Raw genomic sequence first — 232,259 nt, forward strand, 5'->3', positions numbered from 1 at the left:
TTTTGTCAGTTTTACTCCTGATTTTATGTTAATAGTTTACTGCACCAACATCTGGCCACATTTATGTTTGTTTTGTTTTATTCTTTAGGTGTTTTTTTTCACGGTCCATTTTTTTTAAACGTATTTTCTTAATATGCCGACACAGATTACAAAATTTATTTTGGAAAAATGGCAATTGTTCTGCCATTTGTGTCACACAATGAGTAAATGGTACACAGAGAGTGAACGCTCTAACCAAAAGTCCGTGTGGTTAGGACTACACCTAGTGGTAGAAATGTAGACGTACACACACAAGCTTTACTTCTACAAGACTATAAAATAGGTCATGCGTTCAATAATATATGGTTATTTATATAACATAAAACATGAGGAATTTAGTAATACCATTTGAAACAGAAAAGAATATCTATTGCAATATAATGCAATAAGAGTTCAAAGTAACATGAGTGGAGAATCTTTTGTGGAAAAAGTTGATGCAATAATGCCTTTAAAGTTCAACATAACTTTTTTTAAGGGTTTTAAAATGCAGCCAAAAAGCAAAGAATAGTTGTGTCTAGAAAAAAGCATTTGTAAGCATCTTTTCTTCAATAATTTTAATTTATTTAAACAAAACACGTCTTACAGAATAAACGTTTTAGTGACTGTCTTGACCTAAAAATACAGCCAGTAACATCTCTATGCTGAATCTCACAGCCTGGCTTCTGTGGGGGGAGGCCTGCTGTTTGGTCTGCTGGCAACAGATAAATGTAAATGTTGACTCAGAGTGACCGGCCTGGCCTGATGCTTGAGTTCTTTCATTCCCTTCTGGTTTCTGGTATTAAAGAAAAAATCTATGAAGGAAAGTGTTGTTCACTTTTCTTGATGGATTTTGAGCTGAAGCCGAAACACTCACACATTCAGACGAATGACACCTTTGCAGGTAAATCTCCCTTTCTGTCACGTTTTAATGAAACTTTACAGTATTTACGCCTGACAGCTCAAGCAGTTAGATGTCTACATATTTCTCTCTTTCTTCTAAAACATTTTCTTTACTCATAATTTCACAGACATGAAGTTTGTGATCCTCTTGGCTGTTTTGAGTGGTAAGCTTTCTCCTCTGTTGTTACTGCAAGTAAATGTGCTGGTGTTGTAGATTTAAAGTCATGAAACATAGTTTTGAAAATTATAGTTTTAAAATTTTAACATCCATTGTGAAGAAAAAGATCTACTAGACTTATTTAACATCCAGGATTCGCCCATGATGCCTATTTGTGTAAATTTTGTTAGGATTTTGTATTTAATATATGCGCCCACAAGTATTATTATATCCATCAATGTTAATGTTTTTAGGGGTTTTTGCTGCCCCTTTCCTGAAGGAAGAGGAGGCCAAGCGATTCATCAGGCTGAAGAGACAGGCAGGATATTGGGATCCAAACTACTCTCAGAACCAGTGGGGTTACACCGTTCAGGAGCAGGTAAATGTTAGTGAAATGTTCTAAGCATATAGAGTGAGTCACTTTAAGAATCGTAATTGTTTGTTCATTAGGCTAATGAGTACTGGACAGCCATTCGAACAGATGCGCAGTATTACATGGACATGAGCAACCTGATGTTTGACCGCTCTGTGGCCACGTGAGTGACGTAACTGTTTGTCGCTATTAAATTACATTTGAATGTTTCATTGTCATATTCTTCCAACTTTGTCGCGGTAACGCATTATCATTTGATATGTATGTTTATCGAGTACATTACTTACATAACTTTAAATCAAACACGTTTGCAAAGGAAACAACAATGGTTACTGTTTTAACGGTCAGCGTGCCCAACTTCAATGAGCACTGTAACTTCCTTTTAATAGTTATGATACTTTTGATCACACAAACTTAAAGTCAATATTCGTCATGTATATATGTTTTATCATTTTATTTTACTTTGCAGCGAAAACAACAGGATGTATATGGAGATGCTGCGCAATGCACGCGCCCACCTGGACAGCCTGACCGGTCGTAACGGGTAGAAAAGAAAAAAGAAGACTGGGAAATGGAAAACATTTCATAAAAAGTGATTTACAAAAGCATATATACAAAATATATAGTTAGAATAGTATATAAAGACTTACTTGATATGGGATGTTTCTGAAAATGTTCTCCATTCAGAGCCTGCCTGAACTGTACTAGGTTTAGCGATCAAACACACTACCTGACAGGAACGGAACATTTGGACAGAAAGTCTTAGAATCTCATTAATTGGTCAGCTTTTTTACTCGTTAAGCCTCATTGGTTACGAAGCGTGACCATTATTTCCTATATCAGCATGGGGAAAAATGTTGTTTTCAGCAATTGTGTCAAATTTATTGGATTATTGTAGAAAAATGATGCAAGAATTTCATACAATAAAATCAAAGTAAATTGAACTGAACATTTTGCTTCTTTAGTGTTTTGGGATTGTCTATTAATGGAAATAAAATGATTTTATGCCATTAATTAAAACGTATTCAACAGTATTCGAAGAATCAAACGAAATGAGATTTACCACCAGGTGGTGCTGCAAGATGCAGATTTTACTTCTCAGATTTCAGCCAAAACTACATCATTAAAATGATCCTGTTTGGGGGGATAAGTCATACCATATGTGACACTGCAGTGACTTAAATTTTGCAAACAACATGATGAGCAAATACATTTTTTGCTGGATTCTAAGCGAGTCTAAAAACAGCATTATCTTAAACAGGCTTGTGTATTTAAACCAGCTTTATTGGTTTAATTAGGTACATCGAAACAATAAAAACAACAAACTTTTATTGGGTTGTTTTCATTAATCTAGTACACTTTGTTACTTTAAATGTATTCTTTGTCTGCTGTGAGAAAAATGTATCTGATGAGGACGACACAAATGACAAATCAGTAAATGCTACTGAAACAGAACAGCACAATTTTTAAGCTTCAGTGTGGTGATACTCAACATACAGCCTGAGGGCCAAATCAGGGCCATCATTTTCAGCAATAAGTCAGTTCATCTAACTTTTACTGTTTATTACTTTTATTTCAGGTTTATTCATGCCTTGTCACATGAAAAAAAAAACACTCAGGGAAGAGTAAGTTAAGTATCTTTCCTTTAATACTTTATTTCCCCTAATGTGTGAAATCAAGTCAAACGTTTTGCAAGGTGGTGGGATCTCTGTTTAAGGTACTTTAAAGGCTGTATGCAGAAATTATTTTTCTTGTAGTTTACTACAAAAAGTAGCCTACTGTTAAATAATAGCTTTGACAATGCCCTCATAGATGTTTTATTTAATTACAATTCCCAGAGTAGAAATTTGTTTTGAATTTGAAAAAAAATTATTTCAAGAAAAAAATATCAAATTAAATATGATGTTGGTTAAAAACATAAAAAATAAGGCAATTATGGGGTTTTACCTTAATCTTGTGTATTGATAGCTAAATACCATTTGGTGTAGAGTTTATGAAGCATTTCTTTGTTGTTGTTTTTTTTATTTTGGCAATTTGCGAGCTGAAAATGAACACAGGTGACACTACTGTTTACTGTTGTCGTATGTATCTTAAACCAGAATAAAATGCCAATATAATCAGATGAAACGTTATGATATTGACTAAACAGACACAGTGACTTGATGACTTATTTGCATGTATATTTTACACAGTGGTTTAACAGAAAGAGTCACATAGTCAACAAAACCCTGTAAAAAGTGCCTGCAGTGGGCTCTTCTTGCTCAGTGGTACCATGTTTAAAAAATGTTTTCTTTGAAGGCAGATGATCAGTTGCCTCGTCAGTGTAACTGCTCTGAAGCTTGTTCCTCACTTGGAGTTGGAGGAGGGATTTTCATGAACATCTGCAGAGCTGGAGTGAAGATAAGGATGGTGCCTAATACTGAGACAGTGAGGAAAGCCCAAAGGAAGATTCTGTCTAACACCTGGGCCACAAACTTCCAGTCTTGTACCACCTGTGAAAAGGCAAAAATAAGACATGGGATTACAGAAACAGTATGTGCAATATAAACATTAATCTGTCAAAAGAATTTAATGTTTATTGATAAATACTTTACACACCTCACGGATGAAGTGCTCTTTACGGATATGTCTGCTGATGTAGCGCACCGAATAGATGGCTTTCTCCAACATAGCGCCCCAGGCTTCTTCGTCCTTCCCATCAGAAGTCGTGGGTCCGTGCGAACCACTGTTTGTCTTCTGGCCTCTCCGACCTCCAGAGCGAGACTTCAGCTCAGGGCTTTCGGGAGCCAGCTCTGGGTAGTGGTAGCGGTCAGTGTGCCCTCGCATGCACAGCAATCTGGGCAGTTTTTGAAGAAAGAGGTTTCGAACCCACGGCGACATTGGGTGGTAAGTGGCTGAGGAGCGATGGTGGACATTGATGACAAAGACAGTGACGATGATCGAGAGGGTGACAAAAATCATGATGAAGAGGAGGTACTCTCCAATCAGGGGTATGACTTTGGAGGAGGAGGGAATAATCTCTTCAATGACCAGCAGGAACACAGTAAGTGACACTAGGACGGAGGTAGAGAGTGAAAGCTTCTCTCCTTCATCTGAGGGGAGGTAAAAGACCAGGACGGTCAGAAAGGACAAACCCAAACAAGGGATGATTAGGAACAGCGTGTAGAACAAGGGCAACCTCTTCAGGATGAAGGAGTATGTGATGAAGGGATAGGATAACAAGCCATCTTTTCTGTTTCCTTTGGCACCAGTAGCACTGAGTATCTCCCACTCCCCGTTATCAAAGAAGTCTTTCCGATCAACCTGGTTGTCCATGAGAACCAAGTCCACCATGCTGCCATCATAGGTCCAGGACCCAAACTTCATGGAGCAGTTCTGGCGATCAAAAGGGAAAAAAGTGACATCCATGGTGCAGGCAGACTTGTAACTGGCAGGTGGTGTCCATGTGATGGCCCCGTTGTACTTCACAATAGCTTTGGTCATCAGGGAACCCTCAAACCGCCCATCAGCACTGCAGAAATATGAAACACAAGTCAGTTCTCATCATAAGTCCATTTATATGAAACTGTTAAATTAATACTACTATTTGCACTCATCCATCTCCTTTTTATGCACATGTTGTAGTTCAACTGATAATCACATGAAAATTGAAAATTTAGGGACTCTTTGAGAGCACTAAGAAATGTGTCCAAATCGCTCCCTGCTTCTTGACCAATGGAAACTAAGCCAGGCTCAAAACTAATAAGTGGTCAAGTAAATGTATGGCTGATTGGGTGAATGTACAATGAACAGAGTGGCCTTTCTGAGCACAGCTCAGTGTTGCCTGAGTTTTATTTTAGTTTTTTAGATGAGGTATAAGATTGAATATTTATAATATTTATATTACAACATGCTGGTTACACTCAAAGAAAGTTTTTTTTTAAAAGCAATTAAGATAGATAGCATCACGTTGTGTTAGTGTTTTTCATACAGACAGACTCATGTTTCACGTGACGTAATCATCAGTCACTGGATTGGTGAAATTTCAGAGTGACCTTACTTCTCATACAGGACGATGTCTGGGAGCCAGATATTTTCTGAAGGAACTCTGATGGAGGTGATTCCTCCGTATTTATCTGGATTCCATCGCAGCTTGTAATCAATCCATTCCTGGTCGAGGGAAAGCACAGGAAGCCACATCAACAGACTGATAAACAATACTACAATACTATGATTTGCTTGTATTTATTGGAATTAAACTTGATGAAACTTATTAAAAAGGCCTATACCTTTAAACTTTTAAGCCAACTGCTCATACATACAGCTTATTTAAGCAAATCCGGGGTCTATATATTAGTTTTAAAATACATTACATTCAAAAAGTCAGTCTCATTTTACTCTGCAAACCATGTGTTATTTGTTAATGCATCATGAAAAATAAACTGTTTATAAACATTTATGAGAAAATGTTTATAAACAGTCTCTTGGATGATCCTGTACTATAGTTCATGCTCCTGCCCAACAACCCTGTGTTCATTTTATCTTACCTGCCACAGCCAAACATTAGTTGTCATTAGTTGATTTTTCTCATCCTAAAAGACAAAAAACATAAAAAATAGAAAAAATATTATTATTTAAAATTGGGAAAATATGTTATGTAAAAATACTTTCCAAAAATGTAAAAAGAAATCATCTTTGGAACCCATTGTTTTATTATTTGTCAGATTTTCACATTAAAATGCAACTATGAAAATGAAATATATTTGCTTGTTTGGCTGATTTTGGTTGGGTTGTTTAGTACTGTGGAAAAGACTCAAGGCACCTCTGATGTCTTTGCATTTTTTCAGGGAAAATGGGAAATAGGTGCAGCGACTGTATACATAGAAATAAAATAAGGCAAAAACTGAGTTTGTAGAATTCTTCAAAGCTTGAAAGTCAACATTTGGCACGGACACTTTTATTCTTCAGCTGTGTTAGCTGCAACCTTACTTTCATTGTCATTCAGTATTCTTCAGGAGCAGTTCTCCAGGCTTCTTGAAGGATGTACAAAGCTCTTCTCTGGATACTGGCTGCCCTTTGTTGTGCCCTCTATCTACATGATCCTACACTGCTTCAGTAATGTTGAAGTTTGAGCTCTGGGGAGGCCAATCCATGACTGATGGTGTTCCACTGTGTGTTTTTCTATCCAAGTATGCTTTTACTGCAGTGGCAGTGTGGTCACTGTCATATTAAAAGATGAAGGCACTGCCAGTCAGAAGCTTCCCAAATGTTACTGCATAGTGGATCAAAACCTGATGATACTTTCCTGGGTTCATAATTTCATCCATTTTGACAAAGTTTCCAAAACCACAGGCTGAAGTTCAGCCTTAAACACTGACAGAGCCTGCGCTGTGTTCTACAGATGGCTGTAAAACATGGCACTCATTGTTATACCGCTCTCTTGACTTCCTCTGTACATACTGACAAAAATGTCAACCAGAAATTCAAGATTTGGTTTCATCACTCCATAAAACCTACCGCCACAGATTTTGAGTCAAATTCTCGTGTCATTGGCATACCTCAGCCTTATCCGCCTCATGTCATGATTCTATTGGTCCAAAAATACTATTTTATGCCAATAAATTTTTATATCTTAAGTGATTCATAAACAAAGGTCTGCACATGTCAGCAGTCAAGGTTTACAAAGAAATCCAAGATCACTTATTTCATTCAAATATTTTATTGTCTGCTACTGTTTTAGTGAATAAAAACCCTCAACTGAGGTGAACCAAATCATCATTTCGTTTTCCACTGTATCTGACAGAATCTGATTTATCTGCCACTTTCTTAGTAAACACAAAGAAAACATAGTACCAAAAGTGGGTGCAGGAAGCTGTGCTGATAACAAAAACAGAGTTCAACAACCTCAGCAGACGTGAGAAAGACATTTTCAAAGATGTTCAGCGTATCCAGCGCAGGCCTCAGCTGTCAGACTCAGTTGAATGTTTTGGTGATCACATAGACCAGAGGTGAACCATAATCTAATACAGAGCTGAGCAGCAGCCTAGAGAGACTCAGGGGACATACACAGCATAGGCAGGCTGCTGTTTTTATGTTTAGCTCCATCGCCCTTTCTCTTTCCCAGAATCCAACAGATCAACCTAAACCTTTCCTATTTGCCACAAACAGCTTTATGTAATTCATTTCTGGCTGTGTTTGTTGGAAGGAAGAGAAGAAAAGTTGAATATGAACTGGCTGAGATGAATATTTCAAGCCAAGAAGCATGGTTCCTCCATTAGCGTGCTCAGTTTTCTCCTCTGGAGCACCTAAACCATCTCAACCTATCACAGTCACTCTCTGAAATATTAAAGAAACACTCCAAAGAGAGACTGTGTAGTCACAAATATGAAGAGATAGCTTGAGCTCTATTTCAGCAGCACACATAGTGACACTGATGAAACAGGAACAAGACTCTTTGTATTTCTTTTATATGTGTTACACGTGTTTTATCCAACTATGTGTCTTGATACTTTTTCAGTAATTGCATTTTCCAAGCATGTTCATGCTTGGATTTGTTTTTGCTGTTAAAGGGCAATGCTTGCAATATTCTTTACTTTGGATGTTGCCAACAAATCTCACAGGAAGACCGAAAGACTAAAACGTGTAAAATTCAAACTTAGTTTCATTCAAACTAAGGAAGCCACTTTTAACAGGAGTTGCAAACTGATGTCAGTTTGTTTGTGTGTGTGTGTGTGTGTGTGTGTGTGTGTGTGTGTGTGTGTCGTCTCACCACATCGACCAGCTGAGAGATCTTGAGTCCAAAGCGTACTTTAACAGTGTCATTGGCACGCTGGATTGGCCTAACCCAGCGCTGATAGCCTTGGAAAAGGTTCTTCAATAAAGCATCCTCCATCTCCGCCAAGGACACGAACTCATTTGGAGCTGGAACAAGAAGAGGGAAGGTGGGTCAACAATAATAACAACTGTGCTCCTACTGCAGCTGCTTTTCACCATCACCAGCTTGATTTTAAGTGTCAGGGATAGAAAGTAAAGCATTTTTTCTTCCTCTAAAAAAACACACTGCATAACGAGATAACAAGATAGGATAAATGGTTAATATGGCTGTGCACAGAAGCTGGGCAGTCAGCCCATCAGTCAGTCTGCAGTGAAATAAAGTCACCAGAGAAACAGAAACTGTAATATTGATGTAGAGAGACATCTAAAATATCAGACACAAGGGACATCATGTGCAAGGACTAATGTGTGTGAGCTGAGGGACGGTGAGGAAGAGTGTCCACCTTTAACCTGCAGCGTTTTTGTTTTTTTCCACTCTGGCTTCACATCTGTCTGACATCATCTGACAGGGTAAATAGTATAAAGGATCCACCAAGCAAACATAAAAGCCACATTACAGATGACTGAATCCCACAAGCTCTGGCTGTACTTTCAAGGACAGGTGCAGAGATGCTGATATTTGACACCTGTGTTCTTGTTTGCCTGATGACCAGTCAGCTCCAAGAGAAGCAGAGCTAGGGCCATCGCATTACTGCGTTACACTGCTAAAAGGATTATCTTGTTGCACTAAAAAAGCTTAATTCATCCCACAAAAATGGCAGCTTTTGCTGTTTTGTTGTTGTCAGCACAATTAGAAGTCTGCATCGCTTTCTCCAAGTTACTGAATCTTTAAATCCAAAAAGAAACGTGGGAAACGAAACAATCCTTTGCTTTATAAGACCAGTGGTGAGCAGTTGGTAGTAGTTTGTGCTTTTCCGTTTGACAAGGTCATCGGAGTTTATGCAGAGTTTAATCAAAGCTATCAGCGGATGTTGCACAAAATGGAACAAATCGGTGGAGACATTACTGCGCATAGAGTATGTACTCTAAAGAAATATTACATTTATATATACATATATCAAGAGTTTTCTCACCGGCAATCTTGGCGGGGGACAGCTTGCAAAAACCCAACAGGAGGAGAAGAAGGACTTCTAACTTCATGGTATTGTCCGGGAAGAGCTCTGACAGCCTCCTGTTAATAACTGCTGCTCAGCTGGATAAGTAGGCTATGCACACCGATATGTCCAAGACCCCGAGGTTCCCATCAGCGCTGGAGCTCGACGGTATACGGAAAGTAACCCCGCTGCTGCTGCCGAGTATCAGGGGGCAGGGACCTGATGTGAGAGCGCATGTGTCCGAATCTGATTCCGTTCGAGGCGTCACGGGAAGCGCCGCTGTCGGTGGACGGGGTGGCTCGCAGGAGGAGGGAGGGGAGGGAGCGGGGAGGATGAAGGAGGTGGTGGAGGGATTCCCAGGTCGGACAAATAGGTGAAGTTTTAAAGATGCTCTAAATCACTGTGTTTAGCTCACTGCTGCTATTGACTTCCTCAGGATGGACTAGGTTATTACTAGCCGATGTTTAAAAGTACAGCGAGTCAGAAAAGTCCTGCTCGGAATGTAAGTCTTGAGCTTTCGCTTTAAATTGTGTGTAGAGTTTGCACATTTTGCAAAAGACTTGGGACAAACAAATTCCCGCCTCTAATGACTTTTGTTGCATTTTATTTTATTGTCTATAGTTTTCTTTTTAGAAATATAATATAGGGAATATAGTGCAGTGAGAATGGTTGCCGCTCCTTCAGCGTCACCTTTTAGTCCAAAGCACAAAGCCCGTCCTTTAATGCAGAAAGCCCCTGTATGTGTGCATGAAAACATCACATGAATGAATACTATGTACCTAAGCAGGAGACTAGCCTACCTTCATTAATAACATCCGTTTTACCTGTTGTTATGTTTTGGAAAAGCTCTATTACACTTTATTGCACCATTCTCCCCAGGATCAAGAATCTGAGGTAGAAACACTGTTATATTTAACTTTAAATTATTGAATAAAGTTGTTTAAAAGTGCTTCCTATAGTGTATGTGAAGGGCAGGCTTGTTTGAAAGTTTTTTTGAAACGTTTTATTTTTGCAAAAAGTAAACTCATACATCAAATTAAAGTTATACAAAAAAAGTTTTATTGACATAAACAGGAAGCAAAAAGATTCAAATCAGATTGTGAGACATTTCAAAGCAAATCTGTAATGCGGCAGGAACCTTTCTGTCTCCGAGGTCCAGGTTTATCATTACATTATAACTATGCAATCAGTCAAAGCTTATTGAGTATGTCCCAATGGGATTAGTTTGTCTAGTTTCAAGCTTGCTGAGACTCACCCTGGCATGAGTTTGTCTGTTAGTTTCCTCTACCTAATACCAACTATACACAGATATACAAAAATATGTAGTGAAAGTTGATTGTGATGTGTATTTTACAGAGGTCAAGTGTGTTTGCAAACATCAGTCTGAATATTTAATCACGATAAAGTCATCAGCTGCTTAAGTGCCAAAGACAGAAAATTTTGCGGGGGGTACAGGCTGGGTCACAACTACATAATTCAAACACATGATTGCATACATGTAAGACACAGACACAGAAACACTATTTTCATGTTATGAGGCATGCCCTTACATGCAACTGAACAAAAACACTGATGGTGGTCATGAAAAGGAAAGGAAACCCAAACTCATGGCATACAGAACAAAAACAGCTGAACATAAGGCATAACTCACACACAAAGAAAGATACTTAGAAGCAAAAACAATAGAATAGGAGTGAGAAAAGGAGAGCCAAGAGCAACATAAACTTATTATCATCCCTGCAGTCAAAGACAAGGCTGGTGGTGAGATGGCAGACATGCTTTACAACTCATAGCTGAGAACAACAACACTTTAGATGAAAAGAAATGTGTGATGCGAAATCAGTACTGCCCTATACCAGCTGACATCTGGGAGCTTGTAGAAATGCTTAGTTGAGGTGTGAAATCAGCATCTGATACAAACACATTAGTATTGCTTAGTTATGTACAAACACACAGATGCTTTAAAGTTTTAAAATCGCTGTTAACTCAGGCAGAAACCAGGCAACAATCATCTTAAAATATCAGCATATATAAAGCTATTATTTGTATGCTAAAATTCAGGGATTTGGATACTTGCTTTGAATGCTGTCAGGCCATCGAAAGGGTGTTATCAATGGTACAAGCTCCATAGATATAAAGAAGTCTCCACAACTCATCCAGGTATACTCTAAGCAGACAGGAACTCTCAGTATTTTTATTTCCTCCTCCTTTTCACCTCCCTCCTCTCTTTCTAGTATACATATGCACACACACACACACACACACACATATACTTATATATATGTTTATCTCACACTCCCGCTCCCTTGTGTTTCCTTTCCTGCTTCTCCTGGGTTGAAGTGGCTGGGATAACGGGAGGCTGATTATCACAATGAAATTATCCTGATTTTCTGCTCCACTTGGAGCTGTGAGGCGGGCAGCTGCTGCCTCCGAGATCGACCCATCCGCCTCGCCTCTAATCATTCAGAAACATAAATTCTCACGGGCTTGAAACCTGCTGGTCTCTTCCCAGATGACTGTGGGCAGCTGTGCAACATGCTTGCATATGTATGTGTTAGTTGATGTATGTGTGTGAGAGTGAGAAAGTGAGATGGTGAAGACGCAAAGTGAGGAGAGAGCACATTGTCAGCATCCGTGTGTTTACAAAAATGTTGGCGCTTGTTTGTCTCGGCTCGTGTGTGTGTGTGTGTGTGTTCTCTTCTTGACTGTGTTTGGTGTTGTTTTTGTTTTCTCAGCCGTTGTTGAGCCCATAATTAAAGTCTGCATAATTTCACTGGGTGCAAAAATATTGAATTAATAAGAGGAAAAAGCCTCGACTACCAAGGCCTGGGGGTTTAATCTTAATGTGTTTGTTGTTTTAAGGGTTTTAAAAAATGGTCATAAAGGAAGGAGGGGGTTACAGCGAAGGAAATCCAATCTCACACAGACTTCAAAGGGAAACACAAAGTCAGTAGTCTAATAGCAGCACCCCACTTCACTTATGCTATCACCAGCACTTTAAATAAAAAAATCACATAACCTGATGGCCTCATAGCAGCTTTGAGAGGATACAAACTTTTTCCAAGTCAGTCCAACTTTAAAATGGTCTGATGAAAAAAAAAATCCAAAACTCATCAATAATATAGCGGTTCAGTCATTTGATATTTTAATCTTCTGAAGCACAAAAGAACTGCAGGGCAAACAAGCTGCAAAGATTCTGGCCAGATCTGAGGAGCAAAAATCTTTCAAATTTAGCTCAAACTTACAACAGAGGAATAAAAAGAGAAAGGGGAGTGTGTGAGAGAGGGAGGGAGGGAATGAGAGATTAAAACAAATTGGCCATTATACCCTTTGGGGCTCAAATATCAGTTCAAGGGCCACCCACGCTGGAGTGGAAAAAGTTAGCAGCAGAGTGAGCTTTCTCACTCCGCTGACACACAGTCACAACATGACTATTGACCTTGAACATGATACTTCAGTCTAAGAGGCTCACACTGATTTTCCTTTTGTTTTCGTCTGACTGACGTGAGAAAAAGAAAAGACGGAGCACCGTTTGAAACTCTAGCCGCTCAGACAGGGTTACAATTCTGTCTGCTTCTGATAATGTGTAAAGACGGAGGAGCAAAGATCAAGTGCGGCAGAAATGTGTACAGCATTTGTCTGTGTAGAAATAAACATCTGTGTATACCTGTTTCACTTTGTTAGAACATAAAAGCAAGTTCCTACAAATAACTCATTCATCTATATGTGACTACCAGAGTAAGTGCAGTGCTCAGTTTGTGGTCATACTTTTTGGGGTCTTCTTCTCATATTCATTCAGTAGATGGAGCCACTCACCTTTGCTGCTAAATATCTTCATTATAGGAAAATTATGATAATGCCACAGTTCAGATATTATTAATCATTGTTATTAGTATCATCTGTGACCTCATGATGATCTCCTTGTAATATTGTATGCAAATAAACCAACACTGACTGTTACAGAACTTACCCAAGCAACTTCAAGCTCAGCACTACATTTACTGGGCTGCAGATACAGCAAGTTTAAAAATGATCTGATTAAGGGTTGTTGGGGAAAGCAAACAGACTGATAGACACAGATTAAGCACAATATTCAGATTTTCAAAGGCGATACAGATGGTCAGAGCTGGGACATGTTAAGAATTTGAATGCAACAAGTACAAAAAAACAACAAAAAATGTTTTAATCTTTTTAAGAAAATCTTCAGAACTCTTCAGCATTGTGTCAATTAGATGTCCCCACTAAGATATGAAAAAAAAGACTGCGTTTTGGGGACAAAATGCCCATCTCCATGAGTTTGAAGGCATTTTTGAGGATCAAAATGTGGTTGTAGTGTCAGGGTTACAGTCAGGTTATGGTTGGGTTTAGGCTGAGGATTAGGCATTCATTTTTGATGGTTAGGGTAAGCGAATAAAAAAGGGATTATGTCAATGAGATGTCCTCACTAAGAAATGAAAATGAGTGTGTTTGCATGTGTGTGTGTGTCTGTCTGTGTAGGAGTAGCTAGTAGGCAAAGAGTTAATGACTATGGCTCAGGAAAAATGTAGTAGTCATAAGTTGTGAGTCAGTTGTGCTCTGCGTCTTTGCACGTGTGTCTGTAATCTGAATTTTTGCAGATATGGTTGTCTGTCTTTATGTGTTTGTGCAAGTTTGAGTGCTTCTATGTACTTAATGTGGGTACGAAACTGTGTCTCTTCACCTGTGCTGCTCCATGTGCCAATATGTAAGTATGTAAATCTGCATTTGCATATTTCTGTCTTTGTTAGCCTAATCTGTCTTCACATGCTGCTGTATTTATATAGCTATGCTCATAATTACTGAGACAAAAAACACTCCCTGTTCATCTGGACTCTGTGTGCCACCACAGTGGATTTGAAATCAAACAGTCAAAACGTGACTGAGGGCAGAGTTTCAACTTTAATTAAAGGGGTTTTACAAAAATATTGTATTAACTATTTAAGAATTTCAGCTATTTTTCTCCAATTTCAGGCCATTAAAATTAACTGAACAAACTGATATAATTTTAATATAAAAAAAGTTGGGTTTTTGGTTTTTGGGGGGGTTTCCTTCAAGGCAGGTGGTTCATGGTGGTGCAGTTCTGTGTTGCCTCACCACAAGAAGGTCCTGGGTTCGAATCCACCATCTTTCTGTTTGGAGTGTGTCTGTTCTGGTGTGTAACTGGTGATTCTAAATTGCCTGTAAGTGCGAATGTCTGTCTGTGTTAGCCCTGTGACAGTCTGGTAACCTGTCAAAGGTGCACTCTGCCTCTTGTCCTATGTCAAAAGTCCAGCAGCTGGTCTCCTCTGTTCCCAAAGATTTATGGACTGTTGTTAAAAGAAGAGGGGATTCTGCACAGTGGTAAACATGTCCGTGTCCCAACATTGTCTTAGTTCAAACATCTGACATGTTTTCTTTATTCTGTTGAGACTAAAATGTAGCTTTATTAGATTTGCAAATGCTTGGAAAGTTTTTAAAATTTACATTTAATGCAGCATCTTTTTAGGAATCAGGTCTGTAAATGCCTCGGCACTCAGTGATGAACGATTCAGATTGTTTCTTGATTTATCAAAGTATTGTATGTGTTTCTCTGTGATGTTTGCTCACAAGCCAAAAACAACCTTGAAGCATTTTTTGCTGTCGCTGTTCCACCAAAATGTTCTTTCTTTATTCCAAGACAATGTTTCTTCATCCGTCTGCAAATATTCATCAAAGAGTAAAATTAGAAGCCTGCTCTTTGCCGAGTGTGTGTTTGGTGTAAGGCTGTTGCAGCATTCTACTTCAAGAAGCAGCCGTTTGTGTGTGCGAGAGAACCCTGCATGCGTGTGTGCGTGTGTGCGTGGGTTCAGAAGGCTCCCATTGGAATGAATTATTTAGCGGAGAGTCTCCTTTACTTATCCATGGTTGACTGGCCACAGGCATGTACCGTTCTGCTCCCAACTACACAAGAGACTACCCTAATTCACCATCCACCCTTCTGCAGTATGCCCCTGTCTCACCCTACAACCCCGCCCCAGTTCTCCCAAGCATGCTCAAGTGGTCCTCTGCAGATGTCCCTTTTTCACTCCCTGCAACTCAGTGGGCAGAATCCCTGTAAGTAGTGGACAAGGCAAACATGGAAAGCTAGAGAAAGAGACAGAAGATGAGAAAAGATGAAGAGAAACTCATCTGGGGAAAAAATGTCAAGATTTTTTTTATGGAAAACAAATGTGTGCCAAAACTATGCTTTTATGATTTTTTTTAATTACTTTAGTCCTTAAACCTCAAACCTGAAACAAAAAACCCCAAAAGCAATTCATCATCCTGGACTCTTCATATCTAGGAGTTGGATGCTAACAGTTGCGTCAACAGTGAAGAATCATGTAAAATATTCATCCATGTGGCCGGCTTAATAATGTATTATCCCTGAATTTACCACCCAGAGCTTTGCTGCACTCTGCTTTGGTCTCTGACTGCCACCAAGTCCCTTCTTGAAGTCCAATCATTCAAGAAAGATCCACAGTGCAGCTGCAAAATATCAAACTCACACCATTACAAATTCAGCTTTGAGTGGCTGCAGCTTTCTAGAAGCAGCCAATTTGTGAGTCTTTCTCAACATATTCTATAAGTGGCATCCAAATACATCAAAGGGAAACATCTTCGTCTAGTGGATAAAATTATAGATGAAGGTGTTGTAAGGACTCTTTATTTGTTCCCTATTAAATGCTGCAATAAGTTGGAGGAGAGGCTGTTAGGTAAATTGGATGCATACTGTCCAAATATAGCTAGAGTATTTGGTAGTTCTCAGGATGAGCTCTTCATTCTGTGGCACTAAAATCACCCTGTCTGGATGCAGACTGAGACTGATGGGATAGTATGTGTGTCCGCGATACGGCTGCTGCTCATCTTCATATTTATAACCGGACTCCATGCACGCCATAATCCGTATGTAGGGAGACACTTGCTACCGAGTGCTCATATGGACTCGCATTAACACTCACTCTGTCACTATCTCCACCCTCTCTGTCTCAGTGTGTGTTTCTCGCTCTCACTTCCTCAGGTGACATTGGTAATCTTCCCAGGTCTCCTTTGACACACACTCTTACCCAAACACTAATGTGTACAGGCTCAGTGTGTAGACACAAGTAGGGATTAAGTGTGAGCAGTAGATCGTTGGGAGCTGCAGTGTGGGCCAATTCAAAGCCATAATCACAAATGTGACTTGAGGGGAAAGGGCTGGATGGCGTGAACTTTTGCTGTGTGTGTGTGTGTGTGTGTGTGTGTGTGTGTGTGTGTGTGTAGGCTTGTGAGAGCTGACAGGGACATTCAGTCTCACTTTTGACCTTTGAAAGAGGAAAGAAAAGAGCAGGGAAGTAAGAAAAGGCAAATTTTGTACTTTTGTACTTTTGCTTTAGCCTTTTTCCTGTCTTCTGCCTATTTGCATCAGTGTGTTAGATAACTCAAGTCCAGCTGATGACACATTGATTGTACTTCAGGAACTTCCTGTCCTGATTTTGGCTTGAAATTTGTGGCGCAATCAGAAAAGGTTAATTTTCTCAATTATTATCTCCATCTGCCGAGGTGGTTATATTGTTGGTAGTGTTTGCGTGCATGTTGTTCGGTCTGTTAAAATAACACCTCAAAAAGTTTTGAGTTGTAGAGTGGTTTGTTAACAATCCATTGTCTTCAAAGTCAACTTAATGATGTATTGTCTTACAAGTGTGGTGTGTATAGTCAGGCTGAAGAAGTCACTTGGATCAGCTTTCTGAGATTTCCTTACCTGGATGATTGAGCATGCATCAAGACATTTTTTGACTTGGTATGTATTTCTAAACATGTAAAAGATTTTGACTAAATGAATGAAATGAATGTTGCACATGTACTATAGCCCCTTAAACAAATAATAACGAAAATAATTATGCCAGAAAATTTATAGAGCTGGCCATGTTTTTGTATAACTTAAATTAAGGTTCCAAGTCTTCAGACTTCAGTCTTTAGACTTCACTGTAATCTGATATTGCTGAATCTTATTATTGTCTTTTGTGTGACACTTATATCTATTTATATCTCATATCAAATCAAATCAAAATTTATTTCTATAGCACATAAAAATACAACAAAGTTGACCAAAGTGCTTCACAGTCGGTCAGAGCAATAGCATAAGACAGAATAAAAAGAAACAGTTAAAAGGAGGGCAGGAAACAATATGACAATTGTTTGAAACAAGAACTGGCCACGAAATAACATACTTGTTTGAATCAAAAGCCAGACTAAAATAATAAGTTTTAAGACACAATTTAAAAGACTGGATGGACTCGGAGGAACGAATATAAGGAGGGAGGTTATTCCAGAGTCTGGGAGCTACGACAGCAAAGGTCCGATCACCTCTGGACTTCAGACGAGACCTCGGTTGCATCAGGAGCATTTGATTGGAAGATCTAAGTGCCTTATTAGGGATATACAAATGAAGGAGTTCGCATAGATAGCTGGGAGCCAAATTATTTAGAATTGTAAAGGTAAGCAAAAGAATTTTGAAATTGATACGATAATCAACAGGGAGCCAATGTAGGTTGGCTAAACCTGGTGTGATGTGGGCATAATTTCTAGTACCAGTTAAGAGACGCGCAGCTGCGTTTTGAACCAACTGGAGCCGGTGAATAGAGGAAGATGGGAGGCCCCCAAAAAATATATCCATATTCATATATCATATCCACTGTATGTATTACTATTTATTAGTGGCAAATTCATTTTTAGGATTCACACACAGACACACAAGTCCTATAACACACAAAAAGGCATTAACTTCTCAAGTAGGGTTTCAGCCTTTGGGATCCGTATTTCATTTCGACTGAATGACTCACCTTACAGATCAAGGACTGAAAGTACAAACTCCACACAGGAAATTTTTATTTATTTGTTAGAAAAGACTACAGCAATTTTTTTAATTTGTTATTCAATTTATTTCACGTCTTTTATAAGTTTAATCTACATTGTGCAAGTCAAAGTGTATCTATACATTGTAAATGTTTCACCGATTCTGTGAAATTTGGTGCATAATTAGACCTGAAAACCTACATCTTTAAAGGTGTATAGCCATAGTCAGTGTCATTATCCAAAGCCATGCATAAGACACTTATACAGTATTTTACAGATATTTACTGGGAAAAATACAGATAACTTCTATTTGACAACAAGTAAACACAAGACTGCAATATTGTTTCTTAGCTTTAAAGGTCATATTGTGCACAGCTCTCAAAAATCTTTACAATGACTAGTGAAAAGTCAATCATGCATTTCCCTTTGAAATTATTCAAACTTATACAGTACTTACAACATTCCCTTAAACAGTTACCTGACAATTTTGCAATTTTTTTTTTATCACTGTAACATTGTTTAAGACTGTACAACAATAATAAAATTGACATTTTCACTTAAACACACAGAGTGGTTGAAATGCAGCCTCAACGAGAAACAGAGGATTACCATGAAAAGACAAGCAGCGATGGAAAAGAAAGAAAGAATGAAAGAAAGAAGAGCAGGGTTTTAAAAACAGAGAAAGAGGCTGTTAAAGTAAGACCAGACAGCATCAATTGCACATTGAAAAGCATAAGAAGGATGAGGAAATCTGGGTAAGTCGTGTGAGAAAACAGACAGCCGAGTGCTAGAAGTGATGGCTGATGATGGGAATCCCAGCGAAGAGCATGAGGCAGATAAAGGAGAAACAGAAAGCTGGAAAAGGAGGTCAACGGCATCTGTGAAAGACACGAAAGACCTGCAAAGGGAATAATTCTTGAAGTACTCGAAGTGGCGCAAAGAGACAGAAGTAGACAAAAATAAGAGAAAAAGTGAACACTTAGAGACGTGGTTCATTTAAAGAAACTGATGAGGGGATGAAGGAAGAGTCCCAGAGTTCCCAGCACACACACTGTCACAAACACCCACAGGAAAATCCTGTCAATGACCATGGCAACGTACTTCCAGTCATCTTCCACCTGAGGAGAGAAAACAAAGGAAATTTAAAGTAAAAAGAATAAAAATAACCAGAGCACATTGTCTTTCTTTCCTCTTCCAAATGTCTTCAAGCGACCTTTGCTTAATGGTAATTGTGAACTTCATGGCGCAAACTGTTACATTCACTGTTTTTTGTGATCTAAATACACTGTGGTGCCAAACACATTTTGATTTTGCAAGAACAGCTATATAGAACCTTTATAGGCTCCTCTTATTCATGTGAATCTTTTATCTCTTTATTTATTTTCTTATTTGTGTAATTTCAGTTATTATATTAAATGCGGTATAGTATGACAACGTCTAAGGCAGGACAGGCAGAAAAAACACTAATTAATGAATAATCAGTGTACACGTTCTAGATTGTTAATCCCTTTCTCATGATGTCACGATGATAAATATCTGGATTGTTTCAAATGGGTGCTAGTTTGGATAAGTGAAGACTTATACCATGTAGGTTGAAGCTTTGTGAAGTAAAATCATTTGTCCTAACAGAAGAATTTGGAAAGCTGTACAGTGTTTTAAACTAGTCTATAAAGAATGAACCAAATCCAAATTTATGCAGAACTGCTAATACAAATTTTCAGTTTATCCGGTCAAATTCTTTCTCTGCATCTAAGGAGACAACTGTGGTTACTAATTTGTTGATGGAGTAATAATCTATTATATTTATTAGTCTATGTGTATTATTCACTGATTGTCGACCCTCGATAAAGCCTGTTTGGTCCGAATATATTATGAATGGAGTTATTTTTTCTAATCTTCTGGCAAGGACTTTGTAAGGTCAACGTTTATAATTGAAATGGGGCAGTAGCTGGATGGGAACGCAGGATCCTTGCCTGGTTTAAGAAGTAGACTAATGACAGTTCATGTTTAGAGACAGAGTCTGATCATTCTGAATTTCAGTGACCATTCTGAAAAACGTAGGTGCTTGTAGAGGCCAAGATTCTTTGTAAAACTCTGCTGGAAAACCATGTGGCCCTGGGGCTTTATTGTTTGGGAGATGCTGTAGGGCTTCATGGTGAATCCAGAGCCACAATCTCATCGTCATTTGGTTTCAGTATATTTATATATTTAAGAAATTCTGCAATGTCAGCATCAGAGAGATTAATCCGTGATGAGTGTAAAGCCTCATAAAAGTCTTTAAAAGATTTATTTGTTTGTTGTGGATCATGAGTAATGTTCCCAGTGGAATCCTTTATAGAATAAATAGTTGTTATTTTCTTTATTTAGCTTTAACCAGTTTGCAAGGATTTTTTTTAATTTACTGAACTTTAGTATGAAGTTAACTGATAAACGCTATTTATGGCATTGTGGGTTCCTCACATCCTTTTTGTGTCTAATACATCTGCACAGTGCTAAATATAGCGTGAGTGTGGTCTGATCGGTCAGGTGTGGACAATAAGATCATGGATTCAGTGACCATAATGCCATTGTGTGTTTATAGAAGGCCGTATGGCTATTCTGCATGCAAGAAAGATCCAAGCATTGCTAAGTAAAGCTGGAGCAGCAGCAACAATCATATCAGGACCATCCAGAGTGTGAGGAAGGAATGCACAAAGCCCTCTATCTGTGACAAACAAGCAGCTTTACACTCCCTTTGCAGCCCTTTGTAAATGGCTTCCAAGCCATTTACCAAGCTAGGTAGAAATTCATCTATTATGCATAGATGAACCACATGTAGTAATGCTTGGTTATGTGTATGTGTGTGATTATTTATGTTCTGCATGTATTTGGGGGAAAAATCTGTTCTAAAATCTATAAAAGGTCTAGAAAGCAGACATTTTTATTTTTATCACTGATGTTTAAGACAGGGTATGATTAAGGGAGGTCATTTATGAGTTTGTGGTAAACTCTTTGGTGCCTCTCTTGCTGGGAGATGCTGTCTTTGACTGATTTTTGACTTTGTGTTTGCATCTCCCTCAATTTGCCAGAATGCAAAATATTAGTGAAAACTGGGTGTAGGTGGTCAGACTACGATAACTGATTCTTGGTTTGGTTGTCAATATTTGCTAAATTTTCCCCAAATGTACAAAATAGTTCATTTTTGGTAGAATTTTAGGTTACAGCTTAAAAACAGCATTATAATAGGGCAGTAATAATATTGAAATAAAGAAGTAATGACCACACAATGTCATCTAAATACATGTAAGGTAATAACTACCACGGATTTTAGCTGACTTATATTAAACTCAAATGTATATAATGTGCCAATAACTATGTATAATAATGTGTATGCAGATTTATATCTGTGCACTTTGTTTAAAATCTGCAACGAGACTGAAATCAAATAGAAATGGCAAAAATAAAAATAAAAAGGCAATAAGGAAATAATGTTTAGCTTCGGACTGCACAGAAATTACCATTTCAGTGCTCACAGGTTAACATATTGTTACCAAAACATTACTAAATGATTTTGCCTAACAGACAATATTACATTTAATCCACATTACTCCTCTTTATTACCACATTACAAGCATTATAAAGTCTATTATTACCAATGTTAAAAAATATATAATATTAATTAACAACAAAAACGTGGTTGAGATATGCTACTACTTGGTTATTAACCTGAAATTATATGTAATTCAATTGTATATGTTTATTGTCTCTTTTCCTCTATATTAACACCTAACCCCACCTATTATCAAGCATTACATTACATGTAATGTAAATACGTATATAAATTCTAACAAGCGTGCTACCTTCAGGTTTTGCGCCTTCTTTGCTGTTCAGGGTTGTGCTGGCATCAATTTAGCTTGAGTGCTGCACACAGCTACATAAAAAAATTTCAACATAGTAATGTAATCCCTGTAATCGTAGTAATGTGGTAAAATTATGTGATAAGATTAAATAGCATGGCAACACATTATTACAAAAATCGTTAACGCATAGTCCCTCAGCTGAACATTGTTGTTATACCTGCTTGACCTTTTATTTACACTCCTGGCACAGAATAAAAAAGCATAAAAATTAAGGCACCAAAGCCTGACATATTGGCCCTCATTTTACTAACAGCAGATATGTAAAAGTGTGTGACTACATTGAACGTACAAATGTTTCATGTATGAATTTTTAATACCATTGCCTTTTGGCCATTATTTCCAGTTTTACAAAACACTATTATTACTATTACTATTTAACCATCATCACTCCAGTGGAAACACTTTGGAAAGATCTGCCTTTTCTTCTTTCCTCTTTGGACACAATTTCATAAACCCAACTGTAATTTTGGGTACACTTGTTTTTGCACAAGATAACAGCTTTTCCATGCACATATTAGTAAATGGTCTTTCTTTCATGAAACCAGGAGACTATATTTTCAACAATATATCACAACCACTTAAAAATTTCCCTGTTTGTCTTGCTTGTAGTGACTAATATAGCCACAAGCCTCTAGCCTCAGGCACAGACAAGCAAAAGGCTTGTTTTTAGCTCTTCTTTAACTGGATTATTTTTAACTTCACACTTGTAGCCCAAACCAGTTTTATGTTGATGTCACTCAGATTTCACACAGCTCTCTCTGAAACCACTTGAGGCTTTTCCCATCTTTTCTTGCATGCACTGTAGTGCAACGTGTTTCTAAAAAAGTTTGCACGGTGTAAAATGTAAAAAAAAACCAGAATGCAATGATTTGCTAATCATTTAAATCCTACATTTAGGCGAAATAAGTACAAAGTACAATGGCCAAAAACTGATTTCAAAAGATTTCAAAAAGATTTTGATTTGACTGACCAGGTTCACAGATGGAAACACTGCTTGTTTGTTTATTTATTTATTTTCCTCTGGTTGAATTTGATCTATTTATGCAGTGAGTAAGCGTCTTACTGAGGAGTGGCTTTCAGTGTTCCTAAACCCATGTGGTGATTTCAATTTCAAAATCATGTGTGTTTTTTATGCAGTGCTGCCCAGGGGCCCAAAGATCACAGTCATTACATTTAACATTGTTTTTCGGCCTTTGTTCCCTATGTTCAGAAATTTCTCCACATTTTCTCAGTCTTTTAATGACTTATGTACCATAGCTGACAGACTGTACAAACAATTTTGCATTTTATGTTGACAAAAGTCATTTCTAAACCTCTGAGTTCATAAAAGGTAAACCTAATTCCCATCTTTACTTCTGAAAGCAACTGAAAGGGTCTTTTTTTTGTACTTTTTAATGATTTCAGTAACTTATATATATTCCACCAGCAGTTTTTTTGTTGCCAGCTGTTGTTTCTTGTCCCAGTTCTGGCTGTTCTTGAAAAATGTTTCTGGCTTAAATGGAACCATATATTATTTAAAAATAAATTTAAAAAAAAAAACATTTCTAATTTGTTCTAATGCAAAAATAGGGTTTGAATGATTTTTAAATCACTGCATACAGTTTTTATTTAAATTTTACACATTGTCCCAACTTCCTAGGACGACTCTATACCCTAAACAGACAAAAGTAATGGACCACCAACAAAGCACACCTACAGCAGCCACTCAGCCTTGGAAACCTACAATGAGAAGCTCTCTGCACACAGTTTTTGTGCTGATGTTAACATCAGTTATTGAATCAGCAGACCCTTGGTGAGTTTTACGCATTATAAACACATTTTTTGGGTGCTGGAGGAGATTGTCTACCAACTAGGAGGTCGGTGGATTGATCCCCAGCTCAGTATTTTGTCCACGTGTTCATATATTAACACATGGACCAACTGAACTGAGCTTCCCCTGATGCATCCATCGATATGTGCTGGACAAAAAGTGCTTAACTATAAATAAAAGCACTGTATTAATGTGTGCAATTTGGTGAATGCACTTTGAGTGCTCAAATTGAGTAGAAAGGCGATATTTAAGTACCGTCCATCCATTTGCACATTGTAAATGGATGGCGCTTCAGCACTTGGCAATCGTGCTCTGTATCTTAAGTTGGTCTTATCTTCATGGCTGAGTGTGGTTCTTAAATGCTTCTACTTTGCAAGACTGCCTCACAGTTGACTGAAGAATATCTAGGAGGAAATAAATTTCCCAAACTGCCTTGTTGAATGTTGGTATCCTATTACAGCACTACACTCAAAGAGAAGTGGCCCAGTACTTTGTCTATATAGTATAACTTGTATCAATTTGAAAAGCATATTGACATAAATAAAATTGTGTTTTCCACATTGCGTACCTCTTTGGCTTTGTTACGAGTCCTCATGTTCTCTGCGATGTACTTTACGCTCTCAATGGCCTGCTTGATTTCGGGAGACACCACAGAAAAGGCGACGACAGCGTTTACCGGCGATGAAGCATTGATGGGCCTCGGCGGCTTGGGCAGCTCTGACTCCTGGGGCCCCTGAGTCTGAGGTGGCTGTGGAGGAGGTGGTGGTGGTGGCACCATTGGCGGTGGGACGGGAGTCGGTACCTCTTTGCCTCTGTAGGGGAACCTTCTGTTCATGTCCCGTTTCATGTCACGGTTCATCTCACCATACTCCACACAGTTCATCGAGCCACCAGCTGAGGACGTACCCCCTCCTCCTCCTGCACCGCTTTCCAGCGGCGGACAGGCTACGCCCCCAGTTATGCCTCCAACACTTACACTTCCTGAGCTACTTGTTGCTCCTATACTGTTTTTTCTTTTCTTGCTTCCACCGCTGCTTCCTCCTCCTGTCCCTCCTGTAATTCTGGCAGGTGAGGAGCAGCCCTGGTCAATAGGACGCCTCATCAGCATTACTCTGGGCAGCACGCCAAGGAACACAGCCCTTACCCACTCGGGCATTGTGTGAGTCATAGGTGTGCGGTAGTGAACATTCAGCACAAAGACAGTGATGACAATGCTGAGTGTGACAAAAATCATGGTGAAGAGGAGATACTCGCCAATCAGGGGGATGACAAGAGATGTTGAAGGGATGGTTTCAGTGATGACCAGCAGGAACACAGTGAGGGAGAGAAGGACGGAGATACACAGGGTAACTTTCTCCCCGCAATCAGACGGGAGGTAAAAGACCAGCACTGTGAGGAAGGAGATGAGGAGGCAAGGGATGATGAGATTGATGGTGTAGAAGAGAGGCAGGCGGCGGATGTAGAAGGAGTAGGTGATGTCAGGGTAGATCTCTTCGCAGCAGTTATACTTGATGTCATGCTTGTATCCTGGAGCGTCAATAATCTCCCACTCTCCACTTTCCCAGAAATCTTTTAGGTTCACCTGGTGAAGTGCAAATGTGAAAGCTGTTTTTAGAAATAAAATTATTGTATCTTTAAGTTTAAAGCAAGTTAATTTGAAGAGAACTGAATCAGTCTTATAAAAGTAGTCTATTTAAATACATTTGTCAATTTTCACATTGTAATAAGTTTTGCTCATTATCAGTCTTTCCTTTGACAATGACCAACCCAATCCATCACATTCTGAATTCCAGGTAAAAACACATTATAAAGTTTATCTGAAAGAAAGACAACAAACACATGTTTACAATTTCCAATTGCCTCTCAACAGAAAAAAGTTAACTTTCTAATTCAGACTATCCAAAGTCTAAGCTGCAATGTACTGCCAAAAGCATTCGCTCATCTGCCGTCACATGCATAGAAATTTAGTAATATTCCTTTCTCATTGCATAGGGTTTAACATGATGTCAGGTGACCCTTTGCAGCTGTAACAGCTTCAACTCTTCAGAGAAGGCTTTCCACAAGGAAATCAAGTTTATGGGAATTTTTGACCATTCTTACAAAGAGGCCAAATGTTAGACAAGAAGGCCTGGCTCACAGTCTCTGCTCTAATTCATCCCAAAGGTGTTTTGTCAGGTCGAAGTCAAGACTCTTGGTACAATGTAGTGAGATAAGTAACATTCTCCTGGAAATCGCCAAATCCGGACTCGTCCATTGGATAGCCAGATGACCATTTCAGAGAACACATCTCCACTGCTCTAGAGTTCAGTGGTAGCGTGCTTTACACCACTGCATGCATTGCTTTGCATTGCGCTTGATGAAGTAAGGCTTGGATGCAGCTGCATGGCCAAATCCATTCTATGAAGCTCTCTACTTACTGTTCTTGAACTAATCCAGGGGTGGGCAATCTCAGTCCAGGAGGGTCGGTGTCCCTGCAGGATGTGTCCTCGAACCAACACAGCTGATTTAAATGGCTAAATTAGCTCCTCAACATGTCCTGCAGTTCTCCAGAGGCCTGGTAACGAACTAACCATGTGATTCAGGTGTGTTGACCCAAGGTGAGATCTAAAACCTGCAGGGACACCGGCCCTCGTGGACTGAGATTGCCCACCCCTGAACTAATCTGAAGGCCACATGACGTTTGAAGCCCCTTAGCTATTGACGCTACAGAAAGTTGGCAACCTCAGTGCATTATGCACCTCAGCATTGGCTGACCTCACGTTGTGTTTTTACATGGCCTACCACCTCATAGCTGAATGTCTGTCGTTTCCAGTCACTTCCATTGTGATATAATATAACAGCTGATTGTGGAATATTTAGTAGCGAGGATAGTTCACGACTGGACTTGTTGCAAAGGTGGCAACTTATCATGGCACCACACTGGATTTCACTGAGCTCCTGAGAGCGACCCATTCTTTTACAAACGTTTGTAGAAGCAGTCTGCATGCCTGGGTGCGTAATTTTATATACCTGTGGCCATGGAAGTGATCAGAACACCTGAATTCAGTGATTTGGGCGAATACTTTTGGCAGTATAGTGTAACATAGCAAGTTAGTGTTGCTTTGTTGTGCAACTGTCATCTCTTAGAATGAAAGTGCATTAAGGATACTTACCTAATGGACTGTATAAAGAGGAGGAAGGCAAACATAAAAAATGAAGCGATCTAAGCAAGTTGGAAGATATAAGCACTTACTACTGTGCAGTGCTAAATAATTCTTCTCAATAATGATGCATAAAAATGCTAAAAACAAATAAATAAAACCCCAAGAGATTTCTTAAGGATCTATGCAAGGATCTATTTCGTTTAACCCCCGATGGTCCTTCTCACCTTTGAGCCAATGAGCACCAGATCAATCTTGGCCTTGTCGTAGGTCCAGGAACCAAACTTCATGGAGCAGTTCTGGTAGTCAAAAGGGAAGTAGGTGATGTCCATGGGGCAGGAGGATTTAAAAATAGCTGGAGGGACCCAGGTGATTGTTCCATCAAATTTTAGCAGAGCCTTGGTCTTGTCTTCCACAAGAAAATCACCTACAGCACTGTGAGAGAAAAAGGCCAAAATACATATAATTAACAGATATGTTCGAAATAAGTAGTTGATTAGAGTTTTAACACCGCTAGGCAATGACAAGAAGGTACTGCTAGCAAGTGAAAGTAAATTGTGTTAGGGAAGTATAAAGGGTGTGTATATCTACTGTGTGTGGTTGCTTTTGATGTGAAAATGCATCTTCAGAAGCAAAAGAGAAAATAACAGAAAATAGCACAATGCAGACATCTAGATTTCTCAGATAATGAATAGACGGAAAACAAAATAAAATCCTCAGTGTAACAACCTCTTAGCATCTACGCTCTAACACTTACTTGTTGTACAAAACTATGTCTGGCCGCCAAATCTTGTTGGACGGAACTCGTATGAACTCAATCCCATCAAACTCTGAGGGGGTCCATCTCAGTTTGTAGTCGTTCCACACCTGAAAGACGAGCAGGGATTAAAACAAAAAGATCTTAACAAAATCCACAAGTAACAAAAGAACAGATAAAAACACAGCTCGTGAATGTCACTCACATGTCTCAGCCACAGGTTGGTTTCCATTATTTGATTCACCTCATCCTGAAAAGATAAACAGGGAAATTTGACGTCAAAGATAGACAAGCCTTATTATTTATTGATTTTAATCAAACACCTATTTGTTATACTGATTTTACCCTCTTACCACTTTGACAAGCTGAGATATGGACACCTCAAACTCGACAGTAACCGGATCCGACACATTCTCTACTGGTCGGATGAACTGGTTGTACCTTCGGAATAACCTTCGGAATAATCTGTCCTCTGCCTTAGATGAAAAACAGCCTAAAAAAATAGGATGGAGATGTTAATAATGAAATGAAAAGATGATAAGTTATTACCAGGGAAATAAGGGGGAAACCTGTCGCTTCACATTTAGTGAGCTGAAATGTAGGCATTGTCCAGCGCTGCTAGCAAACTGAACTTGACTTCAATGTAACTAAAAGGTCATACACTCAGAAGGATTAACATTAATGTCTTCTAAAGCAAACACTATAGAAACATAAAAACGCCTGTGTCCTGAACGTGGTAATATCAAGGGTTTAATTCACCGGCGAGTGATAAAGTAAGAAAAACATAAAGTGTGAAGGAGAGAAAATGCAAACAATACATGTGAGCTTTCACAATAAATCCATATTACTCAGAATAGCTTCAACATTTCCTCACTTTCATTATATGGTTACTGCAGACAGACCAAACAACACATCCACCTACAGCTTTATTAAAAGACTGACTCCTGGAGGTATCTAGCCATGCGGATACATGTAAGGAAATATGTTTGCAGCAGTTTGCTAAAGTTAAGCATCACAAATCAACTTCCATTCACCTTCATTGTACTTCTGACAGTGATGAGCAAAAAAGGTAAATATATGCACCAGTCTTCACAGCACTGGGGCTTTCAGTTTGACTTTCAGTCATTTTTAAGCTGTTTATTCAATGACAGGAGAGAGGGCTACAAATGATCAAAGTGTGTTAGTTCAGTTGTATGTTTACATGGTGACATTAAAGCCTTAAAGCTTGTAGAAAATCTGCAAGCACAAGAGGCTTTAAGCAAAACAGAATGATGTGTCTTTGGCCAAAGTGTCTGCAGACGTGTAAGTGTGTCTAAGTCTGGACTGAAGGTCATACTGTGGAAAGCTGCCACTTGTAACGCTGGTGCTTGGAATGGCACATGCAGACCCACGCCTGTCCAAGCAGAAAATGTTGCCTCGCACGGGACAGCAGGCACTCACGCTACCAGCAAGCCCTCAGAAACACTCTTCTAGTGGCTTCAATGAGCTTCCTCACATCTATTCATAACCACAGAAATGCCTTCTTTAAAGTTTCTCCGTACTTCCATTCCACACTTTTTTTCACCTGTTCTTTGTCATGTTTCTTTATCCCCTGCTACCCTTTTTTATCTTGGTTAACTAAACACAAGATGCCTGTGGTTGGCCTTCTATACCCTTAAATTTTGAACTCTTTAATTTTGTTCAGGCTGAAAACCCTTAAATAATAAATGCTTTAACCTCTGAGGCCAACCTCATGCATCACAGCATCCCAGTCATGAAATGCCGGACACAGTTTTCAGTCTGCTAAGAAACCATTAAACCTGCACTTAGTGAACTGCATTTTAGAGATGGGTCTGAATGTATTCAAGTAGGACCCATATACACGCAAATAGCCATATTCCCCGAAATGTTTGTTTCCTTGACAACAACTAAATAAAACATCAAGCTTTAACGGGACGCTTTCTGTCTGAATCTGTTTCTGTTTCTCTACAAAACCACCGAAAACTGCTTTGGTTTCTTATTTTGATGCTTTTTTCATGTTTTTGGTCATCGGTGTGTTATTCATGTCATGTTTTAAACCCATCCAACACTCCAAGCAGTCTGTTTTGCAAAATCAAGTTTATTTCTGGAGTTTCAGTGCTTGACCTTTATCAGACTTACTGCTGCTCCCTATTCTTTGAATTATTTGGCTTCCTTCTATCATAAGCAATTAAGTCATGGAGAACGAGCACCGACACTTGACAAATAAATGTATTTTTGGAAGTTAAGTCAAGTGCAGCAGGCAGTCTGTTAGCTATGTTGGACCGGGTTTCCCTTGACTGCAGACGTGTCTCAAAAAACAGGCAACTTAAATCAGCTCAATTCAAATCCATTTTATTTACATAGCACCAAGTCACCACAACAGTTGCGTCAAGGCGCTTTATATTGTAAGATAAAGACCCTGAAATAATAAAGAGAAAACAGAAGAAAAACAACAACAATCATATGACCTCCTATGAGCAAAAGTGAGGTGCAACGTTGGGAAGGAAAAAACCCCTTTTAACAGGAAGAAGCCTCTGGCAGAACCAGCCTCGGGGAGGAGTGCACAACTTGCTGTTCCAAAATTATGATAGCAGTATCCTAATATATTAAAGCATCAACCAGTGTACACTGTTATTATCAGGTGAATACAAAAAGTAGTCGCCTCATAAAAAATTTAAATACACAGATTTTATCATTTTATTTTTAGCACGTTATCATATTGTTACCCAAATATTACTAGACTATTACTAATTGGTTTAACCTCGTAGGCTTATGCTTGTTTCAACATGATTACCCTTAGTTTCTGCCCCGTTACCCATTAACATAGATTTGAATTTGGATGATATGATAACACTTTTACCAACTTATTACCAAGCTGTAACAGAAACTACTACCAGAAACATGCACCATCAAGCAAATGTGTATTTCAGATATAAAGTGATATGAGGCTACTAAACTGGATAAAGTGAACTGGCATGAGTTGAGTTCAGATGGAGCAGAAGCAGAATAAACCAGTGATTTGCTCTGAAGCAAGCACTCCTCCATTTCCCAGGGTGCTTAGTTAATCATTATTATTTTCATATGGCTTGTATGTACTCACACCACACAATACCCAACACAGTCACCTTAAATAAAAATTGACTTTCAGTCAGGGCGTCACTTTAATATAGCACATTTCTGAGGAACCTGTGTGGCAGAACAAATATTTCATAATAACAACCCATACACTGAAGTCCTAAAGTTGCATTTATTACAACAGGGAGTACACTTAGATGAATATGGTTCAGACTTTTCAGTTTAGCATCAGTCCATTTTTTTATTTTTGGAGATTTTACAAAATCTACAGGAATAAATACATTTTCAGAGAATTTATTCCAAGTTAGTTTATTTGTGAGTCTAAAAGGTTAAAATCTAAATCAGTAAACACTTTTGAAGCCTTTTACTTTTTTTTTCCAACCTTAGATGGGAATTACAAATTTCCCTGGCAGGCTCAACTTACGCGCTAAAATGATATTCTTTGCTTCCATCAAACTCAGGATCAGGATTACCTTTGCTCATAAAGCCAGTGTTACCAAAGCAATCTAAGGCAGTAAAATGGAAGAAGACAACAGAAAACTGACGTGGTGGGGAGCAGTTATGTCAGCTGCAGGAGGAAGAGGTGGAGCTTGGCAATCAAGAGGTCAGTGCCAGGTGTGACCGGTTGGCACAGCTGTTACACACTTTGCTAATCAGTCTCTCCTGTTTGTGCAGTATAGCACACTTGGAGCAAAAACACACACTACAGACAAGCCTGGCTGAAGATGGAGGGAGAAAGTATCCCTGAGTCAAGATTGTTGGGGTGCTTTTCTACTCTAGGCGAATCACAGCAGAGTCCCCTTTTAAGCGTGTGTGTTAAAACGGGGGGGGGAACTAAAAAGAGCCTGTTAACATGGCCACAGCTGATTTTATTCCACAGTAGTGTGGTTGATTTTTGTTCTTAAGATCTTGCTCCCCTGCTAAGTGGGCAAGAAGCTGAAAATTATGTAGTGACTTCAAAACTGCACTGAAGTTTTCTGAGGTCAGTGGCAGAGGCGATCTAAGTCTTAAAGCTTAATGAAAAGAACTTTCTCTGGGGACACTTGTGTAATTTCTGCTCTCTGTACCTGCCTTAAAAACTGCCCACTGCTCCCTAATTCGTTGCACTCTCAGAACCTTGTTTAAGCCTCTAATTGGCTGAGGGAAAACCAGGGCAATTATAATCAGCCAGTTAATTGGACCTTTTGTTCCAATATATTTTTCCCCTCCCTCCAATGACACATTCACTCCTCTAATTCCCTTTATTTGTTCTGGCACTGAAGATGTTAAGAAGCCTTAGTTTAGAGGAAGTTAATTATAACCTTTGCACTAACATGTCAGTTGATTATACACAGCTTTTACTGCTTGTCCCTGAGAGTCAGCATAAGGATTAAATTTCTGTGCTTGTGAGGGTGCTTCCAAAAGTAACGTCTGTGACTTTTTTATTTTCAACACAACAGTTTTGTAAAGTTTTAATATCTTATACATGGATTATGGCTGCTTCATATCTTTCTGGTTAAGCAAAACACCATTATGGCCAGACTAACGGCTCTGTGTGGCCTCATTTACACTGCAGCCTGACTCAGTTGTTTTGTTTCCTTATTATCGATACCTGTTCTGTAGTACTCTTTTGGGGAAGGGGTTGGAGAAGGTGCCAAGTGAGCTAAGCTAATATTAAAAGGTAATCTAAAAACACTGAGAACCACTGGTCTGGTAAGTGAGGATGGTAAATGATGATCTGGCATTGTGGGGACAGGATAACCACCTCCAGCTGAACGTCGGCAAGACCAAGGAACTGGTGGTGGAATTCAGAAGGAGTCAGCACAGAGACTACAAGCCTATTATCATCAACGAAGCTCCAGTGGAGTGGGTGCAGAGGCAGAAGGTTCAGCACCATCCGAGCAAGAACTGAAAGACTCAAGAGGAGCTTCTATCCCCAACCCATCCAGGTCCTAAACCACAACATGCACCCCCACCCTCCCACATCATCCATAAGTGACAGAGACAGGACTTATTCCTAACACATCCCAGACTGATTCTTTTAGACACTTTAACACCCATTTGCACAATGTACATTTTTCAGATTTTCAATTTAAAATTCCGAGATTGTCTATTTTATTTAATTAATTTCATGTACATAATTCACTTACTTACTGCACATAATGTCCTCCTGTATATATTCACTTAATGTATAATGTAATGTTCTCTTTCTTTTTGCTAAGTCGAGGAGCATGTCAGCATACATTTCACTGCGCGTTGTACTCGTCTAACTATGCATGTGAAAAATAAATAATCTTGAATCTCGAACCTGAAATGGAATGGTACTTATAATTTACCTTTCTACTCATTTGAGCACTCAGATTGTTTTCTTACTACAGGTCTCATTCATTCAATCACCTATGGACTGTATTATTTATACATACACTCACATTTCAGATACGCTTCTATTGTTTCAGACGGTTCAAACAAAGGTTTGGCATCTACCACTCTACCACTGAAAAAAATGTTCCCATGGGTAATGAAATTTTTGGTTTAGTATCTTGAATTTTGAATTACTAGCTTGAAATTTCAGGTTAGTAATTCAAAATTTCCACTTACTTTGTAGTTAAAGTCAGTGAGACAAAATTTTGATTTGGGTCAGCCTGGCTGTCTTTTTGTTTTTTTCAGTCATAGAAACAGGCTATTGGTATGATCATTCAGATATGTGTTTTTTAAAAAGCCAAGTTAATGGTGATAAAAACCACTGGAACCAAGAATACCCTCAAACAAACCAACCCTAATGGTCGTAGCTAGCACTGAAAATAAACCAAGTCCTTTTCCTTTATCAGTTCACCTTACCTCAAGGTTTAGAATGAAGTTACCATAATCACTGTCCCAAGAGAAATCAGCTTGACATTCATGTTTCATTTCACCGGACATGTGCTCATTCCTTCCCCTCACTTTGTGCTGTATCAAAGTGACAAGCCTTTGTATTGCTGCACATGAAGCCAAGTCAAGCTGTCATGCATTTCACCCTTAAAAAGCCACATTGATTTAGAATTAGAAAGCCAAACACTGAGTCTGTCTTTGTCTCTCGTGGCTACAGGAGCCAAAAGCTGCTGGAAGACCCGTGGCCTGTGGGAGGCTCTTTGATCAGGCATGTGCTTAACAGGATGAGCCTGGAAGCCAGTTGTGGACACTCTGAAGGAACTAATTACCCTCCAAAAATACACCACTGTCAGAGTGCATAGAAAACAGATACAAAGAGAGAGACAGTGGCAAGAAGAGATAGGAAAAGTGACAGCAAGTACAAGGAGAGAAGAGCTAGATAGTGTGCCTTTGCTCTCCAGGGTTTTTGATGGCCTGACTTTGACATCCTGAATGACGCACAAGAGAAGCCACAATGATTACGGCACGTTCTGACTGTCCCATTAAGTATAAGGTGTTTAATCTAAGTGTGGCTTCATATATGGGGGCTACAGTACGTACACATTACTATTTATGTTCATTCACCTTTGATTTGACTCATTCTGAAAAGTACAAGATTCTCTTTTTCACTGATGCATGAAATTTAATTGCCACTTGTCTCCATGCTTTCATCAAAGAAGATGTGGGAGGTTTGGGGCTGCATTCTCTCTGTATAAGATATTTTAAGTGAGCTAAGGTTTAGTTTTTTTGTTTGGTTTTTTTTGGTGGTGTTGTTTAAAAAAAACAGAGAATATATTTCCTGAAATGCTAAGATAATCCAAGAAGTGATCACCCGTTTAAAGAAAACAAAGCAAGTTCTTCACCCTGTTAACATGAAAATGAACTTCAGGCGTAATCGCTCATTTTATTTTGTGCATTGTGTCAGAGTGGGTGGGAACAGCACCTGGGACACAAAATAATGAACCCAACAGCGAATCGCCCAGAAAAGTAAAAGGTTTGACACTGTTTTGTCATTTAGACTCAGAGAAATGTGATTTTATCCAAAGAAATAATGATTGATGTGACAAGATAAACACCCAAGGATTTAGCAGGCGTATGGGAAGGAAGGAAAACTAGATGGGAGCCCCTTTTAAAGGAGATAAAATACAGTATTTAGCCATTCTATGGAAAAAGTAAATAAAAAAGCTCAAGCCATGTCTTTTCATACGAGTGACACTATGCGCCTAAATGCTTAGGTCTGCCAAGTATTTAATTAAAATGTATCCACATATTTAAAACTGTGCCTTGTTTTAGCAGAGGCTAGGAAATGAAAGTGTGCTGTTGCTGCGACACTCAAATTCAGCAATGCAGTCTGGGGACTTAGTCTGCCTGGAGTGGGTGGCTGTGATGGTTCTCACAGCACTGCAGTCACAGCTGCAGGTAGTCAGTGCTACTTATCTCTCTTCCAGAGATGCTGAAGCAGGCCTGTCTATCATGCATGTCAGCAGTATTGACTGAATCAGTACGCAGAAAAAGATTTTGACAAACGCTGCGTCCCAAATCCATGGCAGAAGTTTTTGCAGTGGATTAGCTCAAGTTTGAGTTAAAGTTGTGTCCTCATTTCAAAGTGAGGAGTACAGAAACTGGGGATGGGGGGACTTTGCTAAACTGCTAAAAGTCTTTGATAAATATGTACTTCCAATTCTCATAGTAGGAAAATAATGTCATCATTGGAAATTAAATCCCGGTATTTAAGCATCTAGCTAGCTACAGAAGAGGAGCCACTATAATTTCAAACAATTCAACAAATATAACCAAACACACAAACCATTTCTGTGCAGTTTGTCACAAAACGTGTCTGTGAGCTACATGTGCACTTGCTGTGTTTCCCAGGAAGAGGGAAAAAACATTAACACTGAGAGATGGAGAAGAAAGAGAGGAAAGGAGAGGAAGATGAAGAATGTTTTCAACAGTAAGCCCTGCTCAGCAAGAGTGAGATTCAGCGTGAATTTAAAGCTTACCTGTCATGTCCAAATTAAATTTGTAGCTTTAAAGTCAGTTATTGAATATATACATGATGTTTTGTTGAGTTTTGAATAATTTGTAGTGATGCACTATGACTGGTTACATCTAGGGTACTAGTACCATTTTACATCAAGTGTAACAGATATCAATTTATATTTGGGGTGTTTAGGTGCTGATTAGATTCACTCATTGAATTCTATCTTTTATGCTAGCTTTATAGCCTCAGGTAACATATACTTATGTCATTTGGCTAAATCCACAAAAGCACTGAATGCTGCAGTAGCTTTTCATACTTTGTGCACTGTAACTCACCTGGTTGAACAGGCACCTCATATGCTGAATGGTTGCAAGGGCCATGAATACTACCTTTGTATGACTGCTGTTCATTACTCCCTTCTGTCTCTTCATAAATAAAGGTTAAATGGTTATTGGGAAAATGTGTTTTGCAGATTTAATCATTTGCACTGGGGTATGTTAGAAACACAGTTACAAGAAATTCCCCCAGTTGACAGATACTGGTTTCCATTTTGGGTCTAAAAAAGCAAAGTAGAGGGTAGTAGTTCAATCTATTTGGGGAAAACTCTCCACGATTGCTTTAAGCACTGAGTGGGAAGAAAGCAATAAGGTAACTGATACAAGTGGCTCTAATGGCTTGATGGATACAATTATTCTTTTAGAGATTATGGAGAGCTGAGGCTGCAGGAGCATCTCAGTGTGCAACTACTGCATCACAATATTAAGAGTCATGCTGTACAGATCACTCTGCTGCCGCTCAAAAGACCAAAAAAAGGCAAAACATCCTCTTTCGTCAGTAGCTGCTCCAGCTGGATGACACCAGCTCCAGTTATTTGGGATTTTCTCATACAGACCAGGTAAATTCCCAGGATCCATCCAAAGAAAGGAACTTTGAAGTAATGCTGGGCTTCACTGTTGTTACTGGCCGCAAGTTAAACCACTGCAGCAGGAGACCAGGGAACAGCACATGCTTTTGTTGCAGAAGTTATTTTTTATCCTCAATCATGTGGATAAGTTTGAAATCATCACTCAGAAAAAAGGAAAAAACTTAACCCGGAGATCAGTGTTGATGATGCCGGCCTCATTTCACAAAAGTCTAAGGGAAAATTTAAGAGCAGATGAAGGTTTCAAAGAAGGATAGATTCAAGTATATGGCTGGAGAAAAATAAAAGCATCGTCAGTCTAAGAAACAGACTTGGGATGGAAAAAACATTAATATTTGGACCTTAAGATTAAAGATGGATCAAAAGGTATTACAGATGACATTCTTTAAAGCTGTAAATCCTGCTTCTGTTCTTCAGCGCTTGTAATCTTATGTTCACTGAGATTGTGGAAAAACACAAAAATAAATACAATATAATAAGAGAAACAGAGGCCACTCACTAGAAAATGGTGAGTGGTTAGAAGGAGGACTGGGGCACAAAATGTGCTCATCTTCCATCTGGGGCATCTCGGACAACCTCCCCAGCACTTTTATTCTCACCTTCTATCTTTCCATCATGAAGTGTGACTCAATTCATTGCCAGCTCAGAAGACCAGGATGTCCCAGAGGAATCAGACAGCAGGGCTGTTTGGAGGAGGGTGTGTGTGTGTGTGTGTGTGTGTGTGTGTGTGTGTGTGTGTATGTGTGTGTCCATAGGGGGCGTAATAAGGGTGTCTACACAGCATGTGTAGGAGCGAAATAACTCGAGTTCGGTGGCAATATTCACATGACAATCGTATTAAGAGGATACTCAAGCCACCACACAGCCCTTAAGCCACATACTTACACACACATGCACACTGATTGCCTGTCAGATTTTAATGCAACTATATTGCTTCTGGGAGGGAAACCGGAGAGCAGCTCTGTATTTCCAAGGGAATCTCAGATGAGCATTTAAGTCTGCGAGATGAGCAAATACGCTTGATGATGCTGCGATGCAAAGCAGACAACTTCATATAAGCAGACTTAGATAAGTGCTACAGAGTACAGTGGCTTAATATAAACCATTTCTAATGCCTCAGATGGGGGAAAAACTCTGATTGTTGCCATGCTACACTTTTGAATAACTAGTTTTCTGGCTCTCAGAACTGGTTTGAACGCAGATCCTCTACGCTGTCAACTCACAGAGTAACCTATTAAAAAGCACAGTACAGTGAGATGAAGGGTCAAGCCTGAAACATAATGCGGAGCGGGTCAGTATAATGCGAGCGTGGCTGGACATCTCTCTCAGCAATTTGTGGAGATGGTGCAGGAGAGATGCTGAAGGGAAATGCATCACGCGGTTTCACTCACCCTTATCACTCAGTCTCCAAGGTATAGCAGCCCATCCTGTTCTAAAATATGCTGATGTGCACCACAATCGATATTCCACAGGCAGTGACTTTATTTTGAATGTCATAACTCCAACTAAATCCCCATGCCGTACAGATTTCTCATTCCTTACCTCCAAGCGACTTCAACAAGATTTTATTTCTGACTAAAATACCCCAATCCCATGAACGGCAGGATCAGCTTTCCCTCTGTTATGAGGGCCGATCCCGGATGGCAGGAAACAATACCTTCTGTAGCTCACTAATCGGACCCCCACTGGGAGTGTTTGTACAATCTGTGTGTGTTTTTAGGCACTTATCTGCATGCACAGCTTCTGTTCATACCCGTAGAAAAGACCACAGAGTCGGTGAAGGATTGGGGAGGAGAGGGGAGCTGGAGGACAAAGTAGGGGGATAGAAAAGGTGAGGCCAAAACCCTCCTGGTTTTCGAGGTAACCGCCTCACAACTAGTAACAATATAAAGTGGATTTCCTCTCACTAGAGCAAAATGTGCTCTGATATGAGAGCACTGACACTGTCATCCTTTTAAGGCACTGTTTCCTTTTGAAATTCATTCAGTTCAAGGGCAAAGCAGCAAGGCTGCTGGCTGTAGCAAATCTCTCCAGCTGAAGGGAATGACAGGACAGAGGGAGGCATGAAAAGAGAGAATTGAGGGACTTTATGTGTCTTACAGAAACACATCCCTTCTCCTTAACTGTGAGTCTGTGTTAGGTTACAGGATGTGTAAAGACAGTGTCTTTGACAGGATGACAGTACAAAGGCACTTAGTGCAGATCCCCAGGGAGGACTCCAGGTGCCACATGTGGAGCAAACTCCCCACCACACTCAGGACTTTGAAATGAAAAAAACAACAATTTAATTACTCCTCCTCCTAGTGTCTGTAGGAAGGATGCATGTTCAGCAGGCCATTCCCAGGAAAACAATTGGGATATCTAGAATACCCCAAGGAATATTTGTGTGTTTATCATGAGAAATGACTTCTATTAAGGCTGGAGGTGACCAGCAGAAAAAATAAAAACCTATTATCTGCATATCATTAACTACCTAAGATCTGAGTGTGAATTTCTGTCCTCTAACCAACCAGCCAAATGTTGCCTAACTGAAAAAGCTAGCTGGCGAAATAGTCCCAGCTAGCTTTAGTTAAGGCTAAAACAAAATGTATTTACCATTTTATATTTCAGTATTTAAAAATATTCACTCAAAAAGTTGCTTCTCAGTTTAGTTTGTTAGTCAATATAAAATCTAATTAAATTAGCCATTAAAACTTTAACTCCAGCTAAACTACTAATAGTCATAAATATTATAGATCCTTTAATATTAGCCACTGGTTTCTGAAGTCTCATTTTAATAGTCATACATTCCAAACAAAGTGGGAATTTCTGAGTTCCCAGCTGGAACGTTTTACTGGAATGGATTTCCAAATTGAAAAGTCGAAAGATCCCCACCAAACCCAACTTAACCAAGATGGCGGCACAGCACATAAACATTATTCAAACTGTAAAACTTTTTATCTGTGCTGCCACTGTTGTGTATAAATGTATAACCGAAAGTGTGTGACCGAGCCCATAAACTCAGCAGGAAAGTAGCGGCTTCAAACTTTAACAAAATTGATGCAATCGGATAAAGACAGAAATAACTGCAGCACCACAGTTATCGCCATCTGGTGGCCTTCAGATAGAATGAAGCTTTCGTTTTTAAGGTCTTTCCCACTGGCTTTGTTTTTCCAGTTTGGAAACTAAATATATACCACTAAACATATGATTGTGATTTTTGTGTAAAGTGAAAAAAATTACCACTTAAGTATGAAATGAAGGCATTGCAGCTTTTTTTTATCATTTATTTTATCCCACACACACATCCCCATTAAAGGTGTTCCCATTGGTGAAGACACTCTCTGAAGAAGCGTGTCTATATTTGTGGAAGTGAATGGGAGAAAACTTAAAATAACCATCAAGTTACATGGGAATACGACACAAAGCTTCCTCTTTAGAGCATTTATCTACTCTTTGTTTTTTCTCTGGTTCCCCAAGGAGCTACTCAAAGACCCCACTATTTTAAAGCACACAGGAGACTGACAGCCTTACACAACCCAAAGGCAGAAGCAAATAGAAAATGTGTGCACAGGTGATTTTAAATACAAGAAAATGAAGAAATGGGTCACACACAGAGAAAAGCAAAGTGCAGACAAACTGGTAGTTTGATTATTATTAAAGCATAAGGAAAATTTTAGTTTTGTTGGTCAATTCTAGTCAATTTTTTAAGTACCAAGGTTACTTATAATAATTACCCCAGGCAACCATCTGCTTGCCTGTTCAGTGTTGTGGTGCTAGTCTGAATCATGACCTCTGAACTCTGCAGAAGTCCCCAAGCCCTTCACACCTTGAGAAACCGGGGATGAAATCTGAACGGACACATACCTAGCAGTTTGTCACCCCCATGTTGCGTCACTTTTGGCACTGATGGTCAATGTGAGCTACATGCTGACATGTTAACCTCTAAATCATCAACCTTATATAAAAAGTAACCAAACCCGATTGTAGACTAAAATCTAACAATTATACAGTGCGCTTACATCCCACTGTTTTGACTCTCTGCAGCATAACAGTGACTCCACAAGTTTGAAAAGCACAGGATATTATATTTCACAGGCACGTGGGATTTGTTATTGGTTGCGCACAATTTCCCATGGACAAATGTTGTGCCCTGTGTCGTGAAGTAGTGTGAAACAAGTGCGTTAAACGCAAAAAAGAACAAAGCACAACGGTCTTGTTTTGTAAGATGTGCGCTACTGGTCGCCAGAGGAATTTGACAAGAATATGGCTGTTCACTGTTTCGTGAACAGCCATTTCAGCGATTTGACAACATCAGCGTGCGTGCGTGTCCAAATACAAATTAACTGGGTTGATAAACTGAGGTAAAGTTTAGGTTGCTCTGCCTGGGTAAGATTTATCCTGACTGGCTTTAATGGATCGTCCTCCTCTCTGGACTGAAAAGAGAAGCAGTTTCTTTTCACTGAGAAGCGCACAAAGGAGTCAACTCGAGGTCAGTTTGGCAGCCAAAAATATTTAAAACTGACATGACGAGTAAGGAAAACACAGAAAGTGATGGTTTAAAAGTGCTGAGTAAAAGGCACTTTCAGCGATCCACGGAGCGCCGTGTCCTACCTTGCGCTGCGAGGATCACCGCCAGGAGGATGTTTGTTAGTTTCCCGGAGAGATTCATGGAGACATCGGCGCTTGGCGAGTTTTTTTGGATATAAATAGCGATGCTGAACAATGAATTCTCGTAATAATCTGCTGCAGATGTCTGTGAAGCCTCAAGATTAGAGCATCTTTTTCCTTTGCGCTCCCGAACGCGGAGAGGTTGGTGCGCTCTGCCGACATGGACAACTTCTGTACGTCCCGCCTCCCCCCTGCCTCCCCCGGCCCTGCGTCCCACACGCTTGCGCGCACACACAAACACGCACACCTAAGGGCCAAACCTTGCGATCTGACTCAGAGTGACTCAGAGGTGATAGGTCTGGAATAATTAAATGGTTTCGAATATGGCTCTAGGAGCGTAAGGGTCGTACAAAAAAAAAACATTCATATTAAATAAAAACTCTCCTGTTCAGTGTTTGACGCAGGTTTTTGTGAAAATTAGCAACATTTCTTAAAAAAAAATCAACAACTCAAATATCCCTACCTCAAAGAATTATCCCCTCAAAGAAAGATGCAGCACTCACCTACACGCACTAAAGAGCCCACATTTTCAGCACTGAGCTGTAAATGACCTATTTAGTCACTTAATTGATTTTGCAAGCATAACAATGTTCAGGCAGCTTAAAGCATTAGCGGCTCAATAATAGAGTATTGAAGGCTGCAGAGTCTGCCCGATTCATATAATGTAAAGCCATTAACGCACAGCAGCACTGCATGGAATTGCACTGAAATTATTCTGGAGCACCCAAGACCTATGATTGACTTCTGCCTGGTCCTTAAAGGAATGATGGAGTGGTTGGTTTTGGTTGCCTGTAAGTGAAATTAGGGTTCATTTACTTCCTGAAACATCTGTAATTTGTATTTTAGTTTAGGGAATAAACTCTTTCAGGTCCAGCTCTTAATATAACATAACATAACATAACAGCATAAAATCTACATCCATAGTTGGGGGTTTTCTTCTTTTCTACAAATTTTATAAAATTATCAATCTTTTTTTTAACCCTGTTTATGAGACACCTAAATACCAGGATGGTCACAACAGACTTTTGCCTTATTTGTCCTTTAATATCTTATGTAACTGTGTTCACATGTGCATGCATGTATTGAATATTCAACAGCATAAAATGTGCTTGTATCTGTTTGCTGTTGATATATGTGATTAAAATATTAGGAACTGCTACTGTATTTGCTTTTTGCCAAGATTAGTTAACCAGTGAACAGTGCAATTATGTGACTGCATAAGAAGATTAGATAGTTTATAGTGTTTGCCTGTATATTTGCAACTATGCTTTCCTTGTCCAGACCAAATCGCAACTAATGTATCAGTTTAATGTTAAAGTGTGACTCTGATACAGTATGTGATGTTAATTGTTAAACTGCAAAGTACCTTGTATGTTCGAAGTTGGCAGGTAAGAGGCCAAGAGGCTAAAGACGAGTGCAGTGGCTCGGGCCTCAATTTTAAGCTCAATTAGGTTGAGTGAAGTCAAGCGAGGCTGTTGTTGGGGCTTGTCTGGGGAAAGCTTCAATTACTAAGTGCCTAAAATGGGTCAATGGAAGACCCTAAAAGAATAAGAAAGAAAGGCTTTGTTAGAGAGAGAGAGACAGAGGCAGTGTGACTGGTAAAGTTAAAGAGACATGGACAACTAATATGCAGTCAGATCAGCTGACCATGAAATGTTATAAAGCTCCAAAATAGATGGGATGTAGTGAGGGAGTGTCGCTGAGGAAGAGAAGAGAAGATTTTTCTAATTTTGCAAGATGTAAAGAAAAGCTGAGCAGTCTCCACCCTTCGCCTGAGACTGGAGAGAAACAGGAGAGCTTTCTTTTTTTCTTCATTCACTTTCATTTTGTCTTTTTCAGATTTAACTTTTGATTATTAACTAATTTTTCTGTCTTTTTTCCTGTTGCAGATTCTTCTTTTTTTCTTTTCTTTGTTTTTATCCAACAGCTTAAAAACAGCGAGTTGTTTCCTGGTGACATTCTACAGGCAAGATGCTGGACAAAAAACAAATACTTGCAGGTATTTTCCAGAGCTGATCTCTAAAGGCATAATACCAACCTGTGACCTTTGTCATTTATTAGTTAATGTAAGTTTTAAATGATTTAGGTTTACAGAAAGGATATCTAATGAAATCCAATTTCATTGGAAGCATGTGATAAAAATGTTGGCTGATAATTTTTTAGCCTCATATGGGAAACTAAATATTAAATTTTGTCAGATTTTAATATTTTGTAACATCGTTTCAATAAGGCTCCAATTATTACAACAACCTTTCCAAGGTTAAGAAAACAGTGTAATATATACAGCTATGTAATAACTGCATTATAATACAGTATATTAGACTTCAGCACACATTATAAGTGATATAACATAAAGTCAGACTACATAGAAGCCATTACACAATATAAGATTTTTAAACATTTTTAATCAGCAATCATTTCAAATTGTTATATGAAGGAAAGTTTTTGCCTGCATTTGGTAGAGCAGGTGAGTGCGTGTATTATAGCACCCATACTGTATAAATACTAATGCAAGACTACACGGCAGATTATAACACACCCACATAAACCCAGCAGAGTGAGAAAGTCAGGTGGAGAAAAGGGAAGTAAAATGGGATTAGTTCATAGACGCGGAGCATCTGCACGGAGGTAGGAATTAGTCAGGTGCACGACAGGAGTGCATTGCTCTGTAGTGTCAAAATCAGTCAGCTGGTGTCTGCAAACCACCCTAAACCTAAGTGACATCCCAGTCACTGTTTACTCTCTAAAAGAGCACCAAACAGGGGAAACATTGTCGTCCTACAGCTTTTAGTCACATTGTGCCTCGTCTATGTTTGTGAAAGGAAAGAAAACACAGAATTTAGACAGAGTCGAGGCTGAGCCCTCATGGATTTGGTCAGTGACATATTCACTGTTCAGGTAATGAAATGCAATGGGAGGTGGAACTTTATTTGTTCATGATTATTTATCCGACTGATGCTTAATTGAAGGCCTGCATATATTGAAAAATTATGCATAGCCAGTTAAGGTTCCCAGCATCGGATAACACCGTGGTCAACAAGCAAATCAATTTTTCTTTTACAGCTTCCCGCAAAATAAAATAACAGATGTGTCTTTATAGACAGAAACACTGTAATTTTCTTAAATAGAAATGGTTCTGCGTGTGCAAAATAAAATTCAATGCACCACTACACTAAACTAAACAGAACAAGAATGGGAAAAAAAATCAAATGTCTTTGCAAATAAGTGAGGCACCTACTGCGAGTCTGCAAGTGTTGCGAAGTCCAAGCATTTGCATTCAGCCGAAAGGAAAAGGGCAAGAGTAGTTACCGTGTGTGTCAGACAGCACTGTCCTGGCTCATCCACATCAACCTTATACACGTTTTCTTTCTCCTGGGCTGAATCTGTTTTTGCTGTTTGCCACACTCATCTGTGGTTTTTACTTTACATCCCTCAGCCTTCATTTTTTCCTTCTTTCCTCTCCCCAGCTTCATTTTTGAATATTTCACCCCATTAGTCATAAAGGAAGCTTTTTCTTTATACCTTTTAGACAGTTGACACTTTGATTTGTCAGACAGAGGTGGAACTAATAATATTACGAATTACCACACTGCATTAATTGCCGGAGCAGAGCTATCAATGCAATTAGTTCCACCATTTTTCCTGCTATAACTAGCCAAAATGCTGGATATAAATAGAACAATTTAAACGGGGGTAGCAGTGGCTCAGGACGTAAGTCATTTCCTCCAGGTTATTTACTAGGTTTTTCATCTACTATTTGAAAGGTTGGTAGTTCGATCCCTGGCTGGTTTAGACTGTACAATAAATATTCTTAGCAAGATACTAGCTAAAAGATGCATCCATCAGAGTGACTGTTAGACAGAAATCACTTAAGCATAGAAAAAAGTGCTTGTATGCATGGTGTGAATGGGCATATTGTATAAAGTGCTTTGGGTGCTCAGGTAGGGTAGGGAAGAAAAGTGCAATATAAGAACCAATCTATTTACCATATATCAAAAATAAATATAAAACACAGTTCAAGACATGAAAAATCTGTTAGGAGAGATCAAATCTGAGGGACATAAAAGAGAAAAGAAGAAAGTACAAGTAGGTTTAGTCTTTCCATGCCTAATTAAGTGTATTCTAAGTGCTTGTCTTGTCCCCTCAGCTGGCAGCTGTCTCACCTCATTGTTTGTCAGTCACACTGACGGGACGTCTACGTATGAACAACCTTAGTCTGACGTTACTGCAAGTCTGATCCTTAGCTTGTATTATTGATCAAGTTGTGTCTGTGGCCAATTTAGGATCAACTTGGATTACAGCTGACCTCTGCTCAATCATACCGTAAGGATATTTAAAGCGGCACCAGTAACTATGCGATGCAGATTTGATCCCTGTTACATTTACTTGACCTTTAACTTTAACTTTTAGCTCAGTTTTAATTTTTCACCGTAAATCTTCATTACTTTTCTTTTCTTGTCTCACAGCTCTGCTCGTCACCACAAGCCTTCCACCAAACTGCACTAAACATACAAAATAAGCAAAGTTATCAGCTTTTAAAATGAGAAGAACAAATATTGCATTTCATAATAACCTGATGAGGTCATGTTAACTGACGTTAGGTCATGTTGGGGAATAAAAAGATTTTGGTCTATTATAATCCTGAAAATGTGTCTTATATTTAACATTTAACCCAAACCCTTTTCATTAGCATTTACCAAAAGAAACAAGTGGGATTTCAATTCTAATCATAGAGATATGATTTATGAAAAAGAATCTCAAATTTCCTATTCCCATCCTTGCCCTTTAACCTAATCTAAAAAGCCTTCTTTCCTATAATCCCCATCTTCCACCACTCCACCCTCCGATATTCCCGTTTTAAAAGCTCTCAGCATCCCCTTTCCTCCCACAGCTTGTCCCGATCTGCCAGTCACGCTACACTTGGTGACCCCACTCAGCCCTCCGAGCATGCACGTCCTCAACCCCAGCCCTCCGCTTTCTGCTGTCGCTCCTCCCTTCTTCGCCCTCCTGCTCCAAACCCATTAATGCCACAAAGTCCATTTCTTATTTCTCGTTCATGCAGTGTCCACTGTAGGCAGTCTGCTAGGCCATGCTGTGGTCTGTTCCAGCCAAGAGCAACTAATTAAAGTCCTTTCACTGCTCAAATCACAGTTATCTGATTAAAGCCCTTTGCTGCTAATTAAACTGCCATTTCTCTCTGCCATGCTTTTCCCACAGACTCTTCCTCCCTCCCTCTCTTTCTTGGTTCTCTCACAAAACATACAAATCTACAAAACCTTGTGCTCAGATATTGGTCATGTTATACTTCATGTTTTATCGCCTCTTCCCGTCTCGTTCTCTGAATGACCAGCAGTGTCATTTTCAGTTAAACAGCTGCAGCCCGAGGGGTTAAAGTGAGCCACGCAAAGCTTACTCATTATCTGACTCACTCATCTTTGTCCTGAGATGAAATCCAAACAGTTTTCAGCGTCTCTTTTAGCTGTCACAGATGATCATAGCTGCGAGTGATATTTAATCAGTTTGAAATGTGGGAGGAACTTTTTAAATTAATACTCTAATACACTTTACAGTCCTTCTCACTGGCCTCGAGGCAACTATAACTATAACAAATCAGCCATCTCAGCCTTTTGTTATTCTGCTGCTTATCAGAGTAAAGATATTTCGCATGTATCTGTGCGGGAATATAAAGTATATGATGTAGATTAGGTTTTGTTCAGCTTTTTTCGTTGTTTTTGCTTTTGTTGCTTTGAAACATGTTTTTTAAATCACACCTGAGTGCTTTTACTGTTTCTGGGGAAGACACTTAACACTGCAGTATCTCTTGTAGCCACTAGTGAGCAGCAGTAGGCACTCGGTTCTGTCAGCCGGCAGCAGACTCGAGGAGATATTTATTTCTCTGGCCGGGACATTACAGAGCAACCCCTGAGCCAAGATGAAAGCCCTCTAAAGTGTTTAGACCACATCTCTGTGTCCGTCCCTCATCCCTGAGGCTCAGCAGCTCAGAGGAGAGGATCGATGGCTCCCCTGACTTAACTGCACGGCAGCTACACATTCTGTAATGCAGTAAAGTAGTTCATAAATATCGACCACAGAGCTGAAATGGCAGGTATAAATCCTGAAGGAAGGCCTTGTGGAGGATAATGGGGGAGATGGAGGGCAACGACCAACTACAGGAAACAGATCAAACTGCTGACACTCACCCTGCCACTCACACACACATAGTCCTACCAACAAGATTTCAACACAATATTCGTGTGTGTGTTTGCAGTGAAGAATTAATGCTTATTGATCTCTGACCACTACAGCATGAAACAGTTTCTAATGTCACCTCCTTTGTCCGTCTAACAGACTGCAAAAGTCCAGTGTTTCTCATTTATGACCGACCTCTCTGATGTCTGTCATCCTCCTTCATACCCTTCCCCCTCTCCTCTCTGCCTCCAGCCGTCCAGTTTGATCTCTTTGGTCACACTTCACGATCACACCTGGAAACCTTAACAACAGGATTTCTGAAGGAAAGACCTGTATGCAGTGGTGCCACCTCTGAAGGGACACAGACACACACATGCACACCTTTATAGTATCAAAGACGTAGCTGGGCAGGTCGCTGACTGTGCAGTATAAATGACTGAGGGTTTTGTGGCTATAATACTTGTGCTGCTGAAATCTGCGGAAAAACCTACTTTCTTTTTTGCTTGTCTGCAGTCAATAAAGTTGCCACCTTATACAATTTAGCCACAGCAGAAGAATTGCCAGGTGAGGCAGCAACCTTGGTTCGATTTAAGATAAGCTTGAAATTGATTTCACTTGGATGGCTCTTTGCTTTAATCTTTGCTAAGCTTAAGCTTTGTCTCAGATTTGTTTTCTTGTTGTGCTCCTTGTGCTGCAGAGGAAAGGATCAGTAAATCCAGAATGTGGGTAATTGGATGTAAATATGGCAGAACAAAGACAAACACAAGAGCATGAAAAGATGACAAACACTGCAAGGTCATATGTTCAACAGCAGCAAAGCAATAATCAAACTAAAACCAAAATGTAATGTGACTGTCTGACTCTGCAGCTCTTCAAACCACGAACAGCACCTCTCCATCCCTCTCCAAAATCATGTGGCTCCGCTCTTATTGGAAACTGATGCAGATGTCAAGTATCTAATTTATGTGTCAGCAGAGGGAAGATGGGGTACAAAGAGGAGCTGTAATTGCTGAACCCAGTTGCAATTCAGTGGCTGTCACTACATCTCTGGGCTTATGTCAAAGTCATGTGTGTGTGTCGTGTAGTGTCTCGTGTGGACACTTTTTAGTTCTAAGCTATCACCATGTATTTTTTTTAGGGTTTTGTCTGGTCCTTCGAAGAGGTGTGTGATGTGACAACCTGGTTTTGGAGCTGAAGATTCAGTCAGGCGTAAGTTTTAAGTTCAAATGTTTAAACAGTCAGAATGTGAGGACTCAACTGTCTTGGTTTATTTGAAAAGAACCAGTTAAAGTGTTTGGGGGATCTGACCAGGATGCCTCCTGGGTGAGGTGCTTCAGGCATGTCCTACACTGGCGGGGCCCCGGGCCTGACACAGGACATGCTGGAGGGATTTCATTTCTCAGCTTGCTTGGGAATGACTCTGCGTCTCCCTGGAAAACAAGGAAGAGGAGCTGGCCGTCTGGGCATCTCTGCTTATACTGATCTCCCCACGACCTGAACACAGAACAGCGGCAGAAAATGGACTGATGTATGTGTGGTTGAGCTGGGTTTAATTGCTAGGTCAAATGGGATTTAGGGAAATAGCACTTGGGGGTAACGTGTCAGGAAATACAACCCTAATTCCCCAAAAACTTGGGATGCCGCGTAAAATGTAGATAAAAACAGAATAAAACAAAAAAACCCAACACTGAAAATGTTTAAAATGACACAAAAAGTACTTTTTTTTAATAATCTTCTTTTAACAACAGTCTGTGAACATCTGGGATCTCAGGAGACCAGCTGTTGGAATTTTGGAAGAGGAATGTTGTCCCATTCTTGTCTGATAAAAGCTGCACAGTCCTAGGTCTTCTTTGTTGTGGTTTCATTTCATGATATACCAAATGATTGTTGGTGAAAGATCTAGACTGCAGGCAGGCCAGTTCAGCACCTGGACTCTTTTAATATCAAACACTGATGTTATGTAATAAATGTGGTCTGTGTGTGTGTGGCTCATATATAACATTTGCAGGAAAATTACAGTGGCTCGCTCAGTAGTACGTTTGCTGTACGCACCAGTTTGTTTGTGTTTTTGGTTTGGAAGAACAAATAAAAAATGTTAATAATAAATATGTTGGAGGTTCTGTTTTCCAAGCTCAGATTGTTACTGGAAATTATATAATAATAGAATAACAGTAAATAATGACCAAACTTTGACTCTGATTGTGTGAAATGTGATTATCTGTAACATGTACCCAAATATTTGCCTCTGTCAGATACTTTAAAACCCAAATAAGTAGCTGCTTTGTGATAAAGCATCATAATACAGACTTTCCAGATTTGTGACTGTGCGTATGTCTGTATTCATTCACCAGCTGTGTCTCTTCAGCAGTCATACAGCCTCGCTGCCATCTTAAGCTAACAGAAGGTGAAGTTGCAAGGCCTGAGGATACAAGACTGCCTAATGAATCTGCAGTCAGCTGACTAATTTTTAGCACTGACCCAGGACACATAGATCGCACACACTCCAGAAACTCCTGCTCAAAATTCTTTTTTTTTCTTTTGTACTTTCAGGTGAAATAATCTGCGACTATATAAGCAACAAATAAAGAAGGAAGACAGAGAATGAGAATAAAAATGTCCCAGATAGAGATTAACGCAGAAACTAAGGCATGTGAAAAAAAACACAGGCTAGAGTGAATAGTGTAGATGGGATTCATGAGGCCTGCTTGTTGCTTTCATTACCCTTTATTGATTCATTTAGGAAGACATCAGGTCCCAACACAGCCCCTTACTGTTAGACAAAACTCAGCATGTCACGTAACATGACTGTCTACTGGGAAAAAACACAGAACGAATGTTTTCATTCAGCCATCCACCGACAAATAAAATATGAAACAAAATCAATCAAGCTGGATTAGATCGGTAAACCCTTTTTTTCCCAAGCTGACATTGGCAGCAGTGACCGACGAGTGCATTAGGAAGGTGAAATGTTATATAATACCTCTCAGAAATAACAGGATATGATTTCAAGTAATTCATCTGAGAACAGACTGTAAAGCATACAATATGATGGCAGATAATGAAAGTGAAGCGACAGGCTGTTTGGTCATTTCATCCACGTCAGTGTGTATAAAATACTGTACAATATTATTGCTGCTGGTTTTTTGGTGATGGATGCTGACGAGCACTGCTTTTGACCAGCGTGCTGTACTTTTAAAATAAGCACGGTGAGCAGCAACAGCTTCACAGTCATTGGTTTGGAGAATTTTTAGCACTATTTACCCGCCTTTATTTCAAACAAAGACGCTCATAGATTTGATCAGTTTTTCAAGTCAGCCTATAATCTGCACAGTGAGCTGTGTGAGCGTAAACAAAAAGGCTGGGCGCCTCCCTCATACACATCTATCGTTGTTATTTAAGCAGTCCAGCAGTCAGCGGTTTTGTGTCGGCTGTATATTGGTATTGGCAAAAGGACACAAGGGGAGTGAGCATCTTCTGGGTGTCTTCACAAAGCTGATTCATCTTTTGCTCTTGAGGCCTGCGTGAGCAGTGTAAAGTCCACATCTGCAAAATCAGCCGGTTTGTGAGATTTTGTTTCTCTTTGGGTTCTGTCACTCTTCAAGTTAACAAAAATAATTCAACACAAAGCATCTGTACTGGTTTGTGTGCATGCTAGTCCCAGTTATGTCCTGACACAGCCACTGGAATTATTTCTTGATTTGGACGCAGAGACACGGACAGAAATAAAGGGGGTGGAATATAAGTCCTGAGTTGTTGTTTGTGTAACGGGTACCTTCAGTCTTGGCGTTTCCTGTAAAGATGTGGGTTTTCAAATATGCTACATTTCAGTCCTGTAAGAAAGATATTGACCCCAAAGTGATCAGATCAGGTTTAATATTTTATATTTAAACAGCATTTTGGTTAATTGTAACTTTGCTCTTGTTCTTGTTCTTTTCTAGTTTTCTTGTGAGGATGATACAAGAAAGGTATTAAGTATAATCCATTTTTAAAAAATGATGGGACGCTGTGTAAAATGTTAACATAAATAGAACAAAAGTCACTTAAAATCTTTGTTTAACTAAAAATACTACAAAGTAGAAGCTAAAATATGTGTTAAAAAGATTTATTTTTAATGTGGTACTAATAGCATGTTTCAGGGTTGTTTATTTTCATATTCTATCTAATATACATTACTATAAAAAGTATCCCCCCCTCCAGTTTCTTAGTTTTCTGCATTTTGTAAAACTTTCGTGTTTCAGAACATAAAACAAATTTTGATATTAGACAAAGATCACTCAAGTTACTCAGTGATGATTTCATTTATTAAGGGAAAAAGTCTATCCAAACCCACAAGGCCTTGTGTGAAAAAGTAATTTCCCCTAAACCTAAGAACTGGTTGTGCCACCCTCAGCAGTAAGAACTGCAATCAAGCATTTGCAATAATTCGCAATGAGTCTTTGACATCGCTGTGGTAGAATTTTGCTCCACTCTTCTTTGCAGAGTTGTTTTAATTCACCCATGTTTGAGGGGTTTTTTGGTCATGAACAGTCTTTTAAGGTCATGCCAAGCCATCTCAACAGGATTGAAGTCTGGACTTTGACTAGGCCACTCCAAAAATCTTCATTTTTGTTTTTTAAGCCATTCACAGGTTGACTTGATGGTGTATTTTTTATCCTGCTGTATAACCTGAGTGTGCTGGAGCAAAACTGATGGCCAGAAATTCTCTTTCAGGATTTTCTGGTAGGCCTAAGTCTTCATCTATTACAGCAAGTTGTTCAGTACTGAAGTAGCAAAGCAGCCCCAGACCATCACACTACCACCTGCTTTAACTGCAGGTATGATGTTCTGCTGTGTTAGCTTTACGCCCAATGTAATGGAACACAAACCTTCCAAAAAGTTTAACTTTTATTTCCTCAGTGACACCGGGTAATCAATTAGTTTTACACACAGGGCCAGGTAAGTTTGGATTTTGTATTTATTCAGGTTATCTTTATCTAATATTAAAATCTTTTTAAAGCTCTGAAATATTTAAGTGTGAGAAAAATGCAAAAAAAGGAAAAAGAAAGAAATAAATCAGGAAGGAGAGAAGCAGTTTTCCCACCACTGCAAAACTGTTGTTTTTTTCCTGTATGTTTCATAATGCTCCAAATTGTCGTGGTCCGTCCAGCACTCACATTCTTAAAGTAAAGTGATGCTGCTGACGTTTGTGCAAAATATGGTTTTAGCGTTGTACATAGCAAATTAAATGTGCTTAGGCCTTGTGTGAATGAAGAAAGCCAGAATGTGGATATTTAAGGTAAAGGTATAAACGCTGTTGCCTTGTTTTACTGAATGGTATGCTGCCTGGCGGTTCACATACGAGCCATTACACGGCTGCAGCCATGGCTGTCTGCACGCATCTGTTTATAGGGATTAGTGAAAGTGTGGCTGATGCAAGAGGCTACACCCGGACTTGTGCTGGCTCTCTGAATTAAGAATGCAACCACATTTTGCGAAGCATCCCAACCTTTTACAAAAAGGTATTGAAGTAAATATTGTGCCAGATAAAAAACACAAAAAAACACCTTGGGTTATGTTTTTTTCTTAATTGTTTTCTGTTATAAAGCTTGGGGTGGTAGATCCTCTGAAAAAAAGGAATCACAGCCCCTGTGTGAATGGCAGATGAGTTGATTATAAGACTGCGGGGGTATGTGTAGGATTCAAAGGGCAGACCGGGGATGGGGAGGAGGAAATGGAAAGGCTAAAATGTGTCCTTTGCCAGTCAGAGTGAGGTGAGAGGCGGACATATGACTTTATGTGTTAAAATCTGCTTCTGGAAATAAAAAGTCACTTCTGAGTCACATCAAGTTTCAGATTTATGATCCATGTCCTCAACAATGGGGGTGTTATAACTCTGAAAAAGAGGTTGCATGAAGAGCCCCATCGTCCCAACTACACACACAAACACAAAGATCCACAGGAAAAGACGGTCGATCACCATCGCCACGTATTTCCAGTCTTCAATGATCTGCAGAGAGATAAAGACGTTGGACATTAACCACTTGTGTTCATGAGTCTGAACTAAAGAGAACTGAGATTCAGGTAACAAATTATTATTTTTAAACCTTACAAAAGAAAGAAGTACTTTCTTTTATATATATGTGCATATAAATCATGATATAGATCCGATTACTTCTTCCAAACACCTACCCCTTCATCATCATCCTCACTCTTCATCTTCTCCGCAATATAACGTACTCCATCCACTGCATCCTCCACGTCAATGTTGCTCTTGAGCGTCATCCTCTTCCTGAACTCTGTGTTCTCTGAGCAGTCACTGACCCTCCAGCCATAGCGCTTGGCCGACTCCTCATTGACAAAGAAGGATGAGGAGGAATCAGCCATTCCCACAGAGCTTCCACCTCCAACTTCTGGTCCACCCTGCTTCTGGTCAGAGTACTTCTGCTTCTGGTGTTTTTTCCGGAACCGTTCACGGATGTTGGAACTTCCTGGTCTCCGCATGAAGAGGAAAGAGGGGAGCCGGTACAGAAAGACACGCTTGACCCAAGGAGGCATGGTGTGCGTACTGGGTGACCGATGGTGCACGTTGAGCACGCAAACGCTGGTGACAATAGAGAAGGTGACCAGCACCATTGTAAACATTAGGTACTTCCCAATCAGAGGCACTGCTAGAGACGTAGGTGGCACAATCTTTGAGATAAGGAGTAAAAACACAGTAAGGGCCAGGAGGACTGAGATACAAAGAGTCATCTTCTCACCACAGTCTGATGGGAGGTAGAAGACAAGAATAGCCAGCGACGTGATCAGGATGCAGGGAATGATCAGGTTGATGGTGTAGAAGAGAGGTTTTCTCTTGATAATAAAATCATAAGTAATATCCAGGTATCTGATATCGTTAGGGTCTTCATTCTTGCGTCCAGGCAGTGAAACAATATCCCACTCGCCACTAGGCTTGAAGTCATCGCGTGAGGCGTAATCACTGAGGAGGATGAGATCGATCTCCGTGTGGTCGTAGGTCCAAGATCGAAACTTGAGAGTGCAGTTCTGCTGGTCAAAGGGAAAATCACGGACTTCGATTTTACAGGCCGACTTGTAGATCGCTGGTGGGAGCCAGGCCACTTCACCATTATTGGAGACCACAGCGTTGGAGTAGAAGGAGACTTCATATGTCCCATCGGCACTGAGGAAAAGGCCGGAGATGAGATAAAGTCAGTAAAGTCAAGCACTCACAGAAAGATTGCCCATATCACATCATTTAAACCAGTGGGTTCTTAACAAATACACCTATGTACAGCATATTTATTTTCTTATTTCCAAAATGCTTTCACACAATGATGTAGTTATGGTGGTATGAGTTGCTGAAGCAACATTCAAACAAAATTACTTAATGAACTTAAATTAAAGTCAACAATAACAGTTAATTACTGTGTGCTCTGGGGTTTGTTTGATTTTAACCTGTTTATAATCACAGCAGAACATAAAATAATTCCTGCTATAATGATTGATAATCTGGTATCTGATCATTCTTCGGTGTCACTGATCTACCCAACTCTGCCTTTTACAACGTTTGGCTGTTTCAGTCTGATAATGGCTATTGTCAGATTTTAATTAACATTATGCTTTGTTATACAGCTTCACACTTTCAGCTTCAGTTAATAAGAAACACTGTGCTGTCGGACACTCGTCAATATCCCATCACATTTATTAAAATAGTCTTTAAATAGCCTTTTATTCTTTGAATGAAGTCAAGAAATGACAATAAAATCCTGTTGCAGACTTTTAGCACGAGACAAACATGGTTTTTAAGTGAATTCATTCACTGAATGCTGAGTAAAAGATTGCCTGACTGCTACCATGAGGCTGCAGAGGTGACGCATGCAACAGTTTGAAGTCCAAAGGATGCATTTAGCATCTCAAGGGAAGAGCTTGGCCTGGGACACATGCTGGCATCAAGGCAACACCTGTCCCTCACAACTCAAATCTGCTGGGACTGACTTTTTTCTTCATCTCATCAGGGCTGCAGGGGATGCATTATAAATAAGTGGCCTATCAATTATAAAGTGGGTCAGGAATACAACCATCCCACTTGCCTCTAATGCTTTGGGGCTGCTGTGTATATCCAGACTGATAAAAAATGCAGAGGCCCCACCTGCTTACTGTGACCTCAGGTCTCCCAAAGTTAGACCTCAACCTGAAGTTACAAAACAGCGATAGATAGATGACCTCTCTCTGGTCTCTTAAGCTATTATGCTCTTCAGGTTGTCCTTCAGCTGATGAGCATGATCTCCATTCATAAAATTTGAATGCCTGCAAGCACTGTAAACTGTAGGGTCAAAACACAAGAACAGCTCAAACAACTGTATGTCTCTGTCAGACTCAACCTTAGTGGTTACAGTAGCTGAGAGAACAATCACACATGTTTTTGAGGTTTTACTGAACTCTAACTTTTCATTTCAAACTCAAGCTTTCCTTTTTATCCTGCGCACTTTGGGAACTTTTCTCCATGTTGGCCTAAAAGCCGAAGTTCAATCATGAAACACCATGAGCCGATGAAAATCATGATTCAGAGTTCAAGAGCAGTTGTTGGAGATTTTGACATGACACAAGGGGTTGTTTTCATGTCAATTATTACATAAGATGAGGGGAAACTTGGATAAATCTGGGAAGAGAATAAACAACGGCTGCTTGTCCTTCATTAGCAACACTGAGATGCCCTTAAACAAGGTTTCCAAACCCTAAATGCTCAGTAGATAGCTCAGCATCGTGCAGCTTCAGAGGTGCGTTTTAGAACGTGTGTGTGGTGTGGTTTCTTAAAAAGATGCTCTTGCTCTTAGATAACTTTTTTTAACTGAGTGAGAATGTACTGCAAGTTATTGCATACACATGTAATACTTCACTACTTTTATTCACTGTATTAGTGAATAAATGCATGTACACTGTATACTGTTGGTTTTATTCACTGTAGAAAGATAAATTCATGTACACTGCTGGTTATTGATGCTCCTTTAGTATGATGACGTACACTATGATTAATTTTTAACTATTCACTTTAAAGCTGGAGTGTTGGGTATGTTAAGTGCAAGGCAATGACAAATGAGTTCACACAGTGCTGATTAATCAGAGTCCAGTAAATCTCTTGTAGTTGCTCTTACACTAATCAGGCATAACATTATGAGCACTGACAGGCGACGTGAGTATCACTGACTGTCTCTTCATTACAGCACTTGTTAGTAGGTGGGATATATTAGCGAGCAACATTTTATCCTCAAAGGTGATGAGGTACAAGGAGGAAAAATGGGCAACTGTATGGATTTGAGCGAGTATGACGTAGGTGACTGGGTCAAAGTATCTCCAGAGTGGCAGGTCTTGTGGGTTGTTCCAATCCAACAGATGAGCTGCTGTAGCTCAGACCGTCGAAAAAAGTTATTGCTGGTTCTGATAGAAAGTTGTCAGAAAACACAATTGATTGCTGTTTGTTGCGCATGTATCGTCACAGCCACAGACTAGTCAAGGTGTCCGTGCTGAAAGTGACAACAATGGGCACGTGAGCATCAGAACTAGACCATGGAGCAATGGAAGAAGTTGGCCTGGTCTGATGAGTCACACTTTCGTTTACATCCCGTGGATGGCCGGGTGCATGCAATGCTTTGGACAATGTTTTGGGCAATGTTGGGCAGATGCTTTGGGCAATGTTCTGCTGGGAAACCTTGGGTTCTGCCATCCATGTGGATTTTTGACACATACCACCTAGCTAAGTATTGTTGTAGACCATGTACACCCTTTCATGGAAATGCTATTCCCTGATGACTCTGGCCTCTTTCAGCAGGATAACGGACCCTGCATTGAAGCAAAAATGGTTCATAAATGAGTTTGAGGTGTTGACTTGGTCTAAATTCTGCAGATCTCAATCCAATCAAGCATCTGGGAAATGTGCTCAACAACAAGGTCACGAATGCTCCACTCACAACTTACTGGACTTAAATCTGTTACTAACTCACACAGAGTTGGGGAACGGCTGCAATCACAGCATTGTAGGGCCTAAGGGAAAGATGTTCCCCTAGGCCTCCTCCTCGATTCAGAGATGGTCTTTCCCCTTTCATGCAAATCTTACCTTCGCCATCTTACAATGCTGTGATTGCGGCTTTCCCCAACTCTCTGTGAATGGTACTAATGGTCTTTGATCGATGGGCTTTAATCAGTGGTTGTTGATCACTGGTCATGAGAATTTGCATATTAACGATCAAGGAACTGACCTCCCAGCCCATTGTTCCCTCAGTGGTGCTAGTTTCAGTCATTGTGCAAATGTACTATTTGTAAGGTTGGGGAAACCTTGAGTCACTTGATTGAGTGACGAAACTTTTCTCCCACTGAAAATGCTACGTCCAGATAATCAGAATCAACCTTTTGGGATTTACTTACCTGGATGACTGAGCATGCATCAAGACACTGCAGAAATTAGTTAATTAAATCCTGTGGCGGAAAAGCGGAGAACGCATACAAAAAGATTTCTGATGCTGCAAACAAAGAAGAAATTCATCTTTCAAATGAAACATTATGGTCTAATGAATAAAACCATTAACAGCAAACAAAACAGTAAAAACCACCAACGAAAAAACCACCAACGATGAGTAAAAACCACTACTGTGGTTTTTACTCATCGTAAGCCCACATCAACAGTGGGCTCAGTGTAATTATTCCTGCAGCCTAAAGAGGCAGACACAGCGTTCACACTCATATTACCTTTCTGCAACAACTCTTCTTAAATTCAGAAATAAAATTACTTTTACTATTCAAAGAATTATATTCTCAAATTATTTCTCCTATGGGCAGGCAGAAAAAACAGTACCCATTTAATGCACGCTTGAGCAAAACTGCTTGACTTTGCTTGACTGTGTCAAGCAAACAACATATCAGGAATTAACCTAAAGTGCAGGTTTCTGGAATGTGGAAGGAAGCGAGAGTACCCAGAGGGAAGCTGAACAGGCACAGGGAAAACAGCAAATTTAACACGGAAAAGCCAGCTGAAAAAACCTCTGATGACCACACAAAACAAAATTCAGCAAAAACTCAAACTGCATTTGGTTATGATGCTTTTCTTCTCTGGTACAACAAAGGAAGGACTTTCACATTAACTGCATTTTAAACTGGGAAAATCAACAGTTAATGTTTTTCAAGAAACTAACAGATGGAGATGAGACCCATCTGCTGACCTATATGGGTGACAGACGACGTGACGTTTACAGGCCTTTGCGTCTGTCAGCCGACTCTCCAGTGAATAAGAGCAGTGCGGCTTATTTCTCCGAGTTCCTTTTTTCTTTTTTCTTTTTTACAGTGCAGAAGTACAGATGTATTGATTTTTCCCTGCAGCCATTTTCCAGAGTTACAAGATAAATTCCAGATGTGCCAAGATATTCTCACGTCATCGTTTTGTATACCTGTGCTCGCTGTACAAAACAATCAATAATGTACAAGGATATCCTGCTCTCCAGTGTACCTAAGTTGGAAAGTCTGGATTTCTATGTTTCTGTCAACACAGCAGTTGCAGAATTGCGCAGGTCGATTATCTTGTTAATAATTTTACCTCCTCACTACGTACGACTCTGGATACTGTAGCTCCTGTGAAAACTAAGGCCTCAAATTCGAAGTACCTGACTCCGTGGTATAATTCTCAAACACGTAGCCTAAAGCAGATAACTCGTAAGCTGGAGAGGAAATGGCGTGTCACAAATTTAGAGGATCATCATTTAGCCTGGAGAAATAGTTTGTTGCTTTATAAGAAAGCCCTCCGCAAAGCCAGAACATCTTACTATTCGTCACTGATTGAAGAAAATAAGAACAACCCCAGGTTTCTCTTCAGCACTGCAGCCAGGCTGACAAAAAGTCAGAGCTCTACTGAGCCAACCATCCCTTTAACGTTAACTAGTAATGACTTCATGAACTTCTTCACAAATAAAATTTTTATCATTAGAGAAAAAATTACCAATAATCATCCCACAGATGTAACATTATCTACAGCTACTTTTAGTACCATCGATGTTAAGTTAGACTCTTTTTCTCCAATTGATCTTTCTGAGTTAACTTCAATAATTAATTCCTCCAAACCATCAACGTGTCTTTTAGACCCCATTCCTACAAAACTTCTCAAAGAAGTCCTGCCATTAATTAATTCTTCGATCTTAAATATGATCAACCTATCTTTAATAATCGGCTATGTACCACAGGCCTTCAAGGTGGCTGTAGTTAAACCTTTACTCAAAAAGCATCTCTAGACCCAGCTGTCTTAGCTAATTACAGGCCAATTTCCAACCTTCCTTTTATATCAAAAATCCTTGAAAGAGTAGTTGTCAAACAGCTAACAGATCATCTGCAGAGGAATGGCTTATTTGAAGAGTTTCAGTCAGGTTTCAGAGCTCATCACAGCACAGAAACAGCTTTAGTGAAGGTTACAAATGATCTTCTTATGGCCTCTGACAGTGGACTCATCTCTGTGCTTGTCCTGCTAGACCTCAGTGCTGCGTTTGATACTGTTGATCATAATATCCTATTAGAGCGATTAGAACATGCTGTAGGTGTTACAGGTACTGCGCTGCAGTGGTTTGTATCATATCTATCTAATAGACTCCAATTTGTACATGTAAATGTAGAGTCCTCTTCACACACTAAGGTCAATTATGGTGTTCCACAGGGTTCAGTGGTAGGACCAATTCTATTTACATTATACATGCTTCCCTTAGGCAGCATCATTAGAAGACATAGCATAAATTTTCACTGCTATGCAGATGACACGCAGCTCTATCTATCCATGAAGCCAGGTAACACACACCAATTAGTTAAACTGCAGGAATGTCTTAAAGACATAAAGACCTGGATGGCCGCTAACTTTCTGCTTCTTAATTCAGATAAAACTGAGGTTATTGTACTCGGCCCTGAAAATCTTAGAACTATGGTATCTAAGCAGATTCTTACTCTGGATGGCATTACCTTGGCCTCCAGTAATGCTGCGAGGAACCTTGGAGTCATTTTTGACCAGGACATGTCCTTCAACGCACATATTAAACAAATATGTAAGACTGCTTTCTTCCATTTGCGCAACATCTCTAAAATTAGAAATATCCTGTCTCAGAGTGATGCTGAAAAACTAGTTCATGCATTTATTACTTCCAGGCTGGACTACTGTAATTCTTTATTATCAGGATGTCCTAAAAACTCGCTGAAAAACCTTCAGCTGATCCAAAATGCTGCAGCAAGAGTCCTGACAGGGACTAGAAAGAGAGAGCATATTTCTCCTGTTTTGGCTTCCCTTCATTGGCTTCCTGTTAAATCCAGAATTGAATTCAAAATCCTGCTCCTCACATACAAGGTCTTAAATAATCAGGCCCCATCTTATCTTAATGACCTTGTAGTACCATATCACCCTATTAGAGCACTTCGCTCTCGCACTGCAGGCCTACTTGCTGTTCCTAGAGTATTTAAAAGTAGAATGGGAGGCAGAGCCTTCAGTTTTCAGGCCCCTCTTCTGTGGAACCAGCTTCCAGTTTGGATTCGGGAGACAGACACTATCTCTACTTTCAAGATTAGGCTTAAAACTTTCCTTTTTGCTAAAGCATATAGTTAGGGCTGGACCAGGTGACCCTGAATCCTCCCTTAGTTATGCTGCAATAGACGTATTCTGCCGGGGATTCCCATGATGCATTGAGTTTTTCCTTTCCAGTCACCTTTCTCACTCACTATGTGTTAATAGACCTCTCTGCATCGAATCATATCTGTTATTAATCTCTGTCTCTCTTCCACAGCATGTCTTTATCCTGTCTTCCTTCTCTCACCCCAAGTGGTCGCAGCAGATGGCCACGCCTCCCTGAGCCTGGTTCTGCCGGAGGTTTCTTCCTGTTAAAAGGGAGTTTTTCCTTCCCACTGTCGCCAAAGTGCTTGCTCATAGGGGGTCATATGATTGTTGGGTTTTTCTCTGTATTTATTATTGTGCTATCTACTGTACAATATAAAGCGCCTTGAGGCGACTTTTGTTGTGATTTGGTGCTATATAAATAAAATTGAAATTGAAATTGAATAAATCTGAAGCTTTTCTTTCCAATTATAAATGAACTGTAAATGTTTACAGGAAGTCTAAAAAAACCTGAAAGGTAAACATTTAGTGTGAAGCAGTCTCTATTGCGTACAGCAAGGTTAACCTCAAATGGAGCAGTGAATAATGATTAAAAAATAATATTATTCAAGTGCACCAAAACTGGTGACCTTACGGATTAACACTTAAAAGATAAAAACAAATTGTTTTACTCCGTCTACAACAGGCCTGATTCTGCCATCCTAATCCATAATCTGCTTGTGTGAAAGATTCATACGCTCTCTAACATTCAAACAGTCTTCATTATTATGAGACTGTCTGCAGACACTCCATACAATGCCATTAAAAATTTGTTGGTTCATTATTCACTATTTATTAACCTAAAAGAAGTGACAAGTGGGCTAAAAATGAGATAGGAGGATAGACTGAGTAAGAGGATAGAATTGGAAAGCTTTTAGGGAAATGGGGCTTTTGTAAATATTAAAGTGAAGTTACTCAAGCTTTCTGTCTGTTCCTACTTTCATCACTTAGTTTTACACACACACACATTTATTGCGTCTGTCACAAAGAGGACATACTTGTTGTAAAGGACAATGTCAGGCAACCAGATGTGTTGTGACGGGAGTCGGATTTTCTTGATTCCTTCGTACTCTTCAGGATCCCACATTAATCTGTAGTCATTCCAACCCTGGTGTAGAAAGGCACGTAAGGGCATGCATGAACATACAAGTAAACAATTAAAATCAAGAGCCACATACAGTTATGGTCACAAGTTTACAAACATTTATTATGGGCTTGAATGTTGTGGTAATTTGAGGCTTTCTGGGTAGTCATCAACAAGCTTCTGGCATAATTCTGGCTACTATTACGGGCACGACTCCACTTTCAAGCGTAGTCCCCAGAGTTTCAGTACCTTAAAGGTAGACTGCTATATCCACTCCAAAACCAGCTGTGATGTGTGTTTGGGATCATTTTCTTGTTGGAACACAGAGTTGTCTCCAAGTTTCAACCATCTAGCTGCTGATTTGAGGCGACGCTGAAGAATTTGGAGATAGTCCTCCTTCTTTATTATTGCATCCGATTTGTGCAACAGCACCACTGGCAGCAAAACTGTCCCAGAGCATAATGCTACCACCACCATTCTTGACAGCTGGTATATTGTTCTTAGGTTTTCAAGCCTCACCTTTATTCCTCCAAACATACGTCTTGTCAGTGTGGCCAAAAAGCTCAATCTTTGTCTCATCTAACCATAAAATATTTCTCTAGAAGACATTTGGCCTGTCCTTGTGGGCAGCTGCAAATTTCTGTTGAATGTGAAAGTGCTTATTTTGGAGCAGAGGTTTTTTTTGTTGATAATAACCATTTCAGTCCATGGTAACTTCAGTGTGAACAGTGATGCTGGTGTGGCAGCAACTTACAGTTCATGGCAGGTTCGATCCTTTGTGATTCCTAGCTTGTTCCTAAACATGCTAACTAATTTCCTCTCATCTTAGGGTTACTGTGTGGATTAGAGGAAATCAAAAATAAATTCATACTTGTGCACCCAATTCTTGTTTTTTCTTAATCATTAAAGATGTATGTGATTTCTGACAAAAAGAGACATCTATCATTAACTACATGAATACATACAAATGCATTTAAAGAACATGTCACGGTCCGTGGGGCAGACCATGTGTGAGTGAGTGAGGACCCAGGCGTGGACACAGGCAAGGAGACAAAACTGAACTTTAAATGAAAGGCGAGCCTTTATTGTGGCTTATAGAAAGGCAAACCAAACAGCAGGGACAGTGGCTAACCTAAACTAAAACCTAAACTGGAGAAACTAAGAACAGCGAAAACTATGACTATGACGACCTGTGCTGGAATGTGAAGGAACTATGAAATATATACTAGAACAAGCAACATGAACATGACCTGCACAGAGTCTTGAAAAAAGACTTGACATGACCTGAGGGAAGAAGCACAGACGACACAACACTGACAAAGAGAAACACGGGGCTTAAATACACAGAGGGATAACGAGGGGAATGAGACACAGAAGGAGAACACAGCTGGGAGTAATTGACAAGACGAGAGAGGGGAAGCAAAACTCAACACACTGACATAGGACACAGACTTTCAAAGTAAAACAGGAAACATAACAGACGCAGACTTGACTAGGGGGGGACAACAACCATGGAACACAGAAACCGAAACCAAAAGACTAGAAAAGATAAACAATGACAAAATCAAAGTTCAATAATGATACAAAAACTCAAAACACAGGCACCAACCCAGGACCATGACAGTACATTTATAATTGTAGTGGTTCATGCACTGATATTAGACCCTAATGGTCCAATTTTTCAATTGGTCTGATCCTCGGAAACAAACAAACAAAAACTAACGAGCAAGGTGCTTTGACACTAACCTGGGTGAGCCAACAGTTGGTGGTCATGATCTGCTCTCTCTCATTCTGAAACACAGACATGGGAAAAGTCTTTAAGCAGTGGCTTCACTAACTCTTCTTACTAACAGTAACCAGGTTAATGTGTTCCCCAGTCATTTGACATTAGTAGGGTATGCCTCTTTGCTCACAGCATGTGAGGTTATGGGTTTGTTTGTGTGTTTTCTTACCACATTGATCAGCTGGGCTAGAGACACCTGGATGTAAATGGTGACCTGCTGGCTGGTGTTGATAGCTGGCCTGATGAGTTTGTTGTAGCGCTCTGGTGACAACAGGTGATTCACCAACCGTTCCTCTACCTCCGCACACAGGATAGCTGCACACACAAATACGCACACAGGGGGAAAACACAGTCAGAAGTACACTACAGAGGATATCACAGCTCATTACAACCCATTATAACCTCCTATCAAAGGCATGTTAGAAAAGTGCTGAGCACTGACTAATGACATATTGCCACATTTAAATTTTAGTAGTTTCAGAGATTAAGAAGTAAGAATAGGAATTTGAATTTCAGACAACTGTGATATGACAAGCAAGTGTGAGCACAGTCTAATATAACACTGGTTCCACTCTGTCAATGAAAAGCAAACAGTAACTGGACTGGTTCTTATTGAGTATTTTTCTACCTTTAATATGCACTCTATACAACATCTTTTCCACATTTGTTCTTTCTGTCTAATATTCACACTAAAATGAATGCTTTAGGATCAACTTGGGGTTCAGTAACTTGCCCAAGGATACTTTGGCATGCAGACTGACGCAGCTAGGGATCAAACCACCAACCTTCCAACTACCAGATGACCTCCTCCACCTCCTGAGCCACAGCCACATGAAAACGAAACCCACAGTTGGCTTATTTTAGCCAATCCCTCCTTAAGTTTGTCTCGTTGTGCATCTCGTGACTGTTTCCAGAACTATTGTATAAAGTCTTCTTCTGTTTTCTTAAAATAAATTAGCTCCAATTTTATGAGATAAATTGTATTACTAAGAAAGAACATATTCCATATTTCTTCCTCATACATCTTTTGTCAGAACATAATGGTAGCTACTCCAGTTTATTCTGTTTCACAGAGCTAAATGTCCTCTGGCTATCATGCAATCACATTCTGTTTGATGCCCAGTCAGAAAATGTCAAGAATAAGCCAGACTTATTCGTAATTTCATCATCTCAGTCGAGTGCTTGTTGTGATGATGCAGCCAGATCAAGCTTACAGTAAGCACATCTTTACTACCGCGCAGCTGAAGTTATTGGGTACGGTGAACTGGGGCCTCATGTAGACCTTGAATTTAACACAACCTTGAGCTAAAATTTACAGCAGAATAAGCTGTTGTTTGGTTGACCATCCATTAACTTTACTTTGAGTCTCATGCAGTAAATACCTTCTTGTTTTCAGCCCTGCACTTTGGCTTGGTGACTATAAAATATATGTGCATGCAATTAAAGCATTTTAATGACCACCAACATACTCACGATTCACATTTTATTTCAGTGGGACTTGAATGAGAAAACACAGATGCCCAAAGCTCTACCTGGTGAAGCGATGTTTAAATCTCGTGTTGTCAGGTTTCGGCAATTATGTGCTGCAGTGATGCAGCCCGCTGCATGCTCTCATGCTCTCATGCTCTCATGCGCTCATGTGTATGTGTCATGAATGGGAGTGTTACTGTCTCACAAACAGATCACATGTAATTGTATTCAGTCACAATTCAATACACAAACACAAAAACATAAACAAGTTTTGCACCTGCTCAAAGCACCTCCTGCCCAGACATTTCATCATATAAACTACTGACTGTATATTCAATTTTAAGAGGAATAAATATGGGTGTTTTTTAAGGAATAAATACTAAATAAAGAAAGTATTATGGATGATTTATCACGTATCTGTTCTGTTTTATGTTTAACTGCAATTTAAGAAGCCATTGTCTTTTGTGCTGCCACACAAACAAGTCTTGTCACATAAATTTCAATTTAAAAGCTTTCTATGCTCTCCTGTTTTGTCCTGAACATGTTATTTCCTGGTATGATTTGCCTTGTGTGTTTTTATGTTGTCTGGGAGGCTCTTGTGACAGCATTTTTTTCTGTGTGTGCCTCATAAATAAACTTTGCTTGACATGACTGCTGGCTATGCATTTTCTGCTTACAGGACAGTGTATACAGGAGAATGACGAGCAGGGGAAAAAAGAAAAAAAAGTGAATTGTATTAATGCTTTGCGAATCTCATCCCAAAGCAACATAAACCTCCAGCTTAAAAAAAAAACATGTTACATAGTACATGTTGAATCTTAACCTTTATCCTAAAAGTACAAACAAAACACCAGAGAAACAGAAAAGTAAATAACGGGGTTTGTGTCAGTGTCTTAATGAAGAGTAATGCTGCCAGTCCTCTATTATGCAGTGGTGTCTGTTTAGATGAGTCATCTTTGGCTTTGCCAGACACAAAGCAGGTAAACTGTGATCTGCCTTTGCCTGGCCAAAGCAAGTAACACTGAAGTTGCTAAGAAGCATGTCAAAATATCATAGCAGTGCTACCCCTCAACCTCCTATTAGTTGCACCTGTGGTTAAAGTTTGAAAATCCTTGGTGATTTTCACCAAAACTGACCTCTGAACCAAGATTTTTATTAAATGCGCCTTGTTCTCTATGACAATACCCCATCAGCCTTATACTGCTGAGGGGCAAAAACAAATTACTGTTTGAAACACAGTATATTTAAATAACTTTAGCACTGAAATCAATTTTCTAACCATATTCTACCCCATTAATGACATATGACAGATGTATGTCAACTTGTGCATCGACTTAGAAGAACACACCTGTTCAGGCACTTCACTTGTATAGCTTTGCGGCCATGCACTCAACTGTCTTGTCAAGATATACTCAAGAAACCAATATGTTTTGAAACATGTCAGAATCAGACTGAAAATAAGAGGATCTGAGCTTTAAAGGCAGGTGACAGAAGAAGAGGTATATGCTACACTTGGTCACTTTACATTAACCTTCAGACAGGAGACAGGAGAAGTGTCCGGTGTCTGAGCAACTATGACAAGAAACCCCGAAGGTAAACCTCCTCAGAGACAAAAAGCTGTGTCTGTCAGGATTAGACGGAGAGGAGACTCGTGCCAGGAGAAGAGGACAATAGAGACACAACAACATACAATGGAAACATCCGAGCGTGAGACAAAACAATTCCCAGATTAGTATAATCATCAGATAAAATTAAATAGGATCATGCTATATTATGGTGATGAGTAATAATGGGGATTTATGACTTTCCTTTTGAAGGGATTAAAGCCTGACAACAATTCGCTGTTTACGTGCAATTAACAGCCATATGAGGCCAGCTTCTACTTCTAATTAAAATCAACTGGTTATCAGATTTGGGTGGCCTTCAGCTCTTCTGATTTCAGAGTTTTAAGGTATCACGTACCAGAAAATCAGTCTTGGATTCTTATGTTGTGACTGAGTTTTTGGTTCCTGTTCATTTTATTGTTATTTTTATGTTAAAATTTTAGTCCTGTGATATTATTGAGTCTTTTGCTGTTTTTAGTGTCTGGTTATTCCAGTGTTTTGGTTCAGAAATTGGTTTTTATTGGTTGGAGTAGTTTTAAATCCCTTAGTATTTCCCATCTCTTGTCCTCTCTCATGTCTTTCCATTAGCACCTACACACAGGGGTTTGTTATTCATGTCTGTGTTTAGTATTATGTCTTTCGGTTACCTTCTGTTAGTTTTTGGCTTTACTTTCTGTTTTTAACCTCCTTTGTGGTGATCAGCCCCATGGTAAGAGTATAGTCCGAGGCCTTTGAGCAGGCAAATAACACACAGCACATGACTTCACTGTATTCAAATGGCCTCTATGGATGTGGTGGAACAGGAGATTCCCATTGTAGATGGAAAATCTGCTGAATCCATGTGATGCTCTCATGTCAAAATGGGCCAAAATCTGTGAGGAATGTTTCCAGCACCTTGTTGAATCTATGCCGCGAATAATTACAGCAGTTTTAAATGCAAAAAGAGTTACAGGAAGGTTTACCTAACAAAGTGACCAGTGAGTGTATAGTCCTGTCGTACTCTTGTTACAGTGTCTATTTTTGCTGTCCTGCTTGGCTCCAGCATGTTTTCTTTGTTATGTTCTTTACATTTTCATTTTTATTGTTCTTTTTTTATTCGCTCAGTACTTTTGATCAATGACTCAACCTCAAATGTCATATATGTGAGTCCTCAGTCTTATACTGTTTACAGATCCATTTTATTTTATTTTTGTTTCTATTTGTTAATCATCACATTTGCTTTGCATGTGATTCTATTTATAGGACGCAACAAATGAAACATGTTTAAAAACAGCTTATCCCAGCACAGAAATAAAGTTCCAGTGAAAACAATTTTGTTGTCAGATGGGGCAATTCAAGGTGAGCAGTGCCAATAAACCATTTCCCACAACTGTTTTAAGATTATAAAGACACAGTCTTTCAGTCTACAGCTTTCACAGTTCCTTTGAAATATAACATTTTATTGCTATCGTGACTAAAATCATTCTCATTGCCTTCGCTATTCGCCCTAAGTGTTTCAATCTTTAATCTTTACTTTATCAGTAAAAAAGCTATTTAGAGCAAGACCAGTAGACAAAATTCAAACACATCCATACACTATACAAAAAGAGCACTGTAGTAGAACAAAGTGAAGTAACTAAACAGATGCGGTTTCTAATTTGAATGCACAGTTTTATAGCTGTTTGACCCTGACGTGTTACTCCTTCTCTAGTGACTTCAGCTTCTGGCTGTTCCATGGCTGCACTCTGCTTTCAGCCTGAGAGAAACAAGAAACGTCACATTGCCTTAAAAATGTAAAGGGGGGCAGTATAAAAATAAATCCAGCACAAAGCATGAACAAACTGGGAAAGACGATTTGCTTCATGTGTCTGAAAATGATGAAGAGATGCGGTATAGATGGTGGGTTCGACAGTAATGGCTAAAATGGTAGATGATGCTAAAATAAGATGCGGATACGGCTTAAGTAGAGATGGAGCGGGAGGGAGTCTACCAACAGGTCTCATCACACATGTATGCACACACACTCCTGTCTGCCTCACTGCACTCTCCACACCTCAATAATTCATTACCGCTAAAATAAAAATGCCATCATCTTACTTGCGCGGAGACGCAGACACAATCAGAGATTATTCTGCGAGTCTTTCTCGCTCGCATAAAATCAACACCGTTTCCATCACAACATGGAAATAATTAAAAAACGAACAAAAACAAGCTTTCAGGCGTGGCGCTGAGTTTGAGTGATGCAGATGGACAGAGAGGTTGTGTCATCAGTCAAGAGTGCAGAGAGGAGGGGGAAAAAAAACAATTCTACATCCTGTAGGTTTCTTTTCAGGTTAGTGAATTATTCAGCGCGTTACCATCTGCAGTGGCCTTTCAGAGGCCAAAACAATTTAGGCTTCAGCTGTCTTTGGTTTTACTCAGGATGCTGTCCATATCAGTCATGTTATAAAATACAGGCCCGCGTGCATACACATCCACAGAGTCTCACATCCACGCATTTCATATTGTTCACAGCAAATCTACTGCCTGAGAGATTTTTGTGTTTTTAGCACCTCGTGGGATTTCTTTTACTTTTTTTGCCCCAAACTTTTCTCATCCCAGACAGCCCTTCTGTCTGTGAGAATAAAACAAATTCTCTTATTACAATGATTTTCTTTTAATCTGTCACAATCTCTCCCTCGTGTCTTCCTGTCCTGCTTTGCTCTTTTGTTCACAGCGTGACAGGAACATGTGCAGATTTAGGATATGAGAGAGACAGCAGATGCAGTAAAAGTGTCTCGCTCAGTGTCACCTCTAAGTGGAAGCGTTGCTTAGGTGTGCATCACCTGGTGCCGCTTTCATTTTTTCTTTTTGCTTTGCAAAGCACTTTGATACATCTTTTCATCGGCATGCATCTCTCCTTCAAAGAGCAGCATCCAAACAATCCTGCCAACGCAATGACTAATAGTTTACTATGAAGTGTTGACTCAGTGATGCTGGGCCCTGCTGGCGAGATATACATCTGCGGTTATGAGAAACCAGTTTTAAACTCATGAGAAACTACAAGCAAAAACTAGGAGCTGCACATTTCTGCCCACTCACGTATAATGCATCACGCATGAGCTACAGAGAAGAGCAGAATCAGGGTATGGTGACGCTGATGGTTTCGTGCAATATGTTAAAGGTCTTGCAAGCCTACAATGAGCAAAACATCTCATAGGGTAGCTGTAGCACACATTAGCACTGTGCATTTACTGCAAATGATCCTGAGAGCACAGAAGGCAGAGAAATGTGACATGCAGCACTGAAAATATTAGATAAGTTGCAGCATAGGAAACAAACAAATTGTGAAAATATAGAGTAAGGCAGAAAAGATGGTGTGCAGGAACAGAGAAGGAATAAGACAGAGTGAGAACGGTAGGCAAGCCAACACAATGGAGCAAATGCATCCCAGCAGAGTGGCTGACTGGATTTCATCCTTTTAGAGTTGGAGCCATGAGGATGTTTGGTTGAAGTGACAGACTCATACAGTGAATCACCGGCAGACAGAGCACAGGTGACACTGAATGAGTCACAGAAAACTAGCAAGTCTGAAACCGTGAACTTCACTTTTTTACTTTTTTAAATAATATGAATGAACTTAGCTAATGCTGCTTAATTTTTTAGCTGTTTTACTGAATACTCAAAAAAAATAAAGTGACTTTCTTTTTGAACTTACCACATGTTAAATATTGAGATTTTTATTAATACAGCAACTGATGAAATACACCAGGAGGTAGAGCAGGTCATCTACTAATTGCATGCTTGGTGTTTTGATCCCTGGCTTCCCCAGTCTGCATGCCAGCGTATCCTTGTATCCTTGTGCTGTCCAATGTCCCATCAGCGTATGAGTTTGTGTGATTGTCAGATAGAAAAAAGTGCTTGTATGAATGTGTGACTGAGGCATGTTGTATAAAGCGCTTTTAGTGTTCAATCAGAGTAGAAAAGAATCAGCACATTTACCATATTCCCCCATATGAATTGATATTGTCTGCGCACAGCATACTTTTCTTCCAGTCAAAATACACCCTATTCATGGCAGTGGGGGGCAGGGGTAAATTAAATCCTCAATTAGTGAATGTAATTCCACTGCAGTAGTTGTAACACTTTTTTTCTATCTGAAGTGGAGAGGCAAACACATGGGTACTGGGGTTTGCCTGGTAGAGCTGCACATTGATCCAATTTCAGCACCACTGACAGCTCAATAATAGATTCCTCCTGCCTGATTTAGGACCTCATAAGTTACTTTACTTGACTGTAGGTGGCGAGATCATCTGATGGGTGTGATGTAAGTTAAAGTAAGCAAACTCTCAATTTAAATGTCTGCTATTGTTATCAAAGTGTCTTTTTCACTTACAGGCAATGAAGGCATTTCATGTAGGTTAAAAATAATAATTGTATCTGCACTTACAACCACGCAGTCAGCTGTTTCGTGAGTCCTCTTCAAAGCATGGTGCCAGATTTGCTATTTAAATTACGGGCTATGATTTAAGGCTTGAAGCAAACTAAGATGAGTGAATGAACGCTCCTTACTCAGATTTCACACCCTTTCCCTTAAAATGCAAATGTAATTAAAACTCCGTGGGTTTTCTGCGTAAAGGGCAAGCGTGTTAGTTAATTGAAGCGTGCTGAAAAATCACGTGCTAAAGGGTTTGACGCATGGAAATGCCGCTACTTATCCCCACTGGCCTGCTTTCCCGGGACCACCTCTGTCTGCAAGGTAAAAGTGTGACATAACCATTTTCCAAGAAATTAAACCCCTTAAGAAAGCACTTATCAGCAACTAAATCCATCACTTATCAGACCTGTTATATTAACTGGCATGCATATGGCTAAGAGAGGGTGTGCAATTTTGCAATGGCCAACCCAAGCCAGAGATTAAAGCCCAATAAAGTAAAGTCTCCCGTCCCGTTCCGAGAGGATTGGAAAGGATTACTCACTTGTCACGGTGAAAATCAGGAGAGCCAGGGCTGCTTTCACCAGGGCTGCCATCTCTTCCTCCCCTCCAGTGCGGCACACACACGAAAACTTGCAGATGAAGAGTATTTCCCGCGTTTTCCTCTTCTCTGCGCTCGCTTTGCAGTAAGTAAAGTGTGAAACCGAAAAAAAAGAAGAAAGAAAATGAACAGGGTGGATTACAGCGGTTTCATTGCGAGCGGTGAGTGAGGGTTTGGAACATTGAGGAGAATACCGATTGCTGTTAGAACCGAGAGATGAAGAGGCTGGATGCTTTCTGCCAGAGCGCACCGACTGTACCGCTGGTCCTGGAGCTGTGATTACGCGCAGTGGAAACCGGCTGTAGAGATCAGAGTCCCCCTTACAAACAGCGCTTTCTTTGGGAAAGTGAGTTGAGGAGCCAGCGGGAATACGTCAATCCCGTTATCGCCAAAGCAGCCATTCTTAAGATAAAAGATTTAAGTGCCCCGGTCCTCGCATCGCCCTGCCCGCCCCAGTGCGCTCACCGACCGGGCGTCAGTTTCGCTCTGCACCTCCTTGATCGACTCAGTTTAACATGTGTGACAACAAACAGGAAGCGATAACGGTTAGAAACCCCCCAGGGAAGATATTAAACACCCCAAACCAACCTTATCTCCTCCAGTAGATGGAGAATTCAAAGTGGAATTTGACTTTGGAAAGTTTTTTGTTAAAAGTAGAGAAAAAATAAAGTCAATCTTTTAATTAATTAAATTATGATTAAATGTAGTTAATAACGCCGAAGCAGGTTCTTGGCAGTAAAACAAAGGTCTTGTTGTCCCAGTTAGCATGTATATATAAAATTCTGGAAGGCTGCCACTTGCAGTAATACAAAATGAGTGTATAGGAAATTCAGCTGTCTTTCTCCCACTGGGCGGTCAAAGGTCAGGGTCCACTAAAAGATAACTCAATAAAGGTAATCATGGAGAGATTCAGAAACCACACAGCTCTTGTCCAAATCCACATTTGTGCTGAACACCAATTTCACCTGTGAAATACAAAACAACCGGAACAACTTTCTGAAGTCCGACTCAGAGTTTCTGAGGGAGGCTGGAGCTTATCCCAGCTCTCAAAAGGTAAGATTGGGATTATACATTATACCGGTCAACAAGGTTATCAAAGGGACAAGCGTAACACTGTCACATCCACACCTACAACCAGGTTTTAGAATCACCAATAAACCTAACATGCATTTCTTTGGATTGTGGAAGGAAGCTGGAGTCCCCAGAGAAATTGCACGGGGATCAATAAAATCATTCATCACTGTCAGTCATCATCAAACCAGCTGTGTGATTTCACCAAAACACAAAGATACAGAAATAAAAAAAAGAGAAAATCCTACTGACTTTATCAAATCTGTTTCCTCACAAAAATCTGAGAGGAGGAATTCAAATACATTTGATCTGTGGCTTAACAAGTCAACTATAGTTATACTACAGGGGAACTGGCCTCAGCTGGTGGGTCTATGGGTCTGGTTTGTGTGTGTAATGAGAATGGAAAAGCTGCAGGCTTCTTGAGTCTGCACACATCAGTGAAGTATAACTACCCAGAAGTCCCTTTGGTGATGTGAGAGGAGGAGAGGGCAGAAGGAAGACGTGGTCTTAAATTTGCTAGACAAAATGACTCCAGCTAATTATTTCACTTCATGGACAGAGAGGAGGAGGAGGAATAAGTAGGAAACAAAGAGGGGGGAAATGAAAAAAGCTGATTGAAGATCATATATTCAATGTGAATTAAAGGTAAGATTTTTTTCCCAAGAATTAGTGGAGGAGATGGATCACAGTTTCATGCCTTAAGCAAGACCCGGGGATTCTCCAACATCAGCGAAATTTTCAAAATAGTATATTTAAAGATCACTAATGTAATTCACACAGTAATGGTTTAAAAAATAGTATGAATTAAAAAAACTGAAGATGTGCTATCAGCTCCTGACACGTTATGAGATCATTTCAAACTTAATAGAGCATCAGAGAAAGAATTTTCACACTTACTTCATACATGAATTAATTTAAAATTATTTTTGCTTCAATAGAGAGTGCACTGGCTTCTTTATTAGGTACAGTTGAACGGCAACTCAATACATTTAGGCATGTTGTTGTCGCCAGAGGAGCTGGTTTGAGCATTACAGAAACTGATGATCTACTTGGATTTTTTTTACCCACACAATCATATTAAGAGTTTACAGATAATGGTAATTTGTAGTTATCTGGATGAATGTCACAGAATAATGGCCAGACTGCTTTGAGCTGATAGGAAGGCAACGGTAACATAAAGTTGCATACCTCAACCACCTGATGAGTCTCAATTTGTGCTGCAATATTCAGATGTTAGGGTCAGAATTTGGTATAAACAAGATGAAAGCATGGATCTGTCCTGCCTTATATCAGCAGTGCAGGCTGCTGCTGGTGGTTGTATAATGATGTGGCACCAGTTGAACATTTTTAAACAACACAGCCTACCCAAGTATTGTGCTGACCGTGTCCATGACCACAGTGTATCCATCTTCTGATGGCTGCTTCCAGCAGAATAACCCACCTTGTCACAAAGCTCAGATCATCTCAAACAGGGTTCTTAAATTCACTGTACACAAATGGTCCACAGTCAAAATGAGGATGCAGACCGGTCTCCGGAGAATGTATGTGAGTATAAATACGTACTTGTGTTTACTGTGGAAATCTATGCATCTGGTGAGAAGTTTGATTGAAGGAATAAACTCATATTTCTGAAAAAAAAACACGTATCAAACTTTTTTTTAAAAAAGCTTAACAAATAAATAATCTTACAATAAAGTTTTTAGTACCTAATCCTGCTCATTTCATTGTACATCCATTTATATATGAAGAAACTGTGAGTTAATGTTCCTTAAGTGATCAGCTAAGTGAACTAATCACATAAAGTGATTTGGTAGTGGCACTTTTTAACCGTGTGCCTCGGAAATCCATGACACAGCCTGCATTAAATCAAGCATTTGCTAAGTGTTGCTTATTTTTTCTTAGTTTGAACAGTAACAGTAAGTGTAATAACTGATACATTGTGCCTTCATAGTATGTGTCTCTAAAAGGTTTACCAGCAACAGCAGAGACCGAAAGACACACCAAAGCAGCTTTGATCAGTCAAAGTATGGATACAGGACCTCCTGCAGTGTGCTGTGGTGTCTGGCAGCGCATCGTCTCGGGCCTCTGTGGACTTGTTGTGGCACACGTCTCCCACTGTTTAGAGGAATTTTGGTGGAATTTTTAGTGCTCTAGTAACATCCATACAACATAAAACTTCATTGTAGTGATAATGTCAATAATTTTCCCTTTATCTGATTTCTGGTTTGTGGCTCAACTGATCTGTTGTCTCAACTTGCAAGAAGACACATACAGTTACAATCCACTGATCAAAGTAAATTATTAGTTTTATGGTGTGGAGTTAATTCCAATACCTTATTAATGTTATGTGAGCTTTCTTGATGACTCTAAAATAACACACATGATGTCGTCAGCGTCATCAAGGAAATATTCAGGAACAAGGAGTCCTGACTTTCATCTGATCTTTAACCTCACTCCTTCCCTCATACGATAATGGCATTTCACAGGTCATATGCTCATGAGCGCACACTCCATAAAATTAAGCCCTAGTCACAGCTTCATATTCAACCAAATAGCATTACCCTCCCATCAGACCCCATTATTGCCACACATGAGCAACACACGAGCATCCGCCTCCCAAAATCCCCACCCGTCGCTGCTAATGAACATTATCTCTGCATCCTAAAAGCAATGGAGAGGAGCAGAGGGAGGCCAGATTTAATCAGGGCTACTTAGAGCTCACTGCAGGGATTGCTGTGGCTCTGAAGAGCCTACCAGCAAACACACACACTCACGTACATTTAAAGGATAAAAATCTTTGTTCGCCTTAGTCTTGCTTTGTGCATAGTGTAACTGATATATGGGAGATGAACATTATTGCATGCATCCACATACAAACACACAAATAGACGTGACTGTGGTAAAAGCTTTTACATCTCACAAATAACAGCTTTAAAAACCTCCTCAGATTTCTCTTGAAAGCCCACTGTTGTGATTTTGGAGGAATTAAATGCAAACTGTGCATATCTCTAGTATTGAAGTCATATTGGTACCAGATAATTTCACAGATTTTCTGGCTTCCTCTGACATCACATTGATTTCACCCTGGATAGGTCGCCAGTCTGTTGCAGGGCTAACACACAGTTAACAGACAACTATTCATGCTCAGATTCACACCTCTGGGCAATTTAGATTAATCAATTAACCATCCATCCATCCATCCATCCATCCATTCGCTTCCGCTGATCCTTTCCAGGGTTGCGGGGGGCGCTGGAGCCTATCCCAGCTGTCATAGGGCGAGAGGCGGGGTACACCCTGGACAGGTCGCCAGTCTGTCGCAGGGCCAACACACAGAGACAGACAACCATTCACGCTCACATTCACTCACACATTCACACCTAGTGACAATTTGGATTATCCAATTAACCTATCCCCTCAAGCTGCATGTCTTTGGACGGTGGGAGGAAGCCGGAGTACCCGGAGGGAACCCATGCAAACACGGGGAGAACATGCAAACTCCACACAGAAAGACCCCGGCCTGATGGTGGAATTGAACTCAGGACCTTCTTGCTGTGCGGCAACAGTGCTAACCACCGTGCCACCGTGCTGCCCAGTTGATAAAAGCAGGATGAACAACAATAAACCCTACATCCAAAAATTGTATTTATTTAGCCTGATTTAGCCAGAATTTTGCCTGCCAGGAAGGTGATGCTAATAATAATAGCCAATAATAGCCTCTTGAAAGTTAAAACATACATACGTTTCACATTATAATTTCATGTAAAAACAAACAAAAAATGACATCATTGGAAAAATGAAAAGAAAAATCCTAAATTTTATATTTACACAGTTATTCTGTCCCTAATCCAAACCTTTTAAAGCACACATCCAAACTGTCAAGACTTCAGAGTTCATAAGGATGTCTGTAGTTCTGCAGAAGGTGTTTTTGTTTCAGTCTAGCAATGTTTTTGCCTCTTTAGGCCACCACCACAGCGGAGTTTAAATTCGAAATAAACATTTAAGATGATTGTTGAGTGAAAAGCAAATTGTTTGGTTTGAATTTATAGGTTTCACTGAGGAATTACAGCCATTTTTAGGTTCAAAAGTAATTTAACATTTGACTAACAACCAGTTTCGTGGCAAGGTGAGTCCTGTTTGCTTATATTTTCATGACAAATGAAGCAGATATAAATATCTGTTGATTCAAAGTGTTTAATTGTATTTTGTAGCTTTTCACTGAGGTCCAGCAACATGACATTTTTGATGCCAAGAGAGGGAGGCCGTCATTAGATGGAAAAATAAATGAATGAAATAAACAGCAAAAATTTACAATGGCCAAATTAACAGTGTGGTGTGCTATTAAAAAGAATGAATACAGTGACCTGCTCAGCAACACCAAAAAGGCTGAAAGAGGACAGAAAACTGCTAAAGTGCACAGCAACATAATTATTTCCATGAATAAGAAAAATCCAACAATCAGGAGACGCCTTCATGAATGGAAATACAGAGGGTTTACAACAAGGTGCAAACCACTGGTTACACTTAAGAACACATAGTTCTGAGACAATAACAAAACAATTCTTTGGAGATTGAAACTAAGATCATCTAAGATGTACCAGAATGACAGGAAGAAGAACAAGAAGCATGGAGAAGGAGATAAACAGTATGATCCGAAGCTTCCCACACTATCTGCCTAACATGGTGGAGCCAGTGTTATGGCACGGGCCTGTATGGCTGCCAGTGGAACCAGGTCACTAGTGTTTATTGATGATGTGACTTCTGATAGAAGCAGCAGGATGAATTCTGAAGTGTACTGCACTATCTGCTCAGATTCAGATAAACTGATTAGACAGAGCTTCACGGTGCAATGGATAATGACCCAAAGCATACGGCAAAAGCTCCGAGAGTTTCTCAAGGCAAAGACACAAGATATTTTCCAATGGCCAAGTCAGTCGCCTGATCTTAACCCAACAGAGCATGCTTTTCAGTTATTAAATACAATGAATCCAGAGAGACCCACAAACAAGCTGTAACTGATGGTATCTACTGTGCAGTGAAGACCCAGCAGAACATCTAAAGGGAGGAAAAACATCTTTTTGGTGATGTCTATGGGTTCTAGATTTCAGGCAGTCGTTGACTGCAAATTATTTTTCATTTAAGTATTGAAACAATCTTTAAAGTTAAAATGATGTATTTTAGTGTGTATAAACATTGCTGTAAGTCCTAAACAGTGTTGGGACTAACGCGTTATTAAGTAACGCGTTACAGTAACTACGTTATTATTGTGGTAACGAGCACGGTAACTAGTTATTATGCCAAAACCAGGAACGCGTTACTCGTTACTGGGATTTAGATAGGCTCGTTACTCGTTACTTCGTGTGGTGGATATCGGAGCTTCCACAGATTCAATAACATTAGCAAGTGGTGGAGGCCAGCAGGTGGATGACGGAAAAGGGAGGCAAGAGGAGAGACCCGAAGCGGCCGCCGGTCCGCGTGTCAGGTGAACTGAACTTCAGGTAAGAAGTTATGACCTGCAGTCTATCGGAGTCAGATATAAACCAAGTTTAGGTGGAGTTTATTTTCGGTATGCTGACATTTTCGTACTGCGTGCTAGCTAGCATGACGGAGTTTCTATACAGCTGGGTGGGTGCTATGTTACTGATGTTGAACTTTATTTTGTTCATACGGTTAATTATTAGAGTTGCCAACCGTCCCCTAAAAAACAGAATCGTCTGGTATTCAGAGAAAATATTACGCGTTTCGTACTGAGGTGAAAAGGAACACAGTTTGTCCCGGACTTCAGCTACAATGAAAAAGACACAAAGCTGAAGCTGCACAGCTGCCTCTTCTTCTCTCATTCTCTCCTGTTTCTACTTCAATCACGAAACTGATCAATGATCAGCTGATCGGCTTTTCTCTCTTGTTTATTTATCGCTCACTTTGCGCCAGAAAGAGGAAACCAGCGGATGGCCTGTATTTGTATAGTGCTTTTCTAGTCCCTAAGGACCCCAAAGCGCTTTACACATCCAGTCATCCACCCATTCACGCACACATTCACACACTGGTGATGGCAAGCTACGTTGTAGCCACAGCCACCCTGGGGCGCACTGACAGAGGCGAAGCTGCCGGACACTGGCGCCACCGGGCCCTCCGACCACCACCAGTAGGCAACGGGTGAAGTGTCTTGCCCAAGGACACAACGACCGAGACTGTCCGAGCCGGGACTCGAACCGGCAACCTTCCGATTACAAGGCGAACTCCCAACTCTTGAGCCACGATCACCCTGTTGTCGCGTTAAACAACAGCAGCACGTTTAAGCTTGATCAACTGTTGTTAGAATTTATTTAATATTAATTTCTAGTATCAGCTGATGTTTGCTGGAGCCACAGCTGTAAAGCTGCTGGTCATGATGTCGGTTTGGTTATCTGGTGAGAGGGAAACATGAAGATGAAACCAGGAGATGTCCTTACTGAATCATCAGAGCTGAACAGCTGATGGAGAAACAGGTTTACCTGTTAGGTGACATGAATGAGTTGAAGGGAAGTTATGAACTGTTTCTGAGAGACAAATAACACCAGGATCCTTTTCTACGTAGCTGACAGCTGGTAACTGTGCAGGGGCGGGTCTAGCAAAGTGTTGCCAGGGGGCCAGGTAGGGCATTAACAGGGAAAGGGGGGACAAAGAAATACTTTTCTTTATTATTCTCATTTAAAATATCTCGCTTTTAAAAAAATAATTATCTGAGTCTTACAACAAACAATTGATAGATTGATACATATATACCATCAGAACAGTGTACATCACTGTCACAACAGTGTTTGTTTTCATTCAAAGGCTTTATGATTTTTCCTATAATGGTGGGCCGGTCTCTAGTCAAAATGCCCGGGACGATTGTTTTGTCCCAGTCCAGCTCTGTATGCAGCTCATCTGCAGTCTGGTGTTACCTACATCTTCCTATTCAGAAGGCAGAATTTCCAAGTTCTGAGTACAATCAAAAGCACCACGACTGCAGTTTTTGTGTTGGATGTAAAAAGCAGGCTAGAATCATGGCGGTGGTCAACGACGGTCCAGGCGTGGGATTTCTCTCGTGGAAATGTGCACATTATTTTTTCCTTTCTATTGGTAGGTGGCACAGTGCACTTGTGGCAAGTAAGCAAGCTAGAAGACTGGCAATCTGGCTGGGTATCCAGTTACGGAAGCAACACATTAACAAGACAATTCTGAGTAAAACCAAAGTTACTTTCCCTAGTAACTAGTTACTCTGAAAGTAACGAGTAACTTGAAGTAACTGAGTTACTTTTGATAGAAGTAACTAGTAATGTAACTAAGTTACTAATTTAAAGTAACTTACCCAACACTGGTCCTAAACAGCTAAGAAACTGAACAAAAACATAAACATGTTTCTTTGCCTAACAAGTCATGCATTCAACTTTAAAACCCTTGTGGTTGCAGCAAACTCACATTAACTGCATCTATTCCCCAAAAGCTGCATCATTGTGCGCTTTATATTTGAGCCTACTGACTAGCATCCCCATTATTTTACAGTTTGTTTCTTGCCTCCAGGCAGCAGAGTCACTAGCAGTGTTCCCAGGTTAAGAGGCCTATTCCCCTGCTGCATTACAGTTGTCATAAATTCAGATCACAAGGGGATATTTTTGTCTCAGCCTGACAGCATGAGATGAGACCACTCTTAAAGCCTGTCATGCTTGGTCATCACATTGCTCCAGTGGGACAGAATCAGTATGATAGGACAAAGTGGATGTGTAGTGAGAGAAGGAAGTCATTGCCTATATCTTGTGTTTCTTACCCTCATCAGTAGCCCTCAATCTATGTCTTTTTCTAACTGTATATGCTAGTGAACCATTCATATGCCTGCTTACCTTTTTACCTTCATTTTTTCTCCTCTAGTCTTCATTGAATCAAACAGCGTATAACCTCTAATGAGCTCCCTGGTGGCAGGAGAAAAATGTCAGAAGTATTACATGGATCTTATCAGGGCAGAACTCAGTTAAGTGCTTGGAGCCTGCAACCTTGGAGCATATCCCCAAACTTCTATTGAGCACCTGTGCAGCTCTACCATGTACCAAAGGAAGCTGGGTATCTGTGAGAGCCCAAGGATTAAACCATGAATATATGGATGAATTTTCAGGCTCATATACCGCATGGACACTGTTCTTATATGAATGCTAAGCTACTATTTATCAAAGTCTATTATACTGGACGCAATTAGAGTTTGTGCAAATACTGGTGATGTGCCTTTGGAGCATACTTGTAGGTATGTGGATTAAATTTTAAAGCATGCTTATGGGCAGTGTAAAAATACAGCTACACTGTGCTCTGTTTTCCAGAAAGAGAAGCCTATATTCCATATGTTACAGGTGCACAGCACTGTTTTCTGTTTGCAAAGTGCATTTTCTGAACAGAACTCAATCAACTTACAAGCCTGATCACATTCAATTCAAGTTATGTATTTTACTTATTGCACACTGTGCTTTCAGCTCATCTTCCCAAATAAATTGGAACGGGAGGTAAATGAAACACAGGACTAAAAGCATATGACCTCTTGTCATCTCTAAGCCATATGTAAACATGTCAGTGCAGCTCTGCTGACCACACCATAAAGAACCAGATGTGACTGGATAATCTGGGGCATACAGCGTGCAGCTGAACACATGAGTCTATAGCATAGGTCAAAGCTGGAGCGTGAAAAGGTTGCTGCTGCAGTCAAGTCCCGACTAAAGCCAGCAGGGCAGCATTATGGTTCTTTGTTTGGAGGGGTTATGATACTAGGAATGTTACTGATTCATAAAAAGGTATTCCTTTGCATCAACTCACTAGAGAATGCATTTCCTAAAGAAAATGCAGTGCAAATGCTGATACGTGAATATTTTTTAGCAGAAATCCTGTAGTTGCTGAAATATTTGGGAAACTTGTTCAATTTAACTGAAATACACCAAATCATTCACCTATAAGCCAAAGTGCAGAAGTGTTGAAAGCTGAAGTTCACACAGACCACAAAGTTTCAAAGTTGGAAAGTAGCTGAACATCTTTAAAATGTACATAAGAAAAAACTGAGTAAAAACCAAAGAAAATTTAGAGTTAGGAAAAATGTGAATGAATATTGAAATCTTACATTCTTTAAATCACTTTAAGAGTGGATTTCTGTATTTTAAATGTCTAAACTCAATAATCTCAAATTTAAAAAAAAAAAAGAGAGAATATTTCCAAAACAACTGCTGGGAGTGTGTCTGTGTGTGAGTATCAGCGAGTGAGTGAATTACAGAGTCAGAGGAGCATCAAATGCGCATGTAAATTAGTTCTAATAGTTTCTTTTAAATCCGCAGATGTCTTGCTGCAGTCTTCACAAAATGGGAAGTGTGTCAATTATGAATATACAGTACTGTGCAGAAGTTTGAGGCATGTGAGGAAAACATGTTGTTTTCAAGGACCATTAAAGTTACAGCGTGTAAAATTTCACCATTTCATGTTGTCACACTGACAAGACTAGTCATTAAAGGTGTCTTGTCAGATACAGGTGTAGGTGTAAGTGAAGAACCTGCTTCTGGAAACCTGTCAGTGCCTGATGTTCCACCAGTTACAGAACCTCCTTCTAAAAGTCTGCCAATGCCTGATGTTCCACTAGTTGAAGAATCTCCTTCTGAAAACCTGCCAAAGCCTTTTGTTTCTTCAATTGAAGAACCTCATTCTGAAAGCCTGCAGATGTACAATGTTCTTCCAAGTGAATAACCTGCTTCTGAAAACCTGTCAATGCCTAATGTTCCACCACTTGAAGAGCTTTCTTCTGAAAGTCTGCCAGTGACTGATGTTCCCTGTGAGGAACCTCCTTCTGAAACTCCATCCATGTCCCAGTCAGTTGTATCTGTTATCAGTGTCACAGAGAAGTTTGAAGGCCTTAAAATCCAGAGGAAAAAGGCTTCTTCCAAAAACTCAAACTCTCTTAGGGTTCTCACAATACCTCCGCAAGTCCAGTAAGTGTTGGTAACATAACATGTTAGCGTTATTATTTTTAAGAAAACTTAACTCATTCTTACTGTTAGCATATTAACAACAGAGAAAGAGGGGAACTGGCATCAAATGAACAGGTAAAATAGTTTTCAATCTTGAACTGTTTTGTAGGTTTTATTTTAAGACTCTGTGTTAGTGGGAAAATAAACTATACAGACTAAAACAGAGACATTAAAATAGTTTAGATGTGTTGAAATGTGGGAGAAACCACTACAGACAGGTAAATGGTTTCAGTTCAAATCATCCAGTCAGAAAAGATGATTCCAAAATTCATCAACTGCCTCCAGCTACCCAGATTTGAACCACCAATCCACCAATGAAAAATAAGCCTGAAATTAATGTGCCAATCAGAATGCTTTAGCATTCTCATACATTTAAATTCACCATCTGAAAATAACTGCCAACAGCTTTGAGTTGGACTGCAGTAAATACTGACATACTGTTGCTCAGTGGAAAATCCCTGTCAATTTTTTCTCAGTGCGCCTGCTGAAAAACTGCTTCTAAGTCCAAGATCTTAACTCCTGACCACAGCCTGAGAGGATTATCAACAAAGGTCGATCCCAGAACTTCACAAGGAGTTGACTGAGCATGGAGCCACTACGCGCAGATGTCTTCAGGAAAGGAGACACAACTGCTTCCTTTCTGATATCAAGCTGGTCCTGAACCAGAGACAGTGTTACAAGTGTCTTGGCTAAGGATGAAAAGAACTCTGGATTACCCCTCGGTGGTCCAAAGCCATCTTTTCAGTAGGAAATACATTTTGCATTTCATTTAGAAATCAATGTCCTAGAGTATGGAGGAAGAGCAGAGAGGCTCAAAGTGCAATGTAGTTGAAGTCCAGTATGAAGTTTCAGCAGTCTGTGATGATTTGGAGTGCCTGGTGTTGGTGGTGGTTGGCCCACTGTATTTCATCAAGTCCAAAGTAAATGCAGCCATCTACCAGGAGATTTTAGAGCACTTCATGTTTCCATCTGCAACCCAGAAGACGGACAGATGGTGATTTCCTTTTCTAGCAGGACTTAGAACATGTCTGCAACCAAAAAAATAGTTGCTGACGTCATAACTTTGCTTGACTGACCGACTCATCTGACCCAATCACCAACGATGAACACACCTTTCATCGTTGGTGAAAGGACATTTCTATGTAGTAAATTATTTTTGAATCATTTTTGAGTGATCTAATAATCTTGGATACTGGATATCGGATTTGTTTTTGAGTTTTAACCAATAATCATCAAAAGACTTGAAATATTTCATTTCATATGTAATGAATACAGAACATGAAAGTTTAGATTTTTGAATTAAATTAGAAAGAAATTAAACTTTTTCAAAATCAGATTTCTTTTTGAGATGTAGAAGCACAAGGGCCAAAATTTTGTTTGTGTATGTGTGTGTGCGTGTGTGTGTGTTTTGAACCCCATACAGTGTTACATCATTATGACTCAGTCTCTCTGACTTCAGCACTCCTTAGTCAAGCTGCTTCCCAGCCTGTAGCCGACTCTTTGACCTGAAATGACATGTCAGTAAACAAAGACTAACATGTTTGCAAAGCTACAGACACACACACACACACACACACACACACACACACACACACACACACATGCAGGTGAAAAGACACACAAGAAGACAGAAAAGCAAGAAACCAGCATTTTCTTTCCCACTGATTCCACCTCATACTCTGTGCTAAAAGAGAAAAAAAATTTTAAAAAAGTGAAAATGTTGTGCAAAAACAATTAAATTTTTTTAAATGAATAAATAAATAAGCTTTTTTTCTTTTAGAAGACAGCTTCAGAATATTTATCCTCAGAATAGAATAGAATAGAATAGAATAGAATAGACCTTTAGTCCTTTGTCATTGTACATTTACAACAAAATTGTGAGTCCACCACAACAACTGTGCCAGAATAAAATAAAAACCTTCGACAGGAGGAATAAATAACAAACAGGAGAATTATCTACAATAATAAGAGAAAGCCACACATTAGAGAACAAGTTGCAAAGTGCTTGGAAGTAGTACAAAGAAAAAAGTCTTGGTCTGAATAGAGTCCATGTGAGTGGCCTGAGTGATGGGGGTTACTCAGACCATGGCTCAGATTGGTGAGGTGGGGGGGGGGTGTGAGCGGATAGTGTTTGTTAACAGTCCGAATAGCCTAGAGGAATAAGCTGTTTAGACCAATGGTGAATAAATGTATTTATCTTCTCTTGTGGTGGGGATAGACAGCAGCTGCAGCTCCGGGTAAAATGACCATCAGCCTGTCTATTACATTATTGTAACCATTTACTGGTCATCTTTGAAGCCTGTGGCAGAATAATGCTATCTCAGAGCAATCAGAGTACAGCATATGTCTCTAAGGTTCAACCCCTATAGCAAACTAGAACCTCAAACAAGTATGACCTTCTGCAGGTCATTGGAGTCACTCTGTGTGCCTCGAGCTGTCACGAGTTCATGTGGCACTATAAAATGAAGCTGGGGGCCAGTAGTTGATTTGAAACCATCATCAGTCGTGGATCCACTTCAAAATCTTGCTAGCGCTTCTTGAACTCTGAACATGAGTTCAGGTAATGTTCTTTAATGTTGCAGAACGCACAGTAAGGCTTAGGCTCACCTTAATTTGAGAGCCGCACTTAGCTTAAATTCAGCCTTTCCCTTTATGGGTCCAAAGCATACACACCAGACACAGAAGATGAAAATCCTAAAGCGCTCAATGCTTGGGGGCACTAAGAGGTGAAAGCAGGTGAAAAAGGGCTGATGTGAGATCCAATAGTGGATGATTAAGGAGATACTCCAGCATAATGTGGTTGCCTCTTGGCGCTGCTGGTATCAGGTTTGATGGAGTTCTTTGACTGGGAGCTACAAATATCACTCAGTGTAGATATGATTGGTATTGTGCCACTGGGACTGGTGCAGAGGCAGGAAGCAGGTGCACATCGCTGAGCCTGGAAAACAGTATTGATGTCATAACCCAGAGAGACTTTATTTTCCAGAGAGGGAGAAGGTTCCTGCGGCTCCATATAAATGGTAAGGATCAAGACGAGGGAGAAGCTGTGGCTTAGCTACCATTTCTTCCCACTTCCCACTGAAGAGGCACAGAGTCATCTAGCGCCTAAAGAAAGGAGGTCACAAGTTTGGTCATGACTGGCTCATATTCCATTTTCATCACTAGCTGCTTGGTCAGGGCTGTTAATATTCCTCTCGTAAACACCACCTCTATTTGGCTCGAATGTTAAATGTTTGCACTCAAGGTCTTTCCCTTTGTGTTTCTGTAAGTGAAGTTTACACTGGAGCCCAGATTTGGTCAAAACAATTTGTACTGCCAGGAGGTCGGAGTCTGAGAGGGGAGATATTCTGCATCATAGAAGGCCAAGGATTTTGATCTCCAGTAGTCTCTGTGGGGTTGATTAGACTGTGGTATATCAAGGGTGCTGAATCTGCCGTGTCTACTTGGAACTCACCCAGCTTACAGGACTGAAGGAGTGTAGCTTCTGAATGAATCTTCCATGATATCACTTTGAAGCTGACTTTGACCTTTTAGATACCTCTTTATCTTTTCAGCTTCTCTTACATTTGTGTGAAATGTGGCTTCTGGAGTTAGGGTGAACTCACAGTGAACACATTTTTATAGTTCAATCCTTGAATCCAAATTAACGTTTTTGCCATGCGTTCCAGAAATCAGACATACTCACAATATACTGAAGATCATAGATTAAATAACCCATGTCCTTCATGCACACAACTGAGTTATTAATAGTCTGTGTTATTGTCCCTTATCATGTTTTCATCCTGAATTAGCAGAGGGGAAAAATGGAGTCAGATAGGTCATATATGGCATCACTTTATCAGTAGATAAAACTTGTATATTTAAGTGCATCTTTTTTAGATCATGGGACAAACTGAAGTCAACATCTGTGTCAGAACGTAACATAAGTCATTTTGTCGGTTTGCACCCAATGTGAGATACAGGCCACTGCTTTCCTATTTTCATTGTCTCAAACCGTGTCTTAAAACCTTTGCTTGACCACAGTAATAAATTGTATAAACTGTCCTTATTTGATATACTGGTATGAGCAGACATAAACCCAAAAATAAAAAAAGTCACCACCAGACAAATCGTCAAGCCAGCTGGCATCAGATTTGCTTTTCAGCCTTTAAAATATATATATATAAAACTCATAGAAAACTGATGTAACACCAAAACCGTGGAGGCTATAAAATGATAACCAAAAGGGCAGAGAAGGTGACAATAATAGAAAGTGGGAAAATATGGCTGCCCTCATCTAAATCAAACTATGATTCGAGTATTGGATCATCAGTCACATTCATTGCAGCATTTAAAGTGTTTTATGTGTCTGTCTGTTCAGCTTTGTTGATTTATGTGTGCACATGTATTCACTCTGATTCTCTGCATGATTTTATGCGTGTACTTCTATCAAGATGAGAAACAAATACATCTTTGTTTTATAAAGGTTTGCTTGTCCTTACTGGGGTTTAGTTTTAGAGTTAGGAGGAGGTTTGGAAGTGGGATAGAACCTTGAAGATGAAACATTTTAAGAGTAAAACAGAGGATGCAAGAATGAATTTATCATGCCAAAGACACATTTTTTGTCATTTTGCCTCCCTCTGCAGCACAGTGGATTTTTTTTTTGTATCAGATGACCATGATGTGATTGAAGCGCAGACTTTCAGCCTTAATTCAAGAGGGTTTTTTTCACACATTTCCACTAATCTTTGTTTCATCTGTCCAAAGTCAGAGCTGTGCAGGCTCTTATAGATGTTTTCTGACAAAATTTAATGTGGCCTTCCTGTTACTGCTTGTAAACACTGTTTATTTGCATTCATGGAGGCATCTTTTAACTGCTTCTTCACCCTGATTACGGCCTCCCTCGTCTCATTGGGTGTCACATTTAAGGTGAAAAGACAGGTACATCTCTGTTTCATTTGAAAAATAATTAAAGAAAAGGCTTCACCTGGCCATGAAACTGCCAACTGTGAAAAATGGCCCACTGAATTAAGCTGAACTTCTAAAACTGGACAATCACTACATATTCTAATATTTTTTTTCTAAACCATAAAAGCCAACAGATAATGATGGCAGCGTTTACAGGTTAAAGAGTGCTTTCATGGAATTTTCTCCACTTTATTTTTCACACTGTGGACTAAGAAGGAATCATCTGGCAGAGTGGGAAGATGACCAGAGACTCCCGTGAGCAGATATGATGCACTCAGCCTTAAACCTCACCTTTCCCCCTGCAAACTGCATGAAACCAAAAGCCTGTGCCTGATGCTGCCACTTCCACTGAGCCCCGAGTACCCGGGCTATTCACACACCCAAGCACACATGGCAGACATGATTCTGTCTCTGTTTCTGTCGGGTCCATGTCTCATCTGTCTCTCTCACACCCACACCTCATTTTCCACGAGTGACAGTGATGGCCTTTGACAGCTCAGAACATGATGACATGGCCAGCAGCCACCCAACATGGCGAGAGGGAAATCCCTATGAAATAAATATTACACACACATACTTCACTCAGGGAGACAGGCAGGGAACAACCTGACCTGCTGACACGTTCACATTTAACCCTCACACTGCTGAACAAGGAAAATGTAAAAGAAATAAAATCAAAATTGGAGAAAGGAAGATACATAAACACACATATATGTGTGTGGGTATCGGTGTGGGTGTAGGTGAAGCAGGCATCTCATTTTCTTTTTATATACAAGCAAGATGGAGAATCCATGTACCCTGTCAGTTTGGGACACGCTCCTCAGAACACATGGGCTCACCGACAAACACGCACGCACACACAACTACAGTTCTGGATTTGCACATTAGAAATGTTGGCTGCTCACAAGGAAAAACACTTGCCTCTGTTTTTCAGAGAAAGAACAGAAGAAAGGGTGTGGCGTATGATTTTAAATTTTTTAAAAAGCCTTGTTTTGGCTCCAAGGATAAAAAATGTCTAGGATCAGCATGGATCAGTAAAACCCTGAATACTCTGATCACATATCATTTGCTGTCGGTGAAGTAGTTGTTGCACATACTTACACAAGCTTAAAAACCAGTCATGTTGTTGGGCACAAATGTTTCTAACACAAAACTTTAATCAGCCAATAAGAGAAAATATCCTGCTTTGAGCTGATAGGAAGGCAACAGTAATTCTGACAACCACTTATAACAACCAAGGCATGCAGAAGAGCATCTCTGAACCCAAAACACACTATGCCTTAAAGCAGCAGCTTACACCACACCACCATCACCCCACAACATGATATGAATGTTTTCAGCACCTTGTTGAATCTATGCCATGAAGATTTAAAGCAGCTCTGAACGCAAAAGAGGATCCAGACCAGTACTAGAACGCTGTACCTAAGAAAGTGGCCAGTTAGTATGTACTGCACACACATCTGTTAATCTAGTAATTGTTCGTGGTACTAAATAATGTAATAACTAATAATAACTACAACTAATTACTAGGACCAAGATAGAAATAAACAGCCCAACCCAAGGAGAATCATTATTCTAGTAGATTGTTGTACACGGAGGCGGTTTTTCTTTTCAATTTCTTCTTTTTTCACTACCCTTCTGATATGAGACTGACAGACATAAACAAAAAAAACTCATTATCTTCTCAGACACAGGAGAACAGGCTGCAAAGAACATGTCGCCAACCCAGGCACATCCTCAGGACAGAAAAGGCAGCCATTCATGAGTGAGCGGAGAGCAGCCAACCAAGAGAACACGTGGACATTCAAACCAGAACTTTTACCCGAGGTCTTGGGCAGCTGAAGTTCTACTGTAGGAATATTTTGTACTGAGTACTATCATGACACTATCATGGGTGGATATTGTTGTGGGAATTGTTTTTGACTTTAACTTCTACATTGTAGCTTTCATTTTGCAGTTCACTTGCACAATTACTTAAAATGTTGGAAGAAATTGAATGTTCCTACATTGAGAGGGCTTTATGTGCCATTAAAATTTGGTGAACTTGCCTCATACAACCATGGGCAGGAAACAACAGTTGAGTGGCAAAGAGAACACGAGACAAGGCAGATTATGCGCTCCACGAGAGTAACTGGGTAGTTTTAGACCAAAACACCCATTATTTCCACTTCACTGCAGCGGAAGCAAGTCAAAGGAGTGGGTGGAGATGCATAAGTAAAAAGACAGTGGAGAGGAAAAAAGTGGTGAGCACAACTGAAGGAGAGAGGAAAAACAGGGCAGTGCAGGAAGCGGTCAAGAGGAAGAGAATCACCAAAGTCATTACAGGAAGGACAAAAGTGCTAGGAACGAGAGAAAAAAGGCAGAACATGAGGTTGTAGATCAGAAGATGCAGGTCTACAAGAAGTGTAAGAAAGAGGGACTGAATGAAGATTTGTAGGAAGATGATATATTGAAAAAAAAAAAAAAAAAAAAGTATGGGAGGACTCATCAGGCTAAGGTCAAGAGGCTTCTCACTTAATAAAAAATGAGTTCAAAACACATAAATATATACATGTAGGGTTTTAGACGCTTGATCCTCAATTTGAATACCATCAGAGAAGCGTTGGATCAGCCCCAATAACTGTGACAAGTTCTCAGGGGAGGTGGGGATGGCAGTCTTGAAGAGCAGTTACACCACCCAGTGGTCACCTGAAAGTTGTTACACCTTCTGAAAAATATCTGAAAAGTAGGGAGTCATCCACAGCAGCGGTCTGTAGTTTCATGTTTACAAATCCAGCAAACCAAACTGGATGTTAAAACTAAGTAAAATTAAGGGGGGGGGGGGGAAGAATATACAAAATACTACATTTAAAAAGTTCATATCAAGCCTTTTATTTGGTATACAGATATTCATAGATTTATACAGTTTATATATATATATATATATATATATAGAGCGAGATTTTTGTATATATATATTTAACATGTGCCACTGCAAAGTCACAGACAAAATTATTTTTGCCAAGAAAAAAAAGAAAAATATATGTGCTTAATTTCAAAGTAGTGCTGTGAAGCGCTTTTAATGAAAGATGAACAAAATCGGAATGAGGTAACTGCAAGGAAGGAAAATAACCATTAATAATAGCTGAATAATAATAATAATAATAATAATAATAACAATAATAATAATAATAATAATAATAATAATAACAACAACAACCAATAAACCGAACAAATAGGCAACCAAGAACTATAGTGGCAGCATGGACCCTTAGTGTCAAACTAGAGAAAAGGTTTAAGTCTATAACATACATACACACATAGTATGCATACAGACAGTGCATAAACATACAAACAGCAAGTAAAGTCAGTCACTCATGAGAGCAAAAAGCTCTCACATGTTGTTTACTTTTCTCAAAAGAAAACTCAGACATGCTTCAGGAGATGTTAAAAAACCTCTCTCTCTCACACACACACACACACACACACACACACACGGCCCTGCATTACAGAATGGGCCCAGCAACAGTTGCACAGGTGTGGTGCATGCACGTGTACGCGCCCGCACGCGCACACACAAACACACACTACAGCGGGAGATACTGGAGGACTTCTGTGCATTTGCATGGTAGAAAAGTGCGAGAGGAAGTCATCCCATGAAAATGACATTACATGTATGAGGGGATGCAACATTTTGGCAAAGAATGAAAAGAACATAGGAAGAGAGAGTGCTGCACAAACATATAAGATTATGGTCACAAATATATAAGGTTGTGGTGTGAGAGTGTGTGTGTGTGTGTGTGTGTGTGTGTGTGTGTGTGTGTGTGAGAGAGAGAGCAGGCAGTGCTGAACATGTCTGACGGACATTAAGGAGTGTCTGGCTCCCTCGTGTGGTCACTCCGAGTCTCTCTGGACCTCTGAGGCATCCGCTCGACAAATGGGGCACGTCCTGTTGGCCTGAGGGTGAAAACGGCAAATTAGGTTTGAGAGACGGTCCTTATATTCAGTCAGGATACTGATTTCATGGTCACACACTTAGATATTTTATTTTTTAATCAATATGTAACCCTTTTAACCCAATTTACACTGAGGCTTTGTGCAGTGCAGCGTGCCTCTTAATCATAAGACTGGTATGATCAACAAGAACTTCGTGTTCAAGAGCCTCATTTAGCATTTTCAGTGGGAAATCACGTGTTTATGAAATCTTTAGCACCTTCTGACTGTAGTATCCTGGGGTTAGTGAGAGTTCACAGATTTCAGTAAATCAGATGAGGTGAATTTAGAAACATTTCAACACACTTGGACTGAGATTTGCTTCTGTTATTCATCAGATCTCTTGAAGAGTGAGATTCTCACTAGAATCCTATAATTAAGAGGTGTCTGTGTATCTTAATACATGTGTGCTTGGACTGAGTAGGTTTGTGCTTTTCAGCAACTTCCAAAAAGTTTTTTCTAGGTATGTTATGTAACACTTCACTGAGTGACTTCTGCCCCGTTCACACATGGTCATGAGTGATGTTATTACATTTAGAAAGCTCTAATTTACACCTGACATTAGAATCCATCACCACATGTGTCTCAAGTGACAACCTGTGAGCGGCTCTCACTTTCCTGCTTCATTTGCAAAAAAATTTAAAAAAACTGTGTGCCACTTCTCTCTGCAGAGACCAAAGCGATGCAATTTTCAATTCTAGTTTGCCAAAATTTAATGTTAGAAGAAGAAATCAATACAATATTAGACTCTGCTTATTCTTTCATACATTCCTGGCAAACCAGATCACCCAAGGTGTTCAACACACTCATAAATTGTCTTTATCATTTACAAACATTTCAGGCACTGTGTATCTAATTTGAGAGCCAACAAATGAGCGCACTGTTATGCTTGCATAGAGGTCATCAATGAGCAGGCAGTCTTTTATGAGGCCTCAGGCACATTTTCATGCTCACTTGAAAAACAAAGTCACCTTATGTAGCTGAGACCACCTCAAAAATCTGGTTTAGGTTATCAGATCATCCCTTAAAGTGTCTTGAGAGGACTCAAATCTGCACTTGGAGTGAGCACTTATGTTGATGTTAATGCCATGTGTGAACAGTGATGTGAATCTGTTGCCAAACAATGCGCAATAAGCCTTGGCTAACTTGGCCAACTGTAAATTTATGTGTATAACAGAGATCAGCATAAGCTGGTGGGCTTCATGCTGGACACACGTACCCTCAGCCACTTGTCGACGCACTTTCCGTGGAACTCATGACTGCAGGGCAAAACTCTTAGCAGTTGACGCGACTCAAAATCACTCATACATACCACACACCTGCAATGAGATAGATATTAGCACACAAAGTGCAGCAAAAGAAGAGACCTTTTTGACACTTTCTAAATGACAGACAGTGCATTCAGGCAGATTTAGTTACGCCAGTAACTTAGGGTATCTGCGGAAACTCTTTTGAAAAAGGTCACTTGGATGTACGCTTTACTAAAGATTATGCACATTTTGAATTTGAACATATTTCTCATGGTATCCAACCCCATCAGACAGAGTTTATGGGTGACATTAGCTGACTCCAGAGTGTTAAGCCCTCAGAAGCTTTCAAAACTATAAATATGCTAAATAAAATGTACAAAGACATTAGTCTATTATCGATAAAAGTCCACAATGAAATTCTCAACCCTGAGTAGCTGAAAAAAATAAATAAATAAAAAAAATCATAATGAGGATAATTGTCCATTATTAGCAAGTGTATTGTTTCTAAAAGGGTAGTACTCACAGTGTTTGCTCAGACTGATGGTTATTTGGATTAAATCGATAAGAAGGAAGCTGTTCTATGTCTCCCTTGGTCAGTCCTCGGAGTTTAGCCTCTCCCAGGCGCTCAGCGAGGTTCAGCAGAGCCTGTGGGAGAAAACATCAGCGACAGTAGAATTAGAGTCTCCCCCCCACCCCGCACACCAGGAAATACACAACCAAAATGCTAAGGAATGGCAAGAACAAACCTCATAATTTTCCACTTCACCATCATCGACATCCAGTTCTAGACTGATTGCAGGACCTGGCTGGACTGGCAGCATTGATCTACAGAAGAGCGATTTAACACAAACCAAAACATTAATAACATAGTAGTTAATTCTGCTCTTGAATCATCACAATACATAGTTACTTTTTGTACTTCACATTACAATAAAGTTATGTTTTGTTGTCACTGCTTGGCTGTATAGTACAAAATAATGAAAATTAAGTCAAGGTGGCTCACAAACAGTCAAATCCAGGTGTGGAAATGGAAAAGTACCTGTAAAAATGACAAATATCATCTTGACCTTAAGCACAGTTTGGATGAAGACCCATTAGGTGATCAGTAAAATCTAACCAATACACTGTCTGCAATGCAGTCATTGTATTCTCTGTTTAAATAAATAAACTCTGTATTAGTTCCTTAGCCTCAAGGGGATTTTCAATAACCATGCTCAAGTCTCAATGGCTGCATGTCATATCTTGAATTTATTAATTTGCTTTTATCTTGTGGGTGTGGACAGGATTTGTTCTTCAGTTCTTTTAAACACGCAGCAAAATTAACATATTTATCAATAACATGCTAATAAATATTCACATTCCAGCAATAAATATCACGTCATGTATGACATCCAGGGTAAATTAAAAAGAATTCAAAGTCCTTCAATTCTGCAGCTGTCCACCGGTAATGACTAAAACACATACAGTAAGAAAGAGGGAAGTCATCAGTTTCACGTGGTTGCAGGTAAGCAGCATAACAGCAGTGGCTGCAGTGACTCCAGACATGGTCACAAAAGTATAGGAAGAGTTTGACTATCATGTGGACATATGCCATCTGTCCGGAGGGGGACACACTGAGGTTTTGAACATAAAACTTTATATTCAGCCATGTATTTTAAAATTTACCACAAGCTTCTATGTCCATTACTTCAAAAACGATATAATCTTTTGAAATCAGATTATTCTTTTTGATACACTCTGGATATTTGTCTAAAGATAATAACTTTTAAAAAATGATTCTCTAAGTGAATTCAGTCCCTGTTCTACTTACAGGAAGTAAGGCAAGAGGCTGGGGTGGTAAGGCGAAGGTGGCAGCTGCTGGGAGCGGTACCGTCGCCCTGGCAGACGGCGAGGAATGAAGTTTGGATAGGACTAGGTGGAGAGATACAACAAATACAAGTCAGATGATTTGCACAGCATTACATTTTTATTTTCATAACACTTCATGGGATGAAATAAACATATTTTATAAATTATTGTAACTGCTCACCACTCCAAAGAATTCCTGTGGCAAGGGGTCATGGGACAGGAAGTGGAGTTGTGTGGAGTGTGGGGTGAGTGCAGGGTGGGTGGCAGGAGGATAGTGAAGCCCAGCACCCAAAGACAGATGCTCGCCAAGCAGCTCAACATCATTCTCTATCCTCTGTAACGGCTGAGGAGACCAAGGAGAAAATGTTAAAATTCAAAACATACAGGTGATATTGCCCAGGATTTTTCCTGTCATTACAGCATAAGGAGCAACTTAACCACTAAATTTAATTAAAAAGTAGGAATGGGATTAAGAAAGAAAGTTTCAACCTTTGAAATACAAAGCAAGTGTTTTAAAAAGGGATAAAGAAAAGAAATAACTGAATTCAGAAAAAAAAACACAATTGAATTATCTCTGAAATCGCTTTTTAATCAGTTAATTGGCAGCTGCTTTAACATGTAGCCAATGCAAATGAAATAAAGTCTTAGATTAAAGCTGTGCAAAGACAAAATGTGCACAAAAGAGCCGTCAATACCACAGTTTCAGTACATATACTCATTTATTACTAAAACTCAAGAAGAATACCACAAACTGCTTTAACTTCAGTGTTTAAAATATGCATCATCCATTTAGCTTTAACTTCGCGAGACATTTTTATAAAGTTTGCAGTTTTTGAAATTCCAGGAGGAATTTTGAAAGCTTCCCAGAAAGATCTTGACTGTGACTAACTACTAGCTTAAATTAAACCACCTAATACAAAAGCTGCATTTGATACCAAGTTATCAAACGGTTTCCCACTCACCGAACGGGCCTGCTGTGCTGGATATGGTCCAAACTGTCCAGGCTGAGGCAAATGAGGTGGATGGTGGGAAAGATGTGTGGGGGTATGGGTGAGATGAGGTGGGGGGAGCAGGAAGGCCGGATCACTGGACAACAGTGATGGGAATGGGTAGGGCATTGGTAAGTGCTGCACAGAACAAGTCTGAAGGACCTAGCAGAAACACACAAAAGTTTCACTTGTTAATGTATGTTATAAAAAGGATTTCATAAATAAATAAATAAATAAATAAAAAACAGAAGAACATTAAGTAACATTTAACAGACATGATTTGAATTCATGTTGATAATATGCTTATTTAGACCTGTAACTACTTTAATGTCAAAACAAAAAATGAAATACAGTCCTGTGAAAAAGTAAGTACACCTTTGCCACTTCCAAATTAGGCAGTGAAGTAGAAGCCAGCTGGTGCTAATCAAATGCACTTGATTAAATGAACATCAACAAATTATGATCGGCTCTTTAAAAGCAGAAGTTTTGGCTGTTTGTTAGTAAATTAGAAAAGGAAAGAACAAGCGTGGGTTGTTAGGAAGGGTTGCCAAGAGAAAGCCTCTCTTAAAAACACATCTGAACAAACTACAACACTTCTGAAGAGCATAGATTTTTTGTGTGCAAATCATGCATGCATGCATGCATAAAATGTATGCATAAATTGATAATACTTTTGTATGCTTTTGTTCATACTTCACGGAAAAATTCAGAAATCCCTCTGACCATGCGTGGGATCAAAACTACTACCGTTTTTTGGGGGGTTTTTTCGCACTATAAGGCGCACTTAAAATCCTTTAATTTTCTCAAAAATCGCCTAATAATCCGGTGCGCCTTATGTATGAATTCTGGTTGTGCTTACTGATCTCAAACCCATTTTACGTGATACACGGTGCTCAAAAATCTGTCAAAAAATGTTTTAGTATGACTTCGGTAAGTTACGAAGCTGCACTGCTTGATGGATTTTTGGAACATTACGGCTACCGTAGTCAGGAGTCAAACAAACACTGCAGCATCACTGAGAGTTTAAAACTGTCTAAATTCTTTCATCTTTAATAAAACGATCAGCGTTGCTGCTTTACCAGGTGTAACAATGAAGTTTAACATCCAGGCATCAGTGAAAACAGAATGTATTAAATTTAATGGCGTTAGAAGTTAGCAGGAAGTTAGCTCACTAGTTTCCACCTAAACATGATATACCATGTTCTGACTGAGAGATTTCTGAAATAATTAAAATGTACAGCTCTGCTTTCACTTCCAATATAAATAAAGACAGGAAAGTAAACAGCAGTGACTCAATAAACGTGAGGGTTCCGGATGGTTAGGGACAAATGCAATCGCATGGCAGGATGCTGTAAAAGGGTCAAACTTCAGTCAGGAGAACAACTGAGAAAATCCATCCACAATACGAGGTTAGTCATTAATATAGTGCTACAACACAGGAATAGAGCAGCTGCGAGAGAATTCAGCGTTAATGAATCAATGGTACAGAAGTGGAGGAAGCAAGAAGAATGAGTTGAGTAAAGTTTGACTTATTTGACTGTTTTGTTTTGCCTAATGCGCCTTATAATCCGGCGCGCCTTATGGTCCGAAAAATACTGTACTATTTTTTTTTATTTTTTTATTTTTTTTTTAATTACCTCCTTCAGGTAATTATTTGCAGTTTTCCAGAACATCAGCCACAAAATTCTCAGAATTGCCATAAAAATAACTTGCATGTAAAGAAAACAAAATACTAAAGAGAAAGGCCATCTTTTCTCTAGGCTTTATCCTTTTAACACAAACATATTCTTGTATTCCTCATTTAATATAATCTTTTTTTATCTTTTCTTTTTCTTGTAGCCAAACTTTTTTTAAATTAGTATTATTATTTTCTACCTTGAGTCTCGGGTGAAATGATATTCAGCTCAGACATTCAGTTTAGCAGTTTCTCCCTTAAGAAACTGTCACTATTCTCTCCATTTCACCACAAGGTTAAAAAAAAAAAAATATCAGGAAAATCACCAAAAACGTGCAAAAGAAAGCAAAAACACTCACGGGAGGAGGGACGCTGCACACAGGATAGTGTTGACCACTGAAGACCACAGAGCATGCTGGGATCTGCTGTGGGGCAGAGCGAGGTGGCAGGCCTGGTGGCGCTCCCGGTGGAGTCACAGGATATGAGACTGGAGCTGAACCCTAAATATGGAGATCAGCAGAAAAAAGGTCTGCCACTTTATGGCTGTAAATTTTAATTAAAAGCTGGATAGCTGGAGTTAGCAGACTTAATCCACATTGTCCGAGTTGTAAATAACAAATTTTAAAACTTCATGGATCAGTGCTAACGCCACAGATTTATATTTGTTGTGGAGCACAATCAAGCAGATGATAACCCTGAGGTCTGCATTTCCCTGCAGTTGAAAACTCGTTATTCCATTTTTTTCTTTTTTGTGTTTTCATTAAATCCATTGTTCATTGTGTTTTCTTTTCTAGAGACAAGTTCAAAATGCTTACTTTATGACTGCTGGATATGTGCTTTAAAATATATGTATCGATTTATGTAAAGATTATGTATGCATATGCATGGATGTAGAGATGAATAAAACACACAAACAAGCCAGATATATTAACAGACAATCCTGCATTAACCATTAACCTTTTACCTGTATGATCAAAACAAAATTATATTACTCATTAGTCGTCATCTACAGCCATAAATAAGTTTTAACACCCACGAGTGATAGGCTTTCATTTTCACATTGGCTTGTTTGCATCTTAGAGTGTTATTTGCACCCATCTCTCAATCTTAAGCAGAGTTTTAAAAAAAAGGAGACAAAAGCACAGAAAATGATTCAGTTAACAGCAACTCAATTATTTTTCTTTCCTAAAACAGGTCACATCATCTACTTTGAACCCACCTGCTCATGAAGATCCAGCACCACACTGCTCTGTTGCTGGGAAGGGTGGGCGTGTGGGTGCTGTGGATGAGCTGCAGGGTGCAGCAGCCTGGGAGAAAGGTTTGGAGACTGGTGAAGAGGCCTCGGGGAGGGATTGGGAGGATGGTACCCGGGGCGTTCCTCAGGCCCGGGCCCTGCCCCAGGCCCTCGGGGAGGCTGCTGGTTATAGGGTGGGTAGCCCTGTGGAGGAGCTGGATGGCGGTAGTTTTCATCCTGATGGCCAGGTGAAGGGCCGTTGTGGGAGTGCAGGTGGTGGTGGTGATGATGATGGTGGGCATTGGGGTGATGGTGGTGGTGGTGATTGTTGTTGCTGTTGTAGTGGTGATGGTTGTTGTTGTTGTGGGCGTGGTGGTGGTGGTGTCGGGTCAGACGGTCTCTCCGGCCACGCTGACGCCTCATTGGAGGGCTGAGGTGGAAGAAAGAAGGAAAAACTAAAGAAGAGGCAGAAGGAGTTATGTTGACATTTGCATCATGAAAGACACCTGATAAGCCACCTATGGCAACATGTCTAAATTCCTGACTAAAACTTTAATTCCTAATTCATCTAACCAAATAAGAGTCAAAACCACTCAACAGGCAGATTAGCATTCAAGTTACTAAGCTTTCTAACACTCAGACAAACAGCCAAATGCACTATAACAAGTGAAAATTCACAAATGTGTGCAGATTGCAATGCATCAGAGCAAATTGCTGTGTATCTGATACCTTAATACATTCAAGTATTTTGTTTTTGTAACCTCAATAGATCTACTGATTTAACACATCTGATTAATTTAATTATACTAGAAAATATGAGAAGACGGAAAATACTAAAAATTTATTCCATTCACACAGAACACAGACACTAATATCCCACAAAAAAATATGTTGCCAGCTGCAACTACTAAAACTGTGCATAATAAATATTAATACAGACAAATTCTAAGAAGCGCAATAATGCTGTTGTCATAATTCTTTCAGTTTTTATTCAATAAACAACTTAAGGTTTGGTAAGAGAAAATGTGAACACACAAAACCAAGATTGCAAGATCTCCAATCTGTCATTATTCATTACATTTACAGGCTGAAAAATGAAATTTATTAATGAAGTCTGTTTGTATGCATTTGTGTCAGACACAAACCTGCGACGGTTTCGAAGGGGTGTGTGGCATCGCTCTGGCATGTAGTGGGGGTGTGGTCTGCGACTTGGCGGCAGCTCCCAGGGGCGAATGGGAGAGGAAGGAGTTGAGGGTGGGGCGGAGTTTAAATCTAACATGGACTGCTGGGAAAGACGCTGCCTTTTTGGGCTTGGGCTGTCTTCCATCTGGACACAGAGGTGAAGGAGGAGAGGAAACCACAAATGGGGAAAAAAAAAAGTGAGAACAATAAGGGAGAGGATGAGTAAGAAAGAGAGCACAATGAAATACAAATTCTATTTAAACCAGAAAAAGAGCAAGGAAAACAGGCAGTGGTCATGTTTCATACTTACTTTGTCCCGATCCTCGCTGCACACATTATCTGGATGAAAATGTAGCACTCCTCCTGCAGGCCGCACGGATTTTTAAAAAAAAAAAAAACAGAAAAAATAAAACATAATCAGATAAGACAGGACTGAGGAAAACATCACAAGACACATGGACATTTGCAAGCCAAGCCGAAAAAAATACACCACCCGCAAAACACAAACACACAGGTAACTGGCTGCCTCTGACTTTTTATTTTCCTTTTCTTGCCTAAACATTTCTACAGACTTCACACCACAAAATCCAACACAGAAAACAAAAATGTGACATCTTGTTACACAACCAGAAACAGTGCTGTGCCCTCCGATAGGGTTTGTCTTCTAAACAAACTTTTAAATTCTCTGCTTTAAATGAGCAGACAAGAAAGCGAGTCATCTCTGGAAGATGTCACCCTGGACGTCTCCTCGCTAGCTGTCACAGCCAAGTCACTCCCTCTGATCTTACATGAAAAGCCCGTGCACACACACAAATAAAAAAAAAAACGACAGCCACAATTAGGCATGTATAACACGCCAGAGCAACTTTTTGAATTTTAAAATGTGACCTACTTCAAATACAAATAACCACTTTACCCACTTTTGTAGCATAAAGAGGGGAAATTATTGATAATAAAGATAATGAAAAAAAACATCAAAAGCGATAATAGGTGCTATTGTTATCATGCAACAGTTCCAAACATTTCCTGAATTCAGCTTCTCAAATGTGAAGATTTGCATTTTTCCTGCAATCTAAATGCAATCTAAAGAGATCCTTTTGGCAAATTATGATGGACATGCTCATTACTGCTTTTTTTGCATTTCACAATACATTTAATGACTGAATCCCCTAGCATTAGCCCATAAACTGGAGTGACCCTATACCTGCAGACTATCCCCTTCACGTACAAAGTATTAGCAAAAATATGGGTTTAAATGTCATGTTGGCCCCACTTTTAGTGTGCTAAAGATTTTCTAAGCAGGTTAGTCAAGCACTATCAGGTTTGCAATGACAGCTTTGTTTCTGATAAAGAATGTCTTTTGTAAGGTCAACAGAGCATCACTAAAAAGGATTGAAATTAGTATGTGCCCCCCGCCAAAAAAAACAAAACAAAAACTAAAAATAAAAATAACATTGCTGAATAAAGCACTAATGCTATAAACGTAATCTCAGAAAAACACAGTGCTCTCCCATCTGTTTATCTAACAGTCCACATGTGCAGTCTGGAAGCAACATGTGCATGCAGACATTTCAGCAGCTTAAGAAGGATGTCCTTGAACTTGGCTGACAAGAGTTTCCTCTAAGCAGTTCCCCAAAAAACCTTTAATCACCAAAAAGAGGGGGGGGGGGGGGGACTCCTCCCCTCATGCTTTTCTGTTTCTTCCTCTGTAAACCTCTCGCATCCAGACAGCCCTTTCTGCCTCCTCAGAAACAACAGATCTGAAGGCAGCCCCCTACCCCTTTCTTGTCTTTGCGACGCCACTCCAGAGCCATGTGAAGTCTGCCGATAGTGACAGCTCAAAGATGCCCCGCTAGTGGCTGCGGAGAACAGAGGGACGGGTGATTGAGTGTCTAGCCAACATTTGGGCCAGTACATTGGCTTACATGTTTATTCATCAAACCATCCCTTTTTCTTTAGACCTCATAGGGTTCTGGGCCTCAGATGGCCATGCAGTTTATGCAGAATTAGGCCGGTATATGCTGATTCATCCCGGGGAGCTAGGAGAGGGGATGGTGACTCTGACTGGACGAGTTCTGTTGGTGAGTAGACGCGACCTTGCTTCCCTTCGAGCATGGCTGCTGATGGGAGACTGACACCATTTCTTTTACAACAGACAATTGAGTCGAGCAGGGTAGTGAACTTAGAGCATCAGCTGTCATCAAGAAGCAATTTGTTCATGCTCTTTAGCTGAAGTTCAAAAACTTCAAGTATCATGTGGGAGAGACAGGACGTAATTAGAGAACCACTCTATTTACAAATAGAATCTGCAGATGAAGATGTGTAAATCTGTAACTACAATGTTAGCCAGCTATTACAGCTATACCAAGTGACGACATTGCTTGAAAATGGAAGAGAAAAAACAGGAGGGGAAAATGACAGAGGTAAGGCAGTTGGATACATTTTTAACAACCCCAAATCCAACCCTGTCACATACTGCATAAAGTGATGCCAAGAGGCATAATACAGTGACATGTACAAACAAGGCCTGGCAAACAAAAATCTGTGATGCACTTAAATATACACAGTGTTGCTTTGCTTACACATAGAGCACATTTTACACACAAACCCCTGCCACAAAGGATGAGGCATGTGCAGCTGTTAAGAGGAATAAGAAGACAGCTCACACAGATGGGAAATATAGTGCTGAAGTCATTCACACAAACCTCACTGTGGTCTGTCAATTTGGGAAGCGTGTGTTTCTGTGAGAGTCCGTCTGTGTGGCTCATTTTGGCTGTTTGGCAACAGTGCTGCTATTACGACACGGCACCATTAAAAGCCTGCTTTCATTCATTCCCTGCACTTTTGTTTGCCTTTGAGGGAAGCCAGTCTAGTTTTACAGAGGGCTTCCAGTCACTTTTCACTGGAAACTTGCTGAACACTAAAGAGTGGTGCCAGTGGTGAGATAATAAACAAAAAGAGGCTCATGTGCAATCTCAAATGTTATTTTCTTTTTATGAGAGTTTCATTCACTTTTTCCTCTTCTGTTTACATTTTTTTCTGTTGTCTCGTTGACGAGTTTGGGTTTGGTAAAGAAACATGGCTAATTGAATAAACCTTTGATGTAAACCGGACAGTACAATTAGATTTGATGTGACAAAGTGATGAAACAAACAATGTGCCCACACAACTGCACTCAGCAACATCGATCTTTACTTGTTAATGGCTAAATACAGTAAAGAAAGACATATTTGACTAATCTGAGACAATATCAAGCTTTGCACAGGGTGAAATGCAAGTTGAAGAGTATAATGCTTAAGGATGAGACAAGGAAAACTGTATAATGCCAGCCTGCACCACAGCACTGAAACTAAAAATAAATCACTATCAAGAAAAGGACAAGCCTTGTTTCAAGGCTCCAACTGCTCTATTAATCAGACTCTTCTCATACATGTCTTGCAGAAACTGAATAAGAGCATGTGGGATGTCTTAACCAGTGGGCTCATGCATTTGTCTCTGATCTGATAAATGAAATTGCACTGCTGCTCTATAGTGAACACGATTACAGTCTGAAGAACTTATAGATTTGTTTTATTCAATGTCAAAAGCAATTCAACTTTATTGCCAAATATCTCTATCTAGATAACTGTAATTTGAATTTCCCTGGTGTTACTTTCCTTATACTGTTTAACTGCATTCATACGAGTAACACGATGTGACCTGGAGGCCTTCAGCACAACTGTGCTTGGATTAGCCTAAGGAAAAATCTGCAGTGTGAAATGTCTACTAATAGCCAAGATCATTTGCATTCTGAGAATAAAGCCAGACAATGACATACAAGGAAAAGTTTGTGACCTATTTGCACTCTATTTCTAGAAATGAGTGAACAATGCACACTCCAAGACCCACTACAATAAGAGATATAACCCGTTTCCTTGATCCTTAACATGCATTTTACATTTTTTTTGTATTTCTGTAAAGATTAATAAAAACAATTCTACAAGGCTAAACCTTTGTATTTTTCAAAAAAATAAATTAAAAAAAAAAAAAAAAAAAACACGCTCCCTGCCAATTTTAAATAGACTTTTCCCCAAATATGAAAAAAGTCAAATATGCTTATTGAAACATCAATCAATCATGAACCTTTACTTGGATGATAAAACTAAGACATATAAAAGTCATAGTCTTCCTGTTAAGCTACAAATAAGTTTATACAGGGAGAAGTTGCAGGCCAATATAATAATATTATTTTTGATTTATCTGCAGCGCTTAGTTTCTACTGTGGGCAAGGCAAGTTGAATTCTGGAAATAAAGTCAGCACAGGAGGTAGAGTAGGTCATCTACTAATCGGAAGGTTGGGGGTTTGGCAAGATAGTTTGGCAAGTTGGGCAAGATACTAACCAGAAGTTGAATGTCAGATAAAAAGCACTTAAGCATAGAAAAAAAAAAAGTGTTTGTGTGAATGGGGCATATTGTATAAAGTGTTTTGAGTGCTCAGAGAGAGCAGAAAAACGATACATAAGAACCAGTCCATTTACCAGTGACATATAAGACAAAGTTTGTGAACTTGATTTGCCCTATTTACATGAGTAAATGCTGACCAAACCTCTAAAGAAAAGAGACTGCTGCCTACCGAGCAGCGACCCATAGCTTGGCCTTTCAAGCAACAGCTGGCAGTGAAAGCACCAAGCCTTTTAAGCTGCTAGTGATGAGGCTGCATCCCTCAGAGCAGGGATCCATCCTGTGTTAGTATGTAATGTAATGTAGATGCAATGCATCTAGCCGGGCTGCAGGCCCCGACTACTTAACCCTGCTTACCGGCTCCGGGATGCCTGTGAGCTCCGTGCGAAGAGTGGCGCTGCGCCCCTGCGGACAGGTAGCTCCCCTGGGTGTGCTGCTGCTGGTTCTCGGGGTAGCTACGACCTCCGTGGTGCGGCGCCCAGCTAGAGTTGCTCTGCTGCGGGTAGTTCACCCCTCCGCCGCTGGCGCTCATCAAGCCCCCGTTACCGATCGCGTTAGCGCCGCCGTTGCTTCCAACGCTGCCGTTCATGGCGAAATGAAAGAAGCCAGACCGAGACCGCGACCGAGTCCTCGGGGGGTCCATGGCTAGAAAAGGACGAGGGCGGTGGTGGATGTAATGTGATGTACGGGCAGGTGCCTCGCTCTTCAGACCGCTTTTCCGTCTCTCTCTCTCTACCCGCCCAGTTACCTCTGACGATCACCTGCTACTGCGAGTGTTTTCTGAGGCATTTAAAGCTATTGTTTTAATGAGATGAGACACCTGAAGGCAGCAGGTTCAGGGAAGCACAGCCCTCGTATGTCGCACAAGCACCATCTGCATCGACTCCATCCACTCTTTCCCCTTTTTGCTATCGGTGCCGCTCAACTTAACGAAAAACCGCTTATTATTTTCTTAAACCATAAGTATTCCAAATTAATACATCTGCATACAGTACAAAAAAATTATGTTTTAACTCTTCGTTATCGCCAGTGCTGTCCTCATTACTAGAACGGTTTAACAATTTTCTGCGTCTCTTTTGTGTTTTCACAGTCAACAGTCAGGCTTTCCCCACATTAAATAAAAGTATTTTATACGCACCGGTCGCACAGAATTAAGTCTTATATGAGTGAAACCATTGCCGAGACTTATATTTAGGAACAACTGAAAATAATAGCCTGCTCTGTGCCACCAAAAAGCCAGCTAAATAAAACACTTCGATCCGACAACACAAAACATAAGCAAGATGGCTAGCTGTAAAGCGTTAGCAAACTAAAAAAAAAAACAAAAAACAAAAGAACGGCCGCCCGGTAGTTGCTTGCAAAATAAAGTTATTACCATAAGTTTGTCAATAAATTAGAAGTAAACCACAGCGGCTTGCCTACAGTAAACAGAAAAGTTACACCCCTCTGCGTTTGCTAACTATACCTGCTCGTTCATTAGCATAAATTCGATTTTCCAGCTAGCCCAAGGCTAACAGGAAGCGGGGTCTAGAGGGGAAAACAAGTCCAACAGTGCCGACATTACGAGCTAGCGAGCGTCGCTCCGTGTCAATGTCAGGCTGGTCGGTGAGCAGAGCTAAATAACGAATATCCTATCTACATGAAAAAGCGAACAGCTACCTCGTCCGTCAACTGAGGTGGACAGTATATGTCTAATTTAAATCCCCTCTCGCATTCGCTATCGAGTGTTTTCTCTGGTCAGCGGGGAGTGTAGTGGAGATCAATCAATGGGAGGTTCGCATCGCTGTCAAGTCATCATCAATCGATAGCAGAACGACATTTTGCTAAATTGCTTTCTACTTTTCATGTAAAATTACACAACGTCGCTAGAAAGGAAAAGTAAAAAGTGAGGAGAGCAAAATATGTCTCATTAGCATGCGTCAAGGTCGACTTTAACTACTGGCTTGTTTTCGGAATTGACTATTTTTGTCTGGCCAACCGCAGGCATCAGCTCCGCTCATTAATTATTCAGCAGCTTCAAAGCAGAAATACTATGAGACAAGGCTTTGAGAGCCTCTGGTATCCCGGGGCTTTTTCAGCTGGATGTGCTCCACATACACGGATACTCACCAATGCACTGCGTAAACCTAAATCCCTTTATTCGGTTTCCACGCAGAAAATATTTATTCTTGTGCTGTGATCACAAATTATACAGTACTGTGCAAAAGTCTTGAGTCATTCTTCTTTATATTTTTCTAAGAAATGAGAAATAGGTGCAGCAAACATACAGCGAAATACGGTATATCAGAAAAACAGAGTTTATACAATGGTCATGAGATTGAAAGTCAATATATGTTATGGCCACCTATATTCTTCAACACAGCCTTAATTATCTTAGGCAAGCTTTCCTGCAATTTCTGTAAGTCCTCAGGGACAGTCTTCCAGGCTTCTTGAAGGACAAAGATCTTCTTTGGATATTGGCTGCCTTTTGTTCTGTTCTCTGTCAAGATGATCCCACACTGCTTCAATAGTATTGAGGTTCAGGCTTTGGGGAGGCCAATCAAAGATAGCTTAACTGCTTTAACTCCATCGGCAGTGTGTTTGGAATCATCATTCATTCAACACCACTGACTGAAACGCCGCCCCAAACAATGACAGAGCCTCCACACGTCTTACAGATGGCTGTAGACGCTCACTCATGTACCTGTTCTGTACAATACTGATATTGATTTGAACCAGAAATTTCACATTTGTGTTCATCACTTCATAAGACCTGTTGCCACTTATCCAGTTCTTAAGCAGTTTGGCATACCTCAGCCTTTTCTGCCTGTTTCCCTCCCTCAAGAATGGCTTCTTGACAGCCACCCTTCTGCTGAGACCATTTCTGATGAGGCTTCAGCGAACAGTAGATGGATCAAATGAAGGGTCAGCTGTGTCTCTCAGGTTCTGTGTCCGGTCTTTGATGTATATGACTTTCAGGTACTGTTCTTTTGCTATAGACAGTTTTTTTAGGCCTGTTTCCTCAAAATATTGAAGGAGTCACTGCACACCACACTGAGACATGCCAAGTCTTAGGCTAATAGCTTTTGGGGAATTACCTTGTTAGTACAGAAATAGTATTTTATGCTTGTCAAACTGTGTTATTTTTGGCATTTTTCATAGTTTTGGCTTTTAAAAAAAGGAACAAATGATGGGCCTCTGTTATTTGTAGACACAACACTGGTTCAGCCCTAGATTTAGGTGCCTTTTTATGTTTAAATGATTCAATGTAAAAAAAATGTCCAAAGAAAAACTTTGAAAGACTTTTGGTCAAGGCTACTTTAAAACAATTACAGGAAAGTCTGGCACTTTTGAAGGAAAATAAAAAGAAATGAGTGATTCAAGACATCCACAGTTTCTCCTTTACAGTATACATGTCTGTGTAGGTTCTCAATCATCCAGGTCCTGGTAATCTAAGGAGATACACTCAACTGTACATCTGCATCTAAAGGATAAAGGTCACTCTTTCGAGGATGTCAATGTTCACATTTTGGAGAGAAGACAGATGATTTGAAAGAGGAGTGAAAGAAGCCGTCTATGTCCACTGTGAAGGACCATCTTTAAAAAGAAGGGGTGGCTTACAACACCAACTGTCTACCACCTACAATCCAGTTTTAAGATCCCTTCCCCTAAGGGAGAACTCCCACTAGGGCTTAAATACCTGGGATTCTCCACCATTTGGTCTTAGAAGTGAAGAAGCTTCTCAGATGAGGGGTGAAACGTCTTCAAGCAACTTAAAGAAGTCCAGTTGCTTTTGTTTCCACGCTCCTTAGACTACAGTATTCATGTTTTTCTTTACAATATGCCACTTAAACATCTAGGCAGATTTCAAAATAATATAAAAAATTAAATGTTACTATGAAGGCAACTACATTCACAAAATATTACATCTGAATAAAAAATCTAATCTAATATAATCTAATAAAAACAAAACATGTTCAAAACTGTGTAGGTGTAAAATACTTAAGTATTAAACTACAAAACTAAGTATTAAGTACCAAAGTACATTCCTGTATACGTTTCAGTTTTCTGTACTGTCAATAAATGTTGATAAATACACAGATCGAGAGATCACATGCACAAAATGACTTCTTTGCAAACTTGATACATTTATTAGCACTCAAAAAATAAATACATTAAAAAACAATCAGCTATCATTTTTTTCTGTGGCGTACTCTTTGTTTTGGGGAAAGAAGATTTACACTCCCGATATCTATGTCAGCATGGGGATACAAATACCCACGTTTTAGCCCTCCTCTTTTCTTCCACCTTTCTGCCTCTCTGCTCTTCCTGCTCTTTTTGCCACCTGTCTCATCCCTCCTTTTCTTCTGTGGAGGTGCTGTGGACTGCTTGTGCCTGTCATCGGGCTGCCTAAAGGGGACTCTGGGATAGGCTTCGTCATCAGAGCTACAGCGGGACTTCATCAGTAGTCCTCCTTCCCGCCTGGCCTGAGCGTCCCTCCTCAGACGCTTCACCTCTCGTCTCTCTTTGCACCTCTCTTGCCACGTCTTCCTCCTGCCAGCTCGGGTGTGCAACTCCTTCTTTGTCTTTGTCCACCCCTGGACTGATCGATTCTCCTCGCCGCTCGCCCCTGTTTTTTCAGACAGGTCTGAGAAACCATGTGCAGGCTCTGAAAACACAGAAACACAAAAGACGTCCTTGACAAGTCTGATCCTGTTTTAACTGAATAACAGATGATTAAAAGCAGCTGTTGAACTAATAAATCTTTAGTTTATTTCCTGATCAAACGCAGTGTGAAAAGAACGCTTTATCAACCAACTCTGCAGTTCTTCTGAACTCTACAGAGATAATGTTTTTCAGTTCATTGTGTTAGTTTTATGTTTTAATTCACTTAATTCACAGTGCTGGTTTCAGTAATTAAAAGGCAGCACTGATAAACCTACCAATCCCACCCAAGCAGTAATTGGTACATTTAAATAGTGAAGGGGCATATTTTGTTGCAGAGCTGTTAGAGATCAAGAAAATGTGTCCAATAACTAAAAATTCAGACCCAGAGTTACACCAATCCAAAGAAAGCACCTTCACAGAATTCACGTGTCAATCTATTCTCACCAAAAAAAGCACCCTGGTGCATTTTGAAAGTGTTCCCTCACCATTCAAAAGAGCCAGCAAAGAGCATAAATGCCCAATAACATCATTTGTCTTTTGATAAATTGTTTCATTTGAAATGTTTTTCTGGCCAGGATGTGACCTGTTTGCATTTTGTATCCCACTTCTGATTAAATACCCAAAGCCTTGTATCATTATCATGCTTCTGCTATGCTTCTTGGACAAGGTGAAAAACAGTCTGGGTAGAGTGACAAAAAATAAAGTATGATTAAAGCAATCCCAAAGCAGAAAAATGGCTGGCATTTCTCATTAAAAACCAACAAACATTTAAGTCCACACATCTCTAGACAATGACATTTTTTTAATCGTTTTTCCTCTGTACACCATCACTATGGATTTAAATCAAACAACTGAGATATAACTGAAGTGCAGACTTTCAGCTTTAATTCAAGGGGTTTAATTAAAGTATTGTCTGAACTGTTTAGGAATTACAGCTATTTTTATACATAGCCCTTCATTTTCAGAGGTATTTTCAGAAGTAATTGGACAACTGACCTGTGAATGCAATGATACATCGAATATTCCCGTAAAGCTCACTTTTTATTCTTCAAACCTGTTTTAATTTAGTCTCAAGCGCAAATGGGAACACAGTTACAGTCATTTAAAAAGTACTTGTACAATAGGGCCGCCACCAGGTCGAAGGTAAAAAAAAACAGGTTAATCAGACAAACGATCTCCAGTAGACACCATTTGTATCTCGTGGTGATTCAATAGAAATCTCAATTTGAGACCCAACGAGATGGCAATACAAGTGAGGGAGGCCATCGTTAGACTGAAAAATCAAAATAAACCTATCAGAGAGATTGCAAGCACTTAAGGAGTGACCAAAATCTTTAAAGAATTCCTAAAAAGAATGAATGCACTGGCCAGCAAAATGCATGATGACAGAATTATTTCCATGGTTAAGAAAAACTCCTTCACAACATCTGACAATGTGAACAACACTCTCGAGGAGGTAGGCGTATCGTTATCAAAGTCTACAATCAAGAGACGCCTTCATTTATGGAAATAAATAGGGCTCACAACAATGCGCAAACCACTGGTTACACTCAAGAACAGTAAGGTCAGATTAGACTTTGTCAGAAAACATCTAAAACAGCCTGCGCAGCTCTGAAACCAAATCCTTGGACCAACGAAACCACGTTGAACCTACCAGAGTGATGGGAAGACAAAAGTATGGGGAAGGAGAGAAACAGCTCATGATCCAAAGCATACCACATCACACAACACATATCTTCCTAGCATGGTGGAGGCAATGTAACAGCATGTGTACATACGACTGCCAGTGGAACCAGATCACTGGTGTTTATTGATGAGCTGACTGCTAATAGAATGGATAATGACCCAAATCGTACTACAAAAAAACAAAAAACAAACAAAAAGTGTTTCTGAAGGCAAAGAAATGGGATATTCTGCAATGGCCAAGTCAGTCACCCGATCTCAGCCCAACAGAGCATACTTTTCAGTTACTGAAGCCCAAATAAAGGCACAGCCTGAACTGAAAGCAGCTGCAGTAAAGGTGTTGCAGAGCATCTCAAGGGAGGAAACACAGCATTTGGTGATGTCAGTGGGTCCTAGACTTCAGCGAGTCATTGAATGCAAGGGATTTCACTATATTTAAAATATTTAAAGTTAGTGCATCCAATTACTGTTGATCCCTGAAAAATTGAGGGCTATGTATACAAATGGATGTAATTCCTAAGCAGTTATAAAACCAAAGTCTGCACCTCAACACATAATGATCTGATTGTTCGATTAAAAGTCAACTTGGCGGACGTACAGAAAACTTATGGACTTGACTGTATATATAAATGAACAACTCATTTCAGGAGATAATTTTGGTTATAATTCACGCTCAGTGTTCAGTTTACATCTGTTGTTTTAGAACTAACAGGCAGCTCCAATAGCACTCACATGTACAGCCCAAACAAAGATACACCGATTGTAAAATAATACTGTAAAAACTCTGATATCAGCTTCATCACCTTTAACTCTTTCCTCTAGCCTGGTCCGAAGTTGGAGAATGTCTTCCATGGTGTCATATCGGTAAACATAAGGCAATGATGGAAAGGTGCCCGTAACCATCCTCCTTTTAGTGCACTCCTGATACAGAAGACAGACAGTGAAACAGATGAGACAAAAGAAGAAAAAATGAGCTGAAGAATGGATACAGGACAGTGGAAAATGGATGCAACTGAGACTTAAATAGAGAGAGAATTTAACTAAGTTTGATTCAACACAAAAAAAGAACAGGAGGAGAACAAATGTTGTGTAGCGAGGTGAAGTGAAAAAACTAATCAAAAAAAGAGTAGCAAGTTTAGGAAAAAGACAAGTGAGAGACCAAACAGATTAGGCGGTAGACATAAAGGCAGACAAAGATCTAGTGAAAGTAAGATGAGGATTAAATGTATTTATCACTTACATAACCGTAATGTCCTCTTTTAGAACAGTTGTAACAATGAATGCGGCACTTCCTGTGATGGAGGTTGTGTCTTGCCTGTGGCCTGAGGGGAACCTCTACCCTAACCTGGAAGAGAAAGGTCAAATGAAGGACATTTCTACAGCGATAACAAACATCCACTGATCTCTTGGCTATTTTAGCAGTACACACCTATCAACAGACTCCTGATAATGGGGGTATTCTGGTCTGATTCCCAGCAGGTGGGATCTTCATTGCATTTGATTCCCCTGATCTTTTTCCCCCCATTTTCCATCTATTTTTTACTGTGACTATCTATGAAAAGGCAGAGAATACAGCTTTCAAAATTGCCTAATTAAAATGGTCTCCTGCCACCGAGTACCTAGATCAATTCTATTGCTTACTTTAGAGAAAAATCATTAAGAACTCCAATTAGGTTTACACATTGAGCCAGAAAGGCTTGTTATTATTCATTTTGCTGAGTAAAGAAGATTAGATTTTTTTTTTTTTAAGAAAGAGCAGATAAAGAGGAGTCAAAACTCACTGTCAAGTGGTATTGTCTCCACGTATCAGGGCAGGCCTGAGGAAAATCCAGAAAACAGAGAAGAAATGTTTTCTTCAAGCAACAACGAGGAAGACAAAGAACTGTTTGCAAGAAATAAAACAACACTTCATAAATTGAGCCCACACATTCATGAGGTTACAGAATCTGTCAACAAACAACTGTCAAATGTTTTCAACGCTTCCTTCGGCACAATAACACACTCTGCAACACCAACACTCAAAGGGGCCAGACCTGCGAACTCACATCAGAAAGGTGCCCTGTCATCCCGCAGCGTAGGCAGTGCTGGTTCCACACTGGAGGCAGATCACAGGGCTTGAGCCCGTGTGAAGGCAGTCCACATCTACCACAGGGGCGACTTGGACATTTCCTTTGGATGTGACCCTGGATCCCACAAAGGACACATGTGGGACATTTCTGCCAACACAGAGACAAAACAAACAACAAAAATATTTTTTAAATGGTCCTGTCGAGGAACCTCTGCAGGTGTCCATGGAAACAGCACTGATGAGCGAGTTCATTCACCTTGCGGAAGGAGCAGCTTTTGGCAAGGTGTCCTGTCCTGTTGCATACACGACAGATCAGGGAACAACCAGGCGAGAAATAACGGCTGGTCAGAGACTGATCCGTGCCACTCTAGATAAGATGATCCAGGAAAAAAGAGTAGCAAGTTTAGGAAAAAGACAAGGAACACAGAGATTTTTAAAATTAGGTTAAACCATAATTTTGTCTCCACACTGCAAAATTAAAGGTACAGAAGCAATTTGTTGAAGTTATTTGACAGAAAAAAGAATGCTGTACTCATGAATATACATTGATTAGTGTGTTATTACATCTTCAAACACACCAATGCCTTCCAAAACCCTTAAATCTCTTTTTCATTATGTCTTTCTTCTCCATCACTGCTCTCCCTCTGTTCCACCTGATCATCTTTCTCCTCACCTCAAACCTCCTTTCCTGACTTGAAATCGAAGCTCTAAAACACAAAAGCATGCATAAAATGCTTATTTATTCCCAATATTGTCGCAATTGCTCCAGTCCAACAATTAATAATAATAAAAATTGATTGGATTTATATAGCGCTTTTCAAGGCACCCAAAGCGCTTTACAATGCCATTATTCATTCACGCTCACATCCATACACTGGTGGAGGCAAGCTACGGTTGTAGCCACAGCTGCCCTGGGGCAATTTTAGATCAATGTCAAAGAATGTTCACTAACACTAGCTAATTGCAGCTAACAGAGGTTAACAAAGGCTAATAGCAGCTAATAGAAGTTAACAGCAGCACTTACATAGAGAAAAGTTCAGCATCTTCAAAAGCTCACCTCAGTGTTGCTGTCATTGGGCAGAAGTGAGCTTCACTGACTCGTTGACTCATATTGGACTTATTTCACAAAGTTTTACAGACTCCCCCAGATTAAATTAAAGTGGACACCCAGCATATTGACAGCTGAGGTAAACAGCGGACTGACAGGCTACACTCACTACAGATGAGCTGCAGTGAGTGTAGTGAGTTGTTTGTCTGTAGCTAGTATTATGCACTTGAGCTAAGAGAAGTAAGAAAGCAGAATTCAGTTGACTTCAATCTGAAATCTACTGACTTCTACAAGTGAGATTTTACGCACTGTACCTTTAAACTACAGATAATAACTTTTCTTAAAGTGTTTTGTTCCATCCTTTACCACAGTTTCACAGATAGATAATTTCCTAAATGAAATAGGCCATCCTATAGTATTCATGAAAGCTGCTAAAAATCCAAAGTTACCTTGTCTTTCACAGACACAGCCCAGCTTTCTTTTACTGATTTCGGCACGTTGCCCTTCAAATCTGTGTTGGAGAGAAAGACCAGGGGGAACATTAATAAATACAACTAAATATTGTGTGCAAAAAAATATCCAAATTTAAGCTGATCTCAGCATAGTTACTGAACAGAAACGTAAGCACCTAAAAAGGCATTAAAAAGAAAAATAGGGTTTTTCAAAGCTTGGTAATCTTTTCTAAGCATTCAGTTTCGATAAAGCAGGAGCTCTAAAAAATAATGAAGGGCACCTGACCTTTCTGAACTAACTATCACTTATGTGTAAAGAAAACCTTAAACTTTACTGCTCCAGTGGAGCCCCGAGCTGGTGGGTCAAATCAAAGTGGTTGTTCTGTGCAGCTCCCTGGTGTGAATATGATAATCTTCATCCAAAGCACCAAGCTAAGCAAACTGTCTCTGTATACACTTTAAAATAAATTGCACTCCCACACATTTACAAAAATAACTGTGCACTCACTGGGTCCATTTACTCTTTTTGGTTGAAATGCATTTACAGAGATGCGTTTTTAGTCATCTTTATTTTTCTTCATTTTTCTCTCTATGCTGGAAGCTGGTACATCCATAAAAAAAATAACTAAACTGTATCACGACAGCCCGTTGTAGAAAACATTAGAGCTCATGGGAATATCACCAAAAATCACCTGTTGTGTATTCAGCAGCAACAGCAGCACAATAAGTAAGCAATAAGTACATAGCATCTGTTTGTTGTTTGAACTAACTGCAGTTTAAATCTGTTTTATCTCTAATTAAATAATTATTAAAGTACATGTATTAAAGTCTTCCTTTTGAGCACCAGCATCCAGTTTTTTTGTGAACCAATCCCCGTAACAGTGAGCACAAGCATGTGGTGACAGTTCATGATTTCTTGAGCTCACTGATTTGTTATCATCCCTTTTTTTAAATTTAAGTATTGATTATGCGTGTAATTAATTGTGCATGGTTCAAAAGCCTCTTCACGCCACCAAGTTTAGGTGTTTGATGACTTTTGAGGATCAAAATGGCTAAATGGTCCCCTGGGGTGGATTACTTTACTTTGACCCTCACGTCTAATATTCACTAGAATTTGTTTTTTTCCAGTTATAGTATCATTGGATGTGATTCAGTGTACATTTCTCCGATTGTTAAAACAAAGGCACAAAATAACCTTCAGATATTTTGCCAGAAAACAAACTGCCTTTCAACATAAAAAAATTAAATCTAACCAAATCTCAAATTTCAACCAGACAAAATTTTAACCAGACAAAAATTCAAAGTTGAAGCCATTCAGTAGTATGTAATCTACATATAGTCACTGTGAATAACATCCATCCATCTAGATTAGCTCAGCTTTAACACACATTACAAATAGGTTGTGGAATAATTGCAATTACTTTTATTTGTTTTGTTATTGCAGATTTTGGTTGGATATCACTCCTGTATTGCACTTACTTCTGACTTTTTTCTTTCATATTTAAACTCAGCAAAATCTTCCTCTCGCGCTTGCATTAGGACTACGGAAATAAAATGACAGGACACCATATTCTTTACCCAAAAGCTGACCAAGTCAAGTTTCACCTTCATCATCTAAGTCCTCCCCGGAGCTGTTCCTGTAGCTCAGATTGAGCTGGATGCTCGAGTCCTCCACCTGTTCCTTTCCTTCCAGGATCATCCACTCCTCTATGGGCTGATCCTCATCTTTATCGTCCTGTAGGTCATCACCAGAAGACGGTTCCAGCTCAGCGTCCAGCAGAGCCCCTTTTCCTCCAGAGGAGAATGGAAAGACCAGGAGGAGCGGAGGGGAGCTTTCTCTGCTCTGTCGTGCAGCTTGTTTGCAGCTCATTGAATGTATCATACTTTCTCTTTCGTCTTCCGAACTGCTGGACCCCTGAATAAAGAAATCTTCGGAGCCTTCCTCCCCATCATCAACTTCATTTTCCTCAGTGTGCTCCATAATCAGACCTGACACAACCTGTAGCGGAACAGCGCCACCCACAGGCGACTGTCTTCGCTGCTAGCAAACAGCGGTAACTGATGGGTCTTTTACACGTTTTTATCAATGTCTTAGATCCGGCCGAACTGAAACCGTTTTGGTTCAAACCGGGATAATTAGCGCGCGGGTGTGCAAAGAATTAAAGAAAAACGAATTTTGTCGCGAGTTGAGTAGCACCGCAGTGCACGAGGCGGTTAGCTAAAGTAGCAGCTAAACATTACCAAGTCAAATAACTTCAGTAAACATGATATTTGGCTACCTACAGCTTTAACTCCCAATACTTCGCTTTCAGGTTCATGGCGTAAAATTACTGTTCCTTCGATAAAGCGCGGAAAAAGCTTGCTTTTCTCCTATGCTTGTTTACTTGTGTGGAGTGTTTTACCCGGCGTTTCCGGAAAATGTTGGACAACAAAAACTTAACCCAGCGTCCAAAGTCTGTCTAGGAATTTCCAGGTATAGTCAGTGATAAAAGAGGACCACGTTTGTATGAAAAACTACTTTCTGATAACCGTTTTGAGTTTAATTGTTAGAGATTGAAGTGAAGTTAGAGCATTTTATAATATGGACTTCATTCTGCAGCGTAGCTAAAGCTGTAGGATTAATTTTGTGACGTAAATATAGATTATTTAACTCAGAAATGTAATCACATTAATACATTTTGAACTGAAATAGGACTATCGGTCTACATTTAGTCGATATATATATATAAAATATAAAATATTTATTTTATATTTTAAAAAAAACTAAACCAATGATTCAGTAGTTTCTCACATGGTTGTGGAGGAATTTTTGACCCACTGTTTGCAATATTTACAATATCCCTTCAGTTCATTTTGAGGTTTGCAGGTTTTCAGCTATGCACAGCTCTTTTAAGGTCCCACCACATTTCAATCAGGTTGATGTCTGGACTTTAACCGTGCCATTGCAACACCTTAATTCAGAGCTGCGGAGAGGGCTCTGTCATGCTCTACAAATTATGTCAGTCTTGCCCGACATCGCTGCACATGGGAACAATAAACAGTCAAAACTTAACTGAAATGTTGTGCTGAAAAAGTATACCAGCAACAGCCATGATACAAACATGATAATCTATTATAAAAATACTACATTTTTGATGTTCTTGCAATTAAAAATGGTTTGATGTGTACACCTAATATGTGCAAGATAAGTTGTATGCACCTGTTGCCTGATGATTTACCATAATATTATTGTAATAGACAGATGTCACCTACACAGCCTGCTTATTGTTCTTCCTTTAAACATTAAAACTGATTTATCACCAGCAGAAATCATCTGCTGGTCAGGCTATGCATTGTGTGGATAAGCATATGTTTCTTATATGCAGCAAAGAAGGCAGGTGTAGTTTTTGTTTTTGTAACTATTAAATATCTCACGTTATTTTTATGATAAATAATTTTACAAGCACCTCGACTGTGGGGACTTAAGGGGCTCCGCCTTGGGGACACTGATTCACCACTTCTGTATTTCTAAAGTCCTGGTACAGCCCTGCTCACACGAGCTGCTGCACGCACGTGTGCGTTCAAAGGGCTCCAGCAGCTTTCCAGCGCGCAGGTGCTAAAAGTATCAGAGAGGAGCCTCTGACCTGCCATCTCGAACCGCACACAACTTTAGTTTGTCAGTTTCTTGGTTGGTTTAAAATGTTGCATCTTCCACAATAACCGCACCCAGAAGCAGAAGTCCAACAGATCTCCAAGATTTTTCCACACTTAGACAAAAGTCTGTTATGGAAGTGCATTTTGGACAGACTCCGCTCACCGTTACGCAGAGTAAGTAGCCTAATTATGTTTCCTAATGAGGGACTTTACCAGCACCGTTGCCCAGACTAGTGTTACCTCTTTAACTTTAGGCAGTAAACGACAGTCGGCGCACAGAGCGCATGAATAGGTGGTCTAAGGAGTAACACAATTTAACTGATGCTCCTTCATCCGTTCCGGTGCTCAGGGCACGGTGGAGTCAATCAGCTTGGTGGTGTCTTCATTAACGGCCGCCCGTTACCTCACGTTGTGAGACAGCGCATCGTGGAGCTCGCGCAGCAGGGCGTGCGTCCCTGTGAGATCTCCCGCCGCCTGCGCGTCAGTCACGGCTGCGTCAGCAAAATACTGGCCAGGTAAACGGAGCCTGTAATGTACGAAGGAGCATCAGGGCCACGTTAACAAAAATGATACTGTTAATCATCGTGAGATTGAAATATGGAGATTAAAGCCTTTTACATAATGCTTTGTGTAGTGAAATCTACTTCACAACTGGTTTCATTAAGGAAATTATGTATTTTTTAGCTCATGAACGCAGTTTGCTGATACGTGATGGGTATAAGGTCGCTGAAGAGCTGAAAGCTGCATTTGGTCAAAAAGAAAGAAACACGAGCTTGGAAGAGTAAAATAAAACAGCTGGAAATGGACAGGCGTAAGGATACCGATGGTTAAGAGGGCATAGAGGGTGCGTAGAGGGTGTATGTTGTATCACAAGACACAAGAAGACAGCTGATCAAGTTGTTTCACTAACTCATCTACACATCCTAGAAGCTGTGGCAGATGTTTGACTTGAAACAACTGTTATCTCCACATTTCGACTTTATCAAAATGTTATCAAATTAAAATGATTTCGAGTTCATTCCAGAAATTTCGACACTATTTTTTTCTTAATGTGGCCCAAATTCTCCGTCGTAGGGGTAATGTGTGATAGTATTTGTTTTAGTGTATTAATTCACACATAAAGGTATTTTTAAATGCATTTTAGCGTTAGTGATGTCTGCCCGGCTGTTTTGCCACTTTTCCAAAAGAAAAGTGTATCATTTGAATATGAAAACCAAATAATTTAAACAATTTTTTTAGCTTATTTGTAAATGTGAGTGTAATTTCTTTGTTACACTGTGATATTTTGTTGTTGTTTTAAGCTTTAAGCTTGACTTTTAAACTTCTTGGTTTTTCTCACTTCATTACAGTTTGAGGTTTTTATGGAAAATGTAAAAAAAAAAATATATATTACAATAGCTGATAATGTACTTAAAGGTGAAAATCCTTGGAAGGTGCTTTTTGATGTGGTTGTTATACAGCATTGCTTTCAAGTAAAATGTTAGCCCACCTGATAGATATCGACATTGTTTGTTCAGGTACAATGAGACAGGAAGCATCAGACCCGGACTGATCGGGGGCTCTAAGCCCAAAGTGGCCACTCCCCGAGTTGTGCAAAAGATCCTGCAACTGAAACACCACAACCCCACCATGTTCGCCTGGGAGATCCGAGACAGGCTGCTGCTGGAGCAAGTGTGTGACCAGAACAGCGTGCCCAGCATCAGCTCCATCAACAGGTACAGTGTGTGAACTCACGTGTGTCTGACTACACAGATTTTAAAAGTGAAGAAAAACGTTAAGTGAGTTATTTCTGTCCTCACAGAATCATCAGGAAGAAAGTTCAGTCCGAATCTTGTGAAGCTGGTAAGACTTTGTTCCTTTTACCCTCTCGTGCTCTCACAAATGTTTAATGACACTAAACCTCTGCCTCTGCAGTGTCCTCAGCATCATCAGTTGCCATGGGAACAGCCTGTTCCTCCCCATCCAGCTTTTCCATCAGTGGGATTCTGGGAATCTCAAAATATAGCTGCAAGCTACCAGAAGGTAATGTAATCTGTGAGCATGAGCTGCAATTGTTCATGTTGAAAGTGTAGGCTCACAAGTATTCTATTAATTTCTGTATTTTCACTTCTACTACCAATGCTGAATATCTGGACCCAGGAAGCTTTAGTTTCTGTTTAAACAGATGATAATAGAATATAAGGTCAAGTCCAGGATACACCCTAGTTTGTCAGCCATCATGGATGGGCAGATAGTAAACAGCCATGAACTGCAAGAGATAAAGCAACAACTCTTCATACCAGTGCATTTGACTAAACAACTATGAGTTTTATTTTTGTTTATTTTGAGAAAATTGGAAGATAATCAGATCCTGAGGTCACAGAAACAGTTAGTGAGGGATTGAGGAGGATGTCTGGCAGACAGTTTGTGGTGATGTGGAGCTGAGAGAAGGTTTAGGCTATGCTTGCATAATTTCTTTTTCTAAGTGCTATTGAGCCCTGGGAAACACATTTGGTGAGAGGGGTTAGAAGAGAGGAGAAACTCTTAAACTGTTATTATTGTATTTCATATCGAGTCATACAAACTTCTCATCTGATTGTAGTCATGTTGGTGTCACAAATCTAGAAAGGTTCATATCTGCTCATGAGCTTGTGCCTCTGGAGAGGTGCACAAGCTCAACCCCAGTGACACTAGCTGGATAAGTGGTGAAGAATGTAAAGTTTCCCTTTTTGACCAAATCTCCACATTGTTCAGATGCCTTTGAAAGTCCTATTTTTAATACCTTTCCAGATTTTTTTATGCCCCTTTTAAAAAAAATCTTGAAGTTGTACCAAGAAAATGTCATTTCTGCAAGAGAAATCAAACACATTGTTTGAAATTGCACGCTGAAGACAAATTTCAGTGGCCATTTCTTTTTCTATTGTAAGAGCTCACACACATGGATGTATTTACAGAGCAGGCTCAGGGTTTTCTCCGCAGCTCGTGACCACATGGCAGACTGATGTGAAAAGCCAGCGGTCTTATGTTAATATTAGTCTGACTAAAACAACCTCCGCGGCAGGAGGTCCACCTCAGCTCCCCAGGCTTCTGTCCTCAAAGCCAGCTCCTCGCTGCCTCCTCCTCACCTTGGCCTCTCATTACAGGCCCATATACCCTCACTTCTCCATCACTGCAAACATTAGAAGAGGAGATTGCATGAACAAATATGCATAGTTACCCCTGGAAACGCAGGCATGCATGTGTTTCATCATTCGTCTAATTAGAACAAGTGAAGATAGAAATGGAGATAGGAAGGGAAATAAAAGTGAACCTGAGCTGAAGCTGTTTTGTTTTCCAGCGGGGGACATCTCCCGCAGTGTGTACCAAGACCAGCCGTGTTCATGTTATGACACCTGGGGACAGCCTGACCCCTGCATGATCTCTCTGTCCAGCTTAACCTCTTATACAAGCCTGCCAGCTAATCCAGAAATGGGTCAGTATTTACTGAATTATGATCACTTATCTCTCATATGAGGTCAGCTTTGATGTGTCTTCCTCTCTCTCTCATACGTCCTCTTGTTTAGGACCTTTGTGTCAGTGCAGCTGAATAAGGAGCCTTGAGAAGAAAGAATATCACCGCTTTAGTGCCACAAACAGGATGACTGCAGAACTTGTTTAACTGTAATTATATTTATTACTGTCACTGAGATAGAAATCTGGATCATAATCGAAAACATGTGGAAATAAAACCAAGATAACAAGCCTCACCTTTCATGTTTTATTCACATTATTTGAAGCAAAGAACATGCTCGCCCCACGAAGGCCTAATAGAGCTTCATCAGTCCAACATATTATTCCCCATCCCTGTCGCCCCTGTGGCCACTTTCTCCTCTGTCAGTGGTATAGGGTTAGCATCATTAGGGGCCTCATGATGGAGAGCAGAGACTGCTTTCTCTCCTTTGTGTACATCTCCCTGGCCTCCCCTCTAGGATGAGGGATTAAAGTAGAAGATAGGAGCTGCTAGAAGGAGCAGTGGGGTCAAAAAAAAGAAACACTGCTGAGAAAGAAATCTGCTCAGCAGTAGACATCAATCTGCATGAAACATGTAGAGAATATTAACAGGATGACGAATGTGTTTTGGTTTTGGTTTTACTATGCATATCTAGACACGTGCACAAATCCCTCATGCACCACAAACAATGTATGAAGCACCATAGCAACATCTGTGTGCAGATAATTCAGCATGTGACCGAAATAAACCAAAGCTATCAAATCAGCTTCACCTTTAAACTCAGAAACCACAATTCTGTTTATAAAGCCCCAAATCACAACAACAATCACCTCAAGGTGCTTTATATTGTAAGGTAAAGACCCTACAATAATACAAAGAAAACCCCAATAATCAAGCACTTGGTGACAGTGGGAAGGAATTACTTCACTACTGTACTGGGATAACAAAGTGGAATCATTCATCACAATGCCATCTGTCTAATAACAGTTGTGAGTTGCTGTAGGTCCGATCGAGGGTTGCCTTGTTTGTTTGTGTTTGTGCTGATGTTTTTTTCAGCCATTAAGCTGTCTTATTTCTTTCTCTTTTTTTGATGCAACCCCATCTGACTTGTCTTACTGACTGTATCTTGCTAGAATCAAATAAGAGAGCATGGGGTAAAGTATGAGAAAAGGGAAGGGGTTCTACATTATTCTGTGTTACATTATGTAAGGTAAGAGAAGTCAAAAAAAAAGTACAAACTTATTAAGTGTGTGTACTCTGAAATGTCTCAGTTAGAGTAAAATCTTTTCAAACTAAGTTTTTTTTTAAAAAAAAAAAAGAAGCAGTAAGTGGGGTTTTTCAGCTTGCATCAGTAGAGGGCAGCACTACTGTGAGTAGTTTGTCTTGTAAAATGACTCTGTACCAAGGATGCATTAATGGAGCTAGTAATGCATCCACACCCACTTCTTAGCCTGACAGCACAGCTCCAGAAACACTTCAAGCTAAAACTCGTTAAGGCAAATCACTCAGAAGAGATCCTACAGCAATAACACTTGATGGGATTATGAGACAGTGGAAAAAATGCAAAGGCAGACAACCCAAAGAAGACTCTTATTGTAATGTTCTGATCGCTTTGTTATGATACAACAGCAGCCAGTGTCTTAATCAAGTCAGTTACTATAGTGACTGTAACCCAGTGTCACTGATTCCAGATGTGTCTCAAGAGGTTTTACAGTCTGTACATATTCTTAAACCTGTCTGGATCAGGAAATAGGAAGAACAAACCTAAGCAAGGCTTATAAACATAATAGCTGAAAAGCTAATAAATCTATCTAACATTCTTGACTTGTACTGGTTGAGCTTTATTAATGAATTTGTCAGTATTACCTGAAAAATTCATCTTGGTTCAAGTCATATATTGTTTTTTTAATACCTTTTATTTTCTTTGCAATTACCAAATGTATCAAGAAGCCCTAGTTAAACATTCCTGGCAGTGTGGCTGACAACTCTAAAGCAAAAATGCAGGAAGTGTCATGCAGACAGACACGTGCAAGTAATTCCTCTAAAATACATTTTAGCTGAACAGCTGCTCAAAGGTGATGTCTGCTGAGCTTTTCATGTCTGTTTTAATGGCCGCCAATGTCACCGCCTGCTATCATACTGGCAAATGTCAGGGTTAAAGGTTAATATGCTGCTTGGCATCAGTTAAACATTAACCATGTTCACCACAGATTCAATGCACTTGGAAAACAATGATGTTTTGTTACCTCCCCAAATCCCAGACAATCTGAAGTAAGAGCCTTCTGCTGGTGTTATTAGCTGCACCTGAGAGTGTTACATGTAACCTTTATGTAACTGTTCATAAACTGTAACAAGTAGCATAGACACACTTCCACTGAACTCATTAATACAGGCCATTTAGTGGTAACTGCTACCTTACTACTCCTGAGGACAATACGATGATGTCACTTCAGCTATAACTAATAATCTATATAAATGTATAGCTAACACTCTGTTATTTCTGTTATCCGCTACACAATATCAGAACTTTATTTATTTATCTAGCTAGCATCACTGAATTTTAAGTAGTGATGCAGGTTTCAGCAATTTACTTTTTTTTAAGTTTCAGTCTAATTTTGCCCTTGTCCTTTACACCTTAAAATATATTGAAACCATCTTATAGTCAAGTTTAAACCGTTCATGTATATATTCTGTGTATTGTGTATTTTAAACTTTGTGATAAATCTGTCTTAGTAAATGAAGCCGTCAGCTCTCACACGACAAATCCTGCCAAATGCTTTTAAACAAGTGTTGCTTATCTTCTTTAATCATGTGTTCAATTTAAATATTAAGCTGACTTGCAATATTAAGAGCTTGTGCATGCGTGTGTATGTGTGAATTCCTCAGAATCTGTTCGCAGTCCCTTTTACACTTAAACTTACTTTTACAATTAAATTCTAGGTAAGAATTTATTATGTTTGAAGTTATGATAAATCTCCAAGAAATAAGTGTAGTTAACTGAAATAATCTTTGAACTGATGTGAACGTGTGTGTGTGTGTGTGTGTGTGTGTGTGTGTGTCTGTGCGTGCATAATTTATTGTGGTGTAAAGCTTTTTAGGGATATGCTCAGGTCCAAAGTACAAAAGCACAAGTTAGTATGAGAATTCTTATAACACCAGCTACTTCCTTCTTTATATATTTACCAACGTTTCCTCATTCTGAGGGAGAGGACAGTGCTGAGGCTGAAGGTGGGGGAAAGAAAGGCTTATCTTTGTACATTTATGACCTCGTGATCAAAGCTCTCATATTCTGGACGCATAGTCTTAATTCATACCTGCTTTCAGAGCCTCATAAGGAAACAAAATCAGAACAAAGCTTTTCCAGGACTCAGCAGTTCGCCCTTGACTAGTGACTGCACTGCAAGACATAGGCTGAGCCAAAGCTGAGCCAAACCAGGGCAGAAGAAGACGTTGACTTGAGAGACTACTGGACAATGTCAAGGCCCCCCAGAGTTGTCCACAAGAGGAGGGAGACGATCACAGCCTTGCCTCTCTACTACTCCGGACACCTGCTGAAGAAACACAGCAAAGACACGGTAAGAACGAATGTGGGGAATAAACACGAAGAAATGTAAATAATTAAGAGTAAAACCAAACAAAAGCTGCAAAAGTCTATCAAAAGTAAGGACTCATAATGGAGAATTAGCAGTGTCTGGATGTTACTAAATCACTTATACTGACTGACATTATTTTAATGCTGTAGTTCAGAGAGTTGGGTCTTACTGCACTGTAATGTTGGTTACTGAGTACAAGCTACATATTTGATCATTAATCTGCTAGATTACATAAATTTGTGTAGCATACTTACTCTTGGACTACTTTAAAAAGTGGAGACAGAGCAAATTTTGTGTTACACTACGTCAAAAAACATAAAAATCTTTTATGTCTGTATTCTTCATGCAGTCGGGACTTTCAGCAAACACAGTGCTGTGGTACACATGAATTATGTAAGACACGTTTTTATGAGTTTGTTTTATTGGTTATCGAAAAGGTTTTATAACTTTAAAATATTTTAATGGCATGAAAAATGTAGAGAAGCAACTTTTGATATTATTATTCAAATGTAATCTGGGCTGACTGCAGTTGTTTCAATCTGACGTAAACTGTTACTGCCTTATTGTGGAGAGGGGACTAAATGTAACCACCTTTTATCACCAGTGGGTGGGTAGCTCGGCTCTGACGGTGCATCATATTTTATAATGGTAATCCAACAATAAATATACAAGACATAGAGGTTTGTTTGTAAATACCTCATCTGTAAATTATCTTACAGCCTTTAGATAAGTGTAAATACAATCATGTGACAAAGAGCATTTCTCGAAAAGCTACAACCTTAATGTTTCCACAGGAGTTAAGAGGGTAAGAGGCAGCCATGGGCTGTTAATCAAATGTACTTGATGAACTGATCATCAGCAAGAGTTTTAGCAATTTGCTAGTCTGGACCATTCTGGTGTGTTTTAAGACAATCTACCCGGGAGTCGACGTCTCATCGAGATCAGAAAAATTTCAACAACAACCAAGAGCTACATTTCAGACTCTACAGGCCTCAGTTAACGTGCTAAATGTTAAAGTTTACACCAGAGCAGTTAGAAAAAGACTGAACAAGTAGGGCATTTTTGGAAGGGTTGCCAGCAGAAAGCCTCTGTTCTCACTAAAGCAAACATGGCAGCACAGCTTTGATCTGCAAGGTTGCATCTGAACAAACCATGAGACTTCTGAAACATCGTCCTTTGGACAGATGAGACCAAAGTAGAAATGTTTGGAGATAATGTACAGCAACACGTTTGGAAAAAACAAACACAACATATCAGCACAAACACCTCATACCGACTGCAAACACGGCGGTGCAGGTAGATGCAAAGTTCACAGGACCTGTGAACTTTGCAGATACTGAGTTGACTATGAATCTCTCTGTATACTAAATATTAAAAGAGACAAATGTGAGGCCATCTGTCTGACAGCTAAAACGTGGCAAAAGTGGGTCATGCAACTATACAATGGAGAGCACCAAATCTACTAAAGAATGGCTGAAAAAAGAAAAGAATCAAGGTGCTGCAGTAGCTCAGTCAAAGTCCAGATAGCAACTAGATACCGAATCACGAAGTGTGCATAGTTTTCCACATGACTGCGTAGCTGAAAAACTGAAACAGGTCAAGTGTAAGCAGTTTAAGTGTGCATCTAAATGCCTGACATGTTCATCAAATGACTTTCAGGATTTCAAGAAATACTATGGAGAGCTCCGTGGGTGTTCGCTGTTTCTGTACAAAGATGACACACAGGATACAGTAAGCAAACACCTATGTTTATTCACATTGTGCACTTGACTAATTACCTGAATCATCTTTTGAAAATATGTGGAGTGTTTAATTCCAAGAATTAGGAAGTAGCTTTGAGGGGCAATAAGGAAGTGCTGCGAGCACTGACCTGATTTTTTTCTCAGTATACAGAGAAGTTGGACCTGGACCAGCTGAAGTCGATGGAGTCAGACTCTCCATATCAGAAGAAGGAACCCACTGTGTTCACCCTCAGCCTCAGCACAGAGAAGGTGCAACTTAAGGTCTGTTGTGATAAAACTCACTTCAAATGATCCAATTACATCTTATCTTATAATTAATCACTGGATGGATCAATACTATACATCGCTCTAGCCAAAGTGAAATTAAACTGACTGACCTGTTTTCATCTTTTTATCAACTGTGTGTGTGTGTGTGTGTGTGTGTGTGTGTGTGTGTGTGTGTGTGTGTGTAGATGGACAGTGCAGACACGGGAGAGGTGTGGAGGGGTTTCATCCTGACTGTGGTCAAGGTGAGCAAACACACACCGATCTAATTGATTCAGCACAATTATTTCCATTTATACAGGATATTACACACACACAGTGATGTAGACAGTGGTATTTAAATAATGTTCACTTGGTATAAATAAAGTCTGACGTCCTTCGCATCATTACCGCACAGCAGAAATCGAGACCCAGGCAACATTTTTCTGTTCAGTGATGATGACCCTCAGTTTCTAGTTTGTAGCTGAACGCCTGGTGTTGTCTTTTGTGATTGGATGTGTTGTGCATTCAAAGATGCTCTTCTGCCTTAGTTGTAATGAGCCATCAGCTATGTGGAAAAATCCCAAAAGATCAGCAGTTTCTGAAATACTCAGACCTGCCCATTCAGCACCAACAGCCAAGTCCAAGTCACTTAAATCACCTTTTCTCCTTCTCAGTTTGAATTTCAGCAGGTTATCTTGACTGTGTCCACATGCATGAAATGTGCTGAGTTGCTGCCATGTGATTGGCTGATTAGATATTGGTGTAAATGAGCAAGGTGCCAGATAAAGTGGCCAGTGAATAAATGTTTATATATTTTTTAAATATATCAGGATATATTTTTGAACATGTTCCAGATGATCTGAATGGTACTGAGGTCGAGCTCATGTTTCCTTGCAGAAGGAGCTTCCCAGTAAGCTGCAGCTGATGCCTGGCCAGGTGTTACAGCTGAAGGAGGTTCTCGCTCAGGAAATAAAAAGAAAATCCCCATCATCACGTCCACCGCTCCCACCTCGACCAGGCTTCCTCTCAGGCCCGCCATCCAAAGACAAATTGAGCTCTGAGATTGCTGAGTAAGTTAAACTGAAGCACTATCTGCTGTTTGTGTAAACACTGATCATTTGTAGGTTCAGAAACTTCTCAGATAGACTTTAAAAAGTGCTTCAAAACAGTTAAAATACAATAAATAAAAGTGTGTCTCCTTTTTTTTCCTTTGAATCCTGTAGGTGTTTCTTTGATGTGACTCGAAAGGAGGCTGAGAAAATGCTAGAGGAAAACCCAGAGTGTGGAAGCATCATCCTTCGCCCGTCCACCATGCCCAACAACTACGCCTTGACCCTCAGACAAGTGTCATCCAGGTCTGCAAATCCATCCAAAATACTGATATACACCAGTCAATGCAGAATACCTGCTTATAAATAACTATTGAATTTTAACCATTAATCTTCTTGTATTATAATTTTTCTCCTGTACTGACTGATTTCATCAGCACATCAGCTATAAATGTCTTGTTTTATATCTTTTACAATAATATATATTACTAAGTTTTAGAACTATTTTAATATTGTTCCTGCTAATTTTGTAATGTAGCGTGACCTCGAGTGCTTTGAAAGGTGCCAACAAACAATTTATTCAGCTTATTATTATTATTACTGGTAAGTCTGACACATGGACACAGGAAAAGAAGTGTTCACCAGAAAATAACCGACAATAAAAAACAGCATTAACCAGGAATAGACTGAAAGTCGAACGTAATATGAACTTTGCTCAGTGAAAACCCATTGAGCAAAAAAAACACTGTGAAGAATTTAACTGTAATATAATCATCACAACGTTTCTTCTGTTTCAGCGGGCCTGTAATGAAGAATTACAGAGTGACCCAAATAAACGCCGGATTTGTCATTGAACTGGAGACACCAGTAAGTCCTTACAGCTCTCACAGCTTCTCACCGATCGGAATATATTTCTGATAGGACACATTTACACATAAACTTCCTTCAAAGCCACAGGAGCACAACTGATTCAAAGAAAGTTCATGAGTGTGTAATGTGTGAAATTAGAGGTGGGCAGATCGATCCAAATATTGATCATGTCGTTAACAATACTAGCATCGGATTAATACTTTATTTGATTAGTTCAGTAAATTATTTGGAGACATTTACCTGATAGTAATAACAATTTGGAGCTTCACATGATCGAACCACAATGCTGAAACCCGGGATTGAACCAGGGACCTTCAGATCTTCAGTCTGACGCTCTCCCAGCTGAGCTATTTCAGCAGTGAACTGGCAGTATGTCCCCTAAAAAGCCTACTTCAGTCGCTTAAAATGACCAACTACTTTGCAGTGCCCTCACTTTCCAACAGCTAAGAGATGGTTTGTTTCCCTGTTTGAGGAACAAGAAGACGATTGATGTCAGTAAACTGCTCTGCCATACCTGTGCTGTTGGTGTTTTGACTGAGTGTAAATAAAGACAGTTGTCTGACTTCAATTAGGACTCCAAATAAATGCACCACGTTACCGAAACCCGGGATTGAACCAGGAACCTTCAGATCTTCAGTCTGACACTCTCCCAGCTGAGCTATTTCGGCACTGGAATAGCACCAAGCATCCATGATTTGCACCAAAAAGGAGTGTACATATGTACAAATGCATTTCTCTTACAAAACCATTTACTGGTTAAATAAGCAGACTTTTCAACAGTATAAGATTTATTGCCAAGAACTATTGTTCCAATAAAGAAATTATTGATCAAACACGAATTTCCTTACTTTCTGTGCAAAGTAATTTTAACTCAGTCACTGGCTTGAATTTGGTTGAAGTCATGTGGGAGAGCATCAGACTGAACATCTGCTAAGAGGGTAGTATGTCCTGTTAGGCTTTTCTTTTAACATTTAACCTATTTGGATGCATTAAAATGCACAGGTGTGGTTCAGTATTACAGTGTTATTAAGCCTTTGCAGTTACCATCCTGTCTCTGATTAAATGTACAATAATGCCGAAACCCGGGATTGAACCAGGGACCTTCAGATCTTCAGTCTGACGCTCTCCCAACTGAGCTATTTCGGCCGTATATGTGATAGTGAGAATGAGAGAGAGCAGTGTGACCCGTCACCTGCCCAAAACAGCCTATTTTCAAATATGCCACCTGGTCCAATCAGAGACATTATCGAATGTTGATCAAATGATGATCAAAAACTTCTATATAAAAGCAAAATGCACTTACCAAAAGGACACGGGATTAATAAATGCTGCAGCAAATCATTATGTGATTTATCGCACAGAGGAATAAAACTGCAGCGCTAATAAAGACTGAAGATCTGAGGATCCTAGGTTCAAGTCCAGGTGTTGGCATTGTAGTACGTTTCTGTGGAGCACAAAGTTCAGATCATTGCCAGTTTGCAAGCCTCAGCAGAACAGTGAAGCTTTACAATGTTAAACAGGCCGCCTGTAATTATTATTGTTTTATTAGCTGTAAAGGTGTCATAAAATCTGCTGTGTGTAATAGGGGAATGACAGATACTTCTGATAAATCCATATGAGCATCATTAACCGAGTCTTTTGCTTTTTTTTCACACGTCCTCTGTAGGTGACCGTCAGCTCCCTGAAGGATGTTCTAAAATACTTCATTGAAAAAACAGAGTACCGGCTTTGTCCTTTCATTCCATCTCAGCCCTACGACACTTTGATCGGTGAGAGCACTGCTTTTAAAAATGGTTAAAAAATGGTGACAGTGAAGTGGGCAACTCCTAACCACAGATTGTGTTCAGTAGAGGCGTCACCAGCTCCCAAGTGCCTCAACACAACCCCACGTGCGCCTAAACCACTACCAAAGGCGCAAGTGTCCCCTATGCTGCGGTCACAGACCAAAGAGAAGATTCTGCCAAACAAGCCTGATGAGGGAGAATATGTCATTCCTGATGATCCCAGTGACTCCAGCCTGAATCTAGGTGAGCAGAGTGAATGTTGATTTAAAAACAAAACAAACAAGCGAACGGGCAGAAGGTTAAATCAAGGCTCATGTGAGAGCAAGTCTAAATGACTTGAATGCTTTTTTCTAAACCAGCTCAGTTGGATGATGAGCTCAGGAGAGCCCTAAAACAACGGAGAGAAAACATCTACGTTTCGACTGATGAGAAAGTCTCCCCTTATGAAACAAAACTGAATGGAAAAACAACAATGTAACACGGCACGGTGGACGACCGAGAAACCGACAGCGTGAAGCAGGGACTGGTGTAACCTGACAAGTATAACGTTAAACTTTTACCTACAGCTCAGAGATCACAATGTTCACGGTGAAAATGGCTAAATTCTGCTGTATTGAAACGAAATGTAATAATTTTTCTCCAAGATGGGAGAGTTTGGACCGTTGCTTAAATATCGTGACCAAATGAGCGGGCGGTGCTAGATGATCAGAAGGATTTCTGTGTTTATTTCAGTGACCACAAATGTCTGCACCCGTCGTTGCAATCCAGCTGAGGTGTGTCAATAAGAAAGCAGTACATTTCATCCCGTAGTCAGTCCCAGAAACTTTGTAAAGGATTAAATGTTTGTTCAAATCTTTGTACCTGTGGATGGAACCACATTGGAACTTTTACATTGAGGGTTCACCAAAGTAATCAACCCCTTCGGGAACTTGAATGTTAATGAATGAAAAGTCATGCCCTGGATGTTTGAGGATGTTTAGACTGGGCTGAGGGCGGCCATCAGAGTGACACTGCCACAGCTAAAATAATAATACCAGAAGCAGGAGGGTCTGAACATGAGGATGAAACATGTTTGAGAGCCCGAGAATATTTCTAAAAAGCTTGGACAATTTGCAGATAAGATTTACACATTGCAATGTGGTAAGATTATCAGTGAAAATCTTTAATATGTTCTCAATGAAAGATTGTTTACATGTCCAACGATGCGTCACTGTACTCCATTTTTGTATTTTTTTATAGTTTTGTAAGAGTGAGCTCAAACGCTGTCACTGGGGTTGAATATGATTCCAACTCTGCTGAGTGTTTTCTTGATTTACTGATCGATTGATGACTATTTTCACGATACAAAAGTGATGACTTTGATGCCAAAAATCTCACGTAGGTGAAAACAATCAACTGCCAAAGTAACATGAATAGGTTTTGCGGATTAACTTTTGTTTTTGTCTCAGCTTCTGCTTGTTATTCATGTTTAAATGTGTAGTAAAAAAAAAAAAAAAAAAAAAAAAAAAGCAACATAAAAGCTTAAAGCACTGTTGTTTATTTCAGATCGATGTATAATTAAATTGTAAATATAGAAAGCCGATGTTTCTTCTTATTCTTTATTAATAAATAAAAAAAGCAACAACACAGACACAATTCAGGATCATTGTTATTTTTTTTATTTTTCACACACAGGAGTAAGCCAACATAAACTTTTGAAATGTTATAGTTTTATAAGTTATTCCATTGAGATTGCACTTTTTTTATTTTATTTTTTATCTTTATTGTGGATCATGTTATAGGTTTAAAGTTTAAGGATCATTCATTACTCAGTAAAGACAGCAAGACTGTGAAAAATATTCAATAAAAAAGAAAACCAAACACTCTCTCCCTTTTCGTCTCCTCCTTGACTATAGTGTTTATTTCTTGTTGTTTTTTAAGATTAACGGTCTCTTCCTGTTTCACATTTCTTATATTCAGGTCCTTTACACTCTGTTGTAGCAGCCTTCGTGTGAGAAAGACAAATAAAATATCTGTAATAAGTTAACATCTCAGGATTTAAAAAATAAAACAGAATAAATAAGATGATTGTTCCCTAATGTAGACCTGCCTCCGCCTGCCCTTGTCGGTGTTACATTACTTTTCGGTGAGTGACAGCTGCAGGATCCTCTCGAGCTCCTCCTCCTCCTCTTTACGCTTCCTGTAGCAAAATAAGAAGTTTATCTGTCAGAACAATGACAGTATCATCACTTTAAGATGACTTTGTTCTCAGATTTAAGGCATCTGAAAGGCTGTTCGGATCGTGTTATCAGTGTAATTAGATAGTGTGTTAAAGTAGTGTTAAATCTAAAGTGGTGTATTTGATATCCCCGTGTTGGTGTTCCTGCATCATCTTAATCACAAAATAATTTTCAGAAAATTCCAATTTTTTAACAATTGAGTATTTGGTGAATCTTCTGATGAAATTTTTAAAAATGAAATATTAATTTGCATATATGAGCATCATATTTTATATTATTTTTTGCAATTTATTCCGTAAAAATGTCTCCTGCAACTTACCTTTTTTTTCAGGGGGTGGAGTTAGGGGAGGGAGATCACACTTGTGATGTAATCTCAAAAACTCACTTAACAAATATGATTTGGCTTTAAAGCGATCAAGCACATTGTTGTGATGTCATAGCCTTGCAATGTGGGAGTGGGGGGTTTGTTTATATTAAATTTTCTTCTTGAACAAACGGTAAACATTTTAACTCTTTTCTTTAATCAGTTTGTACACAAGAACATATTATCAACTTAGGTTTGCCATTGGCCAAATTTAGGTTACTCATGTTTTAAAAGCATTAACTTCTTGGCTAATGCTAACTGAATGCTCCCTGGCCAGTTGAGATGCTGATCCTGGAGCAACATTAGTATTGATGATGCAGGAACAACACCAACACACCAAAAGATGGAACAAATGTGGCTTGTTTGGAAGGACTGACAGAAGAAAGCCTCCTCTCTCTCTAAAAAGCACATGGCAGTACAGCTTGGGTTTGCAAAGCTGCATTTGAACAAAGCACAAGACCTTTGGAACAATGTCCTTTGGACAGACGAGGGGTGATGATTTGGGCTTGTTTTGCAGTCACGGGGACTGGGCACCTTATAGTCATTGAGTGGACTGTGAACTCCTCTGTATCACATTTGACTCTATTCTAGAGTCAAATGTGAGGCCATCTGTCCGACAGCTAAAGCTTGGCCAGAAGTGGGTCACGTACCAGGACAGAAAATCTACAACAGAATGGCTGACTCAACCTGATTGAAATGCTGTGATGGGACATTAAGAGAAACCCTGTGAACCTCGATAAACTGAAGCAATGTTGTAAAGAAGCGTGATATGAGAGACTGATGAAGAAAACAATTAGTGCAAGTTATTGCTACTAAAAGATGTTTCTCCAACCTTCTGAATCAATCTAAGAAAACTGCACAGTTCTTGCTGAAGTGCACATGAATTATGAAAATCAAGAAATTGACTAATGAAAATGAATTTTTCGTTGAACAGGTGACACGTGCATATTTAATCAGGTTACCTCCCAAACAAAAGGGACCAAAAGCAGCATGACATCACACTGAATTTACAGCTCATTACCATCTGACACAAAGGAGGATGGAAGAGTAACTCACTGCTAAATGTGCATTAACCTGGCAGAGATGACCGTCTGAAAACAATACACCAGTCTGAGTCGTCGTGAGTCCTAACCTGGGTCAGAATTTTTTAATTTTCACCTTTATTTTATAAAATTGTGTCCGTAGAAGTTCACAAGACTGCAGAATGAGAAGTGACCCCCCACAGCCCTCCACTGTTTTGCTCGTTCAGTGGACTGAACCTTTCACTTTGGGCATTTAACATCTGATGAAAGCCCTCGTGCTTCATAAAGACACTTTTAAACTGCCTGTACAGCTAATAGTTTGCAGGTTCAATCGAGCCTCTTTAACAGCAGCTGAACTATGAGCTGCCATTAACACCAGAAATAATTAGACCGCTACAGCTGAAGGCTGATATAGTTATAATACACATCAGATAAACTACTTTGCTATTTGGCTATGATAGCGCTGGGTAGCATTAATGGGCTGTTGACAAGCAGTATTTTATCCCTCATTATCTTCCTCTCCTTTTTTTCATATTTTATTTTTCAAGCTTAAAACATTTTTAATGTTTCCAGCCACGTGAGAGCAAGGAAACTTGTCCGCGGTGTCCCCCGCCTCTAGCCCAGTGACAGATGGGTAACCCTGAATTAGATACGTGGTTATGAAAAAGAGTGATTAGATGAATGGATGAATCCATCTGAATCCAAATGCTTCCCTAAGCAGGGAATAATTTGTCAGCATCATTTGTTTTTTGGGAGATTTTTGACACCCCAAAGTGTCGCAGTTGTTGTTTGTCACACCATGCTGCCAAAATATGAGTTTGAGATGAAAGAGCAGAGGGCGGCACTCTCTGCGTGCACACTCCATTAAATTAAAACAAAAATAAAAAAGATGACTAATGCTTTGTATGCTCTACAAATTCTAGCAGGTGTGACGGGGTTTTTTTTGTTTGTTGTGGTTTCTTCCTTCTGTCTAACAATTATAGGTCGTATAAACCCACAATTTCAGAAATGACTCATTTCCTCATCCATCTCGTCTCCACTCCCACCTGTCCATCTCCTCCTGCTCCCTGCACGACAGCTCCATGGCAATCCGCAGCTGCTCGTCGAAGCTGGTCGCCACGCCGTAGTGTGCGGATAAGCGCGGATCGGTCACTGTGCTGTAGGAGAGGGGGGAGTTGGCGGTGGGGTCCAACGGAGAGACAGAAGAGGGCTGGCTGGGGTCGGCCATCTCCTCTCCCTCTCTGCTGGCCAGTGAGATGGACAGAGACTCCTGGATCGCCCTGAGACGGGAGAGAAATGAGGATACCGTTAAATAACGACGGGTCTCTTAACGGGAGACTTTTCAAGCTGTGCTTCATTACAGGATAAATTTAAGCTGGTGCTCTCAGGAGAACGTGGGAAGAAAAAGCTCATCACTGAACTCTATTTAGAAATGTGTAATTAAGTTACTTTACAAGCCAGGGATTTCCCTGCATAACAACAAGGAAGATAAGTTAAAAACGTCCTGATTTTTCTTTACAGTAACAACCACAATAGAGTATGTAAGGTCAAAACCTTTTAACCAGACATTTCAAAAAGTGAGTGAAAAGTATATGATCAGTGCCATTTGTTTCCATAGTGAAGAGGCGGAGCACTGGCAAGAAAGAAGAACCTGTTAAATTTGGTTGCAGAGGTTAAAGTGTAAGTATTAAAGTTTAATACCAGAGAAAACATATGGAGGATATCTACCTGCATGTCCTCATATCTCTGACTGTTTTCTGACTCTTTCATTCAGGCGTAAAACCTTCACCTAGTGTGAGCAGTGTGAAAGTGTCCGTGAACTAAAGCTGGGCCTGGTCGCTGATCTGTGTTGCATACGATTTAGACAGACCGACTGTGATAGCAGACGTTTAGTCTCATCATTTCATTTGCAGAACAAAAAAATGTCAGAATGTCCAGCCAACAGTCCACGGACCAGTCATTAACATGTGTTGCATAGATGAGTGACTCAGCTGCCAGGTTTATGCTCCTCTTTATCAAACACGACAATCTGCTGGAAATAGTCCTTAGGCGTGTTGTGCCCCATCTCAGAATGTTTCAAGTAATTATTAAGGACATGCCCAGCTCAAGAAAAGAAGATGGGTAAAGCCTGAGGATAAGCTCACCTCTCCAGCTGAGAGTCTTCCTCGTACAGGGGAGACTGCGGCACCGGGCGGCTGTTGGTGAGGGCCTCCCAGATGGTCACCTGAAAACCGGACACAAGTGTTACACTTGGCTTTAGATTTAAGGACAACCTACACAGAGGCTGTGCTGAGCTTTTCAATGATTCACAGTGGAATGAATTTGAGATGATAAAAACACTGTAACAGTATTATCACCAAAGACCGGTGTTTTTCAAAAATGTCACATGAGAAGGACAAATTACTAAAAAAACAGAAAAGTCTTGAAAGGAAAAGAAGAACAAGGCTCTGTGACCCAGAAGGGGATTTGTTCTGACCTGGTCGCTCTCAGTGCCGGCGTCCAGCAGACTCTGCTGAATGGCGAACTGCAGCAGGTTGTCATCCTCGTCCCTCATTGGCTCGCTGCGGCCCGGACCGAGAGTGGTGTAGTCGGGAGGGGGCTCAAACACTGAGGGGTCCACCTCACAGTGGAAGGGAGGAGTGGCCTGACCTGTGATATGAGAAGGTACATGATAATGATTACAGGTCAATTTAAAGTCGCGTAAAGGTATCAGGTACCACTAAATGTTAGGTCAGTAGCTACCAGCTTCTCCGGGGCTCTCTGGTTTGTGAACCGTCACAGAACTGACCGGCTCGTCACAGCCGCATAGGTTGCTGAACGTCACTCTGGCGTTCAACACATGAAACAGAGGAATCTCTGAAAGGCAGACGGAGAGTTCAGTCAGACATGAGATGTGGTGGCCAACAAGGACTTAAACAAAAACATAAATAAAAATCCTTCAAAACCCACAAAAGGTGACTGGAGGCGCAGAGGTGACTTGCATTTCTGGGATCTTTAATATATTCATTATTTAATTATATACTTCATTTAAGCTAGGGTTGCACACCCTAAACAAGACAGCTGCCATTTGGATTTAACCAGTTTTGACCGATGACATGTGATTTTTACACCCTGGTGAACATAGAAACTAAAGTCTTTGCTCTCTCCTCTTTCATTTATACAGGTGTTTGCTCTTGGTATTGCAAAAGAACTACCGTGAGATGATGCCAAGTTGGCAAAATAGTCTCATTCAAATAGTGCCACTAACAACATATATCTAACCACACTCACCTATCTTGACAGGGAAACCTGGTGGTAGGCGGAGGGTGATGAAGTCACGCAGCTTGGCAAAGTGGGCGTTCGAAATGGCCATGAGGTCTATGATGGGTGTCACTTGCTCGGCCAGGGACAGAGGGTGAGTCTCGCTCAACCACAGCGTTGCTTTAAACCTAGAATGGGGGCAGCACAACAAAAAGAGAAATAAGGGTGGTGATGAACATCTGTGCATGGATTTGCTTTGTGTATCTTACCTCTGGACTTTGCTGGTAAGCTCGATGGGACGTCCAATGTCGCGGCCGTTCAAGTTGAACTCCGGGTTGAAGTATTCCTCAGCTGTGATGGCTGTGGGGTTGTGAGGACTGGCGCACTGGGACACGTTGCTCTAAGAGAAATATGGAAAGAGAGCAGTAAGTAACAGTGTTCATTAAAGGAAGCTGAAAGCAGTGTAGGTGGTGTGTGTGTAGATGTTAATGCACGGGCGCTGTGGAGACTTACCCCATTGTGAGCTGTGTGCTGTTCAGCAATCCCCAGGAAAGACTGCAGAGGAGTCTTTGAGCCTGAGTAGGAAGACGAACAGGAATAAAAAGAGATCACTATAAAAGTGCTCCAAAAATCCATTAAATTTACTCTGTGTGGTCTGTTTAAAGTGGACTTTAAATTTCCAGCCCGTATTTTTATTCCAGCACATTATTAGAGCAGCTGTGCAAGATCCATAGTTCAAAATAGTCCTTATTTATCTTTTACTGTGCCTATAGACTGATGATCTATCTGACATGGAGCATTCTGAGCAGTTAGATGCTTCGCTTTCAGTCTCAGAGGGATTACTCATACTTATTATTTAAAACCTTGACCATGTTTAACATGAACATTCACACTTGTAGCAGTGTACATATGACCAGAAACAAGTAAAAGCATAATAAGTCCACTTTAAGGAAAGTATCCATGAAGAGCTAATTTTCTAATACAATCAACATTTCAATACAATAAATTGGTGAAAAATCCAAGGTCACATTTCTCAGTCTCCATGATCTGTCCAAGATACACACCTCAGTTATGAGGTGTATCTGTGTGTATCCGTTGTTACCTTTGCTTCTCGACTTGTCCTGGTCTGACAGATGTTCTGTCCTTGAACGAGTCACCAGCTCCACATTGGTAGCGCTGTAAACCTTTACACAACAACGCACAAAGGAAAAGCACCCGTGAGCATTTTTGTTTGCTTTTACAAAAACATTTTTTATATTTTTAATAACCATAAAACAGGGGTGTACAGTGAGGAGTACAAGTCTCTGTCTGTCTAAATTCAAAAGCACAGTTTGAAATAAATAATTAAATACATCTAAAACTAAATGGGCTCACTCGCACTTACCTTAGCTTCATACCCACTGACGACCTCGCTCTTCTCAGAACGCCAGCCCCAGATTCCAGACTTGTTCCTAAACACACAATGACAAATTAAGTGCTCATCGTGCTAATATAATATATATTTCTGCATGATTAATTGCGAGGATGCACTCGGAGTTTATGCACAGAAACATGACGAATGAGATGTGTGGAAATAATTTAAGAATTCTGCGTTTATGTATACAGTATGTTACCGCTCAAATGCAATATTGCGAGTGTTGAGGTGCGTGGAGACAATAGGTGATGTGAGTCTCTGGGCTGTGTTCTCTTGAGACGGCTGCATTGCTGCCAGGAGCGAAGGCGCATCACGAGGGGACAACACGAGCGGCTCTGTGTACACGACCTGCTTCTCATGGTCCACCTCCATGACCACTGCCCCGTCATCTGAGAAGAGACGGACAGATAGCACAAACAGCTAGGCTGAGTAATCAGGGGGCATACAAAACTCAATTAAGATACAGGTGCAAGAGGAAAATGACAATAATTCTGACAGAATGAAAGCCATCACAAAGCTAGAAGAACAGAATTGCTTTTTAGTCTTTCGGGGATGGCCTACATCAGCTCAGAATCTATCTATGTTAGCTTCTAAGTTAAAAGGCTTGCATGCTATTGTGGCCTCAGGTGCAAAAAGCGCATACCTCCACCCTTGAAGATATAGCTGCGTCGTCCTTTCAGCCAAGTCATGTGTTCGAAACCCAGGAGTGTGGTGTCCACACGGAGGCAAGAGCCACTCTTCCACACCCGGTAGACATCACTGGGGCACACTTTTGACACCAAGGGCACTGAGATGGAAGTTGAAGAAGATGAGATGCAGTTACAGTGAAGTAGCACTAGAAACAATTTGAATACCTAATGAATAAAAAACTGGCTGACTATACAGCTGACAATTTCTGTATGACTTTATTAACTATCAATGAGCGAATCATATATGCTATAATCTGGTTGGTAGTGATACTCTAATTTTAATCTGCTGAACAACATCTGTTTGCTGCTGTTGTGGGAGCTGTCCAGCTGCTTGTGGTGCTGAAACTGACCTCTGTGGATATGCATTAATGAGCCACACTCACCCCAACTGGTGAACTCCCACTTCATCTCCACATAAAAGTCCCGTGCCTGGAAGACACAGAAGACACTCTTAAATCTTCTCAAGTCTTCTTACATTTGTGCTTTCAGATTCAATACAGCTCAAGAGCTGCTAAAAACATACACTGACACATCAGACTTAAACTTTTCCCCATCAATCTTCAATCAGGCATCGAGGAATTGATGAAGGTTGTCTCAGTTCAATGGGTCAGGTGTAAAACCAAAGAGATTACTTTTGTGCAACCAGATGGATCTACCTGTCTTAGTTTGCTGAGCAGCTCGGGAATGCCCGCCAGTCTCTCAGTGGCACGCTTGAAGTCTCTGTACTGAAGCACCAGCTGTACAAGCTCAGGGTCCCCGGTGCTCACTGCCTCCTGCAAGACTGAAACATACATTTATTTACAGAGGATGTTTCTCTTTCCCTCTGTTGCCTGAGGGAAGGAAACAGAGAAGCAGCAGAGCACTCACTGGTCCAGCCCTGTGCGTTACAATGTGTAGGGTCTGCAGAGTGCCTGAGCAGCACCCGGGTTGACTCCAGGTGGCCCAGACACACAGCAAGCTCCAGCGGGGTGCGCCCTCTCGGATCCAAGCGCTCCAGATCCTGCTGCAAAACCAAACACACAAGCAGCAGCAGCATGAGCGCAATGCAGTTCGACATGCCAAAAAAAACCCCATCATCTATCACCAGCTCCAAAAAACAAAATCAAAGACACCCGTCTTACCTCTTTCTTCTGTAGCTCTCGATCCAGCTCCAGGTACTGATTGTTCCAAACCAGATAATGCAAAGGAAACGCTTCTTGAGCCATGTTTGACGACCGTTTGAGAGTTAATCAGCAGGAAAGCTACGACTTCTGCAGCGACACCACAGCAGACGGGTGCTGCGCTGATCGGCACCGCTGCTTAGCTAGCTAGCCTCGTTTACAGCAGGGAATTGTAAACTCTGAATGCAAGAGGTGTGTCACCAAGGAGGAAAAAACCCTTCCACTCACTAAATGCACACAAGTCGCTAGCGTTAGTCAGCAACAAAACGACTACTGTACCTGCCTATGGAAATTAGTGGGCTGAGTTAGCCTAGCTAACTCAGCCCACTAATTTGTTGTAGTTAACGTTAACTAGCAGCTAGCTGGGCTAATGTTAGCTAACTGGCTAATAACGTCATTTCTCGCTCCTTTTGGCGCCCGTGTTCCATTATTCGTAACTGAAGACAGCCGAAAATGCGCCTCAGTGTCCGCTCATCTTTTCCACAGTGTCCTTAAAGTAGTAAAATAGCGGGTGAAATTGCCGGCTGATGGAGTTAGCTAGCTTCTCCCCCGCTGCTGCTGCTGCTACTGCAACCATTCCCCCCTTTCTTATCGCAGGGCTGTCTAAATAACACAAGACACGGCCTTTACTCCGCTTTCACATCCAGGTCCCTCGAGTTGGGGCATCCGAGATGATGCTGGTGACAGTTCATGCCGGACAGCACTAGTGTCCTGCCAAGCAAACGCCTAATAAAGCTGATCACATCTGTCAGTCTGCTGCGATCCGGTACATATATTCCAGTGTATTTACAGCCGCAGCGGCAGTTTTCTTTCTTTATTATTTATTTATCTAGGCGTCGCTTTATTTCCAGGTTATTGAGAGATGCTGGGTGGAGCCACCGAGGAGTGGATGGATGGTATAAACAGGAAAATACTAGTGATGTAATTGCAGTGCATCTTCCCCACTTTCAGCTAAACAGAAATCACGAAAGCCATTGTTTATCATTCTTTTATTTTTTTTTCTTGAAAAATAACACAAATAACATAAAGTGAAAAAGGCTTCTGAAAATAATTACAATGCTACAGGTTCCCCGTTTTGATAATCTAAAAGAGGAAAAACACATTTACACAAAAGTATACATTTATATTCTTATATTCATTTTTAAGGGATATGGCCAGGAGGAGCAGTCTGGGAGGAGACCTTTGATATAGAGCCATAACACTAAAAGGGAACAAAGAAATGAGCAGAGCCCCCACCTCCTTAAAACATCTCTACACTGAATCTGACAAAGTCATGTGAAAAGTAGATGGTCACATTTTTTCCTCTCTTTTTATTTGTAAATGAAAGCAAAACGAGTGTATCAAAGACAGGTGGGGAGCGGTTTCATCTAGAATAGTTTTGCTCTAAATGTTGTCTCTGTACAAAAACAAAGCAAAAGGAGTTTGGAAATTATAGCACCTGAAGTCTAACGTTTGAAAATGCACCATTTATCTGACACCTTATCCTTGGCTCGTCCCCTACACTTAATGCAACCTGCCCTTTTGTTGGGGTGAGGTCTTGTTGCCATGTTGATTGCCTACTCACACTTTTAACTTTCTTACACACTTACCATCCATGTACACCATACAACTGGACTTATGTCGCACCCAGTGACTTACAAAGCTGAATAAACATCTGGTAAACATAGGTCATTCCTGTAGCTCACGTTTCCCAAGTCTGACATCGAAGTCCTTTCACCTTTAGTTTACTTTTTTTTGTTTGTTTGTTTTTTAAGTATCAAAGCATAGCTGTTGTGCATGAAGCGTAAGTCATCAAACAACTGAACAGAAAAAGATATTAATATGCTTGAAGCACCCAAAAGTAGCTGAAATCAGTTAAGTCCAACAAAACAATGCATGTTTGTTCTGCGGATGAAACTCAAAGTCTCTGCTTATTTTTCTCAAGGCAGAAAGCTTGTGATGACAGTCATGACTGGCTCTGTCCAAAGACGAGTTGATGACTTTGATATCCACAGGATGTATAGTCTAATACAGCTTTTAATTGCCTGCATTTTCCCACTTACGGCAATTTAAAAAAAAAAAAAAAAAAAATGATGTCTTCTCCACTCACCATGAAGTCCCAAAAGAACAGCAAAATAGCTCCTGAGTCCTTTTTTTCCTTTTTAAGTACATGGCAAAATAAAATATACTGAAAAGAAGCATTGTTCCAGCTGTGACATGCCATTTGCCCCCCCTCCCAACAACACCAGTCAAGCGAGCCCTCCCAGTTTAGACCCCACCCTTCCTTTACGTGGCACAGGTGCTTGAGCTTCCCTGCCTCTCTCTGTCTTTTGTGTCGCATAGATTCACATCAGGATCCACTCCCTCCGCTTTTGCATCCCAAATCACGTCTGCAGCGAGAGAAGGCGAGCCGCTTAGGATATCCGCTGGATCAGTTTTTCGTCCGATAGGCAGTAGAGTGTGTTGACCGACAGCTCAGAGATGAACGCCTCACAGGCCTTGCGGGAGACGCCTTTACAGCCTCGTAGGTCAAGCAGCATGATGCAAGAGAGGCGGCGGAGATACTTTAGACACGTATCTGTCAGTTTACTGCAGCCTGGAAAAGAAAAGTGAAAACATTTATCTCCAGTTGAATAAAACTTCCCAGAAATGCTGTCCAGTCTATTTACTTCCCAACAGTTTCCTACCTCCCAGGTTGAGTTCTGTGAGTGTGTTTCGCGTGGACGAACCCACTGCAGTCAGCAGATTGATGGAGTGGTCGGTGAGACTGTTGCAGTGGGACAGATCCAGTTTTGTTAAATGGGGCATGTGGCGGATCACCAGACGCAGAGTGGAGTCGCTAATGTCCAAACCTGCTAGCCGCAAACACTGCATGGACCGCAACTGACTTCGATTGTCACAGCCTGGACCAGAGATGAAAGAAAACAAGCAGAGACATTCTGTAAATTTGGTAAAGGAAAGGGAGAAAGTAAAACGAAAAGAAAGAAAAAGGAAGGGAAAGGAAACTATACCAAATCTATTACTAGATAATGCACATCTTATGATCAGTTTGTACCCTCTGAGGCTACCCTTTCCTTACCTGGGGGAGTGACTAGATCCCTGATCTGAGCATCTTTGACGGCATCCGCATATCGCAGATCGAGTGAACGGAGGAGAGGGCAACCAGAGGAGCACAGAGCTGAAACAGAGGACCAGGAACAGCCTGCCAGCATCAGATCCTTCAGCCCTGTAAAATGGATAAGATTTAAATAGTGTTTAATGTCATACAATCTAAAAATTGAGTCCCCCTTTTATGGTAAATGGCCTGTATTTGTATAGCGCTTTACTAGTCCCTAAGGACCCCAAAGCGCTTTACACAACCAGTCATCCACCCATTTGCACACACACTCACACACTGATGGCAAGCTACATTGTAGCCACAGCCACCCTGGGGCGCACTGACAGAGGCAAGGCTGCCGGACACTGGCGCCACCGGGCCCTCTGACCACCACCAGTAGGCAACGGGTGAAGTGTCTTGCCCAACGACACAACGACCAAGACTGTCCAAGCCGGGGCTCGAACCGGCAACCTTCCGATTACAAGGCGAACTCCCAACTCTTAAGCCACGATCGCCTTATGTGTTAATATTGTTAATAAATCTACATTGTCCCTTTTAGAATTCAATAATCCTGGAAGAAAACTTGAGTGTGTACCAGGCAGGCGGTCAATGAGCCAGCTGAGCTGTTTTTTAGAGATGTTGGTCCAGGAGAGGTTGAGTGTGACCGGCTGTCTCTTTATGATGCCCGTCAAGGCCTGAGGAGTAACCGTGCGCTTGATGCTTAGGTCAATCCGCGCCCAGAGCCGCTTGTCTAAACACCTACAGACAAAAAGAGATACATAAAGAACATATCCGACATTTGTAGATATATGGGTCAGCGATACAGTCTAAATAAACCATCTTTTAGGCTTTCAATAGGGCTCGCTGGGCCTTTTAACAAATACAAATCAAAGTGGTCTGAATTGATTTTAAAGACTGAAATCCAACTGAATCTCACTAAAATCTTTTTAACATTTAAAAAGAAGTAAAAGCAAAATTATCCTGCCTCTACAACATGAAATAGAGATGACCCACAAGACAGCCCCAGTTAAACATACCTCGAACGTGTGATTCAAAGCTGTAGTTTGGCATAATTTAACAACTTAAAGAAAGGTCCAGATTCAGAATTATCATAAATATCAGATAAAAATGCTGAGATCCTGAGGTGATCAGCCAGGTAACAGTCATCACTTTGCTGAAGTACAAAAACCAAAAGTCCAGTAGGGTTTGTAAAGCTCTCTTAAAACTGTGAAGCTTCTCTTTATCTGAATGCACTTTTGCTGTAACAAAACAAATTTCCCACCTGTGGGACTAATAAAGGTCATCTTATCTTATCTTATCTTATCTTATCTTATCTTATCTTATCTTAATGCAGAGACCAGCTATAGAGGCCACATTAACCAGAGAACAAGCCATCATTTGTAGCCGGCACAAGTAACGTCAGTGATTTGTCATTTAAATGAGGTAGAATGGGCCTGAACGCGTATGTTTTACTTTCCTTTTTATAAGTGTAGCGAAACAAAAAACCCTTTAAGGAGATGTGTTCGTGAAGTTTCAGGGAAGAGGTCTTACCATTTGTACCAGTTCTTGCAGACTGCCATGCAGACGCAGAGATCTGCACGATTTAAGTAGCGGAAGACAGACACCCACACCTCTCTCTCACAACTTGGGTTATTCCCGACACTCCCCCTTTCTGCTTCGCCCCCTCCTTCCTGCAGGGCAGACAGAGGGACGCGGAGATGGGGAAGCTCAGAAGATGAAGAGGAGGAAGCTCCATTGTTCAGTTTGGCTGGCCTGCTCAGTCTCATTCTTTTTGAGGCCTCAAGTCTCTCTGAGTGGGAAGTGCGAGTGCCAGTGTGTCCACTGCGAGTCTGCGGTGGTGTGTGCCTATTTGAGTGCTGATCAGGGCTGCGATTTCTAATGGGGGGTCTGAGGAGGGCTCTGGGCTGGCTGTGTACTGTGGAAGTGGCAGTGTGAGGGGCCACAGCCTCTAATTTGGGGACAATAGCTGACGGGTCCTGTTTGGCTCTGGTTGGCCTTTGGAGTGTGACTTTATTAAGATATGTTGCATCTCTGTCCCCTGTTCGACTTTCCTGCTCCATCTCCTCCTCTTCATCCTCATCTGCTCCATTTTGGTTGGCCATCTCAAACCCGTCCTCTTCTCTTTCTTTGGCTGCCTGTCCTTCTCGCCTCAACTGTGGCTGGTTCTCTTTATCACCTCCCCTCCCGCTGTTCTGCCCACTCTCCTCTTCTTCGTCGTCGTCACTGCTGCTGCTGTTGGTGCTGCTGCTGCTGCTGTCCTCACTGTCCTCTTCCAAATCTGCGTGGCTCTGACCACCTCTGATGCCTTTTCCTGCCCCTCCTCCCCGCAGCCTCACACCTCGTCCTCTCCCCCTGCGGGGCTCTCCTTTGGGTCCAAGCACTAAACCATGGGAAGGCTGCTGCTGCTCAAAGGACTCGGTCCCTACTGGATTGCTGTGGTAAGAGGACCCATTCGCCCAGGTGGAACCCTGACCTCTCCCTTGAGGTAGTCTGCTCGCTGGAGAGCGCAGACGAGGCAGCACCCTGGAGCCCAGCAGCCTCGAGGAATGAGCTAAAGACGACGATTTCTGTTTAGAGGGAAAAGGCAAAGAACAATAAGACATGATATGTTTCAGACACCAAATCCAATGCTAGAAAAAGGTTGTGCAGAATTGTGTCATTTAGCTGCAGATATAAAACAATGAAGAGTTGATAAAATACTTCACAACTGCAACAGTTTCAAATGCAATACAGAATAACTGCAGAAATAAGTGCACCACTTACTGTTAACATTTTGGCCTGATCCAGTTTCAGCTGCAATAAAAAGAAAAGATGTAGGGAAGTATCAGCTACAGAAAAAACTAATCTATGAATAGATAAAGTGTTAGATTAGCATTTTAAGTCAGAGAGAGTTTCTCTAAACAGGTGTTTCAGTTGAAAAAAAAAAAAAAACCCAAAATCAGCAGCAACTAAAATAAATCCAAATCAATGTGAAACAAACTTAAGTATCCCCAGCTTACCCTCTTTTTATATCTGAGCTGAAGCTCAGTTGCTCGTTTGCGGCTCTGTTGATGCTGTAGTAGCAGTTTCTGAGAAGGCGGTGGTGCTGTTGGCCGGCCTTGGGGTCTGCTACGTTTCGCTGGACCCGCCTCTTCACCGACACCAATTCCTTCCCTGTATGAAAGTTTGGACTGTGGCAAGGAGGTTGAGCCTTCTGACTCCTCTTCACTTTCCTCATCGCTGGAAGACTGATGTGGGAGTGTCATTATTAATTTGTGTATCAACATCAACTATAAGGCAACAGGAAGTGGCTGATAAACAAAGGAAAAACCATGTCCGAAAGAACGAACCAGCTAAAGCAATAAGGAATCAAAGTAAATGTAAGAAATACATGTAAGCACCTCTGATGCTGAATCTTTTCCTTGGTAACATTTGGGACACTCCCAACAGCTCGGTAAGTCCTTATTGATCTTCCCCTCACCAGGTTCCTGAAACGCAACAGGTAAATGTTTGAATTGGAAACTACAAAACCTGATCACAAATGCAAAAAGCATCAATGCAATAACTGTGTAATGTGCTTAATTTACACCCTACACAAGATCAGAAGCAGACGCACCTTAATGCATTGTCGATGGGCGATTTGTGAACACACAGAGCACTCCATGAGGGTGTGAGTGCTTGGATTCGCTTCATCCGACTCCCCCTCTCCACATATGGCACATCGTGCTGTGTTCGGTAAGGCAGGCTAGGTGGTGGACAAAATAAAGCCCGAAATTTTACATATAATGCTGACAGGACATTTGTTAAGCCTTGATTATACTTTCAGTGTCTATGAGTCGGCAAGGGTCAGAGTGATGTAACTTTTGGCATTAGATTGTAAGTGAGAGGGTCCCAAACACATCTGCCCGTTTTTTTTGTTGTTTTTTTTTTTTTAACTTAGCTGTCGGGTCTTCAGCAACTGAGTATAATCAAAACTTTACAATGATTCTCCAGTTCAGTTTGTCAAAACGCTTTAGAGTAAGAAGCTTCATTAAAAAGTATGTTTTAACAGTTTTCAGTGTTTCTTCTGCATGCATTTATAGGTGCACAGCATCATTTGGTTCAGCGTATATAAATACAAGGATGGGTATGAAATCTTACTGCTAGACACTGTCGCATGATGCAGCTCTTCTTCATGCGTCCAGGTCCACCGAACTTCCTCATGTCATGGCAGTACTGGCAATTGCCACACTCCTTTCTGCAGCAGGCAGCACAGCGTTTGCACCTCACCCGTCTCCGTCTCAAGGCGGAGATGGAAGACCGTTTGGTGGCCTTCTGACCCAGAGGTTTGTGGAGGGTGGGACCCAAGCGAGGACGGTAAAGAACAGGTGGAGGAGGAATGGGAGGCTGGTACCATGATGGCTTCATACACAACACCAGCAGGCAAGGGGTAGAAAAAGCATGTTATGATTGAGTCCCACAAACATCAGGCAGATGATTAAAAATATATTTTTATTAAAGTTAAAAATGTAGCAATCTTTTAATACAAGTCCAAAAGGCTAAAACAAATCTGTTCACAGAAGCATTCTCCCATGTACTCCCAGCAAGCTTAGAAAAATAGTTCACTACTCACCCTTTCAGGCCATCTGACAATGGGCTCTCCAGTGTAGGCTAGCTTAGGGCTGTCATCGGCGCACTCTGTCAGAACAGCCTAGACAAAAAATATGGAAATGAAAGATGAGTATCTGGTCTAAATATATTAAATACTTATGTAGAGCATTGACTACATTCTAAGTTAATCAACACAAGGAACTTTGGTGACACTAACCCTCATGTCCTCAAGCAGGCCTGCAGCATTTGCAATTCCTTCAGGGACACACTTTTTGTGGCTTGGCAGCTCCTCCAGTTTTCCTAAAAGGTTCCACAGTCCTTCCAGCTCAAAGGGGGTCAGCACGGGCCGGGGTTTGCTAACTTGGATTGGTTTTTCTTCTTCAGCATCTTCCTCCTTGATCTTGATATCCTCATTTTCATCATCACTGTCATCTCCATTGGAAGCACCATTACCAGTGTAGGCATTGTTTTCGAGGTCAGCTGGTGTTAAGCCTTAAAAAGAGGAAGCATGTACTGTTTAAAGTTAAAGTAAGTGATAAACAAATGTTTGTGTTCTGTAGGATATGGGGGGAGCACAGTGGTCTTTGTCTGAGTACATTTATCCTTACCTATACCAAGGGAGTACTTCTTGAACTCAGGGGTGAGGTGCGAGATGTCGGTCAGACAGTAAAGGTATCTCTCCAGGACGTACCAGCACATCTCATAGTAAAACGGGTACCTGAACTTTGCTGGCACCTAGGGGATGTTGATAAAAGCAGACCAGGAAAAACTGTTAAATCTTATATAATAATGATATATTTATGTCTGCATTTCTGTTCCATAACCCCCCCTAGTGGTTCAATCTTTATGAATCTTGGCCCATAAACTACCTCGGGTACCAAGACTAATAACATCAATATGGTGGTTGATGCAAATATTCACAGCAAGTAAAACACTGCCATTTCTTTTTCTGCATATTTGTATGCAGAACCTGCGTGATTGAGGCCGGTTTGTAAGATACGCCATTTATACGCAGGTAAATACAATGTCCAAAGAAACACGATGGACATAAAAGCAACCAAGTAGTCGTGTTGAACAACGGGCATGTCAATTCATTTGTTTGAGCTAAAGTGTTGCCTTGCTTTTTCAATTATTTCTGTCTTCGTTACCATTTCTATTACAATTAAAAACTCCTATTATTGATTATAAAGAGAAGGTTAAAGTGTTTGACCTGTAACAAAATGTTGATAATGCCCTTTCCTCTTTAAGAAACCATGTAAAGGTTCATTTTAAACACTGCTCAAAATCATATTTAACCCTTATTTAGTAGTAATTAAACTATTTGTGCTTATAATTATAGGTAGATCAACATTTACAAATAACAGAAACCATATGTATAACAATCAATGTAAATAGATGACAACAATATGAGCCATACTACATACAGGATGGGGACATTGATATTCCATGTGTTCTTATAGGAACATGTAGGAAGTTACATGCTTTTAATGCATATACAATAGTTTCAAATTGTTAGTAATGAAATGTCTTTTTTAAAATTCTCAGCTGCACCAATGTAAGTATTTTTTATGTTTTTTGTTTTGTTTAACTACTGTCAGGCACCACAAAAAGAAGCATTTGTCACAAGGTAGCTGTGGTTTTCACTTCTTCTTAGAAATAAATAGAAGAAATGGTGTCACTGCAGACACAGCAGTAAAGATACAAGTTGAACACCTGCATGTGTGGGCTAACCCAGCCTGATACCTAAACTGTGTTATACTTAATTTAAGAAAAGAAAGGAAAGGAAAATTGACATAGTCTGAAAATAAACTTCATATTTTATATAGCTAGTTTTGATTTCATCTACCAGTTAAAGTCACAGCATCTCCAATTTTTTATATATACAAAGATCTCTCAGACAATTTGAGGCCTAGTTTTTCATTTTGGACTTTTAAATTACCTGCAGTACCCCTGTAAGTGGGCTACAACTGTGTGGATAGTGCTTTACAACCCCTGGATTCATATCCAAGAACCAAAAGATGCATGTTTCAATTTCGAGAAAATGACAGTACTGGGATCAGATTTCTACAATGGGAATACCTGAAAAGGTACAAAAAATTTTTTTAGACTTGTCTTTTCCCCCCCTCATAATTTCCACACAGCCCTGAATCATGTATTACATTACTCTAAAATCTCAAATGATTTATAAAGACGTTTAAACACTGAGCTGTTTAACTGCTGCTCACCCGTGTGCGATCCTCAATGGTGTAGATGTTGAGCTGCATCGGGATGTTAAAGCTGTGGAGGAAATTCCCCCCAAACACCAATGTGTCCTCTGGTGTGTACACAGCATGGATCCACCCTACACCATGTTAAACACAGGATGCTTGTTTACATGTGTGAGAGGCTTATAGACGAGGATAGAGACAATGTATGTAACTGTATGTACTAATGCTATTACTCTATTACAGAACAGACCTGATGGGATGATGAAGGTGTTGCCTTGGTGGAGCTCTATCCTTTGACAGTCATGGCATTTATCCCCCAAGAAGATGTCTCCCTGTTTTCCTGATAAAACCCAGTTCTCATACATCTCCAGGTTCTGTGGTGTGGGTGGAATCAGCCAGAACACCTGTAGGGGGGAAAAGTAAATCTTAGTTAGAATTTGCAATGCATGCCAACTAAATAATTTGATCTTCCCTCTAGTTTGCTAACAAGAATTTAATTTATTAAAGGAACTGACATGCACTCATAAAAATGTCCCCATCCGTATTTACAGCATGTTAACAGGAAGTGTGATAACATAAGATCATACGCTGATTTATTCTGAAAGCAAGACTGAAGAAAAGGGCTGTCCCAGATTAACTTTTTACCCAGCTGTTATAGACACTGCTGAAAGAGTCTCTGTAAACACAGCAGCCTACCTGGATTTTTTTAAATACAAAAGCTACAATTGTTAAGTTAGCTAATGTACCTTTACTATTATGTTCAGAATTCCTACACACTTGTATCCATTTCAGAAATAGCTCCAACTTATCATTTGCAGTAACCTAAATGTTTGCATCTTCAGTAAAATACACCTTTCTTCTCCATCTTGCTTATTCTCCTTTAATGCCTGACACCAAATTTCTCTCAATGGTAAAGGCTATAAAGTGAGAAACAAATTCTCCTTCTGGAAACCCACTGTGAGTGCAGAGATGCACAAATAGCTCCTCTGCTGCACGTGGGCCTCATAGTTAGCATTGCAACTGTGCAATAACAGCCCACATCGATATTGAAATGTGTCTGTTAAAGCTACCAAAGTTAACAACTGTTCTGATGGACACCTTGTTAAATCTACAGTTCTTGTGCGGTGTGACATTCAGACTGACCTTTCCTCCTCTCAGAATGTGGTACCAGACGGAAGTGCCTCCAAAGTCAATGTGGAAATCTGTGAAGCAGCCCTGCACACTCATGAGACAGTACCTGAGAGACATGAAGGCATCATTGAAAATCATAAACAAGATTTAAATGTTAACAGAAGCAGGCATACAGATTAGCTAGCTTACATTTGCATTGATATAGGAGAGGGACATGATGGTGGTTTCTCTACAGCACAGGAAATGTTAAATGTTGTTCGTTTACTCACTTCTGTACTTTGGGATAATGCATGTCTATGATGGCATTGGTGGAGTCCCTCTGCCTCTCCTTGAGATGACGGGGCCACATGTTGTCCACCCAGTCAATAAGGTCCACCTGTGGAATACAGAAGTACACATTTAAATTCTCAGCACCAATCCCGAGACTATTCTGAGGAATAGCACTACTTTCTGCTTAACACATCACAGTTGGTCAATAACTAAAGGTGAAGTTACGTTTCTTTTTTCCCCCCCCCCAAACAGTTGCTTCAACAAGTACAGTTTCTGTAAACGTGATGTGGAAAACTGTGCCAACTCTCACCGAAGCAGGCCGTTTCACCAGGTTTTCCAGTCTGGTGTGACTGAACTCTAGACTGATGACGTTGTAGAGTTTTTCTCTTTCTGATGGTGGCGTCTCATAGTATCGTCGCCACTGAGCCATCGACATCTCAATTCCTTTCTGGGTGTTCACATCCATAACATCTAGAATACGTCGACTACCTGTAAGCACATTAATGTCAACTGAGATCATTGCAATCAAATCCAAATTTGACAGCTTAATAATCGTAAGTTACATTGTAACTCACCAAGTTATAATGAATATTTTGTGACCTTTCCTCCATTTTTTCCAACATGCACAAATGTTTTGAAACAACCCCCCCCCCAAAAAACAAAAAACAAAAACTATAACCATCAACTACTACGCTATGGAGCCACAATGGGCAGAACAGTGCACAAATTAAAAAATCAACTCTTCCGTGCTCTGTGGGGCTGTTACAATACAAGAATTTCAATCTTTATACTGATCACCAGGAAAATACTCCATACTATTTTCTAGACCATGGGTGCAAAAAATTAAAAAAAAATCAAATCAAGGGGCATTTTTAAAAAAAGATTAGAACAATAACAATGATATTAGTAACAACAATATTTTTAAATTGAACAATGCAGTGCAAAAACATTTTACAATTATAAATATATCATTATAAAGTGTAATTATATTTTAAGATTCCATCTGGCAGTGTCATAGTGACATGGCTCTAGATTTTTCTTGCCGATAAAATGCCGAGAAATTGCTTCCTCTGAATGGGGATAAAATAGGAACTTACCAACAAACAACTTGACATCACTCACGCTAAAATCAGGATCTGGCATTCTGTAAGAGAGGTAATAATTTCACTATTACTTTTCTTTGGTGGAAGACACAGTGCAAAGAGTTTTCTAATGAAATCAGTCCCTTACTGCATGCCAAGGCCATCAGTAGTCTTGAAGATAATGGGGTCCCTGAGTCCTTCCCTCTGGATGTATTCAAATGTGAATTCTAAAAAAAAAAAAAAAAAAAAAAGACATATCAAAAACAAAACAAAAAGCCCCAAGGTACAAGATTTGTAGATAGCCTCTTACAAAAAAACAACACGTCAACTCATCTCACAGAGTTCTAGGTATAATCACAAAAGGTTCTGTTTAAAAAAAACGAAAGAAAGAAAAAAAAAGAAATCTCAGTACACTCGTCTCACCTTCACCCTCCATGTGTTTGATCAAGTCACTGCCGAATCTCCCACATTCCAGCTTTTCATCCAGGTCAAACATTCGTTTTCCTTCAATTTCATCATCGGAGATTCCATCGTCCTGATAGCGGCGCTGTGTTCGCGTACGCTGAAGACAAAGAAAGGTTTACAGTTAGCAAGTCTGTGCCATCCAAACTCTTAGAAATAGCTCAGGGTTTATTTTCACAAAAATTTCAGGACCTTTAAATAAAATTTTAACTTCACAGAATGAAAAAAATAGACATGTTTGTTAATTTAGCATTTTATTCCTTTTATCTTGATATGGCAAAAAAAAAAAAACCCTGCTCACAAACACCAAACAAATGAATACAATACAAAAAAAACCATATTTACAGTTCTTATTTGAAAGCTACATATTCACTGTATAAGACAAAGTAATCAATTACAGACACTGCACAAAAATCCGTTTAGCAAAATTTATTTTTAAAATACAACATACATGTAACGTAGCTCTAATGTCCCCATTCATTTTGAGATCAGCGACTACAGATAATATATATAATTTCTAAGGATTTAAATATTTTAAAAGTAACTTCCAAACACTATATAGATGTTGATAATCCTGGTACTCTAGGCAGTTTACATAGTAACCTTCATCCAGATTGGTTAACGCATAGAAGAGAAGTTAGCGAACAGACATACATACATACACTATATCTATTATAGTAAGATGTACTCTGTGGGCTTGTCACTCAGAAAAATATAAATTATATTGAGGTAAAAATTTGTACGGCTTCATAAATTATGCGACACAAACCAAGAATTACAGCTACGCACAAAAGCCATCCACCAAGAAGAACAACCGGACTTTCCAGTATTTCCCAGCTTCATGACCTTAACTTCACTGTCTCAACCTCTCAAACCAAGGTCCCAAAATTGCAGTTTACCAAACAGTTTCCAATGCATAAAGAGCAAATAAAAAAGGTGCCGTTTTGTCACAAAACCCCAGCAAAACTCTCAGTTATGAGGGGGAAACCCCTGTCAGCATAGCCACACTGGCCTAGGTCTGGTAAAGGTTATTGATAAAGCCTGTGAGGACTGTGATCAATCAACAGTGTATTGTGAACCTGGTGGAGTTTTGTATCATAAGCTTAATCGTTTACAAATGTGGTACAAGTGGGTATTTAACTATGTGCATGGTTACTACACAACAATAACTCAAAGAACAAACACAGTTTGACACCATGAGTTAAATACTCATAGAAAATAAAGAAAGAAATGTTTGAAATTTTTCGAAAATACAAAACGTAACAAAAAGAATTTAGACTTTAGCCTAGTTTCCACAAATTTTATCACATATACTAAAGGTATCTTATTTATAATAATCAGCTGATGCTGAGGAGATCTGGTTGGAGGCACACACACTTAGGTTTGACAAAATGGGGATAGAAATAACTGAGAGCTGGATAAATTAAATTTGCTTGAGAGGAAAACCACTGAAAACCAGCTGTATATTACAACAATATACTTAACCATTATCTCACTAACAACTGGATTACCTTTTGGCATCAAGCTAAATTTTATTATAGGCGTTTAACGGGACTTTAGACCTATACCACAACAATTTTTTAAGAAAAGAAAGAAACTGAAACTGGCAATATAAAAGCTTTAAGCAAAGAGCTGGATAGATGTAAACCAATCCAAATTCATCACTCAGTCAGACACAAAAATCAGTTCATCTGGGAAACAAACAGTATTACAGTATTACAAAAAGCAGGGGTTAATCTGCTACACAGTGCCCCCCTTTAACTCCCCTCCTGCCATTCACCCTATGCAGCACTGCTTGGCAAGACAGATGGATGAAGCACACGAATACTCTTCTCAGATCTCCCCACCCCCATCTCTACACCACAAATGTAGTATTATTTAAGATATAATGGTCCTTATTTTCAAAGGACACACCGTCCCTATTATTATTAAACTAAACCAAGGTAATATTACCAAAGCTTCCAGATAAAGCAATAAAAGAAGCAAGCAGAATTAATAAAGATAGTATTAAGCAACCACTTTACGTGTGCTTTTATTAGGTTTTCGTGCAATAAAAATAATAATCACACATGGCAAGAAGTCTTTTTAATAACATAAATATATATAAGTAAATATTGAGCCTCTGCCCCAGTAATAACAGGAATCAGCTGGTGTAATGTTTTGAGTACAAACCGCAGACGGTAAGCTTGGAGTTTATTGCTTTACAACGACAGGGAAGGGGGTGAAACAGGGTCACAGCACAAATGCTGTCAGTTTAAACACTGAACTTGACCTTTTCCTGAACCCAGAGCCTTTACACAGGTTCACTGCCGTTATCATTATCATTAGGGTGCCACACAAAACAAAAAAATGGGACCATTACCGTGAACACAATGTGCCAAAAAAAAAAGAGAAAAGAAAAGCAGGCCGTCCTAAAGAAAACACATTAGCTCTCATTCACTAAATCGCTTATTGTCCATTAAAAACCCACATTAAAAACGAAGAAGTTGCCTTGTTAACATAAAACAACGATTCCGGGTATTTAACAGTTGGGTGAAGTTACTTACCAGGCGCTTGCTGTACCGTGTATGAGAATCCTCCATTATTCTCTGGAAGCGAAACAAAAGTTTCTGGTCACACAGATGAAATATCCAACCACTGTCCAAGTATTTTAGTTTGTTTTTACACCCAGTCGGACAGAAACACACCCCCTCACATCCAGATAGCCCTGCTAGCGTTAGCCAACAGTGTTACTGTAGCCAGCAAGCTACGGTTAGCACAGCACATATAATTACCAACATAAACGTTCATCTCGCGTCATTCTATGACGATAACTGCCTATAAGAGCAGCTTCATTTTAACACAAATACCAGGAACCACCGTCTCCATTTTCTTCCGTTTTTTAACTGGCCTTATCGGCTAGCGTAAACTAGCTCAGTTGGCAAGCCCTTTCTTGAGTCGTCTGCTATCGCTAGCTAGCTATCGTTAGCCTCTGTACACGGTAGTTGTAAGCTTCTTTATCATTACCTCCGCGATTTAACTCCTTTTAGTCGAAGCGGTCACAGTAATGCTTCCCAACTAGAGCGTCCAAAACCTCCCAGTAAAGTTCCTCCCCATGTTATGGGATAACAGCTGTGTATATTGTTATGTTTATTATTGTGCGATAAAGTTAGAACGGTTCGAAGCCAAGAGACGCCATTTCCAGCTAGTCAAAAAACATACACACGAAACGGAAAAAAAGGAAAACGCTCAGGACCCACCCCTATTTACTCCACTGCGCCGAGAAATTAGCATGTAGGCGCTCTCATTGGCCACAGGGTGTGTCACTTAGACCAGATTAGCATATGTTAACATACAAGTATGTTTAGTTTGTCTGTTCCGGTGTGACCGCTCACCGGTAAATTAATATTTTACATAAAACAAATGCTGCTAGTATTTTAGAATTAAAATTAGTATTAAGAGCATTTTATATTATTAGACACAAGAAAGTGTCTATTTTTTTGTTACCGGATCTCTACATCTGAAGATTTTATGCCTTTACACTTTTTCTGACAGCATGCACAATGAAAGTAATCAGAAATGCACCACACACCTTGTGATATCTGGCAGAATTAGGAAATTATTCCATAATTTTGGAATAATACTAAAGGAGGACCTAAAATTATCATAGCTGGCTACAGTGGGGGGCATTAAGAATGAGAGATATTGCTCTTGTAATGAGCAGCAGTTCTCTGGGTTAGACTGATTTGAACTGATGGGGGCGCAAGAGTAACTCGAATGACCACTCGTTACAAGGTGTGCAGAAGAGCATCTCTAAACCCGTTGAACCTTGAAGCAAATGGGCTACAGTAGCAGTAGACCACATCGGGTGCCACTTCTGTCATTTAAGAACTGGAAACTGATGCTACAATTTACACGCGGTCACCAAAACTGGACAATAGAGACTGGAAAAACTCTCAGTTTGTTCTGCGACATTTGGATGGTGGGGTCTGAATGTGGCGTGAAGAATATGAAAGCATGGATCCGGCAAACACAGAGCAGGAAAACGAGCGCACCCTCATCTGCTGCTTGCCCCGCATCGTGTGGTTGGGCGGGGCTTGCAACTGGTTAGAAAGAACAGCGAGATGGGGATGAAACGAGGTCAGGAAGGCTCCTCATCCGCGGATGCAAAGTCGTGCTTATATCAGCTGCTGCATTTACGTCTTTGACATAGTAAAATAGCTCCACACGGCCGGTGCTATGTAAGTCAGTGTCATCGGGATCCCTCCATGCAAAGAGGTGATCAGCTGAGCCTCATGCAAGAAGCGAGCCGCACACAGCACTCGGTGTAACGCACAGAAATTTTATTACATAACAGGCTTTACTGAGACAACACACAGCCAGTGAGAGACTGACAGCCGCTGTTACGGAAAATCACATCAGACAGATCTCACACACAACAAAGTCACGCACATTTTTAATCATAATTATGACAAACAGGCCAGAAAATACCACTAAACTGGACACTTTGGAACAGATCATTTTGGAACCGAGACAGTAAAATAATCGAATATATAGATTTAAAAAAAAAAATAAAGAAAAGAAAATGATTAAAATGTTGTCTTCCGAAGTTTTATTTTCTCCTGAAATTGATAATTTCTCTAAATATGGGGTTTTCCCTTGATGCACCACCAGGAGGCGCTAGAGTATATGATTACAAATCACATGTCAAGTCACCTGGCTGTGAACAGTCAGGCTGAGACATCTACACACAATACATTTCAAACACTTCATACAGCAAGAAAATTGTTTACATTTCAATTGATAATAAAAGGGAAAGTGAACGGGACGAATGTGGTTTTTTGTTTTTAAATATTTTATTGTATATAAATAAGGGGGTGGGGGGTGGGGTCAAGGAGCATCAAGGAAATATTCCTAATTTTGGAGAAATCCTTCGTGCCTAGAAAAACCACACAGAGACAAAAGAAATGCAGTCTTTAAGCATTCAGAGAGTCCGCATAAACAATAGCACTGAAAGGCTGATGCAGGTGTTTTTTGTTTTTTACCTGTGTAGAACATTTTTTATGAGAAGAAGCTGTAGAGATAGGAGAACCCAACGATCCCAATGATGGCACAGCACAATGTAATCATCATCTTTTTCTGAAGATGCAATCAGAAACACACAGTCAGACACCAAAGAGAGGAATCAGGCTTTACTTTGCAAGCCAACGCAATTATCAACATTGATCGACACTGGTTTGAGGAAACAATTGAGCAAAAGCAGAACAAAGGGTCATAGAGGTTTGTGTGCAACTGTGTGTGTAAAGAGACAGGAAAGGTGAAACAACTTACCCCCCCTTTTTTGACACGTGTGCACCAGGCTTTAAAAGCTGTACTTTGCAACACTGTGGTTAACATGCTGACAGCAGCTACTACACTCCAATAAAACACACATACACCACTTTGCAACGAGCAGTCATCAGAAAGTCTAAAATTCAGTTAGATAATTCCATTTCTGCAAGTCAAACACGACAAATAAACACTGGGTAATTTAACACATAAAATCTTTAATTTCAGATAAAATCATTGACATTTACACAGGTAAAAAAGCTTCAATTTTCTCTTATGTTCCAGTCTGTCCCAACGGCTCAAATAAAATAGATTGTGCCCCTAAATGATGATGATGCTCCGGGATTCTCAATTTCAAGTGCTTCATACAAAACCACAGTTTAAAATGTAATTCATGCTTAAATTGCAACATTGTTTTACTGAAATCGGCCTACTGCCTTATGTCAGGGCTTCTCCTCATGACTGGTTGGTATTGTTTTTGTGTACGGCTGGAATCACGTGCTTTAATTACCCTGTTAAAGCCACTGGATGACAACCAGTGCACTTTGGTTTGGTAAACTGTCAGTTCCAAAGATTGTCTTTACCTCGACATGAAATGAAATGAATGAAATGATGACAGACAACCATTACTGAATTCAACAGGGAGGTACACGTTGCTAAAGCTAATGTGATCTAATACACAGCCCTGCAAAAATCCTGTCGTCTTGTGCATCATGCTTTTTTTGTCTTTTTTTGAAAATACAAGTTTTCTATTTACATTAAAATGACTTCTTTAAATAAAAAAAAGGAGGTATAATGTTCATTTTAGTTTAAATTGTTCATTAAGACTCGATGGGCTTTTTGGAGGACGTACTTTGTGGTGCGGATGAACTGGTTACAGTAAGAGGTGTTTGTAATATTGTCCCCACCCCCCACATTCACTAATGAGGACAGTCTAAATATTAGACACACCTATGAAGTAAAGAGCAGCACACATACAGCCTCCGCGATGTTTAAAAACGTCAAACCATTACATCTCTAAGGCTGTGTAAACAAAAACTGAACATTATCACCTTCGCAAACATCAGATGTACTGCAGGGCTGTGTCTAAAACTGGCAACTCAGTAGTAAAACCTAAAATATGCCTGTTAAGGCATTTCCCAGTAGTAAGACAAGACTAGCCAAGGATACTTTACAGAGTGCCCATTTGTATGTGACAACATAAGCAACATGTCTTAGAATAGTACAATAAATACAAAAAGACTATTCTGGCACTTATGGGAAACAAACCACTAGTGTTACTACTAGACTCTCTAAAAATCCTTTGGCATTGAAATATTTCTACAGCACTTTAACAGGAGGAGTAACTGTGTCTATACATGTAAAAGCTTTGGTTTGGGTTGTGAAAAGGATCAAATTTCAGCTCATCACACGCGCCTCTAAGTTCATGAAATGTGTTCCCATAAGTGCAATCCTTCACATTTGTTTTTGTTTTGTTTTTTTAAACAACCAGTGATAATTACAGATATCTGAGTTATGCATTTGGAAATGTTAAAGTGCTGGAACTCCCCAAATCCTAACAACAACAACAACAACAACAACAACAACAAAAAAGAAATCCCACAGCAGTGAAAATTCACTGGGGAGATTTTCAATCATAAAATCATGTCAATGCTCCCAAACAAAAAAAAAAAAAAAATCAGGGAGTTTATGTGCTTCTGAAAGCTTTCAGATGACAAACGCTTCCCAGCTGATTCTTTGGCAGCAAATGTTGAACAGTGAAATGTTTAGTGACACTGAAGTGATGTTTTATTTCCCAATTCCCTTTTCGCCTTCACAGAGGTACAATAGACAATGTACCTCATATGTCAGCTTTGGTCTTGTTTCCTCTTTTGCAGCAGAGCATCCTCAATTGTCCAAAAGTGAGGGAGACCTCAGTGTGTTTTATTCGATTGAAAATATCTGCAGTTTAATATTCTTATGCCCATATGGAGTGATCAGGATCAGTTTTTCCTTCTGCAGGCAGGCTGATGACTAATGGTGAGGATGTTGAATACACAGATGATGAGATGATGGCAGCGATCAGCCCTATAGTGTCTGGGTGAGGATGATGATGAGGATAATGAGAAGAACCACGGCACAGACCACAGAAATAATGATGATCTTCTACAGAGAAGGAGAAACATACACAGAAACAGCGTTGATGATGGGATACCTACAACTGAAAAACACCCACAAACTCAACACCAACTGGGACTAATTCACCACTACAGTAACCAGAGGCAAGAGGCCCAGAACAGGAGAATAACAACACACCCAAAGTACTTCAAACAAGCACACACACCTCGAGTAAGCCCTCTGGATAGTAAGAAAACACACACACACACTGAGCCTCAAAGTGCAAACTCCTTCCCAAAGCATGCCTAACAGACACACACCCATTATACAGCAGGTATTTGCTCAATTACTCACCCTTAGCGCTTCTCTTACTCAAATAACTCATCATCATTTCTTTAATCCCACTGACAACCCAATTGCCAGAGCCACTATGATCACCAAGATCACCACAATCACAATTATTATCACCAGTTTCTGTTGGGGACAATTAAGACATAAATTATCAGATCCAATGTCAGTGTGAAAACAGCAGGACATCAGGTCTGTACTATATGACAACAGCAGATGTATCAGATAAGCCTCAAGAGTAATCGATGTTATTTGCCACAAAAACTCTGCACATTAGTATTGCTCAAGACTGAAACAGGTTCAGGGTTGATTGTCTGTTTTCCTGACAATACAACAGTTTGCCTTTGCACACACACAATCTGTAACAGCCAGAAGCAAGCACACAACATCTCCAACCCTACAACACAGCAGCAGTTGTGGTTACAGCTTTTATGTGAAAACTGCACATCAACACAGTAAGGATGAAGCTGAAGAGAAAGGACAGAAAGAAAAGAAGCTGCGTGTGTGTGTGTGTGTGTGTGTGTGTGTGTGCGAGTCGGTGGGAGAGAGGATGCTTTTTATTCTGCTACGTGTTGCTGGGCAGGTCACAGTGGTGTTTAAAGCACAGGGTTCCACAGGCCACAGGGCGGTAACGGAGCAGGTAGAAGGGGTCGGAGAGCACAAGTCATCACAGGGGGAGGTGGGAATGGTCTTCAAACAGGTTTCCCAAAAGCATCCTCTAGTGGAAGAGGAATTCCAACTATTCCCAACCTGAAAACAATAAACAACCGTGAGCAGGAGCTGCCTTCAGGACTTCTGCTTGACGATTGTTGGGGTTGAGGACTGTGTGCAGGCCTCTCTGGGACGGGATCCTTCTGAGGACAGAAGACACTGGGGACACCGCACAAGAGCTTGTGACAGGTTGTTTGTTTTTAACCATCCCACACACTGATGGTATGTTATCCAATGGTAGTTAACAGAGCTGTATCATCTCCACACTAGTTAATGCTATCAGTGTGTGTAAATCTAAATTAGGGGAGTTAATGTTACAGATCTTTTAAGGGTACCTGCCAGAAGAATTAACACCACTTACAATGTTTGTTATCCAGTTAAAAAGACCCATCAGGAGCTACTGTATCTAAACGTAAAGTCTAAACATGAAAAGGAAGGTTAACCAGGGGAGACTGGGAGACATCTTTACTTTTTGTTTTTTTTTATTATTGCTCATACAGCTTATTGTGGATTCAGAAAAACCCCTCTAAGTGCATTTAATAAGTCACTAACTTGTAAATGTTGAAGGTCAAGCTTCTGCGTTTGAAATCAAGTCTTAGGGGTCAAAGTACCCTATATACCTTAGCATTTAAGAGGACAATTTTCAAAAGCCCAAAAATCTATTATTTTGTTAACAGATTTAGCACTTTTCACTGATGAGGACTTAAACAAAAAAAAAATATTGTCAAGAAAAAATTATCTTAACTTTTGAAGTCTGTTTAGCCTGAAGGACTTTTTACAAGGTTTACTACCCTGTACAACCTGCATTACACCTGCATGACGGTGCAGTTTCATTAGGTTCTGCTCAACATGAGACAGAAGAAGGCAGACTACATTTCCATGTGCCGAACATATTGTAATTCACAGTCAGGCTGGAGAACACAGTTTTTTTGTCCCATGCTATCAAAGTTATTCTGTTTAATTTATATTTTTAATCTTTGTCCTGCTTGTTCAGAACTATAACTAGATTTGTAAATGCAAAGTTATTAAATAAATAATTCCAGTGCTTTTGGGAAACCTGACCATTGTTTTCGATGATTATCACTCACACGGCGAGCCTCTTGCTGAAACTTTGCAGCTTTTTTAGTGTCTGCAACAGCGCGCTCCACAAAGCCCACCGACTGGTCCATGTTGCTCTCGATCCTGTCAATCATTCCACCCTGATGTAAACGGCACCAGAGGTAAAGAAACGCAGCAGCGAAATTAAACAGAAAGAGAGAGAAAAAGACAAGCACCAGCAATGCAACAGTTGGTGCGAATGGCAACGTGTGCGAGTACTGGGTGAGGGAGGGTGAGAGAGACATGGCGAAGGGAGGATATGTAGGCACACTATGTGGTTTAAGTGTGTCAAACAGTGAGGAGTGCAACAGTGTACAGAAGATAAGCAGGAAAAAAAAAAAAAAAAGACAAAAGCAGCTTGGTGCTATGACTGGAAAGAAAAGAAAAAAAAAAAGACATTACCTTGCGTGCTTTGGTCTGATACCTTACAGCTTTTTTGGTCTGTTCCTTTGCTGCTTCTATGTGGTCCACCGACTTGGCTATATTCTGCTCTATGTTTTCTACCAAGTCACCCTGAAAAACATGCAACATTCTGTAAGGTACTGACACTTAAGCAGAAATGAGAAGCAGACTGGGTTAAATACAGAGGAATACATCCAGTTAGATGGGTATTACATGTTCACTGAACAGTTAGATTGCCAACACCTGCACTGAGAATCTCAGGAGTTTGTTTTGAATTCTGACATTTAATTTTAACTTTAATCACTTTTTATAGCCTCATATAGAGATCTATAAGGAGAGATCCAGGACGTTAGCCTTAGTGGAGAATTAGCTCTGCAGGCACCCTTCTAGTTCTCTTCTGTAACTCAACTTTCAAACGTAAAACTGGAATTAAAAGTGGCAAGAAAAAAAATATCCAAAACAATCTCACAGCACAACATGAAACATGTGCATAACAACAACCCTTACCTTACAAAGCCTTTTCCTCAGACAGCATGGTGCAAGCAACAAGAAATATGTGGTTATATTTAGTTAAGAGGCTAACAGTAATGTCCCTGTACCAGCTAGTGAGAAGTTTGTTGACCTTGATGATTTATTCACTAATGCATTTCTATTGGTACCGTTAATGCAGAGTGATGGGATGGAGGTGACAGTGGCAGAAGAGCGCAAAGAGTAAAGGAAAGACATGCAGCTGGAAAAGAGTAAACAGAGTAATGATGTGCAAAGAGTTGGATACAGTCAGGGCTGAACACAAGGCCATGGAGAGGATTTAAGGATGGATTCAATGAATGAACAAGCAAATAAATTCGAATGAAATGACAGGCAGGTGGATGCAGAGTACCTGGCTCTCGACCAGCATGGCGATGTCTACAAACATATCGTGCAGCTCCTTAATACTACTCTCCAGACGGACGATGTCTTTGTGTCTGGCTTCAATCTCATTCAGGGCTTGTTTGGAGATCCCCGAGTCTATAATCTGTGCAAAGGAGAGGCTTAACATTACCGCACAGCATCAGTTAAAACACATGTGGCTAAATGAATATTTGGCATTGATTCAAATCAATGTGTATTCGCTTAAAATGGCACCAAGCCAGAAAACAGTTGTTGTGAAAGAGCCTTAAAATCTAAAATCTATTCAAGGACACCACTACACAACAGTCCCGTCCTGCCCAGCAGCTGGACTGTTTTTCTCCTTAACAGTTAAGTTAGGTCAAAGTCTAGCCTGTTTGTTACAGGAATGTGAGACGCCGTATCTGAAAATATCAAGTCAAGCTGTGTGTCCTTGTGCAAGAAATTCCTCCCTACTTGTATATTTTTTTATCAACGTGAGCTCAGAGAATCTTGGCTACATTTTCAAGTTTTTCCAGCTGCTGCGTGTAGCCAAAGCAACACAACACAATGCTCCTTATCTCAGTGTGTCATGAGCAGACTGAGTGCGAGTCAGGTCGACTCCTAAGCGCTAATAATTAGCTGACACAAGCAGTTTTAAGTTTTACTGAGAAACGGACAACTCGGCTTTCACAGTTCAACCACATCGTGATGGAGTTAACGTTAAGGTACGTTAAGGAAAATGCATATACGTGCACAAACGCACTCTCTTACCCCTGCAGTGAACACAGCAGCATTACCACCCTCCAACATCTCCTCTAGTTCTTCATCCGTAGTTGCTTTTCCAGCTGGAGAGGAAAGGGAAAAAGGAAAACGAGCGGGATTAATGACAAAGACGACAATGGAATCGTCAGATGTCTTTGTTGGTGTCGTTGTGACTCACTGATCTCGAGCTGTCTCTGAATACGTCCTTTACTCCTCTCCCGGAAATCCACCTGAGCTTCATTATACTTTGTCATCACCTCCACAAACTTCCTAGACAGCACTGCATGCTGGGAGGTAACAGAATAACCATGAAAGAGCTTATAAGTAACACTTTTAAATAATGAATGCAGAAACCTAAAGATAAAGACACGTGTATTTGTCCCATCTTCCTCCCCTCACCCCCAACCAGTTGCAGTAGATGACTGCCACGCCCCAAACCTCGTTCTGCTGCAGGTTTCTTCCTTTTAAAAGGGAGTTTTTCCTTCCCACAATCACCAAAGCACTTGCTCATAGGGTTTCATTTGATTGTTGGAGTTTTCTGTGTTTTCTCTGTACTGTTGTAGGGTCTTTACCTTACTATATGAAGCACCTTGAAGCAACTGTTGCGGATTGATTGAAACTGAATATTTTAGAAATGCCAAACCTCTTAAAGCAGAAGTATTAACAACCACCCTCTTCTCTTGATTCTCTATTTACCCACTTTTACCTACTCTTTACCTAAAATACAAAAAAATAAGACCATCAGAAAACAATAAACTTCACATACAATGCCCAGCATGAGGGGGAAGTTCACAACCAAAGCGCTTTCTCAAAAGGTTACTTGAATCGTCTGAAGGAGATGATTTACCTGTGATTTACGTATCCGCGTGTCAGCTGACACCCTCTCCTGCTCTTCCGACTCCAGATTTCTCTCAATGGCTGGGAAGAAGGCAGAGTTACTTCACTTAAATAACCTTGAACTGATTAAATATAACAACTATTCACTTGTTTACTAATCCAACAAACATACAAGTTATTCATAATGACAGGCTGTATGTAGAAATGGGAGCAGGACTCACTCTTGAGTTTGTTCCTTGCACCGTTGGCCAACTTCTTTATGTCATTGGTGATCGCCTCCAAATCCTCCTGTGTTTCTGTGCAGGATACAGCATAGTGCAGATTTTCAGTGCTGATGCCTTTCCTGATCAATGTTGTGTTTTTTTGTAACGCAAAAAAATGAAGTAAATGTCAAAGCTTCTTACTCTGATCTGATGTGGGAGCAGACAAGATGACAGAGTAAAGCTTTTTCACTTCTGTCACGTTCTCATCGATTTTATCAATATTGTTTCTGATTGCCTCGATCTGTAACACAAGGACACACCGCAAATGGCAAACACATGCAAATCACACCATCTTAGAATGTGCAGGTCCTCGTGAATGCAAGTGAAGCAAAACAATCACACTCAGTGCATACATACACCCATAGCAGCACTTACCTCCGAAAAGAACTCATCCATGAAGCCTGCGTTGTCCACAGCAATCTCCACGTCATCATCATCTTGATCACACACCTATAAGAATAAACAGAAAGAGCAGGACTAAGTGCGTGAGGTGGACAGACCCACAGGCCTTATGTTTCTCAATGGCTTTTTATCAACCTGTTGTCTTTAGGTCAAGAGCTGACTAGTTGCTGCACATTTATGGTATTAATTATTTAATCCATATTTTGGGGCTTCACCAGAAAGAAAACCAGCACTGCTAACACTCCACTGGATTAAAGATCCATACAAAACCCCCTAAAATTAGTTTTTAAATCCAAAACCAGCCATTTGTTTGGGACATCAGTAAAATGTTAACTATTCAAAATGCCTTACAACAACCTGCAAGAAGACAAAGTAGCTGAAGTTGAGTTTATACAACTTTAATCAGAGGACTTCCTGTTTGGTAATTGTGGGCAGCGTTGTCCTGCTTTCATGTTTCGTGCTAAAAAACAATTTCAACCTAATTTCAGTATGGAAATTAAAGGAGAGGTACCGTAGTTTAGTGCATTTTCAGCATACATGTTATTATTAGTTACATAAATCAACAGGATAAAAGAAAAAATAAAACTCTTAGCTCATGTGTGCATGTGAAGCATGTGTCCTGAAGTAGTGACATTGGTTGAAAATGTGAGGTAGTAAGTCCTGCAGTCCACTAATTAAAAGTTTTGTTTTACAAGAGGTAAAAATAATGTACATTTCTGAAACCCCACCAAATCAAAGTTAAGACTCTCAAATTGAACAAACAATTTCAGCTCAAACAACAGAATCTTAGTATCAGCAAAAGAGTATAATTTAACCTCCCCAAAAGCCATAAAATGTGGAAGCTGCGGTTTCTGTCATTTTGAAAAGAAAGTCCCTGTGCTCTGTCAGCCCAGCCGCCACACATGCAACATCAATGGAAAGCCCAGGATTTCCCCTAGACTCCTGTGGAGATTCAGAAATTCTTTTATTGCTGCTATATAACCTGCATCATTATAATTGCATTAATAACATGTTTTACAGCATTATTTTATTGGTAATATTTCTTACAGGGTTCATGTTGCATTGGAGATGTTTGTCATCACATTGACCTTTTCTATTTACAGGTTTAGGTATGATCAATCTATACACATTGCATATTTGTGCTTATTTGGAGTTGATGTTCCATCCAAAAGGATCTTAAGCTTCACTGGCAACGGTTCAGGTGATACATGCTGAGGGAAGATGAGAACATAGAAGGTTGATTGCATGCATGCTTACAATACACAATAAATCTAATAATAGGCCTGAGCGAAGGCCCAAATGTATTTTGCTTCTTTTTGTAACCTGTTGCACTTTGGTCTACTTGGTGACTGATGACCAGAGTCAGGGACTAGCCTCAGAGACCCTGAAGCTTGAAATGTATTACCTTGTATGGAAGGTGTTATCAAGGAGAGAGGTCTTATGTCTGTTTATAGCCATTAAAGATGTATAAGGGGCACCATTGACGGTACACAATGTATTTTTACTCTGTGATTGACGCACTGGGGGCGTGATCCCCAAATGCTATAAAATCAGCGTCCAGTGTATTTTTGGGGGAGATATAGAGAAGGCATATGCTGATATTTTTTCTCTGCTAATAAACTCCGTGGTTTGTTTCTCTGGTCTGCATTTGATCGATCTCGCAACACTCCATAAATTGTGCTTGACGTAGAGGTCTCAGACTCATGCCCCCGACAGAGGACAAAAATGAACTAGTGGGTGTTAGAAGAATAACCTCAATATCGGTGCCTCCAACACTGTCAAACAGCACCACAGACTAGCTTGCAGATTTCCCGATCCAGATCTGGGAGGATCACATCCGGAGAATGCCCAGTTGGCGTCTGCAGTGCAAACAGGCATGTGGAGGCCATACATGTTACCGAGCTATTTTATAACAATTGGATCAGCCTGTAGATCAAACCCATCTAAGATGTTCTCATGTATTACATATTACTTTAGCATTAAAGTATATTTCCTGTGAAATATACTGAATAAATAAATAATGACATAACCATCCACTTTCTTAACTACTGATCCAACTAGCAGTGTACACCCAGCATCCCCCTGGGGGCTCCAAACCTCTGTTTAAATAATTCAAAGCCACGTCCGTGTCCGTTAAACTCTGCACTTGTTAGTTTTTGTATCTCTAAAACCTTACAATAACAGTATTTAAATTAAACCTTTAACACTGGTGCAAAAAATTGAGGTCAGCAGTGGAGGCTCCAGGAAGTTCCTGTTCCCAGCCAGAAGTTAGTCTGGTATTCACCTATAAAGACCACACCCAGAAACTTCAACACTTTGGTCCTCGCATGGATTATATTGTGGTTAGTTGTGAGCTTTAGAAGTGCTGCTAGGGGAAGTATTTCCCGTCTCAATGCCAAGCTAAACAAACTGGCTGTTTGGAGTCTGGTGAGAAGAAGGATCTCTCTATCTGTAGGGTATATACGAAGCCTCAAACAACCAAACAACATTAAAGGAAGTGTCTTCAAATCACACTGTTAGACGATATCTTAAATTAAAATAAATAAATAAGCAGCTGTGCTTTCTTTAAACAAAGTAGAGTCAAAATAATTAAAATTAGTTTAATTTAAAATTTAATTTACAACTTTACACATTTATTTTAGAGTTTCTCTGTTTAATGTCATTTTTCTGAAGTTTTTCTGATTGGGGAGGAAAAGCCACCGAACACCGTTTAGACCGTGAGCCTCCATGCAAAGCTATACTAATGAAAGTGCTTCCTGGTTAGCAGCTCAGCCTGACCCTAATCAGTTTACATCCAGCATTTCATCAGAACGCTTCACGCTGCTGACTATACGTGTCACAAGTGACGGGCAGTAAACACAAGTCAGCACTGATGGTTTGCTACGCACGCGCTAAGCACTGGCAGTGAATATTTAACCTCTAGGACCAGAGGCAGGCTCCAAGATGTCAACCAATTTTCACTCTAAGCTGACTTTAACAAAACTGAGGCAGACTGAACGGACATCATGGCCACGCTGTGACAGCGTTTGATAAAGCAAGAAAAAAAAAAAAAAAAAGCAGCTGTATTTGCTTCCTCCCTTCTAATTACTTCCGCTTTTAAGTTAAATATGTTCTGATCAGACACCCGATGAGCTGTTCCAGGCGTTTGTGCTTTGTAACAGGTGACTCTGAGACCTGCAGAGGTCCACAAATTTGGAATAAGCTTCAAAGCACTGATTTAGGTTAGTATGATAATGTATGTTGGAAATTAAAGATGTATTTGCTGTATATTACCTGAGGTTTGGGCTCTTACTTATGGAGAGGCCCATTTCACAAATAACCATCTTTTTTGGAATTTGTATTTTAATTGATTTGTGAAACCTTTGGCTCTTCAGGTGTGCACCTGGGTCAAAGTCGAGGCATTGGAAATGTTAAGACGTCATCGGTTTGATGCCTCTGATCTCATATCAACTGACTCACACAGTATTTACAATAGTAAGAATAAATATAATAAATATTACGGTTCATTCACGCTGCACCTGTCCTGTGCTCCTGTTGTGCTTCTTTTCACTGTCATATTCAAAAAGTAAGCATTTTCTTTTGCAGTCCTCAGTTTCTGGAGAGTTTCAACATTTCCGGACATTTTACAGACAAAAATGATTAACTGAGAGAATAATCAGCAGATTCATCAGTATTGAAAGTAATCATTAACCCTTCTGGGCAGTAACATTTACTGCAACTGCACGAATGCTGACTTTTAGACTTGGCCTTTAACCTTCCAGCCGTCATCTAAAATTTGAATTGCAAATGTAGCCGAGACCATTTGCTTCAGGCTGGCGTACCTACAGCAGTAGTTGAACCGAGAGTTTCCAGGACATAGTGCTTGCTTTTGAATCTCTCAGAGAGTTATTCATCAAACGCACCACTCAGACTCACGCACAGTCTCACACTGCATTTCTGCTCTTGTGAGATAAGACCAAGCACTCACTTCCTTCCAGTGTCTCTCATTCAGCAAAAACAAGAGGAAAGGGAGTGATGTGTGCACCAAACCAAACAACCAAAGACCACAAAGACACACACACACACACACACACACACACACACGCCACTGCTTGTAAAAACATCGTGATAATGACAAGAACAGTCAGAGGCAGTGACCTTATCCAAGTCATCAAGAAAACTTTAACAGCATTACTCAATAAACTCACTTGCTCATCTCATGACTTTACTTCACTTCAGAAGACACAAAGAAATTCTTGGATCAAATTCTTATGAACCACTTCAGCTTAAAGTTTGGGAGGTGGCCAACTCTTTGTGATCGGTTTGTGAGATGTCAAATATTTGGGAGGCATGTTTAGACAGGTGAACAAGGTTTATAAGAAACAATATCTAACATGAGCTTTAAATGGTGCTGTGAGCCAAAATCCAGCCCGACTGTCAGTGAATTAGATTTGCTCGCTTAGAAATAAAAAAATAAAATAAAAAACAAAAAACATGACAGCTATAATCTCATGCAGAAGATTGCATTTAAGATTTTGATGGCTGCACAGTGGGTAAAATTAGGTCAAGTGGACATCAAGATTAGAAAACAGCAAACACGCAGCATAGCAACAGTGCATAAAAATCAGTCTGAGCAATTTCTTTTTCCCTTTTATGCAAACTTTTCCGTCATGTTCATTCTGTATACAAAGCATGTATACACAAACCGTGTGTCATGTTGCATAATTCTTCTTAACGAGGCAATGACTCGACAGAGCCTGAGGCAAACACGCTGACCATCATAAAATGGTTCATTATTCACCATTTTTAAGTTTTTCTGAAAAATTTAGAACTGCAAAAGTTAGAAGGAATCAAAGAAATGAATAAAAAACAACTTTATAAGCAACTCACGTCTTTAAGCTACTGAAAGCCAAGGGCCATTGTCATGTATACACAAGCCAGTTACTCTGACTGCAATCGTGGCACAAATTCAATTTTCTTGCCAATTAAAGGAAACAAGGAGGTGATAAACTGCTAGATTTTGGCTCTGTAACCTCAGGCTTAGGCTATTTATAATGCAGTTATCAGACAAAAAGAATTTGGTTCACCCCTTCATCTAAAGCTGATCGATTCTGGCTCCTTTTAGCTGCAAAGCTAAGCCTCAAAATGCGACATGTATGTAAGCTTGTTTCTGCCATGAAAAAACATCATTTTTTGCCTGCTGTTAGCAGCTGAGAATGGCGATAGAGGAGCTGAAACTATGTGGACACCAGTAGAGCTACAGGACAAGATCGACCAATCCGAAAAAAAGAAACAAATATAAAAACAGCAGAGGTTTTGATGAACAATAAAAAGTTAATAGCCAAGCAAAAAAAAAAGAAAATCACTTTGGAAAGTCATTTGTAAGGATTTGTTGCTTCTTCAGGCTAATATGAAGTTCAGTTTTTGGACAATTTGTCGATAAATAATGCAGAAAATAATCAGATAAAATCCATAATAACATGAAATGTTAGTTACTGCTGTCTGAGCAACAGCATTTTCTGTGGGATGGTTTAAAAATGAGCTGCTAGCTTTAAAAGCAGTAGCACAGGGACCTGCGGTCAGATTTACAGCAGCGTGGTGACAGAAGCCTATTTAGTCCATCAGCAGTTTTGGTGATGCAAAGCATCTGACAAGGGATTTAAAAACTCCATATGGCAATGAAGACGCCATGTTTACGCTGTTACATTTTTACCACTGGGTGTAAAGTGCTTTGAGTGACTGATAAGACTAATAAAGTGCTACGTAACTGCACTCCATTTACGATTTGTGCTAGTATCTGAGTCAGGTTAGGAAGCAGAGCAGCACCAGAACCCCAGCTCGTCACTGAAGACACAGAACTGAAAACCAGATGAGCTTGAATGAAAGTGCATTTGAAAATACTATGAGGGAACAGAAAGGCAGAACAACAGAAAGTAACAGTCATGTCAGTCTAGCTGACAACTGAGGTTACCAACTTCTCCTCTCAGTATTTCTCTAAAAATACAAAAACAAAAAAAGTGTTAAGAGGAGCTTGGCCGATAAGCTGCCACATGTAACAGTACAATAACTTCAGCAAATTACAATTCAGCGCTTCGTATGGTTTATAAAAGTGCCAAGGTCTTCAGCACGTCAGGTGATGTGATAATGATGCCTGTGGCGTAAGCAAACATTGACATGAACCCACACACACACGTACAGCCTAGATTACTGTCGGCAAGTTAAACATTAGAAAGGAAACTCAAGGAGGGAAATGAAGACAAAGGGATAGAGTGCGAAGATAAAGAAACACAGGAGTAAAGGCGGGTGAAAGTTGTCGGAAAAGATGCAAGTATTACTGGAGAAAAATTACAAATGTCACACGGCCTGCTTACAAACACAAGTCTGGCCTACTTCTGCTGACGTCTGTACTTCCTTTAACGTAAAGCCAACTGTGTTGTGATAAAGATATCTGGGAGTGGGGGGAGGTGAGGAATACCACTGCTCAAACAATTTTAAAACACAGCAAATATTTGACCAGCAGTTTCAGGTCGCTATAGCAACACAACATCCCTCAACACACGCCATCATGAGTTACTGTACAACAGCAGCAGTATAACCCAATTCAGAAAAGAAGAGACAAGTGATATGAAAATGTGGGAGATTTGCGCTGTACTGCATCATTATTGATATAGACACACTGGCCACTTTGCTAGAACCCCATTCCTTCAGAACTGCCTTAATTTCTTGGCATGCCAGAAACCTTCTTTTCGGTCCATCCTGACAGGATTGTATCACAATGTTGCTGCGGATTTGTTGGCAGGATGTCCATGATGTGAATCTCTCGTTTCATCGCATCCCAAAGGTACTCTACTGAAGTAAGTTCTAGTGGACACGGGCAACACAATACAATATAGACACTATCCCCCACACCACTAAACCACCAGCAGCAGCCTTAATTGTTGAGACACACAGGAAGATCCATGCTTTTATGTTGTTAACAGCAAATTCTGACCCAACTACCTGAAATTAAGACTCTTCAGATTATGCAACATTTTCCAGTTTTCTGTTGACCAATTTTGGCGCTGTGTTTGGTAAACCTCGGCTTCCTGTTCTTAACTGACACAAGTGACATCCAGGGTGGCTGTAGCTCAGGAGGTAGAGCAGGTCATCTGCTGATTGGAAGGTTGGTGGTTTGATCCCTGGCTCCCCCAGTCTGCATGCCGAATATCCTTGGGCAAGATACTAACCCCAAGTTGCTCTCCGGTGCATTCATTGGATTATGAATGTTGAGTATGTGTGTAGTTAGAAAACACTGATAAGCATAGGGAAAGAGAAAAGCTGCATGTTGTATAAAGCGCTACATAAGAGTCCATTTACCATTACCATTTACATCCGGGGTGGTCTTCTGCTCCTGCCCATCTGCTTCAAGGTTAGAAATGCTCTCCTGCATACTTTGGTTGTAACAAGTGCTCATTTGAGTTACTGCTGCCTTTCCATCAGCTAAAATCAGTCTGGCCATTCTCCTCTGACCTCTGACAGCGACAAGGGATTTTCGCCCATAGAACAGCCTCTTACTGGATACGTTCTCTTTTTCAGACCATTGTCTGCAAACCCTAGAGGTGGTGGTGCGGGAAAATCCCAGTAGATCATTTTAGCATTTCTGAAATACTCAGACCAGCTCATCTGACACCAACAACTACACCACGCTCAGGATCACTTAAAAAACAAAATCACCCCTCTTCTCGATTCTTGACCATGCCTACATGGCTAAATAGGTTGCTGCCATGTGATTGAGTAGCAGACGAATAGGTCAAATGTCTGATTATCTTCATTTCTAAATAAATAGATAAACAAATTATCAAGGTCCTGGGACCAGATCCTTCTTTCTTAAAGAACTATAATAAAGTCTTCCCCTTTATCCAGCAACAGTGTTTTCATTGGTATTGATTAAGAGTGACTCACCTAAGTTATTTTTAGCCATGACACACCGGGATACATAAATTAAGCTCAATTTCACTGGAATTACTTGGGTAAATATGACCTGTTGGGCTGCAGTTCAGTTAATAAGAATTAGACTCTACTTCAGACCTTATGCTCAGACGTGAATGCACAAAACAATATATCTTGGATAACTTTCACACAGCACTTCCATTCCCAATCATTATCCAAGCTGTAATGCCACTACAGCCATCACATGAGTTACATCATCATATCTCACTATTGTTGTTTGTTTTGTTTTTTTATATATATATATATATATATATATGCTACAATTTTTTCTCAGTTTTTACTCTCTTAAATCAAAGAGAGTAAAAATTTTCTTTTACAAATACTAAACTCAAACATCTTAAAATGGTCGTTTCTCTTTTTCGGAGTGTACAGAGTCAATATTGATGAGTAAAAGGAGGCACTTTCAGAAAACTCAACGTTTCCTAAACACTACTTACCGCTTTAAGCTGCTCCAATCGGTCCTTCATTTTTAGGCGGTTAGCTTCACAGTATTAAAATTAAGAAATAAACACAATATTGTGCAAAAAGGTTTAAAAAAAAAAAAAAAAAAAAAAAACTAGTCCCAATCTCCCAATTTCTCAGCCAGCTGCCAAGCTAGCTGTGCAACAGAGACCCACCGCCAGTAAGGCAGAAAATTAAACTCCCCAAAAGTCTTGACAGATGTGCCTGAGAAAACGACTTTTTTCTGAAAACAGGAGTCTTTCCGTCGCTTTTCCATACAATATGGCTGCTGGGTTTGAAGCCAGTGTTTTTTCTTGCTAAATCTCCTCGCTCAGGGGATTAAAACAACAGTTGTGTGGAGCCGTATAATCTGTTTCTCCGCTGGCTACCAGTAATCATTCTAAAACGCACTTTTATGGCTACCGCATGCGCAGACAAGTCCCACGGTCGCTGGGATGAAGCCACGCCCTGAGCCACCTGCACTCGTGATGCATTCAGGGATTGTAGGAATAATAAATTCACTAACCTGCCGATTTGTTGGAAACCTTTTTAAAAATATATAATAAGGAATCAAATGCGATTATTTTTGTCTTATCAGGGAATTTAGAGAAAGATATAGTGTCACAGAAGATAAACATCCACATAGTCTCACAACACCTTAACAACATGCAGTTAAATATCAAGTAGCCTGGTTTATCCAGTATGAAGGTACTAATGAAGATAATAAAGAAGCCATAGTATGCCCACAAACATACAAAGGTAACAACTCTAACATACCAATTTTCACAATTTTCGGGCTTTGTGGTATTATTGGTTAATTAGTATGATGTCATTAGTTTCACTGGTATGTGGTAATAAGTCAAAGTCCATCCATCTTCTTCCGCTTATCCAATCCAGAGCAGTGGCAGGGCTGAACTCCTTGTACACCTTGAACAGGCTGCCAATCTACTGCAGAAGTAATGCAGAGAAACAGACAACAGCCAGTTTTAGGATCACCAGTTAACCTAGAGTACCTAGACAGAACATGCAAACTCCAGACAGAAAGGCCCCAGACTGGGTTTGAACCATGATCTTTGTTCTGTGAGACAAAGGGTTTGTTTTTCTACTGCTGGAAGAAGTGAAGTCAAATGATCAGCAACGAGATCATCAATCCAGAGGGAAACACGAATACTTGACACAAATGTCATTGCAAAAGTTGTTCTAATGTTGTTTCTCAAATGTGAACACCACTGTATTGCTGAAGTCACTGGCAATGTTTTTCAGTAAGTGATCATAACTTCACCTTCTTTCTGCCATGAATGTCTGAACCAAAAGTCCCCACAATTAATCTATAGTTTAAGAGAGTTTCAGTCAAGACCAAAGTACTCCAATTAAATTAAAACCAATTAAAAGATCCTTCACACTGCCTGTGGGTTAAAACGTGTTTACATTTATTAACCAGATCTATCTTTGCTGTGTCTTTTCTTTTTTAGTTCAGCATATGGATCACATTGTCATGCCAGTATGTTTACACTGTATTTACATGTCACACCTCAAGGTCAGAGTTCAAAGAGTTATGAGAGTTAATGAGTTTTGAAGAGGAAAACAGCATGACTGATATGGTGGCCTGCAGCATGACTGGAGGATACACCACCTTACTCCTTACAGCAAAGTTTTTACTGCTGCCCTCTATTCATTTGCATTTTGGGATATTTTGCCTTAACCATCGAGGGCACTATCAATAAAACATCACCTTTTATCCCCCCTTGACATTAAACCAGAGTCATAAAAAAACAATACGGAAGCCTTAGAAAGCCTTGGAGTGAGCTGAAGACAATTTAATTTTAACGTAAGCTCATGTTAAAGCAAGTGATCAAGCATACTTATTTATGTATTTATTTTTAATTGCAGAGTTTGATACTCCTAGTTGCACAAGTGACCCAGGACAGTAAAATATAAATTATAAACTAAATCATAAAGACTGTTCATCCCATCGGATGTAGAAAAACTGTAAACAACCCATGGTTTATGAGGATTTTATTATAAAGCGGCACTCATAGTATGATCTCTCAGTTAAGTTATCTTATTTAGGCCATACGTTTTATTGGTTGCTTCACTTTACTGTGAAATATAATATTCTCTATTAGAAATGACAAATCTCGCGGTTTTTAACGTAAAGTAAATGTAGCACGAAGGGTTACCACGCTGATTGAGGGCATTACAGCAGCGTTAAGCCTGTTTTGGGGGGTGGTGTAACGGTAGTGCATGAAAAGCGAGATCGAACTAGGAGCTGTGTGTGTGTGTGTGTGTGTGTGTTAATAAAAATCAATCAGATCATGTTTACGGAGGTTTTTAATCTGCCAATGAGAGGAAAAGAGCAAACACCTGTCTTCCTAAACTCAGGCAGCTCTATCCTGTTATAATGACTGCATATTTTAGTGCAATACGTGTACTCGTATTTTCACATGTGCAGTGTGTTCAGCAGCCAGCAGCAGTAAACATGAATGTAGGCCTAATGTTACAGCTGGGTGTCAGGGATCAAAATCACACTCTCCTCTCTCCCACCGTCACCCAATGCATCGTGATCATTTCCTCCCAGCTAAGCCGATAAAGAAAAGTTTTATTACAGCTTGTAATCAAGTGTTGAGAACTGGATATAGATGTCTATTTCCTCATTTGTGGTTTTCTTCTTCTCTACGCTTTCAACACAACGACTAAATTGTGACACGTAAAGTGGGACCCGAGTCTGAATCAGAACATATGGCGCTGCGTGGAGGATGTATGATGTTGCACCCAGATCCGCGTAGTAACCGACACACGTCACAGTGAAGGTGCAGCAGAAATCTATTACATAACCCTACAGGGCGAGTTCACTGTGCTCTCAATTTAAAAAGCAGGAGGGAAAGGGAAAAGCACGGGTGACACCTAGTGGCCACGAGCTTATGATGAAACCCTTCATCACTGGTATCATCTTGTTTGAGTTTTCATAAAAGCACACGTGCGTCCAGTGAAGGATCTGGGACTCAGGTAGCTACTTTATGACTGTAATGGTAACACTGCATTCAGTCTCCTTCCACTCACACATTTCTTTTGGCTACTCCTGTGATCTCTGAGCCTCACTGTGCAGAGGCAGAGTGGTATTATAAGATTCATTTTTTGGTCTCTGAACTCACCTTGTAAGTTGAAGACATGTCCCATCAGGCATGGCTGGTAGCATTAAAATGAGCTCCAGTGCCAATAGTAGCAAATTATAGGAGCGTGCGATGTGGAAACTTGAAGGCTGCGCTGCACAAACATGCTCAGTAGTGCCATTGGAAAAATTAAGGTTCAGCGTTTTGTTCAACTAGATATGAGCATGTCAGCGGAAGAAGCCACAGGCTCCGACATGTGCCTTGTAGTCATTACATTTTGAAATTGCCTATTCATGTTATTTATCTTTATTTTTCAGATAAGGATGATTGGCAGATGCCTGGAATTTATGCATGAATAATTTAATAATCTATAGCACTTTGTGCTTCAGTTTGAGTAAAATGATCATTTAAAGTTAAACATACACTCTTAAATTTAGAGCTCCAATGAAAAAACCACTGCTGACCGAAAAGAACAAAGTGCTGTCTCAGATTTGTCAAAGACATCTTGATGATCCTCAAGACTTTATGGAAAATATTCTGTGGACTGATGAGACAAAAGGTGAAATTTTTGCATACTTCTACATCTGGTATAAAACTAAAAAAGCATTTCATAAAAAAGATCACATCAAGAGTCAAACATGGTGATGGTAGTATGATGGTCTGGATGACTTGCCGTAACTAATGGAACCACGAATTCTGCTTCCTATCAAAAAATCCTGAAAGAAAAAGTCCGGCCAGCTTAAGCACACTTGATTTAAGCAGCAGAAACACACCAAGTCCACCTCTGAATGGCTTTAAAAAAAGTAGTAGATGATTTTGGTGTGTGTGAAGCAAACTCTGGATTTAAAACCCCACTGAGATGCTTTGGCATGACTTTGAACAGGCCTTTCAGGCTTTAAAACACTCCAGTGTGGCTGAAATAAAACCATTCTGCAAAGAGTGGACCATAACTCCTCCACAGCGATGTGAAAGACTCATTATCAGTTATCACAAACACTTGATTGCAGTTCTTGTTCCCGAGATTGGCACAACCAGTTATTAGGTTTAGGGGGCATCTGCTTTTTCACACAGGATCCTGTAGGTCTGGATAACATTTTCTCTTAACAAATGAAATCAACGATAAAAAGCTGCATTTTGTATTTACTCAGATTATCTTTGTGTAATACTAAAATTTGTTTGATAATCTGAAACTTGTAACAAATATGCTAAAACACTAAGAAATTAGGAAGGGGCAAATACTTTTTCACAGCACTGTTGGAACATACGTCCATGCAAACATGGTGTAAAGGGAAAAATAAGGAACAAATTTTTGAGAAGCTTATCTATAACACAGTTTTTAACCTTTACTGATTCAGAAATCTACTCTTGATTTCTTTGACCTGCTCTTTTTCCAGGTTGGAATGATTTCACAGCATCTGTTCAAAGGGCAACTTGCTAATGACCATTTAACCAAAATATTAGTGGCAGCATGTGTGTATGTATTTGACCCTGTATGGATTGAAATAAATTCAAAATAAACTCTGACTCATGCACCCAATTCTTGTTTTGTTAAGTCATTACAGATGTATGCTGTACATTCACTCCATCCTGGAAAAAGGACTGCTCAAATTAGTCATTAAAACCCCAAATTGCCATGACATTCATGCCCATGCCTTAGATGTATTTGGCTATATCAAGCTTTCTATTTACGCAGTTACATTTTAAAATGAAATCTGAAGCCAATGAAAGGAAGTAACAGTCAATAGCCAGCTTTTGCATTCTTAAACTCAAGATTCATTTAACTGGAAACAATGTTATCTGACACAAATATTTAAAGTATTTTGTGCCTTCCAAAGCCTCAAAGGAGCAGTTGTTTTACATAATGCCCTAAAGTCTGCATGCTTTGTCAATTTAGTGGCACACTCTTAAGATAAAATGGTTTACACGTCTCCTTTAGCTGTACATGACCATACTTAGTAAAGGTTCACCAAGACAAAGGCTATCATTGTCTACCTCAGGTTTCCATGTGTCCCCTTGGCTCCAACAGTAGCAATTAGTAGATTTGGACAAATTTCAGGATCGCTTTATCTAGTTGTATTTGACCTACTGTGGGCAATGTTGCAGACTAAGCTATGGCATGAGACTTCTTCTATATGAAACATTTACTGGTAACAGCAGGAGAGCACAAAAGCAGATGCTGAATTTTATTGGTTTCTTTTATCCACCTGAGTTTCAGGAACCTGTATTGTGCACCAAATCATCCTCACCAAGATGCTTGAATATACTAGAGCCACTTTTTAAACTACGAGGCGCTCCCTGTGACCTGAAGTCGTTGGCGTGCAGGCAAATCACAACACAAACGGCCGTGTTATATCGAGAATGTTTTTATTCAAAGTTTACTCCCCTTAGTGCTTCCAGTACACCGTACAACAGCATTATGTGAGCTGGGTAAGTGCAATGGAGGGTGCTCGACGATGAAGAGTAGCACGTTGCCATGCCAACAACAACACTAGGGTGGGTGTGTGTCATACAGTGAAATTAGAACCACAACTTTTCCACCAAGTTTTTTTCTTTTTTACTTAAGTTTTAAAACAAAAAAAATTCAAAAATAAAAAAATCTGAAAAGGGATTTTACAGTAAGGGGGCAAAACTCCAACGACTTCCTGTCCACAGGTGGGGGAGGAGGGAGGGACAAATCTAGGTAACAGGTTAGAGGTCATCTTCTTCATCTGGGAGTGCTGTTTGTGATGCAACCTGGATATGGAAGAACAAAGTCAAGTCTCAGATTGTTCCACATTTAGAAGATGCTCAAGTAAAATTTACAATAAATTCATCTAAATCACACAAATGAGTCTGTACAGTGATACTCACTTGAAGCTCTTCCTCATACTTAGCAGCAAGGGATGGGTCCATCTGGACCTCTGGGGGAGCAAGGGCAGGCATTGCCACAAACTCCAGGTTGGGATCACCGATCAACTTCCTTGCTAACCACAGGAAAGGCTTCTCAAAGTTGTAGTTACTCTTGGCAGAAATGTCGTAGTACTGCAGATAGAAAAATTTGCAGCAGTTAGAAATGACAAAACTCAAAAGTTGTTTCTGCAATTCAAAAATACACATTTTTGCAAGCAGTTATTACCTGCAGGTTCTTCTTGCGGTGAAACACAATGCTCTTGGCTTTGACTTTCCTGTCTTTGATGTCCACCTTGTTGCCACAAAGAACAATGGGAATGTTCTCACAGACACGGACCAGGTCACGATGCCAGTTGGGCACGTTCTTATAGGTGACTCGAGAAGTGACGTCGAACATGATGATAGCACACTGAGCTGTTGAGGAAGCAAGAAAGCATTAACGTATTGTTCAGCTAAAGCCAAGGTACATGAATTTTAAAAACGTGAAACTCGAGCAGCATGCGAAGGATGCGAGGAGCACCTTGAATGTAGTAGCCATCTCTCAGGCCTCCAAACTTCTCCTGACCGGCTGTGTCCCACACATTATACTTGATTGCTCCTCTGTTGGTGTGGAAAATCAGTGGGTGCACCTCTACTCCAAGAGTAGCTGAAATTTCAAGCAAAGACATAATGAATAAGGAGAAGGAAGGTGTAAACAGTGATGAAGACAGTCATATTTTATCTGAGGAAGGGGCATGCAGGACATGTTGCTCCCTATAGTTCCATTTAACACATTTGGCATCATACATCCTCCTTTCAAATCTATCACCGCATCTTTAACTCATTGAGACCAGAAGAATGAGCTGATTTCCTTCCTGGGAAGCGAGTACTCACCAACATATTTCTTCTCAAACTCTCCTGTGATATGCCTCTTCACAAAAGTCGTTTTCCCGGTGCCTCCATCTCCTACCAAAACCAACTGCGATGCAGAGCGTACAGTTAGTCTAGACTGGTTGGTACTGGTTCACCACATTGACCGTTGTTAGCACAGACAGCGGTGCTTCATTTAGTTAAAAGGCTGAGAAATGGAACATCAATTTATCTTAGACTGCAAGCACTTACCTTAAACACCGCCACCGGAACACACTGTGCCATTGAGTCCGCCGTGGTTGCGACTTTTCTGTTAAATAAAACGAGGCGGGACGGTTGATTAGCACGTTGTCCGTCAACACTAACTAGCAGTGCTAGCAACTCCTTTAAATGGCATTTCAAGAAGACAAAATATGACATAAGCTATGATTTGTTGAGATGTTATTTTGGTGTTTTGAGCGGTTTTCTACGATTTTGTCGTTTAGCTAAACTCCATAGCTTGTTACATAGCCATAACTTCTAGCATTTTCCATCCAAGCTAACGTTCACACATGTAACGAGTAAACGTGTAACGGTGCACCTATGTTGTGAAAAAAGGTTTAATTCATTTTGTGTGTTTAATGTATATTTGCATTCAATGGAAAATTACGAAAGCGCGCTTCTAAATGCGCATTTCAACACCAACGGCTGCTAGCTAGGAAAGCTAAAAACGTTAGATTGAGTGCGCCACACGACGGGCGAGCGCACTTTTTCTTGTTCGACTGAAACAATCCGACTGGAAGCCCATCTAATGTGTTCCACGCTACACTTCAAGTCAAACCCAGCCTAAATAGTACCCTACACATGAATGTAACTCCACGCATCCACAATATATTTTGTCAAAAATACTGACTATGTATTTACAGGAATACGCGCGAGTCCCAAGAACAAAGCAGAAAAAAAATGAGGGATAGCCGTGCATGCTAACCTGTTAGCTAGCACAGCATGGAAGCCATTCTTTTTATCGAGCTAACAGCTAGTTAGCCGCATAAGAAAAACCACCGGCCTTCCCCGGTTGCCCCATTCCTCACGTGGATACAGCTACAAAATCGCAAGACAAAGATTTAAAGCTGCCCATTGTTTTAACTGACTTTTCTCCCCAAAGAATGCAAACTTGAAATATATGATAGCCCGCATTGTGAGAGGAATTCAGAGACTCACCGGTAACACTTCGAAGAGAGGAAAGAGTAAATGGCTGCGTTCGCGGGAGATTCAGCGTGGACTATGAGTCAGTTTCCGCCCTTATCATGTGACCCTCGCAGCGGCAAAAACGCATCATGAAGCAACACGGTCCTAACTGAACGTGATTCAGCATTCAGTCTTTATTTAAACACACTTATCCAACCCTAAAGGACATTCACATGCAGCTAGAAAAGCATAATTTCCCACTACAGACAAGCAGCTAAGGCTGGGCAGCTGTGTATGGTTACGAGCTGTTTATTTCTGAGGTAACTTGTTAAAAAACACAGGATAGCAGCAACGTCCTCGTTTCCTTGAACAACTTTTGGATGCACATGTGGCAGACAAAAGAGCCCAATACCCAAAATGTTTAGTGTTATCCTACTAACAGCCAAAGATGCTTCGTAGGTCAGACCAAGTAATATTGGTACACTTTTTACCACACAAAAGTCAGTGAATGAAAAGTTATTTTCTTTCTTTGTGTACTACAACAACAATAATAATATCTATAACTACCATCTGTTTACCACAGCTGGCTTCAAAAACACAAGTGCGTTTTAATTTTGACACAGGTGAAAGTCAGTTGAAACACCAATTCAGTGAAAATGCAAAATCCTTAAAAAAAAAGTCAATAAAAACATTTCATTTTAATTAATCATTTTCATTTATTAAGCAACTCAAAAAAGCAGATAATCCAGTAAACACTGAACAACCATATTTAATTATATTTATTTTGTTTCTATTGACTAAAAATTTAAAAGTAATTTATTTGCATCACAACTGCAAACAGCAATAGTTACAATGGAGGCTACAACCGTATAACAACAGCCTAATAAACCATTAAAAACACAGTCATTAACTCACTTAATGTAAGGGTTTTGGTCCAACAAGAGTCAAGTTTTTGATATAATATAATAAACAGAAAAGCACAAAACACATCTTCTCAGTTTCAAAGGTTTTTTCCCCTTTCCAATTCAGTTAATTCAATTTGCAACAGGTCTGTCAATATCTTTAAAACAAACATTTCAAATAATATACTCTTATATTGCAAGCTTTGACGAGCTACAGAAAATGGTCTGTCCCACATTGTGTATATATAAATTGTGCAAGTTCAACATCAAAAAGTACAACTACACCTAAGAGGAATAAAATTTGTGCGTTTTTTAAAGAATTTCCTCAGTATATGAGGCTTCACCACTCGGAACTCGCTGGCATAACTGTAAAACTGCCAGTAATCTCTTTAAATGCATATCAGGAGAACATACAGTACCCTCCCACAGTGAGTCTATCTGTACAGATAGTCTGCCTGTATGTTGGCTGCTATCTCAGCCTCCCATCGGTCTCCGTTGTTGAGCAGCTTCTCCTTGTTGTACAACAGCTCCTCGTGAGTCTCTGTGGAGAACTCGAAGTTCGGACCCTGAAGAAGGAATTCAATTTTTTTTTAAAAAGACATTAACTGTCTGTTTTGAAGGAGGGTTGGGTGGAGTAGTGGAGTTTTTCAGTTGTAAATTTACTGTACTGAACTAGAGTAAAGACAGTGAAAGATCCCCACATTAGCATTTGCTTGTTCAGCTTCATCAATCTTGGAGGACACTTTTGTTTTTACCTCAACAATGGCATCAACAGGACAGGCTTCCTGGCAGAAGCCGCAGTAGATGCATTTGGTCATGTCAATGTCATAGCGCGTGGTCCGCCTGCTGCCATCGGCTCGAGTCTCAGCCTCAATAGTGATAGCCTGAGATCAATAGAGAAAGGAAAGGGAAGCATCATGTTTAAACCGTTTTGGTTTTTTGGCGTAACAGTAGGAAGCATTCAAATATCAGCAACATTCATTTTACAGACACTTTGAGAACTGACTACAAACAAATAAACTGAATGGCAGTGTGCTTGGGATAATTACCATGCTGAAAAATGAAGCCTTTGCCAATCAGATCAAAATCTGATGATAGTTTTCTGGGTTCATAATTACATCCAGTTTGACCACATCTCCAACACCACTGGCTTAAAGGCAGCCCTAAACCATGACAGAGCCTCCACCGTGTGTAGACACTCACTGCTGTAGCCCTCTCCTGACCTCCTCTGCATATCATGATGACGATTTAGACTAAATATGGAGCCATCACTCCATCAAACCTTTTGCCCCTGATTTTCAGTCCCAGCTCCCGATTAACTTGGCATACCTCAGCTTCTTTTCCTTGTTTGCATTCCTTAATACTATCCCTGCCAATAATGAAATGTTCCAGCAGTCTATGTTTTCCCATCAAGCAATAGTGTTAACCTTTAAGTTTTTGTTCTTTCTTTTGAGATATACATGTATTCATAGCACAAAAACATCATGAATGATTAGCAATTCATGATCCACTGGTAGCTTCAAAACAATAATCTGGTTTCAAGAATGTTTCTTGACAGACACCCTACCACTGAGCCCATTTTTGGTCAGGTTTTGGTGAACAGCAGATGGATAGAGTGTAGAGTAAGATGAAGTTCTTAGGTCCTGTCTCAGATCTTTGCCGGATATAAAAAGTGTCTAAAGATACAATTTAAAATGGGTTCTTTGCTAAATTGTTTGTTATGTGTAAGCTGTAGGCACAGCAACGGTTCATCCTTTGAGTTGGGTGTTTTTTTTAGTCTTGAATGATTCATTCATGAGTGCTAAGTGGCTTAATAAAAAAAGGATTCCTCTGAAAGTGGTTAGGTACAGGACTAGAGTGGATTGAAAATAAGGGAAGAAGCAGCCAATGTATACAGAAACACTTTAAAAGACCCTAAGAAAGCCATTGCTGAAGAGCTCTTTAATAAATTACAAGAAAATCCTGCTGGTCTGAAGCAAAATAGAAATATTGCATCACAGTACTGCAGATGCAAAAAGGTGCTAAGAAGCACATAGGGTACACGTTCACATGAGAGCATCAGTCAGTTCTGGTGAGATTTGGTGATTGTGGAAGTTATTTGTGTCAACAATACTCCGGTGTAAGGTGGTGTTTAAATGAGCGGTAAATGTGTTCAAAAATATCTGCCACACTATTGCACTTGTGCCCACTCTAGCCTCAGTTTCCTGTTCTCAGCTGGAAACCTTCAGCTGCTGTGACTGGTCTGCTTCAAGGTTTCAGCATGTTGTGTTTTCAGAGACGTTGTTCTTCATATCGTGGTTGAAATAAGCGGTTATTCAATGTCTTTTTATCAGTTCCATCGCCCAGAGAACTGCCACTGCCAAACCATCAGTTTCTAAAAATCCTTAAACCTGATCATCCATGGCTAACAGCTGTGCCATGTCAAAGTGATGTCATTCATATTTCTTGTTCAGTATAATGCTTTGTTTGTACCTCAGTACATCCTCTAGACAACCTCAACATGTCCAAAAAACAAAACAAAAAACCAAAACCAAAACACAACTATCATAATAAAAGGGACTGTGTGTTTGCGTTTACCTGAGCAGGGCAGACAGCCTCACAAAGCTTACAGGCAATGCAGCGCTCCTCTCCGTTAGGATAGCGGCGGAGGGCGTGCTCCCCCCGAAAGCGGGGCGACAGAGGACCCTTCTCAAATGGGTAGTTGATGGTGGCAGGTTCACGGAACAGATAACTCATGGTCATTGCCAAACCTGCGTGAAGGCAAAGAATAAAAAATATGTTAAAAAAAACCCTTAAAGGGCCCACTGTCCCTGACACACATTAATTTGCAAGATATGAATTAGTTGAAGAGAGGTCAATTACTCACCTCTTCAATGTGGCTCAGTTTAAAGGAAGAGGAGTTAAACAGTGGTTTAAGTCCTCTCCCTATAGACCTTATTTTGTAGTGGGTGGGGCTGCTGTATTCATAAGCAGAGCTGTGTCACTGAAGTGACTCTAATTAAGGATACATACTCTGACTGACATCGAACAAAGCAATGAACAGCAGGGAGTGTCTGAAATGTACTGTTTAAAGGTGTATGAAGCCTGAGTTTCTGACTCATAGGCATAAGATGGATGTATACTGACCTCATTAACTTAATTTCTGGCCATGATTAATAACAGTACATAAACAAATCAGACACTTTATATAGATACGCTTTGATAGAACCGGTTGGACCATCTTCTGCCATCAGAATTGCTGTAATTCTAAGTACATAGATTCAACAAGGGGCTGGAGCCTTTCCTCTCAGATTTTGGTCCATATAGACATGATAGCATCACACAGTTGCTGCAGGTTTGTCAGCTGCACATCTACATTGTGATTCTCCTGATGGATCACATCCCAAAAGTGCTGTTAAGCTGACATCTCGTGACTGTGGAGGTCATTTAGGGGCTGGTTTCGTGAACATTGTTGCATTCAAGAAACCAGTTTGAGATGATTTGAGCTTTGTGACATGGAGCATTACAGGCTACAAATCTAGGCTATCAGGACAGAAAACACAATCAACGGCACCTCTAAAGAGCTCAGTCCAAAGCAGGGTTGTGGCAGCCCGGTCAGTGATGGATCTCATGTCTGTTGGCAGCTCCTGAGCATTTACATACTCTGACAGAAGAATAAACGGAGAGAGGAGTAAGAGAGTAAATAATAATTTGGCATGCTGATGTGGTCACTCCACTGAAGATTCATATATATGTACAGCTCTTGGTGTTTGTACTCACTGTAGCCGTCTCTCTGCACACTGAGACTCAGCGGGCGAATTGCACCGCAGCCATATCCAAATGTACCTGGAGAGATATACGCGTGTGATGTGAACATTTTGTGCACTTAAATACTACTGTGTTAATGACACCTGGATTAGTACCTTGTTTGGAGTAGCAGTGGAGAAGACGTAGACTCAGTGCTGCAGACATCTGAGCAGAGAAAGCTTCTAAGAGAGTAAAGACTAGTTAGAATAATGAAGATTCACAGAGTAAATGTGAAAAAGAAATTCGACACAAGACTCTATGCAGCTGATTAACTGATCAACAGCAAGTTTGCTAATCTGGAGCATTCAGATCCAACCCAAAGACTGTTCAGTGCTCAGAGAAACTGCACAATACCCAAGAGCTGCATCTGAGCCTCTACAGGCCTCAGATAGCATGTTAAATGTTAAAGTTCATGACAGTATAATTAGAAAAAGACTGAACAACTGAGGCTTGTTTGTAGTGGCCGCTAGGAGGAAGCTTCTTCTCTCTAAAAAGAACACGACGACATGGTTGAAGTTGGTAAAGCTGCCCTTGAAGAAGACTTCTGGAGCAACGTCTTTTTAACAGATGAGACCAAAGTGGAGGTTTGGCCATATTGCACAGCACTACCTTCAGCAAAACTCAAACACAGCACAAACACTTCAAACCAACTGTTCAGGCATGCTGGTGCAAGGTTGGTGATTTGAGCTTGTTCTGCAGCTACAAGAGACAGGCACCTTGCAGTCGACAAACTCCTCCGTATGCCAAAGTTTTGTAGAGTCAAATGTGAGGCCATCTGTCCGACAGCTAAAGCTTCTCCTAAATTAGGCCATGCAACAGGATAATGACCCCAGCACAGCAACAAATCTACAGCATGGAAGTCCTGACCTCAACCTGACTGAAATACTGTGTATAAAGGAATGCTTGCAAATGTCAATGAATTGAAGCAGCTGAAGTTATTGCTGCTAACTGCTGGCTCTGTAAACTACTCATAGAATGATTGCAATGTTGAACTAAAACAAACGCCTGAATCCTAAATTGTGGATATCCTACTGTGGTGATCTAAAATCAGATTTTTTTCTTTTGTATATATTATTTTCCAGGAGTTAATATATGCTAAAGAGTATACATTTTCATTATGGTCAACAAAATTTGAAAGCCTCTTGTTCGTTTTGTGTCTGGCGCTTGCATTTATGTACTGTTACATACTAAGTGTAATTACACAGTTATTGCCTGGGACTATTGTTGTTGAATGAAAAACTCAAAGGCAGTTTCAGCAGTGGATCTGTGTGAAATCAGCAACTTGCAAAAATAAATCAAAATGGGGGTTACTGATTCTAAGAACAGCAATCGCAACAAAGTTCAACATTTACTGCAACCGCATTTAACCTGACCTAATTTCTTCCTCATCCTGATTCCTGACCTTGGAAGGCAGAGAAATATTTCGTTGTTTGTTTTTGTTTGTTTGTTTTTGTTTGTTTGTTTGTCTTCTTGTTTTATTTAATTCCTTCTGGGATTTGGATCCAACAAGTAAAGTATGCATATTATGCACACACACAAGCACACATGCAGCTATTACCCATGTCTTGTTTTTATACTTATTTTTTTCCAGAATTTCATCAAGCATTACTTGCAAGCCTTCATTGTGTTTCTCAATGTTCTGAAGCTTGCAATCCATTTCTTTCTGTTTTAGCTCCTGTAGCCTTTTCTCTTGAAGAAACTCTACATGTGTGCAGTCTCTTATCAAGCCTTGCTTTCAGCACTCTGTATTTTATCTCCATGTCTTGGAGTTTGCATTGGATCTCTCTCTGTTTTATGTCATGTTGTTTCTTCTCTTGGTGGATTTCTTTCCCCCCCCAGAGTTTCATCAAGCTTTACTTGCATCTGTTGATTCTTTTTGTCTGTTTCTTGGAGATCCCATTCTTTTTCCTCAATAATACCTTCCTTTTCTTGAAGCTGGTAGGACAATTTTTTTTTAATTGGCGCTCTTTTTCTCATTTTCTTGCATCAGGAACATAATTTTCAGGTTACTGCAGAGTCCCGTAAGTCCCCCCTTTTCACCTGACTGTAAAGGGGTCGCTCTGTGGAGCCATTTATAAGATATTTTTTTATAAATGTCGTATTAACCCAGAAAAGCTTCTCTACAACAAGAGAGGAGTGAAAAAAGGGAGACAGACTGCCAGCTGAGCCCAGTCATCCTATAATCTGGCGCCCCAAATCCCAGCTATTACGTTAGCGATTTGCTACGTTCACTGGGCGCTGTTAGAATCGGAAGAAATCCACTCTCGGATTATCCCTCGATTATTGATCAGCATTCACCGTGTAAAATCGTAAAATACACAGGAAAGTCGATCAGCTGAAAAACCTATAAGCAGGGACATTACATAAATACCTTAGTATTTTTTAACATGTAAAACCAGAGAGAAACAAGTCGACCCCTTTACTGTATCGGTGCTAGTATAAAAATACTTATAAGATTAAAAAACAATCCACTACAGAGGTTTAATCAGAACTACCTGTGTTCTTCGGTAACATGAGGGACTAGCTGTCCTGACCAATGACTGGAAAATGTCTTTAACCCACCCGCTAGTTCCAATCTACACTCTACACGATTCACTTGAACGCCTCCTTTCAAATAGTATAACAGTTAGTAAAATTAGGCTCTGGTACACTAATGCTGCCAAGCTAATGTCTTTAATTAAGCTTTATTTTAGTTTTTATATATTTCCGTTCAGATGAAAAATGTTTTAATGACCTAAATATTCCTCATAAAGGTAAACTCATCGGTCAGCAACTTTACAACCATGTTAGCCAGTTAATTTACGGTAATTTGGTATAATGGAGCTAACATGACAATAAGATGAACATAGCCTATTCTCAATGCTAGCTAATTTGCGTCATTATTAATGTAAATCTCTTTTAGACTTACCACTGACACAAGTTTATGATGATCAACACTAAGGAGGCAATAGTCCCTGAACTGTGCAATGCTATTAATGCTGCATTCAAGGCCTCCACGTTGATGTTGTATTCACTTCACCTAGGAAATCGCAAAATTATTTTACCTGCCATTGAAAGTAACCAGTTATTTAATTTACCTCTGGCTTCCTAAAGTAGGCATAGGCCTTCTTGTTTTCCCCCCGCAATTAGGAAGTCCTATAAATGACAGAAAAGCCCCAATTGCACATTTATCACATATGTCATGACAGATAAATCATATTTAAGCAGTTTAACGGCATTTTCATGACAGTCAAAAAGATAAACCACTCCATAATTTTATCGTCATTGTTTGTGACGCGGAAGTTTATGTGAAAGCTGCATTTGTGACGGTGAGAAATGAAGGCGTGGTGAACAAATGAGAGCATATGATAGAGAAAGCAAGAGAGAGAGAGAGGAAGTTTGTCTTCCTCTTCCATCACTGGAGGATCACTTCACCTCTTCAGCAGCCAACTAATCAAACAGGGCGGAAATGTAAAAGGTAGTCACATTTAAATGTATATTTTAAAAGCTTTAACAGCTGTGGTTATATTTATGACTTAAAATCGTGGGCTGGGGGGTTGGTACACTTCTTTACTCTCATTCTCAAAGCTGAGCCAGCAGATTTCATAGATCCTGAGTCAAATAAGAGAGAGAGGGTGAAAACGTGCACGGAGACGTTTGCAGAGTGGGGTTAAGCTGTTTACCATCTTGGATGTTTGAGAGTTTAAACATCTCTGACGCACACATCCTCATCGGTTGCATACTGGATGACGAGCCCATCCTCTTTTCTTTAGCTAAGATGTTGAATTCTTCGAGTCCAGCCCAGAAGAACCTCAGTGAAGAGGACAGCTCTGGATCTGAACCGGAGACAGACCGCTTTGGCTTCATCTTAACCAATGGGTCCACAGCTGGGTGAGCACATCCACCTTGCGCCTTGTGTACTGTTACTGTGCTGTTGGTGATCTGTTCAAAGCCATGGATATGATCTCTAAGTTTTCATTCTCCCATTAAAGAGATTTAAGGACTAAAAGACGTGCAGGGCCACCTTTTCAAGATCACACAGATCAGATCAGAAAGCCCAGGGACTTTTGTAATAGTAAGGTTTGCACCTGCTGTCAGAAGACATAATTTGAAACTAAATATTAAATATTATCAGATAATTTAATGGTTGTTGCTTTGTCTTTGTATGAGCAAAGACAAAGGTTCCAGATGAGTTAGGAGTTTCTAATGTGGGCACACAACACCCCCTGAAGCAGCACACAAAGTAATCTTCTTCCATGACAAGACCAGGAAGTGTTGAAGCAGTGTTTAAATCTGCCGATTTTAAGAGACGGAGCAGCATTTGCACCCCCCACACACAGCCAGGTGAACTAAATGCCATTAATAAACAGTTAAAAGACAAATTGTTAGAGCAGAGATGTTAAGATTGAGAGAAAAAGTCACACAGAGTGAAAGAAAGGAAAATTCAGGCTATACTGGTGTAGTCGAGAATGTGTAAGAATGCAGGTCAATTGGAAACACGTCAAGAAACAAAGAAATCAGGAGGACCCCTGCAAATAACGTGACTTTACGGCAGTTTCATAAGCAGAGCAAAGGGGGAGGAGATGCTTTAGAATGATTTAGCTGAGCGTATCAGTGAAAATGCCAAGTAGTTTCAACCACAGTGGGTCTTCTTCAGGACGGAAACTGCACAAACAGATTGTTTACACTTGATATTCTTTACATATAATCCACAAAAAAAAAAAAATACTGCAAAAAACATAATGACTGAACTGAAAGTGGGTGTGTGTACTTGAAAAATAAAGTGCAATTTTACTTTCACAATCAGCTGACTGCGCGTTTGATAATAGCCCTGGCAGGGGATTGCACACGAAGCGGTGTAAACTAAGCATTAAAACTAACTGAACAAACTGCTACCTGTCATCTTTACTTTCTTCATTGATAACATCCTGACCTGTTGCCATAGAGACTTCACACTGCTAACGTGTGGTTTTCCTGTTTCCTGTCTTGTTTTTCGGAGCACTGTGTGTCTGTAATGACAACACACTAAACAGTGTGCAGCAACAAAGCACTACAAAGGTCTCCAGAATTTATATTGTTCAGCAAACAGGTGAAACGTGTCAAAATACTTACCTGGTGATTCATGTGCTGTGCTGTGTCAGGAGTTTGGGCCCGCCACCTGAACTGGTCAGGCAGAGGGAGGCCAAGTGGATAAAGATCATTGACCAATGGGATCGCATCTTGTCGAAGAAGAGCAGTAAGGTGCGTCCCGTCAAAGATGCCCGAAAATAAACCCTGGCACCAAATGATGGACGATGGGCCTTTTACATGACAGACATTGTGACACATCAGGAAAAAGCACAGTAACCGTTTGTTTTCTGGGTATCTCATCAGGTCAAAGTGCAGTGTCAGAAAGGAATCCCTGCCTCGCTCAGAGCCAAGTGCTGGCCTCTGCTGTGCGGAGCTGCCAACAGGATGAAACAGCATGAAAACCTCTACGAGGCAAGAGAAACAAACACTCTCACTGGGATGGTTTAAGAAAGTGCAAGAGTCCAGCTGCAAAGACTTTATGTAAAAGATGGATATAGCCACCATGTTGTCTCTCGTTGGATTTTGTGTGGTTTACTATTTGGCCGGCAACATGTTAAGTTTTTTGTGTTTGTTTGTGTTTTTTAATCAAACTTCACGAGTGATTGATGGATCTAAGTGAGAAATTTAGGAAACTACATACTCATAGAGCAGCAACATCACAACATCACGTTCCCTAAATCATGCCCTTCTTTATCACTCGTTTAACTATAAATGGGTCTATAATTGTATTTTGCATTAAATACCACTTCGGATTAGCGACTAAGGCTGTAAACCTATTAGGAAATAATTTAATATGACCAAGAGGGTCATTTTCTAATTTTTTCTACACAATCTGACTTTTTTCCCACCAGAGGAGTCTTCCCCTTCTGGCAATAAAACAAAATGCAGGTTTAAGGCATTTCTACATTGCTTTCTGTTAGACCCGGAGGCTATATTGTCCATTGTTTATATACAGTCTATGTCTGATCATCTATATATTCTGTTCTAAGTTGTGGGATCTTGTGATCACAGTTTTCTTATATTTTATTGAGTAAAAGTTAAATTATTTATAATATTGATTAACAGACTAGTTCTTAAAGACTCAAAAGTCTATTGTTTGGTACGTGGTTTTATGTTTTTTGTCTCTGCATCAGACTCTGGATGAGCAGCCAGCTCTGCAGAGTTGGGTGGATGTGATCGAGAGAGATCTGGACCGGCAGTTCCCTTTCCACGAGATGTTCCAGTCCAAAGACGGACACGGGTAGGCGAGGTTTCTGCTATTTGTTTCTGCTGTGAAGCTGAGAGCTGCAGAATAACCATACAGTTTATTTAGTGTTCAGTGTGACTTTCCAATCTTTTCGTAAGTTCCGTGGTTTAGCTTTCACAGTTAAAGGCTTATTCAACAGAACAGCAAACAGTCTCGTCACTTGTCTTTCTTTTTCTTTCTTTCCTTTTCGTTATTAAATGTGTAACTCTTGTCAAAGGTGACTGAAACCTCTGGCTGTGTAAGTGATGATTGTGGTGTGTGTGTGTGTGTCTGCAGGCAGCGTGGTTTGTTCCGGGTGTTGAAAGCTTACACCCAGTATCAGCCAGATGAGGGTTACTGTCAGGCTCAGGGGCCGGTGGCTGCAGTGCTGCTGATGAACATGCCTGCTCAGGTAAAGACCATTAACAGTTTAGCTTCGGTCTGATAAATCAGCTGCAAAGCCATTAGAATAATTAGATTTCAGTGGCGAAACAACCTTTGTTTAAGACACTGATTCTACCTTGCTTGTTTCATCGACCTGTTAAGCTTTTTATTTCAAAGGTATAACAGTATTAATGCAATCCTGAGAATACACTGCTAATTTTTTATAATACAGAGCAGTTATCGGCCTAATTTTCACCTTATGTAACCTGGCAGGAGGCCTTCTGGTGTCTGGTTCAGATCAGTGAGCAATACCTGCCTGGATATTACAGCCCTCTGCTGGTGAGGACATGCACATCTTTTGTTTTTTTACATTTTTTACTTTTCATAACACATATAATCAACACGTAGGTGAGTAGATGTTGATTTCAAGGCTGATTCTTGATAAGTTGTGCTATAAATAGAACCCAAACACAAAGATGAATCATGTGTTGACCCTGAAAGCTGGGCAGCTGTCTGAGCCTACTGTGGTGTGCTGTGTAGGAGGGAGTACTGTTCGATGCGGCCATGCTGACCTGGGTTTTGAAAAAGACGTGTCCAGCTGCACACAAACATCTGCAGAACCACGGAGTGGAGCCCCTCATGTTTGCCACCGACTGGCTGATGTGTCTGTTCACACGTCACCTTCCATTCAACACACTTCTCCGAGTCTGGGACCTCTTCTTCTGCTATGGTAGAGCTGACCTCAGGCTAACACAACCCCTTTAGGACTGGCAGGAATAGCAGCTTATTAAAAGCGATGGCTTTGTCCACTATATATAGAAGTGTTTAAATATCTGCACAATTCTTACATTTTTGGTCACTGCCATCATCTACCTGATATGTAGCATTTTCAGCAGGTCTTCTTCCTCTTTCGCCCTCATCTTTCCTCGTAGGCGTCCGGGTGCTGCTACAGGTTGCAGCGGTGCTGGTGCGCCGGGTGTTGGGTCGAGCTGAACAGAGGAAGCAGTGTCAGGGCCAAATGGAGACTCTGGAGAAGTTGAGGGGTGTTAAGGAGCAGGTCCACGATGAAGATGACGAATTCATAGCAGAGGTAAGATTTTTACACCTGATAGGCTTATAGAGAAGCATCTTGTTCACTACAAATTACCTCAAGATAACAGCTTTCATTTGTAAAGCAACAGAGCAAGTAAATTAAACTAATCATGGCCAAAAATAGTGTGAAAAGATAAAAAGATACACCTCAAAAGCAAAAACCTTTCAAAAAGATGGCTCCAAACCAAAGAGATGAGGCAAATAAAATAAAAAAAACCCAAAGAGTAAATTTAAAACATGTTTCTATCATTTACTTTGTTTTTTTTACAAAATGGCACTATTCTATCAAATAACGCAGATATAAATCTTGGTAAGTTACTAAAACTGCTCAGCCACAAACATCCACTGTGGCATGAACGTGGGAGCTCTGGAGGTGTCCTGTGGTGCTCGGGATTAGTGTGTCAAAATGCTCAATTGGATTATGATCTAAGGAATTTGGAGGTTAGGGGTAACTGTTCTAGGCTCTTTGTGGTGTTCCTCAGGGATCTTTAACAGGTTTTGTGTTGTGGCGGGACACACTGTGTTGTTGGGGTGCAAACTATCTGCAGAGTTTCCCTTCTTGTTTCAGGTGTGCGCTGTGCCACTGTCGGGCAAAGATTTGGAAAAGCAGACGGAGAAGGAGCTGGAAAAGTGGAGGAAAGAAAAACCATCGTCCACGTTTGACCCCAGAGGTCGCTGCCATGGATACCGGAAGGCGTGGGCTAGAGCTCGGCAGCATGAAATTGAGAAGGAGAGGAAAGAGAGAGAGAAAGGGAACCTCTCTGTCCCACTAACTCGCTCAGCCTCCTCTCTCTCACTGTCTCCTTCCCTCCTTCACAAGAAGTGGAGGAAAGCAGGAAAAGGGAACACAGTTGACTCTGAAGGCAGTAACAAAGTAGTGAGGCATCTTTCAATGGGAGGAAGGGAGGACTGGAAAAGCTGGAATGAGTTTGACTTTAAGAAGGTACAAGGAGTCAAAGAGGAGGAGGATGTAGTTTCAGAGGGACAAAAAGAGGGACAAACTGAACAGAAGGAAATTTCACAGACGCCTGACAAGATGCAAGAAACCAAAAATATCCAAACAGAAGAAACAGCAGCAGGAAAAGAAAAGACTGAAAACACGGAAAAAGGAGTTGCTGAAATTGAGGAAAGCAGTGTCAAAGAGACAGAAACAGGTGATGTTAGAGAGACGGAGAAAAGTGTTGTCAGGGAGACGGAGATGAGTGTTGTCACAGAGCCAAGTGATGTCAGAGAGACAGACTCAAGTGATGTAAGGGAGACAGAGACAAATGATGTCAGCAAAACAGAAGCAAGTGTTGTAAGGGAGACAGAGACAAGTGTTGTCAGGGAGACGGAGACAAGTGATGTCAGGGAGACAGACTCAAGTGATGTAAGGGAGACGGGGACAAGTGTTGTCAGGGAGACGGGGACAAGTGTTGTCAGGGAGACGGAGACAAGTGTTGTCAGGGAGACGGAGACAAGTGATGTCAGGGAGACAGAGCCAAGTGATGTAAGAGAGACAGAGACAAATGATGTCAGCAAAACAGAAACAAGTGTTGTCAGAGAGACGGAGACAAGTGATGTCAGGGAGACGGAGACAAGTGATGTAAGAGAGACAGAGCCAAATGATGTCAGCAAAACAGAAACAAGTGATGTCAGGGAGACAGAGACAAGTGATGTCAGGGAGACAGAGACAAGTGATGTCAGGGAGACGGAGACAAGTGATGTCAGGGAGGCAGGGGAATGCAAACTCAGTGATATGGATGAAACCAAGCTGACTGAGATAAATGAAAGCAAAATGCTTTCAGAAGCAAAACAAGAAGAAAAGGTAGCCCCAGATCAGACTGTTGAAAATATTCTTCATCCCACTGATTATACACCTCACTGTGAACAAGAAGAAAAGCTGGACGCAGAGAGCGAATCACAAGTGCTGGAAGAACAAAGTCATAATAGCGAAGACCAGGAAGTAGAGCTCAAAGACACAAATGAAGAGGCAGAGAAACACGTGGTTGCTGTGGAGGAAAACCACAGTGAGACACCGAGAATAGCCGAAGCAGATACAAACACAGAGGATGAGATGCAAATGGGTGTAAACGCAGGTGAGGAGCAGAGGATACAAGCTGACGTGAAATCAGAAGAGAGTGCTGACACTGAAAGTGTGCAACAGGTGGAGATGGACACAGAAGTTACGGAGTCTAAAAGTGAGACAAGTGTGGACACAGACAGAGGTGTTGAAGCTTTAACTGTTGATGATCAGAACAGTGCAGCACAGGCAGAAACGCGACAGGAAAAGGAAGAGCTGAGCAAGGAGACAGAAAAAGGTGCACTTGAAGTAAAATACCACAGTACTGAGTCATTAGTAGAAACAGAAAAGGAAGCAGAGTCCCACACCCAAAGAGACACAGAAAATGAGGTTCTGACACATAATCAGGAAAATTCAGCCACACAGTGCGATATAAAGGTAGAAATTACAGAAGTAGATTCAGAACAACGAGAAGATTCAAAGACAGAAATAGAGCTAGAAGAAGAAATATTAATGCTGTCTTCACCTGAATGCACTCAACAAAAAGAAAGCACTGGTGCAGTAGATGATACAGAGACTAAAGCTGAGATAACAGTAGAAAAAGACACAGTGGAGGCGTCAAATAAGGCAACTGAAGAAATCGTTTTGAATGTACACTTGGAGGCACAGGTTGAAAGTGATTCATGGATCTGTGCTCAAAAAATCACAGAGGAAACACCAACAGAAACTCAGACTTATGAGAAGCCTGCAGACTCTGCAACACCCATGGAAACGGAAGAGTCTTCAGCACCAGTTGATCAGCTCAACCACACCACTGAGCCTGATGAGGAAAGCTCAGTACAAATTAGTTCCTCCGAGACACAAGCACCTGAACAGACAACAAGCCAGGTTACTGTGGGTCCTGAAGACTCAAATCAAAAGGTTCAACAAGTGGAGCCCACGCAGGAGGAAGAAATTACTGAAAAGGTTAAACAAACACCAGCAGGAGAGGACGATGTCTTCATTTCTTCTGAGCCAACAAATGTTCCCCAAGTCCAATGTTCTCAATCTGCAAAAGAGCCCCCGGTACAAACCCCTGAGCGTCGCAGCAGTCGATCATCTGCTGATTTCTGCGTTCGCAAGTCATCCACCTCACGTAGCTCCAGGCTAGCCCGCAGGCTTTCCGAGGATCTCTTCACCACCCCCCAGAAAACTTCAGAAAATCAACCAGAAGCCAAACTCACAGAGTCACAGTGCAATCCTAAAGCTGTGACCTCAAAACAAGCTGCTCCTGATCTGGTGCCGCCTGCAGCAGCAGCAGCAGCAGCAGCAGCAGCAGCCACAGCAACAGCAACAACAGAGGAAGCCCCCACACAGCAGCAGCCACAGCCCGATACCCCTAAACGTTTTGGTCTCTTCCGCAGACTGAGAGGTGAGCAGCACAAAGACAACAAGGCTAAGAAGGCACCCAAAATGCAAGTGCCGAAAATCTTGATTCAAGACTTCAGTGATATGCCAGAGACTGGGAATGTGGCTGAGGAAGAGGCGGGGGACAAACTGAACTCCAAGGAGAGGAGGAGGCGGCGGAGGGAACAAGCAAGAAAGGAGAAGGAAGAGGAGAGGATGAAAAAGAAGAAAGAGAAAGAGCTGGAGAAGGGGAAGGGGAAGGAAAAGGAGAGGAGGAAGCCACAGACGAGAGGGAAAAGTTTTCAGGTGCAAAAAGAGAAAAGTAGCGATGACGCTGCTCATCCTGCAAAGACTGACTCACAGACAATTCAAAGACATTCTGCAGGTTATGCCGAGGCTTATTTTTGACATTACTCAGATTCTGCATCACTGCCTTTCTCTCTTTGAGGAATTCCCTCATCCTAAATATTTCTCATACTTGAACTTTTCGATATGTAAATAAATAATAAATGACGTTTACATACATTGAATAATAAGTTTGCTTTATTCGGTGGGACTTTTTACACTGCACCTTAATTACAAACTGGGCAAATACAAAATAAAAATAAATTGGAATTGCTTCATGTCTAGTTTCACATATTGAGACTTTAGAGGCATTTTTAGTGTACTGGTGGCCTCTGCATATTTAACCAGGTCCAGGTACTACTTGTTCTGGCCAGTAAGGATGAACATTTGTGTTCATTTCTTGATCTTCAAGTACTCCAGGTGTCTTTGTTTAACAGTGCACGCACATGCACCCACTGTCAGTTTAGTCCATGTCTCCTCTAGCCCATCAGCCTGCAGTTATCTAAGTTTCTTCCTCACTGTCGCTGGCCAGCACCTCCTGAGAAGTCATCGGCTGTGTGCTCAACTGAGACGACGGGGGAAGCACCGATCCAAAGAAGAGCGACCGAAACTGTGAGAAAAATCACACACAAGGGAAATATATTACAGACTACAATTTATTGAAATGTTAAGATACCAGTGTTTAAGTAATTTGAGAGGATATACAAACATTCAATCACTTGATTATTTTTTTTATGAAATATCTGCTTAAATGTGCACGCCTTTGTTCCAGAGGTTTCTGTGGTTTGTTCAGAAGCAACTCTGCAAACATAAGGTGTGCTGCCATGTTTTTTTAGAGAGAAGACTGTTTCTTTCTCCTAGCAGCGCTCCAAACAAGCTATTCTTGTTCAGTGTTTTTGTAATCACACCCTCATAAACCTTAACATTTTACATGCTAACTTGAGGCCCGTAGAGTCTGAGAACTGCACGGTCTGACCTTTGGGTGAATTTACCAGGACCTTCACTTCCAGCAACACTGAGAGCTGTCTTGAAGGTTTTCCACTTGTGAATAATCTTCCTCACTGTACAGTGATGGAGTTCGGGTTGACTGGAAATGGTCTTACAACCCTCACCTGATTGATGGGCAGCAACAGCTGTTTCTCTAAGGTTATTGCTCATGTCTTTCCTCCCTGGCACTGCATTGACAAACACCTGAATGCTCCAGACCAGAAAAACAACCAAACCTCTGGTTTTATAAAGGTGACCACACTTGCTGTTAATCAGTTAATCAAGTGGATTTGATTAGCAGCACTTGGCTGCTACTGTATTTATCTTCACACTCAATTTCTGTGGAAGCAGTGAGGATATATTTAGTTACACACACACACACACGCACACACTGCTTTTGCATTTTTGTTAAAAGTAAGACATGTAATTAATGATAATAATTCATGAGTTTTCATTAATCTAAAGTTGTATTTAGCTCATTTTAAGACCTAATAAGAACATGATTTTTTTGTTACAGCCTTTTTTTGTTCTTTTTCACGTGAGGACTGTATGTGGACAGTTGTGATGACTCAGTTTTTAAAGAATCAGCTTCTTTTTGTACGTGCGAGAATATTTTACTTCTGTGTTTTTGATTCACTGAAGTGAATCCACAACCTGTTAACAGACCACCATTTTTCCTGAGAAACCTAAGGCATACCTTTTTATTAGGTAGTCTGTCTAGATCATCCGTTTCTTCTTCTTCTTCTTCTGCCTCCTCGATGCGTATCCTTGCCTTGTGGCTGACTGCTGCAGGCCGTTTTGAACGTGTGTCATCAGCTAATGAAGGCGGGGGTGGACCTGTGTTTGAGGGACCTGGCGCAATACTGGTATCCATGGCGATTAGATAGGAGTCCATGTCATCATTCATGAAGTCATCGGGAGGGGGTGGAGCTGCTGTGTGCGCTCTGAGGGGTGGAGCAGACGGTTTGGAGTGCAAGTCACATAGAAAGATGCCACACAAGATAAAAAAAGCTTTTCTTGCTCCTTTTGACCTTCATGGTGACCATTTTATTTTCTGGACTTGCAAAATAATAATAAATCAACAAGAATAATCAGCTTCAATTTTAGAGCTCAATGTCATAACAATTCAGCCTACGCTATTCTAGTTTTTCACTCCCATAAATATACTGAGTGCATTTATTGTGTGAAGATGCAACTACAAACACCTGTTAACTGTGACATGAGTTCTTCAGATTTAGCCTCTCATCCTCAGAATGACAAGAGGTGAAATCCTGAGGTGAAATAAACACACTTTTTAAAAAGAGTTTATTCAAACTGGTGGACTAAGAACATTTCCGTGTCCGTGAGCATGGTCTAAACTCTTGGGGCATATAATAAAAATCCATTTACTGGAAATGTCGAGTATGAAATGCAAATGGGCTCCTCCAGCATTTCTCTTCATTTACACTCTGATCCACCAGGTGGCGCAGTAGGGTAAATGTTGAGAATTTCCTGCCTGTCACTGAGCTGTTAATAAGCCATTGTGTGAAGGGTAAAGTAGTTTTGTTTTCATTGTCTTTGACGATCAGTACTCTCTAAGTCCTTCCTGTTCACAGGCATGAGAAAAAACCCTCCCAAATCAACAAAAACCAGCACGCCATTGTTGTTTTTACCCTTTGCTGCTATTTTTACGAAGGCTGGGATCATCAGAAAGCGTGGCCAGCACAAAGTTTCCTTCCAGGACACTGTCCGTTACTGAAAGTACCACAGGGCTGTCTCACGAACAGATACAGAAAAAAATTATGTTATTAAAAAGGAAGAAACAAGTAATCAAAAAAAATAATCCACAGGTGGCGATGCTCACCTGCCCGGCTCATCCAAGTACATAGAAACAGGGAGGCCAGTTGATTCTGCAAACACTAGTAAACCCTGAATGAGAGATACTAGTTAGTGACTTTGCAAACTATGCAAGCATTACAAGAACACCACAACATCTTGTAAGTGCTTTCATCTGGTCCCCAAATAACTTCTTTCACACTCTGGTCTGATAACCACCTCTCTCCCCCTCCCAAACTAACTTACGCAACTCTCTTGTGCGTGCCCCATATCGATCTCTCACCCGCAACTCCTTCAGACAAAAAGTCACACTGTTGTGAACTTGGGCAGCAAAATGATCAAACTCGTCTGAAGCCAAACACAGCTCGGTCAGCATGGCTTTGGACGCCTCTGAGAGAGCAGAAAAACAAGGGGACAAAACGCGGCAATGCATGCCATTATTAGATGTCAGTTTCTGGTTCACTACTACGCTGGCTAAACTGTTTCATATCAGTCTTGTCACCTGCTTCTTCCTCCACATGGTTCCTGACCCACATCCGTTCATCACTCACTGACACAGTCACTTCTTCCAGAGATGGAGGAAAATGGATGACTGTGTCTACCAGCAGCCTGAGAACAAGAGAAAACAAATCAAGCTACAGTTACAAAGTTACACCAGCATTAAAATATATTTTACTATTTAAACATATTTATTCATTTAATCAACCAACTGCAATGTAAAAATGTTTTTCCTGGTGTTAAAAAAAGTATATCGCCATCAAGTATAAGGAAATAAAAGATTAAAAGCAGGTGGGAGACTGCCATTGTTTTGATTTGCAAAATAAACAATGAAGAAAGATTTTTACAGACCTGGGCTGGGCTTTGAATACATTGGCATAGCTGTCCTTATCAAACACTGCCTGCAGGCTCTCGCTGTCCTGGAAAGACAGGTTATGTGTCTTCAGTAGGCCTGCAAAGAAAAATCACAGCAAGTTTGTGAGCGAACAGAAAACAATGAGATGAATGCACGATGGCCTTCATTAAATACAAAATATGTGAATGTAAACAAGATGTAAAAGTACAATGTAACGACTTATTTATATAGGTTATTAAAAGAGTTGCTTTACAGGCAAAAGATAAAATAAAAGGATGCAAAACATTATTTATAAACTGATGTGAAATCAGAATTTATTGATTCAAAGTGTCACAAAAATCAGATATGTAGTAATGTGTAAAAGTCTAATTTTTTAAGTGCTCTTGACCAAAGTTCTCCGGGCCTTCTGAAGGTCTTCTGGCTTCTTCTTCATTCATTTTCAGTCCAATGCTTGCACCTGAGCATTTTCCCATCTGTGTATTTTAACAGATAATTTAGCTAATAACCCATTTTAAATTGGATCTTTAGGCACTTTGTTATTAGCTGTTATTAGGCTGTAACAGATTCCCATTTCTTTAGTTGAATCTATGAAAAATGCCAAAGGTAACAGTTTGAGAGGCATAAAATAGCATTTCTGCACCATGAAAGTGATTCCCAAAGAGCCAAAGTATACACAGTGGATGAACAGTCATGGCTTAAGACATGGAAAGAACAGGAAAGAAAATCCAGCAAAGACCTCATACAGGACCTGAGAGATGTATCTGGCCCTAAATCTGATCCATCTACTGTTCACTGAAGTCACATAAGCAAAAAATGTGGCTGTCAAGCAGCCATTTAAAGGAAGAGAAATTGGGAGAAATTAGACAATAACTGTGACAGCTGCATCAGGTCTTATGAACTAATGACTCTAAATTTGGTCCAAATAATCATCATTATATACAGAGGAGGTACAGCAGTGAGTGTCTACAGCCATGTATAAAATACAGTGGAGACTGTCATGGTTTGGGGCTGCTTGAAACATAATATTTTTCTCTAATGGTTATAATTTTTATTCATGAATTCTAAATTCAGACAAAACTGTGGTTAATGTACTCAGCCCAAAAAATCAGAGACAGATTCTTACTCTGGATGGCATTACCTTGGCCTCCAGTAACACTGTGAGGAATCTTGAAGTCATTTTTGACCAGGATATGTCCTTCAATGCACATATTAAACAAATATCTAGCACTGCTTTCTTCCATTTGTGGAATATCTCCAAAGTTAGAAACATCCTGTCTCAGAGAGATGCTGAAAAACTAGTTCATGCATTTATTACTTCTAAGCTGGACTACTGTAATTCGTTATTATCAGGATGGCCTAAAAACTCCCTGAAAAGCCTTCGGCTGATCCAAAATGCTGTGGAAAAAGTGCTGTCAGGAACTAGAAAGAGAGAGCACATTTCTCTTATACTGGTTTCTCTTCGTTGGCTCCCTGTTAAATCCAGAATCAAATTTAAAATCCTGCTCCTCAAATACAAGGTCTTGAATAATCAGGCCCCATCTTATCTTAATGACCTTATAGTGCCATATCACCCCAATAGAGCTTGCTGCTCTCAGACTGCAGGCTTACTTTTAGGCCCCTCTTCTGTGGACCCAGGTTCTGTTTTCTCTTTATTATTGTAGAGTCTTTATCTTACCATATAAAGCGCCTTGAGGCAACTGTTGTTATGATTTGCTGCTATATAATTAACATTGAATTGAATTATGAACCCAAAAAAGTATCATCAGATTTTTATCCACCTCTCAATATCAACTAAAAAATGTCTGATTGGCAATGGCTTCATTTTTCAGCAAGGTAATAATCCCAAACACACTGCCAAAGCTGTTAAAGCATACTTGGATAGAAAAACACACTCTCAGTCGTGGATTGGCCTCTCCAGAGTTCGGACCTCAATGCTATTAAAGCAGTGTGGGACCATCTTGACGGAAAACGGAACAAAAGGCAGCAAACATCCAAATAAGACCTTTGAATGAAGCCTGGAGAACTATTCCTGAAGACTACTTAAAGACACAACAAGAAAGCTGCCTAAGGGTTCAGACTGTGTTGAAGAATAAAGATGCTTATAGCAAATACTGACTTTCTAACTTGTTACAATTATACAGTTTTTGCCTGATATACTGTATTTCCATGTATGTTTGCATGTTTCAATAAATCCCTGCACCTATTTCCTATTTTATTAGCAAAATATAAAGAAATGAGGAGTGACTCAAGAGTTTAGCACAGTACTGTATAGTTTAATAAATACATGTAAAAGCCATAGGAAAAAGGGTAGTTTTTCATTTAAAATAGCTACAGTTGAGGCACCTCTAAGTTTCAAAGAGATTATAGAAGTTTTGTTTTAGCTCTGTGCAGCAGTGACTTGCAGGCCTGACAGACTACATTTTACTCAGTCAACTTATCTCTAATATATTTGGGTTCTGCAGTATCTGGTGGACTATTAGAGTGTAAGTACAGACTTATAAATGATAACTACTTGTATTATAAATACAGAATTATAAAGACTTATATTTATCTGTAAGTCAATGCAAGGATGTAAGAACTGGATGTGTTCCCTCATCTCTGGGTTTGACACCAGCACCATTTTACATGCCTGAATGAGTTGTAAGCCTTCTTAAATCATCTATGGAAAACACTTTAAATGATCTGATAATGAAGTGAATCACTGATACCGTGCTTGCAGTGCAGGGTGAAGGTGAGACGGTCCTTCTGTTTGTCGAGATCAATGTGACACTTTTCCACTGTCTTCTCCAAAGTTGTCAGAGATCTGAACACAGACTGTACACTCTGAAACACAGGGGGGAAATAATGCTTATCAATACGCAATGACACACTCTGGTAGCAATCAATGCGAATAAACATTTTAGTGACACTCAAATGATATCTAAATCAATATGTTTGCCGTTTCTGAAAAGTGACACACAATCCAGTCTCTGATATAACTGCTAAGTACAACTGTTAATACGAGGAAGCTGTGAGGTTTTTGCAAAACTTGAACACAGATAACCACAACCGAAGGGTGGTAACACGACAGGAAAGGAGGCATTTGAAGCTGTCAGCAGATACAAGACTACACTCTCAATCCTAAGAATAAGATCTGCTATTCCTAACTGTAGTTACATCAGGGAGGCCCAAGTACGGCCATCATGCAGTTAATTTGAAAAACAGCAACAACGAAAAAAAAAACAAGGAACAGAAAAAATCATTATAAGAAAGTGTGATGTTTATCTTTAGTATGTTTAAAATCAAAGTAATCAAGAAACTATCAGCCACATTTCCCTAACATAGCAAACCGAGACTGAAAATGAATGTAAACCAGTGAGAAAAGGAGAAGAAAAATATATAGAGAGTAAGTTAAAATTGACATTTTTCACATTTTGGTAGTGGTCACATGAATGCAAACCTGACCAAACTATTAGACAAAAATCAGACTGGCAGCTGTAGTTTCAGTACATCTTTTGTGATCGAGTGGTTGAACTTTTTGTGATGGGACTTTGGGGTTTATTGCAAGGTCAATGTAGTTATTTAAAATTAACTGTGAGCTTAAAAAGAATTAAAACTAGACTAGAAAACAAAAGAAAAGTAACTGAAGTGATACTTATCACAACCTGCCTGAGGGGCCTTTGGTAAGCATGCTTAGTGAGATCCGTGACAGTCAAGTGACTGACTCTATGCAATCCCGAGATAAACTAAGTACCGTCTTACTGCTAGGTGCTTGTAATCAAATTCAAAATGTGAGTAGTTTGCATGTCTGGAGCATTCAGGTGTGTGTTAACACAATCCCAAGGATGGAACGTCAGCAGTGATCTTAAAGAAGCCATTGTTGATGCAAAGCAGTCTGACAGTGGTTATAAACCGAATTCCAAATAATTTGAACACAGTGGGGACGATTAATTACAAGTGGAAAACATTCAAGACAGCTGTCAATCCTTCCAGGTGTGGACGTCCCTGCAAACTCACACCAGTGACAGACTGTGCAGTGAACAGAGAAACTGCAAAAAAAAAAAAAAAAAAAAAAAAAAAAAAAATCCAAGAGCTACATTTCAGACTCTACAGGCCTTAGTTAGCAGTTAAATGTCAAAGTTCACGAGAGTACAATTAGAAAAAGACTGAACAAGTTTGGCTTGTTTGGAAGGGTTGCCAGCAGAAAGCCTCTCTTGGCTGTAAAAGAATATGGCAGCACATCTTCGGCTTGCAACTGAAGAAACCACAAGACCTCTGTTTGGTGAAAACCAAACACAGCATATCAGCACAAACACCTCATACCAACTGTCAGGTATGATGGGGAGAAGGTGATGATTTGAGCCTGTTTTGCAGCCACAGGACACTGACACCTTCCACTCATTGAGTTGACCATGAACTCCTCTGTTTACCAAAGTATTCCAGACTGAAATGTGAGGACATCGGTCTGACAGTCAAAACTTGTCCCAAACAGCATCATGCAGGAGGACATGAATCCCAAGTACCACAGCAAATCTACAACTGAATGGCTGAAAAAGAAAATAATTAAGCTCTAGACCTGACCCCAACTGAACTGCTGAGGTGGGACCTTAAGAGAACTGTGCATAAATGAATGTCCGCAAACTGTGATGCACTGAAGCAACACTGTAAAGAACAGTAGGCCAAAACTCCACCACAAAGATTTGAGACACTGGTAAAGTCAAACAGAAAACGATTACTTTGAAACAATGTAAGAGACTCATAAACTTCAAGTGATTGCTCCTATAGGTGGTTCTACAAGCTACTGAATCATGGGGTGTACTTAGTTTTTCACAGTTCTAACTGTAAGTAACAAAGACCTGAGAAAGCTAGTTTTCACAAGATTGTAACTGGAACTTAAATACCTTCACAAAGTTGCATATCTGTAGTAAAAGCTAATCTGAACTTGTGAAAAACACACCTCTGGCATATCCTAAATGTTCCTAAAGAAAAGAACGCTATAATAACTTTGGGTGTTATGTCATCATGAAAGTTTGGGAACCACATTATCTACTCAAATGTAATCAATGTCACACCCAGACTGTATAACGCCTTGAAAAACAGAAGCTTATCTAATTCTCTCACACCTTTATTGCCATCTTGCAGCGGAAGTTATCCCCACTAGTAGTGGAGTACCTGCACAGAAAAACAGAGGTATAAAAGGCAGATTAAAGTTAGCTCATATACACGCTTTCTTTTTCTCTCACACAGAGATGCCATTTATAAACACAGGCATGTATTCTGCACCTGCTGAAGAAGAGTGGTGCGAACAGGAAGCAAGCATAAGCCGACCGAGAGGAGTTCACAGACCGCAGGGCCAGCTACGAGAGAGAGAGAGAGAGACCAACAAATCAACTTTTTTCATTGACGCAAAGTGTGCACCCACAGGAAGCAACAAGCCTATCTGCATTGTAGGAGGAAGTGATGGTGTGCAAGTCAGTGTCAGAACAGCTCACCCCATCTTCCTGAGGCTCAACATACAGCTCATCGCCGATCCTGGACAGAGAATGGACGGCTTTGGCCAGTACTGGACGGTACAGACACACCCACCAACACACGCACAAGATAATTATTAGCGACAACTAATTAATGATACATATTCTAGCTAGAGACTGTGTTTAATATGCAGGAAATGTCTGCTACCTTTCACGTTTCCTCCCGTTACGATACAGTGCATCTCTGCAAACTCACTTTTCCGCTAAGTTAGCACATTTGGCTAAAAGTTAGCCAAAACGAGCGGCTAAGCATCACCGAGAAGTACACAAGACGGAGTTTTAATCGTTTCCACACCGAGAGCAAATCTTCCTACCGAAAGCATACTCCGTTTATTTCCAGTCTAAGTTTATTTTTCTCGGTTAAGCAGTGTCTCTTTCATCGATGTCAGCGTTGTTTACGCCGCCATTACCCGCTTACAAAGTGCGGACCAATCAGATACACGGCAACTTAAAGGGGGCGTGAGTTTGACAGTGCACATGCGCACTTAGTTTCCAAGTGAACATTCTGCCACTTGTCTTTTTTTCACTGCATCTTCGTGGCTGGTTATTTGTGATCGTCCCGGTTAGAAATATATAAAGATGGCGTGACGAAAAAACAAAAAATAAGGTATTAATGTAGTGGATAAAGAAGTATATTATTACTAATTGTTATATAAACTTTAGTTAATGATCAGCAACATGATTATTATTAAATAAGTTCATGTCAGAATAGGAAAGTAACTTTTCAAGTACTGTAGTGTACCTAGTTAATCTTATAGTCTAAACCTTCAGTCAGAAAGAAGGCAGTACAATTACTGTAATGACAAATGGTTTAAAATGCATTTTAGTAGGCTGAAATGTAGTTAGAACAGTTAAGAGTTTATCAGGGCAGCAGCATCTTGTAATGACTTGCAGTGGGGAACAATATAGCTGGTGGCTAACAAACCTATAAGAAATATTGCATGGTGTTCTCCAAGCTGAAGTACACTGCATGTTTGGAGAATCTACTACTTTATTTCAACAACAGTAGCAAAGAACTCTGTGACAGCATTTTTCACAGAATTGGTATAAAATGGGTTACTGCAAAGCTCAGTGCAGACATTTTCCTATATCTTTAATTTGGCAGGCGCATACATAGCGGCCGCTCTTAAAGAACGCCCTATAATTATCAGTTACGGGTCACAGAGGGTGTGTGTGCACTTGTGTGAGCAAGCGTGCCAAGTAGAGAAATGAGAAGGAAGGGAGGGCAAAATACAAAGATGGGCAGAAAGACACACAGTGGGAGAGAGTTAGAGTCAGCAAACAATTATCTCACCTCACTGGTCTTTCTTGTTGGTCTGCTTCAGTTTGTAAGATCTGAGGAACGCAGCCGTGCACAGTCTCCCCTCCCATTACCAGTGATATAAGTGGCTGCTGGAGAAGAGGTGTGACTACAACACCCGTAGTGTAATGGAACTATGGGTATTTAGTAAAAGCGAGAGACTTTTGAAAATTGGGAAAACAACAAAAGCTTATATCTCTTTGATGCAGAACAAGAGAAGAAGACTTCTGCTGCTCTTCTTGAGGATCGAGGATTAGTGGAGGCAGCATAAGAAGCAGCAGTTTACACAGAGAAGAAGAAGAAGAAGGATTTCTACCTCTGGACGGTTAAGTGGAAGAGGTGGATCTTTCTTCATATTTGCTATGAAGCAACTACATTGTCATGGAAAGGGATTGGATTATTCAGAAAGGCGAAAGCAGCCATAACAGGTGTCTTTCTAACAAGAACTGGACCAAAGAGTGATATCTTCTACACAAAGGTATTTTTCCTCTTGTCATGCTGGTTGTAAAGCGACGAATTATATTACTTGCGTAGAGTCCGTCCTTGTTTATCCGGTTTCACTGTGGTGTTGACACGTGTTTCTGCGACTCCTGGATTTAGAGGACTTAGAGGTTGTGTTCCTAGATGTCTCAGTCACCTAATCCAGCAGACTCCCACGCCCTGCTGCAGTCCATGCTGCAGAAACTGAGGCTGCAGTCGGAAAGAGAGGGCCAGGGGCACCGGCACACACTTGGACCAGAAAACAGCAGCCCAGGTACTAATGGTATCCCTTCGAATAAGGTCAGGAGCCCTGCTGCAGACAGCAACTTTAGCTTCAAATTTGGTCAACTACAGCAGCCCGGTCATGGAGGTGGGGTGGACAGGGGTTTTATTTCCTTCCCCTCCCAGAAAGACAACAGTGATGGTGACACTGGTGATAGCAGGGTTATGGGACAGGCGACACAGCCTGCGATCACCCCAACAGTAACAGGGCAGCTGTTTCCTACCACATCACTTAAGGATGCTTCCTTTGAGAGGACTGATACTGAGAAGTGGAGTTTTGGCAATTCTGCAATGAAAAGAAGCATGCCTCCTAACGCACATGCTGCCCAAAGCATGGGAGTGAATGAGAACCAGGAGCAGGGCTTTAAACCTAAGGCCTACCTGTGGGCCGTGAAAAACACAGACCCTTTCGCAGGAGGTCAAGACAATGAAGCGTTAAACGTAGGAAATGGAGGATTTGGAGCGATGGCAGAAAACAAAGATTCGCAGGTTGCCACAGACAGTCAAAAAACAACAAACAGCAGCGTGAGGAGGAAACAGAGATCATCTGAGAATAAAACCAGAAGGTGGACGCAGAGGCTCAAGGATCGATGGAAGGACAGACAAGGAAAAAAGGGAAAAGAAGAAGAAGGAGGAAGCATAGGAGACCAGAAGAGTGAGGAGGGACCTGAGGTGAGTAGTGTGTTTTGTCATATAATCATCAAAAAGAAATCTTGAAGTGACACTGCAACTTGTTTTTTCACGCAGATTTCACACCCAAACCAGGTTACAGAAAGCCTCATCAATGCATCAAATAAGGATGAAAGGACCCTCCATTCACTGGACACCAGTGGAGCCAGTAAAATGCTTCCTGCACGCACACAGGACGCCACTAACGACAGCCACATCAGGTAACAGGCACACAAATGATGCTAAATTGCACAAATACATCCAGACCTGCACTCTAGCAGCATGGCACAAACTGAAAGCCGTACAGGTTTTTTTGGCTTTATTTACTTTGAAACGTCAGCAGTAAGATATGCAAAGTATTTGAGATGTTTCCAGCCATCGGACATCTTTACTTTTGATGTGCGTCTGTGGTCTGATGTGCCAAACACACCCTGTCACTGACAGCATGTCATTACAAACTTTCATGTGTACGATGAGATTTTTTTATAACCTGCTATAAAAGGAAACAGATGTACATAGTTTCTGTGCAAGTAACTCATAAAGAACGATTCTCTCATTAGAACTTAACACAAAAGATGGAAAGATACTCACATCCCAAAGCCAAGTTTGTTTCCTTTTTTGTTTTTCCTACCAGAGACATAAATTATTAAAAACTCCCATATATGTAGCTTTAATTTTGAAGGATTTGTAATTTCATAAAACAGGTAGACTTAGCTGGCTGGATCTTGAGGAAGATTGAGGAACACTACAAAAACATAATCAAGTGATCTAGATGTGGTGCAAAACTGGTCTGTAGTATATTTAATGTACAGGAAATGCCACCTGAGCTCTACTTGCTGGAAATGAGAGCATGAAAAGTAGGTCGTAGAGAATATGAAATAGCTTAGAAATTGTAAAAGTGCGAATTTGACCAATGACAAAAGATAAGAACAAGCCTTAAAGCTATATAAAAACATACCGATACTTGACTGGTGGTGTCTCAGGGGGTAAAAACAAATAACAACAGGCAACAAACAAAAACCAGGTTTTATAAAATTTGCTCTGGTCAGCATTTCAGTTGTATTGAGTTAACTTGTAAGCTTAGTTGGCCCATGAAGGCCCATGTAAACTAATCTAAACTACTGCCACAGTGTGTGTCATTGATGTGTTTTATGTATATTGATACATTTCTAGGGAAACAGTGGAGTTCTGTGGCGCAGTGGACTAAACAGTAATACTTGCTAATAGAATTTAGTCAAACATAATCGAACTGGCAAAGACTCCAATTCGGCCCACTGAATGTCTTTGGAAAATGTGAAGGAGGGCATACATTTTTGACTTTTAACTGTATTTTCATAAACTTTACAGCTTGTTCTAGTGATAAAGACCTTTCCCACAATCATTCATAATACAATAATGAAGTAACAGATAAACACAAGTTCCTGTTCTTTTACTATCTACTATAGACATGTCTGGTTTTTGCGAGAAGACCACAGTAAGGTAAACAAATAAAATAGGACATTTTCTGTGTATTGACAAAAGCTTTCTCCAGGACAGCCTGGACAATGAGCAAACAGAACTTTAATAATTTAATCTGCTGAGAGATTTCTTTCATTAAGTACAGCAGCATTTCTTATTATGCTGTAAAGCTGAGACATATTGTTAAAACTGCACTTCTTTTTTCCTATATTGAGATCTCTGAGGCATTAAATGTACTCTTACACAAAGTGGTCTGCATGTGGCCCATTATGTAAAATCAGTTTGATATCTCTGCTCTATAATATAAAGTTAGGTCCATAAGTTGTTGGACAATGACAGTTTTTGTAGTTTTGTTCCTGCACACTGGGGTTTTACAAAAATTTTGCATTAGCTGTTTAGAAATTTCAGGGGATCAGAAGTAATTGGTTGTACTAAGATAATTTTAAATCTAAATACAATTTTCAGTACTTGGATTAAAGTAATTTGCAGTCAGTGACTCAGCCGTTAGACTCCTGAACACTCAGTGACTGGACTGACACATATGCAGTGTCTCACATTCATACACACACACACACACACACACACACACACACACACACACACACACACACACACACACACACACACACACACACACACACACACACACACACACAGACACCCCTACAGACACCAAGTTATTTTTGCACAATACTCAGCATTTTGCACATTTCTATTGCACTGTGTTGTGTCTATATCGTTGTGTTTAGTGTTGCACTGTCTTGTCTTGTTTATTTTTTTGCACATTGCACTTTTACGTAGTCTAGTCCTGTGTTTGTCTGTTATATGTCATATGTAGCACCAGGGTCTCGGAGGAATGCTGTCTCATTTCACTTTGTACTGTACCACTGTACATGGTCGAAATGACAATAAAAGCCACTTGACTTGACTGGACTTGACTTAAAATGCTGTGTTTCCTCCCTTGCGATGCTCTGCCTGACCTTTACCGTAGTCCCCTACAGTTGTTTGTGGGTCTCTCTGGTTTCAGTTTAGTTTTTGGTAACTGAAAAGCATCCTCTGTTAGGCTCAGGTGACTGAAATGGCCATCGAAGAATATCCGTTTCTTTGCCTTGAGAAACTCTTGGGTTGCTTTTGGAGTATAATTGTAGTCTCCATTTGCACCATGAAACACTGTCCTGATCAGTTTTGGAGCATTTGGTTGAATCGGAGCAGAGAGTAGAGCCCTGCACACTTCACAATTTATCCTGCTGCTTCTTTTAGCAGTCATATCACTAATAAAGACCAGTGACCCAGCTCCAGCTGTACATGCCTATACTGTAACACTGCCTCCACCATGTTTGACAGATGACGTGGTACGCTCATGAGGATCATGAGATGTTTCTGTCCTCCTCCACATTTTTATCTTTCTATCATTACAGTTCAAAGTCCAAAGAATTTTTCAGAACCACATGTTTTCTGGCAAAAGTCTAATTTGGGCTTCTTGCTCTTGAGTGTAATCAGTAGTTTGCACCTTGTTGTAAACCCTCTGTTTCTATTCACGAAGGCGTCTCTTGATTGTAGTCTTTGATAATGATACACCTACCTCCTCGAGAAACCTCTTGAGTGAGTTGAGTGAAGTTGTTTTTGTTAACCATGGAAATAATTCTGTCATCATTCACTTCAGTTGTCTCCTGTGGGCCTTCAGGCATTTCGGTGTTGCTGAGCAGGCCGCTGTATTCATTCTTCATAAGAATGAACCAGATTGTTGATTTGGACACTCCTGAAGTTTTTGCTGTCTCTCTCAGAGGTTTATTTTGTTTTTTCAGCCACAGACATCTCTTTGGGACTCATATTTAAAAATACAGTGAAAAGTTATTAAATGCAATTTTAACACTTTGAATCAACTTGAGATATTATGCTTTCTTCACTTGTCATGAAATAACAAGGGAGCAGGCCTCTACTGCTTGTCAGTCAGTTGTCTCATTCATTTTGAACCTCTGTGCATAAAAATGACTAATTCCTAAAGGCTTAATTCATTTTTTTCTAATAACCTGTTGATTGTTTGTTTAAAATCAACCGTGGTGGTGTACAGAGGCAAAACCTCAAAAATATTCTCTTTGTCCAAAAAGTTATGGAGCTAACTGTATTCAAGGGCCTGTAATAACATCACACCTCCTCTGAGTGAACTCTGAAATGTTATTTTGGGTTATTTTGAGTAAAAATCTCTTTGTGCTGCTGGTAGTGATATGATTTGGATACTGAATTTTTGAGTTTACAGAAGATTTTGTCCTGTTTCAGACCTGCCAGTGACTTTGAATTGGGCCTCGGGTCATTCAGCCTGCTGGAAGAGATCACTAAGGGTCAAGAGTGGGCCAAGTTCCTCAGTCCCAGCCTTTCATCCTCATCAACCAATCAGAGACCATTAGAGGACCCAATGAGCCAACCCCAAAACCAACTAAATCCTCACAGTAGCACTCAGTCAAATGGGATTTTGAACCAATTTGGCAGTGCAGGCAACCAGTGGAGCTTCAGGAGCACAGAGCCATCACTGGCCACAGACTTCAGCATGGCGCAAACATTGCCTAATGCTTTCCCAGCTGCAAGTACGGACATTTCGGGTGGAAAACTACATCAGACTACACCTTCAGAACCAATGGAAGATGGTCACAACTACCCACATATGCAGTCTGGAGCGAGCAGACTGGAACAGCAAATAAGACCTCCATCATTTGTAGTGGTAAGATATTCATAAACAAAAAATATCTCATGTTCATCCAGTTAATATAAAAAAGAATAGCTATATTATCAATATGACAACTTTGTGATTCTCCCATTCTCTGTTGTCCTTTGCAGAGTGTAGGAAATCCGCTTAACAAGGCGCTGAAGAGCCGAGTCACCCTCAACAGAAAGAGACAGCATCAGTCAGCTGACAGGAGAGACGACAGGCTTCAAGCCGACAAAATAAGCGATGGAGAACAGACAGACAGAGGTCAGAACAGCTTAATACTCTGACCAGCAGCAACATTAATAATCAGTTATGAATAAAGAGTTTTTATTGTTTGAGCCATTTAATTTGGCAGCTGCTCAGGAAATCAAGCTGTCTCTTTTGTTTTACAGAAGGGGACATGTCTTCATTGAATCCTACGAGCAGCCAGATGATGGTTGAAACAGGAGAGTCAGAGCACGAGAACGTAATACCCTTATACACCCTAAACGCTCATTCAGCCTCTCTCTCCCCAACTGCTTTTAATCCTTTGGCTCGAGCGCCCCATGGTGTCCTCAAATACCCCGCATCCCAGGAGTCAGAGTCCTCAATGGAGATAGTGAATAAAAGGGTAAGATAGTGTGTATCGCAGTGCCTCCTTGTGGTTGGAAATTTTAAAATGTCAACATCCACAAAGTTTCTCAAATCAGTAATAACTCACATGTTAATTGCACGAAGGATTTAAATAAGCTACTTTTTTTGTTTTTTGTACACACAAAAATAAAATTAATGGAATGATTTGAAAAACTTGAGGAAATCATTCAGTCTCTGTAATATTTAATCAGATGCTAATTTCGCTGTAACTTTTTTGTGTTTCGGGCTTTCCCGGTTCAGAGGCGAGTGGAGGAGAACCGCCGGGTTCGTTTTGCGGAGGAAGTGGTGGCCATAGAATCTCCAGACATGGATCTGGACGCTTCAGACTTGGAGGATGACTCAGCAGCTACAGATGAGGAGTCGGTGACAGAGCAGGAGTGTGAAGTGCATCCGGTAGCGGCAGGGGAGGAGGCACCTGCCCGGCGGACTACCCTCCCTGCTTGGATACTGGCTCTGAAGAGGAAGAACACAAACAAGAAGCGCAGATAGTGACTGTAAAACCGCACAGCGTGCTGCATTCATTCTCACGGACTTTGCGTTCTATAAATTAAAGGAATAAACTTAAGGGGATACAGTTTGTCTCAAGAGCAGGTTGCTCTGCTTTGAAAATGCTTTTTTGAATGTGACAGTATTTCAAAAAGTCAAAAAGTGACCAGTAGTAGGCCTGGTGTGGATACGTAATCACTTTTTCCCTCATTTATTTTCTGAAATGTTTTGATTTTAAGATGCAATAAGGAAAATAAATACTATATCGGGATATATATATATATATATATATATATATATTTATATTTATATTTTCTGCAGTGCACACAGAAAGCTTTATAAGTGGATGTTTTTGTCTTTCTTTTTCTTATTGTTCCTGCTTTATTAAGCAAAGTTTGAGCAGAAGTTAAAGACTTTTCCAGTTGCACTAGTGATCCAAACTGAGGACTGTGCTGCAGTAACCCAGAAGCTGAATGTGCTGAAAGCGTTTTGTTGATTCAGATCTTCCTCCTTGTGCTCCTTCAGTCTTACACATGACAGCAGTCTGCTATCTACGTCACTCACTTACTGTACACCCCATCCCACCCCACAGTCCATATCCTGTCTCAGGGTAATGGCTCCCAGTCCAGCCATCATCGAGAATAACCCCAAAGGAGGAAAGATGTCTGAGCTAGAGTGGTCAGCGGTTTCTGATCAGCTGCTCCTCTCTATTCAATACCGCCATTTGATTTTGTAGAAATGGAGACAAGCACCTGAGCATTGAGTTCACTTATTCTAGTGAGAAAGCATCGACTTTGTATAAAAGATGAACGTAGCCACTAGTTTTTAAGCCTTATTTAAACAGCACAATCCTGTCCTGTTTAAACCCTGAGCCAGGGGTGGAGCTGACCGAGGAACTAAGGACACTGCACGCTCATATGGTAGCACACTGTCAATCAAAAGGTAGCTCCTCCATAGATCGAACCCCGCTTTTTCTACATGTGATCACTGTTTATGAAATGAACATCATTCTGTCTTGAATAAGACTTAAAACTAGCAGCTGTGACCATAAAATCGTCAGGAGAATGTGAGAAGTAGGTTTGTTTTTCACAGGTTGCTTTTTAAACAGTTCGTTTTCACAGCCAGAAACTGCTTTTATCTTTTATATACTGTGTATACAGAGTGAATCATCATCTCACGTGAACCTCTGTGAATTTTTTTAACAGCTGAAGCCATTTTATTTCTTTTTAGATGTATCAACATGAGAGGCTGTGCAGCATTGAGACAAAAAATAAAGCATCAGAGCTTCAGTTTTGGAAAGTTTAGTTATCTGTATTCTTTGGTTGGGTTAGACGAGAATTTCAGTGCCACTTTGTTATTTGTGCCTTTTATTTTTTTTACAGAATAAACAAATAAATTATATACAGTCATGTGAAAAAAGAAAGTGCATTTTTCAATTTTAAGGTTTTACATATCAGGGCATAATGGTAAATCATCTGGTCAACAGTAGGTTCTAAAATTAGGTAAATACAAGCTGAAATGAAGAACAGAGATGACATATACTGTGACATTATTTATTTAAGGGGAGAGGTTTTGGCAGTTTGCTGGTCTGGAGCCTTAAGGTGAGTATTAACATGATGCTAAGGATGAAACACATCATCTGTCTATTAATTTAGGAAGGTTCATCAGGCCCTTTCCAAACTGTTTAAAGTCCATTGTTGTATAGTGAGAAAGGCTATTCACGAGTGAAAAGCCTTCAGGTGCAATGCTCAGAGAAACTAGAAAAAACCCATGATCTACATTTCAGACTCTACAGACCTCAGTTAGCATGTAGCATGTTAAATGCTAAAGTTCATGACAGGGCAATTAGAAAAAGACTGAACAAGTTTGGAAAGGTTGCCAAGAGAAAGCGTCTCCTCTGTCAAAGAACATGGCAGCACAGTTTAGGTTTGCATATGAAGAAACAACAAGACTGAAGTTTAGAGAAAAATCAACAAAGCAAATCTGCACCAACACCTCATACCTGTGCATCTATGCTGGAAAGGGTGAGATAACACCCACATTTTCTCTACAGCTGACTAGCAAATACACACCTCCCCCCCAATCTTATCTCATCCCACTCACATTATTTAATGCCAATAATTATATTCAACAGGTGGCAGGTTGGTGCAGTGGGCAGGGGCCTTTCTGTGGAGTTTGAATGTTCTCCATGTGCCTTGTGTGGCTGCTCCAGCTTCCTCCCACAGTACAAAGACCTGGCATGTTAGGCTACTTGGTGATTCTAAACAAGGCATGGATGTGTGAGAGAGAAGGTTCTTAAAATTATGGGAAACACCGAATCTGTTTGTGTATTTTTCATGTATAGAGTGCTTCGTTGTGTATTTTATCATATTCTATGATTTCCATTAGGTGCATTATACTGACTTGTGTTATCATATTAGTACATCAAAGCTTCACACTAACTGCTGTTGTTTCCTCTGTGGCCTCCCCTGACAGATATCCTTTCTCATAAATCACTGTCAGCACCATTAAGAAGCTCTTTAGCCGATCTATTAGTGTCCTGGTAGTGAAGAGTGGGTGGGCACAGACGGATGACGGGAAAATGAAAATATGTGACGGAGAGAAGCAGAGGGACTGTCTGAGATGAAAATCTGTGGGAAAACCAGAAAAAGAAACTTTTTTTTAATTGCATAGAAAAAAAATGACTAAAAATTGAGAGAATAAGAATCACTAATAGTCCATTAATCTGCACAGTGACTGTTGCATGACTGGGCAACATCCACCAGAAGTGGACTAATAATGGACCATTTGTAAACCTCAAGCTACACTGAAATCACACACACACACACACACACACACACACACACACACACACACAAACCAGGATTTGCTGTGTCTCTACACCACTTAGAGACTTGGACACTTTTATTTCAGACAAAAGCACAGTCGCTGTTTGTGCGTACATGACAACAAAGAGAAATACTCCGAAGTCTTATTCAAATAATTTATTCTCAACAGTGTTTCAGTATTAGACATATTTTTTCCTATTTGGCTTGAGTCAGGAGGATTTATTTGGCTCCACTTTTCAGCTGACAAACATGAGTTTGACGATAGTTAATATGTTGCTAAATCAAAATGTTTGGACTAAAAATTGATTTTATTACTATTACAAAGAGGCTCTAGTTTGACAGTTATTGTTGTGAGCTACAAGCCCTTACTTCTTATGGAGATGGCAACAACATCGTCCTCCTTTACCCTGTTCCATATACTTGCCAATCTAAAGCTGAATACCTCTTTTAATAAGGTAGAAAGGGAAAGAGAAAGAGGAAGGGGAGTCCGTGTCTTCACATTGCTGCTGTCGGTTAGAGAGGTTGGTCATAGGTGTTGAGAGAAAGTGCTCCAGAGTCACAGGAGCTCTTCATGCATTTGAGTGACAGCTGGCTCCCCGGGCTCTGAGCTATGGAAGCTTCTATCTGAGCCTCTGACACCTGCATGGACAAAACAACAAGGAAAATCTGTGATAAGGTTCTGATAGGTTTCTGGAAAAACAAGTTGCTGCGCCATGAAAAGCAATACCTCTTCAAACTTTTTGGCTTTGTACTGCTCTGCCCCTTTCAAAAAGTTTAGTAAGATGATGTCACAGAGAACCGCGCCCTGCCACGATAGATACAAAAGATCAATGAGAGCCAAAAGCAACATTAGAACAAAAGATTAGGTTGACAAGAAATTCATACCAGTCCAATCGAGGTAAAGGCAGCTACCAAGTTGATCATTGTTGGGATTGTGTTAAACTTTCCTGCCTGAAAGAGATAGAGTCATTTTAGATGACATGTAATGCACAGTTTCCTACACACAGGCTCTCTCCATAATATTTAATTTTAAAATAAAGTACTATTCCTTAATGATTTTCTACACTATTATAACTGAAGTGTATATTTAAAGATGGTGATTTATTTTCTAAACATTTACAGTCAGGGATTTAAAAGTCATATTTTCACACTTGGCTAGTATGCTTATTTTCTGCTCTGGGGAGAGAGGACTGATCGCGCTCTGTGCCAGCAGTTTAGTCTGAAGACTGAATCCTTGGAAACATCAGCTGAGCTATTTTCAAAGGAATATAGATAACATACACTCACCAGCTACTTTATTAGATACACGTGTTCATCTGCTCATTAATTCAAATATTTTATCTGTCAATGGCATGGCAGCAGCTTTACTCAAAAATAACTCAAATAACTACTTGTTAGAAGGTACGCAGGAGGGCATCTGTGATGATGCAACATATTGACCCTACAGGAGCAGAAGACCAAACTAGGTCACTCATGCCAGCTAAGAACAGGAAATCAAGGCTATAACCCACACAGGCTCACCAAACTTGGACAATAGAAACGTGGAAAAACATTGCCTGGTCTGTTCTTGAATCTTGATTTCTGCCCTAACATTTGAATGTTATTGTCAGAATTTGGTATAAACAACATGAAAGCATGGATCCATGCTGCTGATGGTGTAATGGTAGCAAAGATATTTTCTTGGCACACGCCTTTAGTACCAACTGGGCATTGTTTATGCCACAGCCTACCAGAATATTGTTGCTGACCATTTTCATCCCTTTATGACCACAGTTTACCCATCGTCTAATGACTGCTTCCAGGAGGAAAACACACTGTGTCATGAAGCTCAGATCATCTCAAACTGGTTTTTGGAACATGACACTGAGCTCACTGTACGCAAATGGCCTTCAAAGTCAACAAATCGTAATTCAGTAGAGCACCTTTAAGATGTTGTGGAATTGGAGATTTGTATCATGGAAATCTGCGGCAACTGTGCGATGCTCGTACCAACAAGGACCAAAATCTCTGAAGAGATCTCTCTGCCTTGTTGAGACTATTCCATGAAAACCAAAAGGGTGTTGAGCCTGGTGTTAAAAACATGTACCCGATAAAGTTGTTGGTGAGTATATTTGCTTATGTAATTACTGGAAATTTGGAAGCTTTTGTGCTGTGTTTAGAAAAACAGCCTATGCGATAAGCTAACTCTACAGTCTAAGCTAAGCTAGCTCTGTGCTACAATATGCTAACGTGGTGGTAGTAGGTTTCCCACAATGCTCAGCTCAACAAAATGATTTTAGTTCATGTTAAATTGAGACTTCTGCAAAGTTTCTTGATTTTGTCATGTTTCTGTGTTTTTTTAATTACTAAATGTCACATTTTCTGAAAATAATTTACATAAAATTACATATGCAAATTCTTTGTTTTAGCCAGTTGCTATTACACATTGTCTAATAATAAGTCTGAAGACAACTCACTTTGCCAGTGACCATAACATCAAAACGGATCGCAAAAGCTTTATGAAGAGTCCGAAATTCAGTCCCATTTTCTGTCTTGAAATATTTGGCAAATCTGTATTCAAAGAAGAGAAAAGAATAACTAAAGACTGATTTGAAAAAAAAAAAAGAAGTAAACTTGAAGAGAAGGAATCATTATCACTACCTGAAGTTGTATCCTTTGGACACGGCATTCTTGGCAAATGGAGCATCGAGTCGTGTGAAGGAGTACTTGGGAATACAGTTTTCAATGTTTAGGTCCAGGTTACATTCCCACTGAATGTTTATTCCTATTTCTCCACCCTAAAACAGAAGGATTGGGAAAAGAGAGACATACCTTGAGGTACCAGCTTTGGCTTTGAAATAAATATGTGTCAAAGCCAAGGCTGGTATTCAAGTTTTTGGAATTGGATTGACTTTAGGTCAGAGAGAATTAATGTGAAATACTTCCAAAACTATCTGGCTTTTTGAGCTAAGTGTTATCTTGTGCACTTAATGATAATTGAGCCACTTCAGAAGCTTTGCATGGGAAGGATGAGACCACTGTCTAACTTGAAACGCCCTAACAGTGAGAAGACCTTCATAAGACCTTGTACACTCATGCTTACCCTGCTTAACAGTTCGGTTATATTCTGACCGGTGTGGTGGAGCACATCCCCCACACGAAAGATGGGGCAAAGGGGGTCGTCCTCTGGATGGTAAATACATTTCTTGATTTGTTCGGCTGTCATTGTGGGTGGAAAGTTCCCTCTGAGTAAGGAAAATGATTTTATGTTTTTTTTAAAAAGACACTCATAATATATTGGTGTTTTTTAGCTGCTTCGGTTTAGGTTTGTGTGGTTTTGTTTACCTGGTGACATTAAAAAGAGGGAAACGAATACTGTTTTTGATGAAAATAGTGAAGTTGTTCACATCCATTGGTTCACTGTGGGAGATACAGACAGAGACATGACAGGGACAAAGATGAAACTTAGGGCTTTCAGTGAGTGAGATGTATTTGTGCGGTATGTGTGTGCACTCTTACATTTCGATGGCATCATTTTCAGCTGGACACCATCCTTCCATCTCACACATACCATGGGACTCATTGGAGTTTTTAAGGCAAGCACCTGTTATTACACCTGGTGTGTAAGAAACAAGAGGAAGGAAACACTGTGCTCAGGTAAGTGAATGGAGATACCGTTAGCCATAATAATGATAATGATATTTACCCCAAGTTTTTTTGTACATTTGCCACACATGTTTCAGATCATCAAACAAATTTTAATGTCAGACAATGATAACCCAAGTACATAGAAATTGCAGATTGAAAATAATAATTTCATTTATTAAGGGAAAAAATGATGTGTGAAAAAGTAATTGTCCCACTTAAATCATTAATGTTTTGGAAATCTGAGTTAAATTTCATTACATCCATGTCTAATTACTGACCAGACCTACTGAATCAAGAATTTACTTAGATAGAACCTGTCTGACAAAGTGGGCTAGGTCAAAACATTTCAAGAAGCCACACAACATGCCACGATCTGAAGAAACTTGACAACCATCAGTTTGGAAAGGGCTACAAAACAATTTCTAAGGCTTTCGACGTGGTGAGAGCCTTTATCCACAGACAGAGAAAACTTGGACAAGTGGTGAACCTTTCCCGGAAATGGCCAAAATTACTCCAATCGCATCGACGACTGACAAAGAACATCAACCAAAGAACTGCAGGTCTCACTTGCCTCAGTTAAGGTCAGAGTTCATGATTCAACAATAAGAAAGGGACTGGGCAAAAATGGTATCCATGGCAGAGTTACAGTGAGAAAACCCTGCTGACCAGAAAAATCACAAAGGCTCATCTCAGATTTGCCGAGAAACTTCACGATGAGCCTCGAGACTTTTAAGAAAATAATCTATGAGACAAAACTTTAACTTTTTGGAAGGTCTACATCTCATTACATCTAGTGCAAAACTAACAGAGTTTGTCTGGGGCTGCTTTGGTAGACTTACCATAATTAATGGAATAATGAATTCTGCTCTCTAAAAAAAAAATCCTGAAAAAGAATGCCCGCCCATCAGTCCATGCCCTGAAGCTCAAGCTCACTTGGGTCATGCAACAGGACAACGATCCAAAAAATAACAGCAAGTCCACTGATGTCCTCTGAATGGCCACTTTTGGAGTGGCCTAGTCACTGTGGCCTAAGTCTAGACTTGAGATGATTTGGTGTGACCTTAACAGACCATTCATCCTCAAAACCCCTCCAATGTGGCTAAATAAACATAAATAGGGGAGACCGGGGATAGTTGTAACGTGGGTCAGTTGTAACACTTCCGATTTCTCCAATCAGGGCTAAGTTTCAAATGATGTGACTCATCCTGTACATGCCCAATTCAGTTCTTCTATCACATGTGAAAAAATCAGCACATTTTGTGAAACAGAGACAATTTAAGAAGAAAAAAAGTAATTTGTATGCCAAAAAGTAAGTTTTTTTTTTTTTACTTTATTTCAATTTCTAATAGCATTATCTGCTTTGCAGTTAAACTCATCAAACTTAAATTATGTTATTTGTATGTCTGTGGGGATATATTCTGTGTAGGTCTTTAGTGCTAATGTTTTAGCCGTTGGCTGTAATGTTAGCTAGTTCATGGCTATAGGAGTCTGGGTCAGTTGTAACAGCAACAGTCTGGGTTAGTTGTAACAATAATGCAGATGTCACAACTTACCACACTATTACTTTAACTTATATTACACAAGTTGGGGCAGTGACATCAACAGAGAGAGGTTCACTGGTCACCTTAGTACATGCGGTTAATGCCATTGGCAACACAATTCCTCCACTGTTTGTGTTCCCACACATACATTATGCAGACCACTTTGTCAGAGATGGGCCAGTAGGAAGTATTGGTAGTGGAAATAAATCAGGATGGGTGCAAGAAACAATTTCCTCATCTTTCTGAAGCACTTTGCAAACCACACCAAGGTAAGCCATGAAAAAAAGTAATGGAATTGCGATGCTGGTGCGCAACTACATTTTTTCAGCTTCATTGTTATGTTCAAAAGTTGGTGCAAGAGTTGTAGGTTACAATGCCCACTGAGCCAATGAGGCCAAACTCATGGAAGACCAACCAAAATTAATGAAATATTCAGTTGCAGAAAATTCCATAATTTGTCTTTTTTAGGGGGTTGGAATATGTTCAAAAGCTAGATTTCTGCATTCTGTCACACACAGCTATATAAACGGCTCTAAGGCATTCATGTGTTGAATAAAAAAGATTACATGTTAATATTTTGTCAGTACCCTTATTTCATTGTGTTACATTTCACCCCAGGATATGTTACAACTAACCCAGACTATGGGGTTAATTGTAACATTTCACTCTTTGTGTTTGAGACCATACCATGCAATGAGTAATTGTGCTGCAGAGAAAATAGCTGCACTATTTAATAGCAGAGACATGTAAATACTTTGCATTACATTTTGAATCCACTACCTTAAAAGAGCTCCAATTTACAGACAAAAATGTCAAAAATGTTACAACTATCCCCGGTCTCCCCTACATAAAAATAACATCAGCAAATAAGAGTGGGCCAAAATTCCTCCAATCCACAAGGACAAAGACTCATTACCAGTTATTGTAAACACTTGAGTGCAATTCTTGCTGCCACAACCAGTTATTAGGCTTAGGGGTGAAGTACTTTTTCAGACAGGGCCAGGTAGATTTGGATAACGTTTATTGTGAATTGCTTGTAAAGAATATAAAACTAAATATTTACCCTGCTTTTTGATTTAGGTTCATACTCTGTGCAGTTTATATTCTTCTAAAATATGCTAAAGGACATGGCACCTGGTTGTAAAGACTGAAATATTTAACAATGAGCATTGTCTGACTTTCTGTTACCAATATGTTTCAATATTATAATATTAAACCTGCAAAACATAGGAACACATTTCAATTTTCACCATTTACTACATTGGGTTTAAACAAAGCGGGTTTAAAATATAGCATGGTAAATACATTAGGTGGTATAAAGATTCCATCAATAAATCTACAACTTTAACAAAGGCTGGCTCATTCTACTATAAATATATTCTTATATTCAATTAAAGATTAATTGAAGATACAATAATGTCACAAACATCTTTGCACGTTATTTTGAAGATATTATTTATATTGATATTATTTTTAAGAAGGTTTGTTCCTGTCTGTTAAGTGCTACATTCTGCACGCTTATGTGTCAAAGGTAGCAAAAATACATATATGATTCTTTTTAAACATAACTTTTACTTTAAAAATCTTATTGTCCCGGTTAAAAGAACAACAACAACGCCCCCCCCCCCCCCCTTTTTTTGTTACACACAGTAATTAATTTCCTCAGTTTTTAGCACCATGCCTTCAATTTGAATTAAATTTTTGGGTTAAAAGATTTTTTCATGATTATTTTTTCATGTAGTATTTACTTACCAGGCAATGCCACAAATCTGATTTAAAGAATCAACAACATATGCTGATATAAGCAAAGTTACAACACTACAGACTTGACATCAGCACTGATGTGAAAGTTTCTGTTTAAAAAAATCTAACTCACCATTGTAAAGGTTGCTGCCAACATACTTTTGGCAGTCTTTATCGGAAGAACATCTAAATTTCTTCCCAGTCTAAAAAACAACATAAACACAGAAACTTAATGCATGCTCAAACTTTCTCTCACGAGTTGTTGATCAACTGTAGAATTTTTTTTAGACAAAATCAGAAACATATATAAATGTAACAGTGAATGAACAGGAACACATGGACGACTGCTCTGGTGCTTTTACTACTGAAAAATAAAACTGAAAATCACATCTCTAAGATACATCAGTCCAAATATAACTTGAAAAAAATTGCCAGTATTACCAACTGCTATTAATGCACTGTGAGGTCAGTTTTTAATCATCCTGTCTGCCACTGATAGATAAGAGGCTTCGTTTAAGAACCTACAGATCTCCCTGTTTAAGTTAGAAACATTAAAGAATACATATCAGTGATATTACTAACTGCGTTCATCTTATACTGAAATGAAGCTGTTTCCATACCAAATGAATAAATGTAACAAATTCCAGAATAGATTCAAAGACTCCCGTTCTTCCCATTCTATATACATCGCAATGCCTTGAGAACTGATTCTCTGCCTGCCATTCAGAGGTGAGGCCCTCCTACCTGGTCACACAGACCGTCTCATTACAAAACACCATACTGTGACAGACTGATGACTTCTCCAGGGTATACTCTGCCTAAAAATAAATGGATGGATGGACCATACTGCCAACACTACACTGAGAAGGAGTTAATTGCTCAAGGTGATGTCAGTGCAAAAGAGACTAAAACTTTAAATAGATTTTTCAGAAAAAATAAATGTAGTCATAAATCTTTACTGATATATATGACCATGTAAGACTTCCTGTTGATTCTCCGGACACCAAAAACACCCTGTAAGTATAAATGCCAGGCAGATATCTGCTGGAATATCAGTTTGCAATAATCTTGATCCTGATATGTTGACCAAAATTCTGCAATTTGGTTCCCTTGTTCTTTCAAAATATGCAATATTTTGACATATTTTATGCTGCCTAGGAATAAGAAGCCATAGGTGGTTAAAATACAATCAGTAGGCCTTAAAATCTACTGAAAATTAATGGTAAAATAGTAAAACGTGACAAAAGCATGTGCTTGAATGTGTACTCACCTCTGTACATCGTCCTTGGAACTGATTTTCAGTGACGATGAGTTTGGTGATGATGCAGAACACGCCTGAACCCTAAAACAACTGAATGCTTATGATATGCTTTGTGTTTATTTATTACTACACAAGAGTACCTCACATATGAGCCTGGGCAGAAAGCTTGCTCATCATAAAAGTTATTTTAAAAACACTTTCAACTGCAGCATCTTAACTGCCAACATTGTTAATAACTCATAGAAAACTACAAATTTTAAATATGTCATGTTATCATCAGGTCACTCACCTGAGGGGGCGACACGTAGTCAGCCACGTCCATCACACGATTCTGATAGTTCTCGTTTTGGTTTTGGTTTTGTAGATAACCAAAGCCTTTGACTTTGGTCATCACGGAGGACTCAATGTTGGTGTCGCTTGACTGATAAGCTTTCTCATGGATGAAGACCCAGCTGCATGACACGGATCAGTGAAAGAAATATTCCTTTTTGTAATTTAGCTAATTTCTTTATAAGGAAAACTCAATTTACACCCATTATTACATACGTTATTACACTCTGAAAAAAACTCAAAAGAAAACTTCAGATCACTGACCCGACAAAGTAGGTGATGATGAGCAGCTGTACAATCCGGTTGATGATACCCACAGACCAGCTCTTTACCACCACAGATTTGGTGGTCTCGTAGGTGAAGAAATCAGTCAAGAACCCCCACAAGAAGAAGCCCATTGCTGCTCGTCAGTGTGGCCCAGGTAGCAATGACTCTGAGAGAAAAGTGACACTCTTCTCCCCAACAGGTGCCTTCTTGGAAACTTGATGGTAAATCTTTCACAATACAGCTGTCCCTTCTGGTTCAAATAAAAGAAATAAGGTCCTAATCTTCACCCTGCTTGTATCATCTCTCAGTCTGGCCTGTGTTTATCGCCTTCCTTGGATGCTTAGTTTTGTTGGTTTATGACACAAATTGGACCTCCCCCTTTCTTGACACAAACGAGTGGGAGGAAAATGTCTCCTCTGTCCCTCCCTCTGTCTCCTTCTTCTCTACAAATCCCCATCCCCAAACACACTAACCATGCACAGACAAATGCACAATTAGACTGAGGCAGTAATCGATACCCCATATGTCCACTGTGATTTGCTCAAAGCATGCTTTCAGTGGGTTTGTAATAATTTTCATCTGTCATGTGTTAGTGTCTGACTCAGAAGGAATCTATCCCTCACACTTTCCATTTCACTGTTAGTAAGCCTTTTATTAGCAGCATGCAGAAAAAATGATAAAATTGGATGCTTTAGTGGTTTAATTCATGAGAATAAAATTTTGCAGACATTAGAATAAACCAGACAGAGAGCATAAGAAGGCAGATTTGATCTGTTATTTAGTAACAGATGTTATATCGCAGCAGAGATAACCTCCTGGTTGTCTGGGGCCTGTCTGTTTGGATTTTACACATCCTTCCTAAGTCTGTTTCTTTGATTTCCTGTTGTTAAGTTTTCCTTCTTCCACAGTTTATACTGGCCGAGGTGTAGATGCCAATGTGAACAGTTGTCTTTACCCCTGTTATGGACCAGTGACCCCTCCAGGATGTACATCTTACCTAATACTAGCTAGGATATGTGGTATGTTAGAAAAATGAGCGCTATAATGGATACGGTAGAAATAAACAGTAAATATAAGGTCAAACAGAACAGTGAATGGCATGCAGGATATGTTTAGCTGGCCAGGTTCACCCTTTATATGTATAATCACTTTTAAAATATATAGAAAATTGGATGTTTTTTGTTTTATAGCTAGCACTAAGTTATACAAAGATCAGAGTATTTGTCAGTTGATAGCGAATAAAAATTACAGTAAAAAATAAAAAACGGTTTTGAGGAGTGTATTATGACTTCCTTTTTAAAATTGGCCCCTTCTTAAGAATTAGTTATGACTAATTAAAAAACGAACATTTTCAGCGGCCTGAGTGATTCTCAGTGTGTGGAAGGAACCATCTTCTCCAGAATATAACAGGTGGGAAGGAAATATGCTGAAAATGGTGTCATATGAAAAACATTAGCTAGGATTAATGATGATATGGGTTTTGACAAATCATGGGGACGTGTTTTTGGCTGAGATTGATGGATCTTATTTTGCAGTGCAATTATCTTTTGTTAAATGTTATGTTTGCTGTGTTGTAGGTTTGTTTAGGCACTCAATAAAGATTTTTTTTTTTACCCTTTTTTGTGTGCCTGTATTGATATTTAGTAACTACTGATAATTGACCCAAAATGCAAATGTGAATTAACCATGGGATTGGAAGCTGTCGTTTTTGTTTTGTTAAATGTTAAAAACAAATAAAGACTTCTATTACAAAAAAAAGAAGAAGAAAGTTTTGTATGAGAAAAATCATAGACGGCTGCTAATTCACCAACAAAAAGGTGAGCCTTTAACATAGGCACTTAACAGAAGTCCAAAATACAGTCCACAAACTAAACAACAACCATAGCAAAGACTATCACAGGGCTGGAAACGAAACAGATACTGTGACAAAAAGTTAAAAAGAAAACCAGACTATTTGTACACAAAGGAGGAAAATGAGACACAGGTGAAGACAATCTAGTCAAACAGGGGAGACAGGCAGGAATGATAACTAACACAAGACATGAAAGGAAACAAACCTTTAAAGTAAAAAACAGGAAGTAACCTGAAGACAAACACTAAGCACCGAGACAAGAAGAACACATTAACACGAGACAGAGTTACTATAATTTGTCCTCATTTCTATATGGTCTCTTGATTCTTTATTGATTGTTCATCTTATTATTCTAAATGTGATATAAGTAATGCTCTAAATAGAAGAGATGACTATGTTTGCTTTTAGCCACACAGAGAGGAAGGACCTTCCGTTCTTTAACTAAACAAGAAAGCCTGAGTGGAAGAAAGTCGTTTGTGCTTTCATGTAAGTGGCTGTGAAAAACTTCTGGAAATGTCATCATTTAAAATGAAACCACTGGAAGAAATCTTAATGTTCAGTATGACCCCATTATATGCAATTTTGTCACATTTCTGCACATCAGTGGCATAGAAAAAAAGCAATGTGCTTCCATACTTACAGATGACGCCTCAATAACAGCACTGCAACAAATTACAAAGGGTGGTATTACTGACAACTGTGCAATAAGTGCGACATATGATACGATCGGTTTTCAATACATTCACAAGGACCAGCAGCATTAGTGCCTTTTACATTAGAGAGATAATGTAATGCAGTGACAGCGCTGTGTGTGTGTGTGTGTGTGTGTGTAGATAGTATGTAATTACTTAAATGGATCCATTATGTTTGTGGTCAGCTAATGGTAACCTAATACAATGTAAGATACATATAAACACACACACAAGTATGCGCTGAACATGCAAACAAGATCACAAGCTTTCAGTATACATGTAAATGTAATGTTTATAGCAGCAGAAAACTGAACACATTAAACCCTATTCGTCAGTGTAATTTGAACGGGGAGCAGACTGGTGAAAGGGGAAACTGCAGCGGAAAAGATCATTATGTCACAGGAAGGGATGTATGCAAACACTTTCCCACTCAGATTTTCTTTGGGCTCCACATTTAGAACATGACTAAACACACCGACACCCCAAGACTGCACGGCACCCAAACACACCACATGCAGAACGTACACAGCTCATTGTAGTGAGGTGACTCTTTGCCATGAATCTTAGCAGACACATTCATGCTCTCCAGAGGATTTATTCTACATGCTTGGAATATAATCATATTCATGGTCAAAGAGGTCACATGCAATATGTAGTACATGTTTTCCATTCAAACTTAAACATCTATTCATCAAATGTGTTGCAAAGTGAACAGAAATTATTGAAATATTCTACTAGTTCATCCTTTAAATTTAATCTTGTCAAAGAATCACTTCAAGCTGTCAATTTGTTCAAGTAATCTGAATCAATTTCAGGCCACGCTTCCTGAAATCCTCCCACAAATTAAATTAGTATAAAAGCCGCTTCTTATGTAATGTAAGTTTAAGCTGTTCCCACAATAGCTCAATAGGATTATGATGCAGTGCAGGTTGTCATAGACTCAATACCTTAATTCTTTCACTCTCTAAAAAGTTCTTCTAATACTTTGGTGCTTTGATTCATGGTTAAAGTACAGGAGGAAACCACATTGCTAAAAAATTTAAGGGAAGCAGCCAAAAATAAGAAGTCAGTTAATCCTCACAGATATCAGTGCATCCAGTTAGGATTCACGTGCAGTGTGATTTGAATTGACATGTGTGTAGCATAATTGGCTAAAAATGACCCAAATTGTAAGTTATGACTCAAATGCCAATCTATGGATGCATTCCTTCTAAAAACCCAAAGACTGTTAACAGACAGTCACAGAAATCACAGTGACATAACAGAGAGTAAAGGACTATAAAGGACAATCACACAAGACAATAAGAACAAATGTCAGCTTTTTAATTCATATTGT

At 40.1% G+C, this 232,259-nt stretch overlaps 17 protein-coding genes and 3 non-coding genes across 35 annotated transcripts; 5 read left to right on the plus strand and 15 right to left on the minus strand.

The window, feature by feature from the left end:
* Nucleotides 1-776: 776 nt before the first annotated feature.
* On the plus strand, nucleotides 777-2,225 carry LOC112848227 (uncharacterized protein C3orf85). The gene is made up of 5 exons (XM_025911614.1): nucleotides 777-919; nucleotides 1,047-1,082; nucleotides 1,330-1,454; nucleotides 1,526-1,611; nucleotides 1,918-2,225. Exons 1-5 carry the CDS (start codon nucleotides 781-783, stop codon nucleotides 1,994-1,996), a joined length of 465 nt encoding a protein of 154 aa, XP_025767399.1. The 5' UTR covers nucleotides 777-780; the 3' UTR covers nucleotides 1,997-2,225.
* LOC100708615 (neuronal acetylcholine receptor subunit non-alpha-2) lies at nucleotides 2,099-9,942 on the minus strand. The gene is made up of 6 exons (XM_003444585.5): nucleotides 9,335-9,942; nucleotides 8,197-8,348; nucleotides 5,975-6,019; nucleotides 5,488-5,597; nucleotides 4,047-4,959; nucleotides 2,099-3,940 (listed from the first exon to the last, which is right to left on the minus strand). Exons 1-6 carry the CDS (start codon nucleotides 9,399-9,401, stop codon nucleotides 3,767-3,769), a joined length of 1,461 nt encoding a protein of 486 aa, XP_003444633.1. The 5' UTR covers nucleotides 9,402-9,942; the 3' UTR covers nucleotides 2,099-3,766.
* An 8,337-nt stretch (nucleotides 9,943-18,279) lies between these two features.
* Nucleotides 18,280-41,514, minus strand: LOC100696615 (neuronal acetylcholine receptor subunit alpha-3). The gene is made up of 7 exons (XM_005467587.4): nucleotides 41,269-41,514; nucleotides 28,165-28,304; nucleotides 28,017-28,061; nucleotides 27,812-27,921; nucleotides 27,282-27,489; nucleotides 24,483-25,496; nucleotides 18,280-19,323 (listed from the first exon to the last, which is right to left on the minus strand). Exons 1-7 carry the CDS (start codon nucleotides 41,324-41,326, stop codon nucleotides 19,198-19,200), a joined length of 1,701 nt encoding a protein of 566 aa, XP_005467644.1. The 5' UTR covers nucleotides 41,327-41,514; the 3' UTR covers nucleotides 18,280-19,197.
* An 8,717-nt stretch (nucleotides 41,515-50,231) lies between these two features.
* On the minus strand, nucleotides 50,232-72,646 carry LOC100696351 (neuronal acetylcholine receptor subunit beta-2). Its single transcript, XM_025911617.1, has 8 exons — nucleotides 72,283-72,646; nucleotides 72,032-72,166; nucleotides 64,190-64,335; nucleotides 63,984-64,028; nucleotides 63,488-63,550; nucleotides 62,152-62,261; nucleotides 53,683-54,673; nucleotides 50,232-53,500 (listed from the first exon to the last, which is right to left on the minus strand). Exons 2-8 carry the CDS (start codon nucleotides 72,081-72,083, stop codon nucleotides 53,336-53,338), a joined length of 1,572 nt encoding a protein of 523 aa, XP_025767402.1. The 5' UTR covers nucleotides 72,084-72,166; nucleotides 72,283-72,646; the 3' UTR covers nucleotides 50,232-53,335.
* Nucleotides 72,647-91,741: 19,095 nt separating this feature from the next.
* LOC100696086 (E3 ubiquitin-protein ligase RNF38) lies at nucleotides 91,742-106,491 on the minus strand. Its single transcript, XM_005467588.4, has 12 exons — nucleotides 105,061-106,491; nucleotides 100,574-100,626; nucleotides 100,227-100,408; nucleotides 99,067-99,511; nucleotides 98,207-98,347; nucleotides 96,146-96,334; nucleotides 95,365-95,526; nucleotides 95,146-95,246; nucleotides 94,082-94,160; nucleotides 93,859-93,980; nucleotides 93,305-93,404; nucleotides 91,742-92,049 (listed from the first exon to the last, which is right to left on the minus strand). Exons 1-12 carry the CDS (start codon nucleotides 105,344-105,346, stop codon nucleotides 91,987-91,989), a joined length of 1,923 nt encoding a protein of 640 aa, XP_005467645.1. The 5' UTR covers nucleotides 105,347-106,491; the 3' UTR covers nucleotides 91,742-91,986.
* A 2,319-nt stretch (nucleotides 106,492-108,810) lies between these two features.
* LOC102079931 (zinc finger CCHC domain-containing protein 7) lies at nucleotides 108,811-117,018 on the minus strand. The gene is made up of 8 exons (XM_005467590.4): nucleotides 116,207-117,018; nucleotides 114,599-114,660; nucleotides 113,358-113,468; nucleotides 113,079-113,249; nucleotides 112,815-112,850; nucleotides 112,274-112,378; nucleotides 111,837-111,954; nucleotides 108,811-109,351 (listed from the first exon to the last, which is right to left on the minus strand). Exons 1-8 carry the CDS (start codon nucleotides 116,580-116,582, stop codon nucleotides 108,876-108,878), a joined length of 1,455 nt encoding a protein of 484 aa, XP_005467647.1. The 5' UTR covers nucleotides 116,583-117,018; the 3' UTR covers nucleotides 108,811-108,875.
* Nucleotides 117,019-117,301: 283 nt separating this feature from the next.
* On the plus strand, nucleotides 117,302-121,959 carry LOC100695828 (paired box protein Pax-5). The gene is made up of 7 exons (XM_019365659.2): nucleotides 117,302-118,408; nucleotides 118,584-118,749; nucleotides 119,752-119,949; nucleotides 120,036-120,076; nucleotides 120,149-120,256; nucleotides 121,551-121,685; nucleotides 121,777-121,959. The coding sequence occupies exons 1-7, from the start codon at nucleotides 118,366-118,368 to the stop codon at nucleotides 121,797-121,799; spliced, it is 714 nt and encodes a 237-aa protein (XP_019221204.1). The 5' UTR covers nucleotides 117,302-118,365; the 3' UTR covers nucleotides 121,800-121,959.
* A 2,889-nt stretch (nucleotides 121,960-124,848) lies between these two features.
* Nucleotides 124,849-132,495, plus strand: LOC102080107 (signal-transducing adaptor protein 1). 2 transcript variants are annotated; one of them, XM_005467591.4, is made up of 10 exons: nucleotides 124,849-125,278; nucleotides 126,956-127,027; nucleotides 127,183-127,299; nucleotides 127,491-127,547; nucleotides 128,182-128,354; nucleotides 128,508-128,639; nucleotides 129,131-129,200; nucleotides 130,870-130,972; nucleotides 131,051-131,230; nucleotides 131,347-132,495. In XM_005467591.4, the coding sequence occupies exons 1-10, from the start codon at nucleotides 125,177-125,179 to the stop codon at nucleotides 131,463-131,465; spliced, it is 1,125 nt and encodes a 374-aa protein (XP_005467648.1). In that variant the 5' UTR covers nucleotides 124,849-125,176; the 3' UTR covers nucleotides 131,466-132,495. The 2 variants fall into 2 exon arrangements, with proteins under 2 accessions (XP_005467648.1, XP_005467650.1); XM_005467593.4 differs by having other exon boundaries at nucleotides 124,853-125,278; nucleotides 131,054-131,230.
* Nucleotides 129,488-129,560, minus strand: trnaf-gaa (transfer RNA phenylalanine (anticodon GAA)). Its single transcript has one exon. It is a non-coding gene; the product is annotated as a tRNA-Phe (tRNA).
* On the minus strand, nucleotides 129,799-129,871 carry trnaf-gaa (transfer RNA phenylalanine (anticodon GAA)). Its single transcript has one exon. It is a non-coding gene; the product is annotated as a tRNA-Phe (tRNA).
* trnaf-gaa (transfer RNA phenylalanine (anticodon GAA)) lies at nucleotides 130,277-130,349 on the minus strand. Its single transcript has one exon. It is a non-coding gene; the product is annotated as a tRNA-Phe (tRNA).
* Nucleotides 132,496-132,622: 127 nt separating the features above from the next.
* On the minus strand, nucleotides 132,623-141,967 carry ankrd13d (ankyrin repeat domain 13 family, member D). The gene is made up of 16 exons (XM_003444584.5): nucleotides 141,057-141,967; nucleotides 140,803-140,938; nucleotides 140,592-140,716; nucleotides 140,319-140,364; nucleotides 139,890-140,033; nucleotides 139,446-139,635; nucleotides 139,217-139,283; nucleotides 138,935-139,016; nucleotides 138,346-138,407; nucleotides 138,102-138,232; nucleotides 137,863-138,020; nucleotides 137,335-137,448; nucleotides 137,069-137,241; nucleotides 136,737-136,816; nucleotides 135,639-135,872; nucleotides 132,623-133,166 (listed from the first exon to the last, which is right to left on the minus strand). The coding sequence occupies exons 1-16, from the start codon at nucleotides 141,138-141,140 to the stop codon at nucleotides 133,103-133,105; spliced, it is 1,890 nt and encodes a 629-aa protein (XP_003444632.1). The 5' UTR covers nucleotides 141,141-141,967; the 3' UTR covers nucleotides 132,623-133,102.
* Nucleotides 141,968-142,067: 100 nt separating this feature from the next.
* On the minus strand, nucleotides 142,068-157,137 carry kdm2ab (lysine (K)-specific demethylase 2Ab). 2 transcript variants are annotated; one of them, XM_013270981.3, is made up of 23 exons: nucleotides 156,920-157,137; nucleotides 156,460-156,501; nucleotides 153,875-154,013; nucleotides 153,600-153,678; nucleotides 153,467-153,513; nucleotides 152,680-152,858; nucleotides 152,369-152,475; nucleotides 152,112-152,205; nucleotides 151,219-151,372; nucleotides 150,987-151,102; nucleotides 149,370-149,496; nucleotides 148,979-149,253; nucleotides 148,784-148,861; nucleotides 148,312-148,572; nucleotides 147,788-147,916; nucleotides 147,573-147,659; nucleotides 147,192-147,419; nucleotides 146,956-146,985; nucleotides 145,723-146,759; nucleotides 144,767-144,930; nucleotides 144,154-144,300; nucleotides 143,762-143,977; nucleotides 142,068-143,670 (listed from the first exon to the last, which is right to left on the minus strand). In XM_013270981.3, exons 2-23 carry the CDS (start codon nucleotides 156,493-156,495, stop codon nucleotides 143,489-143,491), a joined length of 3,912 nt encoding a protein of 1,303 aa, XP_013126435.1. In that variant the 5' UTR covers nucleotides 156,496-156,501; nucleotides 156,920-157,137; the 3' UTR covers nucleotides 142,068-143,488. The 2 variants fall into 2 exon arrangements, with proteins under 2 accessions (XP_013126435.1, XP_005467652.1); XM_005467595.4 differs by lacking the exon at nucleotides 156,920-157,137 and adding an exon at nucleotides 156,688-156,877.
* Nucleotides 157,138-158,214: 1,077 nt separating this feature from the next.
* stx3b (syntaxin 3b) lies at nucleotides 158,215-175,847 on the minus strand. Of its 6 annotated transcripts, none has more exons than XM_003444581.5 (11): nucleotides 175,416-175,847; nucleotides 166,984-167,058; nucleotides 166,750-166,849; nucleotides 166,567-166,641; nucleotides 166,356-166,426; nucleotides 165,687-165,795; nucleotides 165,518-165,591; nucleotides 164,757-164,891; nucleotides 163,465-163,575; nucleotides 158,938-159,031; nucleotides 158,215-158,831 (listed from the first exon to the last, which is right to left on the minus strand). In XM_003444581.5, exons 1-10 carry the CDS (start codon nucleotides 175,443-175,445, stop codon nucleotides 158,954-158,956), a joined length of 858 nt encoding a protein of 285 aa, XP_003444629.1. In that variant the 5' UTR covers nucleotides 175,446-175,847; the 3' UTR covers nucleotides 158,215-158,831; nucleotides 158,938-158,953. The 6 variants fall into 6 exon arrangements, with proteins under 6 accessions (XP_003444629.1, XP_019221242.1, XP_005467651.1 ...); XM_019365697.2 differs by lacking the exon at nucleotides 163,465-163,575 and adding an exon at nucleotides 163,877-163,987 and having other exon boundaries at nucleotides 175,416-175,845; XM_005467594.4 differs by lacking the exons at nucleotides 158,215-158,831; nucleotides 158,938-159,031; nucleotides 163,465-163,575 and adding exons at nucleotides 159,419-161,365; nucleotides 161,672-161,791; nucleotides 163,877-163,987 and having other exon boundaries at nucleotides 175,416-175,844.
* A 5,029-nt stretch (nucleotides 175,848-180,876) lies between these two features.
* Nucleotides 180,877-183,621, minus strand: ran (RAN, member RAS oncogene family). Its single transcript, XM_003444580.5, has 7 exons — nucleotides 183,468-183,621; nucleotides 182,520-182,577; nucleotides 182,292-182,376; nucleotides 181,939-182,064; nucleotides 181,645-181,832; nucleotides 181,380-181,550; nucleotides 180,877-181,262 (listed from the first exon to the last, which is right to left on the minus strand). The coding sequence occupies exons 2-7, from the start codon at nucleotides 182,550-182,552 to the stop codon at nucleotides 181,218-181,220; spliced, it is 648 nt and encodes a 215-aa protein (XP_003444628.1). The 5' UTR covers nucleotides 182,553-182,577; nucleotides 183,468-183,621; the 3' UTR covers nucleotides 180,877-181,217.
* Nucleotides 183,622-184,130: 509 nt separating this feature from the next.
* ndufs8b (NADH:ubiquinone oxidoreductase core subunit S8b) lies at nucleotides 184,131-191,284 on the minus strand. 4 transcript variants are annotated; one of them, XM_025911676.1, is made up of 7 exons: nucleotides 191,200-191,284; nucleotides 188,239-188,304; nucleotides 188,096-188,161; nucleotides 187,890-187,979; nucleotides 186,914-187,086; nucleotides 185,092-185,220; nucleotides 184,131-184,902 (listed from the first exon to the last, which is right to left on the minus strand). In XM_025911676.1, the coding sequence occupies exons 2-7, from the start codon at nucleotides 188,285-188,287 to the stop codon at nucleotides 184,771-184,773; spliced, it is 639 nt and encodes a 212-aa protein (XP_025767461.1). In that variant the 5' UTR covers nucleotides 188,288-188,304; nucleotides 191,200-191,284; the 3' UTR covers nucleotides 184,131-184,770. The 4 variants fall into 4 exon arrangements, with proteins under 4 accessions (XP_025767461.1, XP_003444627.1, XP_005467657.1 ...); XM_003444579.5 differs by lacking the exon at nucleotides 191,200-191,284 and adding an exon at nucleotides 191,031-191,172 and having other exon boundaries at nucleotides 188,239-188,301; XM_005467600.4 differs by lacking the exon at nucleotides 191,200-191,284 and adding an exon at nucleotides 191,031-191,171.
* Nucleotides 191,285-191,441: 157 nt separating this feature from the next.
* On the plus strand, nucleotides 191,442-199,785 carry tbc1d10c (TBC1 domain family, member 10C). Its single transcript, XM_005467597.4, has 10 exons — nucleotides 191,442-191,579; nucleotides 191,875-191,992; nucleotides 193,243-193,342; nucleotides 193,475-193,582; nucleotides 194,305-194,411; nucleotides 194,694-194,808; nucleotides 195,054-195,119; nucleotides 195,321-195,510; nucleotides 195,713-195,870; nucleotides 196,441-199,785. The coding sequence occupies exons 2-10, from the start codon at nucleotides 191,880-191,882 to the stop codon at nucleotides 199,666-199,668; spliced, it is 4,185 nt and encodes a 1,394-aa protein (XP_005467654.1). The 5' UTR covers nucleotides 191,442-191,579; nucleotides 191,875-191,879; the 3' UTR covers nucleotides 199,669-199,785.
* On the minus strand, nucleotides 199,786-209,188 carry rad9a (RAD9 checkpoint clamp component A). 2 transcript variants are annotated; one of them, XM_005467606.4, is made up of 12 exons: nucleotides 208,919-209,188; nucleotides 208,732-208,802; nucleotides 208,523-208,596; nucleotides 208,363-208,411; nucleotides 205,969-206,083; nucleotides 203,257-203,356; nucleotides 202,910-203,016; nucleotides 202,691-202,797; nucleotides 202,436-202,500; nucleotides 202,245-202,343; nucleotides 201,290-201,536; nucleotides 199,786-200,215 (listed from the first exon to the last, which is right to left on the minus strand). In XM_005467606.4, the coding sequence occupies exons 1-12, from the start codon at nucleotides 208,950-208,952 to the stop codon at nucleotides 200,108-200,110; spliced, it is 1,176 nt and encodes a 391-aa protein (XP_005467663.1). In that variant the 5' UTR covers nucleotides 208,953-209,188; the 3' UTR covers nucleotides 199,786-200,107. The 2 variants fall into 2 exon arrangements, with proteins under 2 accessions (XP_005467663.1, XP_025767452.1); XM_025911667.1 differs by having other exon boundaries at nucleotides 208,732-208,825; nucleotides 208,919-208,952.
* zgc:113229 (uncharacterized) lies at nucleotides 208,609-218,188 on the plus strand. 5 transcript variants are annotated; one of them, XR_001224332.3, is made up of 8 exons: nucleotides 208,609-208,809; nucleotides 210,280-211,504; nucleotides 211,580-211,722; nucleotides 215,237-215,675; nucleotides 215,792-215,927; nucleotides 216,056-216,273; nucleotides 216,537-216,837; nucleotides 216,876-218,188. XR_001224332.3 is itself a non-coding variant. In XM_025911662.1 (8 exons), exons 3-8 carry the CDS (start codon nucleotides 210,695-210,697, stop codon nucleotides 216,783-216,785), a joined length of 1,995 nt encoding a protein of 664 aa, XP_025767447.1. In that variant the 5' UTR covers nucleotides 208,609-208,809; nucleotides 210,096-210,173; nucleotides 210,280-210,694; the 3' UTR covers nucleotides 216,786-218,188. The 5 variants fall into 5 exon arrangements, 4 of the variants coding, with proteins under 4 accessions (XP_025767447.1, XP_005467662.1, XP_025767449.1 ...); XM_025911662.1 differs by adding an exon at nucleotides 210,096-210,173 and having other exon boundaries at nucleotides 216,537-218,188; XM_005467605.4 differs by having other exon boundaries at nucleotides 210,280-210,548; nucleotides 210,671-211,504; nucleotides 216,537-218,188.
* Nucleotides 218,189-219,769: 1,581 nt separating this feature from the next.
* p2rx3a (purinergic receptor P2X, ligand-gated ion channel, 3a) lies at nucleotides 219,770-230,049 on the minus strand. Its single transcript, XM_003444703.5, has 12 exons — nucleotides 228,377-230,049; nucleotides 228,072-228,234; nucleotides 227,792-227,863; nucleotides 226,655-226,724; nucleotides 223,109-223,205; nucleotides 222,935-223,009; nucleotides 222,693-222,834; nucleotides 222,251-222,387; nucleotides 222,067-222,160; nucleotides 220,496-220,561; nucleotides 220,338-220,415; nucleotides 219,770-220,249 (listed from the first exon to the last, which is right to left on the minus strand). Exons 1-12 carry the CDS (start codon nucleotides 228,508-228,510, stop codon nucleotides 220,124-220,126), a joined length of 1,254 nt encoding a protein of 417 aa, XP_003444751.1. The 5' UTR covers nucleotides 228,511-230,049; the 3' UTR covers nucleotides 219,770-220,123.
* Between the last annotated feature and the right edge of the window lie 2,210 nt (nucleotides 230,050-232,259).

Source organism: Oreochromis niloticus, linkage group LG2 (assembly GCF_001858045.2).
Source record: "Oreochromis niloticus isolate F11D_XX linkage group LG2, O_niloticus_UMD_NMBU, whole genome shotgun sequence".
Taxonomy (NCBI): Eukaryota; Metazoa; Chordata; class Actinopteri; order Cichliformes; family Cichlidae; genus Oreochromis; species Oreochromis niloticus.

Coding starts and splice junctions, on each gene's coding strand:
- rad9a (XM_005467606.4), bottom strand. CDS start 208,952: ATGCACTGTATCGTAACGGGAGGAAACGTGAAAG. Junction 203,017..203,256: donor GTATTCAAAGCCCAGCCCAG/GTCTGTAAAAAT, acceptor TCTTGTTCTCAG/GCTGCTGGTAGACACAGTCA. Junction 201,537..202,244: donor CGTAAAAATAGCAGCAAAGG/GTAAAAACAACA, acceptor TCCACCCCTCAG/AGCGCACACAGCAGCTCCAC.
- ankrd13d (XM_003444584.5), bottom strand. CDS start 141,140: ATGGCTCAAGAAGCGTTTCCTTTGCATTATCTGGTTTGGAACAATCAG. Junction 139,284..139,445: donor CGCAATATTGCATTTGAGCG/GTAACATACTGT, acceptor TTGTGTGTTTAG/GAACAAGTCTGGAATCTGGG. Junction 138,408..138,934: donor GGACAAGTCGAGAAGCAAAG/GTAACAACGGAT, acceptor CTTCCTACTCAG/GCTCAAAGACTCCTCTGCAG.
- LOC102079931 (XM_005467590.4), bottom strand. CDS start 116,582: ATGGAGCACACTGAGGAAAATGAAGTTGATGATGGGGAGGAAGGCTCC. Junction 114,661..116,206: donor GGAGGACTTAGATGATGAAG/GTGAAACTTGAC, acceptor TCTCCAACACAG/ATTTGAAGGGCAACGTGCCG. Junction 113,250..113,357: donor AAAGCTGCTCCTTCCGCAAG/GTGAATGAACTC, acceptor CTGTGTTGGCAG/AAATGTCCCACATGTGTCCT.
- zgc:113229 (XM_025911662.1), top strand. CDS start 210,695: ATGTCTCAGTCACCTAATCCAGCAGACTCCCACGCCCTGCTGCAGTCC. Junction 211,723..215,236: donor ACTAACGACAGCCACATCAG/GTAACAGGCACA, acceptor GTCCTGTTTCAG/ACCTGCCAGTGACTTTGAAT. Junction 216,274..216,536: donor TGGAGATAGTGAATAAAAGG/GTAAGATAGTGT, acceptor TTCCCGGTTCAG/AGGCGAGTGGAGGAGAACCG.
- kdm2ab (XM_005467595.4), bottom strand. Junction 152,476..152,679: donor TGGTGAAACGGCCTGCTTCG/GTGAGAGTTGGC, acceptor TGTATTCCACAG/GTGGACCTTATTGACTGGGT. Junction 151,373..152,111: donor ACATTCTGAGAGGAGGAAAG/GTCAGTCTGAAT, acceptor TCCCCCCTACAG/GTGTTCTGGCTGATTCCACC.
- LOC100695828 (XM_019365659.2), top strand. CDS start 118,366: ATGGAAGTGCATTTTGGACAGACTCCGCTCACCGTTACGCAGA. Junction 119,950..120,035: donor AGCATCAGCTCCATCAACAG/GTACAGTGTGTG, acceptor CTGTCCTCACAG/AATCATCAGGAAGAAAGTTC. Junction 120,077..120,148: donor GTCCGAATCTTGTGAAGCTG/GTAAGACTTTGT, acceptor CTGCCTCTGCAG/TGTCCTCAGCATCATCAGTT.
- p2rx3a (XM_003444703.5), bottom strand. CDS start 228,510: ATGGGCTTCTTCTTGTGGGGGTTCTTGACTGATTTCTTCACCTACGAG. Junction 227,864..228,071: donor ACTACGTGTCGCCCCCTCAG/GTGAGTGACCTG, acceptor CAGTTGTTTTAG/GGTTCAGGCGTGTTCTGCAT. Junction 220,562..222,066: donor ATGTTATGGTCACTGGCAAA/GTGAGTTGTCTT, acceptor TATCTCTTTCAG/GCAGGAAAGTTTAACACAAT.
- tbc1d10c (XM_005467597.4), top strand. CDS start 191,880: ATGTTGAATTCTTCGAGTCCAGCCCAGAAGAACCTCAGTGAAGAGGAC. Junction 193,583..194,304: donor AGCATGAAAACCTCTACGAG/GCAAGAGAAACA, acceptor TCTCTGCATCAG/ACTCTGGATGAGCAGCCAGC. Junction 195,511..195,712: donor GGACCTCTTCTTCTGCTATG/GTAGAGCTGACC, acceptor CTTTCCTCGTAG/GCGTCCGGGTGCTGCTACAG.
- LOC100708615 (XM_003444585.5), bottom strand. CDS start 9,401: ATGAAGTTAGAAGTCCTTCTTCTCCTCCTGTTGGGTTTTTGCAAGCTG. Junction 5,598..5,974: donor CTAATGTTTGGCTGTGGCAG/GTAAGATAAAAT, acceptor TCCCTCGACCAG/GAATGGATTGATTACAAGCT. Junction 4,960..5,487: donor GACATCGTCCTGTATGAGAA/GTAAGGTCACTC, acceptor ATATTTCTGCAG/TGCTGATGGGCGGTTTGAGG.
- LOC100696351 (XM_025911617.1), bottom strand. CDS start 72,083: ATGGCAGCCCTGGTGAAAGCAGCCCTGGCTCTCCTGATTTTCACCGTG. Junction 62,262..63,487: donor TTTTTCAAGACTCTGTGCAG/GTCATGTTCATG, acceptor TTTCTACACCAG/GGTTGGAATGACTACAGATT. Junction 53,501..53,682: donor GTGAGGATGATGATGAAGGG/GTAGGTGTTTGG, acceptor ATCTCTCTGCAG/ATCATTGAAGACTGGAAATA.
- ran (XM_003444580.5), bottom strand. CDS start 182,552: ATGGCACAGTGTGTTCCGGTGGCGGTGTTTAAG. Junction 182,377..182,519: donor TTCCGGTGGCGGTGTTTAAG/GTAAGTGCTTGC, acceptor TCTGCATCGCAG/TTGGTTTTGGTAGGAGATGG. Junction 181,263..181,379: donor AGTATGAGGAAGAGCTTCAA/GTGAGTATCACT, acceptor TTCCATATCCAG/GTTGCATCACAAACAGCACT.
- LOC112848227 (XM_025911614.1), top strand. CDS start 781: ATGCTTGAGTTCTTTCATTCCCTTCTGGTTTCTGGTATTAAAGAAAAA. Junction 920..1,046: donor GACGAATGACACCTTTGCAG/GTAAATCTCCCT, acceptor ATAATTTCACAG/ACATGAAGTTTGTGATCCTC. Junction 1,612..1,917: donor TTTGACCGCTCTGTGGCCAC/GTGAGTGACGTA, acceptor TTTACTTTGCAG/CGAAAACAACAGGATGTATA.
- LOC100696615 (XM_005467587.4), bottom strand. CDS start 41,326: ATGAATCTCTCCGGGAAACTAACAAACATCCTCCTGGCGGTGATCCTC. Junction 28,062..28,164: donor TATCTCAGCTTGTCAAAGTG/GTAAGAGGGTAA, acceptor TTATCTTTTCAG/GATGAGGTGAATCAAATAAT. Junction 27,490..27,811: donor GACATAGTTTTGTACAACAA/GTAAGTGTTAGA, acceptor TTTCTCTCACAG/TGCTGTAGGTGATTTTCTTG.
- ndufs8b (XM_005467599.3), bottom strand. Junction 188,162..188,238: donor CCACTGCTACTCCAAACAAG/GTACTAATCCAG, acceptor ATATCTCTCCAG/GTACATTTGGATATGGCTGC. Junction 185,221..186,913: donor AGGCTGTCTGCCCTGCTCAG/GTAAACGCAAAC, acceptor TATTGATCTCAG/GCTATCACTATTGAGGCTGA.
- stx3b (XM_025911650.1), bottom strand. CDS start 175,445: ATGAAGGACCGATTGGAGCAGCTTAAAGCG. Junction 166,427..166,566: donor TGCAAGGAACAAACTCAAGA/GTGAGTCCTGCT, acceptor CCTTCTTCCCAG/CCATTGAGAGAAATCTGGAG. Junction 163,576..164,756: donor CCATGCTGGTCGAGAGCCAG/GTACTCTGCATC, acceptor CGTTTACATCAG/GGTGGAATGATTGACAGGAT.
- LOC100696086 (XM_005467588.4), bottom strand. CDS start 105,346: ATGGACCCCCCGAGGACTCGGTCGCGGTCTCGGTCTGGCTTCTTTCAT. Junction 95,527..96,145: donor CAGCACAGCAGGCCCGTTCG/GTGAGTGGGAAA, acceptor TGGTCTCCTCAG/CCGTTACAGAGGATAGAGAA. Junction 92,050..93,304: donor GCGTCGACAAGTGGCTGAGG/GTACGTGTGTCC, acceptor TTTCACCCTCAG/GCCAACAGGACGTGCCCCAT.
- LOC102080107 (XM_005467591.4), top strand. CDS start 125,177: ATGTCAAGGCCCCCCAGAGTTGTCCACAAGAGGAGGGAGACGATCACA. Junction 127,028..127,182: donor AAGATGACACACAGGATACA/GTAAGCAAACAC, acceptor TTTTTTTCTCAG/TATACAGAGAAGTTGGACCT. Junction 129,201..130,869: donor TCATTGAACTGGAGACACCA/GTAAGTCCTTAC, acceptor CGTCCTCTGTAG/GTGACCGTCAGCTCCCTGAA.